We start from the raw sequence: 280,855 nt of genomic DNA on the forward strand, positions 1-280,855 counted from the left end.
TATTGGTGTATGGAACTGTGGGTAAAACACTAGAAACGTCAACGCTGATTGATTAATCAATGCCTGACGTCATAGGGTCAAAAGTCGCTCGTTTGAACCCTGACGTGAACTCCCACTATAGCTTGTCATCTTCATGTAGTGCAGGTCATCGAAAGTATAAAAAACGAAACGAAATATAGATCTGTATTTTGATCAGATTGGTGCATTCCACTCAAACTGACTATTCTCCTCAATCATTAATTGTTCAAAATGAAATTTGTAATTATTAAGTCCAGATTTTGATATACAGGTTTATCTCTTCGATTTTTATTGAATGTTATTATTCATTCCTATGTCATTTTTATTTTAAATATTTTGGACTAACTTGCTATTTTTAAAATGTACGTATAATATCACCATGTCAATCATAATAAAATAGTTTTTAAAAGAGTTTTAATATCACGCGATCATAAAACAGTTACTTCGCTGAAGTTTCTTTGTTTTATCATTAAGCTTATGATATATTCAAAAGGCACCTTGCTATAGACTCACCTAATTGTCAAAATTTTAAAATCTATAGCCTACTTAGAGCGTCTGTTGAACTTGTAATGTTATAAATATCCATATCATTTAGCAATGAATTGACAGATCTCGCAAATTTTAACACAGCCCTTGTCTTTATAGTCCAATCATTGCAAATCGATATGTTGGGTGCTAATTTCTTATTTCTAAGCGATAGTTCAACAGGATTGATGATATTTATAGTTCTGACATTACGGCCATACGGCACGTTGAATTCCCCAATAGACCTACTATTACCTCTGAATATCGAATGTGTGGTGCGAATAAATGAAACAAAGATAAGAATGCCAGAAATTGTTTTAAAATGAACTATTGCTCTTTTAGTAGACGTAACTTGTGTCTCTTTTTTTTCTCTGAAGAATCACTAGCAAAGGCACACGGTCGGGTCGGGTCGGGTGGGGTGATTGCAAAAGTGGGTGATCGTCTTTCGCATTTTTCAGGCAATATTTATAACGGCTCGACAATCAAACTCTCTATGTGATTTTTAGAAAAAAAAATTATACACCTTCTGTGCGACCTTTTGTGCTAAAAATAGTATAAAATAGAAGTTTGCTCTGCCAGGTACCCATTCGTTCAGGTCTTGCAAAGATGTGATGCTCCACCGCAGACTAATCCTACAAATTCATACGAGAGTTACATCCCTTCGATGCGGCTATCGAACGAGCGTCCAAGTGCGATAATGCAGGACAAAGATTGAAACGCTGACCGAAATATTGTATTAATATGTATTCATTTTGCAAGGAATTAGATATATTTATAATTTTGAGCATGTCCACTTTTAATAAGAAAAATATAAGGAAAAAAAGACTACATGAATTAGTTTTATATTGATATTTTAATGATCTTGTTTTTAGCTTACACAGCATTTTATGGCAGGTATAATATTAGTGATTATTTACACAATGATAAAAATAGTATATTATTATCTTATATGTATGTACAAAAGCTGGCAACAACAGAAAGGAGTATTGTGAAAAAAGGAATAATTTATATTAAATTTCTTATTAAAAGTATTAATAAGCTAAATATTAGGCACAATCATAATAATAATACATTTAGCAATACACAAGCTTTACTAGGAAGATTAAAATATTGATGACATCTTGGATATTCATTAAAAGATTTCATGTCAGATTATTACAACATCCTGACTGAATGGCTAGGAAAATGAAAAGTAAGAGCGCTGAATTAAAAGTAAATGTCATCATGTCAGAAATTAGTTTTTTTTGTAAACTTGGGGAATATTTAACCAAACAAATAAAATAGAATAAAGAGTGTGTATTTATCTCAAAACTAAGAAGTCCAATACTAAATGTGTATTATTCATATTGGCTTTTAAATAAATGTATCTAAGCTAATTATGATATATCTATTCTGAAGGTAATATAGTAATATGCTGGTGATGATTTATATTATATACATATTTAAATGTATTTAAAGTTATGACAATGGAAGGTAGGCATAAGTTTAAATTAATAACATATTTACAAAGTATTAAATAACACATGTTATAATTCATTAAACTAAATTACAACAGGTAACTTTAATTAAATTAATTATAAAATGAATGCTTTCAACAGGAATTAAATGGATATTATATAAAGCATTTACTATGAAAACAATACATTTCTGCACATCAAACCTAGCAAGTTTTACTTTACTATAAACATTGCTCTTTCCAGATTCCCAATTTGGGAGATGTGGTGACAGTTGGTTTGGTTAAAATAATAGATGGTAAATAGTTAATAGAAGGATGAATAATGATTTAAATAGTTGTCACTTTAATAAAATATAACAAATGGTTAGAAATATTAAATGTCAACAAACCCTTACCTACCTATCGCCAAAATAGCATTCAGGAAGTAGTCACTTAATACACATTATTCATTAAGTAAGTATCACTAACTTGTAGACTGCTAATATTGAAGAATATGTATTACTTGGCTGAATACATCTACATTGTTTTAAACATGCATCTTCCTCAAAAATATACTTAATAGCATTGTAATTTAGTAGTCATTTTCTATAGATTTTGATTATTATTTTGACATTTGATCATTTAGTAGTATATATTTAAATTACTAAAGATGTTTCTTCGTCAGTGACCAATGTAGAATTTGCAGTGACTAATAGATCCAGTTTTGCAACTTCGGAATTTAAAAATCAGAATACAAGAGTATATGAAATATATTACATGTTGCTAGTATATATTATACCTATATGATTTTGAGTAATGTCTTCAGGGATCTTAAAAATTCCTATTCTCATACAAATATTATTAATATGATTTGATGACCTTATACATATGAATAGCATTCCAGAACTTATTAATTATATCAGGACAAAATTGTCCCCTACAAATTGCTATAAAAATTTGTTATAATGATCTAGATACGTATATACAGATAAAAAATACAAGCCTGTGACTTCCTTATTACATGAAAATGGATTACTTTGCAGTTTTTATGAGATTGAGGTACAATGTACAGGAATGGCCATGAACAGATTTGGTTTTGATGCAGCAAATGGTACTTTCTAAAAACAAAAGTATACAAAATGTCATAACCCTTTAGATTTTGACTAGATAACAAATACAACTTTAATAAATAGATCTACAATAGCTATAAAACTATGTCTATCTCAATTACTAAAATTATTTTGCATTAAACAAGGGCTTTAAGAGTATAACAGCAAGCTACATTGTGTAAGACCTACCAAACAAGGACAGAAAGAAATACTATACTTAAGACGAAAGCCATAAATACCACCCTTGATCTGTTTTCTAACATTCTATCAAGACTTTCTTCAGATCTTTTACTGGCCTGAATATAAAATAAAGTAATTCTCTAACATAGTTTAGTCAAGTTATTATTTTGTAATTTCTAACAAATAAGTGTCTGGTTCAGCTATTGGCAGTTAATACAACCAAAGAAAGCTATGCTTTCTAAAGAAACAGTGTATTACAATGTACATATAAAGATTGTATGAAATAGGTTTGCTGAGCCATTCGACTTTCATCCACCAAAAGTCATTATAGAAGCTAGTAAATTCAGGAATAATAAAAAGGATTATTATTCTAATCCAAATTTCTCATTATGACACTCTTTATAATAATAATATAGGCCTTACTTAACTTTAAAAGTTGAATTTTAAGTAGCAGATTTTCATTCACTAAAACTATTACTATAAAAGTTATATGGAAAATTATATTAATGGCATAACCCTTTTTTCAATGCTGCACTTTTATCTACTGATTTACCTAATCATTGTTTATTGGTTTTTTTTTTTAAAAAAAGGAATATTTTAATTCAATACCATCATAGGCACCACTGAATTATAAAGATTTAATCGAAGCTGAAGTTTCAAACAGAATATATCTCTAAAATTTCTAGTTGAAGCTCAAAGTATTTATTGCATTTATTAATATGTTTGATTCCAAATATTGTAGGCAAGTCTCTGGATTTCAAACCTTTGAGAACACTTTCATACTGATAAAGTTTTGATCACTAAGTAATTTTTCATTCTCAAAAAATATATAAAATACGAATTCAACTATACTGACTACATATAAAATACAATTATTCTAAAAATACTTTATTATTGCTTATTTATATTTATCTACATGATGTATACAGGTTTATCTATTATGTAAATCTCTTGAATATGTCACTAATAAGTAATCCATGTATCAAGAACCAAAAAAATTTTCTTCTATTTATTTTGTAAAAATTTTAATTATGGACTTGCAAGCATTTTCTATAAAACAAATTATCACTTCCAACCTTGTAAACAGACAAGCATGTATCATGTTTAAGCAGGATGCTTACAGAAATTAACAATTCAATTCGTTGTATCATGCAAAAAAATCAAACTAATTCTAAAATTAAAGAACAAAGAGTTTGATATGTATTTTCAGAATAAATTAATTTAATACATTTACTTACATATAAATAACAGAGTTGCCAGGCAACAATTTATACACACACCAGTCGGTTTTCAATCGAATTATTTCTATAATTAGCTAAAGAATACCATTAAGTTTGAAAAAAACCGCCAAAACTCCTCTGGAACTATAGAGCATTTACAAAGTTTCAGTGACAGAGGCAGTAACTCTGAGAAAATTCCCTGAATGACTCTCAATTTTAATAAGGTTTCTCTTTAAGAATATACAAACAGTCCCAGCAAGTTTGAAAAACAAATGTCAAAAACTCTGATCTGTAGAGTGTTTATTGTGGATGGATGGATGGACAGACTGACAGGTAGGGGTTACAACAATATTCTCCCATATCAAATGTGGGCGTATAAAAAGCACTCAATTGTAATTATTAAAGAAGTTAAAAATAAGAACAAAACATTTCTACAGAACTGAGTAGATTTTGAAAATACTCTTTAAGAGATTTAATTCCATTTTCATTCCACAGATTTCAAATTCTTCTACTTGTCATCCTTAGTTTCTTGTGGTTTCCATATTTGGCACGATCTTATTGTTAAATTAACTATTCCTCAAAGCACTATAATAATCACTGTCAAATTATATAAGCAACAAACATATGTTAATCTGTAAATCATCAAACAAGCTTCAACAACAAACATATTAGTTATCAGCCGGCTATTAGTCCGCCTGCGGCCGTCCATTTTCACCAGACGCAAAGAACTAAAACACGGTCAAATTTAGATACACTAAAATCAACAGGAACAAAGTATTAGTTTATGAAAGCCCTGTGTATCCCATGATTCCATTCTTAGTTTAACAGACAAACGAACGAGTCAAAGAACCGCATCACTCAACATTCATCCTACACATAGAAAAAACAAGAGAATTTTGAAAGCCCATCTGCATGAATATTGTCATCAGTTTCAAACCATGATTTCACCATCATCTTTTGTAGCGTGAGGTTTAGTCACATTTCTTGCTTCAACTGTTATTTGATTGTTACCTACTGATGAACAATCAGTGTAATCCTCTTCTACACTATCAAATGATTCTGTACGTGAATCACTTCGAGCGAAAAAGGAAGAATATTTCTTTGGTGGTCTTTTATGGGGTACTGCTGCACGTCTTTTATTAGGATATTGCAATCCTGGAGGTACAACTGAAAAAATGACGAGCCAAATCGGATTAATATTGTATATAAAAGAATAATATTTTGAGAATATCAACTAATCAAAGGTTTAGGTTTATTGGTTACAGTTACACCTCAACTATGAATTTGCTAGGCATAATTGTATCCAATTTCAACAGTTTAGGTTTAATTTTAAAGCAAGAATATAATCTGCCACTTGCTCTAATTTATTTTCAGAATACTGGTAATTTGACTAAGAGCATGCCCAAAAACAACTATGATTTCAGAACATGCAGATATTAAAGACCCAACATGCCAGAATAACAGTTAAATATAGATTTTAAGACCATACAAAACAGTTGCTTTATTTGAAAAACCATTTTGTTCCAGAAATTATTCAACTTATTGGCTTCTAACTTAGTAGTAAGTGCTGGAGGACTAAATTAAAGTTGACAACAATGTTTTCTATTGATTTCACACCACCATGTTAATAAGTCTTCAACAAATACAGTTATATTAATTCTACTATCATTTCCATACAAACCAGACCATTCTCCATGAGCGTATTATTATATCAAAAGTATTTATATGAAAATAAAACAAAATGATCTGGTTTGTGGTTTTCTTAAACAACTACAAATATCAACAAGCATCAATATTTACCTGGAAGGTCAAAGGTTACAGCATATTCTTCATAAAAATCATCTCGTTCATCCATGGGATCAAACGAGCTTTCAAATTCATCACCAGTTAACATGTCTTCATCAGAGCTACCTTGTCGGAAATCTAACATTGGTAAGGTAGATGTCAAATTTTCCCTGAAATCAACAAACAAATTTAATGACACTGTAGATTTTCTTTATTTCTCTTAAATAGTTATTTTTGTATTAACACTGAATAAAAGGAGAACAGCACAGAATGAACAGTCCATAGTCTATATCTTGCTAGCCGATGAAAATTAAAATGAATATGATCAACAGTTATTTACTACTTACCTTTCTTGATGAATAGATGCTATTTGTGCTGATAAAACTCTTTCTTCTTCTTTTAATTCTTCTACTTCTTCATCTTCTACTTCTTCACCATCAATTTTGTCTTTAATTGGTGGTAGGGGGTCATGACGAGATACTGGCCGAGACTGAAAAAAAAAAAAAAAAAAAAAAAATAGTAAAAAAAATTGTTTAATACTATTAGTACATTGACAGAAAAAAACAACAAAAATGAAATGGGGTTTAACATCCGACTGTTCTGTTTCAACTGGGCTAATGAAGACGGGCATATGCCATACAGTGTGCTATGAGGGAAATTTTGTCTGGAGAGTGGCACTAAGGCCTACTTTCATATCGAATTCCAACTGCCAGGGGATCTTTTATGTGCACCCCAATGTGTACACGGGACCTTGTTTTTTTGTCCCATTCAAATGACTAGACATCTGTCCTTGTCAGGCCCTCCGCCCTGAAACAATGTCGGAAAAAAAAACATAAAGCAAAAAAAACCCACAAACCCCAATATGTATAAATAAAAGGCTCACTTTTGGGGATCGAATACTAGCTCTAAGATATGTTAATCTATCTGTGGCTGTTTTCTCAGCAGATTCTAGAGTATTGATATCGTTAAATGTTGATTTTAATTTCTTCAATCTCTCTGTTATAATATTTTCTAAACATCTATAAATAAACAGAAGTAAACAAATAAATTACGATAAAATATTTGCAATTGATGTTAGGTAATTATTAGGCTACTATATCAAGCTTAGGTGGTTTATACATTATGCAAAAGAGTACCAGAAGCTCAACAAACTGACACAATGTAATTTTCTTTGTAATAAAAAGAATTAGATCTTTATCAAGAATTAGAATCATAGCAACTTCATCCCTATTTTGTCTGTATTACTTTATGGGTCACGATTTGGAGGCAAACCAAGGCACTGAATGGAAACTACAGATATTTATCTACACTTGCCTCAGAAGAATCCTACATATAAGATGTTCAGATCACATTCTAACTACGGAATATTAGAAAGAAAGGGGGTATAACTCATGAAAGGAAAGTGCAGAATTCTGCATATCAATCGGGTTTGTCCTCTCATGACCTCAATGTGGGCATATTAACACAAGATACGATTTTATGGATACACAATTATTGAGTTTAATACTAAGCGACGTTTCGATGAGGATACCTCTCGTCTTTATCAAGCAAATATGTTCAATTAGTTAATGCCAATCAAAGAAGAAATGTGCATTTCAAACTTACAGATTTTGTCTTGGAACTTGTTGTAAACATTCTTGCGCTTGAAATTTTTTGTTACTACGTAATAAACATGGTGCAAATATAATAGCTAAAGCTGGAGCTGACATTTTATTACTATCTTCATGCATGGCAATCCTGAAATAACAAAACATACATGCAACATCAATTATATATTCCTGAGGCAATATAACCTCCTCAACCATTACTACAACATTGACAATAGTAAAAAGGAATTTTGATATGTTATCTTTCTTTGCATTTGGGTACAGTTGCTTTTTCCATTTTGTTATTTACAACGCAAGTAACAGAAAACATGCCTTAGCATGAAAAAACACAATTCCTGGAAATGGGGTCACCATTGTCTACACTGAATATTTAACTCTCCATTCAAACCTTATTTGATGCCTATTTTTAAGGAATATAAATGTATAGACTATTCTGATTAGTCAGCAACCAAACTATCACCCATAATGAACTAATAAAAGCTTGTTGTCATTGGTTTAGGAAGATACATCAACAACTACGAAATTAAGTTTAATCCAGAGTAGCATTCAATAAAATACCCTTCCTTGTAAGCTATCAAGACAAGTTGGAAAATTTTTTGAAGGTACAATTAAATTAGCAAAAGGAAAAGTGAACCTAAATAACATGACAATTCCAATAAATCATTTCTGTCTTAATCGAGAGAACTTACCTAGACAAATGAAAGATTAAACGTTCAAAGAGATCATAGTTTGGTTTCGGGAGACCTTCTATCACATTAGATAATGTCTGTAATCTCTCTTTATCATCTTTTATTTCTGAAAAAAAAACACCCCAAAACATAAACATAAAAACTTCTATAATTTCATTCAAATATATGTTTCAATAAAATAAGATTTTCTAAAAATCTGCCTCAAAAAATATAACTGTTTACCATTATGGAAGCCACGGTGGATGAGTGAGTAAGACTCTGGCTTGCTGACCTGGAAGTCTCGGGTCTGCTCCGCATCTTGGACCACAAAGTTTCTCAGGGTTGTACGGCATGGTTTTCCCTTGACAGTGTTGTAGGATAGTGGGCCTGACATGGATAGCTGTAGCTAGTTGTTCGGATAAGGTCCCGTGTATACATTGGCATGCAAATAAAAGAACCCTTGACAGTTGGAATTTGATATAAGAGAAGGCTGTAACACCGCTGGGTGGCAAAAATTACCCTCATACCACACTGCATGGCATATGCACGTTTTGAGTAGCTCAGTAGGTGCGGAAAAGTAGGATGTTAAACCCAATTTCATTTCATCTACCATTATGTACATTTAACATTAATATTTTCTTACCAGCTGCCATGAGGAAATTATCATAGAGGTCAAAGGTCATTAAAGGTTCAGGTAGATCACGGAAGAATCGTTTAAGAACTGTTGCTAGAACATGAACTGCATAATTTTCTAGTTCCACACCACTAGCATCTGTAAATAGAAAACATAAAGTTGTGGTACATTCATATAAATCTGGAACATTTCTACTGAAACATTTCGATTAAACTAATGTACTAATTATTAATTTGCCTAGTATTCATTTCAATCAAACAACATTGCTAAATGTCAATTCTATCCAGAATTTCAGTTATTTCATTATTAAGCTTGAGCAGTGGTTCTTTAATCCTGGGAGAAAAGCACAGGATCAGGGCCCTTTGTTAGGTATGGCACCACACATACCGCCATAGCTAATTATGAGATCACAAACTCATGACCATATTGGTGACAGAATGAAGATCTAGAGCACCACCTTAACTCAAACTATTTAAAACAACATCTTAAATTAATATAACTACCGGTACTTGAAAAATCCCTAAAAAATTTCAAAACCCCAACCTATAGAAATGAAATGAAATGGGATTTAACGTCATAATTTTCTGCACCGACTGGGCTAATGAAGACGGGCATACACATGCACTGTGCTATGAGAGAAATTTTGCTCAAACTGTGCAAGCCAATGTGTATACAGGACCTCAGTTTTTTGTCATATGTGAACAATTAGACACTGTCCTTGTCAGGCCCTCCGTCCTGCACCACTGACAGTGGGAAACCATGCAGGAAGATCCTGAAGAACTTTCTCAGTCAACAACGGAAATGAACAGATGCAAGGATGCAAGGATGGACAGATTGACACAAACCCACAGGTGACAACAATATTCACCCCAATATGTGGGCATATTAACAAAAAAAATTTAATACAATTAAAATACAGATGTGACCTCATCCTTTGATGGTGGCGGATCATTATTTCAAATAATGGTACGGGCAATGTGCCAAGTGTACATTATTTATATTAGTTGATATTTTGGACCCGTGTGACATATTTCATTGCAAAGCACGTGCGAGTGTCTGTATTTTAAGTTGTTTAATGGTCTCGAGCATAATATATTGAAACAACATATTACTTAATGTCTCACTCTCGACCATTAAACTACACTTATAAATGTCATATAATTTAAACTCACTGGCATCGATATCTTGAATAAGACTTCGTACTTTAGGTGCCGATCCCGATTTTCTGTAAATACCTTCAGTAAACATTCCTTGCAATTCTATAGCACTGATTAATTTTTCAACAATAGGAGGTATCTTTTGATCTTTACCAATCATGGACTGCAATGGAACATTTAAAAATGCACCAGTGGCGCCCTGAAAATAGATGATTTTTTAAAAAAAATATAAATTTCAAACTGTGGTTAATGAACAAAATTTAAAAACTGAAACCCTTTATTCTGGAAGCTTTTTATTGGTATGTTACAAAATGAGAAGAACTTGTGTTATTTGTTTTATTAAGATAACTTTACATACAAATTATAATATTAATATTTTAGTATCATACCTTGTTTTCCAATGTACCCTTACATGAAGCACTGGACTTAGTACAACATTTCTTATGGCAAGTGTATTTACATACTGAAATAGAAAACCATACATTATTGTCTTTAAAATCTACATATATATGTATACATGTTTCAACAGAGAAAAGCTAAAAGTTAAAATCTAATGCCATCATTATGATAATTTTACATCAAGGAGCCTCAATACTCAAACATGAGACTAATATTGTATGTTAACATGATTTACTTCAAATCCACAAACTTTTCAACTTTGATCTTTTTAAAAATATCTTTAAACATTCCTAAACGAATTCATTATGGTCTGTTATCTCTTAAAGTTAGTGACTTTCCTAATATCAGACAACAATAATTAGTGTTAATTTCAACTAGCTCTAGTTTTTATTTGAAATGTGAACTTTCAATTAGAGAAATTTTACTAAAATCAATAACATCAGATGTGAAATATCGAAGTATTTGATTAGATTTGGGTATAAATATTGCCACTATACCATATTTTCCAGTGCTATGTTCTTAGAAATAACAAACTTTTATTTAAATATTTCTTTGTTTGACTTACTTTGACAAACTTGTCCTTTTTCCATAATCCATATTAAAGAGGAACACAATTCACAGAAAGTAGGAATGTTAAACTGAACCTGTAAAAACTTATGACCAAGATGATCCTGAAAAAAAAAACAACCAGAAAAACATGAACAAGTCAAATAACAATTAACTTTGTAACTATTAAAACATCATAACATGTTCTGTTCCACCATATAAAACAATCACATATTTTACATGTAAAGAGTCAAATAGAGTAGGTCTCAACATTTTTCATTAATAGGCCAAAGGAACTACAAAAAAGTTTATAATTAATAAACAATCTACTTACAACTGTACAACTATTATCTTTTTTCTTATCACGCTTGAAATGTTTTGCTTCTGTCTTTTTCTCTTCTTTCTTTTCTTTTTTCTTTGGATGGGCCTTCATGAAGCCATCAAGGAAGGCATGGAATGCATTTATTCCCATGGTAACTGGGAATGTTGCCGTTGTCCTTTCTTTAATGACTCTTGCTTTTAGAACTTGTTCAAAATTACTCAATAAATCCCTGTACTTCACACTGACTTCATCACGCTAAAGTAATCATATAATACTATTTGTAAATTAAGATTCAACAGAAAATGACTTTCAACAAATATTAGCTACATATATAATTTCATTTTGTTTCTATAGTTTTGATCTGATCGTCTACACCATACATAATGTATATTTAGACAGTTGAAATAGACTGTGTTATGCATTAGACTTGAGGGAAGAACTGAAATAGAACATATCTAACCTGCATTTCTACTCCTATTAAAGCTTTTAATTCTTTTCTAAAATCTTCTATAGCACCTTTGAAAATCTTATCAAATATTGTATAACTTCTTTTTTCACTATCTTTAAACAGTTCCATATACTGAAAAAAACATAATTTGAATACAAGGTGTATAAAATTATACTACATAGTTATTTATAAGTCTTAAAGTAGCTAAGTCTCTAACTCAATATCATCCAAAGTCTTACATGTTGAAAACACAAATTATTTGTCAATTCAAATCAACATTGATGTTGTTATCTTACCGGGAAAAGGTAGGCTTATGATATCCAATATTTAAGACAAAATAAACATTTTACCATTGGTACACGAATCGTGTACCATGGTGCGTTTCATCGTCATCTGCAACAAGTGACCAGAAAGAGCGAGGCTAGACATATTCCACAACTCATGTCATACGGCGACGCCATAACATGTCCGGAGAGCACGCGCAATAGACTGGAATAACCAGACGCTAGAAATTTCTATTCAGTTGAGACTCATGCCGTATTTCGCTGGACCTATCTGATTTGAAATTAGAGACAAAACGGAAACAATTGAACGTAAATCAGTTCATATACAATCATATTACATTATTATATGCGTTGCGGCCCATTTGGGTCAATATCTAGGTCCCAAATATTAGCGATTTAGCTCCTTTAAATCAATGTTTCCTCTTCATCATCTAATGCCATCTAAATACGCAATAATCTTCACAACAGAGCTTTATTCAAAGCTAAAAAAGTTGCTGTCATGCAAGATACGCCCACATCTTGCAAGAGATGGACAAGCTAAAAAAAAATGATTTTTTCGTACAATCAGGGGCCATAATCCAGGATGTTACGGTCCGACATGTGTCAGTATTGAAAGGAACAGAGATCTTTGGGATATAAATGTAGTTTTTAGTTTCATAAAAATCGGATAAAAATTGTCTCCTCTAGAGAGTCCATAACCTTGGAATTACATGCTTATTAGACTATTCGCGTAAAGAGGAGCAGCCATTTTGTCATAAAATTCGAACTCTACCACAATTGTGGTGTAAAAGTGAAATATTTGAACAGTGTTTAAAATCAAGCTCCAGAGGGTCCACAAGCTAACCAGCGGCTGCCAGGCAGGATACACTCACATTTTCGAGAGATGGATAGAGAACAAGCTAAAAAGAAAGTGATTTTTCCTACAATCAAGGGCCATAATTCAGGAAATTACAATTCGATATGCGCAAATATCGACAGGTACCGAGATCTTTGGGTTATAAACTTACATTTCAAGTTTCAACAAAATCGGATAAAAATTGTGACCTCTATAGGGTCCACAACTTTGATATACCATATTTTTAAGCTATTTGAGAACGAGGGGCGGCCACTTTTCTGTCAGTTTTGGGCCGATTTTTACGAAATTCATATTTAGCCGTCTTTAGGGTGTAACGGTGATATAATAATACGTTTTTTTAAATCGGATAAAATTTATGACCTCTATAGGGTCCACAAGCTAAAAACGCGATTTTTCGTACAATCAGGGGCCATAATTCAGGAACTTACGTTCCGATATGCGCAAATATCGAAAGGAACCGAAATCTTTGGGTTATAAGCATACATTTTAAGTTTAAACCAAATCGAATAAAAATTGTGACCTCTACAGTGTTCACAAGCTAAAAACGTGATTTTTCAGACAATCAGGGGCCATAATCCATGAAGTTACAGTCCGATACATGCCAATATCGAAAGGAACCGAGATCTTAGGGTGATAACCCTATATTTCAAGTTTCGTTGAAATCAGATAAAAATTGTGACCTGTAGACTGTTCACAAACAATTGTGGACGGACGTCTGGACGGCCGGACGGACGGACAGGGGCGACGACAATATACGTCCACATTAAAATGTGGGCGTATAAAAACATGATCAGGGGCCATCAATAAGTTACGGTCCGATACATGCCAATATTGAAATGAACCAAGATCTTTGGGATATGAACCACCTATTTCGGGCCAACGACAATATACTTCCACATGAAAATGTGGGCACATAAAATTAGATTATGTTTAGAGGATTATTAGATACAGATTTGGAAAAGCAAACCTTTCTCATAGTAAAACATACTTGATATATCAAATAAGGAAAATTTCTTCCAACCTTGACATGCATAACTTCAAATTATGATTTTTATTCATCTAAAATTATATCTTCATTATCCTATATCTTTGGAAAAAAAGCTTTTGCAAAAACTTGTCATTGAATGAATGTCTAAATTAACATCACACAATCCCATATGTAATGTCATCGCAAGAAAGTGCTATTGTCAGGTGTGAATATTAAGAAGTATTTATTTCTGAGAAGCCCTTAGTGAAATGAAATGAAACAATAACAAATATATTGAAATAATTACTTCACAAAGGGTAGGAATTTCACTAGGTTTTACAGCTCTATGTCTAACTATGTAAAAAGGCTTGTGATGGAATGCTAACATCAATGAGCGAATATGCAGTAATCTCTTAGGCTATTTTTATCCCTCACAATTTAACTATTAAACTAACAGTCTATAATAATCTAGTACTTTTCACAACCCAGAATAAGAATTTTATTTTTTTTTATAAAGAAATTTTATTCACATGAAAGGATTGAGGAACAGGCCAGGCCTATATTATTACCTCTCTCCTAAGAATCAACAAAATATATAATGTGTTTAATAGAATTGTTGAGTTATAATTCTGAAGTAATCCATACTAATATATCATAGACTGTTCAAACTTACCTTTTTACCCACAAATTCATCCAATGCTATAACATCCTGGATATCTCGGATAACGAGATCAGCTGCATACTGCCATTGTGATGTACTGTTTATACTCATACTACTCTGTTGTGCTTCTTGCTGTTGCTTTTGTTTCTGAGATTGTCTATGATTCTTGCGTTTCTTCTTTCCATCTTGTTGACGCCATCCATGTTTGATATCATTGGCTAAGAATTCATCTTTTTTCCCTGGTGATCGTGGGGGTGGAGGAACTTTGTTCGGTATTGGAGGAAGAACAGATACTCCCACTGTAATAATATAGAAATAAAATTATACTATGGAAAAATAAAAGAAACTCTACAGAAATTAAGAGACCATAAAATTAATACTAATTGAGCAGAATTCATTTTGCAACTCAGCTCAATGTGAATACCTCAGGACAGCTATCTAAATGAAAACATATAACACTGGATCAGTGATACCATCCATTATTGGACACAGGATCAGACAATAAAAGAAGAAGAGCCGATACTAACAACTAGTCAATTGATGAATTGAACAAAATAAGAAGTCAAACATCCTACCCAATACTCTACCTCATGCACAATATCTTCAATATATGTTTTTATATTTCAGATAGTAATATGAAATCCTATTCCTTTGGTTGACCCAAAAACAACCAGAAATCCTTACAAATTGTGTATTTGAGGAATGCATATCTGCTGAATAATTAACTGATGACTACGACTTGTTTGTAAATTATCAGTCGACAAGGCATGAACCATGTGGCATGTAGAAGGTCGACAGAGGATCAACCCATCATGCACAGAACTTAAGACGTTTAGAACAATATGGCCATATAATAATATCCTAATACAAATAGATGTCTTAGTAAAGTAAATAACATACTGTCAGAAGATGCACTCATTTATCCAAATGTCTGAATACAATTTGAATGTATGTATATATCCAAAAGTTAGATGTTTTGATGTCTAATAACAATGATCAGCATGTATTTATCCAAATGTTTGAATACAATTTTAAGTTGAATTCTCTATTAACAACCATTAGCATGTATTTATCCCAATGTTAGACGGTTTGAAGTCTAATAGCAATGATCAGCATGTATCTATCCAAACTCCAGACGTTTTGAAGATAAAGTGTTCAATAATAATGATGAGCATGTATTTATCTAAACTCTAGACGTTTTGATGTTAAAGTGTCTTCTAACAACGATCGACTTGGTTTATATACCACCTAATCTACCGACGGAATATGTTTCTGACGCTACAAAAGCGCTCATACTACTTGTTTACGATATTAAGCTGACATCACAAGCATTTTCATAATGTAATTAACTAAATTGTCGGAATGAGATTAGCCAATGAAAGTAAAGCCATACACAAAGACCACAACAACACCAAAATGTACTCAAAGATATCCAGAACAATCTTATTAAGAACAATTTTTTGAACCTAGAACCAACACAATATTTGCCATTAAATTTAACCATTTAATTTGCAAGCTAACATCTACCAAAAAAATAATTCTTACATTCAAATTCTCCACATAACTTCTGTAACTGCTACCGCTCTGATAGTTGATGGTTTATCATACTAATAGAGTTTGCATTACTGGTATTTCCTTTCCATTATTTAATTATCATTGCCTGCCAGAGGCTATTATTTCTACTATACATCTACTGACATCAACAATACACTGACTACAACATATTGTTTTTTTCCAAAAGGATGTCATGTCCATATTAATGACATCATCAAAATAAGATTAAGATAATACCATTAGACTTGAAGACCACCAACGCCATATGTTTCCCTTGAGGACAAGGATTATGATACAATGTGCCTTTTTTAGCTTCCACTTCATTCATCACAAGAGTCAACTATAAGAGCTGGTGGCCAAAATGCATCATTGCAGATGGACAAAAGCATAGATTTTCTAGACAAACTTTACTTGGCCATGCAATTATATTGTGTCACACTTTTCACTTCGGCCTAATTAATTATGACATCTAAATTGTATTGTGAAAGTGTATCTAAGACCACTGAATGTGATTTACGTCAGAAGATGTCTTTAAGACATTTAAATGTTATCTTTATTGATATATTAAACATGCTAGACACCTTTACAACATTAAAACATGCAACCTAAAAAGGAAAGGATAGCATAATTCTTGTCTGGAAACTATCTAAAAACTATCAGCTCATTTATGGTTAAACAAACTGTAAAATATGCCATTTCTTAATTCAATAAAATCAAATTGTTGGAAGAATCACCCCAGCAAGTTCATTTTGTCCAAGCTATAAGAGAGAAGTTGAGTGTAACATCCACTCAACAAAAACTAGGTCATTTTGGGACTAACATTTGGTACAATCTTATTTCAATAATTTGCTTGCACGTAGGGCCTTTAGTAGTGGGAGGGAAACAAAGAAACCCCATGAGGTTAGGTAGGTGACCCTACTCCTTGGAATTGTCACATGCAAGTGTGAGTTGGAAATCACTCCACTTGCCTCAATGACACCTTATCATCTATGGCATATGTAAAAGATCATTGGGCCACCCAATCTTCCGTCCAAGCTATTGTTATTATTTAGTCATCAGTCTATTTTTTCTACATCTATGTACACATATCATGCAAACTGTTAAAACCATGGTTAAAACTATAACACCTACAGGAATCAAATTTAATTTTTCATTTTGATAAAATCTCAGTTTAATGAGACTACTGATTAATGGAATATATTAGTAATGGGAGATTATCATGTTAAGAACATTGACTGAATCATGTAGAATAATCTTACTTCCATAGATAGCATAACGAAAATTTCCATCTGAAATAAACCCAGTAATCTATATTGGACAAAACAAAGTTTTCATATTTCAAAATTTCTAATTGTTTTATACTACATTTGATTCAAGCGAGTTGTCAAAATCCAGTGAGAGCTGGTCATAGAAGAAGATTTCTCAAAGTGGACTGCAGTAACAGGTACTCAGTAAAGCTAGGGTAAGTATATCGAGGCAGCCCCTGCTCCAATCACAATATTTATTAGGAACACCATGGACCAAATACAGATACAGTCCATGCTAATACACAAATGTCTGGTAACCATTTTTTTTTTTAAACTTTTACAGAATCATTTTGTGCATGGGATACTCTTATATATGGGGGTGGGCTGTTATAATGAGAATAAATCTGTAAAATCAACTTACAATCTTGAGGACGTTTAGTATTTTGTGCTTGTTCATCCTCTTCATCACTATCCGGTGCATCTTTTTTCTTTCGACCTACAGATTAAAAATCAAGATTTAAACAACAGACTTTTTTTCCTTGTTCCATCATCCTGATAAATATCACATATTGTATTTCTAATTAATCGATGGAAATTAAAATACACTTCTTCTGAACAAAAATGTTTTTGAAGATGTTAAATGAAAAAAAAAACATATCATGTTTTCATAAATACTTTGTTTAGGTAAAATAATTTACTTTATTTATAATTTATAATATTTGAAAAACCAAACTTGGTGGAAGATAAAAACAATGTATAATAAGGTATGATAAAAACAATGTATGATAAATCAAATAGGTAGTAATTCATGCATTCATAATATATACATGTCTTCAATTTATATATATATATATATATATATTTGTTAGTTAATATGGAAATTGTCAGAGCTTGTAGTACTAATTTCATTGAACAAAAGACTGAAGTAAAAATTACTTTTAGCAGGAATAATACTTTGCTTTGAAATGATAGATTTAGAGCATAAACAGTCAGACAATGATAGGTTATCTTTTTACAATATATGAGTAAGTTTTCAAGAGATCAAATATTCAGAAATATTTGGGAAAAAAGTACAAGAAGATTACAAAATATCATTTCTAATTGTTCATTCTATTTGCACCATGCAACTTGAAATACTGAATCATTCCGGACTTACGGCTGACACTGCGTTTTAAAGACAAATGTCGAATCAAATAATAAGAAGTACCACAAGCTCCAACTTCTTTAAAATCTAGGAAATGTTTATGAGAGGTAACTAATTAAAATTTCTATCACAAACTACTCTAAAGGGGTAGAGAAATCGTTGGATTTGCTTCTGTTATTCATTTGAATGAATAACGTGGCAACAGCAATGATCCCTTTCTTCCCACTATTACTTAGGCAAGTGTGGACATGGCTGTCCAGGAACTTGGGAATAGCAGGGACTTTGGGAACATTTCACCGACTACATAAATTTGTATTTTGGAGAAAAAGTAACACAGAGCTTCAGATAGTTCTACATGATTCAAAGAGTTTCCATACAGAATTAATCCATCTGATTTACTCAAATATATCTTTGATGATTTCATACCAATAAGCCAAATACTGTAAGCACAGTAATTGCAAAATGCTAACTAAACCCAAATTGTGGATTGACATTCATCAAACAGGAATGGAATTTTAGTAGGAAATAAATGTGCCCAGATTTGCACCGCCGATTAGCATCTTTAGCATTCAAAAATGTACCGAATAATGTCATGCTTAACAGTAAAAATTCAGCCTTTGTAATGTAATCTAAAGTAGTTTTAAATGTACATATTCAATAAGGTGAAATAAATGAATATCAATACATGTCTAAGTGGCCAATACATATAACTCAGTCGCACAGTCTGACTATGTTATTTTTTCTTTCGCAATAAAAGCAGGATTTTGATATTGTCAGCTTTTTAAACAAAGAAGACATTCAAAACACAATGAAATTGATGAAGATTTATCTAAAATTCGATACTAACCTCCTAACATTTTCTTAAGTGCAGCTTTCATTGGACTCTTCTCCTTCTGTGTTTCACTTTTATCAGGTTCTTGCAGTTTATTCTGCATTTTTTCCACTGCTGCTGCATGTCCACTTGCAGCTCTTATTGCTTCTGCCCGTTGTTCTGGAGAAAGTACATGTACAATGTTTGGTCCAGAATTGGTAGGGCTTGGAGATGGTTCCTGCAATTACATATTATAACATATATGATCTACCATATACAGTATTTATAATATTATTATTGATGAAATTAATGTACCAATATTATTACAAATAATACAGATTTGAAATGTTCAAAGCATGTTATGTTTTTTTTTCTGTAAACATTACATATACATGTACTGTTAAACATATTTATTATCATTACAAAAGCAGACAACAAGATCAGAACTAGATCACAGTACTGTAAGTGAGATATCGATATTACTGAAAATATATTTTGAAATTATTCCTCATTTCACAAACATAAGCCCCAAAAAAATAAAGAAACCAACCAGAAGCAATTGGACAAGGATGCAAAAATCACAATATTCAATATGCAACTATACCAGTCATATTCTAAAAATTATCAGAATACCAATTAATACAGTCCAGTGTCTTATTTCATTTCATTTCCAATTCCATTGCTTTATCATTCATGTCTATACCGAAATTCAGTTTTGTTTTGCTAATTTCTATTATATATGTAGAATATATCTAAAAGCAGGACACACATAATATCAACAATTTTTTTTTTTTTTTTAAATTACAACTACAACCCGAAACAATGGCATGTTAGTTCAAGACTACTAATTCTTTGATTATCTTTATGGTTAGGGTTTTTAAAATACTGGTAGGTAAAGCAATAAACTACATCTTAAGATCAGTGTATTTTGACATATTACAACCAACTTCCTACAATTATGTTCGCGTATGACAAGTCAAATGTGTAAAATACTGTCAATTAGAAAGCATTGATTATCTGTGTGAATCTGTTAATTATAATTTATTATTATCTTGCAGAATTTGGATATTTTGATATTTTCTATGAGCCAATTCTGTCCCTCATTTTTTAAAGGACAGCAGTGATAGGGAGAACTAAAAACATTCAACTGGTATTTAATTTATTGACTCGAAATTGACATTGAGAGGAAACTTAAGTATACAGCATGGCTGATGTAGCATAGATTGTACATGGCTTATTAACCTTGAAGCCAATTATGCTTTCTTATCAATTTAATAAATATAGAAATATTAAACTGTTTCATCCCATTTATAGACAAAATAGATCAGACATGATTACTAAAGGTAAATATTATATATCGTATTAAAATAGGCTTTTAACCAATTGGTTACAAAGAATTGATAAAACATTACTAACCAATGGCATGTTATCTTTAAAATTTATATCTGTTCTCTCCATCTAATTAAATGAATTTAAAGATTCTAAATATACATGTTTTATGAAATCAAAAGTTAGTCTTAAAAGATTTTTTGTCATACCCTGAAACATATGCCGAGCGCAGCTAAGTCACATGGGAAGTCTACAAAGTTTGTTGCAATATGATTCTTTAAGTAAATTTTAATGCAAAATCTTTATACTGTAAAATATCTACAACAAAAGCTTGGGCAATAATGAATTTGATAGGCTAATCACATCACTAGTATGAACCATGCATATAGTAGATATCAAGCAGATTTAATCACTGTTGACCCTACAAAGTGAGCAAGGGAAATACTTCTATAAACAATTAATGGAAATTTGGTAGGCTGTTTTGTCTCACTCATGAAAACATAAATGTTCGAACAACTGGAGCATAAAATGATCAAGGGCAATAACTTAGTTTTCAATTCTTCATTGTAAATACTATATATCATGTTTATTAGATGATATAAATAGTTTGTAAAAGGTTGACGAGAAATTGTGGAGAATGGACGGCTGTACAGGGGTGACGGCAATATACAATCACATTTATGGGCGTAAATACAAGTTATAAGAGATTTAGAGAATAATTAGTATATTAATAAATCCATGTATAGGCCTACTGTTAACTACAGGAATATTTCTATATTACCTATTTATAAAAATGGGCCATATAAACTTTATTTTGAAAAAAGACTGCTGATAAGAATTAAAGATACATTATGGGAGATAAGATAAAGAGATGGCAGTTCTCGCTATATAATAGTTAAAAACTAGATAGTGTAATGGTAATTTGCTGAAAATTTCAGTCAAATTGATCCACTATGAGCCGAGAAAGAAGCCGGTGAAATTTTTGCATAGCCTCGGTTATCATTACTAAAATCATTAATATAAACAGCATAGTCTCGATTATCCACTTTTTCTGGCTGTTAGCGACATATAGGAATCTAATCCAGCCTACATCGAAGGCTAGCCTTGACATCGAGAGTTTATTATGGTCTGGATAAGTTAATTAATGTCTAATTGATAATTTAGATAACATTTCAGGCCTAAGAAAGAGTTGTAATAGGCAGATTTTGCTCTTGCATAATGCATGTTTAATCAGTGTCTAAGTCTTCTTTACGCTTTCAAAGTTAAATGTTCAAGAATATGTATTCACTTTGGTGCATAATACTCATTTACTATGGAATCTACTTAGGACAATAAATTACTGTATATAATAATGTAATACGTGGTGTACAAAAGCAGAGAATACAGTGGATGTGTAAACATTTGAAATATACATAGGCCAATCATTTATTCTGCACAGCATACAAATGACAACAATTGAACATTCACCCTTCGAACTTTGAGTTAATCAAAATGTTTCTACACTTTTAAGATATAGTCTAAAGAATTTTGGATAGTGTATTATGTATCAATGGTATGTAGATACATTAGTTAGAACAAATTTGTATGGTTGGCAGCAGGTCCTTCGTTATAATAGAATTGTGGTTCTGCCTAGAAGCCGACCTGAGAATTGGGACATCTATGAGTTTTGAAAAGTTTAATATGACTTTTTTTTAATAAATTAATCTTCATGGAATTGAGATTTACTTCTATCCCAAATAACAGTTTACATTTTAAATCAAACTTTCTATACTTTTGTGTATGCACTTTTCGAATATTGGAATAAGATATCAAATTAATTCAAACAATCAAACAATAGAATTAACAAACACAGAAACTATATTATAAATGAACTAATATATATTATAAAACTAATAACATGCTGTAGGTTATACAGAAAATAAACCAATTAACTTTATAAGCCACATAATAATAATAATAATAAATACAGTGATGCAAAATATACAATAACTATTTACATATGTGATACCAAAACCCATATTATTAATAAAACTCTATCTATGATCATGGATGCTGGGTTAAGCTAAGCAATAAGCATTGTAAAGTGCAGATAACTCTCACATACCAAATCTGAAAATGATTCTTGTTTTGCTAGCGGAGCTACTGCAGGGCGTTGTCCTCTTTTAGATCCTCGGCGTAATAAAATACTTCTGCCATCAGTCTGGCATGATCAAATAATCATATTTATATTCCAAATAAAAACTTTCATTTAACAAATAGATTAATGATATAAAAATCTAATGAAACCCTAGGAAGTGACATTATGGAGGTAAACTATTGTTAGCATTATATGATAGGGTTATAAAAAAATAACTATCAATAATACCTACAAACTAGGCAGACTATGTGAGGTGGGTTTTTTTTTTTCAGAAGCAATCCAATAAATGAAATGTCCTACTGTTCTGCGAAATCCAATAAGAAAAGAGAATACTATCTAAGAAACTCCTCAGAAAAGGGTTATTGTCTGTTCTAGTTTGAAAACAGACTGAGAAAAAAATGTGTATTATGATTTCATCACTTATTTATAAAGTTTTTTGATATTCTTTTTGAATGCAATTGAATATACCAAGTAGGCTTACTTCTTATTAGTAGATATTACGATATGCTTTATTATTTATTAAATCTAAAAAATGAAAAGCATTTTCATTATGCTTTACATTCTAAAAAGCATTTTCATTATGCTTTACATTCTAAAATTAAAATGAAAGGCCAAAGGAATTTTTGAGCTTTCCAAATCAAAATAAATGATTCTGAATATATTTAAGGTGTAAATTTAATTCAATTTTATTTATCAGACAGTCTTAACTCTACCGTTTGGCCTTTAATTTCATTTTTGTTCTGATCAGAAAGTTTCCCTGTATTTACTGTAACAAGTTTATGTTCCTAACTTTATTTTATATCATGCTTAAATAGAATATGCATGCAAGTATGATTGAACATAATTTCCAATGACTTTATAGTAGCTGGTAGATTTTGAGTAGTTCTTAATCTTGAAGAGAAATTTGGTTAGAAGATTAATCAAGAGCAAATCCTGTATTATTTGCAAAATGCTGAATAACTTTTACCAAATGAATGTGATATTAATTATTAATACATATAATGATGTATACATACTGTCATTAAAAATAAAGGGTTTAATTTTGTTAAAACACATAAAAATATTGTGAATTAAAGAATAGGTGATAAAGCTTTCGAAAAATCAAAATAATTAATGGTATTATTCTTCTTGTATAATAAAATTGTTCTTCAAGATAATGATTTCATTGTTAATTTGTTAAGAGAAACACTGTTATTAACCATTCAGACTTTAAAAATATAAAATGTCTGATAACATTAACTTTGTCCATTAAAAACAAGACCTTCAAATCATATCACAGTTAATTTTAGCTTGATTACAATTAATTCATAAATGGGGTCTTGGGTGAAAGCATATTTTTTATTTCAGAAAAGTATAATACAATCTTTTGAAAGATGCAGTATTTTTACAACCTTTCTAAAAATAAAATAAGAATTTGGATTAGTTTTTTATTTACGTTTAGCTTATTATTTTCTATGGACAAATAATGATAAATGAAGACTATTTATTGGCAGAATGATGATTGTGCCACCTAAACATAATTCAAAACTTGTAATGGCAGAGAGTATTTTTCAAAATGATTTTAAGCTAAGACAAGCTATAAAATATTCTAATATCTTTATCAAGAATAAACTATTGCTGGCATAAAACTATATAAAACTGATGTCTTTTACTTGAGATTACTATTAAATTAGTGTTATAAAATATAAATGGAATCTAGATAGGATTTTCTTTTCTTGAAATCTCTTAAACCAATAAAATTGAATAATGAAATAATAAACACCTATTGCCACCACAAGTTCTGATCAATATATAGATATATTTATCAAGAGTTATAATTGCTGAAATTATGAGCTTTACATGCAATATAAATGAAGTATATAGAGGAAGTGAACATATATTTACCTCATCTTTATTTTGGAATTTTGAAGCAATTTCTTGAACACTGTAAAAGGAATGAGCAATAATGGTCTCCTAAAAGTCATTTAGATCAATTATCTTAATTTAATAAGCACCCATATTATGGTGTATTTAGACTCTATAGCAATATCACATTATCAGACAGTCAATTGTAGTCTCACTCCTACTCCATAAATAGTACCGTATGAGTTATCTTAATGTCACATGACCTCAGTAACACATAACTTGCTTGTAATGGAAGCTGCCATATTGTAGTTAAAATAAATAATAAAAAGATAATAATACAGAATATGCTGAAAATTTCAGGTAAATCGCTTCACTCTGAACTGAGATATTAGCTATTCAATTTTAGACTAGCCTCGAACGTCATAACTACCGTTTGTTCGATAATAAAAAAAAGTCTCAGATATCCACTTCAATGTTAAATCATCCATCATAAAAGGTATTTAAAACTACTAAATATTTCAGGCTAATGATGACATCGAGAGATGATTACGGTCTTGAAAAGCTAATTAATGTTTAATTAATAATTTAGATAACATTTCAGGCCTACAGAAAAACATGCAATAGGCCGATTTTTAAACACATTTTTAACAACAGATTATCTGTGAAATCTGGGATTTCTCCATTCCATAACATTCTCTACAATATTTACCTTTTTTGGCTTTTTGGTGTATCATTTTTAATATCTTTTATAATAACAGGAGATTGTTCTATAAATACAGGCTTCAGACCACCACGGGAGTTGACCTCATGTTCTAGCGTATCGTTTTCTGAATCAGCTAATATTCCGCTACTCCTACAAGATATAAAGTATAAATTCTTCAACAAGAATACCTATTATTCATATATTTAATCCAACATTTTTTAAACAAAATTAGTCAATATACATCTATCTCATTCCAAAATTTTACATAAATACCATATTTCTCTTGTATAATAAGCACAGTGATTTTATGATAAAAATTTCTATGTATAAGATGCACTCTTAATTATTTAAATAATATTCTGTGGTCTTAGCGCAAACTGTGCTAAAATAAAACAATTCAAAATTCTTGCTCCTGATTCACTCGTTAAAACTTTCTGATTTTTTTTGTTCTATTTCTAGAAAATGGAATACAGATAGCCTATCACAAGTTATATATGTAGGTAGACACTATTAATTATCAACATTTATAAAGTACATACGCTTCTGAATCCCTTCTTTCTACTGGACCATATCCTATTTCTAATTCTTCTGCACTGGAACCTTTCATCAAAACACCTTCATCACTAGTAGATGATTGCATATCTTCAAGACGTTTTTGTGCTCTTTGTTCATCCAGTAATCTCTGTTTTTCTTTTTCTTCTCGTAATCTCTGGAACCTTCGATACAGAATGAAAGTTAATCTTACTTAAATTTCATATTAGCCAAATATTGCAATTTTCTGTTATGTTTACTTTGCAAGCTGTTATTGACTGGCAAATACGGAATGGATGGCGTTTTTAATGTATCATCAACACCAACAGTAATTCAGACATTGTCACTTGTGCAATGCTAGGAGTGAGTATTTTGATCAACAGGCATTTCCGCTTATGCCAACGTGCACTGGGTTGACCAATGTGTACAGTGTACATGTTTTTGTACCATCCAAAAAACGAGGCAACACTTTCCTTGGCAGTCCGGCGGAGGCTACGCTTGACAAGTTGGAGGTGAGCTTGAAAATTCCCCACGATCATTCACACCCTAGCAGACACACCAGGGAGATGATAGCTACGAATCGAGTAAACTCTACGTTAACACTGAAGGCCATCCTAATGTAAAACATTCAAAAGTGATCTATGTATGAGCTACTCTAGCTGTGGTCTGACTAGATGGTTCAGTAAAATAATGAGTTAAAGAGAGAGAGAAATGGAGTTTAACGTCCACTCAACACAAACTAGGTCATTTCAAGACTAACACATGGTGGAATTTTATTTCAATAATTTGCTTGCGCGTAGGGGTCTTTAGAAGTGGGAGGAATCCAGAGGACCCGGAGAAAACCCACAAGGTTGGAGAGGCGACCTTGTCATGTACAACTGGGGGATCGAAACCACGCCAGTTGACTCAATGACAGACCTTATGATACAGTGCGCACGTGCAAACCATTCGGCCATCCACCCCCCTTAATGAGTTAAAACTATAAATTCAAATCAATAGCATTATGGTGTGTATAAACCCCTACAACTTAAATCACATTAAACTTGAACCAAACTACTTACTGTTTTTGTGCCAGAAAAGATCTGATGTGGGCTTGTAAAGTTATCACATTTTCTAATGTTTTATTAAACCATTTACGAGTTTTATAACCACGATAATATCTCTGTATAGTCTGAGTTGATTCATCCTCTAGTCGTAAACGATTCAACTTCTTTACAGCCAAAAATCTTCTAACATATTTCTACAATTCAGACGATATTAAATCATAGACAATCATAAAAGTCAAAGTCAATACTTATCCCTATGAAGAAGAATCATAAATAAAGAACTTGTAAGAACAATTCTGACTTGCTGTTAAAATTTCTTGAATTGTAAATACTAACCAGCGGTTGCCAGGCAAGATACGCCTACATTTTGCAAGAGATGATAGAGAACTATTTAAAAAAAAAAAAAGCGATTTTTCATACAATCAGGGGCCATATTCCAGGAAGTTACGGTTCGATATGAGCAAATATTGAAAGGAACCAAGATCTTTGGATTATAACCATACATTTCAAGTTTCATCGAAATAGGATAAAAATTGGACTTCTAGAGTCTCCACAACCATGATATTACATACTTTTACACTATTTGCATACAAGGAGCAACCATTTTGTACGTCAGTTTGGGTCAAATTTTTACGAAATTTGAACTCAACCTTCATTGATGTGTAATGGTGATATATATATAAATGTTTTTTTAAATTGAATACAAATTGTGACTTCTAGCGGGTCCACAAGTTAAAAATGGGATTTTTCGAATAATCAGGTGCCATAATTTGAGAAGTTACAATCCGATATGCACAAATATTGACAGGAACCAAGATTTTGGGATAATAAACATGCATTTCAAGTTTCATCAAAATCGAATCACAATTGTAGCCTCTAGAGGGTCCACAACCATATATTTACACTATTTACGTATTAAGGGCAGCCATTTTGTCCGGCGGTTTAGGTCTGATTTTCATGTGTAATGGTGATATATTCAAACTGTTTTTTAAATTGGATAAAAAATGTGACCTCTACAGGGACCACAGGCTAAAAACGTGACTTTTCGTACAATCAAGGGCCTACAATTCAGGAAGTAACGTTACGATCTGATATATGCGAATATCGAAAGGAACCAAGATCTTTGGGTTATAAACATGTATTTCAAGTTTCATCAAAATTGGATCAAGCTAAAAACATGATTTTTCGTACAATCAGGGGTCATAATCCATAAAGTTTCGATCCGATACATGCCAATATCGAATCGAAAGGAACAAAGATCTTTTGGAGATAAACCTATATTTTAAGTTTCGTCAAAATCGGATAAGAATTATGACCTGTAGAGTGTCCACAAAGAAATTGTGAACGGACGAACAGGTCCGAAGACAAAATACGTCCACATGAAAATGTGGGCATATAAAAGAGCATATAAAATTCCTATTTTAGATAAAATTTGCATATGCTGTACATCCTAAAATTTTTGTAGATACCATCAATTTCAACATGCTTCATGTTCTGCACATGACTGATGATCTCTGCTGATCACTGACAGAAGAACGATTCCAAAGAAAAATTTCTTGTACACTTAGAATGTAAAAATGCTTAAATAATTACAATTCTTGTAACATGTTCTGTGCATATAAAAGTTGGTCTAACTGTATTTAATAATTAACTGCTAAATTATATCCCCAACGCAAGATCACCCCAAATCCTGATTTCCACAATAAACATTCTTGTGAAAATAGTGGTAATTTACCTGCATAATTAGACTAGCCCATCTAAGTCGAATAAACAATTTTCTTTCTAAATAACTCTTCATCCATCTCTGTATTCGTACAACCCTCTCCATTATAGCTCTGTGTAATGCTTCATCTAATAACATTTTTTCACTCTCTCGTAAAAATACCTGCAAATTTCAATAATTGAATAAGTTAACTGGCTGTTGTACAGGGTAGTCTTGAAATGTACAACACACATAGTAACAGAGCAGTTTACTTTAAAGGACGATTTAAATAAGGAAGTACCCAACTTGATAAATCACCCAGTAAAGGAGATATTAAGTTTTACACAAAAACCCCCCCAAAAAAACATACAATATATACCTACCTTGGTTTTACCTATTTGGTAATGTTCTAGACTTAATTCCATATTTTCTAGAAAATTTTTAACATCTTCTTTAGAACTAACCAGACCTCGAGGAAGTAGAATTTTGTATAACTGGATAAATTCCTGAAGTATAAAAATATTAGTCATAAAAGTATTTTGACACTTTAAATCTATCTTCAAGGTGTAGAAGAAGTTATTTAGCCCAAACTTCACTTGTTGGTCCATTCATTACTGCAAGACAATCACTAACCCTCAGTCATAAGCAAAACAATTTAGACTCTGTCTGGACCAAGCCTGTGGTTTTCAGTGAGCTTTGTCAAGTTGCGGTCATGACCAGCTGATTTCAGTCAAAGACAAACTGTCCGCAAGAAGACAAGAAATGAGAGAATGAAAGATGCTATTAGAGGTAAAAATACATTTTTGGATTACAAATATTTACTTGCTAATAAAACATATATTTACCTCAAAAGTTAATCTATAGTTGTAACCGGACTGTCGTATTTTCACTGTGGCTAGCATTCCAGTATATCTTAACTGACGTAAAACTATTTCTTCATTAAAATCACACGCAGCCTGTAAAATATTGTCATTGAAATCGAAAACAATTTTTCAATGATCCTTACACAGTAGAATCCCATGAAACAGACATAATTTGCTCAAATTACAAACATGGTAGATGATATCTCATAAACACTGTACAGACAATAGTAGTCTCTTTAAAGATGGATACATTTAATCTAAACAAACATTATGCATAATTCTGTCAATAATAAGCAGCTCATAAATTAAAAGAGAACATGGTGTACTTTACCTTATCAGCATTTGATTTTATGCATCTAATAAAGAATGGATTTGCTTGATTCAATGTTTGCATCAGCCGAGATAAAGACCACTGAACAAAAAAAACAAAAAAACAATATCAAATAAAATTCATATACATATCTGAAAAATATACGTTTTACTTGCAACAAACATCCCCTTAAAGTTTCTTTTTAAAAATGAAGAAGAGCAGATAGGATTAAAAATGATTTTTACCAAGGTATAAATTTGAGATAATATTTCAAATGAATACATCCTACCGTGACTTGGAACTTATAAGTAGTCATCTTTAAAAATATGAAAATTTTGTATTAAATTTTTCTATAATGTAAATTTACCTGAAACTGTGCACTGACACTGGGTGGTTGTCGTTTAGAAGCATATCCTCCACCTCCATATGTAGACCTACCCGCAATAGCCTTTAATGTTTTTATATCACGAAAACTCTAAAATATCATATAAATAATACAATATACCATAAATATAATATCACATTGATAATGTATTTGACACATTTTCAAATAATTATTTTCGGGGAATATGTATCCAATTGTACGGCCTCAACTGTAACATTGGTTTTGTTGTACAGTTATCCTAACTTGGTCTATTAAAGACTTACTGCCATTCTGTGCAGATGGTATAAACAAGCCAGTCATTTATACAATCTTTTGATGTGCCTCTTTTTAAACTGATTGATTTCAAGCCAGGGTATTGAATGAAATGTTAAATAATCAATCTGAGTAAATTTTAGCATGGATTAAGGAATGAAAAAATTATACATTATCCGAAAATGCAAAATCAAGATAGTAGTTTTCAAACTTTTTACTGCAATCACAGAACAGTGGTGGATTTATATATAATTGTTTAAAGATTGCTTTACTTACCAAAGACGGTGGCCTTGGCTTAGGTTTAAATGATTTGTTTCTCCTACAAATAAAATAAAATAATGGTTTCATTTTTAACTTCACTGACCACTACAAAATACTTTACATATGGTAAATCCAACAATATGCTTGAAAATCTTGGGTGGGTGAGTCTCCATTCATTTTCTGGCCTGTTGGCAATGGTCTACCATATTGTTTTGTGTTTTTTTAATATTTCTCAGTTTCAGATTTCAGCTATTTAATGCAATAGTTGAAAAGCAAGTTGCTATGACAAAGTTTGTCATTGATAGGCATCTACCTGGAGTCAAGTTAAAAACAGTCCTACATTTAATTTGTGTTACCTCCATAGAATCAGTGTCGAAAACGGATATTGACATTTTAGCAATTATCAATTGGTTGGATACAAAATAAAAACAAAATAAATTTCTAATATATATAAATTAAAATTTTGTAAACATGTATCGAAAAAAAATAAATAAAAACATTTATTACAATAAAAAAAACCAAAAAACATACGATATAAGTTTTCTAGCACGACGGATATGTTTGGCCTCGGCTTCAGGTAAATTATTCTCTAGATTTGTTGATAATATCAGATTGTCAATAACATCGCCATTTGGACCATGCCTCTTGACAAACACATCATCATCACTATCCATTTGGTCACATGCGTTTCCATGCAAATCAGACAAAGGTTGACTATTGGGGTCATTAGTGCCGCTAATAAATAAAGAGTAAACTAAAAATCTAAGCATACACACAAAAAAATAATTGCAAAAAAAATCCGACTAAATACACAATTTACACACAAATATTTATCAAACAAATTTCAACAACATGCATCTAATAACTAAAGAACTACATATATTATAATGACTCATATGAGGGATACGATATTAGGTTAATTTGAACAAATACATTTTATATACGAGTATGTTACTGCTACACAACATTTGTGACTAGGTCTAGAAGAACCCTTTGGTTTCTAGCAAGCCTAGGTCAGTTGAATTTGATGACCAATCAAGCTGTGGCTGTGAATGGTTGATTCTGGTGATTAAACGATCAGTCCACGAAAGCATGTGAGAAGGATGCAACACACGATTATATCCTGTATGGTGCTAGAACCATGAGGTAGACATATTGGAATCTTATATTCAGTTTTATATAAGTACTTGTTACTGGTAGCTGTTGTATGTACTGGTAATATTTTCAGGTGTGTATCTTAAAAATATTCTTTAATCATAAATAAAATTCTGGTCTATGAATGTAAGTCTGGGTTTGAATCCCACTTTTGACACTAAATTGATTGTACCTAAGTTTAATAAAAAAATTTTACAACAACATATGTTATAATAGGTTGATTATAGGTGTACAAAGTTTCATAAGGACATATTGAATGGTTTGAAATATGCTCTGGAAACAAAACTGAGACAGACAGAACCCATTTCAGTATCCCTCTCTTAAATTTGTTCACACAGAAAAACAAAATATTATTTTAGTAAGAGCTATGACAATGTATAATAAACAAAATTAGTTCCTGACATAGATCATAATCAGTATCTAAATGCTGTCCTATGTTATAACAACCTATATAACTCAATAGAATTAATTCATTAGCAGATCTTTTAAGTAGGTCATACAATATTTCTATTGCTGTTTCTTTGCAGTGACTGAATAACAACAAATGCAAGTGTGTGAAGGCCCATTTCAAATGTACAAGAAAGTTATTACTGAACAATGCTCACAGATACTGCACACTTCTAAAGGACACTAACAATGGGCTCACATTTCTATATATCATACCGATTTGTATAACCTCATACATTAGTATCAATAGTTATATTAGTAACTAACAAACACTTCCCCATTGGAGGAGGGCTAGTTCTTATTCAGATCATCTAAAGTTTTATAATCATCACGTTAGAAGTGTACACCGAGTCAAAATTCTTACCAGAGTCAGTCTACACTTCTAACACTAAAGACTGGATAATAGAAACTAGCCCTCACTTCTCATTCCATCTGTTCAATCCAAATAACAAGACTGAACACTCAAGGGAAGGAATGCAGAAACTTACTGAATTTTACGTAGAATTTTCATGGTTTGAGCAACGTAGAAAAATCTTGAAGTAAAAATGGCAATGTTTTCTTTAATTCTATCTAATAATGATATTCATCATTCGCTACATCTTGGGAGATGAAAAAGACTACATATGTGTTTAAAGGATAAGAAGGTTTAGTTATAAGCTGATAGAGTAGACGTTACAAGATAAGATACTGTCTATAACTATATAATATCGTAATGCATGGTTTGTGTTGGAACTATTTTAAATGAATGGATACTATTCTTTAAGTCTATTTCTTATGCCAAACTTATTATGTTAGATGCATTCCATTTCATGTTAAAATCTATGCACTTGTAGTTATGCAGTATGGTTTGGCATGGTGACTTTCTAGGGACAAAATTCACTGTAGGAGTACATTATCTCATCTCTTGGCAAAATCCGGTGTGGTTATTTACTAACTTCTTAATAAACAGTGGCACAACTCACTAAACAATATACAAAATTTTTGTTGAAATATTTCTTTATATTCATTAAACAAAGTCTTTTTTTCCAGATCACAAACTATTTTAACAATTTTACATGATGTTGTCTATTTAAAATATATATTGGGGAAATTGTGCAACTATTTAAAGATTTGATAAGACTTGATGTTAAAATCGGTTGAAAATTTCATGTGTAAGATCTTTGAAATATTTTATGTAGGATCTAATCTCTGCATGTGACCACCTACCTATATTGTATGTATTTATTTAAAATTGTGAATTAACTTACTTGAGCAAGCCATCGTTCTGGTCTTGTAGAAGCTGAGTGTCAGATAATCTTTTCTTGGCAATTACATTTGCCCCCTCTGAAAAATATCATCAAACACCTTTCAGTAAAGACAAAGCATGTTGTGAGACAAACTTAAGAAGTCTATTTTAACAAATCATGGTCAAAAATCATCATATGATAAATTGGTTTAGAAAATTTGCAACTTACCTCCATGCTTTCTCCATTTTTTACCAGAATCTAAGAAAGCAAAGAAGCAACGGAAAAATGCCCGAACTATTGCCCACCGTAAAACAGCAACTGGATCAATACCTACGAATAATGAATGAATGAAAGTTGAAGCCGAGGGAAATTTGCCAGGGCAGTTATTGAATTCCAAATGTCAAGGGTTCTTTTATGTGCATGCCAACAGCCAAGGTGTACCATGGGACCTCGTTTTTTTTTTTGTCCCATTCAACAATAAGACGTTACTTATTAGACCCGCCATCCCAAGCCACTGACAGGGAGAAAACAACGCTGGAAAATCTCTGAGAACTTTCTAATCAACACCAGGATTGAACCACAGACCTCCTGGTTAGTGAGCTAGTGTGTTACTCACCATGCCGGTTAGTGAGCTAGTGTGTTACTCACCATGCCGGTTAGTGAGCTAGTGTTTTACTCACCATGCCACTATGACTCCACTTACAAATAACAAATCATATGAAATGAAATGGGGTTTAACATCCTACTTACAAATAACAAATCATGAAGAATCATATGATGTGGTATAAATACTACTTAAAGATACATTATGCAGGAGCTAAATCTGCCTAATGCAGGTCTTTCTTTTGGCCTTAAATGTTATATAAACTATTAATTAAAAATTAACATAACATGACAAAACTATAATCAACTGTCTAGGCCATTGGATGGCTCTGATTTAAGTAGATTAGAATGGTTTGGCCCTTTAATATTCTAATTTAAAAATGGATAAGCGAGGCTAAGTCTGGAATATACAAATACCGTGGTTACAATAATAATCAATCAATGCACACACCTTGTCAAAACTACAAACAGTGATAACATGGCTCACAGTACAGTAATTTGAATAAAATTTTCAATATATTCATTTTGCATTATCTACTTTTGAACTATTATAGCAAAAATGGCCAGCTTGTTATCTAAATCTTACATAATGTATCTTTAAATGTGCATTTCATTCACTATCCTAAAAAGACATCTTCCAATGATTGATGTCTCTAGCTAAAAGATAAAATTAAGTTTATGTTTTGCAAAAACTAATATTCAATTTGAAAGAGAAGTAACAAATGGATATGTTTATTAATAAGAAGCCAACTTTAGCCAATAAATAAGGTTCTTTATTACGAGTGATACATATAGACCTACATGTACTTACCCATTAATTCACGGACAAAAGATAAACTACTCTTCTTTAAGACCCCAACAATATCTGTTCTTATTTGATCAGAATTCTTCTCTCGAAAATCCTGATATGCAAAAGCAATTATTAATTGTTATTCTAATATTTTCAGTTAACATGACCAGTTTTTTAGGAAATTAATAATGCAAGCTCGGGCATCATATAAGGTTTATAATCAATTACTGGTACTAAGAGAGAGAGAGAGAGAAATGGGGTTTTAACGTCCACTCAGGACTAACATGTCACAACTGTATTTTAATAATTTCATTACATGTAGGGGTCTTTAGCTGTACAATAAAATTGAAACACCAGGAAAACACCCTACTATTTGGGATCAAATCCATACAAATTGACTCAATGACAGACCTTATGATCTAAGATTCATGTGTTAAGCCACCTGAACACCCACTAAACCTTACAAGTTTCTCAAGGCGGTAATGGAGTCTTTCCTGAACAAATTACAACATCAGAATAGTTTACCTTCGTCTGATATTTAACTTTTCCTGCGTAGTGCATGATAACAAATGCTGATTCTCTTAGCGTAGGGACATTATAATACACATTGTCTTTATGAACATGAGTGAATTTTGACAATAATGTTTCATTGGTAGCACCTGGAAAACTGGAAACAAAAATAAAATAAAAACTTGATTTAAATAAGTCAATTAAACAAAAACTATTTCATTAGAATAAAATAAATTATAGTTCCCATATTGTATCAGTAATATTTACACTTTGCAGACAAATTTTTGACGAATTCAATTCTGTGATGACAATGGTAAGTATGATGCACAAGGAAACATGTGCTTACTCTCTTTAAGAATTTATATTTTACCACCATTCCGTAGATTAGATGCATATTTTCTGTACCAATTATTTCTAGAAAGAACGTGCCTTAATCAGGTTGTAAAGCAAATCTGGGATGTCCCTGTCACATTTATTTTGTAATACTGATTTTCAAATTCTGAATGAGAAGAAAACTTACTTGCACTCTTCATCCAAAAGACAAAATAAACCTTTTGGTCTACTAGAGAATAGTTCTAAACAACGAGTATTATCTATAAATTCTATATTCTTCCACTGTATTCCTTCTCTCTGATATTCTTCCTGTAATACATAACAGATATATTTACTTTATTACAACCATCTATATATAATTTAGTAATTAATACATTAACTAGTGTATAGTGCATTGAGTTTTACTTTATTTTTTATTACAGTTTATATTGTCAGTTACTGAATATTTATGAAATGTTTTGGTCAAACACATCAATTTTATCCAATCAAAATAATTGCACTGGTATCCATAAATTTGTAGGTGCCTGTGTAATTTGATTGGCAGGTGTGTATCAAAGTCGAAAACATGGAGAACTTCAGTTTATTTTAACCATTTTGGGCAATCAAAGATTTTAACATCTTGGATTGTGATATACTCGTACATATACTGTATTAGTAAGTGCAGGAGGACTGCACTTACTAAACAGATTCAATAAGACAAACCTGCAGACAAGACACAGACATTGCAAGCAATAAACAACAAATATCGAATCAAGTGAGAGTCCACTACGCTGTACTTTGCTTTCTCAAGCAGTGGTTTTTATGTAACAGCTTCATTGCCATTACAATGTTTCACTACCTATATACATGTCTTCTATTGTTTTGTTTTTCTTACCTGTTCAAACTTAAATATATGCTGATTGAAATAATACTGGAGATGTTCATTTGCATAATTTATGCAAAACTGTTCATAGCTGTTGGTTCCAAAGTCTTCAAACCCAAATATATCTAGAACTCCTATTGAATTACCCTGTTAATAATAAAAAATACATAACAGTACGAGTGTGCAATAATTATGTCAAGAATGTACTTTTGGAATAAAGGTTTTGATTATCACACACAATTTGAAGATATCTTTAAAATAGTGTATTTTGGTAATAATATTATCAAACATGACCTGGACAATAAAAGAATGATTTTCTTAATCAATTCAGAATGACATTTGTTTCATTTGTACATACTTAGTCTTCAATAGAGGGTATGTATGTGCATCTTTAAAAAAAAAATGAAAAGTAAGGGTTTTACACCCTACTTTTGAGCACCAGTAGGGCTAATGAAGATAGGTATACATAATACAGTGTGCTGTGCTGGAAAGTTTACCCAGACAGCAATTGAATTCCAACTGTCAGTGGTTCTTCCAGTTGTAAAGAATGTGAGAAAACCAAGCTGGAAAATCTAGGGGAACAAATAAAGTGAGATAATGATCCCTTTAAGCCTCGCATGTGTTTTGACATGCACAGGTCGTAGGGTTTGGTATAGTTAGCAGACCAGCCGTAAGAAACTGGGTGAAAATTTTGTATGTGTGCAGGACCTAAAGTTTCTACGGCCAGTTTGAGATCTTCTATGGTGAAGAAAAATCTCAAGTGTTGATTAAGTTTCATGCACAGGTTTACTAAAATTTCCCCCGTAGACTGCTCTTAGAAGCACATACGGTGGGTTGTGAGCTAGGCTTTAAGTAACCATAAAAACCTATAAATACATGGATTGTATTGGATATTATTTTAAATCTTTTCATATGATATCCACAAATATTACATTGCATAGAAACATATTCAATGGTTAATGAAAATCATTCTTTTTTGTCCAAATAATCAGTTAAAATATAAAATACTAATAATTTTGATAACAATCAATTCAAATAAAATAATGGTAATATTGATAATAATCAATTAAATTATTAAAAAAATAATAATAATATTGATGATAATAATAATAATAAAACTGAGGGTTTTAAAAAGAAAAGCTTACACGTCTATTTAGAGAATTCCCCATAACTGTAAAGACTGGCTGTTTAAAACAAAGCGACATGATATTAAAAGCCTATTATTTGCAACAACAAAACACAACTGATAAAAGCAAATTACAGCACACTAAAAAAGCCAAGGAATGAACTCTTCAATTCTTACATCAAATAATGATCTTTAACTTATAAAAACAACTTCTATGCAAATCCTAAGGGCATTGAAATAATGGTATCTACTAAAGCAGTTACTGATGAAAATAGTATTTATTATAAAAGTGTACAATTTTAGAAGTTAATATTATTAGTATTGCATCTTATTAGACAATTTTGAATGTTAGAAATGGCTGTGCTTAGTAAAACCTAGTGTTGATAAATGCAATTGTTAATGATTTAATAAATCTAGTATAAAAATGCTTTGAGACAATCACAAAACGCTGTTGTCAAATCCTCCAAAAAGATTATCAACACTGTCCATTAAACAAAAATTAGTCAGAAAAACTCTTGGGTTACGTATGTTACACAGACAGGCTTGATTAAAAATTCTTTATCAATATCAGTTAATCGATATGTCATATAATGAGAAACGAGAAATGCTTTAGGAGAAGTTTTTCTCTATCGGTACTAAAGAAGGTGTAAAAAATAAAACCGCAACAAACAACCAAAACTCAACAAAAAAACAACCAAATGAAAAAAAACAATAGAAGGAAGAAATAAAACCATAACATCTGACAAATAAATTATCGATTGATTCCGAGAATTGATGAACAAAATCAGAATTAAACCATGATCAATCAACAACCATAACCACGAAGCATGCGGCTCACAAATTCTACCCACTTTGACAGCTAGTGATGGTGACTTGGGACTTATTTCATCAGTGTGTACCTGGTGATCGCTGTTATGTTTCTTGGCCAATAATGCTTGGTTTACTTTCAATACAATCCAATCAAACAAGGCACCATATATACATTTAGCCATGGCATTTCGGGTAGATATTGCCTGAAAAATATACACAAAAATATTGGTATAGATGGGAATTAAACTAAACTAATGAATGGGGAAGAAGTGGTTAGTCAGCAATAAAAACAATTTCTCATAATGCTATCTGTTGTAGCAATCATGACAGATGCATTATGTAAGAGCTAAATTTGCTTATTGTAGATATTTCATCTGGCTTCAAATGTAGGGTGCCCAACCATAAATAAATATCTCCAAATATCTTGACAACTACACCAGAATATTTATATATATACATGTACCAAACCCTAAATCAGTTTCGTACATTTATAGTCACTAGATAAACGGCTATGACCATTTAATCATCCATAAATAATAGACTGAAAAATGGTTACTAGTGTCGTCCATAACAGCCAGGCACTTTTGAGTAAAAAATAGGTTACATGCTCTTGTTTTGAAATTAGTCTCGTTTAACCAGTTTACCGATCATTCTCCATCTGATTGACAGGCTGGGATAGTCAAGACTACTTTTTTACGAAACATAACACAAAGGTGAAACAAGAAATTGAATTTAGAAACACGCACGTTAGGCAACTCAACAATTGTTTTAAGAAGCTTGTAAAAGTAAAATGAAACTACTGCTAGTATCATGTTCTTGCCTAACCTGAGTGTTTCAAAGATATTATTTGTACTAAACCAAAAGATGCCGCTCCTAACGGTATAGTTAATGAAAGAACATACTTTCTAAAGCTGCTGTAATAACCAAAATGTTAAATATTACTGCTATTCAGAATTGTCAAAAATAGATTTTTTTACATCTGTAATAGTTGATAGATGTGTAGAGAATTTCACGTATGATGGCTATTTATAGACTCTAGAGTCAAGTGGTATCATACCGCGTGACTAGCCAGTAATCAATTCGAGACAAGTCACTGAACCGTGCACATTTGCCGTGACAAATTCAACTTTCAGTAGAGAGAGAGAGAGAGAGAGAGAGAGAGATGGGGTTTAACGTCCACTCGACACAAACTAGGTCATTTCGGGACTAACATTTGGTTTAATTTTATTTCAATAATTCGCTTGCGCGTAGGGTTCTTTAGCAGTGGGAGGAAACCGGAGGACCTGGAGAAAACCCACGAGGTTGGACAGGCGACCCTATTCCTTGTCACGTACAACCGGGGATTCGAAACCACGCCAGTTGACTCAATGACAGGCCTTATGATACAGCACGCACGTGCTAACCATTCGGTCATCCAACCCCCCAACTTTCAGTAGAGAAAATACCCATAATCTATTGACTCTGGGTCATCGGATGGCTCTGATGTTAAGTAGATTACATCACAGCAGCCATTTAAGAATTTACCGATATAAAAAAACAAATCGAGACTCAAGTACTGTTGCTACGATAATAAACAATCTATGCTACATTTTTGTCAAAACTTCAAACACTCATAACAGTAATATGGGTGAATAAGATGTTCGATGAATTAAAACAACTACAGCAACTTACATCTTCCATTTTATAATTAATAACCACTGTTTCTCCACCAGCTATTGTTTTTTTCTGAGTCAAAGCATCTATCACAGTTTTCTCTTTCACCTGTAGAAAACAAACATTAATATCCCTATAACTAATGGAATCTCATAATCTATTTATATAACAGCTGATAAATTAAATAAATCAGAGGTGAAAAGAGATTTGTAGGATATTTTTCTATTTATCATCAGAGTGACTAACTGAAAAATATTGAAGTTAGCTTGACACAGATATTAGACAATATCACCAGTTGAATACATTACAGAGAGAAACGTGTATATAGCAAAATCACTGGTAGGTCAATCTATGTTATGCTTCATGTTATTATCTCCCTTTATCTACTTGATATTTTCTATGGGGAAACTCGACTGACCGTTCCAGAACTGAATTCTCTTAATTCCAAAAATAGTTAGAAGGGGGATTTCAGGCTACATATATATAAAATATATATGAATATAAATATAAAAATATCTCAACTAACAATGACAGCTGAACTATATTCGTTGTGTTTAATTATGTCACATTTCTACTCACACCACCTCCGCTGTGGGGACTGACAGAATAGTAACAGGACTGATAGGCAGTTCTGTCATTTCATCACATTCAGGACTGATAATCGAGCATCCCCTATGACAAAAGCACCCTGCTCCACCCTCACCAAATAAACTAATGCACAGTGGATTATCATATTTTCACAACACAAGTAATATTTTGTGATACAATAAAAGAAGCACACATATTTTTTTACCTTAAGTAAGTTAGAGATTATTTCTACTGTATCTTCATTTTTAATTGATACAGATTCATCATGGTGTTGATCTCCTTTCTGAAATAAAAATGACAATATATTCTTATCTTTTATCTTTTATTGTTCAAAATGATAAAAAAAAAATGATATGAAACTAAATAAATACACATAATCTAATTAACTCATAATTCCATAAAAAAATAATAAGAAACTAAAATAATTACACAATTTGATTAGCTCACATTCTTCGTTTGACCACATGAAAATAATAAATTAGAAGAGATGGTATTTGATCCTTTTATCTTAAATTCGACAGTATGTCCCTTTAGTAAAAATAAACAGCTTGTTGCATATTCTTGTAGTAGGAATAACCGTATTTACTGAGTATTCATTCATGATTTTGCCATGCATATGCATTTCCTAACAACTGAATTACTAAATAACATGGATCTGTTTAACAAAAGAGATTGTGTATTCAACTAAAAATCACATTGTAATATATTGTAATACAGTCATCCGTATTCCAATACTATCGCATTACCGGTATATAATAAAATCCATTTTCAAGGGGGAAAACCCTATATTTCATTGATCAGGTTTTGATAAAAACAATTTCGTTCATATATTTGTAGAAATTTTCTAATGGAATTTTGGAATTAGAATGCTTGTAAAACACCAAAATATAATTTCAGATTCAGGCATACTAAACTTACACTGTGTCTACAACTAGCTCCGGTTGAGAACACTAAGCTAGTTGACCGACATTTTAATTCCTTAGTCGAAAACACTAAGTATACTTCACGAATTGTGAGAAGTATCATTTCGCTTCCATATAGAGAAGTTTTATTTAGTCTTTGTGTGTATAACAGATGTGAAATGGAGTTAAACTGCATTACAAAATAATATACTAATTTTGAGATATGGTGGTCATTCTGGGCAGAGATTAATTATTCTCGAAGTAGTTAGTTCTCTTTGTGCAGAATGTTCAGTAGGCCTACATTAAAGGACCTAAGTCCGTAACTCAAAATCCTCCAAAATCTTCGACATCGAATTATTGGTCAATTTAAATCAACATTGATGATGTAAACTTACCGGGAAAAGATGAGCTTCTGATATCCGATATTTAAGATAAAATAATTTTTTTAACATTGGTACACGAATCGTGTACCATAATGCGCTCCAGCCCCAGTTGTATTGAGAGACTCGAGGGACGAGGCTAGACACATTGCACCAAAAACAAATGGAGTTATGTAGACTAGAATAACTAGACGCTAGAAATTTGCACTCGATTGAGATTGCTGACTTATTTCGCCGAACATAACTGATTTGAAATTGGAGTAAAAACGGAAACTATTAAATGTAAATCAGTTTATATACATTCATATTACAGTATTGTATGTGTTGCGACCCACTTTTGTGAATTTCTAGATCCCAAATGTTAGCGATTTAGCTCCTTTAAATATATATCTGAAATCACCAATAATTTATACAAACTTTTTTTGGACTATTGCTTAATTGAATTTTAATGAATTAAATCATAGAAAGTATGTTTGATGAACAGAGAATAAAAACAATCACCAAAAGTCTATTTTCAAACAAAATGAAAGTAGAATGAAATACTGATATGCCAAATATCGTATTGCAATACATTGCATAATATCTGTTTTTCAAATTATTGATTTATTGGGGGGCAGCTTCATGTATAAATGAATTATGTACTGGTACATGTAAATCAAATATATAGCTATAGCGATATAAATGGAGCCCAGACAGAGAAAGGTTTCAAAAAGGTTATTGGGAATTTTGTTCTTCGTTTTGTGTTTAATAAAATGTCTTTTTGTAAATCTAAATTTCATCATTAAATATGGGAGGATACTGATGGCAGTATAAAAGGATTGGTAAGCATAACTGACCTTTTTAAATTCTATATTACCCAAATGGAGAACAGCAGATAAAACACTGAAAATTCTGTAAGAAAAATACAAATTTCAATTAACAAATGCCCTAAATAATTAAATAAATACAAATTTTAGGATGAGATAATTATATTTATTATCAGTGTCTAAGAGTGAGAAAGATGGAGCCTAAGGGAAATAAAGATCAATTAGGTTATGTTACATATTCATCTAATTGATGATGTAGATCTAAAGTTTAATTAGTCTGTCAGTTTATCAACTAGAATGATTTATCATTATAATCTACACTGTAGCTATTTTGATATGTCAGTAGTTTGTCACTTTTTCAGGCCTCTATTTTATAACAGATTAATATATTATATACACCCAAACAATAATATAACTTTCTTTTGGAAAATAATATATGCCCCAACTGTGTATTTAATACATGCATATAGTTTTCAAATAGGCTACTTAAATTTTGATCCCTATTGATAACTATTTTAAGTCCTTGATATCCTACTAATTTGGCTTTTTTGTCTCATTTCTATAAAGAGAATAGTTTATAAACTGTTTTCTTTAATGTGCTGACACTGAGATGTCTTGTGAACACACAGTCCATCATGACTTGCACGGGAATAATATGTTTAGGAAATATGGATTGTTTCCCTTGCTGTGAGTTTGTTTTCCTTTTGACTGAAGCCTGTGACTGCCCCCAAATCCATTCCCTTGATTTGATAAAACTTTTGTTGTTTGTGGCCTCAATGTCTGTGGGCTGTGTGTCTTGCCAGCAGGTTTGGTCGGTTGGTGTTTGTTTATGTGCAGTGTGGGTCTCACTGGTTATATTTTTTTGTAATATAGTAACCAAGTTATTGAATATATTTTCATATATGATATATTCATCATTTTAGTTAATAATAACAGGACATGACTCAAGTTTTAGAGTTAATTTAAGAGTAAACCATTTGACCTATTGAGCTTGAGGGTTTTCTCATTGGTTGCTGATCTGTATTAATGATTCTTAATCATCGCTAAAAAACCTGGGAGTGCATATATTGATCTTTGAACATTAGTGAATGTAGAGCTTACTGAGATACAGTAGCCGGAGGTTAGAGTTTAAAATTAAAAATTCTACACGAAGGTGACATTTTGTTCTTAACTGGTGATGAAATAGGCCAATATTTGAAGCTGCTAGCATTAAAAATATCTCAAGAACATATCCGATTCTTCTCCAAGTCTGCCTTTGATGACAGTGCTAATTCAGTTTAACATCCGATAATAAAGCACACAATTTTATACTGGTTTGATACATATTAAATGTACATTATCCTATTATACCTTCTTTGTGTTTCTGGAGAAAATCCCACCATCTCCATGGACTGTTTAAGTCGAGCAAATTCATATTTTTCATCTGTTCCTTCAAGAATCACACAATTACTCTGTAAAACAAATAAACCTCTTATAAAATAATTTAACCGTATACAAATTAAATAGAATTTTGGTTCAATAGTCAAACAATATACATTTTTAAAAATATAGGTTGCCAGGCAACGAAACATACACACACAGCAACTAAATCGTCCGAGCAGTCGACAAGGGTTGCCACAGATTTACAAGACAATTTCATACAGATCAGAATATATTTTTTGTCGTTTGGGGGTTCACAAGGTTCTACAATCAGAAATAAGTGTCTTAACTATGGAAGTAATTTACAGAAAATTTTGAAATTTGACAGGCTTTTTCGTTTTACTAATTCAAATTATGCAAATAGATTTCATAAGATCGGATGATAACTTTTGTCATTCGAACGTTCACAAGGTTTAAAAAGTAAAACAAGGGCCATAACTCTAGAAATAATTGACGGAAATTGCTGAAATTCAATAGACCTCTGTTTCACAACAGAAACAATTGCTATAACATAGACATAATAAACAGATATTGCTGAAATTCAATACGATTCTTATTTTTACTAATTTAATTGACGCATATAAATTTCATACAGATCAGCAGATAACTTTTGATGTTAGAGCGCTTACAAGATGCAACAAAGAGAAATTTCACAAAGATTGGATGATAACTTTTGGCATTAGAGTGTTCACAATGTTCAACAAAATGAAACAAGGGCCATAACTCCAGACGTAATGAATGGAAATTATAGAAATTAAATAGGATTCTTCATCTTACTAATGTAAACAACATTTTAAAACAATTGGATGATAATTATTGGTGTAAGATTGTTCACATGAAATTGTGGATGACGGACCGTGGGGCGATAGCAATATACGTCCACATTTCCATGTGGGCGTACAATAATCCACGACAGCCATTTATAAAGAACAATGGTGGGGAGGGGAAATCCACACAATACTGAATTATACAAACATTAGGACTCCACTTTCTGTAACTACAGGTTTTATTATCCCAATATCAAACTAGTTTAAAACTAAGATGTAATGATTCCTAAAAGAAGTGTCAGTTATCTTGTTATACATTGAACCGTTACTTAATCAACATGATGTTTGACTCAATAAATATTGGTTTCAACAGTTTATTCTTGACTTTTACAACTTGAGACTGTCAAATGATGTTGATTTTTACAGTTTGTTGATTTATTCAAGTGTTTGCCTACTGGACAAAAACCATTTTGCTTTATCTGCAGAGATCTTACTCAAATTTTAATAGTTAAAAAATATTCCTTGCAACATCTTGTGTATTTTGTCATCTATGGAAAAATGCATACAAAATTTTCCATTGCCAAAATTTGTTTGAACAAAATAATGATTTTTCCCATATTCCAAAATATACAGAAATGTTGCAATATACGTCCACGGTGAGAGAATACATCATGGTCTAAGTAAACTGCATACTACTCTCTAGTTGTTTGTTATTGTTTACTTGATGATCTTCACCTGGAATAATTGCTGATCAACAAACTGCTGTTTTATAATAATTTCTCCCTCCAAAAAGTCAAAAAAATTTAAAAGCTCATATTTCAAGATTCTGATCGAAAATTAGGTCAGTGGGACAGGAGAGTTAAATTCAGTACACAACCCTAATTTGGTAAAAAAAAAATTCAAGGTGGCAAGATTTGCAATCATTTACTATTTTGTTTTAATACATACACATGAAAGATAGTTATATTCTTCAGGTTTTGTCAGATGTAAGGAATGTCTCTCAGTATCATCAGCTCCAGCCAGTAGGTAGTAGAATACATGGTAATTTCTACAACAGAAAATAAATACATTAAATATATGGTATCATCATTTAAAATCACATTATTACTGCTATAGTCATTTATGTAGAAGTGATTAATATAGCTGTGAATATATATATATATATATATATATATATATATATATTTGGGGGGGGGGGAGTATTCTTGATCTATTGTGAAAGACAGTTATGCTTTTGCCAGGGATTTCCAGCAGGAGTCTATTGTTGCACAATTATCAACTTACTGGTAAATGCATTGATTCAAAATGCAGAAATTATTTTTAAACGATCTGTTACTGCATATATTTTGTAACATGTATATCATATACAATCTCAACATTGCATCATTTACAATATTGGTATGAGTTCACCACAGGCCCAGACTAGTCATCACAGCCATGTTAATCTTCCCCCACTCCCCCAATATGGTGTTTCTTCAAGCAATTTGTAAATACCTTATAAACATGTGACTTGAGGGTGTGATTGATAGCTCAAATTCTGAATTTGGACTGTCTTCTATTTGAGTTAAAAATTTGCCAGAAAAATAAAGAGTTTTCCTGAAGGTAATGGGCCTGTCTACAAAAATATAGTACATTCTCAAATAACGGATTGATCATTAATTGTCAATTTTATCATTCTATACTGCACCAAATACTAAATAAATGGCACCATTAAAATCCTTGTAAAAAGATAGGTTGCCAGACAATAAAACATATGCCCACAGTAGCTACATGTAAGTCGTCCGAGCAGTTAACAAGAGTTGTCACAGATCTTTTTTTGTCAGTGATGAAACATTTACAATACACCAAAATCTGATTAAGAGTAATAAATCATTAAGTAATAACTCAGAAATCATTAGAATTTGTTTGGCTTGTATACAAAACAATTAATATCATAGATTTAGCTGTTCAAATTATCAAAAATCATTGAAAATCAATTTTCTTGTTCATCTCAAGACCTTGAAGTATAAGTATAAATTTAAAGTCAATCGAATGATAACTATGGTCTGTAGAGCATCCGCAAGATTTTTCTAAGTAATCAAGGGCTATAACTCTGGCAGTAATTATCGGAAATCCTGGAAAATGTTTAGGCGTCTCTGTGGGTGTATAAAACTGATTATTAATATGTTATCCTAAAATTTATACGCTGAACTATTTGGTAGCAAACCCACGAACAAACTTTCTTTTTTATACAGAGAAACAAAAGAAGGTGGTTCTACTTGTACCTTCCCTTTCATAAAGGAGGGTAAAACAAGCCAACAGTGATGCTGATGTCCCCCGCTAAAATTAAAAAAAACCCCAAAAACAGACGAAACATATTAATTAATTGCAAATCTATCTTTTTCAAAAGTATTGTGTAATCAAACTGGTTGTCTATGCTTAGTCTAAGCATAAAATGTTCACAGTCAAGGTTTTGAAGTACCTGGTAGTGAGTGAACCTATAAACTAAGTTTCATCACTCTCCATCAGTTATTGGTTATCTTGTTCCAAAGCATCGACCAACGAAATTGCTTAGCTCTGCTTAGCTTTAATTTGAAAAATTAATCATTAAACTCAGTCAAGACATTCACCTAATGAACATCTATACCTCAATTAAAAGCAGAAGTGTTATGTTCCTAAGTCTTGACCAGTCAAATTGCTTAGTGCTACTTAGCCTAATAGTCCATGTGACAGACAGTGTATTGATATAATGAATCGCTCTCACCAAATTAGAACTCATTTTAATAGTCTATACTCAAAATGATAATATAGGAGGAAATATTGTACCCTCTCTTTAATAAATAAGAGTAAAGAAATGGGAATATAGGAAGGAATATTGTACCCTCCCTTTAATAAATGAAAATAAAGAATATTGTACCCTCTCTTTAATAAATAAGCATAAAGAAATGAGGATATAGGAGAGGATATTGTTTATCCTGGTACATATATATAACTGATATAAGTATACTGTTATATACAGGAAACCAGCTACATATTAAGTATTATGGGAAGTACATCATACTGTATCAAATGGCTGTCTCCCTGCTGATAACACCATCTCATCTACTCTAGGTCAAAACTACAGTATGCCAACCATTTTAAGTATTTTAACCCAAATTTACTCTCCTATCAACAATTAAAAGCTGTAAATCAACTACGATATTTACAGTCAAGCAGACAGATTTATGACTTACTGTGTGCAACTAGTGCTAAATCATTTTGGAACCATGTTGATCTTTATTTCACTTAGGTACAGAACCTTCCCGAAGTTGGTGAAAACAAAAGAATCAAGAATAATCCCAAGAGGTTATAAATAAAGCCAGCTATGCTCTGTACATAAATGCATCATCTAGGCTATTGATAAACAAATCTGAACAATCTCTGGGAACACTCAAATATAAAAATGCATAGCAAAATTTAAAATTTGTTAATCGTGTTTTAAAATTTAATTTGCTATCCAAGGTTTTAAAATTCTATTTTGAACTTCATGGAATAAAGGGTTGTCAGGGTTCCCTATTTGAAGAGAAAATGCTATTAATAACCTTGGTTTGCTTCAAAATGTTCTGGCTCTTTATTACTGACACCAGTATATACAGGCTATTTATTAACTGTTACATGCTATCATAACTGAGGGAGGCGACCAAATAACTCCGGCAAACTAAATGAATGAGATAAAAGACTTAAACATATGTCTTTTTTATAGCTGCATTTAATTTTATTTTATATGTAAATTTAACATTCAAGCTCATTATTATAAAATTGCAACAAGAAGGAAAAAAACCAACATAAAAAATAACTCGCGATATAAATATCTGATATCCAAGTGTCATGTATTTTATAATACGCTCCTGCCTCGAGTCAATCACTCTATTCAATCTAGAATAAATTATATTTAGTATTAAATGTGTCGTTCTCCAAAATAACCAATTCTTAAATAAAAACTCCAGGGCAATACAATTTTGTGTATTTTCTTAGTTAAATAAACTGACGAAAGCATGAAAAAACGACTATACAATACACGTAAATATGCAATAAATCTATTTATGTTATGCCAATTCATCAAGTCAAAAATCTCAGACTTGTTGAGTTGGAAAAGTTCCAGTTGTAGAAGTTCACAATAAAAGATAAGATCGTCAATACATCTATCCCTTTATCACAATAAAGCTTAGCTATAATTAGATAATTTAAAGAAGAAACCAATATATTTTGTTATTAGTTAAAAAAAAATAATATTAAATTGAATTTCAGTATTTTTTTGTTGTCCAAATGCAGTGATGTGAAGAACCCTTTGTGTCAAATCCTCATTAATATTGAGGAACCTGGAAACTACTGAATGACAATTGCACTGTTATACTTTTTATCCAGATCAGGGGTAAAGGCAACATTATAAATATAATGACTGCTATATCAGACTAAATGTATAAAAATACTAAATGATTGTCACACATAGTCTCCATTTAAACAATTATACAAATTTTTCAGTTAATTCATTAACAAATCTCCCAACATATACAACATCTGTTGTGATGAAATCACAAGATAAGCCAACAATAGAAAATAAATGTTCTATAGAACCCTAACAATTTTTATATCCATGCCAAAATTAGATAAAACAATACAATCCATACATTCCTTTGATGTTAACTGAACAACTGATGTTTATGATGGAGATGATGATAGATGATAAGATAAACAATATAACATTTCACAGCAGCACTATTTTAATTGAATAGTCAAATAACTGCAAAACAATTAGCCATTGCTTTTTACATATTTACAACATGCTGCTACCATTAAGCCTGAAAGGTTACCCCTAGTCATATGCTTGACTTAAAATAATAATCATTAAGTTCCATGGGTCTTCTCCTGGAGCGGAGGAAAAGTAAAATGGCATCTACATGTACCCTATGAAAGAATAAATCATATCTGCATGTTTATCAAGCAGGAACTGTGCATTCTCAGACTAAAAACCAACAATTTTAAGATCATAATTAACCATTTTCATTGTTGAAGATATTTGCCTACTAAATCAAACAGGGTCCAGCGTGCCTAATTTGACAACTATCTAGGGTATCCATACAGCCGTCCAACTATTTGAAGTTATTGAGTGGTGTTTGTACTGGACATTAGTTTAACATGGTAGGTTTATTTTATTGACTTAGCTCTTGCAAAGATGAATGGAGGGGCTATGTTTATTTAGAACCCAGGTGGAGTGGACTCAAGACATAACAACATAGGCTTGCAGTATGCTGGTCAGTTTCTCTATATATATACTTTTTACATATACATTGTTACACTGTCTGTGTAACTTCCACCAAGCTCATTACACACCAGGGGGTACTTATGAAGGGTTCAGGTCTTGGCTAAGAGCTAGATTTATGGTTTAAGGATTAGTTCACAACTACCAATCCTCTATCTTTATTACTGGCTATTAAATCTCACTACATGGTGGTCAATGACTAAATTCCTCTATACAGATACACAGTAAAGTTAAAGGGAGCCCAATCCAGATATCTAATATTTTAATTATAATTAATGAAGCATTTTAGGGAAGTCAAATGCTAAATTTATGCCATATTTGACCAATTAACCACTGTGAACTTTTTGTTGGTGAATGTAGATTTTATCGAATGCAGCAAATTGCAGAGTAGGATAAAATATCGCTGACAAAATCTTTCAAATTGCACATTTTTAAAACAATCAGATAACTTTTGGCGTTAGAGCATTCACATGAAATTGTGGACGACGGACGGATGGGGGCGACAGCAATATATGTCCACATTTCCATGTGAGCTTATAAAAATCAGTGATAAAAATCTATACCCTTAAAAATGCAAAGAATGATACAACAAATTCTACAGTATGATGTTGGATGGTCAAGCCTCTTTAAATTTACAGACGACTTAATTATAAGAGTCAGTATGAGTAATGTGGGCAGATTAAAACAAAACAACTCCCACCTGCATGAGATCATCCAGGCCAATGTCCAGGTTTGGGTTTACATACATAAAGATTTAATACTTACATATGTATGTGTATGAAACATTCTAATAAATCTGACTGGTATATGTGGCAGTTACTATACATGTACATGTAGCTATGAAATTTTGGTCCAATTTTGAGCTGATTCTCTGACCCTTATTTGTGAGTTGTCTCAACTTTTCACACTTATTATCCCCTATATTATATATATTTTTAAAGAACAATAACTTGAATTGCTAGAAATACTTCACTTTACGTGCAAGGTATGGAAATACTAGTTATCTCATTACACTAATTTGATCAGTTTGTTTGAGGGAGCAGAAATCAGGTCTCTGGCAGAATTCTCCACAATGATAAATATCTCAAATGTATCACTCTTTGATTTGATCTACCCATTCAACCCATTAAAAGAAATTATTTTCATCAGCAACAACTTCCAAAAGAGGCTTGTCATCTATCAGTTATGTCAGTTACCAAATCAAAGAAAGAGACTGTGAAATGTTTAACTCTCACTGGAAACAAACTACTTTATTTCAGGACTAACATATTGTATAATAATTTTATTTCAATAATTCGCTTGCGTGTAGGGGTATTTAGCTATGAGAGAAAATCCAGGGACCTCCTGGAAGAACAAACTCAATGGTATACATTCGACCAGATAAAGATTGTAAAACCCCCTCCCCCAACAACAATGCAAAAGGCAGTCCATATCGTGATATGAACTTAAAAATAGAACCAAAATAAAAGGAAACAAAGTATTAATAATATATGTAAGGATAGTTAACAGTCTTACTGTTAAAATGCGGGAAACATTGACAAAAATCTTGAGTACTATTTAAATTAAGGTAATGATAAGACTTGACATGCCTTTAGGAAGGGGAAGGATTAGATACTGTATTTGTAACATGTAATTCATTAACACTAGCCAAAACCTGATACAACCCCAGGTCAAACAAATAAACAACACAAACCAATTCATCAACAAATAACTTGTTCCTACTGTCAACTTCTATACACTTTCCCTCTACTGTAATTTCAGTTTTTTAAACAGGCTGATCAAATTGCCTTTAAAAAGAACATACAATGAACTATGATGCTTCATAATTATAATCTATAATTAATTTGACAAACTTGTAATCATCAAATAATATAATGACAATTAGCATATTTTTAACTTTTTTCTAAAACATAAATCATAAGCAAGGAGCATCATGGCATAATATTTTAACTGCACAGTGAGAATGAATAAAGCATTTACTTTCATGCTAAAATCATATTCCTTAAGCAATGGTTACAAAGATTATTCGCTCATTAACTACTGCTTCACTGACAAACGAGTGTTCTTATGATCAGTTAGAAAGTCTCCTACTTAGAAATAAACTAAATATATAAACAGACTTTATCAACTAACTTGGTCTTTGTATAATGTTGTTACAACTTGAGACAGTTACCTCAAAATTTCAACTCAAATGATTTATCTGTAAATGTAGCTTAGGATTGAAAATAAATTAAATATTTATGAATGCTTAATTGATGTTCATTTGAGAGATCTATTAACAGTTACAGGTTTAGTAGAAGTTTGAAGTAAAAACATTATATCTAATATTCTGATTAGTCTACCAGCAAACCTAGTAGACCAATGAAAACGATCACTTATAATGTATATCAAGAGTAACAATGGTTAATGAGCTGATAATGTTTAAAAATATCTAACACAGTTTTAATTTCCTCATTCAAATATAAGAAAGGCCTTTTGTATTTTTAGGCTCATTAATCCAGGAACTAAAGGTTTTTAATTGAATAAAATACAACTAGGACAGTACTTCCTTATACATGTAAATCTACTTAAATACATATTTAAACATGAGAAATAAACACAATAGAAAACAACTGTAGACTGACATTCACAATATCTATTCTCAAAATAATGCTAAAATTTTGAATGAAGGTCTTTTATTATTGGTGTATTTGAGTTTTCACGGGGGTAAATATTATGGTGGTAGAAAGTGAATAATGTATGACATGATTTATACGATATAGTTTTATTATGATAGATATGATGTTTTTATCCTACAATGTAGTTAATAGCCAACAGGTAGTAGTAGTTCAATATAAAAATATTCGCATAACAATATTTATATCTGTGTATCATGCACACCTGCTTTTGCTCAATTTATATTCAAAGGAGTTGACAAACAGTTGACAAACTCATTTTAACAAAGACATTTGCATGGCTTGCTGTTCTATTCTATATTAAGAAATGTAGATTAATTTTCGCATTAAAATCTATTTGCCAAATAAATTGCATTTCTTCATTTGCTTATAGATCAGGCTTAAACATACATTATGCAAGAGCTAAATCTGCCTATTGTAGGTCTTTCTTTAGGCCTGAAATGTTATACAAACTATTAATCAGACATTAAATAACGTATCCAGACCATAATCAACTCTCGATGTCAACGCTAGCCTGAGATATTTGATGGATTATGATCTGATTTGGTGCATAACTTTCCTTCTCGATTTAACGATTAAATGGATAATCGAGACTGATTTTTGTCGTACCGACTTTAGTAATAATGACCGAGGCTATGCAGAACTTTTGATCGCTTATTTCTCGGTTCATAGTGGATCAATTTGACTGAAAGTTTTCAGCAATTTGCCTTTACATTATCTAGTTTTTAACTCTTATAGTGAGAACTGCCAACTCGTTATCTAATCTCCCATAATGTATTTTTAATGATTAATTTATTATTATTTAACTCCTCCATATTGTTGAGCAGAGGAAATGGCTTAATTCACTTTTGAATTGACAATGTAACAGTAATATCAATGTTTATTTTTCTTTTATTAAAAAATAATAATAAATGAAAATCATTGGGAGAAATACCCCCACAGAATTTTGAATATGTAATTGAAGTTCACACTGAAAATGTATAATGGGTTATAATCCTAAATACATTTCTTAATACACAATGGAATATGATAATACACACTGAAGGAACTGCTGTATAAAATAAACCTTCTGAATATACATTTCTTAATACTGTAATATGCAATGGAGTATCATGGAGTTATACACAGAAATAAATTATGTACATCTATTCGATATAAACATTGTTAATATACATACATGTACCTAATTTATGATGCAGTATCATGATATACACAGAAATAACTTCTGTATTCAATAAACACTGTTAATATACATCTCCAATATACAATTTAGTATCATCATATAAAAATCAATACGCAATACAGTATTGTGATATACACACAGAAAAAACTTCTGTATGTATTTCAATATTCAAAATCAATGATGAGAGAATAATTTCCTGGAAGTGTCTTTATAACCTAGATTTTAAGAGTTAAAAGTATAATAGCATAAGTAGTAAGTACCTGTATCTTACTATGCCACATACTGAAGGAGTCCTGTTTCTTTTGTAGGTAACACACAACATCTATATAGACATACTACACCAATACTCATATACTGTACATTTATGTACCAGTCTATTTAAATACTAAAACCTATCAACAAAACTGTTTGTACTTTACTATGTACCTTGTAAGATTACAGCTAAAACTAACAACATAAATTTCTCTTGACTTAAGTTTCACACTTTTATTTTAGAAACTAATAACCTGTATCAAAATAATTTTTTTAAAAATGGGTGGTCTAGACATTTATACTCTGAAAATATTTAAACATGTTTTGTGTACATAAAAATATTTCTAAGCCAAATAGATGAGAGGCATAACTATAATAGTACCCGGTAGTCTGAAATGTATGACTTGTTTCATGGCTGTTTGGTGGCAACAGTGCCAGAAATGGATAATGCACTCATTTTCATTAGGTTTTAGAATTATCAATATATGGTAGGTCTATTGTCTTGTACAAAGCTCTGCATAAATAAGTCACAGAAGATCAGAAATGCACCTTTGGAAAGGCAAATAAAATTTGAATAAAGAAAACCTTCCAAGCATAGAAGGTAAGGGAAAAATTGACAAAAAGGACTTTCTCTGTCTGACTCCCTGGTGGTCAACAGGTCAATCCTAGAAGCCATCAAATGGACTAGGAAAGGAGGAAGACAACTCCAGACCAATATGTTCTTATTTCAGATGTTAAATAAGGCCACAAGGGTATTTTATGTTTCGTTTCATTGCAAGAGTTAATCTACCTCTCATTTCAAAACTAAACACAAGTAAATAGAACTGCAGTAATTTGAATCAAGACTGTAAAGATTGTGATTCAAAGAAGTCTGTTTACGATTATTAACAGGTTGCTATTGTTTAATGGTTTGTTAAATGTTTGACTGACTTTCTATATTTATTGCTAGGGGCTTTACCTTCGCCTCAAACCATTGAAAATTAAACTCCACACCTTATTCAACTTGATGAAACATAGGTTATAGAAAACACTCCCTGCATAGTCACAACCATACAAAATAACCTCTAAACATCTTACATGGGAATAGCAATTTTCTGTTCTTAACTACACTTCAATATATAATTCTACGCTGATCACATGAGATCACATGAAAGGAGGCCTGAACAGAAGTTTAGTTGCATGAACGAGGGACATGGGTGTGGATTTAAACAAAGATCAAAATGAAAGAATTCAAGATAATTTCATATATATTTATAGGACTCAAGTCTGGTCATTAGCTGTATGCCACCAACAAGTCTGGTTCAAAAAATATTTGTCCAAATGAATTCAACCTCTGAAACTTGTCAATCCCATTCATGAATTTCAGTGTGTCATTATTAAATGCTATATACCTGTGTTGGGATTCATGTATTTGAGCTAAAAATATAATCACAACAATTAATAAGGAATAAGGAAAATTTCTACGGCAATTTAAATCTTAGTTGTGCTCTAATGATTAATCAAAAAATCATGTTTTAACTTTAGGATACAAGGTAACTGTACAGTACCGTATTTGAAATCATACAAGCCCATTTTCTCAAAATAATTTTCAACCTGTGGATTATTAATAAAAGGAAAAGCCTGAGATGTGTAAATATTTAAATTTATAAAAAGTTTTAATTCTGAAATTATTGTTATTGTCTGGAGTTGCTACAGAAAGCAAAGAGTCTGAAGTCTGAACAATCACATTGGCAATTGGGTCATCCCTTGGTTACCTGGTTGCAGAGGAATATAATATAAAAAACTGTTGAAAAAGATGTCTCTATAAAAGGTAATAGATGTATGAGTGTAAATATTACAAGAAAATAATGAATACTGTTGACACTGAAATTCAGATAATATTGTATGAGACAAATATGATGTGTGAGTTAGTTGTATTTTATGTCCGCTTCCACTGAGGCTATATCACAGACAAGAACATGATATCACAATGTTCTTTATTTAGTTACTGTACTTCTAATTACAGACATCTTGCCAAGACATCTTTTTTTAGTTTGGTGTATTTATTTTTCCACAACATCTATTACTTTTACTTCATGCGCATGATAAGTGAATGATGCCTTGTTGCATTGAGGAAATACCATACTTGTTTTGAAAACACAACAAGTGAATTTCTTTTTAAACAAGTCAATAAATCTCTCAACATTCTGTACTATATCCTATTAATTAGTTTTTGACACTGACATTTTGGAAAAGCATTACATGTAAAGAAAATATTTAATTTTGTTAATTTACTAATTACAGCAGACTGAGTGGGTCAAGAATTTGAGATTTTTCAAAACCAGTGCATTGAAGTGCTTAGATGGTATCGAAACTGTAGTCTGGTACACTAAACACAGCTCATTTTAAACAAATGAATGATATAAATGACAATTTAAAGACACATTATTCCAGATTAAGCTCTCAAAAAAGGACTTTCAGATCACATACAATAAAATTAGTATTACCAAAAAGTATACTAGTCCAAAAATTATTCAAATTAACAAATCTAACAGAAGACTTAGCTATATTCACAGAATTTCAATTGACTTTTATTTTTCCTAATATGCTTTTCGCAAGAGAAGCTGGTTTTAAAATGAATGTGATAGTTAATATAGTTTGACTTTATGGTCTGAACGATTTTTAAAACCTGACTTGTAACCCATTTTTGGTCAGTTTAAATTTGACCGCTTCCACTAGCTTAGAGGGCATGCAGATTTCATTACGTTTTGTGGAAATTTGTTGTTTCAAGAAGAGTATAACTGTAAGCTCAAACCATGGCTGTCAGAAATTGAAAGCTAGTTTATTATAAATACAGTTGCGATTATGAATGGATTCTCATATAAATCTGTTTAAAAGTTTCTAAAAGTTTGCGAAACCCTGGATACTCCAATAAAACAAGACACCTTTTATTCTACATGTTATGTGAAGCAGATGCTGAAGCAGATGCAGATTTTGAAGGTGTTGATAATAATATTAGACATGTTGTTCTGTTACCTAGATTACTGAATCATACATTAAACAAATCAGTCTGGTCTACCATGTAAGTAGGATATATGATAGTGGAATAGAGGGTGGTAAATAAATAAGATAAATGTATATATGATATAGGTAGCGTTTTATGTCACCAATCTATACATATGTTTACAGTATCATTTACAGTCTGTATGTTCTCAAACAGATTCTAAACTAGCTTAGTCAGATGGTTATTGTCTTAGCAACTTCTACATGTTACAGATGTAGTAGTCCAGGAGCTAATGACAAACTAATATGGTCATCAGTTACAAAAGGTTTGACCCCCCAAATTCGTAGCAGGTGTCCGTACGAGTAAAAATCAGTTGGTCAGATCGGGCACTGCTGGGGCGTATAGCCGCAGCAGCACCTTAAAGTAGGCCCCAGGGGGCCTAAAATTAAGTCATAAGTTACATGGCTGAAACTTTGTAGGGACAATGGTATCCATAGTCGGAGTAAATATTTCACAAATCTAACCAAAATTTCCGGGGCTTTCCCCAAGTCAGACCACACCCAATATCGCCTCGTGGGGCTAATAATATGGTCATCAGTTACATGGCTGAAACTTACCAGAAACAAAGATCCACTCTTGGTAAATACAATTTTCAAAAATCTAACCAAAAATTTGGGGGCTTTCCCCAAGTCAGACCGCTCTAAAGTATGTCTGACCACACCCTAAAAATGGGGCTTTTTATATGGTCATAAGTTACATGGCTGAAATTTACCAGAAACAAAGATCCACACTTGGTAAATACAATTTTCAAAAATCTAACCAAAAATTTAGGGGCTTTCCCCAAGTCAGATCGCTCTAAAGTATGTCCGGCCACACCCTAAAAATGAGGCTTTTTATATGGTCATAAGTTACATGGCTGAAACTTACCAGAAACAAAGATCCACACTTGGTAAATACAATTTTCAAAAATCTAACCAAAAATTTGGGGGCTTTCCCCAAGTCAGATCGCTCTAAAGTATGTCCGACCACACCCTAAAAATGGGGTTTTTATATGGTCATAAGTTACATGGCTGAAACTTACTGGAAACAAAGATCCATACTTGGAAAACATATTTTTTAAAAATCTAACCAAAAATGTTGGGGCTTTCCTCAAGTCAGATGGTCCTAAAGCCCACCTGGCCACGCCCTAAAAATGGGACTTTTTATATGGTCATCAGTTAAATGGCTGCAACTTACCAGAAATATTGTCCCATGCATGGAAAATGTATTTTTCGAAAATCTAACCATTAATGTGGGGGCTTTCCCCAAGTCAGAACGGCCTTAAAATTGCAGCCCCACCCACTCTCTCTATATAAATCATCTAAACATATTTACATTTAAAATGAAATAACAGTGTTGTAGTATGGTTTATAACTTGGGTCTGGCAGTTCCCATGGTAATCATTAGAACAGTTTATCTCTGTGCCACCAACAATAAACTTTTTTATCTCATAATATAAATATTTTGTACAATATAATATTCTATAGGTGTACATGTATTGTATATTAGTCTTCAGTTACAGTGTCTCATAGAGTACAATTATTTTGTTTTCTTCCACATAACACGTATGCAATTTTTACACTCGGAACAAATTTCATTCATTTTGCAAGTTGAAGCCTAAGAACTCATTACAACATGGAAATTGAAAAAGACGATGGTAAAATCAATCCAATTGGTAATATAACTGAAATTTCCAAATATTCTGAATTAAGGCATAAAGTCAAGCAGTAATATATATAAGCATGTATATAGATTAGAGTAGTTCCAGTACAAATATGTCCATGATTACGGTAGATAAATACATACAAAAATACAAATACGTCAAGTTGGAAAAATCAACCACTCTTACTTCTTTATTCTGGTATACATCATATCGTACGAAGGCTGGTGCTGTCTTCATTATGGCAATGGTGCCGATGTCGGTCGGATTCTTGTTTTTAAGAAAGATACTCTACAAAACTGTCAACAAATTTTAGAAATCCGTAAAAAGTCACGTTTGAAGTATGCTGAAATTATGCCCCCCAAAGTTGTATATGAGTTAACAGAATTTCATATGGAATGATGTAAAAGATATGCTGAAATTATGCCCCCCAAAGTTGTATATGAGTTAACAGAATTTCATATGGAATGATGTAAAAGATATACGGAGCTATCTAAAATTCAAAAGAAACAAAATGATGAAGTACAAGAAAATGACAATCCAAATTCCAATCCAAAATTGATGAGATCATGTTTAACATTGACTTCTGCATCCAGTTCCGATTCGTTCGAGAAGGTCTGCCGGTTTTGCAGAAAATCAAACAGAAAACATCAAGGTCAGAAACAGAAAGTAATAACCTGTGTCACAACGACAATCGAAAAAAATATTCAAGAATATGCAACAATTCTTCAGGATGAAAATATGCTTAAGTACATCCAAGATATAGATTTCATTGGCAAAGACATTCTATCATGTAATGTGCAGAATAGAATATCAACGAGAAGTAAGCAGGTCATATGATAAAAGTGAATGACATGATGCTAGGAATATACATACCAAAGCATTTGATGCTTTATGTAGTTTTGTGACTGACATTATTCTGGAAAAACAAGAGATCTACCTGTTAAAAATAGCTTACTGCAATACTATCAGTCATGTTTATTAGAATTTGGTGGCGGAAACTATACAGAGTTAGGTATTTTGCCCAGCGATTTGCAAAAGAAGTTGGTTATATAAATTCTTTGGTGAGAATATTTCAATTGACAGTGGAAATAAAAGATGTGGTAATATTGTCTTCAGTAAAGGTTTAAATGTTGATGACGCTGTTCGCAAGTCATCTGACAACGCCAGAGAAACTGAACATACAGTTCAGGGTGTCACTTTCTTACTCCGATGAGAAATATTCAGTACAAAGAAAATTAAACTGCCTGAAAATTTAACCATACAACATATGACAAATGGTGAAATAGCAGTACCAGACATGGTCTCCGCTTTCTTTACACATCTACTAGTTGGTCCATAATCTAATTGTGGATAAAACAAAGTCAAGAGAATTAATTCCATTAGTCAGCATGCCATTTATTCCCTAACCAGGGGTAGAACTAAGCCATCAAAACACCTATAACTGGGTCTTGCAGTGAAAAGCCTTACAGGCAGTAAAAAGGTTATTGAGATTCTTAATCGTTTGGGACATACATTAAGTTACAATAGCATTGAGGAACTCAAACAGAATTGACATTTACATCCACTGAGCGCAACCAAGAAACACCCATTGGCATGATGGTGTCACCACACCTATCAACTGGGGTTGTTTTTAAAAATTACGATAGATTTGTTGAAATTCTTTCTGGTAAAGACAGTCTTCTTGATACAGTAGGCATTCAACCAATCGCCAATAATTGCATATAAACCAATAAGCCGTAAAAGGAGAAAAGATTTGAAGCATCCATGCACTCACTGGCTTTGATCATACTGCATCGTTTAATAGGAAAGGGGATGCCCGACCTTTAAAATTATTAGAAAAGGCTGTTTATGGCCAGAAAGCCTTGTTTTCTCTCAGTAAAAGCGAATCCATTCTTTCTGGAGTAAATAGTTATTGAAGGATTTGTTTGTAGTATCTATTGGATGCCTAAAAATGGATGTCTTTCTGGTATTAAAGGCATAGAAACAAGCCCTTTGCCGCCATGCTCACAGGTATTAACTTTGAAAATCAAGAGAGTGAATTATATTTGTAGTATCTGGATAAATGCGTCAAAAATAATCTCCCCAATTTCCATCCAGAGAATAGAAGGAGGGTTTTAAATGATGATGGGGTGTATGAATTAAAGTGGTTTGATGGTGATGTTGCTCCCGTGTTAGTTGAGAGTATTCACATAGATGAAGATAGTGACCAAGAAAGCAAGGACTCCGATGACGAATCAAACAATTCTTGTATGATGATAAAAGTGTGACAGGTTAACTATTTGCGTCACCCAGCCACGCTTACTCACTTATTTTAAATCATTAAAATGTTATGTGGAACAAATATTTACCAATGAAGAGGAAGGATAACTAAAGTTATATGTATTAAAACTATGAATAGATTTTATAATTTCAGAAATTCATCACTGACTAACATTTTTTAAAATCCATTAGGTTGTTATTCATCATCGAAGATCGGGAAAGGCAAAAACTACCGAATTCAAACCAAAGCAACTTATTAATCCAATAAATACTTTCGAAATATTTGTTTGAATTTCCCACTTTGATATAAGATATTGAATAACATTCTGAATCATTGTTGAATGGGTTGCTGTGATGGAATACAGAACGTTTGAAGACATAAATTTAGCATCAGTCCTAACTATCTATTCATGACATGTGTCGTGAATGAGGTATGACATGCTTTCTCTTCCTACAACACTTGATACCATTGCTCATTTTAGGATTTCACATAGCTAATAAACATTTGTTCTATTTTTGTGCTATAATTTTGAATCTTGATGCGGATCAACAATGTATTATTGATATTACATTATTATAAGCTTTATATAGAGGGGGTGGGTGGGGATGCAATTTTAAGGCCTGTCTGACTTGGGGAAAGCCCCCATATTTATGGTTAGATTTTCGAAAAATAAATTTTTCATGCATAGAACAATATTTCTGGTAAGTTTCAGCCATGTAACTAATGACCATATAAAAAGTCCCACTTTTAGGGCGTGGCCAGGTGGGCTTTAGGACGATCTGACTTGAGGAAAGCCCCAACATTTTTGGTTAGATTTTTGAAAAATATGTTTTCCAAGAATGGATCTTTGTTTCTGGTAAGTTTCAGCCATGTAACTGATGACCATATAAAAAGTCCCATTTTTAGGGTGTGGTCGGACATACTTTAGAGCGATCTGACTTGGGGAAAGCCCCCAAATTTTTGGTTAGATTTTTGAAAATTGTATTTACCAAGTGTGGATCTTTGTTTCTGGTAGGTTTCAGCTATGTAACTTATGACCATATAAAAAGCCCCATTTTTAGGGTGTGGTCGGACATACTTTAGAGCGATCTGACTTGGGGAAAGCCCCCAAATTTTTGGTTAGAATTTTGAAAATTGTATTTACCAAGTGTGGATCTTTGTTTCTGGTAAGTTTCAGCCATGTAACTTATGACCATATTATTAGCCCCGTGAGGCGATATTGGGCGTGGTCTGACTTGGGGAAAGCCCCGGTAATTTTGGTTAGATTTGTGAAATATTTACTCCGACTATGGATACCATTGTCCCTACAAAGTTTCAGCCATGTAACTTATGACCTAATTTTAGGCCCCCTGGGACCTACTTTAAGGTGCTGCTGCGGCTATACGCCCCAGCAGTGCCCGATCTGACCAACTGATTTTTACTCGTACGGACACCTGCTACGAATTTGGGTGTTCAAACCTTTTGTAACTGATGACCATATTATTTTGTCATTAGCTCCTGGACTATAGGATGATAAATTAAACGTCCACAATTGGAGATAGATGCCATGGAGCTCTCCACTAGTTCATATGGTGGACTGAAGTGCAAGTATAGTAGCTTAAATTCCTGATCGCTCAATCTAAAAAAATAGTTTAACTAAAATAAGTCTAAAATTTCTGACTCTTTGACTTGCTGTTTTGACGATTGTTATGGTGATTGATTGTAAAGAGTGATCAGAAACTGTTGTTTATTATTTTTTTCCAAAACCTGTAAATATGTGACCAGTATTTTGAGAATTTTCACACAGATTGACATAGTTTTAACAGATTAGATATGAAGTACCATGATTGTTTCTAAAAGTAAACTCTTTCCAAGCATGCTTTCCATTTTAATTTAGTGCTGCAATATTCTACAGTAGGTCTCAACATCAAAATACATATATGAAGGAAACATAAAATCATCCATTGTAGCATTTAGACTATTATGACAATGGTGACTTCATCATGGTATGCTAAACAAAAAATAACAGAAATAAATCCATGTTATTATATATGCTTAAAAGTGTTAAAATCACAATATTCTATATATTACACAATTAATTTGACCATCTGCTACAAATGTTTTTTGCGCTTTGTATTAAATGCAAACACTTGGCTCTACTAACTGGTATAACATTCACCAGTCCTCCATATATAAGCATATATTAGCAAGTACAAAGTACACTAACCCTTTTAGTATTTGAAGCTTTCACTAAAATAAGAGCATGTTAATCAAGAAGGTAAAGTTAAAGAAGCTTAACCTTTTTGATTAAGGTCAAATTAAAGTATTGAACTGGGTTGATCTAATGTTTAGTTTTAGTTAGTGAGGGAGCAAGCTTTTGATTAAGCTTTTTTGAGAGATTAAGTGGAAGTCAGTTTGTTTACTAATTTTAATTTCATTTTTGGTTTACTGTGTTTCTATCTTAACAATGGATTTATCTACAGACTTAAATATCCTAAAAAGAGAGTATTTTTAACATTAACACATCTTTATGGATTTACTGCTCCTGGCTTTACAGTATTTCATTTCATGTAACGTTTCAATTCACTTACATGTATTATTATTAAACAATGATCAAAAATGGTTACAGACATACATATGTTACAAACATGAGTAGTTTCATTGAAATAACAAAGTAATATAATTCAATAAGAGCATATACCATGTCATTTCATCATACAAATCCAATCAACATATAAAATCCAATGAAACTCTTTTTTTTTATCAAAATTCAAAGAGGTTTGTTACTTAATAAATTTACATTCTAATAATCTGAATTGTCCCTATCGTCTTTGTTCAAATTGGAAATACTTATTTCAAGTGTGAGTCCAATAGCATGGCTTTAAGAAATAGGAGACAGGAAAGAACATCATATTACACAGATGACATTTGATTAGCCTCACTTTAAACATTGCCACTAAACAATACAAACTGTCTTGAACTGAAAGCCAAAAAAATTGATTTCATTGCTATCCAGAAATGACATACATTGATAAAATTCCAAATCTATCGTGGGCTGAGTGTTGATTTATACAACTTCACCTACATGTACATGTAGTCTGATGTCCTTAATCAATATACAAATCATTACCGGGTATATGAAATATAAGAAAATAGATCCTGGTATAATGGCCGATATTACATCTGATATAAGCTGATGTTTAGTATGATCGAATGTTTACAGAAACTGGTAATAGCTGATTTATATCTTGGTATTACCAGGCCTACTGAGAGTGAGAATTTACAGTTACTGGAGCTTAAACCAACTAAAATGTAAAATCATACTTTCATTAAAACTACATGTATGTGGTTTTGCATACTCATTTCATGATCAAACTTCAAATCGAATATGTTTATGTACCTAAATTGACCAAATCATGTGGTATTCATAGTTTTAATCGAATGAATTTGGATATGTAATGAAATGGGGTTTAATAAAAGCGGGCATAAACAGTATACTATGAGGAAATGTTTGCCTTGACAGAGGCGCTATGGCCTACTATTGTTTTGATTTTCAAACTATCAAGGGTTCTTTTACATGCACATCAATATGTACACAGGACCATGTTTTGTTTTTTTTGGCCCTCCGCAACACTGACCTGTGGAAACCATGACTAATTTGGATAAATGTTGCATTTTGCACACTAACACTATACATGTAATAATCATGGTAGGGATAATAAGTTATTGATCAAAGATATGATATAAAATACATCATTATTATACATGAACTACATGGTATGAATTTATAGACGTGGGATTAACATTAGTAGAATCCTATTACATGCATGCTAAAACATGAAATAACATGTAGGTGTGGAGATACCTGAATAACTTATTACATACCAATTTATGAAATCTTATAATGGCTCTTTAATGATTTAAAACTTACAGCACGGTAGTCATAGTTAATACCCATAACATATCTGCTGACATGATTACACTGAAATCACTGATGCACATATCTCTTATATATGTAAATTCATATCCTTAATATTTGACAGGCACACATTTTAACATATGCATTAATTATTGCCAGATGGTTGTCTGTATTCGAATATATTACAGTAAAATTATTTAGACATGTACATGCATACATACATGTACATGTATTTAATTTTAAAGTACTGATACAGTACCTGAGTTGGCTTAATCTGATGTGTTTGATCGGACACTGGCTTCATCTTTAACGTAAAACAGATCTCATTCCACAAAACAAAATAACATCCAGTGAAAAAAACTAATTAATTTTTTATCCTAACTAAAGAGTTCTGGTTATTTTAATACATTTCAATACAGTTGGTCTTTAAGCATATGGGGGGTTGGATGGCCGAATGGTTAGCACGTGCATGCTGTATCATAAGGCCTGTCATTGAGTCAACTGGCGTGGTTTCAAATCCCTGGTTGTATGTGACAAGGAGTATGGTCGCCTGTCCAACCTCTTGGGTTTTCTCCGGTTTCCTCCCACTGCTAAAGACCCTTACACGCAAGCAAATTATTGAAATAAAATTAAACCATATGTTAGTCCCGAAATGACCTAGTTTGTGTCAAGTGGACCTCTCTCTCTCTGTCTCTCTCTCTTTTTAAGCATATAGACAACAACAATCCATGTATAATTTCTAAGATATATGTATGACATCATGTATCCATAGTGCATAGAGTTACAGTATATTGATTTTTAATATAGCTGAACGCATTATCAATCTTGCTCTATCTCGCCACATTGTATTTTCAATCACCATAGTAGAGAAAACATGATTATATTTAATGATAATGTTTAGTCCTTCTGTCAATAGTTACTGAAAAATTATCCAAGATCAGAGAAAATATCATTATATAACCTCATTTATCATAATCTGAAATTTGCACTTTAACAGTTTAAGAACATTTATCATCTTAGCTTACAGAAGACATCACGATCTAGGATTATGTGCAAACTATATCTTAAGTGTTATCCCATTATCTACATACATGTACTGTATCCCATGCAGTAGTTAGTGTGAAAGGAATTTCAATTAATAGACTTATATAAGGCATCTTGTAATGGCAAGGCATGTTGAGATAACTTTCAGATAACATATCTTTCCTTGATTCTTATGTTCCTGCAACTGACCAAATGTTCATATAGATTAGTCAGGAAAACCAGACAGACAGGAATTCAATAAATGCCAATAAAGTCATAATAATGAGTTCTGATGTTAAAAACATTAGCACCCAGCACACCCCCAATTATGTGCTCCAAGACAGCCTAGAAGACAGATATCAGCAACATGTTGATAAAATCAATACCCATACCTAGACAAACTATTCAACATACATGAAGTAAGATCAAACTGACTTACAGTCTCAACTCTAAAAGAAATGTATGGCTTAAAAAATATGTACATATGCAGCAAGGTCGCATTATACACACTCGATGTTTGACTAATCATAGACAAACCCGCTAATCCAAAATCCAAACACACCATGGACAAAAAACAAGACACTAGGTCACATTTTGATCTGTTTCGTGTTTACAATAATATTTCTATTTAAATTCAGTTAAGCTTACTATCATTATGGTTCTCCACGGAAGAACAAACAATGTTTCACAGACGATTGACCATCATCCGCAACCATGAACATTGTAGTATGAATGAGCTTGTACAACATATATACAAACAATTTTATTAGAATCAGTTAGGCTCTCATGTCTAATGTATTTGAACATCTCTGGTATATTGTAACACATTATAGAAAAAGTTCCAGATATATTTTAGTCAATAAAACTGTTTACCCGGGAATTCTTCATCCTACCCCTGGGTCTGAAGCCATATGATAATTGATTCAAGAAATACAAACTTTCATGTCGATATGGGGTAGACGCACAGTCCTCAAATTTCTAGCTACATGTATGTAGTACTAGCAGGCAGACTTCGCTCGGGGGTCATAACTCCGAAACCGGAAGTGGTAGACTAACGCCACCTGGCCTATATGACTCCCCGGTCCGAGCTACCCCTATACCCCAAATTTTAGACACGGGGCAGACCTAGTGTAGCCGCCAACCCCGAACAGACTGGCTTCGCTCGGGGGTCATAACGCCGAAACCGGAAGTGGTAGACTAACGCCACCTGGTCTATGTTACTCCCCGGTCCGAGCTACCCCTATACCTCAAATTTCAGACTCGGGGCAGATGTAGCAGCAAACCCCGAACAGACTGACTTCGCTCGGGGGTCATAACTCCGAAACCGGAAGTGGTAGACTAACGCCACCTGGCCTATGTTACTCCCCGGTCCGAGCTACCCATATACCCCAAATTTCAGACTCGGGGCAGACCTAGTGTAGCCGCCAACCCCGAACAGACCGGCTTCGCTCGGGGGTCATAACTCCGAAACCGGAAGTGGTAGACTAACGCCACCTGGCCTATGTTACTCCTCGGTCCGAGCTACCCCTATACCCCAAATTTCAGACTCTGGGCAGACCTAGTGTAGCCGCCAACCCCAGACAGACAGACAGACAGACAGACAGACAGAAAGACAGACAGACAAACGACAGTCACAAATATATATATATAGATGATGAAATCCTTATATATGTAGTACATGTATGTAAATGCCTGGATAACAAATTTATACACTTCCCAGTGGTCAGTAGTTTCCAACCAATTTCAAACACTCACACAACTGACTGAACAATGAAATTGGTTAAGCACTGCTAGCAATCATTTCAGAAGAACTCAATATTTTTATTTAAACTTTTAAAGCAAGGTAATTGGGCATTTTATTCACATTATTTAATCTTTTGATTTATTCGCATACTCAAACCCTCTTTTATCAACAGATACCCGTAGAAATCTGAAACCGCCCATAACACTTAATCAGCCAAATGGTCTTAAGCTATGGCAGGGTGCTATAGTTATATGTTCTATGATAAATATACTTATACAGAATATCATCACACCTAAAAATGATATCGGCCCTGTCATTAGAACCATACATTTATGTTTTGGCAAATTCAACTGATGAATCACCGCAAATAAGATTGGAAATGTCATTGCTAACCTAGGAAATCCTAAATTCAGAAACTCCAAATTCCTAAAAAAAAAAAATTTCAGGCAAAAAGAATCATGTCACTTGTCTCTTGATGCTGCCTACACAGTAGAGTAAAGATAAACACCACCCTAAAGATAATACTAGATGATATATGATACGATTGGCACTAGAGTATTGTTATGATTAAAAACAGAGAGTTAATGGTAAAACAACCATATAACCATTTCTAAATCAGCAGTAGTCCTCTATTCATAATTATTCTACTAAGCTGAAACTAGAGTACACACACTTTTCAGCAATACACTGCAGTCCAGAAGCCAGAAACCATAATTAATTAGGAGAACTCTAGTATCAAAAAAGCTATGATATTTTGTTATTTAATGATGTGATCAAAGGGCATTTAAAATAAATGGGGTCAAGAACATTTTTCAAAACAAAAAACAGTTTAGGCATCAGGTGGTGTTTGGCCTTGTAATTGTATTACAGCAAGCAACTATTATATTTTGGTGTCTAATCAAACATGTATATTAAGTGAGCCATTAAATCTAAACTAGTTGGAATAGTCTTAAAAAAAAACAGTTTTGCCATTCAGCCATTTTATTCAAAAAACGAAATCTTGTCCATTTTTTATTGAGTGCATGTACTTCTAGGCATAATCTCTCTGGCAATCCCTTTTCAGCATGGTTACAATGCATGACACTGTGTACATGGAAACTCAATAGTGTAAGGGGTGTTTACAGAGCTATTCTTAGCTTCCGTCCACTAAACAAAACCTATATTTTACAGCAAATCAATATAAACCAAATGCTGCATCAGAGATTAAATTAAGAATTTGTTCAGCTCCATAGGGCTATAGACATCTTTATTAAATTAAACGATCCAAGTTATTGGAGAAGTGTGTGGGATCATGTTCATGGAAGTTAACCATGCTTATAGAGGAGGCCATTAATTGAAACAAAATAAGCCATATTCTGATCATCTTTTATGTTCCTGACTAACACTATAATATATGAAAAGGACTTGTGAATTTAATTTAATGTCAAGTACATAAAATGTGAATATAATTTGTCTTACCTTTCATTTTTAGCCTGTGATACAATTCTTGATTTCTCCAATAAATATTTTTCAACAATAGCACTGAAATAGAAAATATAAATATAAGCTTTCAAGTAACAACTTTAGGACTGAAAATTTATGATGGATAATATTAAAGTTTTCAAATGATTACATTTTGATTGCTGATCTATAAAAGTTGTTTAATAGTTTACAAATGTTTGAAAATAAATGAAGGGCAATATAAAAGTTGGTGATTTTTTTTCTTTGAGTTCAGGAATAAAACTATATCCCTTTAACAAATCTACAATTCTACATATGTACATGTATGTCAAAATACTTCTGGAATAGTAATATTATTTCTTCATTCTCAGTTAAATAATGGACAATTTCACACTTTTTTATGGAAATTCTTATTAAGTGCATTAAGAAATGGTCTGGTTACAAAATAACCATTGTGGGAATTTTGAAAAAGGCAAACTACCAAAATCAAAATACATGATGAAATTTGATTGATTACCCACAATTTTATAGACGTCAAATGTCTTCGATGAAAATATTTTTAAGTTTTATCAAAACAAATCTTTGGCAGTAAAGCTTACTAAACACGTACTTCGTAGAGTAAGATGCTGTGATAAACAGGCCAAGGTTCTTGAGTGATGTACAAATCTACTTGAGTAGTTAGAATGATGAGTCAAGATTAGTCTGATTAAACTCCATAGAGTTATACACCTAAGGCAGCAATTGAAAATATTTGGACAAAAACAAACAACATATTGCCCAGATTCAGTAATATACAGTAATATTGACTTTTTTTTCATTTTCTGACTTATCATACTCATTTGCTGTCTGAACAAATAGTTGAGTTGTAAGACTCCATATTAACCTCCTTTTATTTTATAATACACTATATTTTTTCATATTGTGATATGACTCCTTACCACTTCACTGACTAACTGGTACCCGGTGTGTATGGGTGTGCATGTGAGTCACAGATACCTAAGCCAATTTATTTTAGAAAGAGTATAGACTCTAGGTATAAAGCTGATTGTGGGATTTTGAATCCCATGTGAATTACAATATTCTGAAAGTTGCATCTCTAAAACGAATATCAGTACAAAACATTATGGTTCAATTTCCTTCTGTATTACAATGACATGAGGCATCATTAGGAGCACCATGTACCTTTTGAGGGGCCTCTTATTAATCAAACTAAAACCAAGCCAGGAGAGTTAAATAATCAACACGATTACATTTTAGTAATTGATTAAACCATGAAATGTTAGATATTGTTGGTCTGTAGACTTGACTTCAAGTACCTCTGCACTAAAATAATTCAGTTAATATAACTGTTTTCTTATTTATTATGTCAATGTCAGTGTACTGCATCAGTCTCTGATCAACTTCTTAAATGAACACATCAACATTGATTTGTTTGAACCTCACAGTTTTGTTCAATGTTCTTCATCGATCTCTGCTCTCCCAATTTTTGCACAAAACTTTACTTGCTTCCACCAAATGACTACAGCAGTGAAGAATGTACTGGACATTAAAACACATGTAAACACTTAACTAATGTATTCATTAATTATACAAATAATATAAACAACATTATTTATAAACACGCAAACCCCGGAAAAACATAATACTCATGTTTACGGGTACTTGGCCAAATTAAACAGGGTCGGTCAGTCAGTTAAATTAACTTTTTCCTCCTCCGGTGGGGGTCAGGTTTTGGGGAAAAGAAGTGACAGGACTAATTGAACTAATAATAACCTTCATGTATCAGATACGAAACAATAGTTTAGGAAGGGCAATATATCTGTACATTTAGTCAATCAATCTGCGTAAATTCAGTCTTTTCATCGAGATACCACTTTTTCTAAATTGTCTACTGGATGGAAACTTACCCATGGACCATTCCATTTTCTTTATAGTTGACTTGAATAAACTTGCCAAATCGACTGGAGTTGTTATTGTGTACTGTCTTGGCGTTACCAAAAGCCTAGAAAATCAAAGTCGTAAAAGTTGTTAGGCTGTACGATACTTCAGGATAGGAAATCAATATTCTTACTTCACTATAAATTTCATAACCTAGTAATTTATCAATACATACTATAACAATATATATGCATGTATGGACATGAAACAAATACTTTATCTATAAGAATACAAAAAAGTTCATTGATGGACACAAATTTCTAATTATAGCGACACATACTGTATGGTACTACCAGTATATTTATGTGTATAAGGGACAAAAACGGATTCAGAAATCTCTTTAGGAGGAAGGTACTAATGGCAAAACTGGCAACAGCCAGGACCAATTGATGGTCAGTGAGCTGATAGAAGAAAACCTAATTTTGAACTACATAGCATCATTCAGATAATCAAAAACTCACATCTTTTTCATTCTGAAAGTTTTAGGAATTAATTTGTTGTGTACCTACTGTTATTTTCAACCTCTGGGTACTGTTTGTGTGGTGTACATGTACATGCCTGCTTGAATAAAGCAGTTTATGTATGATGGGTATCATGTAGAATTAGACAGTGATTATTTACATGTACTTAGAAAAACAGTTTTTCATTTCAGATATTTTGGTACTTTTATACATACTTGCTTATCATAAATTTGATGCTCAGTATATTTATATCACTTAAATTCATATTTTGTTAATTTGTTCAATTTCGAAGTGACTTTAAAACATGGCTTATAGAATATGAAAATTGGACTAGTGAATCAAGAGATATTGATTAGCTGAGGATCAATTATGTTCTTCAAAGTTATTTTTTTTTAGGTTATGTCAATTTTATGTGAAAGAATTTAAATAGTGTCTGAACAAAGATTTCTGTTTTAGAATTATCTTCTTTCCTAAACCGTTGATAACCTTTGATACTAAATGACCCAAGTGGTTCTAAGTCTACCTATTCTACAGCTGTTAGTTATTGGAATCAGCCAGTTCAATCAGTACAAATTACAGGTACAATAGATGTACAGTATATAAATATATACATAGCCTATAGGCCTTCTTATGTAGGCTAGTTCTATATATATACAACATAGGTATTAAGTACATTCCATTCTACTGAAGGGAAAGCAATTTGTTATGTTCATTACATTCTGATTGACATGACAGCTGATCTGATTATTGAATAATTCACCTGGCCAATATTGAAAATAAATCAATGAATAATACAATATTATTGAACATAATGTATGAGATGTAAATTACAAAGGGGGTTATGTATGATAAATATGTGGTAGATGTATATAAACTTGAAAGAATGTTGTGAAATTGCCAAAAATATCAGAAGACAGAAGTTTGAGTGGGTTAAAAATACATAGAATGGATATATAGTATGGTCTTATACAGTTCTCACAACAATAATCATTCTAGTTAACGATGTAATGAGATATATCTTAACCTACTTTTACCTGTACTGTATATTCTTCATTAGTAATCTAGACTATAGCATTAACTCAAATATCTAATACTTCCATGAACATGTATTATAATAGCAACTAAATTCACTTGGACTTTTATTTTAAAATACCATCTTCTTATAAACTGTTTCAATGATCATTTCCAATATTTTGAGCTGATTATCACATTCTGGCCTATGATTTGCATGTTAAAGGAAATCATTTTCGAGGAACAAGTGAAAACTGGGACTTCTTCTTTAACTTTTGGTTGGGCCCTTGGACATGTATCTTTGTAATCTGTAAACAAGTTTTAGCCCCAGGGTGAGACTTACTAATAAATACATATTACAAAGTTCTTCATTTTATGTACATGTACATAATATTTATGTAGAGTAATATCTAGCAAGTGACTTATTTCCAGGTTTAAAAATAAAACAGGAAGAATTAATTCATATGGTACATGTACAGGATATCCTTGATATTTAAACCACCAGTCCTAACAATTATATAGTTACATGTATAATGCACATTACATACTGGTATTATAATATCATACAGTTATATACTACACATTACATACTTGTTTAAATATCCTACATGGGAGATTATGTCAATTCAAATAATTTTAGGAATGATACATCAAACTATGTTAATAAACAAATAATTGTATTACTTTGATACATGAAGATAATATTTAATGTTATCAAAATTATACAATTGCTCATAAAGTTTATATATCAACAATAAATACTTCATTTCTCAACTAGCAGGTAGATTTTAATTTCAATAATTTATTTGCAAGGTTCTTTAGTTGTAGGGGAAACTGGAGAACACAGAGGTTAGGTAGACACCCATATCACTTGATACATTCAAGTGTTAAATTGAAAACCATAACACTAGTATCATTGACAACCCCTCAAACTAATCAGAAAGCCTCCGCCTCCATATATAGGCTACCGTGTGCAACCCTAAGATCAAGTACATGTCCCAGGTGGCAATCCTGCAAATAACATGTCATTTCCTGGTTTGGCTCTAGCTGTATAGAAATCATCATGTTTTTCTTAAAAATAATGTGAAAGATATGCTTTCGAGTCATTAAGTATACTTTGAATACATCTTTGCAATAGGCTTGCATGAACTGCACTGAAACTAACAAAAATGTGGAAACTTAATTTCTGCCTGTAGGTTAGGGCAACATAATGTGTATGTCTGGACAAGAAGATGACAGTACACAGTTGGCCTAAAATGGGATGATCATTATAATATATGTACCACACATGTACATGTGCTTATCAAATATGGGGTGGCCGGGGGAGGGGGGGGGGGGTAAATGGCTGAATGCGTGCCTGTTACTAGTGTTAGATCATAAGGTCTGCCATTCAGTCAAGTGGCATGATTTCAATTCCCTACTTTACTTGACAAGGAGTAGGGTATCTGTCCAACATTGTGGGTTTTCTTCATGTCCTCCGGTTTCCTCCCATAGTTTAAGACCACTACCCACAAGCGAATTATTGAAATAAAACTGAACTGTATATTAGTCCAGAAATGACCTAGTTTGTGTTGAGTGGACCTCTCTCTCTCAATCCCTCCCCCTCTCTCCCCCCTCTCTCTCTCTCTCTCTCTCTCTCTCTCTCTCTCTCTCTCATCAAATATATTTCCAACATGGGACAGACTGGCTTGTTGATTATTTGGACTATGTGAAACTGATAAAAAAAGATGGTCCTGTGCGTTAGTGTTTCTTGTAGATCTTACCATTTGCAAAAATTTGTGTCAGATGCATGTACATTTATAAATGTTCATCCGTTTTTCCAATCTATCTGAGAAATTAATTTCAAGTTTATAATCCCTCAAATTTACATTACATGTATATGTATATGTAGTTATAGAGTGGTGACCCATTTCTTGATTGAAGCAATAGCTAGTAATTGCCCACTTTTACTTCCAATTGTCATTTATTCCATTTACATGTACATCATTTTCCTGAAGTGGTATGTACCTCTCTGAGTTCAATTCCTTGGCTAATCAAAATCAGTAACTGGAGCCATTTGCAATATCCAGTCTATATTGCCCTGACTTGTGCGGACCATTGAATAGACAGATGAAGAAACATGTGCACCCAATGTAAAATGGGTGTGTATGTACATGTACATGTATAAGTTTACACCTAAGAATTTTAAACACTGACCCTGGCATTCAGCTTTAATGAAGTAATAAATGAAATAATGAAAGGTTGGTGACTGTTGACAAGAGTGGAAAGGACTATTAACTTAGCTGACATATGACCTACACCTGGCCTTTTGATGGTGAACATAACTGGAGGCAAGAAAACTTTCACTGGTTTATATGACTCAAGACACTGGCCTACTTTCTTTGTTGAGAAATTTTTCTTTTAATTTCACGAGTTCGGGTATAAAAGATGAAGTGTGTATAGGGTTGAAGTCAGATTCATAAATTATTAATAATACACAATAGACAAAGACCATGAATACTTCAAAAGCAAGAAAACTAATAGTTTTACATGTATATAATATGTTCATAATATTTTCTTGCTTTTTATTCTAAATCTGATCAAATGCTTACTTCTGAACTCAACTTGTACATGTACATGGTGCAAAATTTAGACGGACCCCATCCTGTTATTAAATTGTGGAAGCCACGGTGACTCAGTGTGTAGGGTGTTGGCTCGTTAACCTGGAGGTCCCGTGTTCGATCACTGCGTTGGCCGAGAAAGTTCGTCCTTGTTAGTGGTGTAGGACAGAGGGCCTGGCAAGGGACAACGTATAGTCAGTCAGATGGGATGAAAAACCGAGGTCCCGTGTACACATTGGCGTGCACGTAAGAGAACCCTTAACAATTGGAATTCGAAATAATCATTATTAAGTGTTCATGTCAAAAAATATTCAGTAACTAATTGTTACTGATTGCGATTATTCTATAAACCTGATGATATCACATAAATGAACACCAAAAGTATCCAGCACTAATACGTAATCTTTTTTTCCAATGTTTGTACAGAAATCTTTGAATATGGGGACTAAACAGGCCTACATTTACAAGCAAAGTACTATCCATTAAGGCCAACAATGTATCAGTAGGTCATTTTAATACATACCTCTAAAACAGGTCCAGCTCCCAAAATAGTTTGTTCCACACCACTTCCATGTAATCCTTTATGACTTAATGCAGTAAGATGATGTAATAATAAGTTTGTACTCTCCGTTTTACCCGAGCCCGATTCTCCCGATATCACAATACACTGATTCTTTTTAGTCCGTAACATGGTATAGTAGGCTGCATCCGCAATTGCAAATATATGGGGAGGTAACTCCCCCAGCCTTCTGTTTTGATACATTTTGACATACTTGGGATTATAGATGGGGAAAAATTTAAAGGGGTTCACAGCAATAAGAATAGATCCTACGTAGGTATAAATATTATCATTCTTAAATCTAGATTTCAAATTTTCCAACAATGTCATCTCATTGAGATTTGGCAAATTACACAAATCTGTATATTCCTTGTTTCCTTTTGGTTGGTTGAGAAAAGATATTAAAAACCTATCTGTGTCTTTACATTCTACCCATCCTGATGTACAAGAAACTTCAGGATCTTTTTTCCGCAAATAAAACCTGTAACCTGTCAATAGACCTTGACCCCTGTCGATATCCGCATTAATGATCTTCGGCCAGAGAAGTTGAATTCCGACTGGTGTATCCATGACTTCTAATCTCCGTTCTTTGCACAACTGGTCGCCAGAAATAAAGACTTCAGCTATTTCATAATTATCACTTTTGCCTAATTTCAATTTTTGTACCGCGACTCGGGTTATGTCAATGGCACAAGTATTTTTTTCTGCCTCTACGGAGACATATTCACTTTCCTGACTGAGCGGACCACTGTAAATCCGAATCATGTACGTTTCCATACTCTGCCGACGTATAATCTGGGTTGTAGTGGGTGGAATATGTACCTCTCGATACGCCATATTGAACTAAAAACATAAACAGACACACTAATCAACTGCTTCAACATGGCAGTCGATGACACTTCTACTACACCCTCCACTTCATATCATCAACAATTTAAAGAAGACATCTTTATTATGACCTAAAATAATGAAAAACAAAATCATTTAGTTCAAATAATTCAACATAATTAATAACCATGCACATTAGCTGTGCCAAAGAAAGGGAATCCAAAAATGGTGCGCATCTGAAAAAAAATCAAAAAATCATTAGGCCAGTAGTGCATACAGTAGATGAAAATATATTAACCTGTATGTGGAAATTTATTGTCCATTTTAATCCAATGGACCCAAGCCACAGTTCATTTTTGATTACATTAATGACTAATTATATACTAATTATGTATAATATGTACAGTATATAATATGAAACCTACACCCACATCAATTCACAGCAGTGACATAAATTGATAAATCCTGTTGAGGATAATATATGCGTATCATTCTGTACTATATGTATTTATTTTCACTATATAATATTGTCTGGTTACAATCATTTCCTATCACTATGATGACACTAGATGCTATTTTTAGAATATTCAACATGTCTAAATAAACAATACAGGCTCCTACTAAAACATAGGCCTACATGTGTGGTTCGACATGCATTGCAAATATCAAATAAACATGTATTTATCAAATTCAAAATCATATAGTATCAAGAACATGTAAGGCAACTGGAAATTGTTAGTACCAGTAAATAGATGATCAAGAAACGAAATATCATTAATATATTTGTGATTATTCAAAATTCGAAAATGTTTAAATTCTTATAAAAACAAAAATGACAAGATGATTGCCACATGGTAATGATGATATGTTAACCTGATTAAACATCAGTAGTGCCTTAAATTACTTTCTATCAAGATAAACATTTCAATGACAACCTTGTTAACTTATTCATTAAACACATCTGTACAGGATCTGGTTTAAAGAGAAAGGCTGTGTCATACATGCTCTCAGCCAAATGTTGATTCTGGGAGTTACCTACAATAATTATTACTGTTTTAAACAAAACATTGTTCTACAAAGGGAAGGTGTGCAGTTTTTGATAATTGAGACTTATTTTGAATGTTTTGACATAATATGCAATATCAGTTAATTTCTTGGTGTTATAAGCTTAGTTATAGTCTTTAAAGCTGGGCTTATGTCGACCTTACAATTGAGTGCAACTACGTTTTGGAAACTGGTTTCAACTGACTTTAATCACTATCAGTTCTGAGTCGACATAAGCGCTCTGAATTCATCTGTGCTTAGTTGCCCTCAATTGCTGATTTGTTAGACGTAAGCACACTTACAGAGAGAGAGAGAGAGAGAGAGAGAAATGGGGTTTAAAGTCCACTAGACACAAACTAGGTCACTTCGGGACTAACACACGGTTCATTTTTATTTAAATAATTCACTTGCACGTAGGGGTCTTTAGCAGTTGGAGGAAACCGGAGGTTGGACAGGCCCTACTCCTTGTCACGTACAACCGGGGAATCGAAACCCCACCAGTTGACTCAATGACCGACCGTATGATACAGCGTGCGCGTGCTAACCATTCGGCCATCCAACCCCCCAGCACACTTACAACCTACAAGTACCGGTAGTTGAAAGCAATTGCTTGCAGACATTAAGCTGAACAACGTAGCTAGAGTTTTTATTATCTGTAACATACATCGATCCATAAATTGCATGAATTATCATGCATGATTAACCTAATCTACAGTGAATATCAACAAAAGTTTGTTACTTGCATATTATATATATTAGCTGCAGTGCATATAAACGTGGACCTACTCCATAACTTTAACATGGATGGCTGATCAAACAGAAGTAATTATACTTGATAGGCCAACACAGCAGTAAATGGGTGTGTTGCCGATTCACTTCCTTTCTCTATAGCTTGTCATCATGACCTCTTTATTGTTAAATGTCTTAATACATACATGATACATCATACATGTAGATCACATGTGTTTAGATGTTATATACTTATACACGTATATATGCTATTTATCTATATCGAATTGCAATTTATTCATTTGAAATACACATTGGTGAACTAAAATATTGAAAGATCAATCTTGTAACTATTATAAAAGAAATATCATGTTCATGGTTCACCATCCTTATAAATAAATGCTGACCTTTTGGTGACAAACTTGTCAACATAAGGCATCCTCTGAAGATGATACAAATGGGACATTGTCAAATGAAAGCCTGCGCCAACAATGCACCTTGTGCAAAAAATATTATGCGCCTTATTGTAATCCGAATGAATCCAAGCCGGGAGATTATCTACTGATGACATTTTGATTCTCTTATTTTAAACCGACTGAATCCAAACCATTTTGATTTTGTTTTCTAAATGTAATGGTCAATAATCAGTTAGTGTGGATTAATCCTTGATATTTCCGATAAATGAAAATACCAATTAGCACCTTTAAGTCGGAATATATTTGATGAGTTTCTGTGTTGGCATAGCCATTTTGTCACAGCAATAAAAACTCTGCCATGGTAAATCCTGTGTCATTATAGGCCTGGCACAGTAGAAACTTTATAGATGGTCCAGAGAATGATTCATTTGTTTTGATAGATCGTTATTTTGCTTTTGCCCATGTGTTGTCTTCTTGGTTTCTTGTTATGTGCAGTGTGGTTCTTCTGCACTTACTATTTAGTACAGCTGACATCATTCCAAATTATTTGAGATTTATCATTCATGTTATTACAATATATAATCCTACAGTCAGATTATGTTAAATAAACATTCAATCCACAATCAGTTCAACTAATAATAGCCCTGGCCTTTGATAATATTATCATTAATAGTTTATATTATGTATGTTATAATATACATTATTACAGCACTGCCTTGTATACACATAGGATATATGGCATTTTGTTTAATACGCTAGGTAATATACATAATGAAATATTATACATTAAAATCTAAACAATGTATATTCAGTTGTGGGTATTGGACCATACACCTATTCGTTCATATAATATCAAGGTTTACACAATTATAACTAACATTTCAAAAGTATACACAATATCTGTATGATATTTATTAAATATAGTAACTGATACGCTTGGGTGCTTGTTCCATCATGTAGACACAGGAGTTACCAAGCTGTACAATGGTATTATTCGAAAGACGAAATACAGTGACTAAAACATTTCGTGATTTTTACAACGGAGTCTATGTACATACAATTCTACATTGTTATGTTTTGACTAATTTAGTCAGTGTTAAATGTTACTCTTCTATTCGTGGTAAATAAGCAAGTGACATTGAGAATTATATTCAACTCCTGGCTGAAATCATTTACAAGAAACGACAAGGAAAGTCACAAATGATTCGCCGAGTAGGATATTCATTTCTTGTCGATCTTATGGAGACATAATACATTATAGTGCATATGTACATACCTGCTACCTATCACAACGGTGGTTATTCCAAATCTAACATTTCATAGTATGGGTCATGATAATCCAAGTTTTATCTAATAATAGACGGGAATTCGTATATACCCCAGTTGTATACAATCCCTTAGGTGTATATCAACCACTCGTACCGTACATTGCTCGCCGTTAACCACGCACTTTATACAGATACTCGCTTCTGATTGGTTAATATATTTACCATCGTTAATAGCATATAGATAGGTGAAGGTATACTACAAACGCTTTCAAGAAAAATGCGTTCTACAATTAACTGTTTTCTGCATTTTATTATTTTTAAAACAATGCACGGGTGATCAAAATCCCTTTGCATAACAAAATTATATTTATATCACACATTGTTTTTTAGTATGTTTGGCTGCCGATAGATACGTCATTATTTTGACAGTGAAGTAATATAAATGCGCGTTATTTGATTGATGGGCCTCTATCCGCAATATGATAAGATCAAAATCAATTAAAAATGTCCGACACGCTTGAATGATAAAAAAGATTCAACATTCTTCCTCTGTGAATGTAAAAATAAAAATGATTTATTTTGTAAATACAAACTGGATGATAATTCGTTAAGGTATCAAAATGTTTTATTTAAAATCATCATAAGATCAAGATAAATTAATATTTTTAATTTTTAATGTCTAGCCGATTTTCTTTAGAGAACCAAGAAATAAAAGCTCGTTTACAATGTCCTTTAATAAAACATTATTAGCTGCTTATCAATTCAACGCGTGACATTCATATGGACGGAATTTTATATTGTTTTCGTGAAGATATACTACTAAAAAGTGTCAAAGAAAGTCACTTTGATATATTTATTGGGCATACAAACTTAGAGAAAGCGCAAAAAGAAAAATATGATATGCCCTCAAACGAATCAGTTTGGCCTGTCCAACCTCGTGGGTTTTCTCCGGGTCCTCCGGTTTCCTCCCACTGTTAAAGACTCTTACTGAAATAAAATTTAACCATATGTTAGTCCCGAAATGACCTAGTTATGTTTAGTGGACGTCAAGCTCTCTCTCTCTCTCTCTCTCGAATCGGGGATCACGTGGCTAAGTCGGTAAGACGCTGGCTCGCTAGCCTGGAGGTTGGGTGTTCGATCCCTGCATTTGCCGAGAAAGTTTACACAGATTTTCCGCCGTGCTTCCCCCCTTGTCAGTGATGCAGGACGGAGGGCTTGACAAGGACAGCTGTCTAGTTCTTTGAATAGTAGGCGATAGTGCCGCTGCCCGGGCAAAATTTCCCTCATAGCACACTGTATGGCGTATGCCAGTCTCCATTAGCCCAGCATAGGAGCAGAACAGTAGGACATTAAACCCCATTTCATTTCATTTCTCTCTCGAATCAGTTTGTGCGGTGTGGATAAGGGGAGACTACTACATTGATTAAGGCTTTCGCGTCTGCTGGCCACGGCTATTTCTCTGTTCCCCCAGAAGTCTGAAGTTCATAACGGTATCAGTATTTAGTAACCGTGTAAATACAAAGAACCAAGCCATAAAATGGATCATTAGATCATAATTAATAATATGATGCTCTGTATAATATACAAAGAAAGAGAGGACCCGGAGAAAACCCACGAGGATGGACAGGCGACGCTTATACTCCTTGTCACATCTAAGTGGGGAATAGAAACCACGTCGTTTGACTCAATGACAGATCTTGTGATTTCACGCACACGCGTTAAACCCCAAATATAAAGATTCGAGCCATAAATGAACCATTAGATCATAATAATATGTTGCTCTGTATAGTCCCAGATTAGGATAATTACATGGCTTAAGCCTTCCAAACTTCTGGATTTCCTCTGATATCCATGTTCAATTACTTGCGAAAAATAACGAGCGTTGGTGTAAATACGACCGGTAAATCGTTCACGATACTGATAGCGAGATAAGATCTTGGACTTCTTGACATGATTTAGATAGCCAATTTATAACAATAAATACATGTATTTTGTAGGAATTTTAACCACTTTCTAAAAACAAGTCAAGAACTTTGCTGGAGGATCGAACCTTCATGTGATAAAAAAAAATATATCTCAGGTCTGATTCATTCCATCAATTTCATTTCTGGTGTAAAACTATTTTACATATCCTTGTCAATTTATAAAAAAAGGTCACAAACTTTATCCCACTTCTAATCCTTCATTATAGGCACAATCTCCTATAATGACTTCAATAAAGGTTAAACCTTCTTTAAACAAAGGTAACATGATTTATTTAGACTACCTACCAAATATTGAGGTACGGCTAGTACACACGGACGGTACCTCGTGTGGCTCGGTTCCTCACGGAGAGAGAAACTGCATCGGTTAGATTTGGCTACCCGTTTTGATTTATCGTGTTGCTAGAGTGCTATTTAACAATCACAATTAATCAGTGTATAATTAATGTGTGATATGTTTTTTTTATGTCATATATTATTTCACCTGCCGAGTAGTGTATAGGTCTATAGTATTTCATATAAGCCGTTCATTTAGCCTTAAAAATTGCTAGGACTATTTAATTCATATTTTTTAGAGATTATTATTGAAAATAAACAGGTGGCGGATCTCGATTTATATTATCGATATTGTAAAATATTAATCATTTAAAAACAAAAAACAAAAACCATTGCTACACATGTATATTATTTCTTCTAATTTGAAACCACCTGCAGTCTGTGAAATCGATGTAAATGTGAAGTTAATAACTTTGTGAATAATTGGTTATTCCCCATAGTGTGGTGATAAATATTGTGGGGCTACCAGTAGAAAATGGGGTTGCTTAAACTTAATTAGAAGATTTTGTTATCTGTATACTGTTCGCTCGTGGTCAATCAATAAATCTTTCATCTAAGCCAAACCATCAGCCGCGCAGATATAGAACACAGCAGACTACTATAACGGATTCACGGCGCCATTTTGAGATACAGGAAGATGGATATTGGTAGCGGTTCCATGTTATATGTTGTTGTCTACAGGGATTTCATTGTTTTTGGATGATCTTTTTGTAGCTTAAGAAAGTAGATATCGTATTTCAAGATGCTTAGGATTTTGGCTGTCCTGATCGCTGTGTCTAGTGTACATAATGTTGTAAAATGTCTCCTCACAGGTGGGTAAACACAGACTTTAATCCTAGTATTAAACTGCACTATTTATATAACACGGGCCTAAATGCAGATGCTTTTATCGATTTAAATTTTGGAAATAGCAAAATGGGTGTAATCTTCTTATGTTGTGTTTGGTACAGAATATTGTCTGATACTATGTATGCCATACTAGCTTGACTGAATAGGGATATTCCGTTTCAATTAGTGGTGTACTTACATTGTATATGCGTGTATGGCAGCTCCCCCCCTCCCTACCCCCTTTCCCTCTCCACTTTTCATAATTACAAGCGAACAGGTAGTTCAAAGATCGCAAATTTCCATATTTCCACATTAGGCAATTCCTTCGGGTTGATCAGCTCCATAAAATAATACGGAACGAAACAAAGATTTCACTTTAATGAGATTGACCTGAATCATGCTGCACTTCTCTCCAATTTCTCCCTAATACAGGGTTATAAATCATTCTTATTTCAGCGCGCGATGAGCCGCAGTGGCTCAATGAATAAGACGTTGGCTCGCTAACTAGTTTATCTTGGTTTTACTACATGGTTACCCCTTGTCAGTATGGCCTGGTAAGGGACAACGTGCATGTAAGAGATCCCAATGTACACATTGGCGTGCATGTAAATTAACCCTTGGCATCTGTAATTTGATATAAGAGTAGGGCAAAATTTCACTCATAGCACACTGGCACACTATATAACGTATCCCGTCTTCATAATCCCAGTCGGAACAGATCAGTGGAACTTTAAACCCGATATCATGTATTTCAGCTTCCACGACTATTATCATGACATATCTCCTTTTAAAGCTGTAAGAATTCACACTTGTTTCTATTTATACTCGAATTCAATACTAGCCGCAGATTGTATTATACGGTCTAATTGTTATCTCAACTTGTTTGTAATGTGTAAATCAGATGTAAATATTTGTTTATAGAACCGATAATTTGCCATTCCGGTATACTGTAAAATCAATATAACTAACGTAATATTAAACGGATTGCGGCGGAAGTATTTGAAAGTGATGTAACATTAACAGTAATCTGGCTTGACTCATCATTTTAACAACAAATCTTACAAATATAGATTAAATATAGCGGGGAATTATTTTATGATAACTTATCATCAAGTTTTGTAATTTCCACGGCATGTGAATAATTGAAAATAAATTGAAAAGTAAGCATAATCAGATAAACCGAGTTTAGATTTCGCCTTTTTTCTTCTTTTCAGATAAGAAGCATGGCATAGAGTACCTGCTGTATCGAGATCTTTTTACCAACTATAACAACGGTGCTCGTCCAATTAGAAATGCTAGCGAGGCCCTGAACGTTGATTTTGGGTTGGCATTGAACCAAATTCTTGATCTGGTAAATATAGTCAATAGCAGACCTGTATACTTTACATACACCCCTCCCCTACTACACGAACACACGCGTAAACCCGCCAGTTGATTAAAGACCAGAGATCATAAACTGGACTCAATGCGAGCTGTACTGGACATTTCAAGCGAGATCTGTTGAAATTACCCACACGCACACACCAAAATTTGTTAGTAGTTGATTAAAGTATTGTTGATCAGAGACCTAAGAGTTTCAAAACCAGGAATCAATGGCAGCTTTATGAGACATTTCAAACGGAATCTGTGGAAATCAGACCGGAATCATTGTCTCGACGAAGACGCCAATTTTCCACACTGTAATATAAAATAAAGATATCAATGCAAATTTCCCCCCAGATAATGATGACTGGTTTGTCTGCAACCGTTGTCATGAATACGGATTATGTCATTATTGATAACCATCTGCATAACAAATCCAGACAATTTTGATTAAACTTTTTACATGAATAAATGCAAATGGGAATGTTGACTGATCGGTAAAATAATTATTTTGATAATATTATAAGATCATAATGAATTACATTTAGACACCGTTGAACAAAACACAACAAAAAGACACCACCATTCCTTGAACTGTTGACGCCATGTTATGTGGAAATTTGCATTCATATCACAGACACGATGACGTGTTCATGGTCAGTTAAATGATTCCCCCGAAAGCGTGAACGGCAAACAAAACTTGCGACTAGAGACTTGACTTTCGGTGACCCTTTCTATTCCTTCTATACAAGATACGATTTTATGATATATAGATATATAACACACGAATTTGTGATTTTCTTTTTCGGAAACTTTATAATTCCTGCCTATTTCTGGCTTTAGGAGGTTACGAAAATATTTAGCAATACATGCATAGGCTATCAATAATTTGTCTTGTAAAGGCTGACTACATTAATTTGTTTTCCATATACATATAGAAACATAAACCAATCAATGTTATTTTGTTCTTTTAAGGAGGAGTGGGGCGTTAGATCACTAAGGTCTGTCATTGAGTCGAGTGGCGTGGTTTCTACAAGGGATAGAGTCGCCTGTCCAACCTCGTGGGTCACGATGTCGATGGTTTACGACGGATGGGCCTGGCTAGGAACATCGTATATATAGTCGTTCGGGTTGTACGGAAAACTAATAAAAGAACCTTGGCGTTTATCATTCGATGAGGAGTAGACAGACACGCCGCTACCCGCCCGCCCCGCCCCCCACTACATACTTCATGGCATATTCCCATGTTCATTTGTTTGGTTGGTGCAGAAAAGTAGGACGTTAAACCCCATTTCATATACTGGTTCTTTTAAAGCGTGTAATGCTATTCAATATACGTATCTGCTAATTTGGGAATTTTAGAAAGTCATGTCATTGTTTAACCTTTTATAAGTTTCTATATGATTTCATATCGTTGGCTAAATGCTGCTGTATCAGGATTCGGCTCCTTGTAACTTAAATAATATTTACGAATGTGTAAGATATACATATATTTTAGCCTAAATATTATATTTATCTTTTACTTATCTTCTACCTACAGGAAGAAAAACGTCAAGTCCTGACCTCAGCTGTATGGATATATGAGGTTAGCATAGGATTATATAATAAGATCTTATACATTCCAGATCACGTCTTATCACAATAAACAAATAATTTAAGCATCCCGTAGAGACTAAAAGTAAATGTAGAAACCGAGATTTATCAATTAAAGAAGAACAGCTTTTACAATAACACCCTATTATTTACATCTGACTGTTAATTTGAAAGACATCTGTTCCGTCTTACACCCCCGTACGCCCTTGAAGCATATTGTTCTGGAGATGATAATCAATCCTTGGGGATTTCATTTCTTAATTTCATCAAATAGACTCACGCGCGCTTTAATGTCTTACATATATATCGCCTTTATGTGAATGATTATATAACAAATTGTGTGGGTTTATGATATTATTATAATATTATAAACCCACACAATTTGTTATATAATCATCCCCTTAAAGGTGATCTATATCTATAAGAAATTAAAGTCCGTATTTTATCCGCATCTAAATATAGGTCTAGTAATCTGCATAATTTTTGCTTGTTCACGAAATATAAACGAGTGTTTAAATTAACCCACATTTATGGATTGTCCAATGACACAATTATTTGACTTTCTTAAAAACCGTGTTATAGCTAATGTGATGGATGAAATCCATTTTGTCTCTGGAAGGCAATTGGTAATCATTTACAACTACGTCGGCCCTTCTGTGACTTACATAATAATGTATGCAAACAATAGACTTGCCATCGATTATTTTTTGCCAACATGCGATTTTGGTAACCGGTGGTATTGTCTTGAACACAACTATCAATATGCAAGTCGCATGTGAGCCATCTATAATCACGTTTTCAACCAATGCATAATGTAGAGTCTTCCATTGTGGAGGTTGCGGTCGGTCGGTGTGAGAATTCGCAATTCATTTTGGAAAAACTGGGGCTTCTAGTCCTAACTCCTCCTCGTCCCCCTCAATGACAATATAGCCATCAAAATTACCAAGGAATATAAATGGCACTTCAGTCTAATTGTTTGTTGTTTATGTAATGAAGTATTTAGGTTTTAAAGTTCCAACAGACCAGAATAAAAGTTAAGTTGAAAGTTTTAAACCATTATACTCAATCATACGCAATAGCTTGGTGGTCAAAAAAGTATTCAAATCATTCATTTAGAATTTAAAGGAGCTAACAAAATCATTCGGTTTACGACAAAATAAAGTATTGAATTTTGTTGATTTGATTTGTTTTATTCCTGGGACAGGCTTAGAAAGTTTAAGCAGAAATCGGCTAGTTTGCTCATTTTAGCATAATTTTTGGCTTACAGTGTCGATAGTCAATAGACGTAAAATTTTCAACGAACAAAGACAGATTGGCATCCCACAATCAAATCAACATATAGAATCCGATGAAATCGAAAATTTAATGGGTTTTCTTTTTGTCCCCAAATTAAAAATTTACACGGATTACTGTGGATTTCACAAGGCCATCGTTATGCCCTCGGCAAATAATGGAATTATTATGCTATTTTGTGTACAATATTTTGACTTTCGTGAAAGATCTGGATTGTTGTGGCTATAAACAAAATGAGTTTGGACACCAACGACATACAGCAGGTGTATGTATAAGTGCCTTTAAGGTTATTGACTAAATACATATATAGAACTGGCACTTTTGAATGTATCACCACAAAGTTGGTAGAACTAGCGTTTGGTACGCGAAAAATGCTTTTAAATCTATTATTCTATACATTACAAACAGATGTCCTTATATTGCCAGGAATGGTTCGATGACAATCTTCAATGGGATCCTGATAAATATAATGGTTTAGATACGCTGATCATACCATCCACTAGAATATGGCTCCCCGATGTATTTCTCTTTAATACGTAAGTAATGTATATGCATTTAAATGATATGTAGCCTAAATCGTACCCCAAAGTTATTAGATCTGTGCATGTTAGGGCATTTTCTTGTGGTTCTCCGGTTTCCTGCTTGTAAGAGAATCAATAAATTAAATTACCTAATGGTGTAGTGTTGACGATAACCTCCATTACTGCCACTGGCAGATTTCGACTTATGACGACCACTCGGCAAACCTCAGCAGACTCCGGTACCATATCTAGCTTCGGCTGTATGAAGGTAAGTGATCACACTGATCAGAAGTGAATATTTGCTAGGCCGCTACAATCACTGATAAAGATGACATCGATGCGACTTAATGAGCCACAAATATTAACCTTTTTCCTCGGACAAATTAAATTCTAAAACATTTTTTTTGATGTATTAGAAAAATAAATAAAGACGTTTGAAGTATTTGTAGGTAAAAATTATGTCCTGTTTTGTGTAAATGGGTATTAAAATGAGTAACAGGCATCATTTCGCCCGAACCAGTAACGTCTTACGTAAACAATGCAGGCGTCATTGAGCCAGTGATTGACCCGCGTGATATGATGTCACGTGTCGAAGGCATTCATCTTTTACAGAGATATTAGAAGACTTTCGTAATACTCTGTAAAACAGATTGGTAAGTGATATGTAGCTACACCCATACAATTGTGATACGGCTACCGGTTTACTTATTACGTCGTTCGAAGATTGTGTAGAGTTTTCATTGCAAAGTTGTCCTTTGTTAAAAGAAAATCGGAGAATCAAGAAAGTACATAACAAACAATATATTATATACAGTTTTTTTTTTTAGATAAATCACTCTTCACAGGCGTCTTCATGGGCGCCGTCATATTTAATCCGGGTACTTGACAGTACAGCCGAGGTTAGATGTAGGGTACCGGAATTACCGAGGTTTGCCGAGTGTCTGCGTCTTTTCAGGCTTGCATTCGAATTAGGATTAGTTATTACCCCCCTTTATCTCGGTACCTAGTAATGTGAGCCGCGTTGGCCCAGTGGGTACGGCACTGGCTCACTAATCAGGAAATCATGGGTTCCATGACGGGATTGCCGAAAAATTTCTCCCCTTGTCAGTGGTACAGGTAGGATGATCTGACAAGGGCACCTTCTAGTCGTTCGGATGAAATGAAAAACCGAAAAAACTGTGCACACGTTAACGAGCACTTAGAAGAACCTTTTGCAGTTGGAATTCGATATAATGCCATGGAAAACGCATCACTTAGTTTTTCGTATAACAAAATGATCCTGTAAACATATCTTATTTATTTTGCTTCTTATTGAGAACAATATTCAAATGGGAACACATCAATAACAACACATTTGTACACTTACAGATGTTTAATCTGTAATCAACGGTACAAAGTCAGAGGGGTCAAAACCAAAAGTACGACACAGATGTCAGTAGCGCGTGTGTCCTCCACGGGCTCTTAAGCACACTGTGCAGCGACGTCGCATGGAATTTACCAATGTTTGAAAGAAGGCCTGGGGCAAATTGTTCCATTCTTGGACAAGAGCAGCTTCTAAAGCAGCAATGGTGTTCCACTGTGGTCTCCGATACAGACGGCTTCCAATCTCATCCCAGACATGTTCTATCGGTGTCAAGTCCTTAGACATGGCTGGCCAGTCCAAGACATTGATGTTGTTAGCAGCCAGGTAGTCCATACTAAAACGGGCGTTATGCGGACGTGCATTATCCTGTTGGAAGTGCTGAAGTTGTGGGTGCGCTCGAAACATCGGAACAACAATTGGTTGCAAGACATCATCACGATAGGCTACAGCAATAACGCGACCCCTGCAAATGTGTAGGGCGGTCCGGTGATGAAATGTGAAGCCTCCCCACACCATTACACTTCCCCCGACCCATCGATTCGTTTCGAAGACGCAGCAGTCTGCAAGATGTTCCCCAAAACGTCTCCACCCACGTTGACGGCCATCAGCGTGATAAAGATGAAAGCGACTCTCATCACTGAAGAGCACACTTTGCCAGTCTACTCTTCTCCATGTCTGGTGTCCTTGAGCCCATATCAGACGCCGCTGACGGTGATGATCCCTGAGGATAGCTCCAACATAAGGTCGTCGTGCACGGAGTCCTACTTCTCTTAGACGACGTCTTACGGTGTTGGCACTTACTGGTCCTTGTCTTCCGACGACTGCTGCACCTGTTCGAGTCGCTGGGCGGAATCTGTCACGCAGATGAGTGACCCGGATGTAGCGGTCTTGAGCCTGGGTTGTAACGCGTTGTGGACCAGGACGTTGACGGTCACGTGTTGATCCAGTAACTGGAACACGTTCCACCAACCTTACAATAGTGGACTGATGACAATTGAAGTGTCTGGCAATAGCACGTGTAGACATGCCAGCCCTGGACGTTCCCATGGCTTCATTCCGTTGATTTTCAGTAAGTCTCGGCATCTCTAGCTCGATTCCTTCACACGTCCAACACTAAATTACGACAGGTTGACATTTCACAGTTCATGTACTGCACATTAAGTTGAAAACATGCTTTTAAAGGGCTCACACACAATGCTGCACGTGAATATTGGGTTTTTCATGTGCATCTCGTGCAATCTTTTTTTTAGCACACGGGCCGATATTTTTTGCGTTTGGGAGCATTGTGTGAAACAATAGTTCATAGTATTACATAATATTATACATACAAAACCACCTAGTAATAAAAAAAAAGTGATGCGTTTTCCATGGCGCTCAGTATAGTAGGCCGGGAAAACTCTTAATCATAGCAAACTACACCCGTATGCAGAAAAGTAGGACATTAAATCCCATTTCATTTCCTTTCCGTTCCGTATATTTATAGCAATTCCCTCATTCCCCCCTTTCCCCTTTTTCATGGCATTTTTGTTAACCTTTTGGTCTAGAATTGAATAATTGGGTGAATAGTCGTGATTTTAAATTTGGGAAATCACATACAAAACGACACCATAACTCATAGATATTCCTAGCAAAAATCAAGCTGGTCCACATTCTTCAATATATTTATCAGATTATCGTGCCAAGTAGGGCTTTTTGTGGTTATACAGATTAAGACCATCGGAATGTTCAAAAAACTTTATAGGTCAAGGAACGGCATGGATTTAATGGGAGATGTACTAGTCTGAGCACTGTCGATCTTTTGTAGTTGTCTCCCCTGAATCACTGGAACCATTCTGCCTCCAATCAATTCTGAATGCCGTGCCGGATTTACCTACAGGCTTCAAACACTAAAGAGAGAGAGAGAGAAATGGGGTTTAACGTCCACTCGACACAAATTAGGTCATTTCGGGACTAACATATGGTTTTAATTTTATTTACATAATTCGCTTGCGCGTAAGGGTCTTTAGCTGTGGGAGAAAACCGGAGGACCCGGAGAAAACCCACGAGGTTGGACAGGCGACCCTACTCCTTGTCACGTACAACCGGGGATTCGAAACCACGCCAGTCGACTCAATGACAGACTTTATGATACAGCACGCGCACGTTAACCATTCAGCCATCCAACCCCCCTCAAACACTAAAACCTGAGATCAAGGTGTATAATATTGTGGACACTGTCATAAGCCTTTCTTAGTCGCACTATCGTCATCATTCTTGGTTTGACTCAATAGTGTTTAAAATGCACTTCCATCTTCCGGTAGTCGTGAGCGTGGAGGATTGGGAGGGGCCTCATACGTTGAATAACCTAAATCTAGCACTGTCATTATTCGTTGCATTTTAAATTTTGAAATAGACTCGGGGTGAGGATGCAGGATTTTGAACATTTGGAATTTGCAAGTCTCCTAGCTTATATACAACATCAGTGCCCCCATGATCACTAACAAGGACTTCAAGGTGCAATTAGAAAATAATTTTGAAATGGAAAGAGGTGCGGGAATTCCGACCATTTACATATATACTCTACAGTTATCGTGTCTTTTATTTGGATAAATAGTACAATTCACTCCATAAATACATCCTATGCGGTGGCGTGCAGAGAGTGGTACATGAGGCATCCAAGCAAAGTGTGGAATCAAAAATTGAAGTTTGACATTATCGCTGAACGTTGTTAACTTTGTTGTACATATCCTATTTAATTGAATAAAAAGCTTATACTTTCATCTGTTTTCACAAATTTAAAATGTTATCATTTCTCGTATTTCTGAGTACCGGGTGCTGCAAATGAGTCTTGAGGGGGTGGGGAGGGGGTCCAATCAAGGAGCTGACCCCGGGCATCACCAAACCTCTGCACGCCACTACTTCAAGTTCGTTTTGAGGATAACATTAAGACAAACGGATATTTTTATTTTAGGGCTGGTGAAAATCTGGACGGATTTGTGAACGTCACCGGAAGCAAGGCAATGGTGCGTTATGATGGCTTGATTAGATGGATGATACCAATAATGCTAAAAAGTTCCTGTGGTGTTGACGTCACTTATTTTCCTTACGATTATCAGAAATGCGAACTGCGCTTCGGGTCATGGGTTTACGACATCACACAAATGGACATGCATTTAAAACCAGCGGAAGTGGACATATCGAGCTACGTTGTTAACAGTGAATATGATTTGATTAATGTTAGTGTGACCCGGAGTCTTGTCGATGGGTCTTGTTGCCCTGGCGGAGGAACACATTCTATTATCAGCGTATTTATTCATGTAAAAAGGAAATCATTATATTATGACTATATTGTTATAGCCCCGACCATTATGTTGTGTTTTATGACTCTTTTCACGTTTTTCCTACCGTGCCATAAAGGAGAAAAGATTGCCATCGGTTTAACAGTGTTTTTAACCTTGTATGTTGTTCAGTTGTTTATAGCTGAGAATGTTCCAGATACGAATTCTACACCAATATTAGGTGAGTTGTTTTCATTGGTAGCAGAGGTACATGCCATCTGCAACACACCCACAACCATAGATATCATAAATTTCATCAACAATGATACCATAACTAGCCAAAAACATCTGAATTTATTAAATATCCAAAAATGTCATTAAAGTTTAGTCTCCATATTTTACTTTTATTTTAAGGTGTGTTCCTGCTTATGGTCATGACGTTCAACTGTGTATCACTTATCATGGCTACTTTAGTAATGAACATCAAAAAACGAGGCGAAGAAGAAAAATGCCCGGATGTTCCAAAATGGTTGTTATGGCTGTGTCATGTAGTGCTCAGCAAAATAGCTTTAACTAAGTTCGTTTGGCAAGACACCTGTCCTGGGGTAGAAGAAAAGGATGAAGATGTGATGGAACCCGATTCTAAGTCCTGCATTCAGAATCATCATTTCAAGAACCAAGAACCCATTTCTAACGCGGATTCTGACAAATCACGCAATCTAGATAATGAGGTCGCAGTAATAAATGATTACACGAGTACAAATACTTCCCGATTCAAAGTCAGAAACAGAAAATTTGTGTCACCCTCTGAGAGAAATGACGTTATTTGTGAACCCATGTTACAAAATACTAATTTCCAACACGACAATAACGTTAAAAGTGCTTACGATCACGCACTGTTTATGAGACGTCAGTGGTTCTTTGTTGCTGAGGTAGTTGATAAGTTTTCCTTCCTTATTTATTTGATTTCAATGTCTTTCTCTATCTTAATGGTATTGTTTGTTATACCATTTTATTTCAGTGATGCCAGAACAGCATGAAATGAGGTTTCTCAAACTCCGATTTAAATACAATGATTTTATCAAGATGGAACCAAATTAGGATTTGTGACATCAGCGACATTGAAAAATGGCGCAAATCTTTTAAATGGTCGTTATTCGAAACATTATATTCCTCTAATAAACATGACAACTCTTGGGTGAGATTTCAAACGTAGGCAGGAATGGTTAGATCTTTTAGTTCAGTGTTCTTGATACACAGTGTTAATAATATTGTTGCATTTAGATATTTTGGTATGCATTTATCTAATTGAGTAAATGTTTTGTATATAATTATAATGTATTGGAGTTATTAACGGCATAATAATTATTAATCCACAAACCATGATATAAATAAACGACTTCCGATTTATGTATGTCAGTCCGCAAACCTGGCAATATTTATATGAAAAATAACCCAATGAACAATGTACAGCTTTTATAATACAACGACTGTAAAATATCTCTATAATTCTTGAGAATTATTATGTTATCAGCAGCCTTATAAGTAATGTAATTTGCAAACCTGGGTGAAAGTTACAATAAATATGACCATGCTGGACCGTGTCTATAGAGTTTGGCAAAAAAGGTTACCGAGCAGACAAATATGTGTGAGGTCCTTGTCAACAGTTCCAAAGAGACTGAAATAATATTAAAAGTTTATAATACTACTTAGCAATAATCAATTACTCCCATGCAAAACACATCAAAGGACGCGTGCCCACGTGGGGAGCATGTGGTGCAGCGAGCTGAGAAAAAGGGATTCCTTATGTGTGGAGTCATTAAAATCCCTATTATTATCTAGATATATATATATGTATCTTAAATGCGATGGCAAGATATAATAGTTGTTGATTATGATTTCGCAGTACCATTACGATGTATAGGGATGATTTGTCTACATAAATCTCTCACCACCCGAAATCTATGATATTTTGATGTAATACTGTTTGGTCAGGCGAACAGAATGAACGATTTCCATCGATATAATCTATTGATATTAATCTTTTGACCTATTTCTTATGTATAAACCCATCCCACATTAGTATCACGTCTATACTGGGAGGTAGAATTTGTCCAGCTTTAGATAATACCATAAAAGTCAACTATGTTTACGTAATCATAATGTTACGGCCATGGAGGAGAAGGAGCAAGTTTATAGATCCATGTGAGGGATGTATAATATGAATAAGTGGTGTAATGTTTCTAAGAATATCAATCATAAAGAGCATTACAAACAATCATGGCATTATTATCGTAGAAAAGATTGGATCTGTCTACCAACCTGACAACATGGCGCTTTAAGGAATAATAAATAGTTAAAAAATAGAATATATCCTTATGAATGATTGATCGGCTCATATTTGACATTTTGGTATTAGTCGATTGCATTCTTATACTTATAATATAATATTATTGTCTCTTTCTACAAGCTGGCACGGGGACCTATTTTCAATAAATCAAACAAAGCAAACCCTCTAACAAAAGATTTTATTTTTTAGCATTTAAAACCATGCATTGTTACTTATAAGATTCTCCTGGTCATTGTCTGGTGACAATTTGATGTGTTTGAACAAATCAAGAGACTTGTTATAAAACCATATTAAGAGAGTTCATAAAAAATGTTGAATGTAATATAATATGTGACTGTAGCAAGTAGAGCAATAAAACTCAGATTTCCTTTTTTTGATCTCTTGATTATGATCTGTAGTTTATCTAAACTCAAGGAAAAGTGAAATCTGTGTTGAACGGGAAGCTAAATACCTGTGAATGGGGTTTAAATCAAACAATAGCGACACTGTTCTTATCTAGTTAATTAAAATAGCCTCATCTTCTGACTTTCAAGTAATGACGACTGTCGTGAACGATATCGGATAGGTTACTTTTTAATTTATGAATTTTTTGGGGGAAATTCACACTGTAACCCATTTCCCATATATTTTTGGACCATGAACTGAACCCCAAGCGTTACTCTAGTATACCGGATCAAGACACATGGGTTCCCTGTCGCACGTAAGTAAATGGAGGGCCACTGCCCAGCCAAACCTACCAGAAAAGGTTTATATTTATATTAAAGTTGATTATTTACAAATGTTATTGATTATTTAATGATTTGAATACACAATTTAGTTTTTAAAAAGTACAATCTCAAATCACTGAATACCCCATGGTTAGTAATATATGTCAAATATCAAATTGTTGTTCAGTAAACTTAAATCAAAAAATGAAATGAAATGAAATGGGGTTTAACGTCCTACTGGTTTGCTCCGAAGTGTGCTATGAGGGATATTTTGCCCGGACAGCGGCACTACGGCCTACTCTTATATCGAATTCCAACTGTCAAGGGATCTTTTACGTGCACGCCAATGTGTACACGGGACCTCGGTTTTTCGTTTAATCCGAATGACTAGACTGCTGTCCTTGTCAGGCCCTCCGTCCTGCATCACTGACGCGGGGGAACCACTCCGGAAAATCTGGATGAAAAAGCTTCAATCAAATTAGTTGCTTACGTACCTTTACTGCACTAAGGTTATCAATGATATCTGCCATGTCCAATTAATTATTGATAAAAGTCACCTTCAATGTTCAGCAATGTTCAGTCATTCTTGCGCCATAGTGGAATACAGAGTTGATTTAAGCGCAAATATAATTCTAATATTTAAATCATAGTATATAAATAAAATAAAATAACCGTTGTAAAATAAATTAATTTATTATGGGGTACAATTCAAAGAAAACCCTTAGCTATAAAAATTATATATAAACTCTAAGAATTTTGTTGTTCTGGTCCTTCTTGTCCTTCTTTTTTGGGGACAACCCTCTTCGTAAAAAGGCTCTGCCAATTCAACTACCCGAGACATGACAATTGGCATGCTTGTTCCTTGGAGAATTGCGAATTATTTGCCGGACTTCGAGTTGATTTATAGTACGCTCGTACTTATTAGAGATACTAGCTTTCCATGATTCACCGGATTATTTGAAGACACGAATAACATGATACTTACCCAAATTATTTTTTATAACGTGTCCAAGAAAACAAAGGGTAGATCTCCCACCACTTTCTGTTTGGACATCAGAATTACATTTTGGTAAACTACCTGAATTATCAATCTGTTTTTGTTAATATACAGTTTCGACCAGGACAACATGTATTGTGTGTTTGTTTTTATTTTGTACCTTTTTGTGGGAAATAGAAATAATTGTTTAATTTAGTGGTTTTTATTGGTAATAAAGTTCAACCAGACTGTTTTGTACTATAAGCCAATTCGGAAGATTAATAATACATGCGCATGTGCCTTAATACTATTATGCATTCATCTAATTCCAGAGCCATGTGCTCTAAAGTGCAAATAATCAAATTACAATTATGTTTTGCTATCGCTGGGGATAACATTTTGAATTTTAAATGTTTTCCTTTTGAGACATTACACAAGTCTCACCAGAACAATAAGGTAATATTACCCTGGACATGTGATCAGATAAATTTGAGTTAGCCTACTCTTAAAATAAAAAACGTTTATGGACTCCAGACCGGGAGTATAACGAAACCAGAAACTGTAATCCCGATGGGATGGTAAACCATACACAGAATGACGCATCATCAACTGGAAAATCATCCTGTTTTCAGTATCGTTATAACCTTTACTTTTCAGTTGCTTATTTGAACTGACTTCCATTTATAAAACCACAACACGAAGAAACTGTCGACAAGAGTTAATTAAATTCAGAACGTTACATAACGCAAGGGATTGGCCAAGACCTTTGCGTGCCATTAAGGTTATTTACAGCCGACTGTAAAATAAATGTCGCCTATTCAATCATGTTGATGTTTGCCAATAGTCAATGTTGATATTCAAAGATAACATTTTAGGATTTCAAGTATAAAGTCTTTTAGACATCGTCTCGGCAACTGATTAACTTTCTTTTGTGTGAATGCCTTCAGCAGTGATTATGTTTCAACTAAATACAACATTTCTTGATAATATTTGAACATGAGAACTATTATTACTTTTATGATGTAGAAGTTGGTTATTCAAAACATATTTTGGTGTTAATGAAAAAATCAGTATGTTTTCTTCCTGAAAATAACCCGAAATATTCCTATTCCTAGTAGAGCCTATTTGCTTTTGTATGAATTAAGATTTTTTCTTCTGATTAATCAACATTTTGATATAAACCCAGACATAATTACACAAATCCTATCTAGTACTTAAAAATGTTAAAGAATTCATACCAAAAGACATGTATTTTAATAGTTAGGTAGTAATATTTGCTTTTTGGTATCATGCAGGAGATGCAAAAAATGCTTACTCATAGCTCACACGTACTTAAATTTGGCATCTATGTTGATCTAGAACGCCATTATGTTCAATTTAATACGTTGTCTGGAATGCAAAGAAATAGGTTATCGAACATAACATATATACTTTAATTTCGCATTTATACATGTGGTCTATGTTAATCTAGGGCGACATTATGTTCAATCTGTGTGGCAAAATATATGTTTAACATAACATTCATTAAGAGTTCATTTTTTATTGGTTGAATTTCCCATGGCTGTCGGTTTTCCGCTTCAAAAACGACACGCAAATAATATTGACTACTTCATTTTTGCCGACCATTTCTCGGTAAGCATTTTTAATAATTATCTTTAAAATCTTATCGTGTTGTCACATTCCCGGTGTGTTTAGTAAATATAATAACTCCAGGTAAAAAAAACCCAAACTAATAACAGAAATAAGATCGTAGTAATATGTAAAATTGCCTTTATCATTTAGTAGTCTTGTGCGAATAATATATATGCACAAACATAATATATCTTTAAAAGCGTAACCTACTTGTTGACAGAAACACGAACTTGGTTCGTCTTCTGCCGGATATCTCATTAAGAAAATTTAATGTTGTTTTCTCGATCATCTGAAATGAAAAACGATCTTTGAAGTAGGTGTTGTGCTATTAGGGTTATTGACTTGATCTCGAGGAAACAGGCTCACATGAGAGAGATTAGACTGGATAAATATAGGAAAATAAGGACATCAAAGTTTTACTATCAAATGTTAATTCATTATGGCAATTCGGTGTATTTTAAGAGCGTTCGACTTGTAATATGGATCCGACCTTTAACGTCAGCCTCAGTCTCTTATCATCTAAATAGATAAGAGTCAAAGGTATAAGCATCAAAGCGCTTTGTTTCCCGATTAACTAAATGAGCTCAGGTTTTTTTTCAAGTTAACGTGGTTTAACAGGATGATATAAATCAAGGTGCATCTCTGTGATCTCGTTTTATTAATGATATGAATTAATGATAATACATATACTATCTTCTATATTAATAATTCGTATTATACTAAACATGAAAGGGAGAGTACCTTAATACTTAAATGTAATGTAAAGTAACATACCTACACTCACAGGTCCGTGAGAACGAAATTTTAAGAACGCGCCCACGGGAGCATTGGCCAGATGGGCTACAGCTGCCTTTTATAATTTGAAAAAAAAATGGGTATATAGGATGGGGTACTACCAGAACACGTAAATATTAAAAACATCAGATTGACCCAACAGTTCATGACAAAATCTTGAGAAAACACAGTTTCCATGAGGAAAAATGGCCCATTTCGCTATTTATATAATTTCATATAAGTGGTTTGGCTACTCACTGTCAACTATTGAAGTTCCTTTTACAAAGATGTATGTTTTAACTTGATTGCCCGAAGGAGGCACGGCTACTATGATGAAATCCGCTTTCCGATTTGCTTACTTCAATGTCTTGTAGTGTTTACTTTAGTGCTCTCTTTGAAAACACTAACTTCGCTGGAACACATGCGAAGAGGTTCGTAGAGGATTGCATAACATGGTCAAATATCATATTTCTGCATAACTTCTTTATGTTCTTCTTCTTTAATCCCATCTACAATTAGAGAATGGAATCAACTCGATCTTTCTATCAGAAATATACCTACTATATCCTCTTTTAAATCTAAACTCAGCTTGCCTGATAAACTTATACCTTCAATTTATAAATCTGGCAGCAGGAAAATTCAAATTCACCATTCTCGCCTTCGACTCTCTTGCAGATATATTTCTGACTTGCGACTGTGGTCACGCCTTTGGGGACTCTAAACGTTTTATTTTTAATTTTCCCCCATGTATTCTGATGCACAGTCTGGTGCACAAGTTCACAATTTTATCAAAATCCTCAAAATTTATTATTCGGATCTAAAGACCTGAACAATTCTGAAGAATTGTTTTCTGTCTGTAACTTTTTCTGAATGAATGAAATAGTGTATATAGCCATGTAATAATTTGATTATATCTATAACACGTAGACCCAATACTTTCTTTCTTTCATATGTTTTTCAATATATATGTATGTTTGTATTTTCATGGAGAGGGAGTTTACAGGTTTCTGTCTGTTCTTCAATCCAGTTTCTGTGAATAAATATTGTGGATATTGTTCTGCATAGTAAGTTGTCTAGAATACAACCAAAGTATTAATTCCTACTCGTTGACACCTCATCCACTTAATTTACGACAGGGTTTATTTCTTAAAATAAAACGAATCTGATTGTCAGGAAACTGTTTATTAAAGATTTGCAGATAGAAAACTAACAATATATTATTATTATAAGTGACTCAAAGTTTTGTAAGAACCACACTAGATCCGCGAGCATTGTTAAAAGGGGCTAAATCCCTATTCTTTGGCACATAAAAATGGACACAAATTGGTCGCAACGCATATAATAATGAATATATTCTCTTCAAAAAAAGTAGGGGATAATGAAACGGAAATACCTATCCAGGTTGTGATACGATAAATACTTTGAGAGTATTTTCACAGGGGTTATCGCTCCAACAGAACCACTGAGCTGCACGTGCGACACGCAATAGCGCCATACACGTGGGAGGGGTTCATTGTCAAATTTGACACTTCAAGGAAGGGTTGATGAAAACTGCCGCGTGCTAGTTTATCCGTGTTTGCTTTCCTATCGGTTCTTGCATAAGATTTACTGTTTAGCGTATCTTTGCTTTAGTGTGTTACGTTTAATTTGCAATGAGACGTCTTCAATATGATGAACGTCTACGTGCTATTGACATGCTTCAAATGGGTTCTACACAGCTAGCAGTAGCCAACATGCTTAATGTGTCACAGTCTGTGATCAGCAGACTGTGGACCGGTACCAACAAACACACAATGTTGATGATAGACCTCGTTCAGGTCGTCCTAGAGCCACTACACAAGCCCAGGATCGATACATTCGTACACAGGCCCTGCGAAATCGAGGACAAACCGCCAATCAGCTTTCTGTAAAATTGTACCAAGTTACAGGAATTCGAGTTACACGCCAAACGATTAGAACTCGGCTACATGCAGCCCATTTGCATGCGCGACGACCGCATGTTGAGCCTTCATTAACTCGCCAGCACATGGCAGACAGGCTTCAATGGTGTAGACAGCGTAGAAATTGGGGTAATCGTCGATGGGCGCTTGAAATGTTCTCAGATGATAGGCGTGCTCGCGTTTGGGGGTGTGTAAATGAGCGCCATGCTAACGTTAACGTCAGACTCAGACAGCATGACAGATTTGGGCGTGGGTCTGTTATGGTGTTGGGAGGAATCACCATGTCTGGCAGAACGGACTTGCATATTGTTCAAGGAAGGGTCACTGGTGTGTACTAACGTGACCACATCCTGGCACCGATAGTTGTGCACTTTGCTTAACGTACAGGTCGACGTTTCATCTTTCATCACCAGCGTAACCATATTGTCCATATGCCTTGGCCAGCCATAAGTCCTGACCTCTCCCCTATAGAGCATGTCTGGGACATGATCAGGAGACGTGTTCGTCGACATCAACGTCAACCGACAACACTGCAAGAAATAGCCGTGGCACTGCAAGAGTAGTGGGTCAGATTATCCCAAATCATGATTGGACGGTTGATTAGGAGCATGACACAACGAATGGCTAAATGTCTGAGGATTAGTGGAGCAATTACTCATTATTAAGACAAATATCAAAAACGTCCATTTTCACTTTTGACAGTGTGTCTCTTTGCGAGTGAAATGAGGCCGTCAGATAAGCCGCCCATATGAACTGTTTATGTTCATGTGTAGGCAATTGGCCTGTTATTAAACACTGGTTACCTCTTTAAAAAAACAGCAGTGCATTTCAACAGTTCTGTATTGTTTCTGAATATCCCCTACTTTTTTTGAAGAGTATATATAAACTGATTTGCATCCATTCGTTTCCGGTTTTACTTTAATTTCCAATTAAGTTATGTTCGGCGAATCTTTGTCGTCTGGTTATACCAGTCTATACTGCTACTAGTATTCACCGACTCGCTTCATTACAAATGGCCCTCCAAAGCATTCTGAAACGCGATTCTTGTGCCAATGTTAAAATTGTCATTTTGTCTTAAATATTGGATATCTAAAGCCCATCTTTTAAAGGTAAGATAACAACATGAATCTTGATTTTAATTGATCCATAAGTCCTGTTTGCAATGTTGAAGACTGTGGATGATATTGAGTTTAAGACTTGCCTCCTTTAATAGGACCTAATCTTCAGTGTGTTTTCTTTTTACCATATAAGTTTAACCATTAAATTTTTCTGCATCTCAATGTCCATATTAATTTACGAACTGTCAACTGCATGCATACATTGTTGATCATTATTTTTACTTTAACAAACATTTATTACACAATAGAGAAAACTTCGTTATAACGATCTTATACATGCCAATAATAAAATGGTGAAATTGCCAGAAACATGTTATCTCATGTATCTTGGGACACTGTTTGCTACTTTATGGCTCAGTATAATAATTTCTTGTAAATTAATTTACGACATGTAATAGCAGGCCATTGAAACGCACGAAATATAACTGGCTTTAACATGTGTGGCGTTTTTTGCATATGTCGTCAAGAAGTAATACCACCAGTTTCTTTTAAGACACTCATCATTTCTCATTTATAATAAATTCTCCTGTAACTACTTAATGGAGTTCGCTCTGATATTGCTCTTCTTTCACTGATGTCATTCTCTACTTTACTTGATTAGAAGTTTTGGGGCGATCTAATGTCATGAGGACATAGTTTGCCACACAATGTAACATACGCCCACGTCGTCGCCCGCAATGTTATAACAAATCTTCACCTCCCTTCGCCCTGTTAGCATACGCAAGGTTTTGATACAATCCAAAAGAAGGACCAATGGAGATATTTCTGAAATAAAATCTGCTTGCACCGTAAAATGTATGCAGCCACCTTGAATCAATCTCAATTAATATTTCCATACATAATTTTGTCATTTTGTTGACAGCATCATTTATTATTTTGGATATGCTATGTGGAATATGCATATCTATAACATAAGTATAACGGTAATATACGTTTATCAACAATCGTTTCAGTCGGGAGCAATATCCCTCGAAATACTGACTTGGTCGCTATTAGCATGCGTGCACCGATAAATGACTTTACTCGATTTCACCAATCTGAATGTAATATGGTCTGATGCACTAATTTAAATTTAGTTCTTATCCACAGGGGGCAATAAAACATTCTAAAAGTACCTTTTTTCTGATTTCAAATGTCGATTATGTATTGATGGAGTGTGTTGTCAATGATATCAGATAATAAAATCATCTGACAATTCTACAGTCAAGCTGTATGTCTAGTATTAGTAAAACTAGGTATTAGATAAGTCATAAATCCAGCCCCACTATCTAAAAACACCTGCTATATCTCATTTCCTTGATTATGGTACTGTGAGTTAGTAACGAGCTTAGTATAGATTACGTGTTACAAGACCCACTTTAAAGCGATTTAGGAGATATTCAAGATGTTTCATATGATATAACAAAAATGTCTATAATACGCTTACATTTCATGTTGAAGTGTATTGTCGTCAGCACTGTTTATTCGACTTCACGTGCCCGTACATGATATTGACGTTCACATTCTAAGCCTTACTATGATTCTCAACCAGTGTGCCGCGGCACACAGGTGTGCCAAGAGATCTTCCTAAGTGTGCCGTGAAATTTTGAACAGCACACTAAGAAAATACGAAAAGCCACTTGATTCCAACTGAGTATTCACTGGTGTCTACTGGTACGTTCATAGCTGTGTTTTTCTTTATTTAGCTTGAGTCATTCTATGTTTCTATGACTAGTCTGTGTCTACGGTTGTATGCGTTTATGTCATGCCATATTTTAATTTTGCAAAATTCAGATATTTTTCATATATATTTAGCAAGGTGTGCCGCTAATTTTTCAAGTGTTTCAAGGTGTGCCGTTTCCAAACCAGCGGCTGCCAGACAGGATACGCCCACATTTTCGAGAGATGGATAGAAAACAAGCTAAAACGAAAGTGATTTTTCCTACAATCAAGAGCCATAATTCAGGAAATTACAATTCGATATGCGCAAATATCGAAAGGAACCAAGATCTTTGGGTTATAAACTTACATTTCAAGTTTCAACAAAATCGGATAAAAATTGTGACCTCTATAGGGTCCACAACCTTGATATACCATATTTTTACGCTATTTGAGAACGAAGGGCGGCCATTTTGTCTGTCAGTTTTTGGCCGATTTTCACGAAATTCGAACTCAGTCGTCCTTAGGGTGTAACGGTGATATAATAATACGGTTTTTTTAAATCGGATAAAAATTATGACCTCTATAGGGTCCACAAGCTAAAAACGCGATTTTTCGTACAATCAGGGGCCATAATTCAGGAAGTTACTTTCCGATATGCACGAATATCGAAAGGAACCGAGATCTTTGGGTTATAAGCATACATTTCAAGTTTAAACCAAATCGGATAAAAATTGTGACCTCTACAGTGTTCACAAGCCAAAAACGTGATTTTTCGTACAATCAGGGGCCATAATCCATGAAGTTACAGTCCGATACATGCCAATATCGAAAGGAACCGAGATCTTAGGGCGATAAAGCTATATTTCAAGTTTCATTGAAATCGGATAAAAATTGTGACCTGTAGACTGTTCACAAACAATTTGTTCACACTTATAATCTACAGCTTCCCTTATATCCGTGGGTTCTCTAATATATTCCATTCCATTGCCATATATATCAACCTTCCATCTTTTATTATAATTTTAGAAAGTGATTGTATTTGACATCCACAATATTATTAGATTTTAGATATGAGGAAAATAGGTGGGCGCGGGGGTTGGAAGTGGATCGCCGAATGGTTAGCACGTGCGCGCTGTATCATAAGGTCTGTCAGTGAGTCAACAGGCGGGGTTTCGATTCCCCGGTTGTACGTGACAAGGAGTAAGTTCGCTTGTCCAACCTCGTGGGTTTTCTCCTGGTCCTTCGGTTTCCTGCCACTTCTAATTATTGAAATAGAATTGAACCATATGTTAGTCCCGAAATGACCTAGTTTTTGTCGAGTGGATATAAAACCACATCTCTCTCTCTCTCTCTCTCTCTCTTGAGGAAAACAACATGTTAACTATAGTCCACAAGAACAAACGGTCATATAACCAAATAGAAATTGTGCCCTGCGTCGATCATTGATTTTAGCGTTAAACTAGACAAGAATCACTAAAGGTCCAGTGTAATGAATAAGACCGTAAGCTCATTTACTCGAACTTCCAACGACCTGCCCCAATCAGATTTATATAATTTATTAAAGACAATAAGAAGATTTGGTTTTTCTTCGATCATTCCAGTTGCCGTAGAAAGTGTTGACAGGTAAATGTAGGTGTATTAAGAAACCAGCCATTCAAGAGGGTTCTGTGACAGGGGTCAAACCAGTAGACTGACCCCCCCCCCCCCAACCCAGTGATTCCCAAGGTGGGCGTACGTGGGCCCTGAGAAAATTTGAGTGGGACGTAGGTCACACCGGTGGTGGAGTGTAGGCCGATAGGGAGGTACAGGTATCTACATTTGTTTAAATGCCTTAATTATCTGTATCTGTGTGAATGCGCAAGTGAATTTCAACAGGTATATTCTTATCATGAACTTTAAGACTTTTTATTTGAATTATGGATTTTTGTAAATGTTGTGGGGCACTAGAGTTATCATTTACACATGGCACACATCTACTGAAACCTTTCTTTTCTACAGGTAAATTAAGGGAGTTCAACTTCTTTGATTTAAGTCTAAATTGGATTGATCTAATTTATTATTTCGATTAGTGAAGGGTTAAAGTTGTGTTCGTAAAATTAACGGGAAGTCGGTCTATTTACTAATTTTAGTTCAGTTATTTGCCTCTGTATCAAAAGTGGAACACATTTTTATAGTGGCCTTATCTGTAAACGCGCATAATTTCAAAGAAGACAAATTATCAAACGAAAATAATACATTAACACAAAAGTCAGTGGAATCTATAATTTTGATTTTGACCCAGATAAGCACATACAAATCAGTGAAATCAATCATTTTATCTTTGACCCAGATCAGAGAAGTGTAGTTATTTTAAACACATCTGTTATCATTTTCCTATTTTTCACTGTCATAGGCTTGGGTCATTGTGATTGTCGAACTAAAGTAAGCGAACGTAAATGTCTTCAATGTCGTGACAATAAAATCAGATAAATTTGTAAGACCATACTTCTGTGATAAAAATGTTTCCCTTTCAACATTGAAATGTGTTTTGTGGATCTGTGAAAAAAACCTCTCCATTTTAAATCCACCCACAAAGGTTATAATTTATCAATGTCACTTTCATCTCTAAAAAAAAGCTTTAATCGTACTGTACTGCTAAACGTTGACCAACGTCTACTTTTTCCTGTGAAATATATATCGTCTGAGTGTCTGATGTCCCCTGTGATTACTTCATCCAGTTGAATTCTTATTTATCAAGTAGATGACATGCCTGATTACTGCAATTCGGACTGGGCTGTATTCCCCAGAGTGCAATCGACTCACTAATTCACCATCAGCTACATCATGTCTTTCAGGCACCGATAAACGAGAATTTCACGTTGCTATGTCGTTCAGGGGACTTAATGTTCCCGAAACTCAATGGGGATGTCGAGATAGTTGAAGTCGGTCACATGTTGTCCTGAAGTAAACTAATATTAGGTGTTTTACAGAAAATAGCTAAATCGGAAATAAGACATCCGTTTTCATTTTCAGTTTAACGACCTCATAAAACTTGGAATTGTATCTAGAAGATTTAATCTCATTACATTTAAACTATCACAGAAGTCGTTGATGTTTATAAAATCCACACAATCAATAATTTGGTTAGGTTAGTAGATAAATCAGGGAGCAGGGCTACGGGATTGAAATTCTATTTACATTTATCGAACAATTATCATTTCTTGACAATTCGATTCGGTCTTGATGACAACTGGACTGTTATACGGTTATTTTACAAACCTTTTAAATGGTCTTGATAGTTGTATTTTCACCGTTCAATATGAGGGTCATTTTTGTTTGATAAAATGTAAATGCAAATACTTGAACTAAATATCCTGCAAAGAATTTATCTTTAAAGGTTAATGCATAGATAGGATCGAATTCACAACAACCAAATCGGGGGAGCTGTGCAAGGTTTCCATATTATCTGAGCCCTCCAAGATATCGTAAATAGAAACAGTTATGTTTTCAGATGGATATGGATCAAATATTAATAAAATAGTTTTATAAATTGTATTTCAGTATGATAAAAATGCGGCTTGGATAATCGAAAGATTAATATCTCTGTTTCCGGTTTCAGGTTGCTCAAGAATTTTACTTTTAATGCCGCTTTGGTTTTATCAAGAAAGCGATTGAAAGTAGCTTTTATTTTGGGTATGAAATAACTTTTTTTGCAGTATTTTAGCTCCCCGCCCAAAAAAAAAATATAATAATCTGGGGTGGTGGTGAGGGTGGGGTTGGTAATTTGTGAGCGCTTGGAATAACAGTCACATGATTTTTAACTGTTTTACTTATATACTCTCTTGATTTGACTCAGTTGATATCTGATCGTGAAGCTATTAACTTTTTAAAGGTAGTTTCTACACAATAGAACAACCAAGCATTTGAAAATACAGAAAAGCCAATTTATACAAGAGAAATCGATTGGAGACAAATAAGCCTGAGTATTTTGTAAATATGAAGTTTTGAATACTGTTTTTCACATACATATTATTTATACAAATCTTAACTACATTGCTTCATAAAAAAAAACAGAATTGTTAAAAATTGTTGAATTTTCTGAATGTTTGCTTTTTTCTGACTTTTGTTTTCCTTTATGTATGAGTTTGACCTATATATGTAGATAACTGTGCGTGTAAGAAACCATTTTTCATGTTATAATTTGCAAAAGTAACATTTTCGTTATAATTCCTACCTTATTATCGTGACAAAATTACACGATTTTATCGAGTAAATTAGCTGTCACCGTTATATAAATGGTTTGAATCTTTTAAATTATAGATGTCTTGGGGCGATCAAAAAGATACAAATAAGTCCCCCAAAATACTGCAAATCGAAGTCTAATCTCATTGACACAAATTTTCTGAATTATCTCTAAGGTTGTTACACGGAATAGACAAGGTCACAACGTTAGCCAAAATGATTATGCGAAAAAACCCACCCTTCTCACTTAGCTGAGCCAATTTTTCAGTTGATTTCCTCTGACAAGATTTTAAGGAGATCTTCAAGAAATATCTATTTCGACGTAATTGAAATTTTGATATGAACGTTGCCTTAAGATAAATAGTAAAATATCATGTTTTAGTAAAAACACTACTTAAAACTTGATTGCAATAACAAAAAATAAACCACACAACATTATATAAATGTATAATCTTACTAGGCTGTGGAATATTAATACAGCCTAGAAGGGTATAACAATAAGGATATAAATTGGCCTATAAGAAGGTAAACGGCAACCCGTTTTTACCGTTCGGTAAATTTATGACCTCCATCATATGGACATAAAGGCCCACTTCCCAGAATATGCGTATCTTATGGTATGATACGTATGCTTTAGACTCGGTTATCCATAACATCTCGAAATATTTTTTTTCTTTTGCGAAGTTATCTCGACTGTCCTTGGATTTAAAGCTGCCGTGTTCGAGGTTGGCCTATGTTTCGCCAGGGTTAGGGTCTTGTAAACTGACTTTATAACAAAAGCCCCGTTTATGTCCCCATGATAGACGTCATAAACTTACCTCCTTTCGTTATAATTATGCCCTTCTAGGCGGTAATAATACTGGATCTGGGAGGCCTGTAAAATATTGTTTCATTGGACATTCTGGTATTTCGCGGATAATTCACTTGTCACAGTATTTCCTTCTTTTCATTATCTGTTTCGGGGGTTGGATGGCTGAATGGTTAGCACGTGCGCGCTGTTTCATAAAGTCTGTCATGGAGTCAACTGGCGTGGTTTCGATCTCCGGTTGTACGTGACAAGGAATAGGGTCGCCTATCCAACCTCGTGGGTTTTCTTCGGGCCCTCCGGTTTCCTCCCACTGTTAAAGACCCCCTCGCGCAAGCGAATTATCTAAATAAAATTGAACCATATGTTAGTCACGAAATGATCTAGTTTGTGTGGAGTGGACGTTAAACCCCATTTCTCTCTCTCTCTCTCTCTCTCTCTCTCTCTCTCTCTCTCATAAAGTCTGTCATGGAGTCAACTGGCGTGGTTTCGATCTCCGGTTGTACGTGACAAGGAATAGGGTCGCCTATCCAACCTCGTGGGTTTTCTTCGGGCCCTCCGGTTTCCTCCCACTGCTAAAGACCCCCTCGCGCAAGCGAATTATGGAAATAAAATTGAACCATATGTTAGTCACGAAATGACCTAGTTTGTGTGGAGTGGACGTTAAACCCCATTTCTCTCTCTCTCTCTCACTCTTCTCTCTCTCTCTCTCATTATCTGTTTCCATGAAAAATAATTATAATTCACCAAGTTTTAAAGGGGCATTATGGAAGAATAGATAAAGCGCTGACAATAATAGTTAAAAAACTAGATAATGTAAAGGGAATATGCTGAAAATTTCAGGCAAATTGCTCCACTCTGAACCGAGATATTATCGATTTAATTGTAAGCCCGGCCTCGATCATCATTACTAAAGTCGGTACGATAAAAATCTTAGTCTCGATTATCCATTTTGGAATTAATCATCAATGAGCATTGAGCAACAGATCAGTTTCAAATCCAGTGAAAATCCAACACATAAGATGGCATCGAGAGTTGATTACGGACTTTTCATTTAATAAATGTCTAATTAATAGTTTATAAAACTATTCTCTTAACATTAACAGAAATTGATGAAACCAGAAAATGATTTTTCTATAAATACCATATTTGCCAAAACACGGCCACATGTACCGTCCAATAAAAATGTGTCGTTTTTCTTAAAAGTATGGTATTATATCATAAGCAATTCCAAAAAGTCCATGATTATCTCTATTTTTAGTTTTCAAAAAAGTCAACGTATTATGTAATATATTTTAATGTATATTTGGTCTTTCCCACAGCTATCGAGAATATAATTAGAATAATAATCATAAGCATCTTGAGATTCACACACAGTGAGCATTTTACACTGTACGGGTGCATCCTTCAATGATAAAATACCTTACAAAAAGTCAAAAGAACCTCCGATGATAGTAAACAAAAATTTGAATTTTTTTTATAAAATGACCCTATTCGACTGTGGTGAGAATAACAACCGAACTGTGAAATTCGCATTGTTAAGATAACTGTATTATAATTTGTCAAAATATACACCTACTATTGATCGTACATCCGATACCACTTCTCTCACAGCTTACAAACGTTTGTACTTTTGGTTAACACCCAGTAAGTTTGGTTTCTGCATGATTTAAGCTACCATTTTATTTTGCTGTATGTAGTTCGGGATGTCGTGCACCTGATATACGTCCCATTTAAGGAATTCATATGGCTTACCCCAGTGAAGTCATAAGAAAATCAGCCGTTTTGACATGTAGAAATTGTGAACAGTTGAATAATAACATAAAATATTTATTCGAGAAGTTTAATTTAAAATCAGAATCTTTAAAACAAAGAAAAAAAAACAACAGTTATATACATTTTGATCCTGAATTAAACTTGTAAGTAGAATGTAAAACACGGGGAAATAGAACATCAAATAAAGAGGGGGAATATATGATATTTATATGTATAATAACAATTATATAAGTAATATGTTTACATGCGTTATATATACGTCACATATATACATCTACATACGTTCACGATTTCGTTGCACAATATAATATCTATATATCTCAACACACTCGGAATTATTTTGAACAAAAACACCAAACACACACGTTGTAACAACTTATAGGGATAAAGCACCGAGGCTGGATGAACGGCATTCATTTTTTTATTTTTTTTTTTAATTTTTTTTTTGGTTATGGAAATTAATAATAATCTTTCTGGGTAGACGGGGCTATAACCAATATAGCCAAAGTTGAAATGACCGTCCCACCAAGAAATATGAAAAATAAAATCCGATCAATTGTTTGTGCTAATCTTCTCCACTCCTGCATTACTTCATATTCATTCTCCTCGCGGTCATGTTTGTCTAATAATCTTGTCAAAGATAAAATTATATCTTCATACGATTTGGCATTTCTGCCACCACGAAAACTTGATTGTTTATGAAATCCCTGCTCTGAGTTATGAGAATTATAGCCACACTCCCTCCGGTCGTGACATGTGTGATGTACATGTGTATCGTTGGGCATGGAATCAGTGACGCCATTTTCTAATAAGATTTGATCCTGTAAGTCTTGCGCTATGTTTTCCAGCGTTAATTTTAATGAAATATTCCTCATAAAATTGCTTTCGTTCACAGATCTGTGATTGGAAAAGAACCGGTCCTGTGCCTGACGAGCTGCCGATGGCATTGAGCCGTGGGTACCCAGGAACAATCGTCTTAGCCAGTAAGGTACAGATCGCTTATCTGGTCCACGATGATGTAAGTTGAGAACGAACACAGTCATGATGACCGAAACGGACGTCAGAAACATTACAATGGTCAAATATATACCTGAAAAAAAAAAAAAAAATACATCCTTTAATAAAGCAATTTGATATAAATAACGACGTCTTCATCCCATTAGTACGACGTCAACTTTCACCAAGTATCTAGCAGCCTACAAGATTAAACATATACAGACTATCAACTCGATATCCCATCTCATCCATTGTCTGAAAACTACAATCGAGAAAAGGAAACACTATGGATGATGTTTAAAAAAACTATACTTTTTGTAAGATGAAATATTAATGCCTTTTTTTAAATATAAATTTATTAATGACATAATACGAATACTGGATTCATTTGACATAATGGAATTTATTGGAGTATTAACTTAAGCAATTCTCAAATCCAGAACTGGGATTTGAATAACTCTTTCAAGTCCTTTCATTTCACAACCTGATACTGAAGTCTGATTGGGAATTCAAATATCTCCAACCAATGACAATACGACGAACTGGATAGTGCAAAGCAAATCTTGTACATTTAGATGAGGGTTTTCAAATATTCTCCAAAAACTTTACAAGACAAAATTATTCTCATTTTCTTAAAAACACACCCTTCCCCTAAACACGCGCATCAAATCACAATGTTAGGGAACCAATCATTAAACTGATTCTAATGATGTATGAAATGTACAGAAATTGAAGCTAAATGTATATATTGCAAATTGATTTATTGGTAGTTGTAGAAATGATGACATGTATCGTGTTTCATTAGAGAGAATCCATTTCTTTTAGAAAATTGACTTCGATAGATTCGCCATGGTCTATAACGTTTATTGTCAAACAGTAAGATATACTCAGACAAAGACTGTTTCGAGCAAGGAATTGGGTTAACGTCCTGCTGTTCTGCTCCGGCTGGCCTAAACAGCCATACGCCATACAGTGTACTATGGGGGAAAAGTTTCGCCCAGACAGCCTACTCTTATTTCGAATTTCAACTGTCATGGGTTCGTGTAGGTGCACGCCAATGTGTACACGGGGCCTCGGTTTGTCGTTCCATCCGAACGACCATGCGTTGTCCATTGCTAGGCCCTCCGTTCGGCACCAATGACAATGGGGAAACACGACTGAAAATCTCGAAAACCGAAAACTTTCTCGTCCAACACCGAGATCAAACACAGGATCTCCAAGTTAACGAGCCAACATCTTATCCACAGAGCCACAATGGCACACTTCGAATAAAGACCTATATCCGAATATATGACATTTGATAATGATCACAATAATATGATATTTTATTGATATTAAATTGATTTTTGCATTCCACTCTTTTGATATAGCGAACATATCAAGATATCAATATCAGGACATTGACTACGCTCAAATGACATGCACTTAATGGAATGCACAATGTTTGACAAACAGTTTTGTAGAGTTTTCGACATGTAAATGTTTACTACATCTACGAGGTTTTGGACGTACTTTTGACAAGTATAGCAAAGTAGAACATCTTTTAAAATTGACAGACCAAAAAGTAGATTCGGCTGTAATTCCCGGCTTTCACCTGGGCTACGAATGCCACGAATCGCCCGGAATCCAAACTTTTTCCGATTCGTAGGCGGTTCTTGAAGTTCTTAATTGACAGACCAAAAAGTAGATTCGGCTGTAATGCCCGGATTTCACCTGGGACTACGAATGCCACGAATCTCCCAGAATCCAAACTTTTTTCCGATTCGTAGACGGTTCTTGAAGTTCGTAAGTGATGTTTGAAACAAAACCTTTCGTAACCTGCCACGAATCCAAACTTTTTCTGATTCGTAGATAAATCGTTAACCATTCTTGAAGTTCGTGAGTGATTCTTATGGTTCTTACACATTCGTGTTGTTCGTAACCGTTCGTAGTTCGATCACGTAAAGCAAGGCTGACACTTGCTCGATTCCGTGGCACGCATTGGCACGACTCGAGTCGTGCCAGTGCGCAAACTAGTCGTAAACTGGCGTGAAGTGTGCGTAAACCCGTCGTGACTGCATGCCATGTCGGGACGAGAATTTTGAAATGTTCAAAATTTTGGTCACGACACAATTTAGCGACCGGGTCGTGAACTATGCGCAAACTGTTCGTGAACTCGTCGGGACGATGCGGAAGGATGCGTGCCAGTGCGTGGAGTTCAGTCAGTAAACTATCATACTGTCCAAACTCTTGCCTTCTGGTCAACCATTCCCTGACCCACACTTTCCTTTGTGTCTTTCTTCGAGGTGGGGTTGCCTTTTCTTACTCTTCTGCCTCTTCCAGCCTTTTCTGCTGCTCTTGAACAATGGCTAGAGCAGCTGCCAAGTATAGGCATCTTCTCCTCCCTGCAATGATTGTGTCTCTGACATTCAGCACGTCTCTTCCACAGCCAATCCAAAAATGACCAGGGGTTAGGGAGGCCCCCTTTTATATGGCGTGCCCAAGTCGGCACGACACCGTCCGAATTGCGCAAACTCGTCGTGCCAATGCGGGAAGTGCGTAAACAATGCGCAAACTATGCGCAAACTATGCGTGAACTCGTTGTGTCAGTTCGTGTCAATGTGGACACTGATGGGCACGCATTCGTGAACTCGTCTTGAACTCGTCGCGAACTATGCGTGAACTAGTCGTGAACAGTGCGGGAGCCTCCCAGTTCGTGCCCCAAAATGGCACGACTTGCCACGACAAAATCGTGACTAAAAGTCGTGCAAGTGTCAGCCTGGCTTTAGTGTTTGTTTTGGAATTCGTGGATGTATCGTAAATCGCCCGTAACAGTTTCCTATTCGATTTATTGACAAATAGTGCCAAATATCGTAAAATGTTCGTAACCGTAACTTTATCGGCATCATTCGTGCTGAGCGTAGTGTATTCATAACCGAATTCGGAATATCTGTAACTCATTCATATCTGAATCGCTTCAGCTCGTATAGATAAATCTTTAATTTCGTACAACCCTATCTTGACATATGACATGCATTCGTAGACCAAGTGAAAGCGGGGAATAAGGTTGATTGCAAATAGGTCGAGAGCGAACCGTCCGTGTGAATAAAAACAAAAGGTTTTATATACTACACGGTTCCATTTTCAGCCTATGCTTGAACGGTCTCTCATTCATGGCTCACACTAGGTGGGTGCGGACGTAAATCTTCTAATAAACTAAGACTAAAGATTACTGGGGATAGGAATAACCCCCATCCTCGAAAATGTTTAATATATTTGATTTAAATCAATCTCATAACACATAAATATTAGCCATCTAATAAACCAAGTTTTTGATAGTTTTGTGCATACATAATAACATTATATTTTTTTACTGCTGTAAGAATGTTTACGACTGTTTTACAACCAAGTGCAATGACTGAAGGGTGGTTTGTTGATTTCTTTTACAGTTTTCGTTATTTTAAGACATAAAGACGGCTCTATAGTCGCGGTCATGAATATCCTAACGCCTACCCAAGGATACACAATAAGCATAGTAAGACATAAAGTGGATGTAAAGTAGTGGTCATGAATATTCTAACGCCTACTCAAGGATACACAATAAACATGGCATTTCCCCTGATAGGGTTGCAAAGTCTTATTCAAATTTATTTTAGCAATTCATAACATCTTTGTGTAAATATGTATTCCTGACTTCATATTCGTACCCGTAGATGACGTGTAAGTACCGAGGAATCCTGGGGTTTTAAGGTTTGTGGTGTTTATGGGGTGTAAATTGAATGATATGGGATTTAACGTTCTATTTTTTTCTGCACCGACTGGGATAACGAAGATGGACGTAGGTCATATAGTGTGCTACGAGGTAATTTTTTTTCCAGATTCTGTTACGTGGGACCCCGGATTTTGTTCACATCCGAATGACTAGACATCGTTCTTGTCACGTCCTCCATCCCGCATTTATAGGCTGGTCTTTTTGGGCATAATGTATATATGAGATTATGTAGGCCATATTTTACACGGGTTATTAAAAGAAACATCAACAATGAGATCGAGAGTTCGTACATTTTAGCGGAATGTCAGTCGAGTGTTCAGTCGCCTACGCAAAAATTGTTTATAAATAACATCACGCAAGGCGATACTCGGTGTTCTAATATTTCAAACAGTCAATGATGGTGTAGCCATTATGGCTGCAGATTGGCGTGTGAATTATAATTATATCAATCTTACGGATACCAAATTGACCGGAAGTTCTCCAGCTGTAGAGTCTCGGAAGAATATGAATTAACTGCCCAGGCTATGGTCACTTTAAACCATCAACATGATGACAGTTCGTGTACCACCATGCTGGCCAGCTTACAAAACCCACGGACATTACGTCGTCTGGTATATGCACATGTCGTTTAGCGTCCATCACTTTTGACCCACATGTTTTGAGTTCTAGGGCAACTTCGCACAAACGGTGATTACATTTATTTTTCCAATATGCCGTAAGATTAGTGTCATTTTCTCATAGAAACCATTTCTACAGTGGGTTGAATCGGCATTCATGTTATTACACGAGGTCGTTACATCCGATTACTAATGGTCGACGACTTCCGCCTGCCCACCAGTACTTGAAACTCTAACATCTGTCCCACCTTCGACAGAGCGTTTGCTTTTCAACGCTTGTCTTCGCAAGCCAGGAAGGAGCATCAGTTGGTTTGTGTAATAATACCATTAAAATATACTGAAATTTTGTTAGAGATGACAAACCGCAGATAGCGTTACGTTGGCTACCGATTCACATCATATCGCAAGTATCAATAGATACCACAACATGCTCCTTCCTTCTCGCGAAGATATTGCAAGCGAACGAGGATTGCTTTAGAAATTGAATGAAATGATATTGGGTTTAACGTCCTGTTTTTCTACCCCAGGGCTGTTTATGACCAGACACCTTATATACAGGTCAGCTGTATATTCAAGTTCAATTACTAAATGCCACTGAAACAATTTATCAGACACCTTATCTCACCAGTAGGAGACACGTTTAGAAGATATTTAATCGAGAGGACGCAATAAATGGAACTATGACTGAAAATGAACATAGAAATATCACAAAAATATGTGAAAACATGCTGATTGATTAATGCATTATATCTACTCATATCAATTCGGGGTAACCGTAAATTGGGCTAACTTCAATCAAGTAAAAATGATAAAATTTACTATGTCAATAATCAAGATGATATTACCAATTTTATATGATGCCAGTCTGATAACTGTAATACGTTAACTGTTTACTTTGATAAAACCAATGATTGAACAGACATTAAAATATTGGCATATTAAAGATGTATATATGATGGCCGTCTGGAAACTCAACTTGTGTGTAAACCCGTCCCGACAGTCTTGACTTGGGTTATTTTGAAGAGTTCCCAATTGAGACTACTTTAAGCCAAGAACGCGTTGTTGAACGACAATTTGACAGACTAGCGGATCTCGATCAACAAAACGTTATATCAATTAGATAAACATCAGTTCCGGTTTGTCTGTCCTGTATGTCAAATTATGTTATCATGCAATCATAATGAGGTGTTTAGAAAAAGATATCCCGGGGGTTTGGCCATACTTTAAATTGAAAATATATCCGTAAAAAAAGTTTAGTTTAATGACAAAATACTAAATAACCCATGTGAGCACCAAAACCGTCAATCTAATCCGTTTATTTGGTTGACAACTTCATTAAAAGCTCGTTCTGGATCTGTGTCAACAGCATAAATGAAAGGATTTGAAATGGGACTTAACGTCCTACTGATGTCGGAGGAACATCGTACAGTTGACCGCGATTAAATTGACAACCAAATGTCTGCTTAACATGAGATCTATCAAAGACTTTTGGGGGGTTTTATTGGTAAATTAAAGGAGCTAAGTCTCTAAATCAATATTATCAAAAATCTTCAACATTGAATACACGATTTATTTGTCAAATTAAATCAACATTCATGTTGTGATCTTACCGGAAAAAGATGGACTTTTGATATCCAATATTTAAGACAAAATAAACATTTTACCATTGGTACACGAATCGTGTACCATAATGCGCTTCAGCCCCAGATGTATCAAGAAACTCGACGGACGAGGCTAGACACATTGCACCAAATCAAACGGCGTATGTAGACTGGAATAACCAGACGCTAGAAATTTGCACTCGCTTGAGACTGCTGGCTTATTTCGTCAAACATAACTGATTTGAAATTGGAGTAAAAACGGAAACCATTGAATGTAAATCAGTTTATATACATTCACATTACAGTATTATATGCGTTGCGACCCACTTTTGTCAATTTCTAGGTCCCACATGTTAGCGATTTAGCTCCTTTAATCACAGCCTGTGTTTGACAGAATACGAACCATACAGAAATGTCTTTGGACGAAGATGAAGTGGAGTAAAAAATAATGGAACGAAAGTTGATATATTTTAAATAGACTCTTGGTTCCTTTTAAAGGGATATTCTTAAAACCATTAGTTTTCAACCCTTTTATATTTGGAGATCGGTAAAAATAGGAGACATGTCTTCCGGGACTGGTAAGGCCGAAATGAACCAACGGCTGCCAGGCAAGATACGCCCACATTTTTCAAGAGATGGATAGAGAACAAGCTAAAATCCCTCGATTTTTCGTACAATCAGGGGCCATAATCCAAGAAGTTACGATCCGATATGCGCAAATATCGACAGGTACCAAGATCTTTGGGTTATAGACATGCATTTCAAGTTTCACCAAAATCAGATGAAAATTGAGACCTCTAGAGTGTCCACAAACTAAAAAGTAATTTTTCGTACAAACAGGGGCCATAATCCACGCGGTTTTGATCCGATACATGCCAATATTGAAAGGAACCGAGCTCTTTTGAAGATAAACCTATATGTCAAGTTTCGTCAAAATTGGATAATAATTGTGACCTGGGGCGACGACAATATACGTCCACATGAAAATGTGGGCGTATAAAAACATTATTTATATAGTACTTTGTGCATTAGTTTTTAAATGTAATACTATAGCTAGGACGGTTTATGCGTGTATACAGTTTAGACTGCAATATTATACGTGGAAAAACTGCTCAGAGACTTAAACGTAGATTTCTTACAGGAGTTAAATGGCTGTAATGTAAACTGTAAATTCCCTTAAAAACATTGTGTGACCACATTATCAATACCATCCTATCCCGAACAAACCAGCATATTATACGCTAGTTTACCTTAAATTTGAAACTGATATATTAACAATCATGTGTTCTCTAATCACACAATTACCATCTCATTTATTTTGTTGTTTTGCATTGCAAAATATCAGCACTGTTGAGTGAGTTAATACATTAAACTTTATTCCAGACATGATGTGAAAAAAAAATAATTTTTTTTTTAGATATTTTAATACAAGGATTTTAATTGGATGGATTTTTAAAAAAAATTGGAATTAGAATTCATTAGAAGAATTTTATATATTATCTAAAATTTCTAGGGTAAATTAAGAAAATTGTATTTTAAAAGTTGCAAATAATTATTGGAAACAGTGTTGTTAATTTTCTAGAAAGCAAATAAAAAACTGACATTTTGAAAAGTTTTTCGATGATTATCAATATCTTTGAAAGTCAGAAATGGTTAATGTTTTTCGATGATTATCAATATATTTGAAAGTCAGAAACGGTTATTGCAAGTTCAAATCTAGTCTAAATACATTTCATCTTTCATGAATTGGTTTTGTTGGATATTCAAACAATTTTATTGATGGTATTTTTCGAGAAAATAAAAACCATTTAAAACCGGAAGTGACGCACCTTATTAAAAGAATAAACAAATTAATTTTACAGATATAAAATATCAAAAAAAAAAAAAAAAAAAAAAATCTGATTATTGATTTCCAACAGACTAACGACGCCCATTAAATGTTGTTCTGAATTGTTATCAAATAGCAAATAACATTAGAATAAGGCTTATCTTTACATCCTTACCGTTAGCGTAAAGCACCGATTAACTGGGTTCAGACAGCTTGAGTCGTAGAACCCAGTGGCAGTTTCACCAAGGTTCATTGAAATTAGACACATAATCAAAGCCCCCACCAGTCTGTATTTTTCACTTAGAAAATTATATGTGACATTTTCTATGGCAAACACGCATGGGTAGATATTTTGACCTTAATCCACAAATTATTTCGTGAGCAATAGAAATGTGATCAAGTGGAAAAGGAATGCCCATGGATATCGTGACTGGTGAATCGTGTATGCCGTATGCAATAAGGTAAATGAATGCATTAACCCATATGTGTAGGTAAGTACCAACCATATACTAAAGTAAATAGCATTTTACCTGTTGTTGGTCAATAAAGGCCTAAATACAGATTAATGAATGATTAATGATATAGCTTCAAACCATCATTCCACAGTAGGAAGTATGCTTACTCTTTCTAGAGGTATACCACTTTATTTTTTTGGGCAAAACGAAAAGAATCTCTGCGTTGGATGTTTTCTTGGGCCATTTATTATGCTGAACACGATTATGGAGAAAATTTTGGTCTCGGGCTTACTTTTACATCTTCGAATTCAATTTATTCAAAATGGTTGTCATTATGGTGAGTTTTCCTCGAAATTAGTCTGATATCGCACAAAACTATGTTTCTAATATATCTTTTTACACGTTTTAAAGGTCCCAAAAGCCATTTCCAATTTTTCTAGACATCTGGGTGGTGTGATTCATGTACTATTGGTGTATTTTAACATATTTAATCGATTTGTTTCATGTATTCTGATAGCAAAAGCATAGCTTATTGCTATTTAACACTTTGTAAACTCGAAAACTAAGTCATCATGGACATAAAACTGTGCAGTACAGATCGGTCTATCAATCGAAATCGAAACTACCTAATGGACTTTATCTGATGAGCAGAATGCTGTTTTTATTAAAGGTGGTAGAAAAGGGTACAGATTCTAGAAAATTAACAAATGAAATAGCTAGTGAAATAGTAGCACATGAAGTTTGTATGGACTGGATATGAAAAAATGTTTATCCGAAAACGGAACGTACAGTGGCAAAGCAAATACTAAAGGACTTCAAAACTTTGCAAGATATGAGTAATTATGAAAATAAATATAAACAACTCTCCCAAGAATGGAAAGATAAAGCAAATAGTTTCAATGTGTCTATGCCAAAGAGGGCTTACGATGTATGTTCAACTGATTCAAAATATAGACAAAGTCTTGAGGAAGCGTATGGCGTAAAGATGACCAAGAAAGATGTAGACTTCTATACCGATAATTTCAAAGGCCAGTATATAGCTACATGTCTAGCTACCGTGCCTGTTGTAAATGGAAGAAAATGAAACAGAGGCAAGAAAGCGGAAAGCTCTCTGAAGAAGAGAAAAAGCAGAAAGCAGAGAAAAAGCAGACAGAGGCAACAGCTGCCAGAAAATTACAATATGAAGAAGCGCTCAAGCCGGATGAAGCTGTAGAATTTAGGTTAAATCCGGAACTTTCGAAAGCACCTCCCACATCGCGTATAATTTGAGAGCTTCAGAATCTAGTGACTAGTGAATCGGTTATCCATTTCCCAAATATCAAAATCAGATCGGGAATTAAAACATTTAATGACTGTATGATTTGCTGCATTGTTTAGTGTCTAAGTGATTACAAAGTAAGCAACAGAGATTTAGCTGGAATTATGGTCAGCACTGCAAATGTGATATTCGAGAAATGCAAGTGATATCCGAAGAAAGAGATGGTGGTACCCAATCTCCTCCTCATAAAAGACGAAAGTCATTTGGTGGCGAAACCTTAGATTATGTCTACCCTAGCCGTCGAACTGTGGAATCGTGGATTACTGGATAGGTATCTTGAAGATACACCACTTTTGAACCTGAGATATGTAGGTCAATATTTATTGTAGCACAAATTAGAGATTTCCTCGATTCTGATTGGTCGAAAAGTGTGGTCGAATGGACAATAAATCGCCTCTAAATTATCAAGGCGAATTACTGCGTATAAATATTACAGTGTACATTTTTTCATTTTTGTGCTCAATGATCTTCCTCAACTCAAATCTTTATTGGCAAATATCTTCAAGAAATTCTGCACACATGACTATCACACCATTTTCAAACATCATCTGTTATGAAATCACATCTCTAAAATACATAAAACAATAGAAAATCAGTCATAAATTAATTTGTTTTCTTTTTTGGTAGGCTAGCTTCACTCACCAATTTTTACTTAATCAGATTGAATTTGTTTTAAATCATGCGTTGACCAAATTCTGTCTAGCATGATCTGCCTAATAATAAGTCATTAGTCACAAGAAATCGCTTGAAAATATAATGAGGGAGTCGAAAATAGCAGCTGAACTAGGCCTAATAAACATGAATTCTATGCCAAAATTGACAAACAACACGTCAGAACGGTATACATAGCAACCGATAGAACCCTAGATATCACATTGTTTTTTAGGGTATTTTTGATCATGTAAGCACGAACTGCAATTGTCTAAACAAGAACTAACTACAGAATTGTGATAACGATCTGCAAATAAAGTAATAAAGGCTAAAAACTCACCCAATGTTACACGAAATCTTCGAAGTGAAGTCATCCTTGTTGCCAAGAGTAACTCCTCTTTAGTCTCGGTTAGCAAGTCGGAAATATTTCAATTACGCTCGCACCGCGGCCGGCCCAATATACCACAATAAGACTATTTTTCTATTCTTTTAAAAATATTTAAACGTTAGAAAATATCTTTTTGCCGATATTCCAATAACATTTCTTTCATAATGTATTTAACAGCGATTTGAGACTCGAGCATTTTAAATTTGCAGGAAAGCGAGGACGGCATAAATCTATTGAGAATATGTTTTATAAAATGAACGCTAGCTCGTGGCCAAATAACGACCTTTTAAAATCGGTGTAAAAATGTTTTCTAAGTAGTTCCGAAGAAAATCCTAAAATATTTGAGCTGTCGCGTTTCGTGTTCTAATGATTCAAGCATGGTTAAATGGACAATAAACCTCCTCGAAATACGTAACAGGAAGTGTTTATCTCCTAATTAGATAAGGAAGGTAAAGTCGTGATAGTAGGGCTTGATGATACGACCAAAGCAGCTGGGAGAAAATGTTACAATGTCAAAACAGACCACATAACTATTACATCAGAGACAGAACGCAAAACTCTGACTACGGGATATGTAGAAAATGTGAGCCATGCAGGAGCTGAAGGTGCCGCAGCATACAAATATAAGTTGCAAACTCTAGAACTTTTGACTAACTCTACGTGTGATAAGATTCTCGAGGCTTTCGACATTTGGATGACAGACCGAGCCGGGGACTGTGGCACGCTAGTTGAGGCATTTGGCATAGCTGATGAAAAGATCCTCAAGTGTTCGGCGCATCTAATCCTGGCGGTAGATCATGTATGATTGTGACAATGTCTTCCGCAATGTTGAACAGAAGATCGATATTAAGCAGTTACTCAAGTTATCAGCTGGACACAAGGTTTTTAAGTCACCGGGATCAAGCGTTCACACCCTTTGACAAATCGCCACCTCGAAACTGCTGTCACTAAGCCATGCGGCCAATACTTTATCACTCTACACGGAATATACCTCTTGGATGGACGACTAAGGAATTAATCGAGCAGGTTTTAAAGGATTTAAATCATACATGTTGGGGAGAATAGCAGAAATCGCTAAACAGTTTCTGAGTATGCACGAACACATAGTGAAGTTCTATGAGATGGTGGTGGACGTCAATACGAACAAACTCGTTTTGGCTGTTTCAACCTATATGCAATCTGATTGGTTCCTCACGTGCTCAAAGATATATAAAGAAACCGGCAATCTTGTGATTTTCAAATTTATGGTTAGAATTGGGAAGGTATCCGTCAGTTCTTTGTTAGTAAGCTACCCGAACTCGAAAAACTGAGAGATGATGCAGCAAAGTTAGACGGCAAGAAAAAACTCTTGTGATCGATAAAACTATAGATTCCTTGCAACGTCAGTTATCCGCAACTAGTTTCTTCAATGCCGTTCCAGGGTGCTCATCAGCTAGTGGCATTCAGTCTGACATGGAGAAACTTCAGAAGGCACCTATTACAAAAATTGCCTGCAAAGGTGAGTTCGATAAGCTTGATAAAAGGTTTAAGGTAACTGGCGGTTCAACGTCTGTCGAAACTCTACCTCACAAGAATATTGTCGCCACAAATAAACTGTTGGTTAAAACATCTTTTGAGGATTGCACAAAGTTCGAGGGACGAAAGGACTGGAGATTGGCAAGAACACCAGAGGAAACAAAGGCTGCTAGAGAGTTACAGAAGGAATTTCTGAATAACATAAAATATGCTGCTCATCTTTCTCTTTGGAAAAAGAAGAACTGAAGAAGAAAAGAAATACTAGAATGCCGAGGCTTTTGGAAAATATTAAAGAATATGACTGGCTCTTAACGCATCAAACTGTGGATAACGTAGATGGGCTGGATACAACGCAACTGATGCCTGGGGTTACCTACCTAAAAGCAACCATTTCACCTAATATCCATATGAAGCGACGAGTGAAGCTTGGAGATAATCAGTTCAAATTCGAGAGCTTATCAAATGTAGAACTAAAATCTTCAATTAGAAACGCGCTGAAACCAGAGGAAGAGATTGGAAAGGATGTGAATGATTTACTCCTCAGTTTTATAAATAGTTTCGATTTATTGCAAAGTTTAATGCTCAGAATCTTTTGTATTATTTTCAAATTATAATGATTTTTCGGCGTTAAGTTCCCAGAAATGCCTTTAGCTGTCAAATTCGTCTTCAGAGTAGTCAAATACCTATAGATAGACATATTACAAGTTTCGGTGACAAGCTGATGCAATAGTTTTAGTTCAAAAATCTACAAAATGTCCGCCATCTTGAATATTAGTATTTCGAGATATAAAGTGATATCATAGACTTCATATTTTATCATATTCATGTTCAGCAGAAAAATGGAACAAGAAAACAGTTGACGCATATGTTTGCAAAGCAATATCTTCATTTTTGCCCAACCCTAACTGTCAAGCGTTTTGCTTGTTGCTATGGTACCCACCTGCTGAACGAAACCATGAGCAGTAAGTGGTTAGTTATCATATTATTATTTTTACGACTATTAAAATATCCCGAGGAGTGACCATTTTGACCACTCTTGGTTACTTATTGGATCTTGCCATCATACTGCAGAGTAAATGAACCAACATACAAAACGATAACAAAATATGAACTAACATCATTATTTTCCAATTGCAAACTTGCCAAAAGAAGGACAATGATGTACAGATGTTCATTCTAACAATATTTGAGTTATAAAAAGCATTATAACAATATTTGAGTTATAAAAGCATTATAACACAATCTGATTTAATACACTTTACCATTCGTCATTTGCGATATTATTTTATTAAGGAATAAAAAGCCCTTACTAGTAAATTCAACAAATAAATGTATTTTTTATGGTGAATTTACATGTGGTAAAAAAAAAATAACCCACCAAAAACATTGTCCGAGATTAAATCCCACTAATACACAAAGGGCTTAACGTTTAATCCCTAAATAATATGTACTTGAACTTTTATCCTCTAACACGAAATGGGTGGATATAAGAAGAAAATGAAATAGTGTATTTGTAATCGCGAAGGATTGTAATCTTTTAAAAATATGACTATATTTTAAATATAAATATCTTAATAGCAATGTTTGCAAAACAGCAGTAATGGATCAACATTATAGAAAATCCATAATCCACTTTGAAAATGTTTGAATTTATACTTATCGGACTCTAAGCTTCTTACTTAAAGATACTTTATGGGAGATTAGATAAAGAGCTGGCAGTTCTCACTATAATAGTTAAAAACTAGATAATGTAAAGGGAATTTGCTGAAAGTTTCAGTCAAAGATCCACTCTTAGCCGAGAATTCAGCGATTGAATTTTAGGCCTAGCCCTGATCATCATTACTAAAGTCGGTACTATAAAACATATAGTCTCGATTATCCATTTTTTGATTTAATCATCAATGAGCGTTGAGCAGCAGATCGGATTCCAATAATATCGCAGGCTAGCGATGACATCGAGAGTTGATTATGGTCTGGATAAGTTAAACATGCATTATGCAAGAGCAAAATCTGCTTATTACAAGTCTTTCTTTAGGCCTGAAATGTTATCTAAATTATCAATTAGACATTAATTAACTTATCCAGACCATAATATACTCTCGATGTCAAGGCTAACCTTCGATGTAGGCTGGATTAGATTCCTATATGCCGCTAACGGCCAAAGATAATTAAATCAGAAAAAGCGGATAATCGAGACTATGCTGTTTATATTAATGAATTTTGTAATGATAACCGAGACTATGCAAACATTTCACCGGCTTCTTTCTCGGCTCATAGTGGATCAATTTGACTGAAATTTTCAGCAAATTACCTTTACACTATCTAGTTTTTAACTATTATAGCGAAAATTGCCATCTCTTTATCTTATCTCCCATAATGTATCTTTAATTAATTAGATAAAGAGGTGGCAGTTCTCACTATAATAGTTAAAAACTAGATAATGTAAAGGGAATTTGCTGAAAGTTTCAGTCAAAGATCCCCTCTTAGCGGAGAAATTAGCGATTGAATTTGAGGCCTAGCCTTGATCATCATTACTAAATTCGGTACTATAAATAGTATAAAACACATAGTCTCGATTATCCATTTTTTAATTTAATCATCAATGAGAGTTGAGCAGCAGATCGGATTCCAATCCAGTAAATATCACAGGCTAGCGATGACATCGAGAGTTGATTATGGTCTGGATAAGTTAATTAATGTCTAATTAATAATTTAGATAACATTTCAGGCCCAAAGAAAGACATGCAATAGGCAGATTTAGATCTTGCATAATGTATGTTTAAGCGACCCTCCATTCTCATAATCAAATACCCAGAAATCTGAAACGCATTGGCGTTTGACATAAGGAAAACAGACCAGATTACGATTTTCATTGTTTACGTTAAGCTGCCAGTCAAATTACCAGGATATTTAAACCAATATATATATCCAAAACAAACAGAGGGTTTTAAATAATTAAAGGGACATTTTGGTGTTAAACATGTCAATATAATATCAAAATAAACTAGAACCCCTAAGAAGTACTGACGTGCTTCGGTATATCACGTCACGTCACGTCACGCCTTGTCGCGTCAACATTCAAGTTACACCATGAATTATTGAGTATAGTAACATCTAATACCTATTTAAGTGGAAAAACCTGTCATTTTGAACACTTAATAAAACCGGAAGTTATACTTCATGACCAAACTTTTTAATATTAATTGTTAGTAGACATCAGGGTCATCATACATACAAAGGTCAAGGGTCATTGAAAGATTAGCACCATCTAGAAGGTGAAATGTCGAACAAACTTCAAAGTGAAACCGGAAGTAAATAAAATCGAAATTCAAAAATTTGCTTCCTAAGAATTGTTGACATTTGGAGAAGGTTCAATGCAAAAAAGCCAATATGGCGACCAAGCGGTTGAAAATGTTAAGGAACAAGGTCTTTAAAAATGAAAGATAATATCTGGGGCTAACACCACCATATGTCATTTTTTGTCTATTTTTAAAATGGAGAGAACTATTCATGTTCTGGAAAAATCGGAAGTCCTAGTCACAAATTTCTTTCATATACCATGTTAGAGGCATCGATGTTTTCCTTATTCCTACGAAGTTTCAACTTAATATCCCAAATAATGACGGAGATACGCCATCTTGAATGTCGAAAAAAATGATGAAAAAAACTTTCGCAAATCTTTGATGTTAATATTATCGAGCGAACTTCCGAATTTCGAAACACCGTCTGTCAGAGCCCGTATGGGATTCGTCCAAAGAATCCAAAAATGAAAACCCGAGATATAACCGAGATATAGGCAATCTGAGATTATTTTGGTCCCCTCCGTAATACACTTCCTGTTCGTCAAAAATGACCCAATTTATATTTAATAAATACATCCACAGAGGCCAACCATATCTACGTTGGCAGAATGTTTGCTCCATCCAGAGTTTTGGCTGCACAAACTTTAAACTAACGTCTATAGCTTTTTTTCTCAATTTCTAATTTTCTAAAATGCTTTAAAAATTAAATTAGATGGTAAATCACAAATTCGATATGTGGAAATTGTTTCTGTTAAGACTAGATGTGTGAGCGAAATCAACTGCTCCAGTAAATCAAAATATCATTTGTCATTTCCGAAATATCACAATATCAGAATTAGTTTGGCAAAACATAATGAACATGGCGGGGGAGTTAGACATTGGTAGATTAACAAGATTAGGATAATGAATAGTTGGAATAGTCACAATTATATCCAAATAATATATTATCACGGTAATAACATAACGGTAAGTTTTATTATATTATTTATAACAAGTAATTCGACTGGTATTTACCAATACATTCACTATTGTTAAAATTTCAATTAGTAACTTTATGGAATACAATTACCGTTTACTACTGAACGACATTTTGCCTAGGAATCTCTAGTTCATCAAGCTAGTCGAAAAGTTGCTCAGTAGTAAAAAGTAATGGTTTTCCATAGAATTATGTTCTGTGTAACCACATTTATTAGGTCACAATAATATTCAATAAGCAGTTGCCATGCAACATAAGCCCACCACATTTTGCAAGAGGCGGGTGGGAAAACTGAGAAAACCGGTAGTGCTCACCCCTTGTCCAAGTGTTTCAAATTGAATTTGAAAGAGTTTTTACATGATCGTAAATTTCCTTTTGAAAATACTTCAAACTATTTTAACAAAGGGACTATTTTAATGACCCTCTTCTATGATTGGCCGTACAGACTAAGATCAAATTTGCCAACATCGTTAACGTCAATTACTAAATTAAATTTCGTAATAATACTTACTTATCAAAGGAACAAATTCCGAAGTTTCAGGAAGATTTTCAGCTACTGCTAACATAAAGACAGAAAAGGCGAGTAGAACTGTTATTCCCAGAGCTATTTTCTCACCACTGTCAGGCGGCAAACAGAACACCAATAGGGTGAGAGCTGACATCATAACGCAGGGGAATACCACGTTATACATATAATACAAGGTTCTACGTCTGATTACAATCTGGAATGTGACGTCAGGAAAGGGTTCCTTACAACAGGCGTAGTAAACCTCATTACGTACTATGCTGACACTTATTAATCCCCATTCGCCATTGTTAACATAGTTCGTTAAATCCACCTCACTTGTTCGATTTGTCATGTCCACTTGAAAACCATCATATGTCCAGGAACCGAACTTCATCTTACAGACTTGAATATCGAACGGGAAAAATGTAACATCGACCTTACATGAACTCTGCATTTTGGTTGGAACTGGCCAAAATATGTTTCCGTTAAATTCTACCATGGCATTAGCTGGCATTAATCCATCTGTATATTCAGCAGCGCTGAAAATATAAAATCAAGAATTAAAAATAATAAATTTGGAAATGTTCACCTATTACAACGTGTTTATTTATTGAAGAATAACTCGAGAATCGATATTTTTGAACTCATTATTTTTAGATATCATAATTAGCACCATCATAAATATTACAGAGATACGGGACTATCTTTATTGCTATTTTATTTCTGAATGAATAAACTATGATGTGATTAAAAGTCCTTCGACTTGAAATAAAGTGACAAATCTACACATTTGATCATTTTAGAGGATGGATGTACACAAGAACAAATATTCAAAATGTACATGATGCGGCAGCTTAGAGTAAATCAAAACATTGGTGCTGTACAGGATCAGTTACCGATGCAAGAGTCGAATGTTTGATACCACGTTTGTATGTGAAATTATGTTGGGTGGCCTGTCATATTTTCCTTCGATCGCCCCAGCTTTAATTTTCCCCGTTTCGACCACAACGAATACTATATTCGTCATTATCGAGGAGGAGCCAGTTTGTTCTTCGTGATCTCAACTTGCCTCCAACGGTTGAAGTGTAAGAGAATGAGCGACATTGACTGTACAATCTGTTGGCCCAGAACTGACCCACAGTATCGCGTCATGGGGATGTAAAAAGAGTAGAGATTTGGATATTCCTTAATATTGAAAAAACAATGTCAACAACGCACCAATGGATAATAAGAGTCGGTTCCGAGGAGGTACGCCAATATTAAATATGGAGTATTCCTTAATATTAAAACAACAATGTTAACAACGCACCAATGGATAATAAGAGCCGGTTCCGAGGAAGTACGCCAATATTAAATATGGAGTATCACTTGTGAAGCGACACATTCATATGATGTGCTTTTTAAATTTCATGCTTGTATTATAATTCCTTCATTCGGCTATATTTTCTAAAGGGTTATGTATTGACGGTGTAAAGATACCAATTTAAAAGGGGTGGGGGATGGGGTGATTGATAAAAAAAACGCAACATTTTTCCATAAAGCCATTACTCTCTTTAAAAAATCAGGTTTTACTTAATTTGATGGATAACCTAAAAATAAATTACAGACAATTAGTAACTTTTCTGTTAGCTCAATAGGCTATCAAAATATCTATATACAGTAAGTCAACAAATAATGCCTGGATGAATGCTACTATAAATATTTTCACAACATTAAAAAATGGTTCTCGAAATACGAAGGGAAAGCTATCCATAATGGCCTTTTCTGCAAAAGAAGCTTTTAAGAGATGGTTCGATAGTTTTTCTCGACGCTTTTAATACTCCCTGAAGATTTCTTTTTTGGCAATTATAACTTTTTATTCTAATTCAATAATTCAATACGTTATGGCGATAGGTAATGGCGACATCTCCTGGGACCGGGCGCTAAAACAGAGGGGATGTCGGAATGATTGATGAACTAACATAAGAAAGAAGAAAAAAAATAAGAATCAATTGGTATGCCAACCACCGATACAACTAGTACCAACCAAGCGCGGATCCAGATCTATTAGCATGGGGGACGGAACAATTCTAATGACCGGTCTGCTTGGTGATGAGCGGAACAATGCGAAAATATTTATTTGACTATGCTTATTCATTAACAGATTTTTAGTAAAGTTTTAATAAATTACTCCAGGGGACATTCTTAAAATTTTCAGAAGCCGTATACTACCAACTAATAAATTCAATGTCAACAATGCTGTTTTAAACTTTTCTTTCACACAGATTGTATAATAATATTCAATCTATATTGTATTATAAGTAACAAAAGATAATAAATTATCTAGCATTTCAACTTTGAGTAGAAATATTAAGTCGGCTGTTAATATCGACAAGTTTGGACTCTTCAGGATCGTGGTGATCCATACTTATTTATATGTGTGTGCGTGGGAGGGGGTGGGGTGGCAGTCACTCCCAGTACCACAAGGTAATACTGGGTTGTGTGGAACATGCTAGAGTTGATTTGCAGCATATTTTACCCACGGTATATGTTTGACACTAGTTAAGCATTATGATTATGATTATAATGTTGAAAACCGCATCGAAGCCGTGTGAGAAGGAGCAAAAACTTAAGGCAGCGCAAAAGCTAAAAAAAATGACGCAAAGCTCATCATTGCGTCCCTATCATTTAGCCCCTGGGACACTTGGCACTGACACTGTTAATAACCACTGGGAAGCATACTGAGCTGCCACTCATAAAAAATCCTGGTTTCAACATAATATCCTAGTAGAATTTACTTACTTATTATAAAGTACTATATCAGGTAACCATAATTTATGACAAGGTATTCTAAGTGTGGTTATATTGTTGAAATCTTTCGGGTCCCAGACCAAGAACTCGTCCCTCCATTCCTGAAAACATGTAAATAATCATAAATACATCATAGTACATCGACACCAACGGAATATACAAACGTTATTTGAATGTTAGTAAAGCCCTGACTTTCCGCGATCTAGTCAACCGTTAAATTATTTCGATATAGGGGAATGATGCATGGTGAAAGAAAAGAGAACTGGTCCCTTTTTTCTGTTTTGGCTTAAAGGTGAAGTAGAACCAAAAAAGACAAAATCAATACGATATATTAACAACTGGGGCCTCTTCCACCATCGTTGTCCAAATGCCAAACCTGTGCAGGTCTTTCTTTAGACCTGAAATGTTATCTAAATCATTAATTAGACTGCATTAATCAGCTATCGATGCCATCGTTAGCCTGGATTCGAATACACTCTGTGATGGATAATTTAACGCAAAAATGAATAATCGAGACTTCGTTTATTATCGTACCAACATTAGTAATCACGACCGAGGCTAGCCTAAAATTGAATCGATAATATCTCGTGTCAGAGTGAAGCAATTTGACTGTAATTTTCCGCATATTCTATTTTCATTATCTATTTCTTAATTATTATAGCGAGAACTGTCAGCTCTTTATCTGTTCTTACCTAATGCTCCTTTAATATAGAAAACATTAATATTAGTTAGAAAATATAATCTGTGAATCCACCTTCAAAATAAGGAGCGGGGCAATTCAAGACTAACATGTAATGTATTTCAATAATTCGCAAGGGCCCTTAGAGGTGGGAAGAAACCGGAGACCCGGAGTTACCAGAGAAAACACACTTGACATCCGTTTAACGGTCGGTAAACGAAATTGCTTAAACATTTGACGAAACATACAGTTATCACAAAACGAAATACCATTATGTTTTCTTCAACGCCGTTAATAAGAAATAGAAAAAGCACACAAATTCTCCAAACAGAGATTCCGCGGACTTGACAAATCTTGACAACCAAAGAACTATTATAGGAAGAGATAACATCCGATTGACATCATCCTGATAACATAATCTTCAGGTCATATTACAAAGATGTGAATTCAGTCAGTAGCAACCACTGATTTAATCACACTGATGCATAATGTATGCTAATACTTGTGACTGTCGTTTGTCTGTTTGTCTGTCTGATCAGGATTAGCGGCTACACTAAAGCTGTTTCGAGACTGAAATTTGGTGTATACGGTAGCTACGGCCGGGGAGTAAACTAGACCAGTTGGCGTTGGCCTACCGCTTAAGGTTTCGGAGTTACGGACACAACCCCCCTGGCAGCACCGGGTCATCCGATAGTGTCGTTAAAAAAGTCAACCATTGTAACATGGTGCTGTAAATAAAAATTATTCTATTTATAGCAATTGTTTCGGCTTTCCCATCCCCACATTTAGCATGGCAATTTCCATATATTTCTGGTCTAGAATCGAAGACGAGTGTTTGAATTTATATTTCCAACTAGATTTTGGTGATTTTCAGGAGGACGGATCATGAAATAATTAGACATTATTTTTTGGGAAATCACCTACCAAAATGAAGTCACAGTCTATGCATTTCTTTGAAAAATATCGAAGCGGCGACATCAGAATTAGGCATGAGGCTAATTGTACTTGTACATGCAGACATCAGATTAGGAATGAGATTAATGGTACTTGTACAATGTACATACAGACATCGGATTAGAAATGAATCTAATAATTGTACTTGTACACAAAGATATCAGATTAAGGATGGGATTAATTGTACTTGTACATGCAGATATTTTGAATGGCTATATACATCCAAACGTCAGATTATCCACAATATTTATGTCAGTGACATTTATATTTCCGAATCCTTATTGATCAAATACACAAAATACACAGACAGAAATATATACTATTCAAAAAAAGTAGGGGATATTTGATTTTGGGGGCATAATACTAAAATATGCAAATGACTACGAAAAAAAGTCACTATAGAACCTAACAGAAGAAACATTTCCAGTTACATGTGACGCCCAAACGCAATAATAGCTACCGCATGGAATGCAGGTGATGCTTGGGATCATCATGGGGGTCCAACCCAAGATTTGCACGACTCTGACTTTGAATGTTACAGTCATTGTGGCATTGAATTCCAGGGTGGAAACATCAGTTTAATTGTTTTAGTGACCAGAAAACAAATTTTGATATGCGTCGGCTTACCCAAAATGAAAGGTTACGTGCCCTTGGCATGCTACAGATCGGCACAACACAGGCGGTTGTGGCGCGGACGATGAATGTTTCTCAGTCTGTCATAAGCAGGCTATGGTCCAGATACCGTGATACACAATCTGTACAGGACAGACCACGCTCAGGTCGACCAAGGGCGACAACTCAAGCCCAGGATCGATTTATCCGTACCTTGGCCTTGAGAAATCTTGTCATCACAGCAAATCAGATCAGCGCTCGTCTTCAAACAGACACTGGTGTGAGAGTGAGTGGCCAGACGATTCGGAATCGACTGCATAGGGGTCACCTTCGCGCCCGACGTCCTCGCGTGATCCCTTGTTTGAGAGATCATCACATTCAGGCAAGACGTCGTTGGTGTAGGGATCGTCAACACTGGGATAATCGACGCTGGAGCAATGTGATGTTTTCAGATGAGTCAAGGTTCACTGTTGATTTTTTGGACAGACGTAGGAGGGTGTGGCGTCGTCGAAACGAGCGCTTCCAAGACGTTAACGTCATCAGACATGATCGATTTGGGGGTGGTTCTATTATGGTGTGGGGAGGCATCACTGTTGCTGGAAGAACGGCTTTACATGTTGTTGCAGGGCGTGTTACAGGCCAGTACTACCGGGACAACATCTTGGCAGTCCATGTTGTGCCGTTCGCACGACGTCATGGCCGCCGTTTCATCTTCCAGGATGACAACGCAAGATGTCACAGGGCCAGGATCGTTACAGGTTACCTCCAACAACAGAACATCACCACATTACCTTGGCCAGCACTGAGTCCCGACCTCTCCCCCATCGAGCATGTCTGGGACATGCTTGGACAGAGGTTACGTCAACGTCAACAACGTCCTGCCAATGTCCAAGAACTTGCTGCTGCGTTGCAACAGGAATGGGACAATCTGGACCAAAATGACCTTAGACGTCTCATTAGGAGTATGCCACGTCGGATCAATGCTTGTTTGGCAAACAGAGGAGGATTTACCCGTTACTGACTTGGTTGTGATGCTGTGGTAACTTTGCTGTTTGACCCCGGGTATCATTTTACCCTTATAATGGTCAGTCTGTGCCTTACTTAGTCTAACGATCATTTGGAATAAATCGATGAATGTGAACTTCATTTCATTTTGTCATTTGTTTCTTCGTCAGTTTCATTAGGTGACTTTAATAACACTTAAAAATCAAATATCCCCTACTTTTTTTGAATAGTATAGCTACATGGGGCGACTATGACCTTACGTCTACCACTATTTTGTTCTTCAAACGATTTCATTATATTTTGTAATTTATCGAGTGAAGGATCAAGAGGAACAGACTGTTTGATGACATAACAATAGTAGAAAAGTGTTAAAACATGTAACACTCATTATTTGTATATTGATTTCTCTCTCTTCAACCTCTTACAGTTAAAATAACACAACATTTTACTGACATTTCAACTTGAAAGAGAATAGTCTTTGATAAAAAAAAGTTAACAATATTCATTTTTTAAAAAAAAAATCAGAAAGAAAAATAAATATTCTGTTTGATAATAAAAAGCAAGAAACAATGGAATCTTTGGATTTTGTTGAGTACTGTTATGAATATATTTTTATTTACGAGTAGGCTTACCTTACATTGAACTACAATTAACGGTCAGCTGTTTGATTTATAAAGTATTTCTTGGCAATATGCGAAGTACTTATCTTCGCCTTTCTTCTTAAGAATCACGGTTTGTCATTCCTCCCAGATGAGAGCAATGACCTGGTTTATAGTGTATGAGAGAGAATTGGGGTTTAACATCAGCTCAACAGAAACTAAGTAATTTCGGAACTAGCATAAATATGGCGAAAGCGGAGATCGCTCAGAAAACCAATGGGTTTATACGGGTGACGTTTCTCGTATACAAGTGTGTGACCGAACAACCTACAGAGTATCAAAACGCTTTGGTCATAACAAAAGAAAAGTATTGTCATGATCTGGTGTTTTAAGTGGTAGAACAATACAATAGAACAGATCAGTCATGGCGACATAAATACGAGTATACGCAGGGCTGAACTTGTTCTACTTTACTTTTCGTACCCGCTCTGTATTGCATTAATCCAAGTAAATGTGGTACATAAAACCGCCTAGAAAGAAGAGAGACTTTTAAAAAAAAAAGATTCCCATACACTCTTATCATATTTAGGATCTTCAAACAAAATGACTATCTCTTTCAGATACTAGATGTATTCATTTCAAGAATTCTTATAATTGAAAGACTGAATAGCGTCAAATCTATAGATCGTCGTATAAAGAGATTCTTGAGCGAAGCTTCTAAGATACAGTCACCAATATAATATAAAGAGTTCTGTAGTTATCTGTAACTATTTTCTAACACGGTTTATAAAGCGTTCAAGAACCTAAAGCGTCAATATCCCATTCCTTATTTTCAATGAGTAATAACCCATGATATCTTTTTTTGACTCACAAGAGAGAATAATACATAATGCTAATGATGCTTGGCGTCGCGAGAGTTAATTTCTATATTCATTTTCTGATTATTCAATTTCATATTCTAAATAGGTGTCACAATCTTTTCAATGAAATTTGAATACAAATCTTCCACGCGATAGAATTTTTTTTACAGTCAATTAATAATATGAAATTCATTTGTAGTTCGGCCCTGAAATGCTATGATATCTGCAGGTAAAAAATGATTTTGTATACATAAGTAAGTAAGTTTCAATGACTTATTTGTCACTATTTAATATACACAAAGTAAATCTACGAAACTGCAAAAACTGAATTTTTCCATAATTATTGTGTTAGTAACTTTTTTTTCCAGTACAGGAAAAATTGACATAGATGACATTTTTTGTCGTATTCCTGTATTGATTTAACCCAGTTGCAAAAACAAATGCGATACAGCAAATGTAATTGAAGAAAAGCAGAACGACTAATTGTATATAATTCAGAAACTAACAGAGAGAGTAATTGATATAGTTTTACCTGATCTAACCAAACATTTGTCACCAATATCTGATTCTTCTCATCCTGTAAGAAATTCAAATCAAAATTTTAATAAAAATCATTCCAATTGAAAGTAAAGTCTTAAAAAAGACTGGAAAAGAAAAGTTTATATAGGTGTGAAATATTAAAGTATCAATTTCATTCATTTGGATGGATTTATTTGCTTCGGAATGAAACAAAGGTGTCCGATATTATGCAAAAATGTAAAAATATTGTATTATGCGGATAATGTTTCTTTTACAATTTCAGGCATGTACAGTGGATAATATCTAATATATTTCGGTGTAAAACGCCCAGTTATTTAAAGTCAGGATCAATAGCATGACACTAAAGAAGAATGATGCTACATGTTTTTTTTTTGATTAATGTCCCAAATCCAATCCACTGAAAATATCATTCCATGTGCACAAACTTCCAAACTTCATCATAATAATACAACCATTGACATTTCCTTATGGTTTTAGATGAAAAAATGAGTAACAACCAAAGACTGGGTGTTTGTGATCTTTAGAGTGGGAGTTATACCAGTTCTCTACGCTATAATTTAACATTTGACGAGATCTCCTTTACTGCAGATTATTCTTGAACACGTATCTGTGAATAAACGGCTATTTCTATTGATTTTGTTAGCGTAGAGAGTAACTGGTCTAAATTGGTGATAATAATCAATTTAAATTTCTAGATATGATGCAGAAGCAGAGATAAGTTTAATGATAGCAATGATGCTATAGACATTTCAGACGAGGAGATTAGAATCTATTGAAACGGTAGAATAGTCTGTATAAACATTTCTATAAAATAAAACAGAACAACGAAGGTGAAAGGGGGCCGAAATTCAGGCGTAACGCTGGTCGGGGTGATATGAAAAGATTTTCTATTCGTTCGGACTGAACGCAAAATACTAGGCTACCATACATGTACTTTAAAACCTATTAGCGATTGGAATTGTGAAAACGTCGCTTTTCCATGAAGCATTTTATTCCATCTAAGTTCACAGGTATTCACAAGAAATAATAACAGCGTGTAGTATCAACGCCAGAATGGCATGGGTGTTGCCGGGACATTAAACCACGCGTAAATCATACCTAGAGGAATTAAAAGATTATAAGATCCAACATTCCGCTGACCTAGTGTTATTGTGAATATCATGAAAATAAAGTCAGGTTCAGAATGGCACAGACTTAAAGCTACTGTCCAGGAAAAGCTCGCCCTTCTAATAAGGAAGGTAGAGAACAACATCCAACATAATATCATAAAATTGTTGAAAAACGACCTTCTTGGAAATAACAAGATGATAAACCACATTCATTTCCCTTTTTTGTGGTCCGTTATACAGGATGACATTTCTACCAAAGTTATTTGTTTTCAAATTGGCAGATGCCATAACTCTCCCCGGATGTAAATCGTTACATCAAAGTACTTCATTAGGCTGTCGCTCAAACATATCCATTATCGAAATATAATTTAATATTGCATTTTATGTGGCTGTCAGTGATCAATAAAACCTTCTTTATTCATCGTTTATCTGACTATTAAAGCATCTTACAGGATTCGAGGCCGTGGGTTTATTGGAAAAGTTAGATTATTTGCCTTTCCTCCTATTCTGTAATCTAGTAAAACAGTGTTGAAAGACAGCTCTGATTCTGATAGATTTTATAATGAGGATTTAGCTCAAGGCTCACCATTTCTTTAGACACCGATAGTCTGTGTAGAAGATCAAGCGACGAGGAGAGAGGTAAAGATTGAATCTGTTGGATTGAAATTGTTCTTACATCAACCTCATCTCTATGTATTTGGACAAAGTCTTCAAACCACTGTGAGTGTCCCATGCGGTGGAGAACTGTAGGCCATGACGTATCGTAACATGCCGACTATTGACATTGTTCTTTGATTTGGCGAGTTTTGGTGCTTTTTATCTTGAGTATCAAACTTGAAGGGCTTTTAAGCGTATGTAGTTTATGGGTAGACTTAACCATGTCTTAATGATTGACTTTTAGATTCAGCACACCGGCAGATGTGTCGTAAACAGATATGAAACTTTAGCTAATGAATGCTTATTGAATACATATGTATAGATATGCATGTCAGAGGATTAGCGAATGCATGAGTTTTGTACAATAGTGATACCTCGTAAACACTCAACATTTGCGAGCATTGTACGTGCAATGGAATCGACTTTTAGCATTATCGATATTAGGTTTTGGTACCTAATTAACCCATGTGACATCAAAAACACAAAAAACTTACATTAGGTCTAGAATCCAGACACAATCAAAACAAGGGACCAGGATAAATAAACTAAAAATTACTTTATATATATCGAGTTATATTTATTGTTGTTTATTATTATATATATAAAGCTAACCATGAGGCTGACGTCCTCCGCCTCAATCCCAGAATAAATGAATGATACATATTCATTAATTTCACATTTATCTTTTTGTAAAGCATCGAAAAATCAAACTCATCTTAATCAGAAAATTGATGTCTTGAAATTACACACTTTCACTCAGTTAGAACCAAAGTGATCTGTTTCAATGCACCGACCAATTAAATTGTTTATCTCTGCTTAGCCTGAGTGGAACATGCTTAGCCTGAGTGGAAAATGCCAATCATCTCACCCAGGCAAGCTATTTACTTAATGAATCTCTACACCAGATTTGAACATTCTACCTCAGTTAGAAGCAGAGTTGTTGTGTTACAAATCTTCGCCAATCATATTACTTATGCTGTAGTCAAGGTATTGATGTAATGGAACGAAATTATACTTCGAGTCTCAATACTCAATAGAATCAGAGATGATCATGCCCAAAAGTCATGCTCGATCAATCAAATTGCTTATCACCCTGCTGCATATTATCGTACATAGTCAAGGCATTATGTAATGAAACTGTACACCAAGTTTCACCCCTCTCGCTTAATTAGAATCAGTATCGACTAATCAAATTGTCCATCTCTGCTTAGCCTAAGCAGAAAATGCTCATCATCACACTCCATCACGACAGTCACATAAAAAGCACCTACATCAAGTTTTAACAGTCAAGCTCAATTAGAAGCAGGGTTATTATGTCTCAAAAAGCGCGACAGATGGATACCAAATTATTCAATGGCAATCAGAAGCAACGGAAGGACAGATAATAATGTATCGGTGTGCTCTTTGATACTTGATTCAAAATTTCAGACCATGTACACAGCCTCTCAAACTTAATCGAAAACAAAACACCAATTAGAACGACAATGTCGGTAACAACCACATAACGATTTCTGTGGTCTTTAGAGTGGTGGTATATAATTTACCATTTGACATCTCCTTTCCTGCAGATTATTCTTGGCACGCTTCTGTGAATAGAGGGATATTTCTGTTGATTTTGTTAGCGTAGACTTAGTTCCTTTAGGAACGGTCTCCGATCGGACGCTGTCCTCTTACCGTTCCTGTTCATCCCTATTGAGCTGCAATCCCTACCTTGTATATTTCACCGTGGTGCTTCTTTTTCCACCAAAAGGAATCATTTCGCGCAACATCTGACACAAATTTATAATAATTAAACACTATTTTCAAGAAGAATTTTGCGATTCACAAAAATAAACAAATACGTTTGAATTGGTCTGTCATTGTGACACTGGCGTTTGCGCAGACCAGAGGTCGCAAAATTTGTGTCGGATGTGGCGAGATTGATTCCAAATTAGGATTAGAACAAAGGTAGGGGTAGGGCGGTATTTTCATATTGCAACTCATTAAGGATGAACAGGAACGGTTGGGGGACAGCGTCCAATCAGCCCCTTCCTAAAGGAACTAGCGTAGATAGTAACTAGTCTAAATTGGTGATAATAATCAATTTAAATTTCTAGATATGGTAGAGAAGCAGAGATGAGTTTAATGATAGCCATGAAGCTATAGACATTTCAGACGATGAGATTAGAATCTTTTGAAACGGTAATATAGAGGACATCAATGGCCATATAAGCCTGTATAAACATTTCTATAAAATAGAACAGAACAACGAGTAGACAGGAATTCCGGAGGTTGGTCGAGAAGGGAAAGATGTTCCTGTTAGTCGGGCATAACGCATGTCCGGATGATATGAAAGAACAAACGGAACACAGACTCTAAAACCTCTTGGGGGTTTGAATTGGAAGAAGAGGAGTCAGGAAACTTTGAATCCACTGAACGGCGCAATTGATAATAGAAATAATACATTGAGAATGTTTGGTATCAGAAGAAGCACATCGGTGAAACGTTAAAAAATTATATATAGGCCGTATTCTTGGGGTGGAAATCTTGTCACTTTCGCTCCCGCTAAACCGGTCTACAAATCGGACTATCAATAATCGTACAATCAATATGTCAAAAAAGTTCTCCAATAAAATTTGGCAATTTAATAGTTCAAGCTCGAAATAGGCTATAAATCGATGACTTATTTCTTTATAGTGCGGAGCCATATTTGCGTAGATGTGAGTTGGATCCTGCGCATCTATTTAAAATTTGGCCAATCAGCGGGGTTGCGGTCCAAAATTCTGGGGTCAAGTGCCAGGTCATAGCATTTGTAAACAAAGCCATGCGAACGATTTACCTTGCAAATCGCTCGCGGTTGGGACGAACAGAGATCAAATGAACCGCAAAAACGTCCCATCCGTGTAGAGAAGTGGTGTATGAGAGCCACAAAAGGTATTTTGATCACACTGACATAAAATGTGGCAGTCAGTCTGGTTTTTTCGACACTGATTAAGGATATTAGACCGGTCTACTTCACTAGAAAAATGCCTTAATATCAAGGTAGATTACAGAGAATGCAACAAGGTCACTGCTTCTATAATTGTAATTCTAATAAAATCATTCATTTTACATAACAAAATACTTAAAACCTGCTGTCGTCATAATGATCATGGATAGGCTAGTGTATAGCTAAGATTAAGAATGAAAAAACATATTTTGAAATAAAGGTTGAAAACTTAAAAAGTTGCAGAAATATTAAGAAGAAATGCTTAAATAATTTGAACTAGCTCAGAATTGTCAGGGAAAAGCCCATATGGACAAAATAAAATTTTGCATCTACAATGTATAGCTTACAATAGATATATGAATTCAAATTGGGTTTTGTCTGCAATTGCGAATGAACCAGATGCCCCCCCCCCCCATCAATATGGGGCTCACCTACGACATAGTTTACATGTAATCATCGATAAAAGTGCCAAACACACTTTCAATGTTGGAATCTTGCTTCTGATTAATAAATATTCTGATTTCTTTAAACAAATCCAAAACTAATTACCTTTGATTTGAAAAATATTTTTGATCACCTAAGATAAATAAAATACAATTTAATGGAGGATTTACACTAAGAGTAAGACACTAACTCATTTAGTAGTTACCGGTATTTGTTTCACTGGACTTATCAAAACAGCAAAATTGTTATTGGTGCTTTAAATAAAATAATAAAAATGCTGATTTTGTTTCGCACTGGACTAAATTGTCCCTCTTTTGTATGGCTCCCGCTCGAACATACTTGGATTTTTTCTTGCAAATTATACAGATCTCTGATAAAACTGACTTCTTTAACTCTGATGAAGTAGTAACAAGTACTGCACCATGATGTGAATCCTTTGGTGATATTTATGAAGGAGTAGAGGTGAATGAGACACACTTTTAGTTTTTAAATTTGTTGAAGTACTAGGCTTAGTAGTAGGGGTTATGGACATAAAGGCCCTAAACCAAAATGGCTCAAGTATTTGGTCATAACGGTCAAACATTTTGGTCAAAACTACATAACGGTCAAAACATTAGGGTCATAATGGCCAAAAAGAACATTTGAATTTTGATATATTATGTATCAAATGATATTTATTAATATAAATATTGCATAAAATAAATACCAATATTTCTTAATAGATAATATTTTCATATACATTTCTTTAATACATAAATTTAAAAACACTGTAGACATTTAATACTTAATGCACTGTATAACTATAACATACATAATTTACAAAGACATCTATTTAATATGGAGGGTGGGTGGCGAATGGTTTAACATGTACACATGAAATCATAAGGTCTGTCATTGCGTCAATGACTTGGTTTCAATTCTCTGCTTGTACGTGACAAGGACTAGGGTCACTTGTTCAACTTGTGAGTTTTCTCCGAGTCCCCCAGTTTCCTCCCTCTGCTACAGACCCTTACATGCAAGCAAATTATTTAAATAAAAAGGAACCGTGTCGACTGGACATTAATGTTCAGCTCATGTTATTTTATCAGTGGGGTGTGAAAGACTTAATTAGGGATTATCAAAAACTTTGATTAATTAGTATTCCCCTCTTTCCTTTGAATCACAGCATGCAATGTTCTGGGTTGACTTGGATGGTTATATTCAATTCTTTCATTCACAAATTTTTCTGGACTTATGGTCTGTAGCCTATATATGATGCACCTTTATTTATTACATTTATTTATTACTTCTACTAGTTGGAATAGAAGTGGTCATATCTTGTTGAAGGTTTGGTGAAACCGTGTTTAAAATATTATGTTATGAGCGAATCGAATGATTAATATACTAATAGTAAGTTGTTAAATAATGTTTGGTAAAATATATTATGACCACATCACAGTAATACTAATACTAATAGTCTGTATGTCGTGACAGTTTAGTTTCGGTTGGACTGAATGTAGACGCTGCCTTATCACTGAGTCACTCTCTTTCTTTCTCGCATCATTTAACTGTTTTGTTCTTAAAACATCTATAAAACGTTGGAGAAATCCAAAACCACTGCCGACTGTATCTTCAGTATAATATCCTTCGTAATAAAATATCCATTTGTATCGAAAAATGCTGCAATGGATTGGTCATTTCCATCCAATTGAAACCAGTCTATAGCTACCTCACGACATTTATCTCACCTTGTGTTTGTAAAGGGTTCTGCACTTCCCTTATTAACACTGTCTAAGTGAACAATACAAGTTAATTGAGCCCTTGTCGCCATTTCGTGTTGCTTCTACATGTATAACTGCAATGTGTTCCTCGTGAAGCACGTCATTTTGTGTTTACCAACAACACACGCGAATGTAGACAATAACGTGATTGGTCTATGGTGGAAAAAACGATCACGTGACGCGGCGAACAACGCTGAATTCTGTCCAGTGACCTCGCGCACTATGAATTTTACTATCAATAAATAGTCCGGATTTAACGAAGAATATCCACGAAGAACTATGGAATTTTTTGGAGAATATAACAACAAACGAATATCTCTATATGAACTATACACTGACAAAATTTCTTCTAGACCGGATTTGTAGGAACGAAAATATTTTTGCAACGACAATTTGTGCCCATGGAATGCGGCCTAATATTCCAACATTCCGCTGATGTTATTCCGAATATCACCAAATAAATTCGGATCAAAATGTCGGTGATTTAAAGCCACTGACCGTGAAAAAAACATCATAGTGGTAATTAAGAAATAAGAGAACAATATCCTGTATATTGAAAAAACAGCCTTCCTGGAAATAACATACATCTTCTGTCTTGTGTCCCAAATTATTTGTTTTCAAATTGACATAAGCCATAACTCTTAAGGAGTAGGCTACTTTATTAGGCTGTCGCTCAAACATATTCATTATCGAAATATAATTTAATAATTCATTTTATGTGGCTGTCATCGTGTATCTGACTACTAAAACATCTTAATGATTCAAGGCCGTAGGTTTATTGGAAAGTTAGATTAATTTTTTTTTCTCTAATTCTGTTATCTACAGGTAGTAGTAAAGCAGTGTTGAAGCTCTAATTCTGATGGATTGTATAAGTGAAAATGTAGATCAACGTTCGCTGTTTCTTTACACACAATATGGAATTGTTGATTTAAAATTATCCCCATACCAACCCCTATATACTGGAGAACTGGAAACCATTGTGTATCATGACAAGCCAGCTACTGATGTTGGTATTCGATTAGGCGAGTTTTTGTGCTTTTTAACTTGAGGCCAAGTCTTAGAACTGAGGGGCTTGATGATAAGCAGTTTATGGTTAGACTTAAACCACGTCTTAATGATTTGCTTTCAGACACCGCACGCGGACAGACAATATTGTGGTAACCAGATCTGAATCGTAAGCCAATGAATTCTCATAAGATTAGCGAAAGCACGAGTTTTGTACAATAGTGATACCTCGTAAACACACAACAGTTGCATTACGTGTAATGAAATCGACTTTTAGATTTATCAATATATGAGATATAACAAGGTTTTGGTATCTAATTAACCCAATGTGACATCAAAAACACAAATACTTTCATTAGGTCTAGAATCCAGACACAATCAAAATAAGAGAGCGGAATAAATAAACTAAAAATAACTTTATATTTTGTTAGACTTATTTTTGATCAAACGTATGTAAATGAGACGTTTATTATGAATATACAGTATGCATTATATTCAAACAGAAATACGTACACATCATACCAGATACATAAAGGAATAATTACTGGCCAAATTAATAGCAATTTTTTCTAAAAACGTTGCAGAATTAAATCACTAAAGTTGAAGTATGGATAAAATTATGCACCGACCATGCAATGTGAAGTTGATGTCAATAATGGTTAAGTGTAAGAATATTCTGTTCAATATATTCACGGTGCATGATTTTATCCATACTTTAATTTTAGTGAGTTAATTCTGCAACGTTTTTAGAAAAAATGCTATTAATTTGGCCAGTATATTAGCCAAACTTTTTAAATAACAGATTTGACAATTATGCCAAAAAATCAAAAGATATTGGTAGGTAAGAGATATCAGAATCAAATTGTTATGATTATTAATCTGCAATACCAAATCAAGAATGAACTTCTTCGTTAGAGTACGACCTGTCTGGAACATCCACTAGACACATTTGAAGGTGGATGCCATTTCATTCTCACGAATTCTAGCAAATCGTGGCTTGTAAATTGCAGTTGAGCTTATTTCAAATATCTCGATGACACACTGAGCTATTGGCGTCTACGGTGAACTTCCGAATCAATGACAACTGTTCATATTAAAAGAGAATACCGTCTATAGCCTAAATTACAGACAAGCTTACCAAACACATTCAAAAGACACATTTTCTAAAACATTTTCTTTAATTAAAGATGGTAAAATTAAGCTCAGACAATTGCCTCGCTTGATGCGTATCCTTCTTATAGACAGTTTTATATACCTTGATTATATGGTATGAAGTGCTGAAACTAGTCATAAGCTGACCCACATTTGGCCTAGGAGACAAATGACTATTTAGGCCGCTTCTTCATTGACAAATGCAATCTATATTAAATATAGTGTTGGCCAGAGTTCTGATTCAAATGGGGTCAAGTGAATGACCATTTAACAGCGATGCTGGTAGCACAATGAGGTTAGTTAGTCATTCAGCATTTAACAGCGACGCTGGTAGCACAATGAAGTTAGTTAGTCGTTGAGTATCAGTGAAACCGATTTACGACATTTCTTTACTTTAGCTAAGGATTAAGTTAGCAGAGGTAATATGGTACTGATTGAACACAAGCTCCTCCTTATTGCGACCGTGTGATCAAAACAAATCGGCTGTTCCAAACAAGACTTCATTTCGGTATTTCAGAATGAAAATTGGTATTTGCAACGTGTTGAATTGTTATTTATTATTAGGTTGAATCAGTACATTCAACTTGTTTTCAAAATTTAAGCTTACATGAGCTTCTATTAAAATGTTAATAGTTTGTATTAGATAAATGTGAAATTAACGATAGATTCTTCTTAAATACAAGGACGTGGAAATCTGCAAATTGCGCGTTTACCACCTTTTTGTTTTAAAGACTGAGGAAACATGTTTTGATTTTTACGGCATAGTGTTCCTAGATTAAAATCACAAAAACCATATATATATATAGAAAGATTTTGATTAATTACCTTACAGTTACTTACCATATCAAAGATCTGTGTCAATGTTAGTCCCATTTTGATGAGAACGGTATTATTTGCGTGACGTACTGGTCGCACAGATCGTTCATAGCCTCTTAATAGATGATTTAACAATCTTTGTTCATCAGGTATCTCTACTGCCGGTCTACCAGCATGTCTCGGATGGTGGTCATACTCAACAACATTATGATGGCTATCAGTGCAGGCTATAATAATAATAATAATACTAATAATAAAAATATTAACTCATTTTGTAAGTAATAACTGTTTTCCGAAAACAGTAAAACAGATTAAAGATGCATTCTGTAATATTAAGATAAAGAGCTGGCAGTTCTTGCTATAGCTCAAAAATAGATAATGAATTTATTGAAAATTGCTGTCAAACTACTTTATTTTTGGTGAAGTTCCGATTGTTAAGTACCATTGTTATGTCTTGATTGTCAGTCCTTTTATTAAATAACATCCATTTTAACGTTAACTGATTAGGTGGCGCTGTTGTCTAATCTATTCAATATATCAGCCATCCGATGATCCAGAGTGTTGCTTATACGTTTACTATGTGAATAAATATTTAAATAATAATGTATAGAACATTTGAGGCCAGAAAAGCAGATTTAGCTCTTGCATAATGCATCTGTAAGTAATGATACGCGTGTCGTTGAGGTAACAGATATTATTTGATTTATGCAATCTATCGTGTATAGGTTTTTAGTTTCAATCAAATAAAATATTTATTATTGGCTAGTTTTGAATAATGTTTATTTAATTACTATCCCTCTCATAGATGCAGCCATTTGTTCATTTAGATTTACCAAAGAAGGTAATAAAATTACATACGCTTAGATGGTTATTTTATTTTAAGATACATATTTAAATTGTATGTAAAACTCTGGCCTTTCAATTGATCATAACAAGATTATCTTGTTATATCATTAATTTTAAAAGCCTGGATTACCATTGTCAGTGCAGTGCGGAATTTTGGGTCTAGCAAGAAACGACGTCTAGTCGTTTGGTGGCGTGCGCAAATGCACTGACGAAGGTTCGAATTCTGATCAGTTCGTATGTCCGTCTTCATTTAACCCGTGGAGTTCCCCCAAGGATCTGTATTGAGACCGATACTGTTCACTCAATACACTAAATAGCTCGGATTAACGTATAAGTGAACATGACCATCTTAGCCATTTTATACGATGATCACGCTCAAATATGTCCAGTATCAGCTGCTAGACACAATCCCAATACTCAATACACTAAATAGCTCGGATTAACGTATAAGTGAACATGACCATCTTAGACATTTGTACAATGATCACGCTCAAATATGTCCAGTATCAGCTGCAAGACACAATCCCAAAAAGTGTGGATGACGACCAAAAAACCCCTAAAACTCACGGATGGGAAACTGAAGCTTTAACTTATTGGTTCCACAACCAAACGTGATCTTTGCGCCATAACCCATGTGAAAGTTTGCAACCTTTATATTCCCGTTTAAATCAGCAAATTATGTATCAGAGTGAATTTTATAAGAAGTTCAATATGGAAACCAATATCAACTATATATACTCTTCAAAAAAAGTAGGGGGTATTGAAATGCAAATACCTATGCAGGTTGCGATATGATAAATAGTCATGGATATTTGACATGCTTTGAGAGTATGTTCACAGATGAAGAACTTATCGCCCCAACAGAATCACTGAGCTGTACATGCGACACGCAATAGCGCCATACACGGGGAAGGGTTCATTGTCAAATTTGACACTTCAAGAAAGGGTTGATGAAAACTGCCGCGTGCTGGTTTATCTATCCATGTTTGCTTTCCTATCGGTTCTTGCATATGATTTACTGTTTAGCGTATCTTTACTTTAGTGTGTTACGTTTAATTTGATCGGGAGACGTGTTCGTCGACGTCACCAACCGACAACACTGCAAGAATTGGCCGTGACATTGCAAGAACAGTGGGTCAGATTGCCCAAAATCGTGATTGGACGGTTGATTAGGAGCATGCCACGACGAATTGCTGAATGTCGGCGGATTGGTGGAGCAATTGCTCATTATTATGACAAAAATCAAACACCTCCATTTTCTCTTTTGACAGTATATCTCTTTGCGAGTGAAATGGTGCCGTCAGATAAGCCGCCCATATGAACTGTTTATGTTCATGTGTATGCAATTGGCCTGTTATTAACATACACTGGTTACCTCTTATAAACACAGCAGTGCATTTCCACAGTTTTGTATTGTTTCTGAATACCCCCTACTTTTTTGAAGAGTATATATATCAAAAGTATCCTAGGAAATATTGGATTCATCTGAAGGTTTAATGCTGACTATTGAGATAGTGCCGTCCTTCCAAAATAGACTATTATAAAGGAGTGCTAACTGGTGCATCATCGTCTATTGTTTGGTGACCACAAGAGGTATCCAGAACACAGTCCGGATAATATATCTTACTTCCCGTTACTGCTGTCAAAGAACTACATTTCGTCCTGTAAGTTAAAGATCACATTTAAACCCCTGTGTTACTGCTCCACAATATTTAAGTGGTCTCTCTTACATCTGTATACGTCTGCAAGGGTTTGTAGATAAACTCATTGTAGCCCCCTATAATCCTAAAATAACCCGTTTTCACCAAATCATTTGTTCCTAGTCAGTCCCAGCTAGGAACGCCACTGAAAATGAAGATTTATCTTCACTATAATAGCATAAATTTTCTGCCTTACAGCGGGAACCCTCTTTGAACAGCGCTGTTGAACATTCTCATGAATGAATATTGCGCAATGTACATAGACTCTTAAAACGTCACTAATACACAATCTGATTAATACACACCCAGCTGCTATATAGCTACCTGATATAATCTCCTTTAACACCTAAATATTTATAGACATCCGATAATTTGGTCTTAATTTACTATCGATCCTAAAATAAATTATAGTCTGGTATTGTCATAAGTTTGAACTCCGCTTGTGTCGATATCGGTCGGATAGGAAATGTTTATGTAATATTGACTAGTGTTTATACAGAACGAAATACAAAATTGTAAATGATTAGGTCAAAAGGTCACATTACTGACGGGGAAATATAAAATAACAATGTAATTGTTTTGGCGGAATTATAAAACAAAAACGGAAATTATAAAATTATAAAATTGAAGATTACTGAGTTACGGTCAAGAGGTCAAAGTCAGTTTGAAGATTTGAAATTTAATACTGATTTAGATTTCTGATGATTAAAGAGACACGTCAAAGTTTATTAAGTACGAGTCAATAATAAGATTTAGGAATAATAATGTTAGATTAATATTTAAATAAAGCTTTAAATTAGAAATAGTTAGTTCTTGGTCTGATAGCAAAGACATGTTTGATTGACGGATAAAATTGTACTTTGTCCAAAACCAATCATCACAGAAGATTGAAGGAAATTCTTAGAGGTCGGGACCTGGTGATTAACTTGAGGAATCCTTATTTAAAAGAAAAAAGAAAGTTTTTCATTGTTGAGACTATGGTAGCTGAAACAGACCAATGGAAATCCAAGATGATGAATCGCAGAATTTAAAGTGGAAATTGAACTTTGTAAATTAGAAGTGCAGCTTTATAGTATTTGAAAATAGGACACTTCAAGAATCAACGAACTTTAAGATTTGAGTTATGTTTTTCTGTGTTTAGGTTAAAGTGAATTATTATAGATATCATTGGGTTCCGGAGAGATTACCATCTGAGTTCCTAGCCCATATGCTATAGCAATTTCCTGAGTCTAGCCATGCTGGTTAGAGTTTTACAGGAGTTGGGGTTGGGAGAAAGATTTTAATTATGAGTGTGCTAATGTGATCTATCCATGAATTGTAAGCATAGGTATATATCCAGCTTGATATAAAATTTAAAACTGAACTGATGCATTGTTATTCCTGGTAAGACAAACGTCTTAACTACTGAGATAGTACGAAGAAAATACACAACGTGAAAAGGAAGCCAAGTAGTAAATTACAAATACTAGACGATTAAGGGCTGTTCCAAGATATATAGTAAGAAAAGAGTGCATGGGTCATACGCCGGATGTGGAGACCGGGGTGTTGAAGGCCCGCTTTCCACGTCTGACAAAAGACCAGTGGTACTACACCATTGTCTACGGTTACATAGTATATAGGTAACTAACAGAAAACATGTATACACGCGTGTTAATCTGTTGTATATGGGTGCAATTTAGGAACAATGAATAGAGGATAATAAAAGGATAGATTAAGAAAATTGATTAATGAAATTAATGGCCAATTGATGCTTGTTGAGGAACGTATTTTTATTTTTTTTAAAAATGGTTTTCCATTAATTTTTTTTTTCGTCATGACATCGACTTTCATTTTATAAAAAGGGAAAATTTGAAATTTGACTTGTAGGTGTTTTGCACATCTAAAGATATGTCTATTTTACAAAAAAATGGGTCCATTTTCAATATTACAACCCCGTCAATGGATGCGTACTCTATCCCGTAGATTTGTGCCGGTTTATATATATTGAAAATTCATTATCGATTTACAAATGTACAATTCAGAATGCATGGATGTAGTTCCAAACATAAAATCTTTGACTAAACTAGCTAAACGAAAGCGAGATTACCCGATGAAGATGGCGGAGTGTATAATGTAAAGAAGAGACATATTGTGAACATGCAATATTTCATGTTTTATAATCGAATCAATTAACTAATGAGTCGTATAGACACATTTGGAGATATGAGATTTAACGATTTTACTTCTACGCGCATGCATTGCTGTCATTAAATGTTTGGCCTACATGTTTGCTCTTGTCACGAAACGGGGATAGGCTATCATATTGAAATAAAACATTTAATACAAGGCATGAGATATAAATATCATTTCTAGTTGCCTCAATGATAGTGTTGGTTCGGTGTTTATTAAGTCATGTATAGCAAATTAAATATATTTAATTCAAATATAAGATTCGTGGCGATTTATAGACTCAAATTGGTCATAAACATTTCTTTACAAATGCACGAGTCGGCAACAGGAGGCCATGACATATTTCGGAAGCGTTTAAAATTCCGGGGATCCATTGGCAGACATTACAAAGGTTACGATTTGGAACAGAATAATCCGCGCGTTAAATGCCTAACTGAGGGCAAATAACTAAAGAGAGGTTACTTCTCATCACGATTTTAGACTGATTATTTCTCTTATATAGTGAAGGGCCTAATGTCGGGAATATCACTCACTGAACGATCTACGGCGGTATATACTAAAAACAATAGCATTAAACTGCTGGTGATTTGTAAGACCTCTGACCAACAACTTAGATTCGTAAAAATTAATATTTTTGGTGAAACTTACATATACCCACACCGACCTTTCTTTTATAATTATCTCGATGAGAAATTTTTCTGAAGAAAATCCATACAAATTATTTAGTTGACATTCAGTAAATAACTGATACATTACTCTAAGGATAGATACTACTAGATTTGTTCAAACTGGATTTTTGAAATGCCTCGATGTGAATGACATTTTACATATTGATCAAGTTGTAAAAAGGAGTTATTATATTTTATCTGTAACACCAATCTGCAGCTGAGTCCACTAAATGGTTTATTTAATGAACTTCTGGTTTACAGATTCACAATCCGGCAGCTGTCAGGGTGGATCTTTAATTACCTCCTGAATACTGAATCAGTACTTTAACCATTATATGCACGTATCGTTTCACCTTGCTACAATGAAAAGAACTACGTTTTCGATTTAGATAAAAAATAAAGTACTCGTGTTAATTACTCACGTTCGTTTCGTTTACGTACTTACATCGTTGATTGTTTAACACAAAATTTATAACCGTTACCTTACAAAAGACCTTAAAGAAATCTCAAAACCAATAAACACATCATATCCAATTAAAACGATACTTTGATTTTTCAACCAATTCAAAGAGGTCGTGTCCTATTAAAAATGACATCATATCAAATGCAATATATATTATTATTTTTTTATTTATTTCTTTAAAGAATTTCAAAACACGAATCTGATTGAATAGTTTCATGACGGCATCAAATGGCAAACTGTTTAAAAATTTATAATCAATCAGAGTTATAGGCGTTAATAATCAACCGATATTAGAACAGTAAAGTATTATGGTATTTATTATTTATTAAAAAATATATATGTTATTGTTGTACGGAATTCCAATAAGTGCAGGTAATTAATTAGGAATAATAGAAAAATTTTGGCCCAATGGTGTATTTTTTAAGGGGGATGGTATCTTCACAATTTAAGTCACGATAAGCATATTGTAATTGTTATTTTAGAATTCAATGGTAATTTAACTAAAGTTCCCTTGAACATAATTAGGTCATATGTCTAAACTTATTTTTATCCGAAATTTCGAATGTCCAGGAACAATTAAATTATTGTCTGAAATTGCCCACAATAAATTAGAGATGTAGTACGGAAGATTTAGATAAAGATCTGTCAGTTCTCGATATAATAGTTTTGAAAAAGATGATGAACCTGTTTGGTTTCAACTGCTGTGTCGTCAGGAGGCATCTCCAACCACATGGCGTGTACAGGATGTACACAAGTTGAAAATATGTTGGGGTCTTGTGTTCCCACGAAGGCTATATGGCTTCACCATTCATGTTCGCAATGGGAAGGCCCGATCTCTAACCAAGAAGTAGGGCATGTCACCGTCATCCCGAACAATGGTTTTGGAGGAGGAAGAACAAGCTAGTCCTTTTCCAATGCAGTACAAAGGCTTGATCTGTTGAAGAACCCACAGTCCGAACCCAAAGTGAAGATTGTTCAAAAGGTTTCCCCTGAAGTATCTGGATTTAAATAACGTTTCCGGTAAGAAAATATATATATTTTCTTTGTAGTTAGTATATGTTTTCAAATGTATTTAAAATTGTGGCTGTTGATGAAATGAAACGAATTGGGGTTTAACGTCCTACATTTCGTCACCAAACGGACTAATGAAAATGAGCATACGTCATGCAGTGGGTAATGAGTGAAGGTTTGCCTGGACAGTGGCGTTTTCGCCCACTCTTCGTGAAACGGGTTCTTAAACGTGCACGTGTACATAGAACCTCGGTTTTTCGCCCCATACGAATGACGCGACGTTGTTCATGGCCAGATCCTCAGCAATCGCCCTACGCAGGATCCCTAAATGAAATACAGAATATATAGCTTGGTTACATTTTAATCATATAAAATTATTGTAACGCTGATTTGTACCTTAACATTTTGATCAAATCGGTTCTTAATTATATAATATAAACATAGCAGACAATAGATTATAAGTACATATACTTACCCTTTGCTATAAACCAATATAAAGGACAATAAATCCACAAAATATTATTTTGCAACCACATGATTCTGTCTCGATGTCCATTGATAGATCAACGCATACATATATCCTAGAATTCAATTAAACAGAGGGCGCTTCTTCAGATCCAGACTCCTTAGTTATGTAGAGGTTGGTGGAAATTTTCGTATTTTAGATCAGATCGTTAACATAAGCGATAATGAAACTCCCAATATCAGAAAGAGCCCAAACTGCTTTATTACATACATAAATCTGTAAACCCAATCAATCGGGTGGAACTTAATCCTAATAATCGCGGTGCTGTCTTAAGGTTCAGAAATGGTAAATATAAAAAAAACAAGTAAGTTCATGAACGGTCGATTTACCACCAGTTTGATCTATATTATAACAAAATCATGCACTTAAAATTTCTTGATAAACGTTTTGATATTATTAATAGTGTACTATATCAGTCATGTTAACACAGAAACAGTGATTATTTCATATCCAAACTTTTTAATGGCATAAATTTCAACTAAAACCATGCAGCTCTATTTTGTCTCGCTGAATGGCAAAATCAATTTCATTGTCGACTGTTTCACACTACCAGTGCATTCCTTAAAATATTCTGGAACCCGGTCAACAATATCTCCATACTTAGAAAGCTTTTAGAGTGGTTGAAAGAAATGAAATGTTGTCCATAAGACCGATAATATCAGCCCACACTTGTTGTAGCCTTTCCGGGATTGATCACCTTCCCAGTCTGCGGTTGAAATGATAGAACGCCAGCTTAGTAAAGTCCCAATCGGCTTATATGTGAAACTGAAAACAACATTACACAAGTTAATATCAGCATACACAAAACTCTTATTATTATTCCTTTCAATTGATAGACGCTGTAACGACTCTAGTCCAAATCTTTTTTCTAGATAACTCGGATATCACAACTACTAACGGAAACAAGTCTTGCGAATCAGGTCACACAAAAATCCATACCTTAAAAATGTTTATTGAACTGATCTGAAAAGATAAAATTTTAGCACATTTAGAAATGAAAATCAATGAAGTTAATTTACAATTCCTCCTACAGACAACCAGACTAGTAGTGCATCATCAATCTATTTAAAAATGAAATCAAAGACCTATCGCCACAGATCTTTGAAAAAAAAAATGTATAAAAAAAGTTTTAACACGCTAAAGTAAATCAATCAATAAACGTACTCCCAAGTGTGTCCAAAGTTCAGCCAGAAAAAAACACACCAAGATATTCAGATTCTTAAGTGTTCTGAGCAACCACTAACACTATATAATTGTTATCAGAATCATGGCATATTACTACTACTCATTGACTCGACTGATTCCTACGATATACAAAATCACATCACGACAAATGATTCTCGTGGCAGTTCAAGACGAGTCAACGTTTAGAATCGATGTTGACAAGAGCGAAGATGTGTAAGGTCGCCGCTCGTACAACGTGGCTATCGAGTAATGCTGACAATAAGTCAATAAGCAGAGATCGGCTTCAAACATCGTAATTATTTATCAACCCTCTTTCTTCTTCTCGTCGTTTTTAAAGGATTTACCTTAAAGTCATCTATTTCTTTAATGCTTTTAGACATATAACTACATGTATATTGATTCAAATTATCGTGGTACACAATTAAACTGATTAAAAATATTAATAATGAAAATGTATAGACAATTAGAAAAAAATGAACATTGCTGAAAAAAAGTAAATTTTATTAATAGTGATTTTGGTTTTAATTATTTTAAAAGGTTTCATATATTATTCATGTGTTGTGTTTAGTATTCATATTATTAGTCACATCAGTACAAAAATGTAATCACAGTAAGGTGTAAGAAGGTACAGTTTAGAAAAAAATAAAAAGCTCACGGTATTTTGCTGATAAAAAATAGAATTGGTGTCCAATATTTATTAGATTTGTTATATATTTTGGAGACAATTTCGATGATTCAACTCTAGGGCGGAAAATTCGCCCTCTGGTCGTTAGTTGATCGCGTGTTATTAATGTTTTGTTTTGTTTATATCATAATCGAACACCAGATATCCGTGTGTTTAAAACCGAATAGGCATTTAAAGATAAGGAATCACAGACTGAGGAGATTACGAATATTCACATTTTGGCAGACGGATAATGTTCAGATTTTGGTTACGATAAAGACCCGAGCTCACTGCTGCGCAGAAGGACAACCGAACGATCTTTCTTGTGTATCTTAAAATACATCTAATATTCATTAACTCAATGGCTCTTATAAATTAAATATTCAAAGAGTATTAAAGGCGGTGTTCTCTCGAGAATAATTAAATCATATATTTCACCTTTAATCATAAACCCATCTCTCTCTCTCACTCTCTCTCTCTCTCTCAATCATATCTAAAATATATGATATTTATAATGACAATGAAATATAAAAATATAGACCCAAACTGTCAAAGACAGAGTCTATTTCCATTATTTACACTATGCTCGTAACACCGACGTTCGTCCATTTGTTGCTTAGCAAGGTGTACTACAACGTTTGTGAATTGTTAAGAAATAACTTCCCTAAAGTTACCTCGAGAAATGTGGTGTTTTTTACTAGCGAATTCTTAAACATTTTTCTATTAAAGGGTTGTAGTAAGGATTGACAGACGCGGTGGCTCAGTTAGTAAAGCACATACTTGAGGTCCCGGGTTCGACACTGGTGTTGGCCGAGAAAGTTTCTTTGGATTCTCCGGTGTGGTTTCCCACTGTCAGTGATACCGTACGGAGGCTCTGGCAACGACGTCTTGTTGCGAGGGGATGGAAAACGAGGTCCCCTATACATAAAATAAACCCGTGGCAGTTGGAATTCAATATAGGAAGCCGTTGCGCCTCTGTCTCTCAGTGCACTATGACCGTCTGCATTAATACGGATGGAGCAGATAAGTGGGACGTTAAACTCCAATTCATTATCGTGTATAGGATTACCACCATCAAAGTTATATATTTTTCTTAGGCAACATTCATATTGTTTACATATTTCAAATGTTCAACATTTGCTGGGTCAGCAATCGATAATATATTAAAGGAGCTAAATCTCTTTTCTTTGGCACCTAGAAATGGACACAAATGGGTCGCAACGCATGTAATAATGTAGTATGAATGTATGTAAACTGGTTTACCTTCAATCGTTTCTATTTTTACTGTAATTTCTAATCAGTTCTGTTCGGCGAAATACTCAAAGATTCCAAATTGAATAGCAGTCTTTAGAGTCTAGTTATTCCAGTCTACACCGGTAGGTAGTATTCCTTCGTTTAGTCTCGTTCATCGAGTCGCTTCATTACAAATGGCACTCGAAAGCATTCTGGCACGCGACTCGTGTGCCAATTTTAAAATCTCCATTGTGCCTTGAATATTGGATATCAGAAGTCCATCTTTTCACGGTAAGATAACAGCATCAATGTTGATTAAATTGAACAAAAAGCCGTGTTTGCTATGTCGAAGACTGTGGATGATATTGAGTTAAAGACTTGCACCCTTTAATCATTTATCAGGTTACGAACTGTGTTTAAAAGAGATGTGTTTCTACTTAAATAGGAAAGGCTTCGGGTGTCGTCTTTATTTTCCCCTGATCATTTACTTTGTGCATTCAACATGTTAAACATCGGTTTTAATTAAGCATACGTGATATCGCATGTTATCGTGTTTTTTGTCCTAGAATGACAAACAAAACCCCCACATAAAACAGTTATTAAATGCAATTATATGTATTTAAGTGTGGGGTTACTAGCATTAAGTTGTGAATTATTATCCTTTGAATTGTCTTTTTTTCCATCCTTATACTACACGTGAAAAACTTAATTCGTTGAAAAGGTTTACAAATTTCAGTGCCGCCATTTTGCTTTTTTCAGTTCCACATGGTGTTTTACAAAACATTTCAAGAGCCATTGCCATGGAAATTTTTTTTATATAATGAAATGTGTAGGTATTTTTTTTTTTTTTTTTACGTTTTCTGCGGGCGATCCCAACGGTGTTGAAAATCACATAGACCACAGACGTGACGACACTGGTGTCATTTGTGCAAAGTTACTGTTTATGCTTGAAACGTTCAGATTAATTATAAAATGTTGACTCTGAAATCAATCTCCATTACCCCTGATTACCACCCTCATATAAAGATAATGTAGGCTTGAAGAGGAAGGAAAAATAATATTACTGTACAGTCGAGCGACGAAATTTGTCATAGATATGAATAATTTGAAAGAAAACGATGATCAAAATCCTTCACTTTGGATTCTTGAGATACATATGAACCTCTGTGAAGATAATGTCTTGACAAGGGGTTAATTTTGGCACTTATTTATTTATTTTGTTGTTAAGGGCTTTACCATTAACGCTGATGTCTCTACAGCATTTATCTGTTTTTATTACGCTTCTTTGGCACGGGTGCTGCACTGCAGGTCTAATGGATATTAAATACTAAACATTTTAAACACATGCCTGGCTACACAATTATGTATTGTATTAATTACTAGTCAAATATTGACATTATCATTAGTATAATTACTGTATTTTTATATACAAAATTATAATAACAAAATTAAACTGTAGAAATATCTGTCAACGGTTGACCAAATCGATCAGCTGGCCATTACAGAAATAAAATGGAGTTTAAATAAATTGCAGTTCTATATCACTTACAGCAAGATGTAATTAACAAAAACAAAACCCGGGTGTACATATAAATTTCATTATGTTTCCCTTGAGCTAAAATGAGCTACAAAATCGGCCGCTCTGAAGCGATACTATAATTCTTTACTATTCTTGATTTGTCTAGTTTGATTTCATTGGTTTTAGAACCGAATTGTTTATACTTTATAACTGGTTAACATATTGGTTGAACCAATATACACTGTAAATTTTGATAAAAGGTGCCTCCTTTTACATTGATATATAGAGCTTTATATTGAGACCGGGTGATTGCGTGGTACGAATCTGAAATAATGACCGTTATTGATTTAGATGGCCTTTTCTATTAATATTTCCAATACATGATAGCATTGATTGCCTGTTTTTATCACATTGATATTGTATTTTCTTCGGATTCATTAAGATGAGAAAGATAATACGCACGATATACGCAGCATCTGCATGGATGTAGGGTTCCGAAACCAGGACACTAAATACCGGAATTAACAAGGTTAGTTGTATTTAGTCTCGGATATTGAAGTGACAGCGATGGGCAAACTATGTGCTATCTATGAAGGAAAATTTGTCCGAACAGCGGCATTGCCGCCTATACTCGTCGTGGAATTCCAACTGTCAGGGTTCCTTTACATGTAAGCAAACGTGTATACGGGACGCCGGTTTACCGTCACTAATAACTTTCCTCATGTACAACGTCAATCTGTATGACTATGAGCATATAAATGACTAGAGTATATATATTAAAGGAAACATTGTCTCGGTGTAATTTACACTGAATGGGTAGGTTAGTGTGGGGAACGCAATTTCTAAAAAATAAAATTTCTGCTTTTTGAATGCCTATTCGTGACACCGGGCTTGGGCATGACACCTGAATGCAAAAACATCCATTATGTCTAAATGTTATAGGTAATAATACAATAATAAATTTATAGAAAGCTAGAACTTGAAAATTGATGTGCTACCCAATGGCGCCTATATATATCTTAAAACATACAGTCACAAAGAAAACACACAACGACCAAACTCGTACACTGATAAAAATAACATATCATCGTCTCGAGCTATACGCAAGCATCTTCTTGTATCCTTGTATGGGCAAACGAACTCTACAACTTGACCAAACTTGAGGAAATACTGCATGCATAACACTATATTATGACGACGCTACTTGAACTGAGATGCCCTTTGTCTCTGTGGCCTGTGTTAAGCTAACCACACCATTTGAACCAGATGCTACTTTCGCGAAGGGTCGAATTGATGTATTAAGCTAACCACAAGATGTCCCTGTCACTATGACCCCTAACTTACCACTATGTTAATCACGGTTATAAAAATACCCCCCCCCCCAAATACTGAGTCAAATACTGGGGTTGCTTGTTTCGGTATAGGTTAGAGAGTGGTGTGCGCAGACAGAACGTGTTTGTATCAGTGATAATGTTTTGAATTGAGTTCTGTAAACTTAATAATATGATCTCTTAACATGATTTTGGATAAAATCCCAAGAGCTTTGTTGACGATTTTGTGAATCTCAATATCGCATGCGCATTCACCAACAGTTTTGTTGTGTCATAATATGTCAGTATTGTACACAAAGGCCACAGATCACTAAATATTTCCCCATTGACTCCAATGTTAATTCTCGTATCTTAGACCGGCTCTAACTTTTTCCCAAATTTTCGTTGGGTAGAACGCTTTCTACCACAGATGGAGCAACATGTGGCAACCACTTGCCCAAAAGCCCGTATGAGGTTCTTCATGAAAAACTTGAGATACACAAGCTGGAAGTAGAGACAAATAAACATGCAATTTCAGGCCCTACATTTCAACCTAACCAACCTCTCAACTCTTGTATCCTTCCGCATCAAAATTATGAATATTCACCAAAACCTGGCAGAAAATGTATTTTCAAACCCTTTTCTTCGATTCTACACCAAAAAGTCAACAAAAATCGCCATGCAAAAGGGGGAAAAAGGAAAAGGGAGAGGAAGACTAAAAATAGCTTTGGCCCTTGTTTCGTGACGGCGTAGGAATATTTGGTGATTTGTGTCCAAATATAACACATTCTTTGTCAGGCGTCACTGTGAGTGATTTTGTAGCAATGTATAATTGTGAGATATCAGTGTAAGCTTCATCAGTCGCATTCGTGAAATATGTTGTCAGTGACCTCAATATATATTTAGTTTTAATTGTCAAAATCAGTAGAAAGACAGAAAACCAAAACCGAGCATTACGTGTGTACTATTCTCAAGGTCCTATTACAGTACAAATTGTGACATTTAAAAAACAACTTTAAAATAGATTATAGAGACAATTAAGAAGCTGTCGAGAAATAAATCAATTCCATTATCGAAAATCAAATAAATACTTCTACAAAATCTCTAACGTTTGCTCTTTTTAGAAATGTCGGTCTTCATTTAACAATAATAATTCCATGGTTGTTATCCACATGAAGTTTAGTGACGTACACAATTAATCATTGCCTCTTAATCAACGCCAAAAATAGTTTACTAAGAAAAAATATAAGTGTGCTTTCCTTTTGTTTATATCTGAAACGACTATAGGTTATTCTTGATATTTTCTCTTTGAACTTATGGATTGAACAAGTTCTATTCATTCAAAGGGATCAGAGTAGTTTCTCTGTACCGAACACCTATTTACACGCTCCGTGTTTTAATGTCATTTACATATACCTGTCTTCATTAGCCGATTAGTTCCAAAAAGTTGGATATAAAACCTCATTTCATTTATATGTATATACCAAATACTAATTGTTAAAGGGGGTATAGCTCTTTGACAATGGACGAAAAGGGGTCGAAGGTATCTAAACTGCTTTACGTTCAATTCTTTAAATTGATTGAAAAGGACCAATATTGAATTCTAATTCAGTTTTTTAATGTCGAATATTATACATGATATTAAGTTAAAGCTTAATGCCCCGTAAGTTCAACTCCATTTCTCTGCACCTAACCCAGAACCCAGTCCGTTTGTACCAATTATTAGTGACATATATATGCGAAGCCTATAAATAATAAATATGGTAATTCCAGTATTTTAAATTGAATGGTATCGTGTGAAAAGAAAGGGCCATTTCTGGTTTTCAACAGACAAGTTCATCGAAATATATTTTAATTCAGTATTATATAGCGAACAATATGCAAATTAATGAGTAATCCTGTATTTGAAATTTTTAGAAAGGTGACCATTAGTGTTTTTTTTTTCAATAGACATGTTTATAGAATAATATTTTAAATGAACGGTATAATGTGTACTTGTTTATGTCAATTCATTAATCTGTAGAACATTATATTAAAATTATCGATCAATTCCTTGAAATAAATTAAAATGTTAAATGTTCTGACTTCACCTATCCTTTTAATGCATTTATATACATCTACATACGAAATATTGATATGTTTACGCACTTAACTTTCATTTCCTTGTCTTCAATTAACCTGTTTATCTTAAAATTAGTTATAAAAAATATCGATCACTGACATTTTATAATGAAATACTCTGTTAATCGTCGCTTGTTACCACCTTACAGTTAATAAGCCATTAATTGTAAGGTCATTGTTCAAAAATGTTATTCAAGCGATAATTGTTATTAGACGTTTTTATCTAGCATTCATATATTCATCCGAACAATTGTTTCGGGCCTTAAGCAAAGCGTTTCTTTCTCAAAAAGACCTCGACACAAACTAGGTCATTTCGGGACTATCGTATTGTTTTTAATTTTTATTTCAATAATTCCCTGCGCGTAGGGGTCTTTAGCAGTGGGAGGAAACCGGAGGACCAGGAGAAAACCCTCGAGGTTGGACAGGCGACCCTACTCCTTGTCACGTACAACTGGAGAATCGAAACCCCGCCAATTGACTCAATGACAGACTTTATGATACAGCGCGCACACACTAACCATTCAGCCATCCAACCCTCCTCGACATTATGCCACTATTTCTTTCGTCTTTGATGTTGATTTGAATGGCCGAGTCGTCTAAAACATGCGCTTTAATTAGATCTTATGATCAGGTCATCGATACCGGTGTTGTGGTTTCGATCTCACGCATGACAGGAAAGCTAGAAGGCGCGTTTTTTACCGGGTTTCTCCGAATGCCGAAGATTCCTGCTAGCAAGCGAATTGTTGTAATAATGTATACGGAGAGAGATGGGGTTTAACGTCCACTCTTCTTTAGCAGTGGGAGGAAACCGGAGGACCCAGAGAAAACCCACGGTGATGGACTGGCGACTCTACTGTTTGTCACATCCGAGAGAGGATTCGAACCCTTCCATTTGACGCAATGACAGGCCCCATGATTTAACGTCCACGCGTTAAACCATTTGGCCACCATTTAACTTCTAGAGTTTGATATAGCCGGTAAAATGGAAATATTTACATGGCCGTGTATTAATCGTGGTATATATTTTACAAATATTGGATTTTCAAAAGAAATTTCCCAGGTATACTTCAATAAATAGAATTTGTTTAAGTTTTGTGTTAAATATCACCCGAGGCCGTGTGAGATATTACCCCATAAGCGTTCTCAATGAACGCTGTACTTGTGTCACGACATGACATGAATTTAGGTAACAAATTAGGTAACAAAAAAGGGAACAAGTTTAAAATATTTCAGTAGTCGACCAAGTTTTTGACTCTAGTCTAGTTTAGCGTATGTATAATATCTGGGATTACATAGCGTAGTTTTGTATTCTAGCAAGGATTAACTTTTCGTATTAGAAGCACAAGAGCAAACTTTCTGGAGCTTTACTAGAAAATACTTGGCCAGACAAATTAGACAGTGCTGATACTAGTTCTAATTCTTTAGTGGTCTGGAAGATTATATCAATCATAGAGTTCAGCGTTATTGGTTACAATTATTAATAGTAATAAACAGCCTCCCTTCCCTCAAATTCGTTACCCCTGGAGCTGTATTCAAGCTACTTATAGGCCTATTATTTATTATCTGCTTATTATAGACCAACACTATTCCGATTGATCGCAAATAGAGATTCCGATACGATCTTATAATATGTTTTACGATTCTGATATAATCCGAAACGAAAATTGTACGAAGTTCTCCGATACGAAGCGAAAAAAGGGAAGAAAAATTTCAATAATCTCCATTCCGTGATATAGTTAATTTCTTACTGTGAATAATGAAAATTTAATGTTTTGAATGGAATTAGATTCTAAAATTCTGAAATCTGGTTAGCAACATTTTCAGGAAGGGAACAAACACTATAGCTGCGTTCACAAAGCATGCGCATTTAATGTGAATTCCGGAAACCAGCCTCCGGAATTAGGATTGTTTTATCTCGGATTAAAAGCGGTGAGTAACATTACAGCTTATTCGGATTGCATTCAAATTAAAACGCGCCACACTGAATGCGCATACCTAGCAGAAGTGAAGGTCATTCATATCGTATTCGTGATCTTCTGTTGCTAATGTTTAACTTCTTGAGGCGAACAAAGCTACATCAGCGATCGCGGATCTTGTATCTTGCCATTGAGCGTCGGCACGATTTCGTCTGCACCAGAATCAAAAGCGATTGAGGATGGTTATTCTTCTGGTCGCGTTTGCTATACATCAACAAGTATGTACATGCCTTCACTCTCGACTAGCGAAGATACATTTCATAAGTAAAATCCTTTCAACATAAAGACGCATAATGCAAAGCAATACATTTTGTTGTCATTTTCTTCCAACTATATATCCTAGGGACTAGACTCAAGTCGTCTGGAGATAGCCTGTTCTGCCCCTAAGGTCTAGGTCGGAAATGATTAGCCGTGATCTGAACACTCCACATCGTTTTGGATTTTTAACTGGCTATATACCGCAGTATATGTTTTAATGTAGTAGGGCTACGGCTATGTAGGTTACACAACAGCTGATTTATGTTTGCAATAATCGTTATTTCAGATTCAGTTCAATCTGATTAAAATACAGATCTATATTTCGTTTCGTTTTTTTATACTTTCGATGGCCTACACTACATGAAGATCTGACAAGTTATAGCGATAGGTCACGTCAGGGGTCAAAAGACCGACTTATGACCCTATGACGTTAGACATTTGATTAGCCAATCAGCATTGATGTTACTAGTGGATTACCCACAGTTCCGTGAAAAACACGCCTAAAGCTCGCCGTAACAGAACTTTCCATTAGCTTATCCCTGACACCATTCAGAACACGGGTTAAATAACAACTCTTCCAGATCCAAGTGTAGTAAAGACAAGTAAAACAACATTTTGAACTATAAAAACGAAATGAAATAGTATCTGTGTTTTAACCAGATTGGATTCAGTTCGAATTTTAGCGAATTGAGTGTGACGCATAAATCCGGAATAAGACTTTTTTCTGAAATCAATTCAGATTAAATATGTATAGGTGCGTTCACCCTGGTGGTTTAAAACTACGAAGAAGGGCAATTTACAGATACTAACATCCACAACAGTGTTATAATCAAAAATTTCATAAAATAATCATTTTAGCAGTAAGAGGGACACCATAATTTAAAAAGCAACCACCGACAGTGACTCTGAAATCTAATAGACATAAAAAATGTATTTACGTTTCAAGTTAATCTGATGATAAATTTAGCTTCTACAGCGGCCACAAAGATTTGGAGTGGTCAAGGGCAATAAGGTGTACAGTATTTATTAAAAATTGTAAAATTATGTCTTACAAACATAAAATATACTTATAAAATCAAGCCAATCATATACTAAATGTATACTTTTGTGTGGTTACAAAGGACAATAACTTTGATAGCAATTTTCGGAAATAGTTGATAGGATTCTTCGTCTCATGAACTTAAACACAGTGTATATCGTATTGACCCCTACTATAATATTGAAATGAACAAAACGTCAATTGATTGAGATGTTTTTATTGCCAGGACTTGAACCCAAAGCTCCTTTCTTTTTAGGTCTTCATGCGATTACAAGCTTAGTGGTATGTTACGATCAGAACATCATTATGATTGCGTAATTGTATCCACTTACAATAGACAGCTCACAAATCCAAGTAGCTTATGTACGTTAATATTTAATATGACTTTCTGGGCATCACGACAGATTATCCACTAAACTTGCATGTATTCCAACAGTGTGGAATTATGATGTCTTGGGAAATAGATCTATTTGACACTTAAAAATGACCAAGTTTCAAACATAAATTTCGTATAGTATAAATCTGTAGATATTTGTTTGCGATTGTCTTATCGGTTCTCAGACCGATGATGGTCAATGGTGGTATATACATGTACATGCTCTTTGACCGAGGCAAAGTTTACTTTTTGTAGGTTGATGGGTCCATTTCGTTTACTTATGTCCAGTAGAATAGCTTCATCAAACCAATACGTCATACAAAAGGTGGGAGAAATTCAGTCCCTTTTTTTTTCGTCTTTCCATTGTGATTTATCGGAAGATGGCGAACAAAATTATCGAAATTTTCTCTTGAGGTTGAATGTATTTAAGATTTTGTGTCCATTGGGAATTCTAATAAATTCATGACACGTATTCGACATTCGCTTTAAATTCAGTCTTTCTTCTACACAATTGGTCAACAAACGTTTATTTACAGTCAGTCAATTATGGAGAATGTAGCAGGAACTTCATCCAATATTAGCTTTCTGGGTAAAAAATGTGGTAAATTGTGAACATGAAAGCTGATACACAAAACTTTATAATAGTTTGTTGAAAAAGGAATCTCACATAGGTGTCTTGTTAGCCCGAATAATATTCTCACATGCAGCAAGGTCCTCCATGCACGCCCTATAAAACCATAATCACAACAAAGTATTTTTTAAAATTTCGTCGTGAATCATTATGTAAGCTCTAACAAGCTTCAACTACGCCATGAATTATTATGTAAGCTCTAACAAGCTTATATCACAGTATCGCCTTTGTATAAAAGAATTCTCCACAAGACAATATCGCGGAGGAGACCATCCCAAACTTTGGCTGCCTGTCTACAGTTAGCTCCGCCTGAGAACAGGCCCTAACCTAATTTGAAAGATAAACAAATTGAAACCCTAAAGGCAGTTTACAATGATAAAGACTGTATTGCAATATCACCATTGACACAATTATATAGGTGTATTCCCACGAAGGCGCCGTTACAGAGCGTGACCAAAATTAATCCTTCCCACGAAGGCGCAGATATCGACTTGCCGGCTTTCGTTTGAAGAGAGGCATGTTCTTAATAGGACCCAATTAACGGTGTTAAAGATTTTATGAATTTGTGTTCACTTTGAATTTTATTCACCAATTGGCAACTAGTGATGAATATCATCAAATCATCCAAGTAGTGTTCACTCTGGAAGGATAGCATTCAATAGTCATGAAGATAGTTGTTAAAGCTCATCCGAATGTTTTTGAAATGATCGCATTTTTACAACAAGCGCAAAATATTAATGAAGTTAGAATTGCACAGTATGCCGTGGGACAGGAACCACTTTAAGGAAGAGACATAAATATGCCCAAAGCCAGCTCCAGGAATTAAAAAGAAGACACGGAGAAGAGGAATTAACTTTAGTCGAGTATTTAGACAGGGTGTCTTTGGCGAAATTAAATTAATTTGTTTTTATTTCTTAAAGTCATATGCCAAACATGCTAAAATGTTAGTTAATTAGTCATATTATGGATTTTGAAAGTGTAAATTCTTATCATAACAATTTATAACACCATTGTTACATTTTTAATCCATTTTAATCCCTAGGAGCTGGATTCCCACGGTTACGGTCAATAACTGCGCCTTCGTGGGAATAAAACATTATATATCGCTTTTACCGGAGTAGCAGAAGTCGACATTTTTCTAACTTGACATATTTGTTTACATAAACCACGTGCTTCGGTTATAAAAAAGCAGCATATATACGTCATTGGTAGTAAAGTCGATAGGTCCAGCCCCAAAATGATCACGTGGGCATTTTAAATGGAAGGCATTTAGTGCAGTGATGTATTCTCGAGGTATGAGGTAGATGCATCGCTGTATGCAGTATAGGAGGAGACATGTATTGTTGCGATCGGAATTTATGTATAGAACGAATGTCTTTGATTAAATATCAAAGTATATAAGACGCAACCCAAATAATATAATATGATCATTAGTTTCCAAATGATGGAATGATTTATGCGCGGGGGGGGGGGGGAGTAGGTATATATAGGTATATATAAATAGATATTAGACGCATTACCATGATGCCCATAATGTCAATGAATATTTACATTTTTATTTGATAAGTTAACCTTTAACAATCACGTGTTAACAAGTAATTACATATGAAATATAATATATTTATATATATATTGTATTGATTTTTGTCTTGAATAGTTGATTAGTTTACAAACAATAACACATGAAAAATCCTGGATAAATGTCTGGAAATATATTTCCGTTTTTTTATTACATGTGTAATTAAATCTATTATTATAAATGAAAACTTATGTCTGAGAGTTTATTGTCATTCATTCTTTCAGATAATCTACCCAAAACATCAGACAAGAACAAATATGGACTGTTTGGGACCCAGAATCAAATCAGATTTCATGGCGATGACATAAATCAATGAATATGCTAACGAACATTAAGTGATAGCTGTTGAGACAGGTTTACCTTAAGGTGCTTTTTTAGAAGGTTTACAAATCGCAACTTGGCGTGTGATCTTCACGTTATCAAGTAATCAAGTTCCGATAAAATCAGTAACCCCATCGAAAAATGAGCAAAGAGCAGAGACAGATATAAAAATCATTATTTAGAATGAACTAAATGTATAATTATTTCTTGGGATGAATAGTAATGCCATGTTTGGCAAAACAACCGGTTGTCTGCTGTCTAGAAGAACCAGCACCAGGATGTGATTTTAACTCATCTGGATGAGGCACTAAGATGGTTTCCCACAATAGAAAAATGGTAGGTTAGTTTGTTGTTGGTGAACAGACGTGATATCGCACACAATATCAAATAGGAAATAGGTTAGTTTGTTGTTGGTGAACAGACGTGATATCGCACACAATATCAAATACGAAATAGGTTAGTTTGTTGTTGGTGAACAGACGTGATATCGCACACAATATCAAATAGGAAATAGGTTAGTTTGTTGTTGGTGAACAGACGTGATATCACACACAATATCAAATAGGAAAATCTGTATAGAGTTTATGTTCAAATTAGGTAATGTTCTATAGCCAAATAAAATAAAGCAAAAGGACAATTTGTATAACGTCATGAGTTTACTGTAAAAATTTCATTTATTTACCATTGAGGATCTATCACATAAAACTGTATAGTTTATGTCAAAATTTGGTTTTTATAGAATTAAGGTATGATTTGGAGCCAAATAAAATGAAGAACAATAAGAAAATTATTGATGGAATGAAATGAGTTGCACCAACCAGCTGTAATACAATGATGTAGGTGTCTAAACCGTTTCCATAACAACCCCAAGTTATTTCCTTCTTTGTCTTTATTTGACAAGTTAACCTTTTAAAATAATACCATCTATCGTCAAGTAGTGGTTAATATATCAATATCATTGGCTAGAGAATTAGTTTATTGGAGCCAGGACAGACCTAATTATATTAAGGAAAGTAGGACCATCTGACTGACATGTTAACCCACCAAAAGGGATTAGATCGGAATTTACTTAATAATAGAGTTCTGTTGTACTTAATGGTTACATGATTAGTATGGCAATCTTCATTAAACTCGCATTTTATCATTAAGACGACCATACTCAAAAACGTCATTAGAATCTGTTATAATATTACAATATAGTTAAAAATTAAAATGCATGAAAAGGGTAGTGATTTAAAAATAACTAGACTAATAACTGAATTTTCTCGATATTCTCATGTCATGTCAGAGCGTTCAAAACCTCCAAAGAATCGAGTCACTCCAATCTACGATCTACAAACCCAGTCCAATACTATAATCACTCATCGATCTATTTACTTTCCAGTAAAGAATAAAATGTAAATATACTCCAAGACAATCATCAGGGTTATAATCTCTATGTTCCTAATTTCTAATTAGTTAATAAGTTAAGTCTCTATCAATCTTAGTGAACTTTCTGGTTCGTGTTCAGTAATCCGAATATACCATTTAGGTACACAATTTATTACTGTTTAAAACATCGATTTCTTATATTGAAAGATAAAACAGTAGTCTATGAATGAAAGAAAACTATATAAGCCTCTAAAGAAGAAATATTTAGACCAATTTAAACCAAATCCACCAAAGAACGAACATCAGGCTTTATGTGGAATAAAATCTAAGGTAAACTTCGTGTTTATGGAACTGGCATGCCACAAACAATTCATTTTTATTTTACACTAACAATTATTGTATTTTAGTAAACCCCAAGCTTTCAAATTGATAATTCCTCTGGTCCATTTCATCTACGGTTATAAGCATGTTTTGGGGTTATAATCTCTTGCTATGGTAATCAAATTAAGAAATAATCAGCATTGCAGTCTGGGACATTAAAGATTGTATGTGTTAATAACGGTTTTCTCAAATAAATCAAGGGTGACAGTCGCATCACTTAACACAAAGTCCTGATACGTTTACAGATCAATGGAACTGTGGTTTAGTTGCTGTTGTGTCGCATCCCTTACTATTCTGTTGTATTTTTTATAATAACATTGTCAATTCTCAAACATAACTCGCATTTCTTCATTAAGCGCAATTCCCACTGGCCTCGATTTAAATGACTTGTATGAAATTCAATTTTAGTCTACTGGTACCTCGTCTTTCGGCTGCTATTTCGTTTGACAATTTAATAGTTCGCTCGATCACCGCTTTAGCCACGTATTAGTTGATGTGATGTTCTCGTCGAAATCGAACATTTGAAAGGACATTTGTCGTCTTCCATCTCAGTACATTTAAAATGGTCGCGACGTGAATAACAAAACATATTGGTCTATTACTAAAGTTCCCTCCGATAAAGGTAAAGCAACAGCCATTTTGAACACTCCAGAGCACCAAACTGTGGTTCCCAACCTTCTAAACGACACTACCACGTACCGACGAATCCACAAAGATCCCACATAAGCACAATGTAGAAACGTGAAGAACCAAATAAAGCTATAGTATCAACTGAGGCCTAACCATCCACGACCACCATATGCTAGAGCAACAATACAAATCCATAAAAATGCCATGGAAGCGCGCCTACTGATATGTTCCAAAGACTCCGTAATCAGAATATTATAATACCGAAATATACTTGTCCAAATAACTGTCGCTATTAGTAAAAATATCATGTTCGTTTATCAAGATTCAAGCGATCTGTGTCAAAACTCGAAACTATCCAAAAACCTGGCCATATGATATCCTATGATGTAGTTGATTTATTTACTAATGTACAAAGGAAAGCAGACCTAGAAACTATTCGGAATCGACTACAACAACTTGATTCTCCGATTCACCCCACCCTCACAACTGAAACCATCATACTCCTTATTGAAGAGTGTATTAATTCTGCACATTTCACTTGGGGAGACGACTACTACCGACAGTTATATGATTTACCTATGAGCAGTCTATTATCCCCCGTAATAAGTGAAATCTTCACACCAGCCTTCCGGAAACAGCATTGGAATCCTCCCCTGTCAAACCTAACTGTTGGTATAGAACGGTTGATGATACGTTCGTTGTAATCAATGAAGATGATGACCATGCAGCGCTTCTACAACACCTCAAAAGCCAGCATCCAAAAATCCAATTTACGATTGGAAAAGAAGAAAGGCAAGCCTTCCCTCCATGGATATAAACATGGTAAATCCAATCCAACGTTTACTCAAACAACACGCAGGATAGAGATCACATTTACCAAAAAAAGTAACGACTAAAGATAACCCGAATTCAACCTTCCCTGTGTTTACAAAATAAATTGTTCTTGTGGAGAAACTTGTGTTGGTGAAACGAAACGCTTCTAAATTTAAGATTGGTAACTGCACACCTTAAAGCCAACAGACAACACAACATAAAATGGTCGGAGGTAACTGGAGAAGAATCAAACCCACAAAAAAAGATGGATACAAGAGGCTATCCACATAAAGAAGAATTGGCCAGAGCTCTACCTAGATGTTAATATCTACCTACCCAAAGCCTATGACCGTTTAATTTTAAGCATCAATTAATCCCAGGAACTAATTTACGCCATAAGATATGTTATCCTTTAAGTTCATATAATTTCATAATAAGTTTTATTTAAGTGCATATATGTGCATACTATGTAACCGAATTCATCATCACTATCTCTATATAAATTAATGTCAGTACTATTTCATGCCACAATACACAAATAAGTATTATATTTAGCTACATATTATAATATATCAGTATAGAATTTCTTTTTTTTAGTTATTGAATATGTCCAAATAATTAAACTCTTTCTTCGCCATTCATTTAAGTTCTTTGATGTCCAGTTACATATCTAATGACTTCACGTACATGTAGTAGGTTGTAGGTTATGCCTTGATTAATTCCCTCGTTAATTATTTATCCCCAGAAGTAACTATGTGTTGTCACAATTAAACCTTATTTAGTATACTCAGTCTGGGTAACAGAGAGAGAGAGAGAGAGAGAGAGGGGGGGGGGCTTAACGTCCACTCGACCCAAACTAGGTCTCTTTAGCAGTGGGAGGAAACCGGAGGACCTGGAGAAAACTCACGAGGATGGTCAGGCCACCCCACTCCTTATCACGTACAACCGGGGAATCGAAACCACGCCAGTTAACTCAATGACAGACCTTACGATACAACGCGCATGCGCATTCGACTTTTTAAACTTTTCTAGTTTAATATCTACATGTACTTTGTTAACGTTCTTTAATCTTAAAGAATTTAGACAGTAGAACAATTCACTACCACTTTTTATACAGGGTCTATTCCTTTTACACAATCACATCAGAGTTTAAGAGTTTAATAAAGTTATCATGAAGTGTGGAATAAGAAGAGATTATGTCATGTCTAATAATCGATTAAGTAAATTTATTTTCTTTTATTTCTGCTCCTGTTATAGAGCGAATTGGACACTTTAGATATATATCAGTAGAATTTTTCAAATCTAGCTGTATATTCTGCCGGTAACTCTAACCTAATATTCACCTCACGTGGGTACCGGTAGAAAATCTTTATATAAATTTGTTTCCTATGTCCTAATTGCATACTACAGAAAGCTTACGCGAGAGATAAAACACATTTCATTTCATTTCATTTACCTAGCCGAAGTTAATATGATGACGACCCGATCGTAGCAAAGATTTTAAAAAGAATTGTGTCCACTGCTGAGAAATCTGTATTAGTTTGCAATAAACGACAGAGTTTTGTCAAACGTTAAAATTCATAAACTATACAATGTTAATGCAAATATTAAATTTTAAAAAAAACCAACCACATACACACACACACCCACACACACACACACAAATTATTTTTCTGTATGGATATGTCTGAAATGTAACCTCTTCACATAGTCACTGAGATATTTTCAAATTACACGTGGCATAACTTTCATGTTAACAAAGGGGTCAGTTTACCATCGATAATAAAAGTGAACATTTTCATACCATTTAGTTTACAGCTTTATCTTTGTAAAACATAAATATCCAGAAAATAACATTATTCTATTGGGAAATGAGGAACGTATCGCGGAAACACGATTTGTATTTTGTTGTGAAATTAACGGCACATTGTCTAAAGTATATACTGAATGTCTTGGGTCATTATCGATGAACGATTGACAAAAAAAGAAATAAATTAAAACTGTCGAAACTTCCCAAGGGATGAGCATTTAGTTGCTAAAATCAACTCAATCTTTTATAAATTGAGGTTCAAAATCCGTGTTAAGCATCGAGCAGACGATATGGCCATATTTTGTAAAACGGTTTTCTAAATACAGACATTATTTTTCGAATACACTAGCTTTGTCTCCAAATGAACTGACAACACGTATGTCAAAACATTTTTAAAAATATCTTTTAAATGACACAAGAATAGGAATCCTATAACACGGTCAGGTCCATGAAGCAGGATAATGTTGAATAGAGACTGGTATACTGTTTCAAAATCGGGTAAATTTTGTAATGATTTTGTGGCTATATCCTTAACACATCTTATAATTTTGGGACTAAGACTGAACATTTATTAAATATGATGTTTGTCTTTATTGAACAATCACACACACTATCATTGCCACCTTTCGGGTTAAACCATTTAGAGTGGAAATTGTTCAACAACAGTATCTCATCTGAATTGACCATAAATTTCAATCCGTAATGGAACAAGGAAAGCTTTAGTGTAAAGGAACAAAATCATATTTAGAGTGAAAGTACTTTTATTGACGTAAGAAATAATTCAGACAACAATTAAAGACGTGCATTTCTGTCTCTTTCGTGAATAATAGATTTGAAAATGGACAGGTTAGCATTCCTCGCATTATTTTGATGAATAATAACATGAGCAGATTATACGTGTCTCCATTTATATAGGCTATTATTTAAAATAATTACATCCCACTTCTACTCGTTGCCACTGGCAACCTTTGATAAAACTGTCCTGTTTAATTGCAATACATGGTTAAAAGTATCCGTGAATCAGAAATGTACAGAAAGAGTACTGATCATTTCTGATACACGGATACTTTTATACCGTTTTAGATATCTATCAAGCATTAAGTAGCGGACGTTTAGTCCGACCCAGATCGCAATTGATGACGAGGCTCTAACCAATGTACATGAAACAACTAGTCAAAATCATAGTAACAAAACAAAATGGGGGGAACTACATGGCAGTTCAAAAACATATACAATGACATTAAATTAACATAACAACATATTACAAAAATCAATTATTATACATACCAATTGGCATCTATTTCATAATTTGGTTTGATTTATATTAATATGCAAAATATATAAATTAGAATATTGAATAATTATTTTAATTAATTGTGATGATAGAAGGCGCAGTTCTCTTGCTGGACACTTCACAGGCATTGAAAATAAGCAGGATGAAAAAAAACCGCCTAGAAAGTCATAAACTTTATTACAAATAAATTTCAACGGAAGAACCATCCGCCGATGCATACTTTCACCAGGAATGACCCACGTTTCGCATTTCCTTTACACTACATTTAATAATATCGCAGTCCTCTACGCCATAGACATTGTTTTGACGATGTGGTCTAAACAAACACGTGATTGTTTTACGCTCAGAGTATCATAGCAAGACGCACGCGTGAATACTACTCAGGTCGTCTCTCAACTGCGAAATCATTCTACCATGAAATGTAACGTGAGGCTCAGAAAGGGATAAATAATGAAAGAACAGAAAGTATTTGTCACTTTTCGGTTGAAACGACTCGATAATAAATACTATTTTTCACATTTTGCTTCACAATACTCGATAGAAATGTGATGTAAGTAACTTATTAGCACCTTTCCTCGATGTATCGGTGAATATCAGGACAGTTTTGGTCGAGGAGCCGCCTCGGCTCCGCCTCGGCTGGGCCCCTCGACCAAAACTGTCCTGATATTCACCGATACACCTCGGAAAGTGTGCTAATAACTACTACTTAATACATAATACAGCTGTAAAGAAGCCGCATGAGCAATCAGCTTTGAGGGTACTATTTAATGTACATAAAGATATGAAACTCGAAAACAGAAGAATTTTAATATATACTGAGCGCCATGGAAAACGCATCACTTTTTTTCCCAAATATTTTATTACTAGGTGGTTTTGTATGTATAATATTATGCAATACTATGAACTATTGTTTCACACAGTGCTCCCAAACGCAAAAAAATATCGGCCCGTGTGCACAAAAAAAAATTGCATGAGATGCACATGAAAAACCCAATATTCACGTGCAGCATTGTGTGTGAGCCCATTAAAAGCATGTTTTCAACTTAATGTGCAGTACATGAACTGTGAAACGTCAATCTGTCGTAATTTGTTGTTGGACGTGTGAAGGAATCGAGCTACAGATGCCGATACTTATTTTTACTGAAAATCAACGGAATGAAGCCATGGGAATGTGCCGGTCTGGCATGTCTACACGTGCTATTGACAGACACATCAATTGCCACCAGTCCACTATTGTAAGGTTGGTGGAACGTGTTCGAGTTACTGGATCAACACGTGACCATCAACGTCCTGGTCCACAACGCGTTACAACCCAGGCTCAAGACCGCTACATCCGGGTCACTCATCTGCGTGACAAATTCCGCCCAGTGACTCGAACAGGTGCAGCAGTCGTCGGAAGACAAGGACCAGTAAATGCCAACACCGTAAGACGTCGTCTAAGAGAAGTAGGACTCCGTGCACGACGACCTTATGTTGGAGCTATCCCCAGGGATCATCACCGCCAGCGGCGTTTGATGATGGGCTCAAGGACACCAGACATGGAGAAGAGTAGACTGGCAAAGTGTGCTCTTCAGTGATGAGAGTCGCTTTCATCTTTATCACGCTGATGGCCGTTAACGTGACTGTGGAAAAGTCTTGGGGAACGTCTTGCAGACTGCTGCGTCTTCGAAACGAATCGATGGGGTGGGGGAAGTGTAATGGTGTGGAGAGGCTTCACATTTCACCACCGGACCGCCCTACACATTTGCAGGGGTCGCGTTAATGCTGTAGCCTACCGTGATGATGTCTTGCAACCAATTGTTGTTCCGATGTTTCGAGCGCACCCACAACTTCAGCACTTCCAACAGGATAATGCACGTCCGCATACCGCCCGTTTTAGTATGGACTACCTGGCCGCTAACAACATCAATGTCTTGGACTGGCCAGCCATGTCTCCGGACATGGCACCGATAGAACATGTCTGGGATGAGATTGGACGCCGTCTGTATCGGAGACCACAGATGCACACCATTGCTGCTTTAGAAGCTGCTCTTGTCCAAGAATGGAACAATTTGCCCCAGGCCTTCTTTCAAACATTGGTTAATTCCATGCGACGTCGCTGCACAGCGTGCGTAAGAGCCCGTGGACACACGCGCTACTGACATCTGTGTCGTACTTTTGGTTTGAACCCTGTGACTTTGTACCGTTGATTACAGATTAAACATCCATAAGTGTACAAATGTGTTGTTATTGACGTGTTCCCATTTGAATATTGTTCACAATAAGAAGCAAAATAAATAAGATATGTTTACAGGATCTTTTTGTTATACGAAAAACTATGTGATGCGTTTTCCATGGCGCTCAGTATATTTGGTAGTAATATGCGCTCGTAAATGTGTTTCTATTTTAACACATAAAAATTACCTTTAATGTCTGAAGGGGTAATGGTATAAATTATGCCCTTGAGTCGTGTCATTAGTGTATCAATGTCAAAATAATCTTGCTCCCTTATATTTGTCTGAACTTTTGACAAACTATAAACCCAAACGTGCGCTAAGGTCGCATGGCAAAAATATACTTGCTGTTCCCAAAACAAAACTAAAACAATTCGGTGATAAAAGTTTCAGTTCTGCTCCACCTCGCCTTTGGAATCAGTTACCAGTAAACATTAAAGAATCTCAGATTTTCACAATCTTTAAGTCACAACTAAAAACTCATTTGTTGCGCTTTGAGCATGCGTATATGGATGGATTATTAAGCGCATTACAAATATACATTATTATTATTATTATTATTGAGTTTCTAGCTTTATATCCAAGTACTGTTACCGTAATGAGCTTTGAATATTTAAAGTACTAAATTATTAGATATTATTGTTATAGTGTGTTACAAGCATGTATAGTATTGTTGCACATTAACAATTAGTGAATTAAATTTTATTAAACCTCAAGCTATTAGCTTTCAAACTGTCAACCCTTCTGGTAGATTTAAACTACGGTAATTAGCTTAGCTTTGTCTGGGTTATAATCTTGTCTAATAGCAACGGCTTTATACAAAGTACTGTATAAAAAGACAAGCTTGGTTTATCGTTTAATTTGAGGATTGGTGAAAATATTCTGCTCAATAACATGTCCAAGATTGCTTTAATCTTTCATAATAGAGGGGGGGGAAGATTAAGGAAACCGGAATGTTCATTGTTGTTATAGATTATTAGGAGCACCAGAGAAGTTAATGAAAGAGGAAAATCTGTAAGGTTTATTGATAAGTTTCTATCAAAAATACAAGAATCTGTACCCGGTGTCATTTTTGAAGCACTGCAAATAATCCTATAGGAGCCAATCGACAAGGCTCCTAACCCCCCCATGTTTGAATTTATGCAGACGAAAGGGTTAATACAGAAAGCAATATTGTCAACAATGTTTTCATTCGTCACATCTCGTCAGACTCCGGTACCCTACATCAAGCCTCAGCTGTATGACGGTGAGTGATATGTACCTAGGCTACATCCAAACATTTGTGATGCGGCTGCCGGTTTACTATTAGGAAGACTTCCAGCTTTTAGAAAGAAGTTCTCAAAATGGCGTCAATCGATTACTGTACCCTACATCTATTCTTAGCATTAGTATTTTTAAGCGATCGAAGGAAAAATGCAATAAAGTTTTAATTTTAACGATCAAATTTGAACATGGGGGAATATAAACATAAACAAAAACAATATTTGAATTAATGCGTCAGTGTTGGCCGATAAAGTTCACCGGGATTTACCAGCGTGGTTTCTCCTTGTCAGTGGTGCAGGACAGAGGACCTGACAAGGGACAACGTATAGTCGTTCAGACGGGACGAAAAACCGAGGTCATGTGTACACATTGGCATATGCCCGTCTTTATTAGCCATGTCGGAGCAAAACAGTAGGATGTTAATCCATCATTCATTTCATTTATTTCTTTAAATTACATTAATTACAAACTATTTCAAAAAATTAATTAGCCATCCACTGGTTTTATCGACTGGCGTATTTGACTGGACTTAGGGGTAACTCAAAACTTGAAAATAATTCCAACATGGCGGAATTTGTCATACAGCCGAGGTTAGAGGTAGGGTACTGGAATTTGCCAAGGTGTGCCAAATGCAATGTTTTATAATAACAACAGTTTGAAGTATTTCCCGTATTTTATAAAGTAGAGTGTCTTTATTTGTAAACGTTGACAATAAATTATCAATTATTTATCACGCATTTAAAATAAATTCAATATGATTTTATAATGACAACAGTTTGAAGTATTTCCTGTATTTTATAAAGTAGAGTGTCTTTATTTGTGAACGTTGACAATAAATTATCAATTATTTATTAAGCATTTAAAATAATAATTGATTTAAAAATTCAATATGATTTTCTTTCTGCATTCTAATTTTACATTAAAGTAATCAATAAGTATAAATTGTACTTCCTGTTAAGACATTGTTTTTTTTTAGTTATAACTTATATTCAAGACATTACCGAGCTTATTAACGAAATAAAATGAAATGGGGTTTAGCGTCCCGCTGTTCTGCTTCGAATGGGCTAAAGAAGATGGGCATACGTCATACAGTGTGCTATAATTATGACTGAAAATTTGTCTAGGACAGCGGCGCTATGGCCTACTCTTATATCGAATTTCCACTAGGGTTCTTTTACGTACAGGTCAGTGTGTACACGGGCCCTCGGTTTTTCTTCCAATACTGAACTTAACTAAGAAAAACAAAGAATTTGAATTGAATTTGTTTCTATCAAATACACATCCTAACCTAAGATATTCTATTCCAGACACAAAACGCGAGGATTCGTAAATTATCACCAAGGATCTTCGTTATTTAAGTTAATAACCTTGAAGTTTCTGGACCAGGAACTGGTCCCCAAGCGCAACTCATCTAGTCCCGTCGCTAAACCCAATATTTCGAGTGAACCTGGAAATTGTATACAAAGTTTTTTTTATGATTGACTTTAGTAGCCTAGGGTGTCCTCTTTCAGATTCTGTCGGATGAACCTCGGTCACCCTTGAGCGTTTTGAGAAAGTCAAGATGGCCGCCATTCCAAATAATCCCCTATAACTCCCATAGTATTTAGTCTAGGATGATAATTTTGGCATTTAACCGTATGTTTTTGGGGATCAAGGAATATACTGAAATCGTTTATTATGTCGTAGAGTGAGTAGATAGTCCATTCCAAAATTCCAGACATTATGGTTCTTTAACTCGTTAGCGACGGTTGGAGGTTGGCCCTGAAAAGGGGGACACAAGCTGTTTTTTTGAACATTTAAAAAACCAAATTCTACCGGCAAAACACGAAAATAACCTCCACCAATAAGGTAATATTCAGTTTAATCCCTTAGTCCTGTTTCTGGCTGCAACCTGCGACAGCAAAATACTGTATATTCAAAGCCGTCTCTAGTGCAGCTACAAGCAAACGTACTACACAGCCAGAAACACTACTAAAGGATTAAACTGACTATTACCTAGTTTTGTGGGGGTTATTTTTGTGTTTTGCGGGTATAAGTATAATTTATTTTTTAATGTTCAAAAAACAACTTGAGCGCCCCCCCCCCTCCGATTTCAGGGGCGGTCCATGTGGCGCTGGTGCCCCTGATAGGCATGTAGCTGATGTTATCGCATCACTCATATGCTCTTATATCGCATCACTCATATTTGTTTCTAAATATGGTTTGGTTTGGTGAAATAATCGCCCCGAACCGCCGCTATCGGGTTAAAGGACTATAGTTTCTGCTAATTTGGAGTTTACTATCATCTAATCACCCCACAACATAATAAACGACTTCAGTGTATCCCTTGACCCCCTCAAAACATATGGTTATACACCACAATTATCATCCTAGACTAAATACTTTGGGAGTTAAAGGGGATTTTTTCAACTGGTGGTCGTCTTGGACGCCATCTTGAATTGATCAAAACACTCAAGGGTGACCGAGGTTCACCCGGGAGATTCTGAAAGACGACACCATAGGCTACTAGAATCAATCATATAAAAAACTTTGTATCTAATTTCCAGGTTCAGCCATAGTTCTATCAGACTAATTGTATTGCTCCTTGGGACGCAACTTAGCATATCCATATGACGCCACAGTTGTGACCACTACGAACCGTAAGCAATAATAAACACTGAAAAGTACCAAATAAATTTTTTTGACACTAATCATTGAAAAAATCACTAAATACCGAAACAAACAACACTAATCATCGCAAAAAACCCACTAAATACTGAAAAATTAGGGACTCAATGGGTTTCAGGCTCCAAGTCTCCGCGTCTGCCCTAATCTCGCTTGTATTAATTGGCTCATTAGGGCTCCCAGTAGGTCTTCCGTGGACCCGACCCGAGTCCCTACTGTGCTCATGAACTGCCAATGACTTTCCTGTGGTCCTATTGGGTTCATAGCACCAATGGTCACTCACATTGGGGTAGTGTAGGTGGGTCACGAGTCAGGCTAGGCCACGCATAAAAATTATCGGTCACTCTAGGTGGCTCAATGGCCAGACTAGGCCACGCATAAAAACTGTGGGTAACTCAGACAGAAAAATAGTGGGAAACTAGGTTTGTTGTGGATCACGCTAGATCAAGCATAATACTTGTGTGGCACTGTGGGTGGGTTATGGGTCAGGCTTGGCTACATATAAATATTGCGGGGCACTGTATGTGGGTAGGGCTAGGCCACGCCTAAAAAATGTTAAGGGGCGGGGGGGGGGGCATGGGCCAGGCTAGGCCATGCATAACAATTGTGGGGAACTCTAGGTCAAGCATAGAAATGCTGTACGCTTTGGGGGGTCGTAGATCACGCTTGGTCACGCATAAGAATTGTGGGGTCCTTTAGGTGGGTCATGGGTAACGCTAACCCACGCTAAAAATTGTTAGGTGAGTCATGGGTCGGGCTAGCCCACGCATAAAAAATTTTCGGTACATAGTACAGTCGCGAATCTCTGTCTTCCAAATTTGTGGTTAACTGAAATGATTTGGACATACGCCATGCAGTGTGTTATGAGTTTAAGTTTTGCCCATACAGCACTTCGTAGAATTCTAACTGTGAAGTGAAATGTTTTTCGTGTCAGTGTGTGTACAAAAGTCTTATGGAAAGTAAATACATTTTATTATGTTACAATAATGTGTGCGAGATATTTATACAAATGTGTACTTGGAATTGTTTCAGGGCTATTTTGCCAAAGACTCTTTCTCATGCCAAATAAAACCGCAATGGCAAATATAAATAGGTCATGTGCACCTTTTGGTGTGATGCGACGGTATTTGAGAAACAGAATATTACATAAAATTGGTGCGCGCATTAGGGAGTACAGTGGTCAATAGCCCCGTTTACACTTGGCCGCGATAAGCGATAGAACTCTTCACAGAAAAGTTAATTTCAGTCCCATACAAATTACCCAGATGAAAAAAATTATAAAGGTTGATTTAGTTTGAGCAGTCAAAGTTTGAGGGAGAAAAAAGGTCAAGGTTCATTTGGCGAATGCGCAGTTATCCGTGCTCAGACCGGTTAGCGTTTACACTACAAATATTTAACCCGTTTACACTACAAAAAAGCGACGCGTGCCGTACCTGGTACGCTTAAAAGTTATAATGTAAACGGGGTTTATGATCCTTTTACTGCCACACCAACGTGTAAACGGGACCTCTTACGGTTGATACAACCTTTTTCTTATTTTAGTCACTATCAGCCCCGATGCCCTACGTCAAGCTATACGGTATGGATAGTTATTCGATCTGTTTCAATAGAAAATGATCCTACTCGACCGAAGAAAAATATAGTAAAATAAAAATAAAATTATTTGAACTTTCTCACGATTCCCTTCTTTCTAATTAAACTACAAAGTAAGCAATGTGGTACTTGGCGACTTCAGCCAAGAAATCAAACAAGTCAATTAACTTTGAACAGAACATAGAGAAGCCCATTAATTAATCTTTCAATTTCCCACAGTAACTAGAACCTGTTTCTAGAGTTTTAACGATTGAGTCTGAGACGATATAGATGAAGTTGTCCCTCGTGACAAGATTACCATTAAACTGCAGTTCATTTACAGAAGTCTGATTAATGGAATGAGTAAAATGATCGCACTTTGATACAAAGCAAGTGCGGCTATTACTTTCAGTATCAAGAAACAGAATAATTCAAAATCTAAAACTGAATTCCCTGAAGCATCACTAATTACAATTCTTGTTACAATTAGAATTGTTGTTGAGGATGACAAATTGTAATAGCTATTGTTCATGTAATAGAATTCCACATAATGTCAGAATATAATGTGCATACAATTTCCAACATATGCTATATAGACTACTACTATTTATTTAATAGGATTGTGTACTGATAAATCATTAAGTGTACAACATACACTTTTAATTGTGAAAAGGGGCTTTGTAAGGTGATCCAAATTAAAATAAACAATAACCAAATACATTAAACATAAATATATTATTATGCAATAATTAGAAATGAAAACATACGAAAACGTAAAATTTGAAGCACGAGTAGATTAACGTAAATTAATCTGCATTTTAAGAAATAATTAGAATACTCTTTTATTACATTCATTGTTTTTGGTGCGGGAAACCGCTTGTTACAGTGCCAATGAGTCAATATAATTTGTTATCATCGCCCATCCTTCTATCATATTATGCATTATAATATAGTGCTATTTACTATTTCAAGTACCATTTTACTACTGAAAGTAGCATCTCATAAATATCCATGATGTAGATGAGTAGTGCTGGTATATAAGTTTAGAGATTTTAGTGAATGTATTTACTGTATGTTCCAGGTGATACTCCGACTCGAAAATTGCTTGCGATTTCTTCATTTTTTAAAATTAAAATGGCTAAAACTTTGTGACATACCTGTAATTTTCATCCCTTTGATTTCTTCCCTTAGCCTTAATGACTAGACGTCCGATAAAATCAAGTATTCACTTGTAAATTTCACATATTTAGACATTGTCAATTTCTCAGAACATAAACATTATGACTACACGTGCGTTAAATGGAACACTTGCATATCTCATTAGGGTAGACATGTACTTTACAAATTTTGTGCATTCGGTTAGAAATGTCTAGTGAAGGAGAATTCGCCCCTTTGTTTCGCGACAATAACACTTATTATGGTTCTACATTTTGAAGCTTGTTTGAAACAATATTGTTTTTGTTCGGATTCATATGGTTTTTTGGGGTTTTTTTTGTTTCCACCTTGCTTGTTTCGCACAAAAATGCTTATTGATTATTGGATAATTTGGAATGACTTCAAGATTAAAACTATTTTGAAAAGTTGGCACATGTCAGAACCATGCGAACTCTCCAAAATAAGTAATTTGGTGTGAAAGGTTAGGTCTTATTTAAATTTGAATAAATGTGTCGGATAAAATGATTTAGAATTTTGTTTTCTTAGACTTTATAGCTCTGTTTGAGAGCAAAGTCTGGGAATGTGGCAAGTTTAAAACTTCAAACAGTTCTCAAGCCAAATTTTAAGCCATTGAATAATGCAATACGCCATATCCAATGGATATTGTGGACCGAGTGGGGCGAGACGACTTAAAGCCAGCCCCTTGTCCACTTAGGCTCTTCCAGATAACTAGGCCAAACATGGCTGTTTTCAGTACCAAGATGTCAACAAACCAAGATTTTTAAAGGAATAAAAGCTATATAGCTTCGAGTCGTAATATCACCTGGAACAGACAATAGTTTGGTTTTAGATTCTGCACTAAAGAATATTTATTAGAAAAATGAAACAGTATTTTGGGATGCAGTATTTAATCCACTGATCAGGTTACAATACCCCTCAATGTGTTGTGCATTGTACAGCCCAACTTAACAATGATGGAGATGTCACCGATTGTTTATCTCTCAACGTTATTTTGGTAGCCAATCGATTTAAGAATATAGTTTTCATTTGTCAAACGTGAAGGTTTGTAAGATTCAATAAATTTGTTGATGGTTATAATGTAGTAATGTTTTAATTAGATGCAAAGATTGGTCGTGGTTTTTCTTTATATAAAAATTATTGTTACATTTAAAACAACACAAGCGGTTGCCATGTAAGATACGCCCACATTTTGCAAGAGATGGGCAGAGAAGCAGCCAAGCAAAATCCGCGATTCCTCATACAATCAGGGGCCATAATCCAGGAAGTTATCTTTGGGATATAAACACGTATTTTATGTCTCCTCAAAATCGAACAAACAATCTAACCTTTAGAGGGTCCACAACTTGGTATTACATACTTTTGCACTATTTGCGTACAAAGAGCGGCCAAAGACTGTCCACAAGCAAAAATGTAATTTTTGTAAAATCAGGGGCCATAACCCATGAAGTTACGGTCCGATATATTCCTATATCGACAGGAACAGGGTTTCGTCAAAATCGGATAAAAATTGTGACTTGTAGAGCTTTCGGACGGACAGGGGCGACGACAATATACGTCCACATGAAATATGGGCGTATAAAAAACATTTTGAGTACTTTCAAATTATGTCAAAAGAAAAGGATTATGGTTTGGTTTCTTCATTGATATACAATAAAACACGAAAATTGCCATTATGTTTTATTTATATCATAGTTATGACTTACTAAATACTAAACATGTTCGAGCAGCTCTTTTGCTGTAGTAGTGGACTCATAAATATTTTGTACCAGTTTTCAATTTAAGACGAGAAATCAAGATCGACCAGATTACCGTATGACCCACGCAGTTCCCAAGACAGGTTGGACACTACATAGTCTTAAGTTGATCTCAGTCAAATTAATTATGAGAGTCTGGTACTATGCTGTTATCAGACCACCGTCTATTAACAGTCTAATTTACATTCCTTTGGTTTCTTACTTTAATCACAGTTTGATGTTATCTGTAATTGAAATTAGCTCAGTAACAGTCTACTTTGGAGAGATTAAACTCCTGAAGCGTAGACCCAGGCCCAATACGCTCACAGAGTCACAATGTTCTAAATGTAAAAAACTTAACGGTCAAAATGTGAACTAAAAGTTCGCAAAACGCGTTTGAAATTAACAATCCGAAAAGTCCTAAATGTTCATGAAATGTGACCATTTTGTATCACACGATGAGAACTTATCTATATATACTACTGAAATATTGTAATGTTGTTCAAAACTCCGCTGGACGCTTTAACATATATATTACGATCCGGAATTTCACCAGGTTCTATCTTATGCCACATTAAAAAAGCTGTAACACAAAAGGTTTAGCTAGATACAATACCTGGATATTTAGACTTATCTCACTACAGACGCTCCAATAAGTTCAATATGCATCCTATATCCAGTACCTTACAGGACATGCTGGAGAGTCTACACGGCTGGCTTACAGAATAGTTTTATTTTTTGCGTTGTAAGACTCAAGATTGATGATTTCACATTATCAAGTTCGCTAATCTGCAAGCGAAATTTCAGGCATAAATATGACTGCAACTATAAGAAACTTGCATGGCATTCTGGGAGATCTTATTGAAGCGATGGGACTAATTTAAAGTGAGTAGAAGGAATTAAACAAATGATTTGTGTAATTGTGAAGAGAGTAAACAAAGAGAGCGGAAAACAAGCAAAGTTTAGGCAATGAATCAGTATTATATAATTTATTGTGCACTAAAATATTAGCATTTTACTTAATTATTTAAATGAATCATATTTCTAGTCATTTCTTCATGTTTCCCATTTCCTTTCCTTTCCTTAACTTTGATCCGCGTTTCCAGTTTTGGTCCGATTTTCATGAAATTCAAACTCCGACAAAATAACGATGTAACGATATTCGAACGTTTTTTTTTTTAAATCGAGTAATAATTGTGACCTCTAGAGGGGTCACAAGCTAAAAACACGATTTTTCGTACAATCAGGGGATATAATTCAGGAAGTTACTATTCGATATGTACGAAAATAAAAAGGAACCAAGATATTTGGGTTATAAACATGCATTTCAAGTTTCATCAAAATCAGATGAAAATTGTGACCTCCAGTTGGTCCACAACCCTGATACTCAATATTTTGACACTATAATATTCATCAATTACAAAACCAGTATTTGTTTGATAATATACATATATTTCCCGATTTTATACACCATAAAAATATTTACATAAGAACTGTGAATGTTTCACGAAATTACTACCAACTTCAGTACATACACGTATAATGCATAAATATAATTATCGAATTATGGATTGTGACAAAGAACTCTGAGTTTTCTATCTATTTGAAAAAAATGGCTTCTTCCTTGTGGCGGTTACGATTTTCGTATACAAAAAAGAATACTGTGATTTAATCCGAGTTTTTAACAATAATTACTACCATCTAGAAACCTTTAACAGTCTGCTGGGAACATCTTTTATGTTTATGATGTTCTTACTTTCGGTGTTTAAAATACATAACATTTATCATTTTGTTATATTTAAAAAAAAATTTCCAAATCCGATCTAGTTTTGTAGTTTTGCTAATAGGTTAAACAAACTCTTCGATTTAGTAAAGCAAGCAATGTCTGGAATTTTGAAAATAAAAGCGTTACCAATACTTGATACTTGCAGGAACCGACCGAAGTTATTTTAGAATTAGCGAGATTAAGATGAAGGAAATCAAATCGACAGTAAATAATGAATTAAAGGTAAAATTTCATGTTTTAATTACGCCAACAAAAACTAGAAGAAAATTGGCTTATTGCAATACTTACAAGATTAACACTGCCCAGCACCAATATTCAGATTAATTTCATGACCGTGTGAATCATGTAGACCAAGAGACAATTACAGGAACCATAGGCATCGATTGGTGATTGAATTGTTGCTCATAAACATGGAGGAACTCATTCATATCACCAATATTTCATATCGGATCTGGGCAAATATCATGATCTGCAATCGATCACGCGGCTGTCATAATTAGACATCATTATACTTGATTGACAGTCAATCAACTGTTATTTACAATTAATTTTCAAAATTCGTCCTGGGGAATCCCCGCTGTATAACTTGTGTGGGAAGTGCTGAATAGGTTAACATTGTAAGTTCGTAACCTTTTTGTCTAGTAATGTAAATGCTCATTATTTTCCCAATATTTCCCTGCAAATACATCCACAAACCATGTCATAAGCTTTATAGGATAAGCGCTTTGGAGAACAGTAAACATTGTTTTATGTGTTCAAGAGAAAAGGTTTCTGTCAAGATAGAACCGTTTTCATGCTTTTTATGACGCCTTAACATCGATACATCAATATTAGATGTCAATGGTTTATGGACGTTTAGAATAAAAACATCTTGCCGGTTTAACCTGAATAGGCTATGAGCCATCAAAGTATTGTTCTATTAGTTAATGATGCTTAAAGATTAAGTGGTAATCGGCCATTTATGTGAACATGATGTAACCGAACACGACGCTTTGCGTATTCAAAATGGTTAGTCGTGTGTGATATGTCTTGTCTCGAAATAAAAAGTAACAAAGTTATGAGCAAAATTGGAAGTTATTTGACCATGGTTGATATAACAATTCTGCATTAACCCATTTTAAATTCTCACGAACATACCATAAGCTACTGATTATACTGCAACAAAATGTTAACCAGAGATCTCCTTATCAAACTGTTGTGTTTTGAATTGGATAATATAAAGTTATACATATTAAATTTGCCTAGATTAGAATGATCTTTACAGATGGAAGTTAAGCAAAATGGTTGTCTGATTAGATTTTTTAGACTTATATCTGACGTACTTTAACATTATCCTCGTAAATAGGACTTGCATCCGTCTCAGTGTGGCTCAAAGGTATTGGAGCTGGTTCACAGACTAGGTGGTCACTGGTTAGATCTTGGTGTTGGCCGCAGAGCTCCTCGGCCACTAGAAATGTAGCGTCTAGTGGTTCTGATGGGAAAAACATTAGGGTAAAACGCGGCTATCCACGAAAAATTTCCTCTAGCAGAAATGTTAAACCCCCATTACAGCTCATTTTAATGACAAAGGCAATATATTAACTAACTCCAAACAAATCCAATTCTAATAGAAAAACTAGTTTGGAGGACTGTGGTATGGATGAAAATATATCACCGCATTATTTTGTGGGTGTATAAATCTACTTTAAAAGCCCATAAATTGTCTACAGGTTTATAGCACTCCATATGAACATTTATGTATACAGAGAATTGAGTCGCTTTCTGTTGTCAATATAAAACCGGATTAACTGTTGATGACCCTGCTGAAATGTTTTCTAAATCCTGGAATAAATTCGATTGGGGCTAATTTCTCCTTTCTAACAGGCAATACCAATGCTTTACAACCCCATCTACTGTATCTGTTTAGCGTAGACCCATTTTGAGTTCATGTGACTTTTATTTGCTGTGAAAAATAAAAAGTCTATATAGCCCAAACACTACAGTATTGTATCAGGTACGAATCCACACGCGTATAGATAGTTATTAAAGCTTAAAATGTCAGACATCAGACACTTTAAATCTAAGGAAATTAATCGAAAAAACAATTGAAATCTATTGCTGTGTAGCTTTATTTGGAGATGGATGCTCGAAAATCGTTAAGTTATAGGACTGCATCGAATGTATGCGGGGCAAGTCTTATCTGTGCTCTGCTGGTTTTCTCCAAAATATCAACAAACTCATTGACTTTTACATTAATCTTTGAAGATATCCGAACCAATTGCGACGCCCTTACCTCACAGATTTGTCTGACTCCTGCCCATTGGTAGCCTAGTAAACTTTAATACGGAGTGTCCCACTCAAGAGCACTTTAATAATTCGAAGCCAATCCAATGTGAGCATACAGTTCTCCAATTTAATGTCAAAACGCTTTTAATGGGTATCCGAACGCGATCTCATCTGTTGGATGTTATACTCCTAACGTCTATTTAAGTCAATTAACGTATGGCTTTATGTTTAAACTCTGCCATATTTAATCAACTAACGATTTTGAAGCTGAAGAATTTCTTATTTTCACGCGAACAATACGATGATGTTTCCAAACTTTGCTTTACGCCGCATGTAGCAGGGTCATGTTTCTGCAACTTGGTCGAGATAACATATTCAATCCTATTGAAAGGCTTGAAAGTGTGTAATTTTAATTTCAGCCGAGTTAATATAATAAGCAGTATCTGTATGTGCACAACTTTCCATCAAGTTCTCGAAAGAGTTAAATCTGCCAAAGAAAATTGTTTGATTTACATTTCATTTCAAATATTTAGGCGCCAATATTAATAATAAAATCTTTTAAAAACTTCACTGATATTTTCTTCTATGAAATTTGAATGTATTTGCTTTTAAACACTGTCAGAATTTTGACGCGAGAAGAGTTTTCGGGGCAATTGTTTTTCTAAGATATCTGCAAGACATTATTTGCGAATATCTGTGATTCCGTCTAGCCCCATGGTCGGGTTCGAAAATTGCAAATTAGATTTATGTTATTTGCAAACGAGAAATTGTTTGCGTCGTTGACTTCAATGTCAATCTAATCTTATATATTAAATAAACCATCCCATAACTCATTTTCACTGGAGGTTTTTTGTCTATTATTTGTCGGACAGAGTGTCAGGGAATACTCTTATGAAACAAAAATTATATCTCGTTAGCCATATTTATTAGGCCTTTATGAAGGTAATTAAAAGTGGAATCTATGCATTACATAGTATTCAGCATATTTCCTGTCACTAGTAAAAATAACAGATAATATTTTCTTTACAGTGGCATCGTAAAGATGTATAATCGTAATACGCTTATTTTTATATCAATTTTCACTGAATTAGTTTCTTATCCTCTGTAAATACAGAAACCTGTCATTGAAATAATTAGGTTTCCGTTGAACTTGATATTACAACAGAGTAAAATGATACCTTAATAATAACGTCATCCCAACGCATTTAATGCACCCCTTTTACATTGTATCTGAATAAGAAAATGTTATAAAGGTAAAAACAAAACAACGACAGAGTGATTTCTTGCTTAAACATGTAAAAGGATAACATTTCTGTCAATGGTGAGTCAAAAATATGAGTTCGGGGATGACACAATTAATAATATAATAATTTGGTTAGTAATTGTAGAATGTAAGGATGATCTGGATTAGTCTCTTCCACGTCTGCAATTAATGACCGTTGCTTTAAAAAGGTGTCTGCAGGCCTATTTATGTGTGGAAGAAGAAATAAACCCCAAATTAGAAATTTCGGTCAGAACTAGATACATTGAAAATGAGCATAACTGGCTTGACCAGTAAACTTAATGGCGTCACATTTCTTAACAACTTTAAAGTAACTAATATTTACGTGCTTTATGATCTTCTTAATTAGTAAATAATTAATGTCACACTCTTCTCGTGCCAACAAAATTATAGGTCAAGTAGGCCTCAGGGGTTTCCGTGGGCTATTTATTTGACCTTTGTCAAAAGTTTTTCTAATCAAATAGAGAAATGGGTTTTCTGTGGATTTGACTGAAATATTATAGAATGTGGGTCATGTGTTATTGATAAAAATTATCTTGAACTCGGGATTGAATAAGTGAACGAAATCTGAAAAATGAAATTCATTAGTGTACAAACTGAGCGGTTTGATGTAACACGTGTTCAACGCGTTTACCTTTCCCAGAGTAATCACGATTATATAAATGATTAACAACGCCTAAAGATGATCTATAAATGTACACATGGTGGTGTCATCTCATCCGATTAAAATGAATCTTCGAGTTAAGATTATATGAAGGAAGAGAGAAACAGAACAGCATTACGTGGCATCATATCTATACTTGTATCATTGCACTTACATCACACTGCTAACCATCCTCTACTGGATAGTTTTTAAACTTTGGGAATTGACTTGGTATTTGCTAAACAGGTTTCTTATGTTTGAATGAAGCAAGCACCAGACATATGCACATCTTTTTTAATCTCTTTAAATTTGATACAAAAGTTTGAAACAGACGACAGAGACATATTCCCCAGAAAATCTTTCAGTTTTGTCTTTATTTGCAGCGGCGATCTCAAAACGTAACATTGTCGTCGGCATGACTATCGTGGAAATAGACATTAAGGGCCACTTAGAGAAAGGGCAGTAGTACGAAAGCCCAGAAGGCTCATTCCAAATTCGAAATGCGAAATTCCAAATTCCAAATTCGAAATGCGAAATTCCAAATTCCAAATTCGAAATGCGAAATTCCAAATTCCAAATTCATGTCTTACCGACAAAATAGCAAATTGGCAGCCCCCCTCAATTAAACAAATTAGAATTTATATAAATTGTAATTTTACACAACTAATTACTTCTAGTTTACCTATCTGGGCCGGATAAATACCCGTTCCAAATTACTAGATTCCAAATTCCAAATTCCAGATTCCAAATTTCAGATTCCAAATTCCAGATTCCAAATTCCAAATCTCAAATCTGATCCGACCAATCGGATCAGGTTTTTGCTTTTTACTAATCAGTTAGAGAGAGAGAGAGAGAAACCGGATTTAACGTCCACTCGACACAAACTAGGTCATTTAGGGACTAACATATGGTTTTAATTTTATTTAAATAATTCGCTTGCGCGCAGGGGTCTTTAGCAGTGGGAGGACCCGGAGAAAACCCACGAGGTTGGACAGGCCACCCTACTCCTTGTCACGTACAACCGGGGATTTTCGAAACCACGCCAGTTGACTCAATGACAGGCCGTATGATACAGCACGCACGGGCTAACCATTCGGCCATCCCCCCCCCCCCCCCAATCAGTTAGAGTATAATAACAATATTCCAGTTCGGGTTTGATTCGGCAGATGTGAACAGTTTGGGGCAAAGTTCCTCTGAAGTGAGCTACTCTGCTACTCGGTATCCTAGGACTGGCCCTTTTCTATTTTTTTTTTTGCTACAGCAGCAAATTTGGAATCTGGAATTTGGAATCTGGAATTTGGAATCTGGAATTTGGAATTTGGAATCTGGAATTTGGAATTTGGAATTTGGACTCTGGAATTTGGAATGAGGCCTTCTGGGCTTTCGTACAGTAGGCTGTAGATGAGTGGAGGATAGGGATATTATCGTGTATATGGTTATGTGTTTGTAGAAAAAGAAACACGCAGGACTTAATGTGAACCATCGTAATGATATGTATATCTATATTCCTTTTACTGCAAAAATAAGCCGAGAACCATGAATAAAGCTTTATTATGTATATGTGGCAGTAAGATTGCGTCTGCTATAAAGACCTATTTATGACCTGCCCTAATGTAAACCAGTATCTTACAAATTAAAATAGACTTAAATAACATATTCGTTGATTGCATATCTAAGATATTAAAACTCTTATCCTTGAAGCTAAAGAGATCACATCTTCTAACCTAGATCAATAACCAGATCGACGCCCAAGTGTTTCTCATTTGCTGAAACTCAACAGACATCAAAGGATATCAAATTTTTATATAGTTATCATTTTTTCGGCGAATTGTTAAAGTAAGTCGCTTTATATCGTCCAATTAATTTCAGCATATTTTATAATATTGTCTCAGAAGGGAAATTTATGAACTGGCACGATTTCCTTCTAAACCATTTAAGGACCACAATTAGGATACGTTTTAGAATTTCCATATTTTTACATTTGCAATCGACTGTTCCACCATTCCAATGTGAAGTTGACACGCTTTTGTCTTGTTAAAATATTATACGGCAGTCGTTAGTGTACTGAAAGGTAAATTTAAGTGCACATCTCTTAGCAACGAAGAAAACAAATGAATTTGTGGCTGCTGAAACCAAATGGAAACGCTTCCATAAAGGTTTCACTTCACATCGATGTTGATCGCATGCACCAAAAGTTCACAAGATAGAGTTTTATTTTCTTTAAAATTAATTACAAAGCGTGTATGTTATCTTCTCTGCGATATCTCTAGTTTGGGAGCAACCGTTAGGTCACCAGCTATAACTATTACTAAATTCATCTCCAGATTTATATCAACCACATTTCTCGAGTCCGCAATGTGTAATTCTATTTTGTGGTTATGTCACCTTTTGGTCGCACAGATTCCTTTTCCGAAACACTTATATGTGGATGAAATCGTTGCTAATTGCGTCCACCACATTTTGAAACGAGGTACGTCTCTTGTTTCGTACACAGCGTGGAATATATAAAGTGTAAATTATTCAGCTTTCCAACAGAGTATATTATTCTAAAAAGACAAGCGATTTTTCGTACAAGCCGGGGCCATAATCCAGGAAGTTACGGTCCGATATGCGCAGATAGTGAAAAGAACCAACCGATATATTTGGGTTGTAAACATAACTTTTCAAGTTTCATCAAAATCGGATAAAAACAAAAACGCGATTTCTCGTACATTCAGGAGCCATAAACCATGAAGTTTCGGTCCGATATGTCAATTTCGAAAGTAACCGAGATCGTTGGGAGATAAACCTATATTTCAAGTTTCGTCAAAATGGAATAAAAATTGTGACCTATATAGAGTGTCCACAAACAAATTGTGGACGGACGATCGAATGGACAGAGGTCACGACAATATACGTCCACATGAAAATGTCTCCTTGCCACCAACAATCATTATAGCCATTACAATGACTAGGAACATAGTCTGGCGCTTTGGACTAACGTGTTTAGTTAATATTCATCGTTTTGTCGCAAGTACATCAAAATACGATACACCCAAGTAATTAACACGTTTTCCTAATTTTTGCAAATTATGTCCATTGTTTTTACAGGGATAGTAACATTCTTCCAATCAATATATTGTATTATGCTTTACGAAAAACTTTGAACAATTTATAGGGTTGGCTTGTATATAAAAAATGTATTATAGAATAGTATTGTTATTATGAAATTAGGTAAATTATCTGTATTTTAACTGCATTGGTATTAACGTTTATTGCGAACTCCATTTCATTTGTGGAAATGAACATATAAACCAATTTCAAAACGGAAATGCGATGCAGTTCAACACCATAAAAACGATGAAGTATTTTATTGAATTTGGCCACTAAATCATTTCTAGGAAATCTAGGAAATTAAAAGTCTCAAATCAGCCCACTGAATTTGAAATTGGAGTTAACAATCTTAAATGAAACAATATCAACAACCTAACCTATGGCGGCACATCTTGACACGACTAACCAAACGAAGTCAGAGACTAATGCCAAGCTCTAGTATTCTTAATCTTAGAAATATTTCAGAATTTACAGAAGACATTTGGAAAACTTCCCAGGGTGGTAATATGCAAAATTTGGGAATCTGCATGTCATTCCAGCGATGAGATATAGATGTTACAAACCTCTTTACGAGTGGTTTTCAGAAGTTCGTCGGACCCCTTGAACAGTACTTTGATAGTTTCTTTGGACAACTAAATGATTTTATTTTCTTGGGTGTTGTGATAATTGAACAGCTCTACTCACTTCAGTTGTATTTTGCCATCGAAAGAAAAATGTTATGTGTTTAAACTTCGGTTGAAATATCGTGATTTATGGAATTGATTTATTCCTCGACGACATATTTATGAGTTTTTCTTCAAGTGTAAAAAAGAGGAGAAAATTGTTTTACACTTTCATATTGGTTTAAAGATAATGGTGTAACCGCTTGGGAAGAAATAAAAACAAGTGATACCTAGAGTATAAATCAATTGAAAACCGGACACCTCTTCTTCTACAAGACGTCCATATCAATCATTTGGTGGACGCTGAGACAGTTCGTATTTAAAGAGCACGAAACAGTCTATATAATGCTAACTGGGTGTTAGCTATCTTTGCATTTACATAGAAGTAGTGAGTCGTATTGTGCATGCACTATCAGTGTATGCTTATATTTGATACCACCTACGTTGGGAGGAGCCCTGTCAGCTAATACTAGATCTGTATTTAGATTAAATATTATAGGAATTCCTGCAGTTATTAAACTAAAGATGTGAAACTACTTGGATTGTGTGAAGTTTAGCCGGGATCTGGGATTTGTGATTAAAACCTGACGTGTCATATTTTAATCTAATCATGTGAATTTTGTTCTTTATTCAGCATCATGTATCTTTGATGTGCCCCACATCTTATATACACCTTGTATTCATTATCAGCTTTTAAATTTGAAACCCGGATCGGATTTAAGATCCAAACATTCTAAGTGGACAAAAACAAGAGAATCTTCATCGTTGATTTCATTATCTTACATCAACGTTATTCGTTTATTCTCAATATATAAATCTCCAAAATGAATTCCGATTTTGTAATGAATACACGTTGTATATCATTATCTTGAGTTGAAGCCATTAAAAATGTAGGTGAATTAAACAGCAAAGATTCATAATATATTGACAAGCAATGTTGCATCTGTTCTCACTTTCAAGTATATGGATTTAGAATTCTAACGTTTTGAATCCCGAAAAACAAATCCCCAACTAATATTTTCGCGTAATTTTATTAAAATCACGTCCAAGTGCCGACAAATTGATCTCCGATTCCCATGACTGTTAAGGAATCTCATATATCGACCTAACTTTACCGTGCTTGATAATATTCAAATGCCTATTAAGGTACATCTATAAGGCAAAATAATTTAAAAATCGGATCAAAAATAAGAACATCAGACAGTATATAAATATATACGTACACAAGCAATGGTAAAGCTCTTCGCGATGTTTCAATAATTAAATGTTCACAGAATGAGATAGTCAAAGACAAATATTTAATTCATATTCGATCGATTTAACTGCAGTTAAATAACAGCAATGCAAACAAAATATTCATCTTCATAGACAATGTTTATCAACACAGGAAACAATTACCTTACACAAATCTTCTATCTTCTCTTCCCTGGCTGAAATCTTCTGTTGACATTTGAAGCCAGTAATGTTTAAAGTAGTGTTACTAATGTGTAGCTAACTTCACCGGAAAACCGGCATCTGGTCGAAGAATAGGTAATTACCATTGGAGCGAGAAAACTCATAATCTTAAACTATAGTCCCTTTTACTGTAGAAACTACTGAAAGTTCTATAGAGAAGATTGTCCCTGTACCTTAAGCTTATATCAACTTTATTACTCGCTGCATTTAACACCAATTATCAACAAGCAGACATTCTATTTCATAATTCCCGCTTGAAATAAGATTTCAATAACGTGAACCTACTTACCCTACGGCCATAAATCGCCTATCATACATCATTCTTTGGTGTCCGTATACCTTCTAATCAACTTTCGCTTTTTTCACCTAATGAGTCTTTGGAATCGTCAGAAAAACTAACAAGAAATTACTAATAAGAAATAGCGATTAAAGCCCCAGTAGATGGAAAGCTGAAAATCGAAGTCGGGAGTAGCTATAAAACGCGGCTGCGGTGCGGAAAATTAGCCATTTATTCCATCTCGAATCATAGACTCGTGAAAACCGATACCCATTGAGTAGATCGCGGAATATAGTCCATTTACATCCCAAACGAATAACTTGTCAATTGAGCCTGTCAGTAATGAAGCACGATGTCAATTTCACAGCACGTTAACACATCAATCAATATATGGTATCAGAAAATACAATGGGGATTTCAGTCGTAGGACAATAAGTAATTTGTAAGAACGTTTATCAAAGTATGTAAATCTCTAGTTAATGAAATAATCAACAAATAGGAAACACTTATCAACACAATTTACAAAAACTCCTACATGTCTCTCAAGCAGCTCACATTTATCACCGAACAAACTTGATCCAATTTAAGTACAACAGTATGTGAAGAAGACCCTATATAATGGGTGAAATCACGATTTATCAAATTAATTTGCGTCCGAACATTTTCTCGGATCTAATAGTGTACACTATCCATTCTCATTACTTGATTTGCATGACGCTCTGATTGCCATTGTGGCACATTAAGTTAATTCTAACTTCTGTAGAAAGCACTTTGCTAACACGAAACATGGCTACCGATAATGTTATTTGTATTCTCGAGAAATATAATGGGGAAGAAATGATATCAGTAAGAAAATGTCGATCAAGTTCTTATTCAGCTGCAGTGTGTTAATTACAAAATGTATAAAAAGTCAGTCAATTCGATCTGTGTTTACAAGTTAATCAACCTCGTGTTGTGAGTAATAATGTACAAAGACTCTCATGACATGTATTTATAAAACAGGTTATTATGTAAGTGAATCTGCCACTACTCGTATGATGTTACTGTCAATGATGATGTTGGCGATAAAGCACAACGACTCCTGCTCCCACGTGATAAGATGAAGATACGCAGGTTAGAAATTATGCATAATCTAACCAAGAAAACACCTATCAATCCAGAAGAGGAATGCATGTCAATTTGGGCAGCTCGGCTAGTTTTGTCATATGTGGTTTAAATCGGTATTAAATTCTTCAGTTGTTTACTTCGCTCCAGTAGAGATAACTGGTAACTTTGTGAATCCAACATTAAGGCATCCGCGGGAGAAAAGTCGTTCGCTATCAAAACTCCTAAACTATGGAATAAATTACCATTAACAGTAAGAAGCCATCAATCACTTCAGACTTTTAAATCTAATCTAAAAACTTTTTATCTACTAAAGCATTTTGTAGAACTTTACTACTGACTTTATAACTTATTTTTTATTTCTTTTACGCTTTTATTATTGTAATACTTTTAATGTGTTCCAATATATTGTTTGTATTATTACAATTAGTTTTTATCATAAATTGTCTATCTGCATTTTATATTTTTTTTAAATTATTGTAAAGCGCATCTGAGCACTTTGTGAAAGGTGCGCTATAGAAATACACCAAAATAATAATATACTCCATAAAAAGAAACGCATAGCCCATTTTTCATCATCTTTTTATTTGAATGGGACCGTTGTTTCCAAAATCTTACTTGTTTTTAATGTCATTAAGTAAGGATAAAAACTGAACCAATTTAAGTCATTTTTTTAAAAGCACCACAACATGAAGTCACTCTATAATTACTAAAAAAATGAATGTAAAAATAAATCAAAAAAAATTTATAGTTGATTTCTCAAACTACAATTAAAGCATTCATGTATTACAAGTAACGTGTTATTAATAAATATACTTCCTTCATAATACAATGAATTCAGTTCGTCTGTATAAAAGGCCAATAAAAATATACAAATCGAAACTTTCTAAGATTCAGAAGAAGGCAATATTGTCATTTTAAAGATTATTCTCTTCCGGAAAGACAGACGTCTGTATCTGATGAATTAATGTATTATTTTCAGGCTGCTTGGTTACTAATAGAAGTAAATTATTAAACGACGACCCTGTGTACCATATTCCAGTAGTATATAGTTACAACCAGTGTATACAAGGAAGAATAACAAAATTAAATAAATATATGCTTATAAGTAACCAAACCGTATAAAGATTTCGAAATAATAAATGAGTTGTATATAAGAATGGTTCTGAGAGAACAATGGCAAATACACAGCCCACGAACCGTCGCAGCTACAATTCAGTTTTCTAGCGGCTTTGCATTCAATTTGACATTTAAATTTCATGCGGCATTTCTATCTCTAGCTGTGTGGAGTTTTACACTGTCAAAAAGAATCGACAATTCTTTGCCGAAGGGGTTGCAAAATATATTTCGACATAAATAATTATGTTGTTATTCAATTAGGCTCCAATATTTGAGTAAAAATAGAATCATATTATGACATAGAATTAATGGCAAATTGAAATGATTAATGGAAGACGTTCGTAAATCGTTATGTGAAATTCAGAAATAAATGATAAGTATTTACAGGATTTCTAGTATCCTGTCTTGAGCATGACACCCGTCACTAATTACTGCTAATTCGGCAGGTAGATCACAAAAATTACACTCAAACATATTTTAATACATTACTTAATTTGGGGTCATGGCGTTTATCCTTTCACCCAACCGCCATTAATTAGTTACCGGGTTATCAGACTGTTTAAGAATTACTCATATAATCCATTAATGCCGAATTATAGGAACGTCGAATTATTCGGACTAACTGGGGAACTGGTTTAAGACTTGCATGATCCACACCGTAAAAAAACAATTCAATTATTCTGATACACGTAATTTTGGAAGTCCAATTTCCCTTTGTGAGTTATTATAAGATGCATCACATAAAAAGGGACAAATTATTGCATTATATAGACGTTAATTAGAAGAAGCGTGACATTCTCACATTCGTCATGCCGACATTTATACACTATTGAAAAGAAATATTAAATAAAACTCTTCCAGTCGTTCAACAATATTTTTGTTATCGGGGATTTTTTTTATCGTATTTTTTGTTTTATCATTGTCAATACAATATAATAAAAAAAGGTTAAGCTAGAATCTTATGTTTTTCAATGTCGGGGTGTGTATAATACCGTGCGCAATGAATTATTGACCATGTTTTCAAAGACAAGTTTTCTGGTAATTTGGTTCAAAGTTCTTTAAAAAAATCGATTCTTCATGCCTTCAGGCATGATTCCTATATTTTCCTAGATTTTATTAAGAAAAAAAAATGTTACTCGTGTTGAAATGAATTGCACAGAATAACATTTGAAGGCGACATTTAATTCCGGTGTGATATAACTAGTTTTGTATATACTGCCTTGTATATACACGACAATATTGATCCAACATCGGTATTTAAATCACACAGAATTCACTTTCAATTCTCAATAACCTGGTTTAACATCGCCAGCATCTTAACATATCACTTTTGCACATACCCTGCGTCCACAACAGCCCAGCCCTCTAGAGCTACACGTTAAAGGCTGCTCTCTCTCTCTCTCCTTTTGTATTATTCATCGCATCGCTTTGCCTGTCCGGTTGGACGAAACTGTTGGTCCTGAATTTTGAGAGCGAATTGATTGTACATTTTGTGCAGATAATTTCGAATTTTGCTCTATCCTCTGTGGTTATGCACTTTACGTCTTATGCGTTTGTGGGACCAAATAGTGGATACAGCAAACCTACATGTCCAATTATAAAATCATATGTAAGGGGGTATTACGTTGTTCGAGGTATCCACCTATCCCAATACTGGGATGGAAATATTTGGCGCCATGCCATACTCATTCAAGTCAAGAATGAACCAATGCTCAACTCATAAAACCACTGACATTTTGAAATAGAAAATATAAAATCCAGTACACAACGCATAAATAAGGGATAATGCGGTACAAAATCCATTGGCTAAAAGACACAAATGAAAATGAATATTTACGCAAATAATACTCTACATACATGAATATAAGCGAAGTGGTTTCCAGTGTTCTGGAATTAGACAGCACACGCTCCATTACGACGTCTAGTTTCCCCGTCACTAAAAGAAGTACATATTTTCCGTGGCATTTCTTACAGAAGCTGAACACATTTTATCCATGTTTTATTACACTAATTAATGTTTATGTATTGATGGACTTGATCGCCTTTGTGATCAATGACACTGTATAATTATCGATGTTTGGGTAATTTAAGCTAAGAAGGAATGAAGCAATATTTGCAGCGTAATTTGTAAAATGTCCGTCTTTTATTGGGGCGATAATGACTTTTTCGAAATTTTTAAAACACAGGGTGTTTTCTATGGCCAAATAGACTAAAACACGAATCTGGTGAATTTTTTTTCGAAAACTCACCTTTTACGTTGGTGCACGGCCATTTTCGTGGAAATGCATATATATTTAGTAGGAAATCGCCTTGTAATATATCATTTCATATCAGATAATCCAAGATTGGACCCCGAAGAGTATATGAATAGCACACCTAAACATAGACTTCATTGTTTCCCGAACTTCTACAACCCACAACCATTGATGTCGATAGGAGTTGAGGATGATGGTACGTAACATTTGCAGTATTAATGTTATATGCTTACAGTATCACCAAAGAAGAAGACGAGCAACAGTAACAACAACAACCGCAACCACAAACGACAAGGAGAGCTGCAGACAGGCAGTTCTGGGTGCGACCATGGCTCACAGAGGAGAGGAGACGACAGACAGTTCTAAAACCTTAAAGACATCCAATTGAGGCTGAAGAATCCAGTTGCGTTCCGAAACTACACATGGTTAACCCCAATGCTCTTTGATAAAGTCTTACAAAGGGTAGCCCCAGCTACTGAAAGGCAATCCCTCTCAACCTGGACTGAATCTGGCAGTGATATTGAAGCACTTTGCCACTGGAGACACCTATCGACCCCTTGCGGAGTGCCCAGCGTCCACAGCAGTGTTCATCTTGGAGACCCTACTTCCGTGTGACATCCTTTTCAGTAAAGGTAGTTACTGGTTTTATTCTCTTCGCTTTCTTGGTGGAGTGGTCTGCCCTTCCCCTCTGGGGCCGGCTCTTGCTAGGCTGGTTCAGGCTCCGCAGGTGGGTCAGCCTTGCCCGCCCCCTTCTTGCCCCTGGTAGCCTTGGGTGGCATCTCTCAAAGGATCCAAAAGTTACTAGCAAAAGCCAGTTGACAGTAAATATGTGCTCTCTTCAAGTGTAGATCGCCGAATGAGGCGCATTGAATATTGTTGGATACATATGGGCGTGAGAACAAATAGATCGCGATAATCCGTGAAAAGCGTGACTACTCAACAAGGCGTGGCGTTTGTCTTGCCCAAGGTGCATCCCAATCACGACGACTTGGAAGCACGATTAAATGCGATCTGTTGCGTTTTGTTACGACTAAATACGATCTGATGCGATGATCACGGTTGACAATTAATTGTGTTAATTGCCACGACTGACCTTAAGATAGGATCAGATTCATAACGATTCTTCCGCGATTAAGACCATGATTTCAATCGTAATAGTGGGAACCTAGCATTAGTTAGAGATTATATGAACATTTCTAACTGTGAATTTAATTCACAAATCTTAATTTCAAATTACAATCTGTAAACAATAGGGCATTCAAAATGACAAACGATAAAGTTTATTTACGATATATTCCAAATTGCAGAGGTGGACGAAGTTGTATTTAAAATACTGAACTAATCTGAAAAAGAAGAATAGATGATTGTGTTTTTGTTATTTTTCTCGCTGTTTCACTGGTTCGGATGTCTGTTAATAGTCGGATTGGAATTCTAATGATCAGTAATACTAGGATGTTAAGTCAAATTATATTCTAATATTCGTTAGAATTCGTAGCTGCCTGTATCTATAGTAGTACCTAGACAACGTCAGTTAGCAGACACTCAAAACCAGTGTGTTTAACCATACGATTTTAATTTTTATTAGTAGAGAATTACAGGTTATACAGTAGTTCTCCCTGCTAGCTTTGTGTGGAAAATCATGTTTACAGCCGTCATTCTGGAAAATCATTTCGCCCACTAAATGCAAAGTTCATTTTTAGGTATCAATTTTGGGAGTAATGGCCGCCATCTTGGATGTTCGAAAATAAATTTCCTCTCTCGATTTGAACTCGGTGATCAGGAAAACATAGATTAGACATATTACACTGTTACACTGCATATCGTATTAATATATATCTCCAAGTTTTATTCAAATTTTTGTAAATTGGTCGCCATTTTGGAAGAAAATGGCCGCCATCTTGGATTCCGCCAACTTGGATTATCAGTAAATTTGAACTCTCCGACCCCTAAAACGTATGAAATAATATATTACAAGGCGATTGCCTACCAAATGTATATGGATTTCCAAGAAAATCGTGATTTTGGACCCATTTTGGCCGCCATTTTAAAAAATGACCGTGCGTGCACCAACGTAAAAAGTAACTTTGCAACAAAAATTTCACCAGATTTGGTGGGTTTTTTTCAGTCTATTTAGCCATAGAAAACACCCTGTGTTTTAAAAATTTAGAAAAAGGTCATTATTGCCCCAACCCTACTTTTAAACTGGCGTTTCATGTATGGAGTACGAATCGTTTAAAACTAGTTAATATGCGTGCAGTAGTGTTTCTTGTTTTGCTTTTATCCGAAGACGTTAAGCCCATTTCATTTCCGACTAGTGATGATATCTTAAACACGTTTGCATGATCCGTATCTGTATATTTCCTGAGCATTATAATCTCACACCAAAGTGTCTTATTGACTGAGCGAGGAGAATAGTACATTTATTATAGTTAATGTATACCTGTTTCAATTTGTTATTTGCAGGAAATTATCTATGATTTGTACCAGAAAATCTGTTGTTTTAGTTGCATTAACAATATAAATTGTATTATTAATCAAAAGACCTGTAATATTCCAGAATAACTTGTATATTAACGGCAATTTTCTGTTAATTCACAACGTTATACCGTTGGATTCAGTTAACGCATGCGCGTCACGGAATTTACTTATGGTGGTGAATGTGCGCTCATAGGATACTCCATGACATATGCAGGAAAGTTAACACCTTTTAATTCCATGGTTCTGTATGTTTCAGGTTTGTATTGAAGATAAAACAAATTGCAAGAAGAAGAAGATAAGTGGAAAGTAGTAAACCTAGCCTTCAGAATTCACAAAATTTAAAGTCATGTAAAGTTTCTTGCTCTTAATTTCTGTTCATTTTTAATATTTAATAAATTCATGACTACAAATTACATTTACAGAAAATAAATGATTGTTTTACAGATGATTTTGTTTTATATTTAACCAAAGTAAAGAACATAAAATCTTCTGGCAGCAAATTTACCAGATTTTTTTCTGTAATTTTACCTGTTGTTCAACAGAAACATGTTACTGTGACTGTCTGTTGAAAAAAAAATTACAGAACAAAATTCTGGTAAATCTGCCTGCCAGAATTGTATCAGTTTGTTTACAGAATTATTTTTTTGCACTGTATGTTGATCTGAAATAGATTTACCTCCCTTCAACCAGGCAACCCATCCTGCTAATCGATTCCTCGCGCGATACTTACACGTATATTGACAATGATCACAAATGAATCTTCCATATTTGTTAATCAAATTTACTAACAATCAGATTACCTTCCCTTTCACTGTGAATCTAAGCTACGTACAGACAACTATTAACATAATTCCGAGTATTAATTATTCTAGATTCTCAGTTCCTAACATACGAGGGCTGGTTGAAAAGTTCTAAGCCTGAAAAGGATAGATCGATTGGGTTGCAACAACCTTTTGCCACCATCAAGTGCAATCATTGCATGAATCATAGACATAAGAACTGCAACCGTAGTGTTATTATTGTCTTCGTACCAGACCATCTCGTGAACCAACCCAATCAAATCTCCAGAAATGGACAAACTGGCTATAATATGTCAGCCATCAAGTACCTGCAACTGAACAGACTAGCCCCAACACAAATACATGGTGACATGTCCCTTCCCTTCCCACAGTAAAGAAAAGGGCTGTGGAATTTAAGCGTGATAGAGATAGCCTTGACGATTACCCGCGTCCTGGAAGGTTATCAACAGAAACCATTCAAGACGATCGACGATTGACCGCTCGACATATTGCCAGTGTTGTGGGCATCTATCATGAGAGGATTCAGCACATTATTGCCAGCGAGGGAATGGTATCCCTTTCTTTACCACATGAAATTTAAGCTTGGCAGAAAGAGCCTTGACGGTGACCTGCGTCCAGGAAGGCTATCAATGGCGACCATTCAACAAAGCATTACCTGGGTGCATGACATGATGGTGACTGATCGACGATTGACCACTCGGCATATTTACAGTGTTGTGGGCATTTCTCACTCGAGCACATTTTTGCCAATGAGTTAGGAATAACAAAAGTTGGGTGCCAAAGCCCTTGACTGCGGAACAGAAACGTGAGAGTCTGACATCCCATGACATTCTGCGCCGTTTAGAAGCAGATCCTATCCTGGTAATATTTTTGGCCAGATTTGTAACCAACGATGAAAACTAGCCGGTTATAGAGCTGAAGAAAATTTCTTCCTGACCGGCATCCAAGCCTTGCAACATTGTTGACAAACGTGTGTACACATCGAAGAGGGCTATGTAGAAAATATAGGAAACCATCAATTTTGTACAGATTACCATACCTTAAAACTTTACAGCCTCCCCTTGCAAATTTCTGATCTGTACACTCTTTCCACATTGCCAATCGTCTTTCCTCTCTCACGATTTGTTCCCCCAGTCTCTGATTACAATATTTTGATCTGTAAATATTGATGATGTCTCATAGTAAAAGGTGACTTTGTTCGTCGAGGGTCGTAGTCAGATGATGGTTTCTGCAATGGGGTCGCAACCAACAAAAGGTTTGCACCACAGGCTGGGATGTCGGCGTGGGTTATAATAACAAGAAAGAGTTGGATGCTGTTTTGGGGCTAGTTTCCTTTGCAATGTCTCGGGCGGTGGGGGGGGGGCACGTATTCCAGCTAAAGTCGAAATTTATCACAATATGGCCACCCGACAACCTAGAGGATGTCGACTGACATCAGCCATTCAACGATCAAATAAATCTATATCGGTATTGCTGAACACCACTTTATGTTCATTAACTGATTAAGCCATTCATTGTTAGAAACTGTGCAACTTGAAAGTTGCTATATTTTTCATTATTGGAATGTAATGATTGAAATTATAGAGTAAAATAATCGATAGTTATCTATTTACAGGAATCTGGAATCTGGGGAATCAATGGTACCACTGGGACATCATATCAATCACTGTGGCACTTTAAATAAAGCAGTAGTAAAAGACTAGTCGTTATCGGTTGTACGTAAAATGTTATCGGCGGAGTTTTGTAATTCTGTGGAGAACCCCACTAATGTTGACGAATATCGAATTCTAGGGACAATTTTAATCATCCGCTTGAAGATGTATTCTAAGAATTAAAACTGTTAAAACATAATATGCATTGATGCCATTAGCCGTGAACATATCGTTAATTAACACAGCCTGTAGTTGACAAAGAACAAATACAAATTTCGCTATATAAAACAAACGGAGTCAATTTCCCACGATATCTGCATAAACTGGTGAATGCTAACAATATTTGTTTTGTTAAGATTTAATGTGGACGCGTAAAGACTGAAATCCTATACATACTGACCCCTGAATTATGATATTGGAAAGGTGAACATAATACGTGAATCGTGTTCGACGTCTTCTGATAACTCTATTTGGCATTTCTCAATGATTCATTTTCGCAATTAGATTACATATTATTTAATATCTGTTTTCTTGTAGTAAGTCAATTTCCCATTAAATTAGTTTATGTGATTACATTTTAAAAGTCTTTACAGAATTGAACCTATTTCATTATAGGGAATGTGATACACAGTGTAGCCCACTCTCATCCTTTGGCCGATACTGTTTGAAGTAGTTATCATCTCTGATACTCTTTGTAGTTGGAAGCAGACTTTGTGTCAAAAAGTGGACCAAGGACCTGTAGAAAAAACGAGGCAGTTTCATATTCTATAGCATCTAATAAATGAAATTACCATATGCTGGCTATAATATAACACCGATATTAGTTTAATATGACTTACTATGAAAATAAAAAGGTGTTATATTTGTACATTCAATTTAAAGGAAGAATACGTGTAAAATAATGGGCTTTAGTTATTTCTAGAAACCCAAATGATCATTTTATTCGTAATTTTCATTGTAAAAGTGGTAAAACCCAAATAGAGTCAGTTAATAGATTGTAGTCTGACAAAAACCATGGCTATGTTCATCCGTGTAGAAAGGAGGTGCATTAAAAAAATCCCTGCGATAAGTTTTTGATCATCAAGTTTTCAAAAATCAACTGGAAATGGTTTTGTAGGGAGGCGCCAGATGAAGTTCTTTCCAAGATATTGTAATTTTCATTCCACTTGAACTCTGTGTTTCATCCAACAATATTATATTAGCCAAATATATCACGATTTTCACAGCCCAGATGATTGAGAAGTTTCTAAAGAACCCCCTCTTTATTAATTGCGGTTTAGGCACAATTCAAGAATTTTTTCTGATATTGACATGTCAGATAAACCTAATCAATGTACAACAACAGAACACCTCACGGTGATTGTCAAGTGTTGTCTTAATCACAAAGTAACCATGTTACAGTTTCACCTATATAACATCATCACTAATGAACTTAATTACAAATGTCAATACAATCGAGAAAGAAACCCCCCAGCTGAATTTTTCTTTTTGGGTCTTTTGGATACTGATGTTGGTGGCAGTTAGTTATTCGTGCCGTACTTCGCCACTTAATAAAGATACTTCTAGTGTCCAGGAGTTAAATTATCAATAAAATACTTTGACATCAAACTCATAAAATCCAACCATTCTTAATTTCTCACGTGAACAACTATGGAGGATAAAGCCTGTTTTATTCCTGTTGTTTCACGACTTGTAGGCCCTATTAATTAATTTTTCATGAATTATTAATATAAAATTTGATGGAATCATTGATGTCGAATAACAACTCCATACTATTGCACTGTATATCAGAATGAAAACAGTTGGCAAACAAGTACGAGCGTACCATAGAGTAGGAACCGAGCATGCCGTCATCGCAACAATCTTGGTATTGGTGCGCCATATAAAATCAATTAATTCACAATTTTATCGAATAGTGTCGCCCCAAGAAGACGAAATGAAATGAAATGAAATGGGGTTTAACGTCCTACTGTTTTGCTCTTAAACTGGGCTAATGAAGACGGGCATGCGCCATACAGTGTGCTATGAGGGAAATTTTGCCCGGGCAGCGGCGCTACGGCCTACTCTTGTATCGAATTCCAACTGTCGAGGGATCTTTTACGTGCAAGTCAATGTGAACACTGGACCTCGGTTTTTCGTCTCATCCGAACGACTAGACAGCTGTCCTTGTCAGGCCCTCCGTCCTGTATCACTGACAAGGGGGAACCACGCCGGAAAATCTGGATGAACTTTCTCGGCCAATGCAGGGATCGAACACCCGTCCTCCAGGCTAAAATGAAAAAGGTGGTAAACGGTGGAATTTATAAGTATCTACAACATCTATGGTTTTCTATAAAATTTAATTATGAGACGTTTGTATTATATGTTTAAACCTACTCGTCATGGTAGTTGTGATTTATATATCAACTGATCAAAATGTATTTTAATTGCAAATGGAGCTGATTATAATATAGTCAAACAGTGGACTTTACATTTGTCCTAGTCGTATCACACATTCATTATTTGTTGCGACCAAACGTATTATATCTAACCATGTTTTTATTACAATCCCGTCTCCTTTATAATACGATTTCATATCATTTTATTTCCTATGTATATCAATATTTATCACCCAATAATACATTCTACAGTAGATATCGCTTGTGTGATATATTTCATATTCTACTGCGATATCTCCTTAGGAGATATCGCTTTACATGAATTTGATTGGTCAGTTGAAAAGGAACTAATTTTTTGTTACTTTATCAACTTGTGTTGATATTTTTTGATTTCAAAAAAGACTGGTAGGATATTCTCTATATATCACACAAGCCAATTTAAAGTATATTGTTTTTAAAGATGGCTGCCTAGTGGTTGCATTGTATCTTTCTCTCCAAGTTTCATAAGTTTTTAGTCTTCTAGAGTTCATTTTGGATTACAAATTTTTACATCAGACAAGATACTACTATTGTGCATTCTTATATTTGGAGTAACTATAGAATATATTTATCGTTTTGATCAAATTCAACACAAAACATTTGTATAGTGAGATTCATGATAATCACCTACAGCAGGGATGAGATGTTTTCTATAAGTAGAGAGTTGCGGTTTATAAACTGTTTCCTGAACTTTCTCTCACTCAATCAAGGCGTTACTGAAACAAGTTAGCAGCCTATTAAGACAAGGATGAAAAAAAAAACAGAAAAAAAACTTCACCATAAATCAACTAGGTCGGTGAACTCTAATAACCTTATAAACGTTGATACTGGTAGTACTGATCTAATACACAATACAATTACTGTTGTTAATGTTTTTCAGCGTCATGAAAAATTATCTCATTCGAAAAGGTCACCTATTTATACCAGTCTTAGATTAACTTCTTCATATGATATTTCTCAGTGCCTGAATTGTACTCTGTGGAATGGAGGCAGACCACCATTAATTTCCCCATTGACTTCAATGTTAATTCTGGCCTCTTTGCCCACCTCCAACTTTTTCCCAAATTTTCGTTGGGCTGAATGCTTTTCACTACAGACAGAGAAACAAACAGTCATGTCTTTGCACTGAAATTTGTATGAGGTTGACCACCAAAATTTTGAGATACACAAACTTGAAGAAGCATACTAAAAACATGTAACTAGTTGCCGTACATATCGCCGTAGCTAACCTGATAACCCTGTTATCCTTCCGCCTCAAAATAAATCATGAATATTTACCAAAACCTGGCAGAAAATGTTAATTCAAACCCTCTTCGTCCATTCTAGACCAAAAAATTAAGAAAAATGGGCATGCAAAAGGGGAGAAGAGAAAGAGAGAGAGAGAATTGCTATAAATAGACGAACTACAATTCGTTGGGTACCGAGATGGTGAAATTTAATGGTGGTCTGCCTCCGAACGCTCGTTCCTTGGGCTGTAAAACTGTTTCTTTGTGTGCTTCCATTGTGTCAAATCATACTGTCGTCAAAAAGGTGGTGGGTTAGCCATGCTTACCAGATTTGAGGGTAAAGTAAAATACTTCTGGGACTTACACATCCAGCATGGAGGTGATGGACTACAATATTTACAGTGGACAAGATCTTTTACATTATCATACTAATCTATCGCCCCTCCCCCCACCCTACTCCATGACTGTGAAAATGTTCTTATCTGAATTCGGTTCTCTTATGGAATCCGCTATGATAATTACCACATGAATATTTGGACAATAATACCCACGCGTTATCCTTCAATAACTGTCATTCTAGTATCAACTATTAATCTGTATTTGAACTAACAAACATAGTGACATGATAACAATCGTTAAAAAAACACAAAGACAACTATATTAATGTCCACCACAACGCAATTGAATTTTTGAATTTTAAAAAATAGGATGGTAATAACGTTAACCTGGTCATTTGAAAACTAATGCTAGGTTCCCACTATCACGATTCGCGCTACGATTGAAATCGTGTTTTTAATCGTGGTGATCCTATCAGGTCTTGTCATATATTGAGGCCAGTCGTAGCAATCGTGTTGATCGTTTCGAAACGTATCTGCACGTACCAGGTCGTGGACTCAATAGGGACAATCCTATCGTAACGCATCGCACGACAGTCGAAACCTAGGATAAGATATCGTAATTATTATTTTTAACGGTACGAGTGTGTGTAACCTTAGCAATGGCGACCTATTATTAAGTTCATATTAAACGTCTTTGCCGGCGTATCAAAAACAACATATATATATTATTATATTTCTGGGTTTTTTTTATTATATGAATATATTTACAAAGGAGGGGGGGGGCACGTATACACTAACCATGTTTATTTATAAATAAATCCATTTAAACACAGTAACATTCAAAAACATGAAGCAATTACGCTACTCTAACCTACAATATTTCTCAAATGAATAAACCAGAAACAAATAAATATCTTATTTACCCATTTAATCTATAGAACATAAAATGTCTTAACCTTGATTTGAAAACTGTAACATTAACATTAGGACACACATTTCGCAATCGATATTGAAACTTAAATAACGTAAAATTTAATAATAAATCTATCCTTACAGTTAATAAAGACAAATGAAGGTAACGAACAGTCTTCTTTATTGGATTGCAATCTATAAAAGGACTGTTGCATATGATCAACAAAAGTAGTGGGAGAACAATGAAATTATAGACATCAAGTAAATCACATCAATGGACACTTAAAAATTTGGGCTGAATACATAATTTGCTGCATGTGAAATGACAAGATTGATTCGATAGTACATATAACATTTCACCATCCTGTTGTGGAAAACTAAAAATGATCAGATATTTCGGTTATATATTCTGCTTTTGCTTAGTTCCACATTGGCAAATAATAAACGCGTTAAATCTGAACATTTCAATACACCATTCTGCACATTATCTTTAATATCATTTTTGTCTTTGAACTGGCATTATTGTTTATACTTCAGAGTATTTACTTCCGTGGATATTAACAACACCCGCCTCGTACACACAAAAGGACGTAATAAATTGTATACATTATTCAATTAGTCATAAGGTATGGATGTAATTTTTGTCATGGGACTAATTATCAACAACACTAACGTGGACACAGACGTAATTGTTATGAAAATAATGAAAAAGAATTTGTCCATGACTCTGGCGATCTCCTGCCATTCCACAACGGCCAACCGTTCACTACGTCCCCGTTCGTACGATTCCAGTACAAATTTTAAATATTTTAAAATTTCTCGTTCGAGCTCGGTATTTTGTGTCTGGAGACCATTTGTCCCCGAGCCTACAGTTTGTCTTGATCTCTGACCTGTATCAACGAGTCCATTGATATTAAGGTCAACACGAGATCGATCACTTGGGTTATTGTTTTCAATTTTGCCGGATTCAATTAAATTTTCGCTCTCTCCCATTGGTCGAGTCAGGTCTTTAAAAGCATCCATTTTGTTTATATAGTTCAGGCGAACGCACATTAGTTTCCCCAAAATCAAACAGGACATTTTCACAAATCGTGGTGGTCGGTGAAGCAAAACTCCTTTATGGTGACAATTCAGAACAAACACTGACAAGGCGACAGACAGGGCACTCATTGCCATGATCACTGTAAGATAAATTCCTAGAAAATAAAATTGAAAGAACATTAGCCAGATCATAAGTAGGGTATTTATCTGAAGTATGTCTCGAGTGGGCTTTTAATTCAAGTTGGCATTGGGTATTTGTAACCTTGATTGAAGAAGTGTCTTTGGTGCTAAAAAAATCCTCATTAAAGAAGGCTTACTTTTAAATTGCCATTGTGGACTGCTATGAGTCAAACTTGCTCCTCGGCACAACAATGGGTTGTTAAAACTATTTAAAGACTTGAAAATAATACTAGGCCCTGTAGGATAAATTGATTCAGTACCGTAGTTAGAGTTTGTGCCGTCTGGGGAACTTAAGATTGCCCCCGCACCACGCTACTACAGATACACACGCAACCACGCAACGCAATAGAATACACATCACTGGTCTTCACTGCACTAGACCAAAAGCCCCACTACCCCTAAAAATCGAGACTTCGTTTATTATAGTGGTATGGCGATGGTACGAGACTATGTAAGCTGTTTTTGTCAAAACTTCAAACATTCATAACTTTGCCCAGAATAAAGTAATTTGACTGAAATATTCAATATATTTAATTTTTAGTTATCTATTATTGAACCAGCTATTTGATTATATCTTTCATAATGCATTTTTAAGTGAATTAAAATATGACTGACTTACCAATAAGTGGAATATATTCTGACGTAGGTGGCATGTTTTCAGCAACCAGCAGCATAAAGACTGAGAAAGCCAACAACACGGTTAAACCGAGTGTTATTTTTTCTCCAGAATCTGGTGGCAAGAGAAACCCAGTCATTGAAAGACTGGACAACAAAATACACGGAATAATCACATTGAAAAAATAATATAGAACTCTTCTGCGTATATGGAGATAAAACGTGACGTCGGGGAACGGCTCCTTACAACATGGATAATAAATTACATTTCGCACAACTTTTGTGTTGATCAAAGTCCATTCGCCATTATCAACATAATTCTCAAGGTCCATGTCGGTTGTTCGATTAGACACGTCCACCTGGAATCCATCATAAGCCCATGATCCTAGTTTCAATTTACAGACCTGGTCATCAAACGGAAAGTACGTGATATCCATCTTACAAGAACTGCGCATACGTACTATCGGAGGCCAGAATACTTTGCCGTCGGATTCAACCATCGCCAGACTTTTCATGTAACCTTTGTTATGATTATCAACGCTGAAATAAATAAAAATAAAAATAATGAGGTCTTGATGAGAACATTAACCGACATGTTGATCTATAGATAGGACCACCATCCTCTCAAAGTATTTGTCAGGTCCGGAAATAATTCTTCATCAGAAAATCATCTTTTATCAATAGATAATCTATCAATTTTCCGTCCTGAAAAATCAGCGATCAGTGCAATCAGTGTTGCTTGAATTGTGTTTTTCTTTATTTTTTTTTCTTCCGAGGACAATCAACAGCGAGGACCAACTTGATAGAATACCCATAAACATAATTTAATAAAATTTAATAAAAAAAACATTTAATAAAAGACTATGAGTGGCGCTGGCGCTTATCATCGAAAACGTAATATTATTTTTTTTCAGCTTTAAATTGTAATACTTGGACATTTTCGTTCACTTTAACAGTATACATGAAATGAAATGGGGTTTAATGTCCTACTGTTATTTAACAATATAAGCCGAGATATCAAGTTCATCTCTTATTGATCTGCCGTTACTACAAGACAAAGTAAATCCAACCGAAGGAGAATACTTTATAAAGGATCAACTAGGATTATTTGAAAACCTCCATTTTGCAATGTTTTCAAATGTAGGCCATTACACATCTTTTATTACTGTTCTAATTACAGAGATATTTTGTATAGAAAATGGTATGCTGGTTAAATATTGACCAAAGGTATTAGTTTATACCTGTTATATAGAACAATATCCGGAAGCCATAATAATTTACAAGGGATTCTTATAATACTAATGTTATTAAATTCCTCCTTGTTCCACGTCAGTTTCTCATCAAACCATTCCTGAAAATATATAAGTTTTTTTTATCTTTAAGACGGAATATTGAGGTGGCATTGGGAAGTTTAATGTTTTGTTCTTTCATGGTCTCTGCAATTCTCACACTTATTTTAACGGTCAAATTGATCTTTGACAATTATTTCATTCACTTGAATAATTTCAGTCCATGGTCTCTGTGAATTCAAACACGGGCTGCCTATACATTAGATAGTGGCTGTGACATTTCTATCTCGTTGAACAACAAGGCAAATAGTAAAAACTATTAGGTTGGAAAGGGGCGTTGTATCCAAGATGATTATTACAAATTGGTAATACATACGGCGTCGAGTTGTTACTGGTAGGAAGTGGATCAATGACTCTACTACGCGTATTAGACCTGGGGCATGTTGGTTTTGCAAGGGTTTATGAGTGGGGGGGGGCGGGGGGAGGGGTATGTAATGGGGCATTTTGGGTGAAAATAACCAATAATTGGCGGAAAGTAATCAGATATTTTCCGGAAATTATCCTTTATAAAACCGAGCACCAATTTTATATGCTAGTACGTACACCTAGATCTATGGATATAATGTTGCTTTCTAGGAACGTAGTGCGATAGACATTCAGAAGGATCCGGTTTAATTTCAAATAATTTGTATCGGAAACTAAGTAGCCAATAAATGTTGCGTTTCTTTATATGCTCAATATCCATCAGCCTACATTAATATTATATAGCTGTGAAAATCTTTCTATTCTTTCCAAAAATTTGCATTTATACACAATCATGTATTATTGCCTTCGGGTTATTCTAAACGATGTTAGTGAGTCATTAAATATAACGCTCTTATATGTCGATATTTTCTATCAATAACGTCTTCAATTATTGCTTTCATTTTTTCTAAATTTTCAATTTAGTGACATCGTAACATTTGTTTAAAAAGAAATTGACTAAGAAAGAAAATCCCCGTTTTCTTTTAATAATATTTTATTAACAAAAAAACCTTCGTGATCAATAAGTGCCAATCGTCAAATAATAAAGAAAGGAACCAAGAAAACAAATCAACATTATTGACGTATTCATCATAATTTAACACGCATTTCCCCATAAAGCCATTCGAATCCCCGTTTGTACGTGACAAGGAGTAGGGCTGCCTGTCCAACCTCGTGTGTTTTCTCCAGGTCCTGCGTTTCCTCCCACTGCTAAAGACCACTGTGTGCAAACGAATTATTGAAATAAAAAAATGAACCATGTGTTAGTCCCGAAATGACCTAATTTTTGTCCAGTGGACGTTAAAATGCATCATGATCTCGAGCTTAAGACATTGCGTAATATATTGTAAAAACACTCGGACCATTAAACAAGACATAGTAACGTGCTACAGGCATGTTCCTTAATACCCCGATTTCATGGGTAGTGACGTAAAACAAAAATAGTCGCAAAAACGGAAAACGTGCATCATTAATATCTCAGATATTATGGATATCATAAGAGACTTTGAATATCGGCAAAACAAATATAATGTGCGTAGTATATAATTGTCCACAATTAGCACTTCAATCACGATTTATGATTATACGAACCAGATAAATACTTAGTGCAAATTGATTAAAGTAAGGTGAATTAGTTCAGTAATGAGCATTGTATGAACATCAAAGGTACTGAACTATACTGATGATGGAACAAGAATATAACTGTTTTATCAGTACGCTATATAACATAACACATGAATCTCATTTCAATGGACACAACAAAATTGTCAAACTGTCATTACAAGAAGGAAAGAGACAATTAACTATAGAATTAGCTATAGAATAAGACATTGTCTGATAGTTTACACAGTACCAATAGATTAGTGTCTGGCTATGTCATTTGAAAAACGGAGTAAGACAACAGAGAATATAAAATATATATTATACCTATAAGTTCTAGAATACTATAAACACCCCCAATCCGGACGCACCCGGATCCATTCACTTGATTTGATTTTGTTTGTTGCTTAGTGTCGATATAGTTTGTGTTTCTTTTGCACAGGTTTATCTTTACTATTAAAAGTGCTAAGTCCCTTAGATAAAAAAAATAAAGTATTGAGTTGATTTGATCTTATGTGTTACTTCAATTAGTGATTTTTAAATACATATTCTAATGGTTAATTCATTCTGTGTTGACACAGACATATTCGGTACACCTCAACATTGACTATATCTATTACCGTAAAATGTTTGACAATATTTTGGTATATCGGATACCATTTTTACAATTTCTTGGGTGTTGTCTATTATCTTTGATTCGTAAGCCCCCCAAATACTTTTATTTTTAGAGAATGCCTGTTTCCGTGATTTACGAAACGTGTTTATGATGTTTATCTTTTACACGAAGGATACGGTCAAATTTATTATGGAATGCCAGAAGCATCTTCGTTATGCTATTGATTATGTGAAACATGTATCGAAAGACACGGAATGATTTATTATGGATCATCACCATATACATATCATACGATGATAGCATGGTTTACTTCGCTTAATTCATAACCTATCACAGCGACAGCATATAAAACGTGTAACTGCCAAGTCCCTTGATGAAAAACTAACCAACGTTTACTTTTACTTGCAATTTCTCATTTAGAGTCAGGTCATTAATTTAGTTAATGAAACCTTTGGGGAAAATAAAATAACATTTTCTTTGAACAAAATTATAAATTAGCGTACTTAAAAGGTCACAAAGAGGACGGTTGTTGAACAATTTAACCATATTCGTTAAGTTGGCGAAACAGGCTTGATTCTGACAGATGAAGTCGGATTTACGCTTCCTGTGACTATATAGCAACGGTAAAAAAATGGATTGAATCAACGTTCCATATCATTCCGTAGAGTGGTTATATATGCACCTATTGCATAACAACAGATTAAGTTTAAATTGATTGTTTAACTAAAGCGAGTTGAGTTGATTAATTTACTGTACACTATTTTTCTGTACAATTTTTATAAAAAAAAATATTATCGATAGAATGGCGTCATGTTATTTGTTTTTTCTCTAAATGTATTATCCTTCCACCAATGCTTTTATTCTTGTTTAGTCTAGTTCCAGACAAGGATGTAACATATACGTTACAATATTTACGTTGACAAACACAGTCTATGAAGTGTCAGTTCTTGTTTTGTTTGGCAAATGACAATGAAAGCATTCCCCAGTTTAATGAGGTTGGGGTTTAGTACAAACCGTGTATGTATTGCCGATACATATTCGATAAAAAATAATACAATTAATAGTGTAATTTGGACCAGGGATTGAGTATGACGTCATCGCAGCAATTTTGGAATAGTGACGTCAAATCAAAGCCCCCCCCCCCCGTCAATTGATGTGAAATAGTCCAAGGAACAAATTTTATGTTGCTCGTACGTGAATTAGTGGATTCTTGGGCTTTTTTCAAGAACAACAAGATGGGTGGCGGTTGAAGCCCAGTATGGAAGACCAAACAGCTCTTTATGCAGTGTTCTTAGTTCTTTAATAGTTCTTAATTCATAGTCCTTAATTCTTATTTCTTCATAATTTGTACTTCGACATTTGTACTCTCAAATTAACATTTGTACTCTCAAATTAACATTTGTACTCTCAAATTAACATTTGTACTCTCAAATTAACATTTGTATCTTAAAATCAATATTTGTTTTACAAATAAGACATTTGTGTTGTAAAATGTATTTTTGTTTAATTTAATTGTATTTTAATATAAAGATAACATTTATTTGAGTAATCAAAAAAAATAAAATAATAATCTACATTTATATTTCATCATAGACACACAACGAAAAACAAATCTCGAACAACAAATTTCCAAATACAAATCGTCAAATAGAAATCTGGCAATAAGTTTCTGCAAAAACATTTCTCGAAATTCATCGAACAGGAACATTATGACGACATGAGCCGAAATCAACCTAGCATACAATAAGTCACAATACATAAAAGGAGAATCGAGCAAGCATATTTATACTAATATTTGTGACTGTCGTTTGTCTGTCCGTTTGTCTGTCTGTCTGTTCGGGGTTGGCGGCTACACTAGGTCTGCCCCGAGTCTGAAATTTGGGGTATAGGGGTAGCTCGGACCGGGGAGTAACATAGGCCAGGTGGCGTTAGTCTACCACTTCCGGTTTCGGAGTTATGACCCCCGAGCGAAGCCGGGTATCCTGCTAGTATACAATAAGAACAATCGCTCGATGGCCGTGACTTTAGTAAAATCACGTGCGTGTTATGTTTCTATATATATTATATTCGTTAATCTGATCTAGCATTAAATAAGATAAATTGAAAGTAGTAATTAGTAATTAGGTTATTTTTTGATAGCGACATATTTCTTTGGACAAACGAAATCTTCTATCTCTTCTAAATCATGTAATCATGAATGCGCCAGTAAAATAGATAACACTTGTATATTTAAAGAGTGATATACAAATACTTTTCGGTGAAGCATTATACGATAACTGGAATTTCGTATTAATATGCGTATTTTGACTTTTAAATTCCCCCCACCCCCTCACTAAATAGAAATTATATCCACTTTAACAAGGTACGTAAACATGAATATGTCAGAAAATATTTTACAATTTTGGAAATGTATGCATCCCGATATCATGTATTTCTTGTTATGGCAAGTACTTTGACCTTAAATACCCCCCCCCCCCATCACAACCTGATTTAATACAAGTTAGTGCCATTCAAATTTAAGCTTCTATCAAGATGTGTAATTATAAATGTGCCAGCAGTATATAAACAGATATCGAGAATTTCTTATTAAGATTGGTTTTTCAAGGTATATAAATATAAATGTGCCAGAAAATAACTTGAAAAGTTGTACGATATTAAACTCTATTAAAAGTGGGGTCTTAAATGTCAAAATACGGATCATACTACGACTTTCCAGATATCACACAGAATACCACCGAAAAGAAATTTCATTTACCTTTTCAGAAATGTAAATTACATTCTGGCACATTTAAAGATACATTATTGGAGATTAGATAAAGAGCTGGTAGTTCTCACTATAATAGTTAAAAACTAGATAATGTAAAGGGAATTTGTTGAAAATTTAGTCAAATTGATCCACTCTGAACCGAAATTTTAGCGATTGAATTTTCAACCTAGTCTCAATCATCATTACTAAAGTCAGTACGATAAAAAACATAGTCTCGATGATCCATTTCTTGATTTAATTATGAATGGAAGTCGAACAGGAAATCGGAACCTAATCCAATAAACATTGCAGGCTAGCGATGCCATTGAGAGTTGATTATGGTCTTATTTCTTCATTCGTTGTCGTATTTCGACATGTGTACACTAAAATTAACATTTGTATCTAAAAATCTATATTTGTCTTACAAATTGAAAATCAATCAACAAAATCGAAAATTAAAAATAGAAATTAGAAATTATTTTTCAAAATTGAAAATAAACATAGGAAAATTAAAAATAAACATAGGAAAATTAAAAAAAAAAAAAAAAAAAAAATGGTTCGTATTTGAGCTTCCGTACTTACCTGATCTAACCAAACATTAGTAGATAAAACCTGATTCTTCTCATCCTGTAATAATAATCAAGACAATATTCACCATTATTAATGTACTGTACAATATTAATGGAATCTTGCACAATCATTTAATCTATTAGGAGTTTTTGAAACATAAGGCAATCATCATGCACATTAAATGAAAACTCAAAAAGACTTAAAAAGATATGTATTCATTTTAAATACATGTACTTATTGAACTATAATCCAAAAGTTATTTATGAAACGCCAACAATGCAATTTAAAGATAAATTATAAAAACAAAATACAGTGCAGTATACATTTTAATGTTTCGAAACAGTATCTTTGCATATGCGGAAAAACAGATTCAGTGGCATTCCTTATTGTTTTTTTTTGTTTTTTTTTAAATTTTGCCATTTAAATTTTGTGATTTCACGGATAAAAGCATGGCAAACAAATGTATTTTGTAACACTGATATTGCCATAAAGACATTTGTCAATAACGAGGCACAACGAAAAATATAATCCCACTCCCCGCCTTTCCTTCACAAAAAAGAAACAAAAGGTTGCTTACTACATCTAAGACTTGTGTAAGAGTAACACCCAATTTTATAACGACAGGTTGGGCAGCGTCAAAAACCGGTCTTGTATTTGGATCATAGTTCACCATCAGTTTCTCTAGTAGTCTCTGTTCACCAGTTAATCGATTTATATCAATTGCGGTTGACGACCGAACACCTGAAAAAAGTTAAATTGAAATACAAACTTGAAAAAAGTCGCCTCCTCACAGCTTTCCGTGTCAGATCGCAGAACATTGGCGTTTGCTTTGAACATGCTCAAAACAAACGCCGTGACTGGGCGATCACTGGCAACCACGGCACGATATCTGCTGTTTCCACCACGCTTTTACCACGCTTTTGGCGGTCTTGACGCGTTATGTAACCATTTTCCATCGCCGTGGCAGCGCAGTAAGGACGCCACCCGGTCTTACGGGGGTATTATAAGGTAATGTTTTGATAACGCTCGCCACTAGAGTTGTTTCACGATTAAAATCTGATTAAAATCAAATGTTTCCTTTTATATTTTATATGATGTACTACATTACCATCTGTCATATATATTTTTTCAAGTCTGCGATCGGTTCTCGTGACTTTCTTGACTAATCAAATTATATATACTGATATGCACGGCTGGGACGAGAAAGCGTACATGGGTGTTGTACTGTGTGGTTTCGAAGATATAACCATTTCGAATACAATTGTCTGCTGATAAATGAAGCACGCTTCCTAGAAGAACATCGCGATAGTAAAAAGTGTACAAATTAGAAAAATATTTCAAAAAATATGTAACAAACCATATAACAACAGCTAAATCGTGCGAAGGGTTGTCGAAAAATTGACGGAAATTGTTGAAATTCAATAGGCTTCTTTTGTTTTACTGATTCAAATAATGCCTATAAATGTCATACAGATAGGATGTCGGGTGATAACTCTTGTCGATAGAACGTTTACATGGTTCATAAACAAGGGCCATAACTCTAGAAGTTATTAATGGAAATTGCTAAAAATCAATAGCCTTCTTCGTTTTACTAATGCCTGTAAATTTAATACAGATCGGATGATGACTTTAGACCTTAGAGCGTTCACAAGTGAAACAAGGGCCATAACTCTAAAACTTATTAGAAATTGTTGAAATTCAATAGGATTTTGGTCTCACTAATGTAAACAGCATAATACATAAATTTCAAAATGATGATATAATTGAAATTGTGGACGATGGACCGACTGACGGGCGTACGGAGGCGATGGCCATATACGACCACATTTCCATGTGTGCGTAAAAACGAATATATATTCTAATTTTAAATATGTTGCACATATAGAAACAGATGAATGTTTCTAGCCGAATAAAAGCTATTTTCAAACCGATACATGATATTTACCCTAATCACGAACCAATATGTTTCCGTAAAATCATATACATTACCCCCACCCCCTTACTGTTGTTATGTCTTTTATTAGTACACCATTAAATTCAGATCAGAGTTTTATGCCATGGGAAAATTTTAGATTATTTTGGCATGTAGGTTATTTAATTAATCTCAAGAGGTCAGATTATTCTCGTCAACATTTTTAGTTAAGCCATTTGGTAATTCTTATTTACTGCCAATCTATTGGAAATTCTACACGTAGAAGTGTGTTTCCGGCTCTGGAGTCTAATGCATCCGTATTTATATAAGGGAGATAATCAAATTTAGGGGCAAGTAACCCGTTTGAAACCTCTTATAAGTAGGTCCGTAAATAACTAGTTGGAATAAAGTATATTATATTTGATAGATTTAATAAGGTATCTATCATTAACAAATCAACAAAGGTGTTATAAAAACTAGCAGTGACCATCGATGGCCATAAAAAAGTTATTATTTGTAGTCATACCTAATTGTTAATCAATACTGAGGAAGATGAATTTTATAAGATCTAACCAATCCATCACAGTCTGCCGATATATCCACTTTAAGATATCGATTGCACATTTCGTGCAAAGGCTTTCCATCTATAGTTTAACTTGTGCAAATAATTTCAAGAGATCCCCTGGAGAGGATATGTGTGAATCTTGATAAACATTCTCATAACGTACAGTTTATTTATACAGCTTTAATAATGATGATTTTATCTGGACTTGTCTAAACGATACAGGTCGTTCAAACAAGACACTTATTTTATCATATTTCTCCATATTGAATTATGAAGGAAATACGACATCATCTTGTTTAATTTTCACTAGAAATTATACTCGTTCGACGTCTCAAGGAATAGGTTTTTTGTAAAATCTCCCTTCCTAATTGACAAATATTCTTTTCAGTAAATCCAATTCACAGAATTTTGTTTTATTAAAGGAAAAGAAAAAATCTCAACTTTCCTTCGCGATTAAACAATGAGGTACAATCTTTTTATTAATTTAAAGAAACAAATTCGCCCAGACCAGACAATTCATGGGCTTTTCTTAGTTGTTTGATTTAGTTTCAAAGCGGTGCTGTCCTTAAAGATGCGACCATACAGTGATAAAATGGGCATGGATTTTGTTGTGTGGGGCGCTGTAGAGTGCATTTCAATTTTAAAAATCTAAACTGCACCTGAATACAGTTTTCATAAGTTATATGAAATCCAAGTCTTCGTTAACAATTGTATTTAATTCCTTCGTACTAAAGCATTTTCGCAACTTTTAATCAATGAAAATAATAATCGAAAATGTCTGCAATGCAAATAATCTGCGATGCACTGTGACCAATTCCATATTAATCAATTCCACATTAACACATTTTTATAATCTACCGATTTCTAGACTGCTGTACTGTTCTATTGTTCCTGGAGCAGTTCTGTATTAAACTTGCTCTTTGATGTAAGCGGTGTAAGTTGATTGCTATTTGTCGATGTTCACCATAGTTCCAATCGACTGTCTCGACTGCTTTGTAAATATTAAATTGAACCAATTATTTCCACTAGTTAAAACTAGGTCTCCAATTTGAAGGGACAATAAATCTATGAGCGCACGTGTCTTATTGTAGATCTGGATGGTGAATAAATGTCTTTTTGAATATGTACGCCGATATTGACCTTCAAGATTATCTATAATAACCAGCGTATACTCGTTCATTCCTCACAATATATATCTATATTTGGAATGTAAGATTTAATTGCATATTATACATAACACCAATTCATCTATAGTTGTAAATATAAAAGGGCATGCAATTTCGGAGGATGATCATTTGGAACCCAGAACCGCACAAGGAAATTGCTCGATAAAATTTCCGTTCAAATATCGTGCCACGGTAATTACAATCTATTCGTCATTGCCATTTGTTCTCATGGACCCTGTTTCCAAACAGTAAGGCATTTATTTAAATGACGATAAACTGGCCAAAAACACCCAGATTGCTTAAAATGTATTGTCAATCGATTTAAAATTATATTTTGTATATATCGATTATGAAATGACCATTACAACTGATGGCCAATATAGCTAAGAATAGAATTTCGCTATCAACCAATTAAAATGAAATGACGAATGCAATAAAGTACATGAGACGTCATAAACTGCAACAACTTTTTTGTTAATAATATGAAATATTTAAGCAAAAGACAAAAGTACGCGTGGGTCATCTTTCAGTTAAGGTGACTAAAACAAAATCTAATTTCGTAAATTAAAGTTTTTAAGAAGCATAGCTATCGTTGTTCCATCATTCGCAATCTAAACTGATGGCTTTTATTTAGGTATCGTTTCTTTTCCTCGCATTTTTGTCATGCAACATACAACGCTTTTTATACTTTACTTGAATATCAAGTGTATCAAAAAACGATTATTTGCATGCCCATTGGGTGCAGGAATTGGTAATCACTTAAGATTTGCGGTTACTGATTTGAAAATTTATTACCTGTCTTGTGTCTGTAGTAATATAACCATTCACTATGATTAATCAACTATAATTTAATTTGTAGTGACTAATATTTCAAATTCGAAATCATATAGATCATTCTAGACGTGCAAAAGAAACAACATTATAAAAGTTTCTAACAAAGAAAAAACCCCAATGCGGTTTGGGCATATATGCTCGTTCAATCGGTCACGTACGTACTTTACAGCACACTATCTAAATAACAATCCCAAATATGTTAATACTATTGATTAATAATCATAACTTAAAAGTGTTTATTTATTTATTCTGCTTTTAAATATAGAAATAAGGTACGCAAAGATTACTCAGTAACAATCTCAAATATGTTAATATTAGTGATCAATTATCAAAACTTAAAAGTTTTTACTTTCCGTGTTCTGCTTTTGAATAAAAATAAGGTATGCAAAGTGATTATGTTTTAAACACAGTATTGAGATTGTATTAGAATAATTTAGTCATGACAACGTGAACTGAGTGACATGACTAAAGACAATTACAAGGTATTCAAGTATTTATCCGATCAGCAAAGGGTTATTATTTATGATATTAGTCAGGTAATAATTTGTTCAACAGACAACATGGCGCCGTGGTACATCCGTGGATTTACTTGCTATTAGAGTAAAATGTCTTTTAAAGATACATTCCCACAAAAGTATTTATCGGGTGGTTATTTCCAATAAAAGTATGACAATTTTGGTATATATGGAACGTAGACACCCAATCTTACTAGAAAAGTACTGGATTCCCCGAAAAACAACCACGGAGCGCGCACAATACAAAAATGTAAGGGTGTCACTAATTGGCAGTCTGACGATTAGGGCTGTCTGCTCGAGTGACGCTAAAGGTTGCACGCGCACACTGTCTGACCTCTTTTCATTAGGGAGCGCCTAATGTATATGTTGATAATATGATTGTAAGCGGACGTGGAAAAAGAGACAGATTTAAACATACAACATTATTCTGAGGGCAGGGCATAATCCCAGAATTTACTTAGGATTCGATATTTACGGTAAATGGACAGTGATGAAAGACAACATCGTCTTTTACATGCAATGAATTGTCCTTTGTAAAGCTTGGGGTATTTCCTCGAGAATACTGTGTTTTGAGAGAGATTTAGAGCAAATTGTTGATAAATTAATTAATTTGAATATATTTTTAGTCCAAATATATTATCAAATCACCTAGTTTGTACACGGGAATGCAGCATTAAGACTTCGAAAATTGTGGTTGAATTTTAATTTACTATTTTTAAATAGATATTTTAAACTAACACTGGTAGCCTAACTGTCCGTTAGCCCGACAAGAGTATTCTGATAATTAACAAACCTCACCCATGGCCAACGATTAACTCTGTTACGGCGTCTTCCAATTTCTTTATCTCAAGTGTGCTTAGTCTAATCATAGTTTGAACACGCTGCATAAAGTGCGTATTGTTGAAAGATCAATAGCCGTATTGTATCATCGTAATATCCAAGGCAGGGAAATGAATTAAGCACTTTTTAAATAAATGCACGATAGGTGTTGTTTCATCCTTGAGCATATATTGACAGAAAGTCTGCCAGTCTCATATTGTGGAAGGTGTGGTAGGGGTTTATCGTGTGGGTGCTTATGTTTTGATAGTTATGTGAAAAGTTAAAGTTATTTATTGTTTACACATATTTACCTTTGTTTTTTTACAGGTACGCATATTCTTAAGATTTTTTCTTAAAAGGGAACCTTAATTATTCTAGTCAAGATGTACGATGTGCACTGCGGATTTAAAACTAAATGTTAACTAGATTGTAATGTAGATTTAAAATTAGGTTGGCTATCAAAGCACAATTTGAACGCCCGAGAAGAACATAAAACAAAATAGATGTGCCCACAATTAATGTCAAATGTCAGTTTTTAGACTTTAAAGTATAACATCTTTCAAAGAAAATCAACCCGTAATTATCTCTAATACATTGGTGGTCGATGGTATATAAATTCCAGTCACTTTGACCCTCCCCTAATTATTTGCGACCACCAGCTGAGTTCAGTAATTACAAAACTATATTATGGTATGAAAGCGACACGGGGCTTAAAGTAGCTAAGTCTCTAACTCAATATCATCCAAGGTATTCGACATTGAAAACACGAACTATTATTTTGTCAATTTAAATTTAACATTGATGTTGTGATCTTACCGGGAAAAGATACGTCTCTGATATCCAATATTTAAGATAAAATAAACATTTTACCATTGGCCGTTTCAGCGCCATTTGTAACAAGGGACTCGAAGAATCAGGCTAGACATATTCCAAAGGTCATGTCAATCAGTGACGCCATATTCTTATCTGGAGGGCATGCGTAATAAATACTATCGGTGTAGACTGGAATAATTATACTAGAGATTGCCATTCGATTTCGCCGAACATAACTAATTTGAAATTAGAGTAAAAATAGAAACAACTGAATGTAAATCAGTTTATGTACATTCATATTACATTAGTATACGCGCCTTTAACGTCCACGCGACACAATCTTTGTCAGTTCGGTACCAACATAAGGTACAACTTGATTTCAATGATTGAGTAGTTTGATGAAATCGGAGGACCAGGAGAAAACCAGCGAGGTAGGTCAGGCATTGGGATCTAAATCGCACGCGTTTGACCCCCCCCCCCCTCCCAGCCCCTTTCCATATTGAATAATAAAAAGAACAAATTATCGTACCAGGTGTCTTACTTTTTTTGTTGTATATGGTTATCCATATATTCTTTGAGCTCGGTCTGGAAGGTTTATTATAGTTACTTTTAACGTAACTAGACGTGGTTGTTTTGAAAGATAACATGTTTCACACATTCATGATAAGCATTTAATGAAATTTTACGGGATTCGGTGGTTTTAATATTGCAGTATATAATGCACAACAGTTCCTGTTCATAAATTCCATCAATCGGTCATAACCAATATATATAAAGTTTCTTTGGTCGCTGCATGATTATTAATCGATTATGAGAAAATCTGCAGCTTTGAATTAGCCTTTGGTGTTCACGTGTTTTTATTTTGCAGAATTAGGAACAGTCTGAAATTAGCATTGATGGCAGATTACAAGTTATTTCAGGCGAATTTAAACAACATCGTTTTTTAGATTTATACCATCAATACAGTTGCAGAAATGCAGGTTAGAGATTTTTGGAGTTTTTTTTCTATACGAGTATAGCTTGGAATTAGTGTTTTTGTCATATTCCCGAAATACCGCCAGCATGTTTTGACATGAAAATTTGTTGGAATACATCGGATAATATAATATGATTGAAGTGCTAAAGTTAATGGACAAGCTGGGGAAAAAAACAGACAAATCCCCTCAATACCTCTTGTATGGAAGCCAGTTGCGACCATTTCATAATATCGACTTCTCGTTATCTCGCCTCAGAAATTCAATTTTTTATGTATGCCTAAATATACCATTATTGCAAATGCAAACCATATTAATTATCACCACATTTCGTTACTTGACAATATTCTTAGTGCCAATTTCTTTTAAATTATGCACCGATAATTCGACCATTCCGATGGCAATTTAAACTGTTCAGTATCGGAAATCGTTGAAAATAAATATTCTTCTTCGTCTCATGAAAATAACCGTGAATCGAAAAATAACTTTTAGTCACTAGTAAGTGGTCTACAAATTTTATAAAACTGATCAAAGGTAATAACCGAAAGTAATTTTAAGTTTCTTCATTTTATAAACATAAACGCGCTGTATAGATTTCAAGTCAATCGGATTATAGGGATTAAGAGCCATAACGCTGACAGTATTTTTCGGAATCTTTAACAGGTTTCGTCGGCTCATAGACACTATGTGTAAATTTTATATCTATTTATATTTATGTCTGATGTAGTTTAATTCTTCAGATATAGCAGAATCTATACACAGCAGAATCGGTCATATTTTTTGCTTTTCGAGAAGTTATAATGTACCTGTTTCCTCGTGTTCGCGACTTCTCGCATCGAGATTTCAAAAATGACCGCAACAGGCTTCTATACTCTTTGCATTCATGATTACGTCAAACGAAATGAAATTTATTAGCGTCTTCAATCCTTATAAATGTAAGTGATATCCATGGATTTACTTTATGAAGAGAAATGTCTAACCTCTCTACCAGAATTCTTGAAGGTGCTATTAAGGAAATGACAGCTACAAGAATCGATATTCAGTTTATCATCTATTATAAATGCCTTCCTGCCAGCAATGATATGTTTTCACAGAGCACGCCACTATTTACATGGACAAAATTATCGTTAATAACAGCCATTTATGTAATATTACATAGGATGTGTGTAATTTAACGGCCGTAAAATTGTTAGCAGTGTATGAAAGAAGACCTGGTACACGTAAATAATATATTAACTAGATATATAGACGAAAATAAATGAGTCTTCTACCAAAAACGTGAGACTGTTTTTCTGACATTTGTATTTCCGGTGATTGCCACAATCGAGTCAATTTGAATATTGGACAATTTGAATATTGCTTTAGTTTTAAAAAATGAAGCATGGATTTTGACATAAAACTAAACGTGTCGATTCAATAACTAATTCATTAGAAGGCGCGGTTGCCCGCAGATTATACAAGACCGTTTCCGACAGCGGTGTTTCCGCAGCAGACAATACAAGTAGAAAATTAAATAATTTGCCTTAAGAAAACTGCAGCTTTAATCTTAGAGATCGCACTGACCTCAGTGGACGATATTAAGTGGACATTTTATTATTATCAATGCCTTGCAGACTTGAGCCTCCTGATTTTAGAAATGATATCAACGTTCTTGGGAATTTAGCCAAGTCTTATGTCACAGATAGCATTAATATGTACATAATGGATACATATTATGTAATACTTGACTTTTGGTTAACATCTGGTAAGCCTCAGAAGATGGTGTGTCAGAGATTCGAGAGTATCGGGAATACCATTACATTATTACCAAGCATATGACAAAACCTTGCATCCAGTAACTAAAGGGGTGATGAGGAAGTCGGACCACCTCAAATGCTCTTTCTGTTCTGGATGGCGAGGGTGGCGGGTTAAATAACATTAACATCGGTCTGCACCGTCTAGAACAAGGATACTAAACGTCTGACACATTTTTACTATTCTGTTTAAACGTTTATGATGTTGGGTGTGTATTGTGTTCCTGTTGAGGTTGTGACAACATACGACACCCCCCCACTCTTTGAACGATACTACATGCATACACGTGAAAACTGTTAATCATCACTATTATTATTATATATATAAAAGGAACGGCTCAAGAAGAAATGTACTTAAAACGTTCTTTACTAGAATATGTGTTTGTTACTCCATGTTATTTACATCATTCTTGATACCGGATTTATATTTTGTTAAGCAGTTTAGATTAGCCATGTCTAACCAATTACATACCAAGTTAAGATCTTCGAAACCAATAAATTAGTTTCGGAATCGGTTCGCCTTACATCAAATTATATATTATTTTGCAATCGTGGATACCTTAACCTTTACTGTTGTCAAATACTCAGTTAACACCTATGTATATTTTCCGATGTCTCATAAAGAGTAGATGAATGTAAGTATATCGCATAACATAAACTGTAACGAAACATATGTACCTGATATATTTAAAAAAACAAATGCCGATGTCGCTAAAAATATTCGTCATATAAAGAGCCTTTGGGGCTCACGGTGGCTAAGTGGGTAAGACGCTGGCTCGCTAGCCTGGGGGTCGGGTGTTCGATCCCTGCATTGCATTGGCCGAGAAAGTTCATCCAGATTTTCCGGCGTGGTTCCCCCTTGTCAGTAATCCAGGATGGAGGGCCTGGCAAGGACAACTGCCTAGTCGTTCGGATGGGACGAAAAACCGAGGTCTCGTGTACACATTGGTGTGCACGTAAAAGATCCCTTGACGGTTGGAATTCGATATAAGGGTAGGCAGTAGTGCCGCTGTTCATATAGCACACTGTATGGCGTATGTCCGTCTTCATTAGCCCATTTTTAAAAAAATGTACTTAAGAGAGACCGCTTCGTTACTGCAATTCTAAATGATGTATTCTCTCAAATACATAACAAATGAATTCCACATAATGGGAATGTTGAAAATAAAGATTTTACGGTGCAGGCATAGGGTATAAAATGTTGCTTCTAGAAAGCTAGGGTTAGTACAACTCCTACAATTCTGTAGTTGACAACCTCAACTACGAGAATTGGCCATAACATTACTTCATATTTGCATGAGCACCAGACCCATCGCGCAATGGTTTAAATGAAATCATCTTACCACTCTGGGACTGGCCGATTGCCAACGGGGTAGTCAAATTTTAGATGGCAAGGCTGGACAAGAACGGCACACTCTTATAATGGACGTATTCTAATTGACTTTTGATTTTTATTAATTGTGCCCGCGTTCACTATAAATTTGTCCTCCGTGGGTTGTTGTTGATTTTCGTGTGTCAGTTATTAATGTCCAGCCTACAATCATGCCAAATATCTCAGCTTCATTTTTGTCTCGCTAATCTAATCCAGTTTCCTTGCGTCTCTGTTCTGCTATTTTTGATAACACTCAGTTGGTTGTTACATGAAGTTTAATGTGTTATCGCTTTGTAATCCTTTCACTGTAGCATTCATATCGATTCCATGTTAACTTGTGGTTTTTGCCTTTTGATGCATTGAAGTTCATCAAAAATTTCAACTTTGAAGAGAAAAAAACAATCGGCACATTATCATGTTAACACTTTGATCCTTTTCAGTGAACAGTTTTCTCTGTGTATCCACTAGACATAGATCAAATAGTTAAAAAAATATCATGAATGGCAGCAGCTTTTCGATATTATTAATACATGTCATTTTATATGAAAATATTTTAGCCTCCATTTTTTGTTTTGACACAAACAAAATGGGCATAATAACCGTCAACCAGCAGATGCGATGCAAAATTTAATATAATCTAAACGACATTATGTCTCCGCAGTCAAAAACTTCTCACGTATTAACGGTCCTTTAATAACATATATATATATATTTCAAAACGAACCTCTTGATGTTTTTAGGTTGATCCAAAGGCGGTTTAAAACGAACCTCTTAATTGTTTTGAGGTTGACCCAAAAGGCGATTTAAATGGTGGATTATTCTTTGTAACCTTGAAACGGACGAAAATGGGTCTTAAAGCACATATCAATGGCATATGAATGGACACACAGTGATTTACATTCAATTTCACAGTACAAATTGGAAGGCAATCGTTTGAGTCTGTTTATATCCTATTCTACAAGTTTTTGTTATTTATTATTTTGTCGTTTGCGAATCAGCCATCTTAAATTACTTCTGTATTGTCTTGTAGGATATGTTTTTCTTTTTTCATTATAAATGACGCTCAAAACCATTGAGTACACTACGCCATGTATTGATTTTAAAGTGTTTATTGTGAAATTAATATTGGATATTGGGATCCCATATTTTATCGGTAAGATAACATCAATATTGATTGAAATAGACCAATGTTTTTAATTTGGAATATTAAGGATAATACTGAGTTAGAGGTTTAGCTCCTTTAATACTCTGTGATCTGCAGTTATTTTTGAATGATTAGACCAACGCATTTTAAAAAATATTTTACAGTTACGTGCTTTGCTGGTTTAATAAGACTATTATTGTTTAATCTGGAAATGTTCTACGGTCATGTGACATAATCCAGAAACACATATTGATGTATTTATATTAAAAATTAAGACGACAAATTTTTAACAATCTCTGTTAATCAAAATCTCATCACGCCCAATCTATATAGCATTATTACACTGTAAATAATATTTGTGTTAAGTTATTCAAAATCTAAATGAATGCACCTAACTGGCGTATGGAGACAGTGATATTCCATACATAGGGTTGTGTGAGACGTTTTGCTTCGTGTCATGCCTCCTGTTTTGCATGCTCGGCTGAAAGTGTTCGCCAGGATCTAACCTAGGACTACTTAGCCGAGTGGGGACAAACACATTCAACGTATATTTCAAGTAAATATACACTTCAAATTGTAAATCTAAATCTACCATTTAGGGGTACATTTACAAGTCAGTGTTAAAATACAGTGATTTTACTGGCAACTTTTTGCTAGTCATTTTACATCAAAAATACAATTTGAAGTGTATATTTACTTGAAATATACTTTGAATTTGTGTAAAGACATTACTATTTCATTAAAGGGGAGAGAGAGAGAGAGAGAGAGAGAGAGAGAGAGAGAGTGGGGAGAGAGGTGGGTTTAACGTCCACTGGACACAAACTAGGTCATTTCGGGACTAACACATGATTCAATTTTTATTTCAATATTTCGCTTGCGCGTAGGGGTCTTTAGCAGTGGGAGGAAACCGGAGGACCCGGAGAAAACATACGAGGTTGGACAGGCGACCCTACTCCTTGTCACGTACAACCGGGGAATTGAAACTCCGCCAGTCCGTATGATACAGTGCGCACGTGCTAACCTATCGGCCATCCAACCCCCAGCATCGTTTTAAATGTAAATTAACAAACTATGTGATATTACAAATCGGACACTTATAAGTATACTTATAACTGTAAATTTACATATAATTTTAACAGTTTAATAGGAACCTCAGTGTTTCGTCCCATCCGAACGACTAGTCCACTATCCTTGTCCGGTCCTCCGTCCTCCATCACTGACAAATTTGGATGAACTTTCTCGGCCAATGCAGGGATCAAACACTCGACCTTCAGGATAGCGAACCAGCGTCTTACCCACTTAACCACCGTGACCCCCTCAAAGGTGGACTATAGTATATGCAAAAAGTAATGAAGCCTTAAAAGGTCTATCAATGTTAAAGTTCTAAAGAGATGTACAATTACACGTTTCCTGTAATTGTACACAAATCCCGTATTTAAACATGTTTGAATAGTAGAATTACCCATAAAAACAGTTAAAGTACAACATACATGTACTTTTAACCAACATAATTGTATCAATACAGATTACATGTAATAAAAATACAGTTCTAACTTGTAAAACTACACTTTTATTGTTAATTTACCCCCTTTTTTTACAGTAATCCCACGTTACCTCACTAATACAGTAAATTTATAGTATAAAAACATGCAGTGGTATTTTTAAAACGTTATGTTAAAGAAATTACATATTTTTCACTGTAATTTTACATTTATTTTTAACAGTGTATATACTCTTCAAAAATGTAGGTGGTATTGAAATGCAAATACCTATGCAGGTTGTGATATGATAAATAGTCATGGACACTTGACATGCTTTGAGAGTATGTTCACAGATGAAGAACTTATCGCCCCAACAGAACCACTGAGCTGCAAGTGCGACAAGCAATAGCGCCATACACGTGGGAGGGGTTCATTGTCAAATTTTACACTTCAAGGAAGGGTTGATGAAAACTGCCGCGTGCTGGTTTATCCTATCCATGTTTGCTTTCCTATCGGTTCTTGCCTAAGATTTACTGTTTAGCGTATCTTTGCTTTAGTGTGTTACATTTAATTTGCAATGAGACGTCTTCAACATGATGAGCGTCTACGTGCTATTGGAATGCTTCAAATGGGTTCTACACAGCGAGCAGTAGCCAACATGCTTAAAGTTTCACAGTCTGTGATCAGCAGACTGTGGAACCGGTACCAACAAACGCACAATGTTGATGATAAACTTCGTTCAGGTCGTCCTAGAGCCACTACACAAGACCGGGATCGATACATTCGCACACAGGTCCTGCGAAATCGAGGACACACGGCTAATCAGTTACACTCCAAACGATTAGAAATCGGCTACATGCAGCCCATTTGCATGCGCGACGACCGCGTGTTGTGCCTCCATTAACTCGCCAGCACATAGCAGACAGGCATCAATGGTGTAGGCAGCGTAGAAATTGGGGTAAGCATCGATGTGCACGTGTAATGTTCTCAGATGAGTCCAGATTTACTCTGGATTTCACCGATAGGCGTGCTCGCGTTTGTAGGTGTGTAAATGAGCGTCATGCTAACGTTAACGTCAGACAGCATGACAGATTTGGGCGTGGGTCTGTTATGGTGTGGGGAAGAATCACCATGACTGGCAGAACGGACTTGCACATTGTTACATCACAATCTGATAACGATTGTGAGTTCTAGAGGGTCCACAACCTTGCTATGGCATACTTTTACACTATTTGCGTACAATGGGCGGCCATTTTGTCCGGCACTCAACCATCATCAGAGTGTAATGGTAATATATTCACAAGATTTCGTAAGTCAGATATAAATTGTGACCTCTAGAGGGACCACAAGCTAAAAACGCGATTTTTCGACCATTTTGTCCGACAGCTTTAGTCCAATTTTCACGCAATTTGAACTAAACCAACATTATGGTGTAACGGTGATATATTCAAACGTCAAACGGTGTTTCAAATCGGATAATCAAATGGAACCGAGATCGTTGGGTTATAAGCATGCATTTCAAGTTTCATCAAAATCAGATGAAAATTGTGACCTCTAGAGTGTCCACAAGCTAAAAACGTGATTTTCCGTACAATCAATGGTCATGATCCATCAAGTTACGGTACGATACATACCAGTATCGAAAAGGGCCGAGAATTTTGGCAAATAGACAAATATTTTAATTTTCGTTAACATAGTATAAAATTGTGACCTATAGAGTGTCCACAAACAAATTGCGGACGACGGACGTCACGGACGGGGGCGACGGCATAATATGGGCGTATAACGAGCTTCCAAAAACAAATACACTCGATAAACATTGTTTAGCAAGTAGTTAAGGTCATAGTAACTGTACAGTGATGTCAATTTCTAACTCATCTGATTTCTCGTGGGGATTCCAATAGATTTAACAGTCTAGGACTTGTCGTGACTAAACTTCTGCAAACAATAGGCATATTTAATGCTAGTAATAAACACGATTATTTAATAGAAGGAATTCATTAACCGTTCAAAACAGTAAACAATACATGTAGAGATAAGAGATAAGAAATTTAGGCGAGATATATCAAACCCATTCTTCGACGATCTGCAAGAAACGGTCATACTATATGCCTCAAAGGCAAATACTGAGAACGTAAATGATGACCCTGGAGTAAAGCATTGTATTTGTCCATGCGGATCAAAGTATCCGGAGTATGTTCTAAATTCCACAAAGCCTTCAATCCCAATTATGTCTGCTTCATCAACGAATAACTGCCGTGGTGTATACTATGCGCTATCTACACGTAAACGCTTTCTGATTAAACAATATGTCCATTAAACAATATGTGCCTCTGTACAGCTAAACAAAGTGGATTCTAGCGTATTGATGGTAAGCAATTGGTGGAAAGAAAGTCCTGTTGTTAAGAGAGATGGGGTTTAACGTTCACCCGACACAAACGAGGTCATTTCGGGACTAACATATGTTTCAATTTTATTGCAATAATTCGCTTGCGCGTAGGGGTCTTTAGCAGTGGGAGGACCCGGAGAAAACCCACAATGTTGGACAGGCGATCCTACTCCTTGTCACGTACAACCGGGGAATCGAAACCACGTCAGTTGACTCATTGACAGACCTTATGATACAGCGCGCACGTGCTAAACATTGGGTCATCCACCCACCCCCCATCCGCGATAGGTGTTATACAAAACAAGAATGGCACTAGCTTTGATCCGTCTTTAAGAGTGCTTCTAACGAGAATATTATATTCTTTAAATTCAAATTTCCTAGAGATTTAGCACGGGGTGTCCCAGAGTGTGGCAGCGTTCCCTGTTCCAAACCATGCATTTGAATTGGCATGATGGTAGACATTGAATACAATGTTTAGCATTTCACTTAACCAAATAAAACCTTCTTCACACCGTCGTCCACAACATGGCACTGTTCGACTTTCTGCCTATATGCTCAATAGGCAACTAGTGCATTATATGCTAAGTAGCGATGGCTATAGCTCAACTCACTAAGTCATTATCTCACCTATTAATAATTATATGCTAGGTAGCCGTGGCTATAGATCAACTCACTAAGTCCTTATTTCACCTATTAATACTTAAGTATATTAATCTTTCTTGAGTCCAGTGATACAATACAATAAATTTAGGCCATCTTGAATCAGGGGACCAGTATATCAAATAATTTATATTTAGAATTTAGACCAATTATATAGGGTCACAACAAAGTGGTCTGGTCTGAACTGCTGCTTTTTAAAACACGCTCTATTATATTTTTACCCATATCCGTTCAAAATACATAAACCCGAAATACAGATTTTGACAATTAATTTAAAACCAGAGACATAGTTCTGAGTGACAAACCCTAACATTGTAAATAAGAGTACAACTTTGTCGATTTCAACCGCGAATACCATTTGTCTTATATAAATCTGATTGGTCATATTTTAAGGTCGAATACCATGCGTATGAATATTATTGTCAATATGATGCAGTGCAAAAGAACAGATCTTTAATCAAAGCCTTATTACATTATTCATCACCACCATGTGTTAAGAATAGTTGTAATTCAGAGAGCGTGGCTGACAGTCTATTGTGAGTGCTATTGGGATTAACACAAACTATGGTTCCAGGTTATCAGTCTCTTGTGGGATTATAACGCATGCTAATAATTGTCCATGGCTGTCAATCGACCGGATCTAGACTCAGTAAATTAAACAGCAATCTGTCAATGAGACAAGGGTGTATCAAAATGACAATGCAATTACAAGCCTACATAACATTCAGTTGTATACTTTACTAACATTTTTAATTATTAAGCAGGCCTTGCCATTTGAGGTGCGATAGCGCTCCACGCCGCCAGTACTCTCTGCTGGAACAGTAGGACGAAAAACCCCATTTGATTTCGTTTCTCTACTGGAAGGAGGGCCTCAATGGCGCACCTGGCCAAAAATTAAAATTACTTTTTTAAAAAAAAAGCGATTTTGTCTCCAAATATCGTCGAAAACTCGGTTCAAGTTCAAGTACGGCATATTATCAGCTACTTCCGTTGTATTTCCATTTGTTTATTCTTAATATAAATCTCCCTTAATGTAAATGTGTCGTTTAACGGTATTGGTTGAAAGCTGTGTCTTAATTATTTCTTGACCAATTAAAACCACTGTCCTGTGTTTTTTTAAGTTCTCACATTATCTCGCTATACGTGATCTACATTGGTGACCCCTTGTAAGCAGGTAACCTGGGATCACGAAGCTCAAAATTTCTTTAGCTAAAACAGTAACAAGAAACTCTGACCACCTTACGTTTCACATTTGGGAGACGAAAGGTGCTATTGGATATAAAACAAATATTCAGCGTGATATAACGTTAGTCACTGACGTTTGGTGTAAAATATGCGCCAAGCACGGCCAAAAAATCTAATCTTCTTTAAAAGGCAAAGTCGTGAATGACTTTCAAAATCATGTGGTAGGCATGAAATTTATTACAAAACATACCGTCATGCGACACATTAACATAAAGGCTCACCAGGCTGCTATAAAGCTCGATGAGCTGGAGGAGGGAACGCAAGAAAATGCATCTACCAAGCTCTCGACCAAAAATACAAGTGTCCCTTCAACATGCAGCAAGAGATGCTTACATGTTTGTACTATTTTAATGATTTATGATTTCACCACAAATTATAATTTTAAATGTTGGTAGTCACGAGGCAATTCGTTGATCAAGTTGTCCCTTGGGAAAGAGTAGGCTAAAAGTTGGCTACATATCTTTAAGCTATAGATCTACATCTACTGACAGGCTATGCTACTATTTCACTTTACTTCACAAGCAATCAGCTTAGGTTTCTATGACATAGACTTTAACTTAACAATAATAATCTATACATTTCAGAAAGTTGATCACAATCTCATATTTGTTAGCAGCTAAAAGTCAACCTTAGGTCAACCTTCAAGTACTTTCAAGCCAGTAGTTGATATACAGAAAGCCAACGGTCTTCAATTGATATCAGGTAGGCTAGTATAATAAATACGTGTATATTAAAAATAGTGTAAATATCACAGTTACATGTAAAATAATATTGTAAAATGTATAGAACAAATTATGTATTGCATGCAATGTATAAAATTACACAAATATTTGTATCAGGTAGGTTAGTATAATAAATCCAGCTATATTAAAATTAGTGTAAATATCACAGTTGCATGTAAAAGATAATGTAAAATGTATGAAAGAAACTATGTACTAATGTATCAAATTACACGTACATATTAAAACAAAATAGAAAATATAAGAATGTAGCCTATATATAATCTTCTTATATATCTTCAGGTTCAGATGGTATATAAAAGGCAACAGAGTTTGTTAACGAAATCGTCACATCAAATAAAGAAAAATATTGAAAGTAATCAATGAAGAGTGTAATTGTTTTTCGTTGTTATCTGACGGATTACAGGCCCGTAAGAAGGTAGAAAGATAGATAGAAATTGGATACAACGTCCACTCCACACAAAGTACGTTATTTCGGGACTAACACATGTTTCCATTCTATACCTAGCCAAATAAAAAACTTGACACTCGGGATTTTTGGGACTAGATTTTTAATATTTGGTTTAAGGCAACTATTTTTGTGTTATGTTGTGCACAGACGACCTTGACATCAACAGAAAGAAAGAATACGTCTCGCCGAAAGTCCTTGACATTGATAACGTTCGTGATGTCACAGTACCCCCCAAAATGAAATTCACAGACTTGGAGAACAATCGGAATAAAGTGTTTAGTAACGGTTGTGGCCTCCTCTAGCGTCTCGTACTGCCACACAGCGTCTTCTCATGGATCTCAGAACATTAGTAAACACTACCCGAGGAAGACGTCGCCACTGCTCAGCAAGAGCATGTTGAAGGTCCTGCAACGTCAGTGGTGGATTCACTTGCTGACGAACACGTCGACCTAGTTCGTCCCAGATGTGTTCAATAGGATTAAGGTCGGGGCTAAGCGACGGAAAATCCAGGACTTGGACACCGGCATTTCTTAAAAAATTCTGGGTAGCAATTGCTGTATGGGGTCGAGCATTGTCTTGTTGAAGCGTTAGTCCAGGCCCATGTCTTTGCATAAACGGAAGAAGAACAGGTTGCAAAATCTGATCCCTGTACTGGACAGCATTTAAGTTCCCTTGGACAACAACAAGAGGAGAACGTCCATGTGCACAAAAAGAACCCCAAACCATGACGCTGCCGCCATCAAATCGGTCAACTTCTCTGACGCATACTTGAGCGTAAGGTTCACCTCGTCTGCGGTACACTCGGACCCTGCCATCGGCAAATCTCAAAGTGAATCGAGATTCGTCACTAAAGACAACCGAATTCCACTGTCTTTGAGTAAATCTTATGTGTCTTGTGGCCCACACAAGTCGGTTACGGCGATGAAGAGGTGTCAATATTGGTCCATTATAGGGCCTCCGAGCTCGAAGACCAGCAGCCTGCAATCGATTTCGAACAGTTTGTGCAGTTACCCTTCCACCAAACATCTCTCTACTTGTGGAGGTTGCAGTGACAAATCTGTTTCTAAGATGACGTAATCGTATTGCTTGATCGTCCTGGAGTGACGTCACACGTGGCGGTCGGCAATAGTTCCAGTTTGAAGCACTCTCATTCTAAGATTAATTATTGTCTGGCGTGAACAATTAAAGGCTCTTGCAACAATGACCACAGACTGACCAGCATAGAGCATACCTATAGCACGTAGACGTTCTACATTTGAAACGCGCGGCATTTTCTAACAAAGATGAAAATAACAATTTTAATTTGTTTTTCCAGTTCAAGTTACGTGTGCGTGTTCAGTTTAAGCAAACTTACATCGATTGACCTCACGAATTTGTGTTTGCAATTCATCAGTGTCAAGTTTTTAATTTGGCTGAGTATATTTCAATAATTCGCTTGCGCGTAGGGGTCTTTAGTAGTGGGAGGAAACCGGAGGAGCCGGGGAAAACCCACGTGGTTGGACAGGCGACACAACTTCTTGTCATGTACAACCGGGAAATCGAAACCACACCAGTTGACTCAAGACTCAATGATAGACCTTTTGATGCTGCGCGCACACGCTAACCATTTGACACCCCCCTCCTGTTTATAAAGTTCACTGGAGAACTTAGGCGATTATGGAAATGTATCTGTCGACAATATCCAAATCATCTTTAGATAATGTTTCCACTAAAAATATAGCGTCGCTGTCAACACTTGGTTAATTTACAACACATTGTGTATCACACAGATTAGAGTTAGTCTTGAAAGACTCTTTGAAGAAACAACCAGAATTTGAAGAAGTGAAAGAGTTTATGGTGACTTTATATTACCTCTGTGTGTTAAGAAAGATTCCAGTCGTTTAAAAACTCAACTTGGCTGGGTCCATCTACATGGTGTGATGATGCAGCTAATGAACTTGATTCGATTAAATTTATCTCTTATCATTTGCCTAGAATCAAAATTGTTTTAAGTTTCAAAATATTAAACGTGAATGGAAAAGTTTAAAACGTACAGTTAAAAAACTTTATAAAAAGTTAGATGCGACAAAACTCTGGGGGAAAATTATCCGGTATAAAGTTCTTGGTTCCCAAATTTATGTCTTGTGATTGAATTATTGTTGTGTCTCGGTATGTCCAAAGGCTCAGTATCAGATAATACTAATGTTACTGCTACAGAATCTTTTTTTTCAAGCAGCAGCAAATCCGAAGAAATCAGGAAATCCCAGCAGCTGTTCTGATGTCTTTATTTAGTTTAAACAATGGTGTAAATATGTTGTTGAATTGTATTATTAAAGTTTTGTTGAATTTGAACTTTATTGTTAAAGTTCTATTGTTGAATTGAATTGAATTAGATTTTTCCCCGAGAGAGTAGTGGTGGATCTAAGTGGTGCTCACTACACATGGTGACTAGTCGGCTCCCCCACCACTCCCTATAGAACCAGCGGTTGCCAGGCGAGATACGCCCACATTTTGCGAGAGGTGGATAGAGAAGAAGCTAAATAAAAGGCAATGTTCGTACAATCTGGAGCCATTATCCAGAAAGTTATGGTCTGAATATCGAAAGGAGCTGGGATATTTGAGATATAAAGATATATTTTAGGTTTCATCAAAATCGGATAAAAAATGTGACTTCTGGAGGGCCCAAAACCTTGGTATTACATACTTTTACACTGTTTGCGTACAAGGACTGGTCATTGTGTCAAGCAGTTTCGTTCCGATCTTCACGAAAGTCGAACACAACCGTCATTAGGGTGTAACGGTAATTCATTTAAACGTTGTTTTTTTTTTAAATCGGATAAAAAATATGACCTCTGGAGGGTCCACAAGCTAAAAACGTGATATTTCTTACAATCAGGGGCCATAATCCATGACGTTACTGTCCGATATGCGTAATTATCGAAAGGAACAAAGATCGTGGGATTATAATCATACATTTCAAGTTACATCAAAATCGGATAAACATTGTGACGTCTAGAGTGTCCACTGCCTTGGTATTACATACTTTTACACTATTTGGGTACAACGAGCGGCCATTTTGTCCGGCAGTTTGGGTAAGATTTTTACGAAATTCGAAATCAACCTTTATGGATATGTAACAGTGATATATTTAAAAGTTGTTTTTTTTTAAATTGAATACAAATTGTGACTTCTATCGGGACCACAAGCTAAAAATGCGATTTTTTTAACAATCGGGGGCCATAATCCAGGAAGTTACTTTTGGATATGTGCGATTATCAACAGGAACCGACATCTTTGTGATATAAACATTAATTTAAAGTTTCATCAAAATTGGACCAATATTGTTGCCCCTAGAGTGTCCACAACCTTGATATTACCTACTTTTGCACTATTTGGGTACAACGAGCGGCCATTTTGTCTGGCAATTTGGGTAAGATTTTTACGAAATTCGGATTTACCCTGTATTGAAAAGTAACGGTGATATATTTAAACGTTTTTAAATTAAATACAAATTGTGACTTTTAGCAGGTCCACAAGCTAATAATACGATTTTTCGAACAATCAGGGGCCATAATTCAGGAAGTTACCATCCGATATGTGCAAATATCTACAGGAACTAAGTTCTTTGGGTTATAAATAGGCATATTAAGCTTCATTAAAATCAGATCAAAATTATGACCTCTTGAGTGTCCACAAGCTAAAAACGTGATTTTTCGTACAAGCAGGGGCCATAATCCATGAAGTTATTGTGCGATACATGCCAATATCGACAGGAAGCGGGATGCTTGGGAAATGGACAAATATTTCAAGTTTCGTCAAAATTGGATAAAAATTGTGACCTGTAGAGTGTCCACAAACAAACTGTGGACGGACGGACAGGGGCGACGGCAAAATACGTCTACATGAAAATGTAGGCGTATAAAAAATCACAATGTCATAATATCACAAATTAACATTCACTGCACCACATAGTAGGAAATGATGCTTATTTTACAAATACTCCACTTAATGAAATCGGGGAGAGCCAATGGCTCTTGTATACATTTTCAGAAGGACCACGTTCTGTTTAAGATCTCATTACCATTCTGAAATTGAAATCAACCAATTAATTTAGTTATTTTTCAGGCGTCTTTTCATTCCCATATTTTAGTCAGCCTAACTGTAACGACAGCTATGTCTTCAATATTAAAATAATCTTCGTGAATATTGGAAACAAGTCGAAGTTATACATATCCTAAAGGCGCGGATCAGACAATATCTACTTGTTCGCAGCTGAATCCGTATTGATTATTAAACATTTAATTAAGGAAACAAGATCAAAATATCAACTCTTACTAACCTTCCGCCTTGAATTCGATGGGATTAAAAATAGGCCCATCAAAAGATTTGAGCGGCGATTTTAGGTGTCGATTGCTTTTTTCCACCATATCCAATATTCCGTGATATGGCTAGTAGAGACGTTAAGGACAGTCTTTTCTGCACAATATTTTAATATTGTGTAATTTAGAATATAAGTTCAATACAAGCGAATTTTTAATCAATTTTCTCAAACCATTGATAACCTTCATGGAAAGAAAACAATATCGTTTTAAAAGGCTGAAAATAAAACCAACTAGAACTCCGAAAAGTACTGACGTGTTTCAGTACGTCAGGTCACGCCTAGTCACGTCAACAATCCAGTTATACCATGAGCTATTTAGTATAGTACCATACAATACCTATTAAAGTGGAAAAACCTGTTATTTTGAATTCTTAATAAAACCGGAAGTTATACTTCAAGACCAAAACTTTTTGATATCAGTTGTTAATAGACGTCAGGGTCATCAGATATGCAAAGGTTAAGGGACATTGTAGCACAAATTAGAAATTTACTCGATTCTGCTTGGTCGAAAAGTGTGGTCGAATGGACGATAAACCCCCTCTAAATTATCAAGGCGAATTACTGTGTATAAATATTACAGTGTACTTTTTTTTTATCATTTTCGTGCTCAATCATCTTCCTCAACTCAAATCTTTATTGGAAAATATCTTCTAGAAATTCTGCGCACATGACTATCACACCATTTTCAAACGTAATCTTTTATGAAACAACCGAGATATGGGGCAATCTGAGATTATTTTTTGTCCCATCTGTTAAACCCTTCTTACTCGTCGAAAATGACCCAATTTATATTTAATAATAGAACCACGGAGGCCAACCTCATCTACGTCGGCAGGATGTATGCACCATGTACAGTTTTGGCTGCAAACTCTGACTAAATCAAACACATTATATCACAACATGTATACTATTCAAAAAAAGTAGGGGATATTTGATATTGGGGGCATAATACTAAAATATGCAAATGACTACGAAAAAAGTCACTATAGAACCTAACAGAAGAAACATTTCCAGTTACATGTGACGCCCAAACGCACCAATAGCTACCGCATGGAATGCAGGTGATGCTTGGGATCATCATGGGGGTCCAACCCAAGATTTGCACGACTCTGACTTTGAATGTTACAGTCATTGTGGCATTGAATTCCAGGGTGGAAACATCAGTTTAATTGTTTTAGTGACCAGAAAACAAATTTTGATATGCGTCGGCTTACCCAAAATGAAAGGTTACGTGCCCTTGGCATGCTACAGATCGGCACAACACAGGCGGTTGTGGCGCGGACGATGAATGTTTCTCAGTCTGTCATAAGCAGGCTATGGTCCAGATACCGTGATACACAATCTGTACAGGACAGACCACGCTCAGGTCGACCAAGGGCGACAACTCAAGCCCAGGATCGATTTATCCGTACCTTGGCCTTGAGAAATCGTGTCATCACAGCAAATCAGATCAGCGCTCGTCTTCAAACAGACACTGATGTGAGAGTGAGTGGCCAGACGATTCGGAATCGACTGCATAGGGGTCACCTTCGCGCCCGACGTCCTCGCGTGATCCCTTGTTTGAGAGATCATCACATTCAGGCAAGACGTCGTTGGTGTAGGGATCGTCAACACTGGGATAATCGACGCTGGAGCAATGTGATGTTTTCAGATGAGTCAAGGTTCACTGTTGATTTTTTGGACAGACGTAGGAGGGTGTGGCGTCGTCGAAACGAGCGCTTCCAAGACGTTAACGTCATCAGACATGATCGATTTGGGGGTGGTTCTGTTATGGTGTGGGGAGGCATCACTGTTGCTGGAAGAACGGCTTTACATGTTGTTGCAGGGCGTGTTACAGGCCAGTACTACCGGGACAACATCTTGGCAGTCCATGTTGTGCCGTTCGCACGACGTCATGGCCGCCGTTTCATCTTCCAGGATGACAACGCAAGATCTCACAGGGCCAGGATCGTTACAGGTTACCTCCAACAACAGAACATCACCACATTACCTTGGCCAGCACTGAGTCCCGACCTCTCCCCCATCGAGCATGTCTGGGACATGCTTGGACAGAGGTTACGTCAACGTCAACAACGTCCTGCCAATGTCCAAGAACTTGCTGCTGCGTTGCAACAGGAATGGGACAATCTGGACCAAAATGACCTTAGACGTCTCATTAAGAGTATACCACGTCGGATCAATGCTTGTTTGGCAAACAGAGGAGGATTTACCCGTTACTGACTTGGTTGTGATGCTGTGGTAACTTTGCTGTTTGACCCCGGGTATCATTTTACCCTTATAATGGTCAGTCTGTGCCTTACTTAGTCTAACGATCATTTGGAATAAATCGATGAATGTGAACTTCATTTCATTTTGTCATTTGTTTCTTCGTCAGTTTCATTAGGTGACTTTAATAACACTTAAAAATCAAATATCCCCTACTTTTTTTGAATAGTATATATATCTTATCAAGAATGTTTATACATTGAAGAAGTAAACCGCCTTACACGATGAATATTGCATTATGGGTGTTCCTTGAAATCAATAAATGAATATCGATGTCATATAGATAAATTCCATGACAAGCAAAGCAATTCAAAAATGAGTCTTTTCAGCAACCAGTCCTACATAAATTAATGAAGAGTGTTCACAATGACGTAAAAAGGCTATGTATGTTCCAAACTTAAGAAATCAATTATTGATCTAAACAGGTGGACATGAAAACTCGTAAGAGTATTTATATATACAAAACGTAGGTCTTAAATATATCGATTTTGCATTTCATTTCGTCTTGGTGATTTTGTATCAAGATAACTGCTCAGAACTGAAATTATCATTATCAGCCAGAATACGCAGATAATATTAGATAACATATTCACCATAATATATTAAACTAAAATGGTTAACCAAAACTTGGTATTCTGTGTTCACGTCAACATGATAATATGAAATTTTCGAGCTACATCCAACCAACGATTCTCGATTTTAAACATAAATCATACAAACAGGACTGTTGGCATAGAGGCATGGATATAATAAGACGTGTATATTTTCTTCATCAATCATATTTCATATCACGGCACCAACATGACCCTTAACCAGTTACAGTCATCAAAGTATTTAACTTTTGATCAAGAATCAATGGAAATCATCAATCTCTGGGACTGTCAAAGCACGGCATCATATGTGCGTACTTTGATTTATGTTGTAAGTCTAACGTGCAAGTAATGTCTTCGATCCCACCTTCACGTGAGTACGGTGGGTACCAACATTTAATTGGCTTTATCTTTCAGTAGGGTCCTCAAAATTTTATTCAATATAGAATGATAAATAGAATTTTGCAAAGGGTGCTGCGAAGGCGTAGAGCATGAGTTTTGCTTATCATTAGCGCCGCCACTAATCATTTTCTGCCACTTCTAAAGAATAGTGAATTTTTTTATGTAAACTCATGATAAATTAAGCAGACAACTTTTATATTACATCCAAAATATAAGGAATATATTCCATTAGTTTATTTGATAGTATCTCCAATATTTAGATGCATGCTCAAAAGATAAGAAAGTCCAACTACATTGCTGTTGTTGTTGTTGTTCACGTCCTCTTTCATTTAGGGTGATATCGCTCGAAATTTAACCTATAACAAAAAACACTTCTAATACAAAATTATTATGGCTACTGAACTGTATTACCCATACATAATTATTAGTACTAACAGCTATCTTTAAAAAATAAAATGCTTAGTACTAACAGCTATCTTCAAAAAAAAAAATACTTGATAACGATGCATGTAGCTTTTGTACTGAAGAACCCGAGACAATATTATGACATTTTTTGTTCACAACTTTGGACTAACATGGCTGTCTACTTAGCTAAAAACCAGTCAAAATTTTTCAAAAAAAATAATATAGAATTATGTAATATTCTGCATAGCCTAATGTAACGATACTGGCCATAACCTGGTTATCGCTTTGTCAAGAGTCAAAATCATTTGTTTTTATTAACAACAGTTCAAACACTGCATGCCTTCGGTTGAAGGAGTTTTAGCCGAAATAAAATACTATCTGAATATGGAAAAATATTATATATAGAAAACAAACTACGATCTGCACTTTCAAGGAAAATGGAAAAACTATTTTCTTTGCTGGCACAATAAACATCATTTCCCGAGACATACCGGTGTGATCTTTCGTCCACTTTTAACTCTAACAGATATATAAAAGAGAGGGTTAGTTTTAATACCATATTTATAACATTCATTTTTTATTTATTGTAAATCAGCAAATTTCAGTGTACCCAATACCTGATACTGATATTTATTTTAGGAGCTAGAATGCTTATTTTGTTGTCTTGTTTACGTTTCGAAACCAATTTCATCTTACCAAGGCCATCGTTACAACACCAATTATGACATAGAGATTGATGCACGTGACATTGTGACAGATACGTTGTTGTTGTGTCACTGCTACCAGCATGTATATTTCTTCCGTTTGTATGGCCCACTTTATGAAAATTAGACAAGGTAAATCTTGATGCGTCTCTATTACTATCTCATCAAATATCACGCCACATATTTCAGCAAATTCTTTTATTAGAAAACTCCAAATCTGAGTTTTGAACTGAGTTGGAAATTAGACAAGGTATTTCATAAACAGCATATTTTATAAGTACTTTCAGCCGCAAATATAACCATAAATATAACCATTCCGTCAAATACTGCATCCGTGTACATGGTTAACCCATACGAATGTAGATGTAAAAAACATATATCTGTGGTACAAGGGCAACTAGAGCTTTGGAGAGATACTAACGAAGTTTTAATACTTCTGGTCCAGGCCTCTACGCTTGCAACGCTGGATCAGCCGCTAGAAGTATATACAATTACCTTAGGCCTAAATACTCCCAAATTCAGTCTAGATAAACTGCCGGTTGGAATATTTTAGTAGAACTGGTCTAAACCCCAATTTAAGTATGACGACGAACGATAAATGAGTACAAATTTCCGGTCGTCAACTTCCCGTACACGCGATGTAATAACCGTAATCATCAGGTTTGTGCATACTAGTACCATCTGCCCAGACACGGCTGTAGGCGAGATTTTGTTTCTTACGGTAATCCCCATGTATAATCATAAGAAAAACCATCCCTGGATTTTCACCGATGCTATGCCGGATAAAGAATAATATTTATAAAAACTTTGATCAAAATTGCAATACTTATTATACTAAGGTGTGGGTTATATAGGATATCCCACAGTAATATTTATACCTGCGCTGGATATTCGTAGGCTGGCAATACTCTTCAATTAAGGGGTCTTTTACGTGCACTACGCAATCTTACTGAATAAGCAACACTGTCCCATTTACTCCAGAATATGCTACCCCTGATATGTTGGAACCGTGATAGAAAATATATATGATTGCTGGTCGAGTAATAAAAGAAACCGACACAAATTACACATATTAATTTGTTCTTACCAGCATAATTGGGTCATCTGTTCGGTCCCCAAAACGTAGTTATCTTTGAATGTGTGTTTTAATAACCGTGAACACATCTAAAAGACAGAAATAGCCGAAACGCAAAATAAAGTCATTCCAGACTGACAACCACTGTCTGCACATTGCACACCAGTAATCACTTTTTCATCACCTTGCTAGTGGCAAATGGTTAAAATTCATATAAAATATATTTTCCAGTCGATGATTATGTATTAATTATCGGAGCAACAGAGGAAATACATTTAATGTGTGGTAAATTACAGGCTTCACATTTCTGTACTTGTAAATGGTACACTTCATTAAACTATCGATATCCTATCTTTACGATGGTTTTACTTTTAAGACCGTTAAGCTTAAAAGATAGCTATCCATACAGATAAATGTTATGTACGTACATTAAACAAATTTGGTATTGAAACTTGAAAAATGTTGTGTATACGTATTGACAATAGAAAAATAAAATAAAATAGGGTTTTAACGTCCAAATGAAAACGGGCATACACTACTACGATGGGAATATAGCCAGGACTGTTGCGTTTCCGCATACTCTTCATCGAATTCCAACTGTCAAGGGCTCTTATGCGCGCACCGCGGCGCACGCCAACGGCTTTAACGTCTCATCCAAACGCCAATTTTGCCAGACCCTCCATGTAGCACACTGAAAATTTAAAGGCGGAACTTTCTCGACCAACACCGGAATCTGACCCAGGACATCCTGGTTAGTGAGCTAGCACCGTACTCAACCTAACTTCGGTGTTTCTACATTATGTGACAAGTACTGTTTAAAGGAGCTAAATCGCTAATATTTGGGACATAGAAATAGACACAAAAGTGTCGCAACGCATATAATAATGTAATATATATGAATGTATATAAACTGATTCACATACAACCCTTTCTGTTTTTACTATAATTTTTAATTAGTTATCCAGCGTCTGGTTTTTCCTGTCTACACTGATAGTATACTATTCAAAAAAAGTAGGGGATATTTGATTTTGGGGGCATAATACTAAAATATGCAAATGACTACGAAAAAAGTCACTATAGAACCTAACAGAAGAAACATTTCCAGTTACATGTGACGCCCAAACGCACCAATAGCTACCGCATGGAATGCAGGTGATGCTTGGGATCATCATGGGGGTCCAACCCAAGATTTGCACAACTCTGACTTTGAATGTTACAGTCATTGTGGCATTGAATTCCAGTGTGGAAACATCAGTTTAATTGTTTTAGTGACCAGAAAACAAATTTTGATATGCGTCGGCTTACCCAAAATGAAAGGTTACGTGCCCTTGGCATGCTACAGATCGGCACAACACAGGCGGTTGTGGCGCGGACGATGAATGTTTCTCAGTCTGTCATAAGCAGGCTATGGTCCAGATACCGTGATACACAATCTGTACAGGACAGACCACGCTCAGGTCGACCAAGGGCGACAACTCAAGCCCAGGATCGATTTATCCGTACCTTGGCCTTGAGAAATCGTGTCATCACAGCAAATCAGATCAGCGCTCGTCTTCAAACAGACACTGGTGTGAGAGTGAGTGGCCAGACGATTCGGAATCGACTGCATAGGGGTCACCTTCGCGCCCGACGTCCTCGCGTGATCCCTTGTTTGAGAGATCATCACATTCAGGCAAGACGTCGTTGGTGTAGGGATCGTCAACACTGGGATAATCGACGCTGGAGCAATGTGATGTTTTCAGATGAGTCAAGGTTCACTGTTGATTTTTTGGACAGACGTAGGAGGGTGTGGCGTCGTCGAAACGAGCGCTTCCAAGACGTTAACGTCATCAGACATGATCGATTTGGGGGTGGTTCTGTTATGGTGTGGGGAGGCATCACTGTTGCTGGAAGAACGGCTTTACATGTTGTTGCAGGGCGTGTTACAGGCCAGTACTACCGGGACAACATTTTGGCAGTCCATGTTGTGCCGTTCGCACGACGTCATGGCCGCCGTTTCATCTTCCAGGATGACAACGCAAGATGTCACAGGGCCAGGATCGTTACAGGTTACCTCCAACAACAGAACATCACCACATTACCTTGGCCAGCACTGAGTCCCGACTTCTCCCCCATCGAGCATGTCTGGGACATGCTTGGACAGAGGTTACGTCAACGTCATCAACGTCCTGCCAATGCCCAAGAACTTGCTGCTGCGTTGCAACAGGAATGGGACAATCTGGACCAAACTGACCTTAGACGTCTCATTAGGAGTATGCCACGTCGGATCAATGCTTGTTTGGCAAACAGAGGAGGATTTACCCGTTACTGACTTGGTTGTGATGCTGTGGTAACTTTGCTGTTTGACCCCGGGTATCATTTTACCCTTATAATGGTCAGTCTGTGCCTTACTTAGTCTAACGATCATTTGGAATAAATCGATGAATGTGAACTTCATTTCATTTTGTCATTTGTTTCTTCGTCAGTTTCATTAGGTGACTTTAATAACACTTAAAAATCAAATATCCCCTACTTTTTTTGAATAGTATATTTATGGCGTCACCGTTTGCCAGGACTTGTGGAATATGTCTAGCCTCGTTCTTTGAGTGCCTTGTTACAAATGGCGCTGAAACGCATTTTGGTACACAATTCGTGTACTAATGGTACAATGTTTATGTTGTCTTAAATATTGGATATTAGAAGCCCATCTTTTCACGGTGAGATCACAACATCGATGTTGATTTAAATTGACAAATAATTCGTGTTTTCAATGTCGAAGACTTTGGATGATACTGGGTTGGAGACTAAGCTACTTTAAATTAGCTTGATGATATATTTGGACTAAAAACACATTCAAACTAATTAATCTATCCAAATTTTGGACCCACGGTGTCTAAGTGGGTAAGACGCTGACACCCTAGCCTGGAGGTCGCGTGTTCCATCCCTGTATTGGCCGAGAAAGTTCATTGGGATTTTTCGACGTGGATACCACTGACAGGGGGAAACCGAGTTTCGCCATAATGTCAAAGTGCATAACGCCGAAGTACAAACTGGCAAAATCTATCATTGGGTAAAAGTTACTGAAAACATTGCTTCCTTGAACCATTTCGTCTGTAAGTACCGTGCCATTATATTCTATACTACATGTAAAAGGTTCCGGATTCATCTGCTATAATGAGCTTCCGACATGCCTCTCATTTAGACATAGTTTTTCATCACTTGTCTAAATAGTTGATTTTGCTAGTTTATACCCGCAGGACACTCAAAAGCCACACGATGGCCCTGCAGAGGTGCTCAGGATTGACTCGGGGAGATGCGTTTGCATTCGCGAGGCTACAGTTAATATTCGATTGACTATAAATTTAAGCACAATGTGTATGGTTATGAAACGAAGAAGTCTATTGCTTTTCAATGATTTCCGATAATTACTGTCAGAGTTATGGCCCTTGATCTCTTTTTGACTGTCATGACGACTTGGTTGATGTGGGCGTATGTATCGTTGCCTGGCAGCCTATTCTATATGTCCACTTCACCATGACACACTCAAAATCGACTGTCTTTGCCGAGACCGTGGTTCCATCTCTATGTCATTGTACTACCATGGCTACACAGCGGCATTGTGGGGGTTTCGCGTAATCGTGTTGCCTTCTTATGACAATCAGGCAGATTCTTGTTTACTTCGTATTGTCTATGCGAGGAGAACGTGCCGCACCGATGATTACACGAAGTAAAGACGAAGATAAGACGATTTGACAAGATGCCCTCACGATAGCCTGATGAAGAGCAAAATAGACACAAGAATTCAACACGAAAATGAATCTTAGTCAAGGTCTAACGGCAATTTTTTGCCATGCCAAAGTTTTTGCCTGCGCCCACGATCAGAGCAAAATTTGAACAATTACTTTCTCGTGTTTCCATCTGGTGTCAATATCGGTACATTTTGACGCTCGCATAAAAATAAGGGCAATCTTTCGCGTTTAATTACTCTAATGAATTGTTTCAGGAATACCAATATAGACTACCTTGTATCATCCAGATACCAATATTGTCCAATTAATGTCTTAATTAAACGAGACGTGAACTATTGGTTTAAAGTCTAGACCGCCACGTTACTGATCTACACCCTTTGATTGAAATTTCTATTAAGAGATCCCAATGAATGGCTCCCTCAACATTTCTGTGAACAAAAATATCACAGTAATTAGCGGTTTTAAATGAATTTAGCAGGTCCTTCTCAATAAGATCAAACAAATTTAGTTCTGTAACAACGATCTTGAATCTGGCCAAATGAATATGAATAGTCGCTTAATTCTAAATATAATGCTTTGACACATGTACATGTACTATTCGGAAAGGCTTCAAAGGGGTCAATATCCACTTGATGCTTCCGGGAAGTATTCACTTGAAAGGAAAGCCTGGACGCGATCGTATGTCGCTACCGAGATGAATATGCTTCTAAATGAGGCAGACGTTTTCAACAAACTTTAAACAATATGATACAGAGCTACTGGTAATACTAACGAACATTCTCGTATATGTGATTAGAATACCCCTGAAAGGATTTGGGTCTATAATAAATTTTATTTCGTTCCAGTAAATCAGAACATACATTTCTGATTTTAACGGAGCCTTCAATCTCCATCCAAAAGATGCATTTTCGGCAATTAGCTTTTTTGGATTTTGTGCAAAATGAACCCATCGTTCTCTAAATGAAAACTTAAAGTTACAATTTCATATTTTTAAGTTATATTTTTAAAAAGTATTAAAATAGAGCCCTAAAATAGATGTGTAACCCTACCTTGTTAAAAAATAATCCTATTAATCCTTTAAGTCACTATTGCCAGTTGAGAAATCAGAACATACATTTCTGATTTTAACGGAGCCTTCAATCTCCATCCAAAAGATGCATTTTCGGCAATTAGCTTTTTTGGATTTTGTGGATTTTGTGCAAAATGAACCCATGGTTCTCTAAATGAAAACTTAAAGTTACAATTTCATATTTTTAAGTTATATTTTTAAAATGTATTAAAATAGAGCCCTAAAATAGATGTGTAATCCTACCTTGTTAAAGAATAATCCTATTAATCCTTTAAGTCACTATTGCCAGTTGAGAAATTGGCAAAAATATCATTCTCAACTTCAAATTCAAACGTTTGAAGATAGATACTCCATGGTGGAGAATACAAAACAAGGGAGGTAATTGTGTTATTATTTCCGGTGTAAATGAGTTTTAAGTGTGAGAATGACACCTATGATCGTATAATAGTGAGTTGACAACCTATTGAGCAAAAGACATAGAATGTTTTGACTTTCTTAGAAAATATGAAATTGTAACTTTAATAAAACTGAATATACAAGCTAATTTATTTAACATCCGAGTGGTGAAAAGTCGTAAATTCATGATTGCCATTTTCCATCGGGACCCAAGAAGGAACATCTTTTAAAAAAGAATATATTATGTACTTGAGATACCATACATATCGGTATTTGTGCACGCGTCATTTCCTAATCCTGTCTCTTTTTCAGATGAAATATTACGGCAAATGATGTCAACAGTTCTCTGACCAAAGCTGCCATTAAAACAATTAAGTAAAATATAGCCTTTCAATATTTCAAAACATTTTTGTCATAAGTTAGAGATGTTCAGTGAATTGCGGGGATTTACTTTTGATCCACCACCATTATCGAATGCAAAGCAATGTCAGTAACTTCTTAAAACTATGGAAATGTGAGAACTGGAATGTAAAGTAATCATCGATTCTATTGAAGGTCACAAGATAAAAGAAAGTTCGTGTTTTCTATTACATTACCAACAATTGCAGCTTAATATCATGTTTGGAACTTTGGTATCAGTAATTCCATGGGACTTTGAAAGACAAATTATGGTTTCTCAATTTTGTATAAATAGATTAAAATCTCTTGGAGATAACAAAGGGGCTTCAGAAACAGCTTATGTTTTATGGTGTCATGCTTTTTAGAAATTGTGTTTCAACAGGCTGCGTAGATGTATGTTTAACCGCTTAATAGTCTCCTAATAAACAGTAAAGGTATAATCTTTTCAAGATGTCGTTATTTAAGAAGCAACTCATTTGATCTCATTAAAAGTTATTGCCGTTTTTCACCAACATATTCACGCGTAAGATCAAATATGTGTGCAGTCTGACGATTCGTCACTCGTATACATACGTATTATGGTCACATTCTTACTATTCATTCCCTTCAATGTGTAATGACGTAATTCGTCCGAATCGTTAAAGAATTAACAATAAGGAAAGTTTTATTATTACTAAATTGATTTCTACGTTTTTGTCCAGATAGAATGGCGTAGACATAAATGGATCTCAATGAAAGCGACTTTATCATTACTGTAATTCTGTCATTCGGAAATAAGGATAAAAAGCCAATATTAACCAATAACTGGATTAGTTTCAAATGATTTAATTGTTCTGGATTCGCTGTTCGCTCTGTAACCACGAGGTAAAGAAGGCAAAGGTTGTTAAACTAAATACTATCAAGCCTTCAAGGTGTTTTAATTTGGCACAAGACTAATTCACTAATGTTTAGTCATTAATACACTTATCTATCCCATCTTATCACAATTACATTTTGTTTGATGTTCCAAAACTACCCGTTTTCCATTTACATATCTTCACACTCCGCACCAATTAGTGAATTCCTTTTTAGAAGGGCCATTGCGTTTGATTTATATTCCAAAATTAAACACAATGGATCCTTGTGATAAGGTGTGTAAAGATATTACTATTTCATTAGAGAGAGAGAGAGAGAGAGGTGGGTTTAACGTCCACTAGAGAAAACTAGGTCATTTCTGGACTAACACATGGTTCAATTTTATGTCAATAATTCGCGTCTTTAGGAGTCTTTAGCAGTTGGAGGAAACCCACGAGGTTGGACAATCGACCCTACTCCTTGTCACACACAACCGGGGAATCGAAACCACGCCAGTGACAGGCCTTATGATACAACGCAAGCGAATTATTGAAATTTGGTGTGAAGCATTGGGGGTCATGACAGAAGCCAGTCGATAGTTCCCCAACCGCTCGCCCCGGAGTTATTCCCACCAATACTTTCCGAAAACCTTGTAAACGTGATAGAGGCTTCAGTGTTCAAATCATTTGTTCAAAAGTTGGCGAGAAGCATTGTGGTCATGAGGGGATGTGTCGTATCGTTGGTTACCCTCCATTCCGAAAACCTCGCGAACATGATATAGCCTACAGTTGTTACAAATTTGACATAAAGCATTATGGTCACGAGATGACAAGCCGTCTCAATTGTCAGCAATATGTGACTTTTCGTTCTAAAGTTTATGCACCAATTTCCGAAAACATTGTGCATGCGATAGAAGCTACAGTTTTAATGATTTTTTTCAAACTTGATGTGAAGGAATAGGAATGTGAGTGGATGAACCCTGTTGATTTTCAAATTTGATGTGACGAAAATGAACCCTATTGATTTTCAAATTTGATGTGAAAAGGTTGAACCCTGGACTTTTTGTTCAAGAGATATATTACGTTCCGGGAATGGTTTGTGACAGATATAACGGATTAAATTTGCCTTTTTGAATATGCTGCTGTATTTGGAAATTTGTAAATGATGAGAATACAACCGACAGATCGGAATACAGCCAAATGAACTTTAACGATATATGTATCGACTTGGGAACCTTTAATACATCTAGTAATTGGTGGGTTACAAAATATATATCCATGGGAAACAGAACGACTACACAACAGTTCAACACAGGTCGTCATGCCTGTCCATCTTACAAAAATCATTAATTCAGAACAAAACAGTGATAATGACTTTTCTGTGTTTTAAACCAGACTTTTTTGTAAATCGATCATTTCAGAATTATTTTACAGTTTAATAAGATAGTACTTGTTGATAAGGGTACTAAACTCGATTCAAGTCAATGATCGTTGGAGGAAAGCAAGTAATGTAACTAGTCGAGATTAAGGAATATAGCCTTTTAAATTTATTAACGTGGAATTATTACCATATTTACCACATTACACGTTTAAAATGATAACGGGTGAGAATGGCCTTGGAATAAAAACAAAGATTGTCATTAATTCCTTCATAATTAGGTACTTGAGAAGCATTACCATTACGGGGAAGTGCATGTAAGCTAACATTAAGACTAGAATATTAGTAATAGCGGTCATGCAATTTCAGAAGTCCCATAAAACAAATGCATTACACCCTCAATATAATAAAGTGCCTTTGTAACGGAAAATGAAATGAAATAGGATTTAACGCCCTACTTTCCTCTCCATCCGGACTGATAAAAATAGGCATACACCATGCAGTGTGCAATGAGGAGAATTTTGTCAGGACAGCGACGCTACGGCCTACTCTTATATACAGGGTTAATGGTTATTTTATGTGCATGCCTATGTGTACACGGGGCCTCGGTTTTTCGTGCCATCAGAATGACTAGACCCTGTTCTTTGCCAGACCCTTCATCCTACATAACTGGCATGGGGAAACCACATCGGAAATTCCAGAGAGACTATCTCGCATCCTTTGTAACGGACCTGCATGTATTTTTGGCAATATATTTTTTAATGACACTGGATCGGGTTTGAGGTTCAAAACTATGGCCCTGAATGTTAATACCAAAATATAATTATAAATTTACGTGCCTCAGTGCTGCAATAGCTGTAAGGAAAACGATCGTGTTATGAAGTACTATTCTGTCTCAGTTCACACGCTAGTGGTATTGTTTATATGTCGTTACTTGGATTTTTCATTTATTACCTTCTTTTGTCTATAATGCCAACCTTCGTGTTCCTAAGATCCACTTGCTGCTAATGTAACTTTGTATTTGTCTACGCTTGTCACTTACTAAGTCTTCATTCGTTTAGACTTATTATCTTCCATCGCATTCTGTATCCCTGTATTAAAGTCTATACCTAAACTGAACCAAGTACTTTCAAGTAGTGAGAAACATCTATGTATATAATGTATAACTTGTACAGTGCTGACCTAAAATTGGGTATGAACATCATTAGCGTGGTTATGAGGTTATGGAGCAAATTTTACGACATAATACTAACTCATAACCTTGTAATGCGCATGGTAGTATGTTTACTTCAATTCATGTAACCCTCTACTCACGGTATACAAAGTAAATTTGGCGTCTTTTGTTTTATTTCCATTTTTAATTTATTTACTGTTATATAATGTGGACGTTTATTGTCGTCATCCATGTTTGTCAATTCGTCAACACACACCTGATTGATCATTAGGTCGGTTCATTGAATTGTCATTGCCATTAGCAAGGGACAAGCCTTATAACATTATATTATTGTGAACTTAAGAATATTAGGTCTCTGTAATGGTCAGTTTAGTTTTTTAGTCGAGTGGAGAAACAATTACTGAGAATCTATTATAGAAGAAACAAAACAAAATAAAATCATCATCACATCAGATTTAATTAACTCGGCACTTCCATTTGTCGACAAACAAAATAGTTTAATGCGATTGTTTTTGTTAAACCAGGAATTCAAATCATCACACTCACAGCTTGTATCGGAAAATCCGGGCGACTTAGTCGATGGTGTATGATGACTTGCCACGCAACAGAACTTATTATTTTAAAGAAACCTACAATGTTTGTCTTCAACCCACTAACTGAAGGCGAAAAAATGTTACAATTAGAAAAACTGTATATTTACATTGCATCAAATATAATCAATCTATTTTGTTTTCGAGTTTGTGAAATTAATTTTAAAATCTCTTGGGTTCTGGCCAACTCACGCAAAAATAGACAATCTGCCGATCATTCATAAAATTAATTCTAAGATGTTTTTAATAAAATGTCCTTTTTTGCGACATTATAATGTCAGCCATTACGATTAAACGCCACTGATAATGTATGTTATTAAAGAAATGATGAAGACTGGTTATTACTCACCTGTGACAAAGACACGAAAACACTGCAGAATAACACTAATGTTAATTAATAACACCCATCTTACTATTAAATACATCATAATTTTCACTTTTAACACTCATTGGTGTTCCTCGAATTTCACAAGAAAGCTTTCGAATTAACCTTGTATGATTATCCTGTTGCCGGAACGAGATCTACAGAGATACGTTCCTGAAAATTGTAGTTCAAGACTATAAGGAATCTTGACGCTACCTGTACAGATGATTTGGAACGATCGTAAAATTCATAAAACACATTTTGTTCAAAAATCTACCACTAACAAAATAAAGGCAAACAATGACTGAAATTCTGGTCAAATATTATAAAGCAGACGACATCTTTTCACGAGCGATACTCCAGAAATATTGCGCATGTCGCTATGTGTATGGCGCGTATTTTCTATATATAAATCGGGTTTGCCTCATCAAGCCATGGGTGCTATTGATCGCTGATAGAAAGTCGCCTATCATTAAATTTTTAACACAAATGGGAGGTATTGTAGAAAACCTGTTTTCCGTCGTCCTATCGAACCCAGTTTGACTTTTGATTCGTGGTTAATAGCTTGATTTATTTGACGTAATGACATTTTGACGTAAAGGTGTAAAAATTGGCCATCACTTCTAAACGACTACAAATAAATTTAAAGCGGTATTTCGTTATAAAAAAAGAATAGTATTTATTAAAAGATGAAAGGAAGGTTACAAAAATGATGAGGAAAAGAAATCATCGGGATATTGATGATATGTTCCCTGGCCAGTATGGTTTGCTAACAAAATATTTTTTTGTAACAGGGCGTAATAAGGATTATCGGTTTTACCAGACATGCCCAATAAGTTAGTTAATATCCAGAATTATGCAGTGTTTGGGATATTTAACACCTGCACTCCCTGAAATATCTCTAATGTATGGTGGCTGAAAGCGTCCATTTAGATCGGCGGGTTTCTAGATACAACGCGAGAGTCGCCGTTAAGCTAGCACGACGAAAAAGGCGCCGATCGGCGACTTTTTCGTCGTAATACCTTATCGGCGACCCGCGACTTTCGAAACACGAGAGTCACCGTTTTATTTTTTCTTGTCATTAGATCTAAGTATAATATGTTCATATGAAAACATTAGTATGGTGGCTGAAAGCGTCCATTTAGATCGGCGTGTTTCTAGATACAACGCGAGAGTCGCCGTTAAGCCAGCACGACGAAAAAGGCGCCGATCGGCGACTTTTTCGTCGTACTACCTTATCGGCGACCCGCGACTTTCACAACACGATACTCGCCGTTAAACCACGCGCCGAAAAAGTCGCCCAAAAAATCGGCGCCTTGCTTAACGGCGACTCTCGCCTCGGAAGTTTATAGTTAGTTACATGCGCAATGGCTACATTTTACGCACACAGATCACCAAATATTTCTACGCCGTAATGTAGGGCGAAAGTTATTTTTAGTCTTTCTCTCCCTTTCCCTTTTCCCCCTTTTGCATGGCGATTTTTGGTGTAGAATCGGAGAAAGGGGTTTGAAAATACATTTTCTGCCAGGTTTTGGTGAATATTCATGATTTTAAGAGGTCGGTTAGGTTGAAATGTAGGGCCGAAAATTGCATGTTTACTTGTCCCTACTTCCAGCATGCTTTTGTGCAAGAGTTTGCCACATGTTGCTCCTTCTGTGGCAGAAAGTAGGCTAGCCTTCAAGTCCTAACTCATCCTAAAGCTCCTCCATTTTATATACAAGAAGTAAAATGTAGCCATTGCGCATGTAACTAACTATAAACTTCCGAGGCGAGAGTCGCCGTTAAGCAAGTCGCCGAAAAAGGCGCCGATTTTTTCGGCGACTTTTTCGGCGCGTGGTTTAACGGCGATTCTCGTGTTGTGAAAGTCGCGGATCGCCGATAAGGTAGTACGACGAAAAAGTCGCCGATCGGCGCCTTTTTCGTCGTGCTGGCTTAACGACGACTCTCGCGTTGTATCTAGAAACACGCCGATCTAAATGGACGCTTTCAGCCACCATACTAATGTTTTCATATGAACATATTATACTTAGATCTAATGACAAGAAAAAATAAAATTATGAAATAAAATTGAATAAAAAGCAAAAGCTACAAACTAAATAATTAAACAAACTATTACATACTCCAAACCACTGAAAGTTAAAAGGATTTTGACTACACCCGGGCTATTGCTGGCTTTCAACTTTGTCCTCCAAAATGGAGCATAATTCTTTATAGAAACCATAATTCTTGATAAAACTTTCGACCTCTAGAGAATCCACAAGTTAAAAAGACACGTTTTTTGTACAATCAGGGGCCATAATCCAGGAAGTTACAGTCTGATAAGTGCGAATATCGAGAGGAACCCAGATCTTTGGGATATTAACATACATTTCAAGTTTCATCAAAATCGAACAAAAATTGTGACTTCTAGAGGATGCACAAATTTTACACTATTTGCGTACACTATTTCACGAAATTCAAACTCAACTGACATTATGGTGTAATTGTGATACATTCAAGACCTTTGTTTCTAGTTTCGCTACAATCGAATACAAATTGTGACCCGTAGACGGACGGACGGACAGGGGTGACGGCATAATACGTCCGCATGAAAATGTGGGTGTATAAAAATGTTTTAACCTTTTCCGCCAAGTGGAATATTTTATCGGCCAGAAGGGTACAATAAAAAAAAGTATGTAATGACATGTAACAATTTCTTTTTTCAGGTATTATAAAACAACTTACAAAATCCTATTTTATATTAATCCTGTTTTGAAATGCTTTACTAAGATCATGTGTTTATTAACGTAATATAGTCGTTGATAATTTGATATCGTATTAATTGTTTTCAGAATGTTTCTGATGGCTGTTTATTTAGGTATTTCTTACTGAATCTTCTCTAACAATCTACAGTCGATATTTCGTTCTTTCTACAAATTCTGATATCCCAGACAGATTATAGTTAAACGTACAACCCTTTCCACAACAGTTTCACTGGTAATCATCTCTGATAGTATTAAAGTTCAAGACATCATCAGGTCTGTGATTAAATGTCAAATCATGAAATAATTCCACGCATGCATGAACATTCGAGTTCCAATGTTAACTGAATTTGCACATACGTAATCTGAAATAAACTGACAAGCAATTCCCAATTACATCTAAAAGAAATATCTAAAATTAGTTTCTGGGCAGATCACGTCCATAATTTGTGTGTGTAATTCAACGATTTTCATTGGTTTGATTTCTGCACTCTTTTAAATTATTTTAATCACTTCGATCAGAACCGTAGGTAACTTTAAATTAAAAGAGCTAAACCGCTACAATTTAATTCAAAATACTAATAAATTTGGTTGGTCTGGCGTGTTATTTAATTAGATGTGGAACAAGCTCTGTACGATTAAAGTGTTTGTTTCATTTTCGAAGGATTAAATATAAATTATGCAAGCGCTAAATCTGCAGATCCATATTCACATGACTAGCCCATAATCAACTCCTTAGACCATAGGATGGCTGATATATTGAATGGATTAGACAACCCACGCCATAATATAATGGAAAAACGTTAAAAAGGACTATTTATCATCATGGCAATGGTACTTGACAATCGGTTATTTCTTGTCAAACTTCAAAAAATTCTAACTTTGCCCAGAAAAAAGTAATTTGATTGTAATTTTCAATATATTCATTTTACATTATCTATTTTTGAATGGCGCATCCCTTTTTAAAATCTTACATAATGCATCTTTAAGCAGACATTCGTATGGTTACAAATTTTAATTTGGCTGACCATGTCGACAGTTGAGCATAGAATCTCAACATTAGATTTATGTGTTCACAGTAAAACTGACAAATATTATCATATCAAACCAAACAAATCGTATCAAAATTCAGTTTAACCGACACAATTTCATTTTTGACAAAGGTCAAAGAAGGCGTATTATTTTGGGCGTATCTGAATTGTCACCCGTTCTACATAAGTTTCAAATAGAGAATTTGAACTCCATTTATAAATATCTTATTTTTGTCGTTTAATTTTTGAAACTCTTTTAAATTTAAATGTTATTTTTTTTAATTCTAATGACTATTAAGAAACCCAAGTAAAAGTCAACTGAATTTCCATGGTTCGGTTATAAAATCCTAATTCTAATGTGACTAAATGTCATGTCTTAGAAAATGGAAAGCACAATTATTTAGTCTATATATTGTATATATGTAATTTATCTAATGTTTTTTTGACATTTTACAATCAAAATTAAACCTTCGTGTAAGCGCAGATTCTACTTAAAAGTGGTAATTATCTGATTATCTATATCACATCCTCATCTTCTTTACATCAAAGCGCCCACTTTATCCAGTTTTATTATTCTTATGACAGTTCAAAGATCGGTCATAAACCAAGGATTGTATTAAGGATCAGATGGTTAAGAGGTTTGGTATATCGTGTACGTCTTAATTGATACACCTGGTAATGGGTGGAGTACTAGATTCATTATTAGATGTAACAAATCTTCGCACATTTGTTGGTGGTCTTCAGCCATTGTGTATAAAGTGCTCATATTCTTTCACTGGGATGGTATCATGTCCGATCTCTCTTCTGAGAAATAATCGAACCAGACGTTAGACATACCTTAGTGCTTACTTTTATCAGTTATCTAAAATAATAAGTTTCAAATCTTTGAGATAATATCACATACCGTATACATTTCTATATAGATTAGAATCTGTTGATACTTCAAAACAGATGTTTCATCCAATTTTATGTTAAAAAATAAACCCAAATAAAATATTTCATACTTGTGTGTATTCCATTAATAAATATATAACGAAAATGTTCGCGTAGGAGAGCAGCAATCCAAGGTAATTGGAAATGTCAATCAACGTTTTAAAAAATAAATACAAACGAAAGTTTGTCTAGAAAAAAATAATACATCTGCATAAAATCTTTATAATATAGGAAATTAAAAACATAAATATTTGATTACGGTTAATTTAAAATTTATTTATGATATCATAATAAGGTTACCCATTTGCTTTGTAAACCTGTTTCTGAATTGATCAAACCGGTTTTCTCCCTTATGTACCCTTTTGCATATCAAGACCATAGTTAGTCTCCAGACTCGTTTATGGGGTTTAACATCCACTCGTCACAAAACGAAGTCATTTCGGGACTAACATATGGTTGACATTTCCTTCAATAAGTCGCTTGCGCATAGGCGTCCTTAGCCGTGGGAGGAAACCAGAGGACCTGGAAAACACCCACGAGGTTGGACAGTCGAAACCATGCATTTTGACCCTATGACAGACCGTCAGATCCACCCCGCCATCATGTTTGATTCCGAATGCAGTGCTGTCTATGAATTGTCTTTTATGCCCCCACCACACCCCAGCCTTTTGCATGGCGATGTTTGTTAACATTTTGTGGAAGAAAATTGTTGGAATTCACATTTTATGTCAAGTTTGACTGAATATGCATTATTCTTTAACCGGAAGGATAACTGACTTAAGCGATTGGTTATGTTGAAATGCAGGACGAGATAGTTGACTGGATTGCTACTCGCAGTTTGTTAACTCATACGTGCTTTTGAGCAAAACGCTTTCAAGCGTTACTCCATCTGTATTAGAAAACATTCAAATGTCGGTTAATTTGAGCCCGCCAAAGAGATAAACCGTGGTGATCTGGAGCATGTACAATGCGTTTCTGGGGAGCGAGAGGGAGCACAGATAAAATCATTTATTATAGCCTTTGTTGTATGGCCAGCTAGTATTCTTATGCTTCTTTGTCTATATGACTCTTGTCGTTCACAACATCTCAAGCCGAAATATCGGGGAAACTGACAACTGTACGATTCACCTCATATCTAATTTCATAGCCCGCCCTATGTATTCAAATTAATCGCCAAATACTTGTTACCATCTCAATGTTTGACACCAGTTTTGCACATACTTTTGTAACGTTTATTGGCAGCTCCCTAAATGGGAATATCAAAATAATTGATACCAGAAAGAGAAAACATACTCTATCTCTATCCTGGAACTGCACCCACAAAAGTAAATTACGGTTCCATGATGGTTAAAATGTCATAAAATTTAAAGATGTATTTTGTAAGATTTAGATAAGGAGTTGGCTGTTCTCGCTATAATAGTTTAAACATAGATAATGGAAAAGGGATATATTGAACATTTCAGATAATTACTTCATACTGAACGGAGTTTGAAGAAAAGCGTAGTCTCGATTATCCATTTTTAAATTAAATTATTAAATGGCAATCGTCTTTCAATCAGTTCACTATCATAACCTTAGTTTAGAGAATTGATTATGGGCTTGACATGTGAATAAATGTCTAATTAATAATTTATTTTGCATTTGAGGTAAAAAGAAAGATTTGCAATATACAGATTTAGCTCTTACATAATGCACCTTTAACATTATTTTGTTTTACCTCACAACACCTACGGAACATGATTACCTAACAACAGAAGACCCTATGATGGTTTTCCAGATATGTTGACAACAATCACTATTCTGTTAATTGCGATGGCCCACGCAAGGATACCTCTTACCCATCTATGTAACACTACTGCAGACAAAGTAATAATTGATTAGTTGTCTCCATTGTTAAAATTAAGAATTGTACAGAATAAATGCCAGTTGTTCCGTTGTGATTTCCAATCCATTGTTACACCGAGGACTGTCGATTAAAATTACAAAGTATAGGTTAGAAGTAACTCCAGCATACATCAATAATTTAGCTTGTTTATTGTCGACAATTACAACTTCTATTGCCTGGTATAACACTTTTATAAACACCATTGGTGAAAATCCACCCGCGGCCACGTTGTATAATTGGAGACGTGATGCAGAAACTAGAATTATGGGTTTTCTTACTTTGAGTATATTGATGTCCGTGGAAATTGGCGTATTTATAGTAGAATAATGACCGGCTGCCTTGGTTACATCATTGATAAATAAGAGTCATTAATATGTCGTGACAGGAAATTTTAGTCCATTTGTTTGTTAGTGCAAAGGTAGAACAATGATTTGATAGTTATGAATATTTCTGGGGATACGAGGGATATCCCAAAGGTTTCTGGTCTTGACATGACCGGGTTTCCCAATCTCAACCAATATGCTCATTATGCGTGACATGAATTATGTATGTGTGCTATAGCCGTGTTAAGTATCTTCATTAGAAACAGTATAGCAAGCATCAGTGGAACATATAATACACGAACATTTGCACATGAACAGAGTGTGTGCTTGTTGACGGAAGAATAAAACATCAGATAATCGGGGACTATCAGGGAGATTCACGTGTTTTTGGAGTCAGAAAGCTGGGTTGATCACTTTGACAAGGGACAAAATGTCAAAGTATGCAGTAGAAACATTAACGTCTTCCCGTGACAAGGTCATGGTCTCTACAATGATAGATTAGCTAAAGAAGGGTCCACCATAAATGGTGATCAAATGAAAGGCACACAGCTCAACCGAACATGATTGCTGTTAGATCTTCCCTCATCCAGCCGATTCACTATATCTAGCTCCATCTGATATCTTCATCTTTCCGCAACTCAAATCGGTACTGAGGCGCCGGATGATGAAGTCATCACTGCTTAGGATCACGTGGCTAACAGTGGTTTCTTACGAGTTAAATATGCTGGAGCAACGTGGAACAAGTGCATTGATGTCAAGGGGGATTATATTGAAATAGATCCCATATTAGTTAGGTGGGGGGGGGGGGGGGCTTTTGAGACATCCCTCGTATCAACTGTGCTACTGTACTTCCTGATCTAATTCTTTATTCGTATTTCAAGATCTTGAATATAATCAATGAATAGTCCCAGGGTTCATTAATCATATAGATTTGATACACTCCTGAGTTACCATCATTAACAAAGACACAACATCCTATTTCAATTTGAATATTGACCCAAACCAGAAACTTCGTGTGAAACTGTAGCAATGGAGGCGAGTTTAATTTTCCCATATTTTATTTCCTGTCGACATGAAGCAATATACCCGATTATTGGATGTACATATCTTAGTTAATTCACAGTGGACATTATATGATAACTTTCTGGTAGAGTGTTTTGGTACCGACAACAAAATGACTGACCCACAGATATTTTTACAAGTAAGCTAAAAGCCCTATAAAAACAATTATATTGTCATCAGATATCTGTTGATAAATAAAAAATGTCGGCAGCTTTTATCAAATTATATGTTATGGGAGTAGTGGCCAAGGCACGTGGGTAGAGCATAGTTACTCTTTTCGAAATACCCGATACTTGTTTGCCATGTCAATAGAAGTTACTTTAGTATATATAACCAGCGGCTGCCAGGCAGGATACGCCCACATTTTCGAGAGATGGATAGAAAACAAGCTAAAACGAAAGTGATTTTTCCTACAATCAAGGGCCATAATTCAGGAAATTAAAATTCGATATGCGCAAATATCGAAAGGAACCAAGATCTTTGAGTTATAAACTTGAATTTCAAGTTTCAACAAAATCGGATAAAAATTGTGACCTCTATAGGGTCCACAACCTTGATATACCATATTTTTACGCAATTTGAGAACGAGGGGTGGCCATTTTGTCTGTCAGTTTTGGGCCGATTTTCACGAAATTCGAACTCAGTCATCCTTAGGGTGTAACAGTGATATAATAATACGTTTTTTTTAAATCGGATAAAAATTATGACCTCCATAGGGTCCACAAGCTAAAAACACGATTTGATTTTTCGTACAATCAGGGGCCATAATTCAGTAAGTTACGGTCCGATATGCGCGAATATCGAAAGGAACCAAGATCTTTGGGTTATAAACTTACATTTCAAGTTTCAACAAAATCGGATAAAAATTGTAACCTCTATAGGGTCCACAACCTTGACAAAACCTAGAACATTTAGGTAACTGCAAGAAAGCAGACGAAGACGACTATGTAATATTTGATTTTTGTGTTTACAGAGATCATGGTTCTTCGGCTCTATTATCGTAGAAAGTACAAAGGATTAGAAAATAAAGTTGTGCGACAAGAGTAATAGGTTAAATTATTGCTATTATGAAGATTGGGAGATGGGAAAATGAATTAAATGTATGTGGAGAGCAGTGTTACGACTTCGGTCAAACTACCATGTACTTCGAAACTCTCTAAAAATATAACTACGGATATCAGTAAAGCGTGTATATCTAAAACCAACTGTCAGTTTTGGTATAGTAATAATTCTCAAAGAATTATCTTTATTTACAAGTTTGAAGGAACAGTCATCAACATGTTATAATACACGCGCCGCTTTATTATTAACACATTCAAGAATTCATTGAAACACGTACCGCTGAAAGTAATTGAACGGAACTTGATCAATCGTAAATTATTTCTTTCATTCTATCTTGACAAATTAGATTCTTTGGCAGCAATCAAAATTTCCTTTTATATATTTCTTATGCGTGAATTAAGAGAGTAGAGCTGTTTTTTCTGCGCCTGTCGTAGTCGAATTCGTTTTACGCATTTAAAGCGTCTGCCATGTCTAAACTGTTTCGGAAAGATCAGATGTCCGCATTAATGGATTTTCACGAGTTCTGTTTGTGGTAAAAAAGCAATTCAAGATATTGTCTTCTACTTTGAGATTTATTGATGCGACACCCAATGCGTTGCTATTATATAGAAAAACATATCTATACAGGTTTTATTTCACTGATAAAATCTTTATACACTCTCATTTGTAATGTTTTCACGTCGGCTACATAATCTTTGGGGTTTTTTTTTTCAAGGACTACCACACGCACTTTGCAACTAAATCTTTCGTGTTCTGTTTTTCGATAATGTTCGATTGAGTAAGACGCTTCTACTGAAATGATGATAATTTAGCATTGATCAGCGCCCACTGTCTTGCACCATCAAGAATCAATCTTCATGAACAATGCACAGAAGAGTATTGAATATTCTAACTTTGTACCAAATATAAAGCATGAACAATAGCAATTTGTGAAAAGAACAAATACATTTTGTTTTTCATAATGGCTAATGCATCTATATTATTTTGTTTATTCAATCGGAGCAATTGACTCTGTGGATTGCCATTTGTACCTAAAATACAATCATAATGGGTCATTACAAATTCGTAGCTATATGTGAAATACCAAATCAAACTAAAAAGTGATATCAGGTGTTCGAGAAAGATCAAGTGTATTTCTTGTCGCCTGATTTGAAATTTCAGAACCCAAATTTACTTTTAAAATACAAATCCGATGAATCTAAACCATTTATAATAACAATAATAATAATAAATTGTCTTATATAGCGCTTAATTATGTCCGCTGGTCATTTCTAAGCGCTTCACAGTGAGGTCAACTATTTGTTCTTGCACAGATATTTGGTAAACAGACGTGTCTTTAGTGTTGTCTTAAAACTTGAAAATAGAATTGTCGAGCGCATCTGTTGAGGAAGCTCATTCCATATGCACCATGAACTGTTAATGAGTATTTTCCATACAATTTATTATATCTGGGAACCGAAATCAATGTTTTATCTGCTGAAGATCGCAAGTTCTGTCGCAAAGAAGTATTGAATGAAAAAGTTCACGCATATACTGTGGTGCAGTATCAGAAAACATGGCTTTATGGATAGTTGTCAGAATTTTATAGTCTATTCTAGCTTCAACAGGCAACCAATGGAATTACACAAGTTTATTGGTGATGTGATCCGATTTTTTAGATCTAGTGACTAGACGAACTGTTTTATTTTGAGAAACCTGTAGGCGTTTTAAACAATATTTTGGTGCTCCTGCTAGCAGTCCATTTGCATAATCCAGTTGAGATAGCACTAGGGATGACACTACTTTTGCGCAAATGTTATCGCTCAAATAGTTTCGTATTTGAGATATAGGTTTCATCCGCATACAAACCGTTCTTATAGTCAGGTTGATTTGCGGAGAGGATGACATTGTTTCATCCATCATATATCCCAGATTTTTAGCTTTCTTTGTTGGATAGATGGTGCAGTCTCCGATTTTTAAACCAGGAATTTCTCTAATGTTTTTATCTGAGATTTAGGATACACCACCAAAAATTCAGTTTTTCATCATTTAATTTTAGTTTGTTGAAAGACAATTTTCTATTTTATGTAAAGATTCTCGTAATGATCCAGGGTCAGAAATACCAAACGAACAATACAACCGAGTATCATCAGCAAAACCGTGATTTTGAATATTTTGTCTTCGAATAAGAGGTCCAAGTGGAAGCAGGTATAGCAAAAATAATAATGGACTCAGAACTGATCTTTGGGGAACTCCAATGGACAATGAGACTGGATCCGAGAACGTTTCCCCGATTATTATTTGCTGACTCCTGTTTTGAAGGTAGGATTGATCCACAATAGCACATATCCTGTGATACCGACCAGAGTTTCTAGTATGCTAAAAAGTATCTGGTGGTCAACAAAATTGCACAGTTTCGATCTAACAATGATTGTGTCAATGTCCTATTTTATTTTCAGTAGAGCTGTCTCTGTACTGTGACCTATTCAATATGCACATTGTAGAGGTTCATGAAGATTATTTCTTTTTAGATATGCTGTGATTTGTTGCGCGACGACCTTTTCAAGAACTTTTTCAAGGAATGGTAAATTAGAAACTGGTCTATAGTTCTTTAACATATCTTGATCAAGACTAGGTTTCTTTAGTATTGGTAGTACTAATGCACATTTCAAATATGTAGGCACTGTTGCTGACAACAGGGAAGTATTTATAATCTTGGTGAAGATGACAATAAGAGAATCGAGCACAGGCCTCTCCCTGAGTAACCACGTTGGAATCGGATCGAGACTGCAGGTTCCAGATTTCGCCTTAAGTATTGTAGTCTTAACATTATCGGTTGTCACAGACTCAAATACTTTGAGATTAGAAAGTAAATACCAAACTGCGACAATTGGTGTGTGAATATGTGTTCAATTAAAATTATGCATACACAGGAATAAATTCTCCCAGGTTTGAGAACTATTTATTCATTTGCAAATCTATGAAATGAAATGGGGTTTAACGCATTACTTTACTTCTCTGCTTCGACTTGGATAATGAAGACGGTGTATCTCTGAAATAAATATCAGCCCAAAATGATTGAATAATTTACACAGATATAATGAAATGAAAATTTGTTAATATTCGGCATTCTCAGCAGACGATATAACCGGGATATTGTCCAAAGAAGCGATCAACACCTATAATCTTCACGAAAATATTTTGATGGGTCTTTTTGCAATCTGACTGAATCTAAGTCAGGAATTTCTACCGTTGATTTTGTTTTCTTAATTGAATTTTAAGTATATTTGGAATTAGCTGTGGAATTAGATTAAGTCTGAAAAATGCAAATAATGTTCAGCGGCTTTGTAATTTTACAATTATATTATTTAAACTATGTAATCAGTTTTATGAATTGCCTAGTGCTGAAATATATTTTTTTGGAAAAAACGAAACCATATATTTCTGTAATTGTTGGAATCAGAAAATATATATTCTCTCTTTGTGTGACGACATACATACATCGCTGCCTACGCTAAACAAGATTAAACCTATCGTTCGCTAATGGTAGCTATTAACCCCCGAGACACCATAACACCGTATCATGGTTAACTAAAGATTAAAGACTGACATACGATATCAAGACACATTTTACTCGTCGAACTTACTAATTTTTCTGGAAATTAATGGAATAAAGATCCGTGAATACTGCTTGTTTTATGTTCGGTGTCAAACGGTATGTCAATTTTGAACGGTCCAAAATAGTTTATAATACAACTGTAGTATAAATAAATCATTACTTGTTTAATTAGTAACCAAATTATGTGAATTGGGAAAGCAATCTGACAGAAGACCAATGAAAATTTTAATTCCTTACCTAGAAATCCACGTATGGACTGAAATGTGTGATCTGAAATGGCTAAAGACCTATTTGATTTAGATTAAAATTAATATTAGCCAGTGTTAAGCTTTAACCCTTTTGCGATAAAAAAAGGGTTTTAGATTCTTGACAGAATGTCCTGATTGTGAATCCTGAGTAGAATCTCGAGATTTCCCAAACCTAGTTCGCACTTGACAGGGTTAGCGCCTATATGGCTGACAGGTAAGGTGTTGTCCAGGCATTCAATTGGGATGACACATCTAGGTAAATACCGTTGGAATTTGGTAAGGAAATCTGAAATGCCGATATCTTTGCCAAATTCTGTCCAAGAGCATTGTACACGTTTCAAACTACAAATCTTCAAATTGGTGGGGGTGGAGGGCCGAATGGTTAGCACGTGCGCGCTCTACCACAAGGTCTGTAATTGAGTCAACTTGTGTGGTTTCGATTCCCCGTTTGTACGTGACAAGAAGGAGAGCCGTCTGTCCAGCCTCGTGGGTTTTCTCTGGGTCCTCCGCTTTCCTCCTACTGCTAAAGAACTATATGTGGCACAGGACAGAGAGCTGTGCAAGGAAATCTAGTCATTCGGATGGGACGAGAATTAAACGTTGGCGTGCATATAAAAGAGCCGTTGACAACTGAGATTAGGTGAAAAGTAATCGGATACGCTGCTGTCCTGGCAAAATTCCCCTCATAACGCACTGTATTGAGTTGTCCGTCTTCCTTAGCTCGGTCGGTGGTGAAAAGTAGGGCGTTAAACCCCATTTCATTTTATTTGAGAACGGCTTAATATAGGATCCATAGCATAGTGTGAAATGCTATATATCTCCCTGATTAGGTCTTTAAATATTTATCAACTCGTTACTAAGTTTGCTCTCATAGATAACTTCATGATTTGTTTTGACTTCAACGGTTTCATTTGCTATTATACAAAATATAGCGAGCTTACTTATATCTTAATAAGACTAAGCCTCCCATAATAGCCTGGTATAATAAGGTCCCCCAAAATAGCAATCGGGTATTTACTGGCCAGTTTAGAACATACTTGTTGGACTGTATTAACATTACAAGATCGGTTTCTGGTAAACTACCAAACAATGTACGTGAAGGATATACAGTGGATTATTGTGACGCTGCCCCCATATCCCGAGACTGGTATATAGAATTTAACTCCTTCCATCTCGCACTGCATCTGCCCTTTTCCCAACAGACAGGACACACGTAGTAGATACCTAATATTGAAAGGAGATTGAAAGGCGGGAAACATATTCGGTGTTACCGATCAGAGAAATAACTGAAGACATGTAGCCGAACCAAAATCACGACGAATACTCAAAATTACCAAGCACAATATTTATAGAATATGACAATATTCATTATAATATACAAATCATAATAATAAAAAGTCATTAGTATAACAGATAAAAATGGCATAATTTGTGGCCAAAGATTGCCGATAAAACCCACCGATGCTCAAAACATAGTCAAATATTTTAAACGAAAACATTCAATTAAATAATATATACCGTAAGGTCTGTATACACGCTAGATTTACTGCAATGCGATTCTCTTCTAACATATCATGATGTGAGACAAATCGAATTGAATGGATCATGAGATTCTCTTCTAACATATCATGATGTGAGACAAATCGAATTGAATGGATCAACAGCGGAATTGATCTGAAGAAGTAGAAGCAAAGTGAAAGTACATCTTGTTCACATGTTTAAGAACACAATGCAATCTCCCAAGAAAATGCTGCAATAATATTTTTTTCACTTGAAACTGACATTATGACCTAACAATGTCATTTGATTATCTTGACACGATAACTAAACATTTAACTCTCTGATGGAACTGAAATGATGTAGTTGTCCTCAGTTTAATTTCTTATTACCATCCTATTACAATCGTTTGGTGTGTGTTGTGTTTATTGGTTTACTTGATGGGGGTTTGGCATCATGTAAACGACTAGAATTATATTCATAGGAATTGTAAACACATAAACGTGTTTTGGTGGATATCGTATTCATAGAATTTATGCATCTAAATAATAACCAAACCTTTTGAGAGCTGCCTTGACCGGGCTTGATAATCTAATTTGTTCGAATGGACAGATGTTAATAATATGTGGACACACTTAAACAATTATGTTTTAGAATTCGGTATAGCCCATTTCCGTACTTTTGTTGATACCGAGAGATTTTGTACCCTTGTTCCCGTCGAGAGATTTGTTCTCTTGTACTTGAAATGTATTATTCTTAACTCTGCGATAACCTAAGAAATATTTTAACGTATTTTTATTGCAGAACAAACTAAGCTTATTTCTTATTTTTATATATAATATGTCTTCCTCGTTAATGAACGTTGGTGACAAGGTGCAGCCTTGTACCGACTGTGTATGGAACAACGACTGTTTTATTAGTAATCATTATCAGTATCATCATTTGCCAGTTTACATCATTTTCGCATCGTCTTCTTTTCGTCGAATAGTGCATCATCGTCAAATAATATCTTCATTATCGACATTATTCACCATCACAAACTAATCAACATTTTCGATTCATATCGGAATTTATTACAAAAATGTTTATCACCGATACCCTTCTAGTGACCATTCTAGTGAACAATCCCACGACACATAACAATAAATTCGAAGAATAACGAGTTTATTGGCATTGTAGCACTAAATAATTAGTGATATAAATAATTTCCCACGCGCTTTCTCTCACTTCGACAAATTTGCGTTCGGACGTTCAGTCAGAGGGGTAGTGAAGTAACCATTCTAGTATCATTGTTAAGAAAATGTACTGATAATAGGAACTGCGCAAAATATAGCCGTAACAAAACGTGTGTTACAGTATTGTATGAAAATAACACAGGGTTGATACTGAAAAGAGTAAGAAGTGTTTTCTTGGGCATTGCATGACAGGATTTCAACTGAAAATATTGATTCAAAGAGACTAGACTTGAGTAATTGCTAGCTCGTCATATTCCCAAGTGCAAAATCTTGTACGTTTAATTTGAGATATGCCCCAGTTAAAGCATTTCAGATTTACATAAATAAGGAGATACGTTTGGTTTTTTTTCTTCGCAAGTCTGGATATTAAAGAAGCTCCGTGAAAACAGATTGGTCAGTAGCAAAGTCTTGGGCAGATATAAGGCAATCGAAATGTTGGGAATATTTTTTCTAATTACAACTATAGAACAAAATATCTTAAAAAATTGTTCCGTAACGGGCGCAGGTGCTAAATCCGGTTAATGCCTTTTGGAAAATTTATAGATTTAATCTACAATTTAAACTGAAATAACTAATCATACTCAATAGAAAAATTAACTTTTAATGCGTCGAACAAATAGATGTAAGTTAAGTATCTAATTAATACAAGATGTTGTTTTCCTTCCGTCCGTTTATTCGGTCAGTAATCCCATTAACATCTACAGACATGTTTAAGAAAGGCATACAATCAAAGTAATTACAAAGATCTCGCAAATTTTCTGCGTGAAAGGTTTTGATTGGTAGGTTGGTGTGGGGTTGACCAATCATTATCTGTAAATTTTCAACGCACCCTATCACAAAATGACATTGAGTAAACAATCGTAGAATAAAATGGAACGAGATGTAGATATAAATTTAATTAAACTGATTAAATATAGCAATCGCGCATCAGAATTAACAATTGGTGAATTTGGTTGTCGACAACGGCTATTCAGATCATATTTGTTTTAATGCATTAGTACAATCTTGAATCTCGTTCAACGATCAATATGAAAGCAAACCATTGCCTTTTTTTTTAAAAAATATTGTTCAGAAAGCAAAGGACTGATTAAATTACCGAGTTTCAAAGCACTTTTGTCATAATTGTCTGAAAGATTTCATTCCAATTTCTCCAAATAACATTTGAAAAGACGTTGATATAACCCCTGTCAAGACTACACACGATCGACGAGACAGATTAACTGCGCTCTAATGGCGAGTTGAATCGAGTTAAGAGATTAGGTAATAGTCAATAACCTCGGTGCTTACACATCATTAACATCTATTCAAGGCTCTCACGAATTTCTAAACTCTTTAGGATAGAGAGTAAAATACCGTCAAAGTGTATTTTTTCAAAGATATTTGTAAGTAATTTGAAATCTGTCTGTAAAAAGTCGTTCACGAAGACATTTTATGTTCGCTTGATTAACACGGTGTCTATCAGCAACCGGCATATAAACGGACATTTTTACATTGATTACCCACGATTCAATATGGTTCATGGCATTCATATTTTGTTTATAGCTAATGGCGTGTAGGTTCAAGTTTTTGACGAAACCGTTCTGGAAACGGTAAACTTGTCGTGTCTGGAACCGGGATGATAATACAAATACAGATGTATAGTTTTTAAATCAATGATAGGTTTGTGTCAAGTGACTACATATCCTTGGGTATTTTTACGATATTTGTGAACAAGAGCAATAACGTACACGCGTATACTTCACAGACTATGACCTATCCCTTAGTCTGCGTGTCTAGAATGTTATTTTAATAGCCTGCAACAGTGCCACTCACGGATATTCTGTTATTAGTTATGGTCTATTAATAATCTCAGTGATTAAAAAAAATCTGTTTACACGCCATTGCATATTCCATTTAAAAAGGTTAATATTCTGGCTTGTGTGGATAGGAGTACCGATATGCTTGTAATTTTTTATATTTAAACTGGAATTGGTATTCATTTGTTGTAAATTTATTGTAAATCTGCACAATAGATTACTGTACGATTATTTATATTTACTTGTTTCAATATTAGTTTGCGGATAGATTTATTCATAATTCAGTTAATAGATATTTATCTTATTGTCTCCCGCCTTTCGAAGAAACATGGGGCTATTACAATGGGTCCGTCCGTCCATCTGTTCGTCTAATAGTCTTTCTTTTGGGGACAAAATAACTCTGCTCGAGTTAAGGCGTGTGATAATCAATTGGATTGGTCGCGCCTTTAGAGCACGATAACTTTTAAGTGGCATATGTGGTGTATTTTTTCATCACATCAATACTTTGACTAATTTCGATGATCAGCAGTTTCTGCGTAGGCAGAGTAGCGATGAGCATTTGAATTGTTCATGACTTTGGAACATAATAATTCTGGTTTTAATTGAGGCAGAATGTTTAGACTTGGTGTTGTTGATGTTCATTAGTTGATACGATAAGTAACTGTTCTGCTTTGGCCATTTTTGTTGCTCGATAAGTGTGCAATTAATTGGAATGTGTCATCTATTTATTTTGGGATTCAGGCGGTGAACATCACCCGCACTGTTGGCTTTGGTGGCTTGTCAAAAATGTCGTTTTGACTAAATGTAGTTTGATGTAGCAGATTGCTTTTTAAGTTTTCAAAAACGAACGAGTATTTCAAATTCAATAAACAGCATGTTAGAATTCACGCCATTATGAAATGGCTCTACCAAAAATAAATAAAATAAGGACACCCTTATTCTTAACCACGGTGTTTACGAATAAAAATTATTTCCTAAATACTGTATTTACGACTACTAACCCTAACCTATTACCTCGTAGATGCAGCAGAATATAATATGATATCGGATTAACCTAACCCAAACCATGAGCTATCTTTATTAGGATAAACCTATCCGTGTGGGTATATTAAAGCGACTGAACTAAAGCAATATTAATGACATTAATTTGTAACATTAAATTGATCATCGATGTTACCATTCGTCAGTCGGAGATGAGTTTATTTGCTTGGTAAACAAATGATCAACCATTTTACCATCACCTATTCTATAGAAACTCCTCTTAACCGTTCAATTGTAATAATAACTGTCTGAGTGTGACATTGATCATTTAATGTTTTACTGGAACTCATCCATTTATTAGCTTGTGGGAAATGCGGCATAGTTCGCAAGCCAATTGAAACAATCTAGAGGCATAAAAAAGTTCATACAAACCTGTATTAACCTTTATATCTTTAAAAAAAAATATTTTCATTTGCATGACTGAAGAAATGTTCATTTTTATCTCTTAGATCGTTTACACAGATAACACGACAAAAGAAAGCAGTATAGGGACATAAAAGAGATCTTTAGAATTAAACGCCTAGTTAGAAACAGCATCCTGTTTGAGAATTAACGCTAAGATCTTCGTTGCGGATGTGTTTATAGCAAGAGAATGGTCGATAGGACAATATATAATGCGTAAGAGAAAAGATGTTTTGGAATATAGAATGCTAGAATTATTCAGCTGCGAAGATACGGTCAAGTGGTGTTTACCATATTAAAGTAATGGACTCACTCGAAATATTTTCCGAATTCAGATGACAATATATTATTAACTTAAGAGCTGACATTTTCAAACTTTGTCATTTGAAAGGCAAAATGAAATGAAATGAAACGGGTATAACGTCCTACTGTTCTGCTCCGACTGGGCTAAAGAAGACGGGCATACGCCATACAGTGTACTATGAGGGAAATTTTGCCCGAACAAAGGCGCTACGAATTACTCTTATATCGAATTCCTACTGTCAAGGGATCTTTTATGTGCACGCGTTTGTGGACATAGGGCCTCGGTTTTTAGTGCCACCTGAACGACTAGACAGCTGTTCTTGTCAGGCCCTCCGTCCTTCCAGGCTAGCCAGCCAACGTCTTACTCACGTAGCCACCATGGCTTCCATTTAAAAGGCAGGAAATGGGCTAAACGCAACAGATTGGCACATTATCCGGTTAAGTTAATCGGGGCTGTAATGAAATAAAATGAGGTTGACGTTCTACTGTTCTACAGTGTACGGCTTACTCTTATATCGAATTCCAACTCCTAAGGGGTCTTTTACGCGAACGCCAATGTGTTGCCCCTGGCCAGACCCTCTGTCCTGCACAACTTGCAATGGTAAACTGCGCCATTTTCACGGCCAACACTGGGATCGAACACGGGACCCCCAGGCTAGCGAGCCAACGTCTTTACTCACTCAGCCACCGCGTCTCCCCACAGAAGTTACAGATATACCAACTACATCCTACTACTTATACAATACCCGTCCAATCGTGTAGCTAACTTAGAAACAAAAATGTCAAAAGGAAAACTAACAACAAAAATGTTCCCCAGTACGAAACCCCTAATCCATTAGATTCTTTCAAAATTTGTTATTAAAACAAATTATATCTTTGTACTTTAAGAACATGATAATACCCTAATTTTACTTGCAAGTTTTCATGTATTTTTTTTTTTAGAAGACGGTCAAAAGGATAGATAGGCTTGTCAATCTTTTTTTCATCAACATTACAATTTGATACGATTTCATCAACGGTATAGCAATTATTTTTTTCAAGAATCGTTATTTCATTTCCTCAATATTTTATTTTAAGCCCGTATACATGTACCTTAGAATCTTCTATTATTGTTCAGAAAAAAAATAAGTGACAGGTTTGGGATCGCGCGTGCACTCGTCACAGGCGATTTCAATCATGAGTATAATTTCTTAATCAATACATTTGGTTATCTTTAAATCACGATCACGGAAGAGTTTATCGTGACTTGTAAATTATTGATATGGAATGCAATTACATAACTGCACCTAAATTACTTTATACTAATTAAATGCATCGATCACTTCTAAAACAATTCTATAGTACTTAAACTGTGTCGAGTCTTACGCTGCTTGTACACGGGTCTGGTTACAATGCTAACTGTCGTATGTTTGGGAATTGTTTATGAAGTATATATTTTCTAACGATCTATGTCGTATTATTAATTCTACAGTAAATTTCAGTAGATTTCAGTGTTTCAGTATTTCAGTAGATTAAACACTGCCCTCGGAGGGCCCCATTATATGCCGGTTGCGCCGGTCTCCTGATTCTTACCAGTAACGCTGGCATCAGGGTGGTACGAATTAGTGGAAGGCACGACTAGGCCAACTCCTCCCTAGGTAACAAAAATCGCATCATAAAATAGCAAGTATCATCAAAAGCGAGTTAATAAATCTCTGAATAGTTCGAGTTGAAGTTCCAGGTTTAACCGCTATGTGTCCTAATCACCAAACGAAATGGATGCCACGCAAATTTCGCACAGGCTGTAATCTGAAAAGTGTCTATCCTTTCCAAGAGCTATCCATCTCATTCCAGGGTCAAATATAATCACTTGAACCATAATAATATTCAACATATTCCATCATATTCCGAGGGCGACACAAAGGATTTTTTTCTGGATTACTTTTCGAGCTTTTTTCCCCAACTTGTTGACCAGTTTTCCTTGAGAAAACTCCAACTTTCGCCCAATTGTCCATGAGAAAACTACATATTCTATCTTACTGCATTGACGGGAAGTGGTAAGCTGGACGTCTGTGAAAAGGGTTGATCGATAAATTTTCAAGGAAGCAATTGTTGTTTTTGTTTGTGAAATAGAGGACTCTAGCCGATGAGGCTACTTCCCACCCGAGAACCTCAGGCAACGAATTTGTTTTATGTACTGCTATCGTAATAAAACATTACTATGTTAACCACTTCCTGGTGGCTGAAGATTTACACCGAATACGTATTCGGAAAAAAAGTCCCCGAGAAAATGTTTTTTCAGACAATCGATATTCGAGATGTCTTCTGGTGCACAAATTGTGCTGCACTGTGTAAGAACTTGCATCTTTTGATCTGAAGATTGTAGATGGAAAAGTATCATTTGCACTATTTAAAAGTAAACCTGCATTTTAGTATATCATCCCGTAATTTGTGATTAATGACAATGACTGTGGAAATAATATGGGTTGAGGAACGGAAGATCTATGTTCGTCACGTGACTGGACAATTCCACCCCCGTCCCACCCTGACGATGATCCCTCCCGGAGCGGCGCGGCGCGGCGCGCTCTCTAAAAAAATCTCGTCAAAAAAATTTTGGAGAAAAAAAAAACGGAAATTTCTTTTTTTATTGGGCGGGGCTATTTGTAAAACGAACATCGTAATGGCCTTGACTTTCCTTTATCGGCGCTCACTTGGTCCAAAACCGCACACAGAGGACCAGGCTCCGGGTTACCTATTTAGGGTGTTTTCCGGTATTTAGGGTGTTTTCCGATATTTAGTGTTTTTCCGGTGTTTTCCGGCATTCAGTATAAAATGTTGTTTTCCGGTGTTTTCCGGTTGTTTTCCGGTGTTTTCCGGTATATAGTATTGCCGAAGAGATAGTGTCTCCGTACCCATAACTGGAAACCGAAGAAACGTCGCTTTTCATATTGAAGTATGTTTCATGTGAAGGGAATTCTAAAGTCAAGATAATCTTATTTGTTAACAAAGTGGACAGGCCCAAAGTTCAGTGTTCAGACAAACAAAAAAAACCAGTATGTTATGTCATCAATTAAATTTGACTTAAACATAAAAAAAAAATTCGGGAGAAATACATAACTGCAAGTTTTATCAGATCCTCGTGTCCTTAAATAAAACATTTTATCCTTGACAACCAGATATTTCCATTGCTTGAACCAACCAATCCTTTTTAGGG

The 280,855-nt window shown here is 34.9% G+C and overlaps 4 protein-coding genes across 8 annotated transcripts; 1 reads left to right on the forward strand and 3 right to left on the reverse strand.

Annotated features, from left to right (window-relative positions):
* Positions 1-1,377: 1,377 nt before the first annotated feature.
* Positions 1,378-80,773, reverse strand: LOC126818772 (unconventional myosin-IXa). 5 transcript variants are annotated; one of them, XM_056100314.1, is made up of 45 exons: positions 80,619-80,773; positions 76,290-77,284; positions 71,664-71,758; positions 69,775-69,837; positions 46,267-46,366; positions 44,483-44,583; positions 43,163-43,217; positions 41,250-41,327; positions 40,475-40,564; positions 38,893-39,006; positions 36,880-37,014; positions 36,193-36,314; positions 35,688-35,829; positions 35,184-35,274; positions 33,998-34,099; positions 33,791-33,866; positions 31,473-31,676; positions 30,957-30,999; positions 30,411-30,518; positions 30,065-30,145; positions 29,716-29,826; positions 29,254-29,376; positions 28,904-29,053; positions 27,184-27,362; positions 26,131-26,307; positions 25,598-25,741; positions 24,928-24,967; positions 20,994-21,035; positions 19,614-19,815; positions 18,779-18,853; positions 18,044-18,118; positions 17,635-17,664; positions 14,834-15,120; positions 12,066-12,185; positions 11,618-11,860; positions 11,303-11,408; positions 10,728-10,801; positions 10,354-10,537; positions 9,191-9,319; positions 8,569-8,674; positions 7,878-8,009; positions 7,156-7,291; positions 6,620-6,762; positions 6,288-6,442; positions 1,378-5,654 (listed from the first exon to the last, which is right to left on the reverse strand). In XM_056100314.1, exons 2-45 carry the CDS (start codon positions 77,160-77,162, stop codon positions 5,419-5,421), a joined length of 6,072 nt encoding a protein of 2,023 aa, XP_055956289.1. In that variant the 5' UTR covers positions 77,163-77,284; positions 80,619-80,773; the 3' UTR covers positions 1,378-5,418. The 5 variants fall into 5 exon arrangements, with proteins under 5 accessions (XP_055956289.1, XP_055956288.1, XP_055956291.1 ...); XM_056100313.1 differs by lacking the exon at positions 20,994-21,035 and adding an exon at positions 23,011-23,106; XM_056100316.1 differs by lacking the exon at positions 20,994-21,035.
* Positions 80,774-83,455: 2,682 nt separating this feature from the next.
* On the forward strand, positions 83,456-97,342 carry LOC126818776 (neuronal acetylcholine receptor subunit alpha-10). The gene is made up of 6 exons (XM_050546335.2): positions 83,456-83,740; positions 84,971-85,107; positions 86,659-86,703; positions 88,431-88,540; positions 92,839-93,386; positions 93,560-97,342. The coding sequence occupies exons 1-6, from the start codon at positions 83,671-83,673 to the stop codon at positions 94,183-94,185; spliced, it is 1,536 nt and encodes a 511-aa protein (XP_050402292.1). The 5' UTR covers positions 83,456-83,670; the 3' UTR covers positions 94,186-97,342.
* A 13,869-nt stretch (positions 97,343-111,211) lies between these two features.
* Positions 111,212-154,699, reverse strand: LOC126818775 (neuronal acetylcholine receptor subunit alpha-10). Its single transcript, XM_050546334.2, has 6 exons — positions 154,274-154,699; positions 146,966-147,168; positions 137,023-137,067; positions 131,773-131,882; positions 128,995-129,530; positions 111,212-112,175 (listed from the first exon to the last, which is right to left on the reverse strand). The coding sequence occupies exons 1-6, from the start codon at positions 154,332-154,334 to the stop codon at positions 111,544-111,546; spliced, it is 1,587 nt and encodes a 528-aa protein (XP_050402291.1). The 5' UTR covers positions 154,335-154,699; the 3' UTR covers positions 111,212-111,543.
* Positions 154,700-211,083: 56,384 nt separating this feature from the next.
* On the reverse strand, positions 211,084-220,628 carry LOC126818779 (acetylcholine receptor subunit alpha-type acr-16). The gene is made up of 5 exons (XM_050546342.1): positions 220,478-220,628; positions 219,913-219,957; positions 214,298-214,407; positions 213,061-213,596; positions 211,084-212,416 (listed from the first exon to the last, which is right to left on the reverse strand). Exons 1-5 carry the CDS (start codon positions 220,571-220,573, stop codon positions 211,836-211,838), a joined length of 1,368 nt encoding a protein of 455 aa, XP_050402299.1. The 5' UTR covers positions 220,574-220,628; the 3' UTR covers positions 211,084-211,835.
* Between the last annotated feature and the right edge of the window lie 60,227 nt (positions 220,629-280,855).

This window comes from Patella vulgata, chromosome 4 (assembly GCF_932274485.2).
Source record: "Patella vulgata chromosome 4, xgPatVulg1.2, whole genome shotgun sequence".
NCBI classification, from domain to species: Eukaryota; Metazoa; Mollusca; class Gastropoda; family Patellidae; genus Patella; species Patella vulgata.

What these genes read in the sequence shown, in the direction of transcription:
- LOC126818772 (XM_056100313.1), bottom strand. Translation starts at nt 77,162, where the DNA reads ATGGCGTATCGAGAGGTACATATTCCACCCACTACAACCCAGATTATA. An exon ending in GTGTCAGTGCACAGTTTCAG is followed by an intron (nt 30,146 to 30,410) that starts GTAAATTTACAT and finishes TTTTTTGTTCAG; the next exon opens with TGGTCTTTATCTCGGCTGAT. An exon ending in TTTAAAACGCAGTGTCAGCC is followed by an intron (nt 18,119 to 18,778) that starts GTAAGTCCGGAA and finishes TTTAATCTGTAG; the next exon opens with GTCGAAAGAAAAAAGATGCA.
- LOC126818776 (XM_050546335.2), top strand. Translation starts at nt 83,671, where the DNA reads ATGCTTAGGATTTTGGCTGTCCTGATCGCTGTGTCTAGTGTACATAAT. An exon ending in TGAACCAAATTCTTGATCTG is followed by an intron (nt 85,108 to 86,658) that starts GTAAATATAGTC and finishes TTCTACCTACAG; the next exon opens with GAAGAAAAACGTCAAGTCCT. An exon ending in GATGTATTTCTCTTTAATAC is followed by an intron (nt 88,541 to 92,838) that starts GTAAGTAATGTA and finishes TTTTTATTTTAG; the next exon opens with GGCTGGTGAAAATCTGGACG.
- LOC126818775 (XM_050546334.2), bottom strand. Translation starts at nt 154,334, where the DNA reads ATGTGGTTGCAAAATAATATTTTGTGGATTTATTGTCCTTTATATTGG. An exon ending in CAAATGTTTGGTTAGATCAG is followed by an intron (nt 131,883 to 137,022) that starts GTAAAACTATAT and finishes ACATGTTTTCAG; the next exon opens with GAATGGAGGGACGAGTTCTT. An exon ending in GGAATTTGTTCCTTTGATAA is followed by an intron (nt 112,176 to 128,994) that starts GTAAGTATTATT and finishes TTTTTTTTTCAG; the next exon opens with GTATATATTTGACCATTGTA.
- LOC126818779 (XM_050546342.1), bottom strand. Translation starts at nt 220,573, where the DNA reads ATGGTGAACTATGATCCAAATACAAGACCGGTTTTTGACGCTGCCCAA. An exon ending in TTACACAAGTCTTAGATGTA is followed by an intron (nt 219,958 to 220,477) that starts GTAAGCAACCTT and finishes TTATTATTACAG; the next exon opens with GATGAGAAGAATCAGGTTTT. An exon ending in GATATTGTTCTATATAACAG is followed by an intron (nt 213,597 to 214,297) that starts GTATAAACTAAT and finishes TATTTATTTCAG; the next exon opens with CGTTGATAATCATAACAAAG.